This window comes from Coturnix japonica, chromosome Z (assembly GCF_054131305.1).
Source record: "Coturnix japonica strain WE chromosome Z, WE-NBRP24, whole genome shotgun sequence".
Classification (NCBI taxonomy): domain Eukaryota; kingdom Metazoa; phylum Chordata; class Aves; order Galliformes; family Phasianidae; genus Coturnix; species Coturnix japonica.
In genome coordinates this window covers 28,760,736-29,049,093 of record NC_140702.1, presented here as the reverse complement: position 1 = coordinate 29,049,093, position 288,358 = coordinate 28,760,736, and the positions used below count along the sequence as shown (strand labels likewise).

Here is a 288,358-nt window from a genome sequence, read left to right as displayed (position 1 = left end):
TACCTTCTTTCCCATCTGCTTCAGGAGCTGACTGTTCTGCCTTTGTTGCATATAAATTGTTTAGTCAAACTAACTGTTTCATTTAAATAGGGGAAGGGAATCTTGCAAAGATCTTTGCCAATTCTGTTATTACCTGAGAGTGGAGTCTTCTTTTAAGCCCCAGCAGATGGACTAGGAGCTTGGAGAGAAGCTTATGTGTTTGTATACATAAGTCACTGAAAGCAATGCCTCCTATTAATTTCCATGGAAACCACTACATGTACAAAGAGGACAATGATGCTGTTTGATTCAGTAAATTCTCAGCTACAGACCACTCTTTTTCAACAAAGTAGCCACCATTAGCTATGCATTTTAACCAGCAATGAAAAGCCTACATGCCACACTCATAAAAGTCTGCATGACCATCTGGAAAAACGGGAAGTTTGTCCTTCCCATTGATGTCAGCATTGCTGGAATGCACAGCCTCACAGTGTGATGTCCACTGACCGGTCTCCACAAACACTCAGCAAGTACTGATGAATGTCAATGGATGCTCTTTTTTTCTGCATGGAGGAATTCAGTGGCTCTGTTTCATCTGCACTTCCATGTCAGATGACATTCTGTCAGAGTGCCTTTCTGCTACCATCTGTCACATGGCAACAATATGTAATGTAGTATTGGTGAGAAGGTTCAACTGTGCCACTGACATCCACCTCTGATGTCATAGGACAATATCATAAAACAGGACACATTACTTTAAGAGCAGTCCTCCCATATATAGATATAGGAGAACACACATACCCTAACTATACATACTTAGAGTGTATGTGCTCCAAAGTTTTACTGATGGGATGTGCAATCAAAAGTCTGGAGATCACTGACCTAGGAGAACAGTTCTTTCCTGTTGAAAGTGCCTCATATTGTAAGATTTCAACGGCAAGTGTTGACTTCTTGTTTTATAATAATGCACATCACAAAGCTCTGGAAACTGTCTAGCAGGAATGGTTTTTCTGATTTTGTGTTTTATTTTGTTTTGTTTTTTATAATTATTATTTTAGAAGAAGCATTAGGAGTGAAGGAAGGGAAGGAAAATATACGTGCTGTGTTTCACTTATTCCAGTGAGAACCATTACCCAGCTCAAGCTTTTGAGTATTGCAACTAGTGTTTGAACAGTTGAATCTGGTGAAAAAATATGAAACTATAAGCAACCTTATTTCCCCAATGATGGTACTGAGCTGAGATTATCACTTGTTCATATTCTTGTTGTCACCTCTCTTAACAGATCTCTTTATGAACGTCAGATAAAGCCCATGCTTTGTGTTTTGCTGTCCCTGTTCCTTCAGATCAGGCTGCTCTACTGTACACTTTCCTGGAAAAGCTTGACATTTTGCAGAATGGCCTCTGACCCACTGTTCAAACTTTAGTGCATGTGTTTTGAGAGCCCTGGCTGTTTTAGTCCCTGTAGATTTTCAGTCCTTGTGGATTACCCCTTTCTTTGGTGAGATTATAAGGTCATTGTGCGATGTACAGTTCTTAATGGGCTATAATGTAGATTATCATTTTCAAGGTAATTACGAGAATGGCCTCCTCATGCTTATAATGATTTAGAACAGATCACTTATATACATCTTTTGTTGTAAGATATAAAAGGCAATGTGATTTTTCATTTAATCTTTTTCTGACTTTTTGAATGTAGTTCTTGTGGTCCCACATCAATCTTCAGCTATTTTACTCATCTGTTCATGAAACAGTTCCTCCATTTTTCCACTGGCCTACCCATCTGTCCATCTCTCCATCCAGTACTCCTTGAATTCATGGATCTGGACTGGTTGGTAAGTAAAGGTCTATCATCTGTGTCTCAACATATTTGCAAAAATCACAAGTAAAACAACTCTTTTGCTCTTGTCTGTACACGAAAGAAGAACATTATTCTTCAGTGATGACATTTGAAGTTAAAAATGGTACTCTGTGGGGCAATGGACACTAAAATATAGCTTTATTTTTGGGCTTTCATGTAAGTGGGACTTAAAAGACTTACAACTTAAATTTCACAGGTGGAAATTCAAGCATTGCTTAAAACTATTCCTCATGTCTGAAATTTTGTGGAAGTTTTGTATGTTTAAAAGAAAATGACACAGTTTTTCACTTCTTTTCTTACAAGTGAGGGAAAAGAGCAAAACCAAAACTGTACGGAGCAGGTGCTCACTTCTGAGTTCAACTTCTCAGTCAGATGTCACATAACTATTCTTTGGAGGAAGGCCATCATTCTGCCAAGAAGGGTATCGAGCACTGAGTCATAGCATAAGGTTATTACTGCTTTGACCCTATTTCAGATGTGATGATATATGTGAGAAAGAAAAGGATTGAAAAGTTCAATTAAGCTGCAGAAAGCTATTCCTTCTTCCATTTTAGTCAGTTAAAAGGTTAAGAGGCAGGACTACCCATGAGACCAACACATCAGGATTGTTGGGCATTTAAGGAATGCAAAAAGAATTTAAAGAATGACTGGAAACAGGAACTAGACTTTATTCAGATTACAAATAAGGTTGTAATTTTTCAGGTAGGCGACAATTAACAATTTCAAGAACCTTTCCAAAGATGCGGTAGCATCTGTATTTTAACTATACATTTTAAAACCACAGGAAAATTTCTCATAGCACAGTATGTTGAGGGAATGAAAACTTGTCAGAACTTCTGTCCTCTGGCATGAGGAAGAGGAAGGCTATCTGATGCTTCTTTCAGAATAATGGTGGATGTCCAGAAGAGCTGAACTTTGTACAGATTTCTCTGTAGGAAAAAAAGTATGTTATTATCCCTGTATTATGTAGATTGCATGTGTTATGTAGGTGTTATTATTCATGTCAGATACACATATAATTTCATCATGTCTTCTCTTGTTATACGTATTCTATCACACATTGTATACACATTCACATCACATCACATACACATTCTATTACACATCATAGTTGGTTAATGACTAAATTTCTTCTCAGAAAGACTGGTGCTGTGCTGGCACAAGCTGGAGGTGTTCAAGAACAGCATGGAAATGGCACTGAGAAACATGGTTAGTGAGCAGGATGGGGAGGGGCTGGTGGTTGGACTCCATGATCTGAGAGATCTGTTCCAACCTTCATGATTTAGACTTTGCATTGATCACTGCCCTAACATGCATTGTCTTTCAGTCCTGCCATGATGTATGTGGGGATCCAAAAGCTGAAAACAAAAACTGACTGAAAAAAATTGAAGTTCTTGAGCTCTATTGCATTGCCAGAACTCAGAAGGAAATTCAGTCACATTTTGAACAGAAAGAAAGCTGTGGAAATGCTTACTCAAAACATGCTGCTAAAAACATGCTACCAAAACCATGCTATTTTAAGTCAAGAGTGACAGCTCTTCCTTTCTGTGGCTTATCACAGGATTTGGACTAGATCTCCACATTCAGCTATTTGGTGAATCCTGAAGAACTGATTTATGGCATGTGCTGCTAAATTATATGTACCTGCTTACTGAACTGCATTAGAGTCTCCTACAGGATAGCTAGGAATCAAGAACTGAATTCAGATATGTTGCCTAACTACTTTGATCTGTACTAGCATCAAAGGTATTATTCACTTCATTTTTGTCCCCTCTGACTGCTCTGCAAGTAGTTTTTAAATCACAAAGGATTAGAGATGACCGGGGATGCACAACAACCGGTTCTGATCAATTCAGTTAGGGAAAAGAATACATGGATTGATAAGATTCCTTAAGCAGCTCTTAACATCCAATTATTTGCTGCCAGATTTTATTGCCAGGGACTCATGGGGCCACAGTACAATATTTAACTAGTTGTGGAGGCTGGAGAAAGCCCCAGGAGTCTGGGAAGGTCTGACATTCTACTTCATTGTAAAAAGAGAAAATGAGACCATGGGGAACAAAAACCAGCCAGACTTTATCTATTCCTAAGAAAATTATTAAGCAATACATTTACAAGATCCCATGAGCACATTAAGGGGACAGAAAGCAACTGATATGTTTTCATCAAGAATAAATCCTATCAAGCGTCTTCATTGAGAGTGTGTCTGGTCTTCGAGATGAAAGGAAATCTCCCAGTGTGATAGATCTTGATTTCAACAAAGTGTCCACTTTATATCCACTTGATAGCCAGTGTGGAGATGAGGACTTCAGACAGTGGGAGAATTCACTCCATGATGTGATTTGATGTGTTCTCTGGAAGAGTCATAGAATCACGGAGTGGCTTGGTTTGGAAGGGACCTCAAAGACCAGCCTTTTCCAACTGCCTGCCACGGATGGCGCTGCCACCCACCAGGTCAGGCTGCCCAGAGTCACATCCAGCCTGACCTTGAATGCCTCCGTGGAGCACCTCCAGAAAGGGAGCTATCTCTTTCTATGAACTGGCAACCTTTATTTGTTTTAAGACACCTAACAATTATCCCAGCTGTTTCTTGCCATTATATTTTCAAGGAGAAGAAAGCAAAAGCTTGGACATTTCAAGAAGTATTACCAGCTTCTGATAACTACATCAATATACAGGTAGAGCTAGCAAGCCTGGCTGACCCATGTACAACCAGACAACTCTGCAGCACCAATGGAAAAACAGCTGACTTTCCATCACTAGCATATGAATCTGAGCATGGCTTTGCGAGGAGCAAGAAATTCATTTTTGAGATCTGTTTAGGAGAGTTTTTACAAGAATGTGTGAGAGAGGATGAGCTGAGATTAAAGATGTTTCCCTAGTAAATCCAACTTTGCCTTCTTAGGCTCAGTTAGGATCCTTAGGATCAAGTAGGAAAAACTCAGATGAGCCACTTCACAAGTCCAAATCTGGAAACTGACTCGCAGCTTAAGTGAAACTGGCTGACTATTTTTGGATGATGTGTATGTTAAGCCAATAGCATGGAATCTATCCAGAAATAGGCTTGTCAAAAAAATGCCTGTATTTCTCAAAACTCCTTTGGTTCCTCTTACAGAGCTGTCTTTTATCCAGGCTCTGCTTCTCAGCTTTCCAGTGCTGGATGAGATCTGCAGAGAAACTACTTGTCATGAAGAATAATTTATGCACTGTTGAGTTTTCAGAAAGTGCCAGTGAACTACATGCTTTCCAGAAACACCCAAAGTCAAGAGTGTGGTGCTACCCCACCTGGGAAGGTATTGTCATTAAATTGCAGATTAAGTCCACGTGGAGTTTAGATTCTTCCACATCCAAGAAGCTGCCTATTTGCCAAGTATGAAGCTTAGTATCTCTAAGAAACTAAATTAATTATGTCTACCTTTAAACTGCTAAGTGTCTTGCACTCAGAACTTGAAGTTCTATATTGTTCCTCTTCTCCTATGTATTTCAGATTTTACAGAAGCAAATTTTCAATTATTGTGAGTAATGCAGAAATTCTAAGCTAGACTATTTCTTGGTTTGAATATAGTGATGTTCTGTAGCACAGGAAAGGTTAGTGGGCTGTAAAACCTCTACCCTCAAGGCTTTTTCTTATTTTCCAAGGTTGACTGAAATGCAGTTTGTCCCTCTGGCTGTTGGTGAAGGTTAACTTATGTAAGCTTTTCTTTTTGCTGCATCACACTTCCTGTATATTAGTTCTTTTTTGTGAAACTAAGGAGACAGGGCTTCTGCTCTCTCTCTCTCTCTTTGTTTTTGTTTTTTGTTCCTTGTTTTTTGTTTTTTTGTTTTGTTTTTGTTTCAATTGATTATATCGTGATGCAAGACTAAACTCAGACTGCAGGCATCTCGTGTATTACGATACATCAGATACTTGTATGCCACTAAGGCAATATGAATCCTGAGGTAGCCTCTGCTGCTGAACTTACTATTGGCACTAGTAAATCCCACCCTTTCCCATCAGTATGAGTTGCAAACACTTCAGGGAAGTGATTATTTCCGACCATGTATCTCCTTGGAGTCTAACAGAGGCACTATGCCTCCAAGGTGCTATTGTACAAACAGAAGAATAATGTGTAGCCCCAAATGTAGTGGTTACTATCACAGGGATCCATATTTTATGGCTCTTCAGTTGTGACTTTGGTCACCATAGAAAATCTTGCAGAAAACCAAGCCACTGACAGTTTGCTACATATTCTGCTGGGAGACATCTTTTTCTCAGAACAGATACTTATTGATCATCAAAACTATATAAAGCTGATTAAACTGTACCTGTTTTTTGGCTTTTCATTATTGCTACAGAGCATACCAAAGCAGCATTGCTAGTGCTGTGTGGCATGCACAGTCATGGCGAGCCTTATCTTACTTAAAGCTTTTTAATTTCTTCCACTCTCTAAGTGATGATCATTGTCACTTGGTATTAACCTCTGTGCCAGAAACCAGAAATTCTTAGATATATGTTTGGCAATCCAATTTGCACTGAATAGCAGGGTCTTCAGTATAATTACATGTCTATTTATTATGCCTCATGATTCTGAAAGAAAATGAAGGAGACCAGATGTTGCAGTATTACATCATAGCAACACCTTTCATCGACCAAGTGTAGATACTTGCTTTCATAAAGAATAAAAAAGCTATTAATTCTTGTCTTAATATTAATTAAATCATGTCTCAAGGTGTGAAATGGTCAAACAAATCTAATGTTCTGCTCTGTATAAAACATGGGAGGAGCTGTAAGTACTATTATTTGGTTAGGTAGCTGCAGTTTCTTTAGCATTGTCTCAGTAGGAATAAGGCAGCCCTGGTGCAGTGAATTGCCATGTGCATCTTCTGAGATGTCTTAGTAATATGTGATTGAGATTCTGTATAACTTGTTTTCATTATTCTCCCTGTGATTAATAATCTTCAAATACACGGCAGTGGAAGAATGCTAAGAAGAGTTTTAGAGGTGTAAATTTGTTCCTGGAGATATGAACCAAGAGAGAATGATCAGTGCTTGGCATTTAATCAGATTTCTCTCTTTAAAACACCAGTTTCTGGACTTGTGGGATTAATTCATTTTGCTCATTAAAATAATACTCTTTTCAATGTTCTCAGTGCACCAAAGGGTTTGAGAATGAAGCATATTTAAATTTCAAGACTCAAAACAGGAAACAATTAAATAGACTCACAAAAAAGAAACCACATGTAATTTAAGAGCATTTATTTTTAAGCTAATCTTATGAAAAACAATTACTTTAAGTGCTGCCAAAAAAAAAAAAAAAACCCCAAAAAAACCAACCAACTAACCAAACAAAAAAAAAAACATGCAGTTTTAGGTCTTTAGTTGTAACTCTAAGAAACAAACTTTTTTTCTTTTTCTTTTCCTTCTCTTTCTTAGTGGAAACTGATTTTCATGTTACTCCAGGAGTCTGAAGATGATCTGAACCATTGGGATTAAGGCATAAGAAATGTGTGTGGCTGGGAATGACAGAGTTTGTGTAAAAATTTGAAACTGGTGAAACTACTGCTTGTAGTTTAATGAAAGAAACTGTACAACGAAGAGAGATGTTGGGGAAAAAACCAAAACAAACAAAACAAAAACAAACAAACAAAAAACCTGCCTGGAAAATATTCAGCAGAAGTTCACTATCTCTTAAAGCCAGAAAGGCAAGTGGAATGAAATCTAGTGTTGCCTTGACACCTGCTGACATAGGCAGTTCCTGTAGCAGCATCCAGGATCCTCTGGTGTTTTGTGTTTCATTTTGCCTGGTTTTGTGTCCTCTCTTCAGTCTTTAGTTGCTGTTTACAGCTACAGAATGTCAAGAAGAAAGGTTTCAGTGTTAACTATATCTTTGCAAGTTGAGTCTTTTTCTTCATCTGCCTTCTGCCTTCCTGGCCAATTTTTGATTTTGAAAATGTTCTACATAGGACTTTAAATTCAGCTTGAAAGTTTCAATCTGGGAGAAGAGCATCCATCAGCTCTGCCTTGCAAATGTGTTTCTGGATAGCACAGCATAAGATGTGTGTTGCTTCTTTTGTATAGTTATGGGGCTCTCTCCTTTATCAAGTATGTAAGATAATGCTTATTCCAGCTCTTGAAATTCATGATGATGGCTGTTTCTTCTATTAGCAATGTTTGCTCAGTAAAGGAGTCTGCTTATTTCCTTCTGAGACTATAATTTTTTCTTCAGTAGATGTAAAGACTCTACAGAACTAGATTTGACATCCCCATGGACACTCAGACAGACTGCAGTCTTTGCAGAGGCACACAAATGGTTGCACTTCACACAGATTCTCAGAACATTGGAAGAGCTCCTGTTTTCCTCCCTGTTATTGCTTCAAGGTCCTTATCCTTCCCTATCTGTTTATGCTGCACAAAGCAAGACGAATGTTTCTGAGCAATGTTTTTGTATTCTCTGCTATGAAGAGACAAATCTTTCCTCACTAACAAAGATTTTCCTTACAATGCCGCATTAGTGTTGTCCAGAAAGTTCTATTTTTTCTTTAAGAAAACATAGAAAAATATAATCCAAACCAACTTCCATTTATTAGCCTGCATGGGAGAAATTCTTCCCTAGGCACTGCTGGATGCTGTCTGCAAGGAAACTGTACAGCCTTTTGCCATCTGGGAATGCTGTATAAGTGCTGCTTTTTTACCCGCCTCTGCAAGACCTAAGGTTTAGGTTCATTACTGTAAATAATAGAGGTACAAAAATGCATATAGAAATGCAAGGATGGAGATGAAAAGGCATCCCCAGGCAGCCAAAGTAGATTTGTAAGGAGCAGAAACCCACTGTTTCTCTTCTTGTACTGATACCAGTGCCTATCTAATAACATAAATAGTTGTCTTATGACTACTCAGTTGGCCTGGAATAAAACACACATTTTTTCAATCTGAGACTTTTTCACCTCATCCAAATCTGTACCTCAGCACCCCTTTCTTCAGACACACATATGGACTCAAATAAAATGATGGGAAAGCATGAGTAAAAGGGAGTCCTTGCAGATGCTTGAAAGAGTCTTGGAATATTTTGCTGGGAAAACTACAGGAAGAACAGTTGCCTTTGAAACAGAAACTTGAGTTACCTGAAGCAGAAACATTTTGAGATGCTCTCTCACTCATCCAACTATAACTCAACAAAGCAAATAAGCTGTGTTGGTAGCATGTAATTTAGTTGTTATTCAGGCACCAGGTGCTGAAGGAATGCTTTAAAATGCATGCTGACTGGAAGGAGCATAATCATGGAAATTATACAAAATTTGAATACATTTGCACAATGCTGTAATCTCATCCTTAAATGTACTCCACATCATTTCTCCTGTAGATTAGGACATGACATAAAATCCTTTGGAGGAAATGTGAAAAACACTCTCTGTCTTGGATACTTCATTATCAGCTTTTTATGTTTTATTGTCAGTAAATAATTTCACTTCATGAATGTAGGTCATTTCCTTGACGTCTGTCAGAAAAAGTGAATAGAAGAGCCTCTGGAAATGAGAATCTCAAGAAGAAGTAGTAGTTTAAGAGATGATAGATGCACAAGTTGCTAGAATTCATAAGAGTATTTGAAATTTTCTCCTTCTGAGGAAACACAGTTGTATGTCAACCATGCAGACTGACAAGATACAGGCTTTTCATTCATTTTCCCAAGGAATCATTATACCACTGCAGTGGCTGTGCTGCAGAGTGTAGCCAGATCTTTGTCTGATTCATTTAGTTCCTTCTGTGAGGGGACATCCACAGTTGCAGTGGTAACGCCATTCCTTTTGCAGCACACCCCTTCCCTCCTCTAATCCCAACCATGAAACACAGTTACTTCTTCAGTATGAATGTTTCTCTTTCTTTTAATTCTGATCTTTCTAGCACTGAATGGAAATTGCTGGCTGACTCTTGCTTCTTGCCTAAACCTCACAACCCAAAGATAACAGCGAGTCATCCTCTCCATAGCAGAATGTCTCCTTCACTGTGTGACTGACACTGGGCATCTGAGGGTTTGCAAGGACAAGCGGGTCACCTATACCGAATAAATTACAAACCAGAGAAGCTCTGTTGCTGGGATGAACTAATCAAACATACTGTGTCCTCTTTCTAAGGTTAAAATAATCAGTCTTTTTCAACCTTTTTCTAACAGGCTATGTTTTCTGCCCTCTCTGGAGTTTTCAGCTTGTGTATATCTTCTTTGTCTTCTGGGATCTACCTGGAAAAGTACTGAGCTAATATAAACGCCGAACAGATTGGAAAAGAATAATTGTCTTCCACCCCTTATTTACTGTGGTGTTGTAAATACACCCCAGTGTTGGCTATCTCTTATGTCTCTGACACCACAGATTCACATAGTTTGTTACTTGAAATAGCTGAGAACCCTTTTCTGCTTTCCAGTTGGCTCACTGATTCTTCCCCATTTATTTCCATAGTTAGCTTCTCCTTCCTTATGGTTGGGACTCATTATGGGACTCTCTGCAGTTGCTGCCATTAACTAAATTTTCTACAGTGATCTAGGGTCCTGATGTCAGATAGCTGGCATGTGCTGCCTTTACTCATGTTACTACTTACAACTTTTACAAGTAGTGCTATTGAAGATACTAATAAATTGGGAAAAAATGGAATCAGAGTGAAAACCGGCGGGACCTCATTTGATTGCTCTGTTAATTTAACAGGTTATTATTGAAAACTACTTGTGTAAAATATATCTCCAAACAGTTCTGTCCTCATCATAAAGTCCTTACGTATTTCTTCATGTACACTCAGAAAGGAAAATTTAATATTAAGCTTCTGGGCTCATCTATTTTCTTCATCTCTGCTGAATCAGATGGCATTACTGTGAAGAGAAACTACAGGAAAACAAGAGGGATTACTTCTTGTCTTTCACTGGGGAGTCTTTGAAGTTCCATCTGAAATGTATTCTGTTTGTGACTGAATGGGACAAGATGTAAATAGGTCAGCAGACCCACAGTTTTCCTAATAATGCAGTCCCTTATGTTATCATGGTTTCTTTGTCACACACTTTCTCTTTGCTGGCAAACATTTAGTTGAATTTTTAAGAGAATAGATCCTTATACTGGCAATGGGAAGAACTTCAGTGATATTAGGGAAAATCCTTAAACCAAGTACAACTCTGGTAAAACAGCCTTCACTCTTCTTCAAAATGCCTGTAAGTGCCCTAAAATTACAGTATTAGTATACTTGCTCACAACTTCATGCATCTAGTTTTGGAAATAAGTGCTGGCCCTTGATCCTCTGGGCAATTCATCCAGTAAAAATAAAAATAAAATAAAAAATAATAATAAAAAAACCCCTTGTTCTCTCCTTTAACTTCATAAAAGATTTTGTCACTCTTGTTTTTTTCCTAGGTGTGAGAACAAAGGAAAGAAAGAAAGCTCAGTGGAACAGAAGGGAATGTGAAGGGAATATTTTAGAATAGAAAAAGAAATGTAACATTAGCTGTAGCTTCTGCTGGCATTGTAAAGTATAATAAAAGAGAAATCACAGTGTGCTTCAAAGAAGTTTCTTTTCATAAACTCCATTTGCACAAAGCTTGTTGTTATGGGCTTTTAGAAAAAATCCATTAGATGCAATTTGAAAATCATGGACAACTTTTTATGTTGTATGCTTCTTGTACACCAAATTTATAATGTCATTGTCAGCTGGTTTATGAGGGGAATTTATACAATACTATTCTTCATAGAAAATTAATACTTGTGATGGGTTAAAGTTCTGGACAAGCTTTTACTGTGAGCATAGGTAAGCAAAGAATTTTATGGGTAATTGGTAATTCTCACATTGTATTTCAAGTATTCTTCCCTTTTCTTCCAGCACTGTGGTTTAAAGTGGACACTTTTCTCAACTTCATATTTTATTTCAGTAACTTTGAAGGCTGCATCCATATCAGACAGGAACTCCACCTTCTGGAGATTGACATGAGCGGCTGTAGAGTCTGACTGGGTTTCAACTGTTCTCTACTGGACAAAGAAACAGTTACAGGCAAGGTGTGCCATGACCATCATATTTAACAGGAGAAAGGTGTGACAGATTAGGCAGTCAGTTTAATAACCATAAATGGAACACAAGCTTATGCACACAAAAGATTGGTAAAAACATGTGCTGTATGAACAGAGATACCTACACAGAACACAGATTAGGTATCATTATCATAGGAATTTTGTAGGTCTTATACATATATTGTGCTTACTGTGCTAGATAACTATCTTATCTTTTTTTTTTTTTTTTTTTTTTTTTTTTTTAAGGATAATACAAAAATGGATCGAGCAAACAGTAAGTACAAAAAACATCCATTATCTTGCAAGTACTAAAAGCTAAGATCAAGAGATGTGAGAAGAGACCAGGAAGATGTGAAAGGTAATAGATTGTTTGTTATGGGAAGCTGTGAATTGTAGACTGATAATGAAAGCTCCATATTCATTTCATAGAAATAGTGAAGAGCATGGAATAGTTTTCTAAACAATCTTGTACGTAAGTGACCAGATATCTATTCATAGTATGTGGTTAATCAGTGACTTAATTCCAGGTCAGCATGAAAGTGGGATCTTTTTTTCCCTTTTCTTTCTGCTAAAGCAAACAACGAGTCGTTTAAGATACCAATTAAGTATTTCTCATAAATAAAATGTTAATTCTTTTATTGTTATCATTTATTTGTTTGTTTGTTTGTTTTGCTACATCTTAGTTTTTTGTTGTTTTCTTCTTTTTAAGGAAGAATCACAGAATCACAGAATTGTAAGGGCTAGAAGGGATCAGTCTGCGATCTCTGACTCTATTACTTGCAACATTTTAAACAACTTCCTCTTCAGTGATGTAATCATTTCAAGGACAGGGTAGCAATTACAGGCTCCTCTGCAGACTTTCATTCTTCATTTACATTGCTTTCTTCTGCTTTGTGATGCCCTTGTCCACAAGTAGGCCAGGAAATAGTGCAGAAAGCATCTTAAAAAGGTACTGTTAATATCTAGGAAAGGAATATATTATGACACTGCTCACTTGGGGATGTTTTCTAGTGAACTGATTTATTTAGCTGAAGTTCATATATTTGTTCAAAGACTAAGGATGTGGATGCAATATTCTTCCTTTTATCTAGCATCCCATGGACTCTAGCATATTATTTTAGCTGTGTTTGGTTTGTTTGCTTCAGTGCTCTGAAGTTTAGATCAGCTGTAGGAATAGCAGACATCATGTGCCAGAACAAAGCTTCTGTTGACTTGGGGAAGGCTGTTCTAGGCTTTGGAAAGAATTTTTTGTTATTATAATTATGAATTAATAATAATAATAATAATAATAATAATAATAATAATAATAATAATAATAATAATAATAATAATAATAATAATATGTATTATATATAATAATTAATTTATTTTTATTATTATTATTTCTGTGATGTGAGACACTTTTCCAGTAGCAAACCACTGGGTAAAACGGATGTTTGAATTAAAACAGTGCAAAGGTCTGGGGAATGTAGAACTCAAATCTTCTTCCCATACCACACAGAGAGTGCTGTTATTAGTCCAGAGATAGGAAACAGTGCAGGGCATGAATGAGGTGCTAGTATGATAGGGCTACAGCCTTTTGGCTCTGCAGGAATTCATAGCATGATTCACAGACAGGAATTCTTCACACCTTTTTCCTGCTCTGATCATCTCATTAACCTGTTCTCCACTGAAAGGAAGTGTGTTCTGCAGTTCTGAGGATGTGACTTTCTCATGACACATAATAACAGCATCTCCAAGAAGTCTCTCTCAGTGTTCCGTGGATATCTGCAGTATTATTTTGAAGTTTCAAATGTGGGAAAATGACTTCCATTTTATTTTTTTTTTCCACTTATCAGAACTTGAGAGCTGTAATTTGGTTGTCAGAAACTTGATTGTATAGAGAATCATTTTTAAAGCCCAAAATCCACTTAGTTCCACAACTCACAGAAAGAAGAATCAGAAGGCTTGAGATAAATTAATTTGTTAGAATGGGAGACACACTTCTCTGCTACTGATTCACATTGTAATGATGTCTGACTAACTCTTATTCTGAGCAGGAACTGTAAAGAAATGATTTTTCTACCTGTTGGAGAGATTCCAACAGGTATAAAAAATATGTATTATTGATAAATGATGATAAGCCTTCTGCTATGGTGTCACTGTGTGAATAGACAAGGAAAGAGCCACTAACATAATCTATCTTGAGTAAGGCTTTGACACAGTATGCTACAACATCCTTTTCTCCAAATTGGAGAGATGTGGATTTGATGAGTGGACTGTTTGATGGACAAAGAACTGGCTGTAGGATTGAGTCCAGAGAATGATGGTCAATGGCTCAATGTCTGGATGGAGATCAGTGATGAGTGGTGTCACATAGGGGTCAGTGCTGGGGCCAACACTCTTTAATATCTTCATCAGTGACACTGACAGTGGGGTTGAGTGCATCCTCAGCAACTTTGCTGATGACACCAACTGTGAGATGCAGTCAACACACCAGAGGGACAAGATACCATCCAGAGGTATCTAGACAGGCTTGAGCAGTTGGCCCAGGTGAACCTCATGAAGATCAACAAATCCAAAAGCAAAGTCTTGCAACAGACTCAAGGCAACCCTCACTACCAATAAAAGCTGCAGGTTGATAGGATTGAGTGCAGCTCTACCAAAAAAGACCTGGGGGTACTGGTGGATGAAAAACTTGACACGAGCCTACAATGTGTAATCATAGCCCAGAAAGCCAACTGTATCCTGGGCTGCATAAAAAAAAAAAAAAAAAAAAAAAAAAAAAAAAAAAAAGGGTGATTAGCAGGTCAAGGGAGCTGATCCAGATGGCCTTCAGAGGTCCCTTCCAACTTTTTGGAATCTTTGGTTCCACATGAGGAAGTCAGACCTGTCACACTTTGGCCCATTTTGAGCTAGTCCTGAGAACAGGGGATGAAGGGACCCATGGTCCCACACCCCAGGAAAAGGGTAAGGAGAGTAGGGAAAAGGGAGATGTGCTGAGATGAGAAAAAACAGCAACCACCAACTAAGGAAAAAAAAACCACAAATGTGCTAAAAATGACAGCAGATTGAGAGATAATACAGTATAATACAACATAATTGGAACTGAACTAAATAAATCAAATAAATGAGAGAGTCCAAAACCAAAGAATCATAGAATCATAGAATTACCCAGGTTGGAAAAGACCTTGAAGATCATCAAGTCCAACTGCAGCCTAACCAGTACCCTAACTCTAAAAACCCTACAGGCCTTACTCTTTATGCTGTAGATGATATGTCCGGAGCCTGTCACTGAGGCTTTCTGCCTCCAGTTACAGGAGGCATCATGCAGTACTTGTCCTGCTGGGGGACTTTAACCACTCAGACATCTGCTGAAAAAGTAGCAAGGCAAGCTGTAGGCAATCCAGAAGATGCCTGGAATACACTGAGGATAACTTCCTGAGTCAAGTAATTGACAGTCCCACCAGGGGGGATACAACAGTGGACCTCATTATTGTAAATGAACCAATTTGTGATATCAGGATTGGAAGCTGCCTGGTCTGTAGCAGCTGTGCTATGGTTGAATTCATGCTTCCAGGGGACGTGAGACAAGTGAAGAGTAAAATTAGGACACTACACTTTAGGAAAGCTAAATTCCAGTTCTTCAGAGAGTTAATCGACAAACCACCTGGGAAACTGTTCTCATGTGCAAGTGTTTGGAGATATCTGGCCAGTCTTTAAAGAGACTTTCTTCAGGGCACAGGAGCTTTCCATCTCCAGGTGTAGAAAGTCAGGAAAATAAGGCAAGAGACTGGTGTGGTTGAACTGAGACCTGCTGACCAAATAGAAGAAGAAAATGCACAGGCTGCAGAAAGAAGAGCAGGTACTGTGGAAAGAGTATAAGGAAGCTGCCAGGCTATGTAAGGATGGGGTCATGAAAGCCAACGTCCAGCTTGAGATGAATCTGGCTAGCAATGCCAAAAAGAATGAGAAAGACTTCTACAGGTTCCTCAACCAGAAAAGGAAAGTGCAGGAGGGCATATTTCCCTTAGAGAGTAAAACAGGCTGTGTTGGACTGATTTTAAAATACAATCTGTAAAAAAATCTTTTTCAGTGAGGGTGCTGAAGCACTGGAACAGGTTATATAGTGCTGTTAGGATTGTATTCTCTGTCTGGGCTTCTGTCTTGCTCCAATATAGAGGAGGGAGAGGAGGTTCTTATCTGTATACCTGACAGTGAGAGGTCAAATGTTATCCCGACCAGTTTATTACAAACCCTTGTCATTCAGGGAGATGGGGAAGATGAGCAATAGAAAAGATAGGAAATGAAAGCAAGAAGTCTTTGTTGGAAGTAAGAGGAAGGTAGTCACCACCATGAGTTCACTGTGGCTCATATTTCAGTCACTGACCTTCAGTAGTGGTGGGTTGTCAGGCGTTGCTGTTCTGCTGATGATGACAATGGTGACTACGATGACAATGGTGAAATGGTGATATTTTTCAATGGCTGTAAAAACATTTACAAGTCCAAAGTCATTGACTCAGCTCCTTTTGGAGTGATGGCTTCTGGCTTTGGATTTCAGCAGGAACTCCTTTTGTTCCCACCTTCCAGGCCTCACCAGCAGCTAAGATGGAGCATGGAGGTGCCAACTTGTATCTTGCCTTCACTAGATGCTATGGTATCATCCCCCAGTCTCTTATAGCAAGCTGGAGTTATTTGGTCACAGGCCAGATCTTCTGCAAGTAAACAGTCCTGAGCACTCTCTTCCAAAGGCAAACAGCTTCAAAGAAATGCTTTCAAATGTAAAACTGTCCACACAGAGATGTTTATTGCCACACTGCAACACCCACCTCTCAGAGCTTTATAGCAAGAAATGCCTCAGAAAACAAGCTTTGAGCCAAAAACAAAGAAGGATTTGTACATTTTCCCCAGATACAGTTTTCTTCATTTCTCCTTTTATGAAAAAACTCTGCTTATAAGGCAAGCATGCTCAAGAGCTGAGCCATTCATAGCTCCCAAGGACAAATATAATTATCTTAGAGAATCATCTGTTGGAGAGGTCTGTAAGAGAAAGAGACTTTCAGACTCATTTCAGGATCTCAAACACACTACACATTTATTTGTATGGGACAAAAACTGACTGATCCATGTCAGTGCTGTGCCAGTGGTCAGTCCTTACAACACTTAGTCATTGTAATCTTGTGATCTCCGGTAGGGAAGGAGGGCAGTTGTCAGCCTGTGACTCTGGGTGTAATGTAAGACTCTCGATTTCAGGACACAGTAAGCAGGGAGAACAGAATCCAGAGCTGATCCTGTTGTTGGAAATGATATAGAAGGCCTGCTTCTCCCTAAATCAGGAAATGAAGCTTTCCAGGCTTGCTTGCTGCAGTCAGTATGAAAACCCTGTTGTGTGAAGTGTCTGACTGCCCATGAGAACCAGCACACTAATAAATTAGTATTTAAGAAGCATCTCCGAGTGCTGAACTCTTTGAATGAATTGAGTGAAAGTAATACAGTGGAAATTGCCTGAGACTTGTGATGCAGTTCATGAACAAAACAAGCTGCATTGGGCCAGATGTTCTCACTCATTTCCACTTGCCTTCCTAACATTGTGAGTGTGTTTCAGATTACCAGGGCTATATCAGGCAATATACACCAAAGTCTTAATTCTCTTCTCTTTAAGGTTCTCCTTTTCGAGATTCATCTAAAAGGCAGATGTAGCAATTTCAGCTCGAATTTGTCTCAGGATGCTTGAACTTTGCAGGCAGTTTGGAGCTGAAGGAGGAGAGAAAAAGGGCTGTAATGATGAGTGGTAGATAAGGATAAGGTTCTCCAGTGTTTATTTCAGAAAAATCCTGAAGAATTTGCCATAGCAGACACCTGGGTTTACAAGATTGAGTTACATTTGATTTGCTTTATAAGAACAACCAAACAAAACAAAAACATACAAAAAAAAACAGCTACCATGGAGGAAAAATAAGCAAGATTTTGGACTTATTTTTAAATTTCTTACAGGAATATAAAAAGGCTGGATGATCTAATTAGATGCCCTGACTGCCCCTGCAGAATGGAAAATGTGACTGGATCAGAAGAATAAAGTCTTCTTTTTCATGTGGCTGAACAAAACAGTATTTTTATCATCTACAATTGTTTTCAGTAGTTTGACAGAGTCATGGTAAATTTGAATTTTGTTCATCAGTGTTGAAATCAAGGAGGTGAAAGCAGAGCCAGAAAGAAAACCCAGTGAAACAGATCTGCATGAAAAATCACAGTGTCTGTTCCTATGTATTAAAGCAGTGAAAGCTTTGACAGATCTTTTAGGCACAGGAGGTAGAGTAGAACAAAATGTCTCAGAACTTCACTGGAGCAAGAGAGGCTTTTCCAGAACAGTACATTTCTTGAAAGAGAATCTATCTTTGAGAAACAGCGGAGAGATAAACAGTTTCTGCTACTTCTTATAGTCTCTATAAATGTCCTTGTCAGTGCCTGATTTTCCATCCAGTTTCCAAACCACACATCAAGGAACAAAAACAAAACTGTTCTAAATTGACTGGAAAAAGTTTTCAATTTTTATTCTTTTGTTCTTTTGTAGATTAGTTCTAATAGTTTGAAAAGTGAAAATCTCCTAGTATTGCTCATTTCTTTCAGGATGTAAGATTTGAAGCCTGCAGAAGAAACAGATGGATTCACATGCAGAGGAAGAGAAGGACAGAGAAAGAAAGGTTGTGTGTTATACAGTGTAGGTCAGTATATTAGCTACTTCTGTTCTGTTATAAAGGAATATACCAGAGTTATTGTGGTAGTGAAGATGCTGAATCTCATTTTATGGGAGTGTAATTGTTGCTTGGATACTCTGGCAAGGACGCAGAACAGCATGGCTTTGGGTTTGAAGATGGCTTTAGTATCATGGAATAAAAACCCGAGGAACCTGCTCCTGTCTTTATAGTACTGCATGTAGTTGTGATTTGACAGGGGCCCTTGGGGCCTGTTCCCAGTAGTTACATGGTTTTGCATCAGTAAGTCTCACTGAAGCTAAAATAGTGTTGGGTCTTACTATGAGCTGGATATCACAGAATTATGTAGTCAGAGAATCTCAAAAATTGCTGAGGTTGGCAGGCATCTTTGGTGACCTCACCATTCAGAGACAAGTCAACAGAAACACTGTCCAGGATGATGGTCAACTGGATTTTGAACATGTGGCAAAATGGTACTCTACAGCTTATCTGGGCAAACCTGTTCCACAGTTTGATCATCATTAAAATTAATTTGTTTCCTCCTACATTTTAATTTAACTTTTTGTATTTCACTGTTTGATCTTTACCTCTGATCCTGTCACTGGGCAACACTGAGAAGACTCTGCCTCCTTTATTTCTTCATTCAGGCATTTATACACATTGAGAACATTCTCATAGACATGAGAACTTCTCATCTAAGCTGAACAGCTCTAGAACTCTTATCCTTCCCTTGTATGAATGATGTCCCTTAAGCATCTTTCTGGTCCTTAACTGGTCCTGTGTTAGAAAGTCCTCATCTTTCTACTACAGGAAAGCCCAGAACTGGACACAGTTCTCCAGATGTGGCCTTACCGCCAGTTCAGAGGACAGTGTAAGGAGCACCTCCACTGCTGGCAACAGTTCTTTTAAGAAAGTCCAGGCAACGTTTGTCCAGAGAGTGCATTTCTGGCTAAAGTTCAACATGTTGTTCACAAGGATTTCCAGATAGTTCTCTGCAAATGTTTGTTCCAGCTGACTGACTCCCAGTTTGTAGTGGTGTGAGATTACTTCTCTCCAAGGGGACTTCATATTTCCCCTGCATTGACTTAAATTGGTTTGCTGTTGGCCCAATTTTCAAGCTTGACAAGTTTTCTCTTTCAACCACTCAAACTGTATACCATCTACAGACTCCAGAGGATGCACTCTAATCCATTATTTATGTCATTAATTAAGATTAAAAGACACACTGGCCCTGGTGTTGACTCCTGGGGCACATTACTGATAATTTAGCTCAAACAGGACCTTATGATTGTGATGAGAACCCACTGAATTTATCCATTCAGCTATTCTGTCCACCTCAGTGTTCACTTATCTGGTTCATTCTTTATCAATTTCTTTATGAGGAAGTTACAGGAGATGATGTCAAAAGCCTTCCAGAAGCATCATCCACTGCTCTTTTCTTACCCAGTAAATTAATCATCTCACTCTATTTGGTTGGCCAAGTATGGTTTCACATTCTGGCTACTGCCTATTATCCTCTTATCCTTCATGTATCTGGAAACAGCTTCCAGAATTAATTGCTTCATCATTTTCCAAGGGATTGAGGTGAAGCACCCATAGGTGCATCCTATCAACTGTCATGTTTGTCCAGTTTGTTTAAATGTTCTCCAGCCTGTTTCTCCTCCATCAGAGATAAGTCTTCCTTGCCCCAGACCTCTAGTCCCAGTGGTCTGAGATTTCTGAATAATTCACTAATGGCAGAGATGAAAAGGCACTGAGTGTCTTGGTTTTCCTCGTGTTCCTCATGCCACCAAGTACACTGCTCCATTCAGCAGCAGGACCACATTTTCTCTAGATTTCCTTTTGCTGCTCGTGGAAAGTCTTCTTGTTGCCCTTCATATCCTTTGACATTCTCAACTGAAGATGGAATTTGGTTTTCCTAACCCCAATACTGCACACTCAGACAGCATCCCTACATTCTTTCTAAGTCACCAACTCTACTTCTACCTTTCATAATGCCATCTTGTCTGAACCCTTCGTTTTTCCTTGGCTCACTGCCACTTGAGGCAATTGACAATTTCACATCTGCAAGTATTTCTTTGGAGATGTTTGCCTTCAAAATGGAGTGATCAGGAGTGTTTACCGGTGGAAGACCTGGCCTATGAGCATATAACTCCATCTTGGTATGGGACACTGGGGGATGATACCATTGTATTCTGTAAAGAAAGGTTGCAAGCTGGCATCTCTCTGCTTCCTCTTATCTGCTGACATAAATTTGCAAGGCCTGGAAAACAGGAACAAAGGAGACTCACTGCTTTTATTTCCTCTCACTTTTCTATCTCCTGTCTTCCCCTCCACAAGTAGGATTTAGCTGGTCAGGCAAACATTTGACCTGCTGTGTTTTAATCTTGATGTTGGGTATACATGTATCACATAATCTTTTCTCCCTCCGGTAACTGGAATGAGACACACCTTGTAATGTCTGAGTGGTAACTGTTCATCTGTGCAGGATTCCTGCCACTTTTAAAGAACTTCCTACCGGATAGGAGGGACCACTCATAAGCTTAAAGGAGTTTATCCCTTAATATCAACAAATGGTCTTCTCTCAAAACCTCTTATCTCCACTACATTGTCCCATGAGATCCTTCCAAGTAGGTCTCTGAAGATGTTTAAGCTTGCTCTCTTGAAACCCAGAGTTATTACCCTGCTTTGTTTCCTACTTCCTCCTCAGGATCCTGAACTCCACTGTCTCACAGTCACTGTAGCCAAGGTTGCTCCAGACATTTACATCCCCAAACAGTTCTCTCTCATTTGTAAATGTCAGATGCAGTGGGTGACCACCCTTGGCAAGACAAGTCATGAAATTATTCTCAGTGGGCACTGTCTCCTGGACTGATTAGTCATGTTTGTACTCTGAATATACATAAAAATAATTTATGTGTAAGTATTCTCTCCTTACCTCTTTATAAGGAATAAGAAAAGCAATGAGCTGAAAATTTACTATTAGTATTTAAGACTCTATTAAAAAATTAAAAACATTTATGGTTAAAAAAAAAAAAAACAACAAGAGATTTATCTGGACAATTAGGTCATATATTTCCTGTTTGTCATACATTGAAGTTAAAACAAAAGATCTTATCTAAGTTATTAAGACTCTCACTTCACCTAAAATGAATGCTTTTAGTCACAGTTTTTCTGCATTTCAAAGGCCCTTTCTACAAATTCAGAAAACAGAATCTCTGAGTCTTTAACCTTTTCTCATTTCTAAGTTATCTTCTGTATGACCAGGTCACACTCATAATACTGTATCAAACTTGCAATTATGGCTCTGATTTAATTCATCTACATGGGAAGCAGGCAATCTATCATAAATAATCTCAAAGCCCTAGAAACAAACAACAACAAAAAATCAACAATGCTTCTATAGACAGTTATTTCAGTTCTTTGGCACACTAAACATCAAATGTGCCTCTGTGGTCAAGAAGGCCAATGGTGTGCTGGGATGCATTACAAAGGGTATGGCTAGCAGGTCAAGGGAGGTGATCCTCTCCCTCTATTCTGCCCTGGTGAGGCCACATCTTGAGTACCGTGTCAATTTCTGGCATCTTCAGCTCAAAGAAGACAGGGATCTCCTGGAAGGAGTCCAGCGGAGGGCACAAAGATGATGAAGGGCCTGGAGCATCTCCTGTTCAAGGAAAGTCTGAGAGACCTAAGGCAGTTCAGCCTGGAGAACAGAAGAGTGAGGGGAGATCTTACCAGTGTTTATCAATATCTAAACAGCTGGAGTGAAGTGTATGGGGCCAGGCTATTTTCTGTGGTGGCCAGGGACAGGGGGCAATGGGCACAAACTGAAACAGAATCACACAGAATCACAGAATTGTAGGGGTTGGAAGGGACCTCTAGAGATCATCGAGTCCAACCCCCCTGCCAAAGCAGGCTCCCCACACCATGTGTATACATATGATGATCAGTTTGAACACGAGAAAGAAATTCTTTACTGTGTGGGTGAGACAGTGCTGGAACTGGTTGCCCAGAGGGACTGTGAAGTTTTCTCTGTAGATATTCAAGACTTGTCTGGGTGCTTTCCTGGGCAGCCTACTGTATGGAACCTCCTTTAGCAGGGGGCCGAAGTAGATGATATCCAGAGATCTCTTCCAAACCATATGATTCTCCAATCCCCTATAATACTGCTATTTGTTGTAAACTGTGCAAAAGATGACCTCTGCTCCTGGGACCTGTCAGTCAAAATGGACAAGGATACACCAGCATGGAATCTGGAACTGCTTGCCTTCATTCTTTCCAGTGAATAATTTATCTGAAACCAGTTCTGTGTTGGTTTACTGAATGTATTTGTGTCTTCTGTAAGAGACTGATAATACTAATTCCATAGACTGGACAGATAAAACCAATGGGATATATTTCTAAAGTATGGAAGGAAAAATAAATAAATAAATAAACAAACAAACAAACATATATATATATATATATATGAGATGCCCTAGGACATTAATAATTCCAGAGATGAAATGTAGAAAAGGAGATTATTTTCAGTCTTTTATAAAAAAAACATACGAAAAGACAATTTCTAATGTATGTTCATCAGCATCAGGAAGACAAGCATTCATGTTGTCAGATAAAACCAGCTGCATGTGCTTTTCTCACTAAGACATTGAAGTTTATGCCTGTGGAAGTCAGTTGCACTTAATAAATCTGGGTATTCCAATGTATTTATGCTTTTATATAAATTTGTGTATTTGATATTCTAGACAGTCTAGAATGGCTCCTAATGGCTTTTAGCTTGGATGACAGTGTATATGAAAATGGACTGAATAGAAAGAAAAGGAGGCCTACACTTGACCCAGAAATTAGTACAATGAATTAGAAATTTATGCTGTGAATTAGAAGATCTGTCACCTTGGTGCACTAAGGAACAAATAGTCAACTCTTTTCTCATCTGTATGATAGAATACTGGTATGTATGAGAGTCGTATGAGAGTTGTAAATCCATAGAGTTATATAAAAAACATCAAAAAAGATGTAGTGAGCTGGGGATCAGCCTCTTCTCTTGTGTCATTAGTGATAGGACAAGAGGGAATGGCTTCAGGCTGCAGCAGGGGAGATTCAGGCTGGACATTAGGAAATACTACTTCTCAGAAACGGTGGTCAGGCACTGGAATGCACTGCCCAGGGAGGTGGTGGAGTCAATGAAACTGGGGGTGTTAAAGGAACGACTGGATGTTACATTGAGGGACATGGTTTAGTGGGAGCTATTGGTAATAGGTGAATGGTTGGACTGGATGATCTTTTAGGCCTTTTCCATAGAATCTTGGTGATTCTATGATTCTATAATTCTATGATTCTATGGAAGAACAATTTAAAGAAAATTGATGCAAAGAGGAGTCTTGACAATTCATAAATCTTACCAAGGGACATTCCTCATCAGAATTTCTCAGGAAGTTCACAATATACAGATTCTTCTATTCTATGTATGCTTTGGATATACATTGTAAAGAACTAATTCACCACCCTATAAAGTGACAATGGCTAAAGAAAAAACAACAACAACAACAAAAAAAAAAAAACCACCAAAAAACCAAAACTAACAAAAACCCCAATAATTTCCTTTAAAAATGTTTAATCCAAACAATGAAGATAGTCAAAATTTTATGTGTTGAACAGTGATCTTAGTTGAAAAAAGACTACACAATGATCTATTCTGCTAAAATAATAATAATTAAAAAAAAAAAACTTGACTTTTCAGAAATAAAAATTATCTTTAATAGCAATTTTATTTCCTTCTCTTCTGGTTTTAAGGAATTTTTCTCAGCTATGTATTTGAATTTTCAAATGACATCTGTGCTAAATCAAAGTTTCCTGTTATTCTTTTTTAAAACAGATAAAGAAAAGAATAGGGTCATTTCACCACAAAAATACATTTTATAGAAGATGTAAGAATTAAAAATGTTAATACCTGCTCATATTTTTAAACTAGGCTACATGTTTGGGCTACTAATAGCTAATTTCAGCATTAATTGCATGCTTAGCATGTAAACTGCCACTAGGAGTTTGCAGCAGGAGGCCAAGAACTGCATTACATCTTCTCAGCTAAATCTCATCTTCTTGGGATTAACAGAGGCATTACAAAGGCTCATGTTTGCTCGGTAAGTAGCGAGAGGAAGAAGTAATGTAGGATATATTTCCAACTCTCTCAGGTACTTAAGGCACTGACCGGTTGCTTAAAAACAGAATAATTTGCTTGAGATATATCAGCATGTGGAATTTCTGCATCTCCTAACTCACCTGAAATATTAGGGTCTGCTCCTTCTCACTCTACACTAACAGGTTAAAACTCAAACACTGAGAAGTATTTCAAAGGCATCACTTTCTACTCTGATTGAAAAGCTACTTACAAGCGTCATTTCTTAGGTTAACTGCATAAATAGTTTGGAAGATGGGTGCTCTTTCTTCTTCTGTTAGCCAAAGGACCACATTAAACCAATGGCAAATAAACTGCAAAACCAGAGTATTGTCATAGCTTTCTTGGAAACAGCTGACAGTTCACTCTGGCTTTCACAGTGCTGCTCACCTTGGAACTATTTCATAACCTGACACAATCAAAACTGTCCTACTAAAGGAATGTAAGGACAATCTTAAGGAATCACTTAGTGATGTGGTTAGTTGGCATGACAGTGATGTGTCAGTGGCTGGACTAGATGACCTTAGTGGTCTTTTCAGTGTTTAAGAGTCTATGATTCTTAGCAACAAATACATTTTCTACAAAATTTAACTACCAAACACTGACACTTAATGAACAGTCAACCTGCTGCTACCCAGAGTATGCATACCACCGGCGTAGTGAAAGATGGATAAGTGTGTATAAGGGCATTTACCACAGTATACAGGAGGATAACCAAATGAAGTGACAGCAGAATAAAGCATGTCTACACGTCTACCTATGCCTAAATTTCTAAGACAACCAAAAAGCAACTGCTGACAGGAAATCATATTTATAGGTCAAGGAAAAAAACTGTTTTAAAACCTCGCTGAAACATTTTCCTGTCATCTGAATCACATGTAAGTCTCTCAAACCTAATCAAGTTATGCTGAAGAGAGACAGTAGCATTTGAAGTGGCCGGGGGGCATAGTGAATGCTTTGGAAGTCGTACAAGCGTCTCAGATAATAATGAAAATAATCAAAGGCTACTCAACAAGAATAACTTTTTCCTCCAAGAAAAACACAACTGACAGAATTAATGGGTTTTATAAAAGCAAATGCAGGCCAGGATTCTGTATTTAAAGTGACTGTTAGTGAAAACCAATATAATTAGATCTCCATGTTTGCTTTACAGTCACAAATTATTGCAATTTGCCTTGCTCCCTGGCTTCCTAGGAGGTAAAAGGAAGATGAACAAGAATAAATCTCCCACTGCACCCTGGTGTGTCAGCCAAGACATTCTTAATCAGGCACTGCTTACTTTCAAGACACTGCCTTATCTGTGAATATTAGAAGGATGTACAACTACCTTTTATTTAGAGAGAATATATTTGGATTTACTACCCTTGCATTCTAAATTCCTTACCTCTCTTCCTCCCTTCCTTTTCCTCCCTCCCTTCCTTTCTCACTTCCTTCACTCTTTAACTTTCTTCCTTCCTTTAATATTTTCTCTGAAGCTGTTTATGCCTAATCCCCAAGCAGCATGAGAGCTCTTAGAGCTATAAATACAAGCAGCTATTTAAACTCAGTAACTAGATTCACAGACATTAAAAAAAAAAAAAAAAAAAAGCTCATGCATTTGTCTTTGCTGCAGTACTGCAGTACCTTCCTCTACCCCGCATAAAAGGTGCCATCAGTGCACATCGTTGCACAGTCCTCCCCACAAAGACACCACTACCCTGCCTGTCTCCTCCTAACAGAATGAGTGCCCCCACAGCCTCCCTATAGAGGGCATCCTCACCAAAGACTATTTCCAATGCTTTTTTGCAACCAAGTTGTAATTTGCAGAATGGGCACTTTGTTTTCTCGTGGGCTCAGAGAAATGGCCCTGAAAGTAACAGTACTGCTCCATGTGTTACTTCCTTAAAGACAGTGGCAATATCTGTGTGCTAACTGACTAAATATTAATGAAAAAACAGTTAATGAAAATATCACTCAAAGAAATGCATACATCAAAACAGGTAAGACTCACGTGCCTTGAAGTTGGGAAGTAGTGAGGGTATTCAAAATGCTGAACTTGAACAAGCAAGATAGACCTCAGGGCGCAATTTACCTCCAGAACAGTGTACTCTTGGGAATATGTCTGGTAATACCAAAGTGAAGAGGATTCCTTTTTCACTCACCTGAGGAGTCAGAAAAGAAAACATTAAATTGGAACTTTGTCTTCTGACAGAACATTCTGATCAAAAATATCTACGAGAACCAATTATCAGATTGGACTTCTCTGTGAATTTTGCCTCAAGGCACCTGATGATTCTCAAAAGTGCCCAAGAAATAAGTATAGGTTTATTCTCTGCGTATTTCAGAAATTTCTATCTACGTTACAAATGGTTCACATAGAGGTGATCTTCCATTTTCTGCATGCCTGGGAGCTGAAAATGTGTGAAATAAGACCTGTAATGTATTCATCACAAATAAACAGGTAAGCAGAATCTTTTGATTGCAAACAGCCAACAATTACAAAAAGAGAAGCACTTTTCAATGTTCATAATATCTTTTTCTCTCCAGACTCTTACACATGCCAAGCGCAGCAATTATTTCTGCTATCAGAGCTGAGTACAATACAGGCACAAGTATGTTGTGTGTCCTTAAATTGTAAGATACAAACACGTCATTCCTGAAGCAATTGCATGGCACTTGCATATTGAAAGCCATCAGCTATGCATATTATATCCAATTTCAGTTTCTAAACAACAATTATTTTTACATTCACTCTCACCACTCAAAAGCAGTATGACAGATTAAACTTCTATTGTGTGGTAAGTACAGTGCAGGTCAGGTTCCTTCTCTGAACACCACTTCTATCCCAGCCCAGCAACAATCACCACAGAATAAAGGTTTGGGGATTCTGTAGATTCACTAAATAAAACTAACTAAAAAATATAATTGCAAAGCCATCTTCTCCTGCTGATTATTCAGCTGACCTCATGCCAGGCATAACACTTGTCTGGGAATCATTGTGTTGTTGGCTTTTTTTTTGTACTGAGAGAAGGAGAAAGATTCCACCACATTCCATATTTTATGTATATTTCATTTTTTTATACCCCTCTGATGAGATTCATCATTTTTCCCTTGTTATCTCAACCTTTAAAGAGATTAAAATGCAAGGAATAATAACAGTGATTACATCAGCAGGATCTTTGCCTCTCTGGGAGGTAAAATACTGAGTGGCTGGGCTAGATGTGCAATCAAGCTATTTGAAGTGGAGCAAGCAGAAAGTCAAATTAAAGGAAGATAGGGATAAATGTATTATAAGGCTTTCTTAACCATTGGAATGTGCCAGCTGGGGAAGGCCCTTCATCCATGACATGGAAGTGAGCTTTTGTAGAGTGCTTTATAACTGCCATGGTCCCAGCGAGGCACAAACTGACCACAAAGCTTAAAAACTGCCATCATCCCTTTCCCTTGCCTAGCTGCTTAAGTATCTGTGCTCAACCTTTTTTTTTTTGCCTGACTGTGACACTAGAAAACAATCAGAAGACATCCTTAGCTTCACCTGAAAACCTGCCATCTCTGGTAGTGGATAAACTCTCAGTAGAAAAGTATAAATCTGCATAGTTTCACAGACTTAAAATCAATGACCTGGTGATTTCAATGAATTGAGAATCTGGCCCCTGCCACCTACAGGAGGTCTCTGAAAGTGCGAGGGTCAGGAGAGCATGGTCCACAGTCAACAGATGCTGAGGAGAGCAGCAACAGCTGTTAAGGCACTGAACACAGAGTGATTATAGTTGTAAAAGGAGTGGAACCTTTGTGCCTAAGAGCTCAGAGATATCACTGATTTTTGGAGTTTACAGAATTACTACATAGCAACTCAGCTGTGGCAACACACTTCATTTGTGTGTGTTCCTGTAGCTAGCATGAGGCGAACAGTGTTATGTAAAGCCTTTCAAATGAGGATTAAGTGGGCAAGCTTCTCTAACACAGTGCTCACAGGGAGCAAATCAGACTGCTATACAGGTTCAGACAGTAATGTGTCTGAAAAGGAGTTTCCCATGGCTGTTTCCTGCAGCTCTCTGAGGGTCAAAAGCTGTCTGTCACACCTGTGTTGCTCTCTGCAATGCAGTGACCACCAAGCAAGCAGTGGCAGAAATGCTTACATGAAGTGATGTTGTGGTACACAAGTGGAAAGGCTCAGCCCTGAGGTTCCTGTTCACCTACAAGTTGTGTCTGTGACAGGCAATGTAATAGATCCACCTAAATCAATAAAACTAGCAGGAAATTAGGAACTGAATGTGGTCCCTGGAAACAAACTTCCTGACTGCAAGAAATCAGAGAGCATCAGCTGCCTGCTAAACCATGCTTAACCAGACAGCATGCTCATACGCAACTTGCAACTTAAGAAAATAAATAAATAAATAAATAAATAAATAATAAAAATGAATCTTAAAGCAGAGATCTTGACAGAAAAGGAACTGGAGGAAACAATGCAATGTGCCATCATCTGTAACAGCAGAAGTCTTTGTATATTTATTTTGCTTTTCATCGTGTAAAGAAGATGGCATGTCACTGACAGCTTCGTCCATTCCTCAGCCTGAGGACATCCCTGGGAGCCCGATGAGAGACAGCTGTCAGATTCACAAACAGAAAGTTCATGCCTTAGAAGAAATGGTGCTGTTTTCTAACCTGTCAGTGGGTTGAGAAAAGCTGGGATGTGAAATCTCTGAAATTCCTTCAACTATGTTGAGAGTTTTCTGTAGGGCCTGGGCTGTTAGCAGAAGACCTGAGAAACCAGGAAGATTTCATAGCAGTTGCAGGTGCCATGTAGAGTTTGGAGCAGTCATAGGGAACAAAGGAGAGAAGTGACAGATTGCCTCCAGCAAGTGCTCCCTTAAAATCTTCTGCATGTGAGTGTGCAAAAGTCTGTTTTCTTAGTGCAGAAAAAACTTAAGGGTCAACTAGTGGATGGTGTTCAGAGGAAAGGGAGCAGTTCCTGGACAGTCCCTGTGTGTTTAGAGGACATACACAGGGTCTTTATGGATAGGAACCTGTTGTGGAGGCCAGTTCAAAGTTTACAAATGAAGAAAAGCCCATGTTTTGTGCGCTAGGTATGGAATGCAGCTTCTGGGCTTCAGTATTTGCTTTTGCACTAATAGGGCACCTAAAGGATAAAGTACCAGGCTGCAATCCAGAGAACATGATGTCTGCTTTCTGCTTGACTGATTGTCTAGCCAAGGTCATGGGTTTCTCTCTTCTCCTGATATCAGCATTAGTGCTTCTGGATCTCTAGGGAGCATACACACAGCAAATTCCACTGCAGGGTGACACCATGTGTATCCTGATTTATCCCACCTACTCCAATAAGATCTTGTCTGTTTAACCCTGGCCAGACAAGATCTTACTGGAGCAGTTGGCACCTGGCTTTCTGAGGATAAGAACTCAGTTGAAACAATAAGGAGAAACAATTAATGTGAAAAACATCATTTTAAACACAGTGCTACAGCTGTAGTGCTCTCCTGCTGCTTCTCCTAGTTATCTGCCTTGCTGTTTCAGAGTAAAAGAAAATGGGTTTCTCTATATGATGAGTCACTTTCAACTGTCTCAGAGTGCTGGCATGTGTTCAAATGCACGGTCTGCTGCTAAAATGCTGCTAAAATGCTTCTGTCCACCAGGCAAGGGATGGAACTGAACACCAGGGCACAGCCTGGAGACCCAGCTTTTCCCAGGAAAGGGAAGAAAAAAATATTTAAATGTGGGCATCTGGATTTAACATGATGATTCAGTTGATGGCATTTTCAGCCTACACATATTCCCTCTTGCTTCATACACATTCAACTTCAGGGAAAATCTGGGCAAACAGGCAGGGCACTGAAAGCAGATGAATGAACCTGACAATTGAGGTCAATCTGTAAAAACCTCTTGTGCAGATATGACAGAAGAGGTTTTTTGAACCAAGCCTCTGCAAACGTATCATTTTAACTGACAAAGCTGAAGGGACAAAATAGAAGACAGGGAATGACTGAAAGACACAGCTGTGCAGACTGTGCCTGTGCAGTTAAAGACTTAGTACCATGACACTTTCAGAATGGTGCTCACCACTTAACCCCTCTTCACTCCAGGTCACTCACAACCCACTCCATCCATTTGTCTCTTGATACATGCAGGAAAGTAACGGTGATGTTAAGGAAAGCTGATCCCACACACTGGGAAAACAGAATAGTTTTTTTATTATGAATTATCTAGAATTCTTCATGAGAACTAAAATGAGATGGTGTACAGAAGCAAAAGTAAATAAACAAATAAATAAATGGTGGGTGATCCACACCTGGCTCCTGGTAGATACCTAGCCCAGACAGCACTCACTGGTGCCACCTAGTCTTGAAGTCTTAGCCCTCTTCTGATCTTGTGGTTTGTCTGCCACCCTGTTCTATCAGTGGATCTCAGCAGGCTAGCTGAGACAAGAATGTGCTGGGACCTGCTCTATTTTTTCTTGTTTAGAGCCCTGCTCATTCAGTGAATGGGCATAGAAGTAAAAAGGTTGGAGAAGTTTCACCTGCACCCAGTTTCCCTGACACTCTCTTGAACAAAGATTCTCAGAGCTGCATGTTTTACATGTGTATAGCAGCACCATGTCACCACTGCTCAATGCCACCGCTTCTTCTAAAAGGTCTATTGTGCTTCTGGGCAGGTGGGAAACTGGGGGGACAAAAGTCCCCTGTTTGAAGCCACCCAAAGCCAAATAGTCAATCTGAGTAGAAGGCAGGTGGCAACTTTGCTCTCATGTGAGGGCACTTGAAGCTTATGCAAGGTGGCAAGGAAGCACAAGGAAGTCCCTTAAAATAGGCAGTGTATCTGAGGCAAAGGTGGCAGGCAGACTTGGTGCATAAGCAGTGGTTTTTCCCCTTGACAATTGTGTTAAGTACCTCTTAATGGTAACAAACACATTTATTATTCAAGCATGCTAGAGTTATTTGGTACAAAAAGGCAAAGCAAGCTTTGAAACAGCCCAGAATTTTAGAACAATTTTTAACAGGTGGCTGAGCACCACAGAAATCAGACTGACAGGACAAAACAGTCTTTTGACCAACTTATAAACAGTCAGTTAAAGCTGTATAATGTTCATCATTTTGTTTCTGATAATAAAGTAAATGCTCCTGCTGTAGAGCATACTAACATGACAAGGTGTGGACATCTTTTATAGAAAGCAATACTTTCTGCTATCAGAATTTATGAAGAGATATAACCGGTTTCCACTGTGTACAATCATGTAAAAAAATGGCAGTGGGCCAATCCGAAGCAGTATGAAAACACATGGGGGTGTGATCGTCTACAAAATGGTGGATCTGTGCCATAGGGTGGCAGCTCTCTGAGGAATGTGTTGAGAGAACTTCAAGAGAGAATCTCACGTATTTCCATAATTTCGACCAACAGAGTTCCAAAGGAATAGACAGAGAAGTCAGCACACATTCTGCTCACAACTTATCTAAGCCACTTTGATACTGACTGTTGCTTTATGTTGATTGTAAAGTGAGTCCAATTAGCAGAGTCTTGTTTCTCTAGATTTTTAAAGTGAGATAAGGTGAAATGTTGTACTGCCTAGAATGGAGATGATACTGACACCTCTGCTGCAGGAAAAGCTATGAATGTGTTGTTGCAGTCTGCCAGACATTCAAGAGCACCTCCAAGAGACAGAAAATCTCTAGGATACCAGGCTTTATTGATACAATTTCATGGAAGGTTTCACACTGGCAGAGTTAGTATCTCGGGAAGGCTAAGCAAGACAATGCAAATTCAACTCTTTTTATTAATAGAGTCATTGGACATGACCCAAAGGTCAGCAGGGAATTTGGGCTCTTCAGGCTGTGCCTCTTTGTTCACATAATATCTCCAGTAGAGCCTCCTGGCCAAACTAACTTATTAGCCTACAAAGTGGGCTCCAATGAAGTCTCCTGGGATCCTCTTGGCTTGAGCGTGGCTGAAGCAGGGTCTAATATGAATCATTCTTGTTGCATCTGACCCTTTCATTAGCTTTCACCTAGTGCTTGAAGCAGAAGCTTAAGAATGTAAATAAAGTACTTACACAGAGTTCTTTTAGTGAAATGGGGAAGGTAGTTACTCATTTTTTAAAGTTCCCAAGTCTTGTCAGATGCTGTATTTTAAGGAGATTGATGTCATGCTCCTTATCTTTTAACTAAACTCTGATATTTCTTAAAAGCATGCAGCTGATGAATGCCCATCAGGAGGCAAATTTTCTTTCTGCAGAGTGGTGTGAAATGCTCTTATAGTGCTGAATCATGAGCCTCCAGTGTCTGCCAACTGACTGTGATCCAGCTATCAGCAGGGCATGGTGTAGTCTCTCTTTTTGATGCCAGATCGTGATCTGAGGAGGAAACATATGCTCTATGAAGGACAGGATGTTTCCAAATTAAGTTTTTCATTTTTCTGTGTGCTACTGCAGGGAAAGAAAAAAAAAAAAAAAAGAAAAAAGAAAAGTTTATGAAATAAAAGTGTGTGGGGAAAAGCACTTTCAATCTCATGGTCTTATTAAATGTGTTTGAGAGAACGTGGTCTCTTGTTGCTTCCTGCATAGACAGACCAAAGAATATTAGAGAGGAATGAATTATATGGAGGAGTAACAAAATTATGGTGCACAGTACCAATTCTGGAAATGAGAGACTATAAATTAAAATGTTAAGTCCCATCATGTACTGAGAATATGAATTAGAGTTCAAAATAAAGTAAAGCACTGGAATAAGAACTTAGTAAGATGCAATATTATAAACCACTGAGGCTCAAGCTATCCCTTATAATTAAGAAGTCTAATGAAAGATCAGAACTGATCAGAAAGTAGAGAGAGTCACAAATCCCAAAAGAAGATATCAACAGCAGTTGTATGACTTTTCTAAGGACGATTGTCCCTTTACTGTTTGATGATTCCCCGATGTGCCACTATGTGAAATTTTAATGATAGTCTACATAAAACGGGATATATCACATTCCTTTGCTAAGGGAAGCACAACATGACACGCTGTGTTGTCTACTCCCCTGCTCCAGGTGATTTAAGTGATACATGGTAATCTCTCCACACCCCACCTTTAGTGGCAGAAGAGCCTATTAACAGCATAGCTTTTTAGTTCATGTAGAAAAAGAAAAACCTCACTCATACCAACAACAGGCAGAGTCCTAGCATGTAAGCATGTTCACAGCACGTCAGAAGGTGATGATTTTTGGAGAAGCATCACTTGCAAAGGAATCATCACTCTCAGAACCTGATAGCCATGATGTGTAGCAGCATCACTGCTGATCAGCTTGATGCCCTTTGTTAGAACAGTTCAGGCTCAGGCTATCTACAGAGGATCTGGAAAGCCATTATCTTGATTTCTGCCATATTTCAATCAGATAATGGATGAACATTTTGCATACTTTTTTCCTGATAATTAAAAGATTTACCTTTGCTGGTCCCTGTTTTCCTATGCAGTTCAAAGCTGTTCTTTTTGTCTGTCCTTTTGTTTTGTGTCTTGCTTTGCTTCACTTTGAAGAAAACAAAAATTGCTTTCAAGATCTGAAGTCATAACATTTAAACAGGATGCCGCTGCGCCCACGACTGAGCAGAGGCTACCACTGAGCCTTCCCATTACATACTGCCATCCTGGGAATCCTGTGAGTCCTAAAAGGCCTAACTCCATTGACTGTGGGTTTTTTTGCTTATGGAAGCAAAAAGGCCTATGGACAATGGCTATTCCTGATTTTCTCTTCCTTACGCAGGTATGTCAAAGGACTGTGACTACGTGTGCAGACTTGTGAATTCCTTGGATACTACCTAATCTTTAACTATTTTTCTCTCATTGGGGAAGCTCTGGCCTCCTCTATGTTATGCAGCTTTGTAGTAAACGAAGAATTGTTGGCACAGAGGGGCAGAGTTGCATCAGCAAATATGCTTCAAATGATCTCCGTTTCACCTGTGTGGCTCTTCTGCCTGCTCTCATTTCAATTTCATCTTCCATTCCCTGCACACATTCAGATCTGCACATGGGAAGCCAGAGCCAACTGTCTGTTTCTCAGTATCCTCAGCAGAAATGAACTGCATGACTGTGCTCATACCAGAGAATAAAAGGCTCTTGGTGTTTGACCTGAAATGCATTCTAATTCTCAACACCCTATAGTGGGGGATCTTGGAGAGGCTTCTAGGCAGTTGAGCTGAATGCTTCCAAAATATTTTTTTTCATGTTTTTGCAGACTCCACTGTCAGCACTGGAAGTTGTTGATCCCCCTCCCTTTTGTTTGCCTTCAGTAATATTAGTTCAGTTTCAGGACTGAATCGCTTTTCTATAAAGTGGAGAAATATGAAATGCTGCTCCTTCTTCCATTTTCCCCTGATTCAAAATGCCTTTTACACCTCCTATGTTCCTCAAATCTTGGTCCAGAGGAATGATTTTGACCCAGGATGACTGAACATTGTAAATAGAAGTACATGTTAGTAAACAGAACATGTTCTAGATCTCATGTGTTTGTTCATATCTGTTCACCTGGCTCCATGTGTTCATTCAGAAGCAACAGAGCAGCATTCAGAAGGTACATGGCATTGCTTTCATGTCACTGTAATCGCAACATTTCTATGCAAAATTACTAGTGTAATCTGGTGAGACAGATAACAACTCTGCCACTGCTCCTCCACCAAGCTCTTCTGTGACCTGAGGGAGGCCAAAATCAAAGTGACTGTAGGAAGCTGAGTTGTGGGGAGTTGGACAGAGAGACATTCCAAAAGTTGCACCCCATATCTTCCCCTGTGATGATCTGAAGTAGGACAAAATGTGCAAACAAAAGAGTAGTACCTCTATTTGAGGAAGAGACATAGAACCTACTCGTGACTCTGCTGGACTTCTCAGACCTTGAAATTCCCACCCTATTTCAGATTGTGACACGAATGTAGTAGGGCAGAACTCAACTGGTACAAAATTAATGGTATGGGCTACATAAGGAAGCATGGGACAGTTTGTTTTTCTCTACTTCCCCATCTTACTGTGAAGGCTTTCCTTCCCGCCAGAAGGAACGTCTAGAAGTGCTAATGCCTTTGTATTACCTTCCTTCATCTTCTTCTGGATGATCTTTGCTAGACCTCTGGCACAGTTTGTAGCCCAACTTAAGAGCTGTTGTAGAGTTTTTTTTACTTGAGTTGTGTATTGTTTAGATAAATGTTAGATTCAGAGGCTTAAGAGTCAAATATATGTTGTAAGATTCTAGCTTGGTCAGTTGAGCAAGACAGAGCAAATGTTTTCATTTGTATTTGCAGAACATATATTAAAAATTCCTCTTAGATCAGTGAGAATATCATATCAGTGTGAGAAATACAGTTCAATTAGGAGGCTGCTGTTTATTCTATTCTATTTCTGTTTGGCAGAGTATTGACAGAATCTAAAGACTTCTGAAAGAAGTGAAGACTGCATCTCATAGAAAAGATAATATGAAAAAGTCAACATTGAAAAAACAATGATAACAGCCTCTTGTAGGCAAAGCAATTATACTGAAGAAACTTTTGTAGGTGGGACACATACAGATTGACATTCTCTGGAGGAAATTCAGTTATAAATGATAAACTTGATCTGTTGCTTTGGTTCCATGTCACATTGGAAAGAAGGAACTAGTAGGCTCAAAACTGTGGCCACTGTGTTCCCTAGCATGTTTTCTACTTTAGGAAACTGATCAGATAAGAACTGTAGAGTGCAGTTTCCTCTGTTTAACTGAACTGAGAATCCTTCAGGGTCAAAATCTGCATCTCTGTATGCTCAGATGGAAAGATATGCACAGAAGCATCTCACTTAATGATTTGTATGCCACATTCAAATTTGCTGAGATTTCTTTAATTTCCTCCACAAAAGTAGAAGTGAGTTTTGGAGGATTCAGACCCTAGCAAAACTGTGACACTTAGAGAAAAGTGGGCCCTAAACTAACAGCCCAGCACTGTAGGTAAATGTAGGCTCCCTTGAGCCTTCGGAATTGATAGGATAGTGTCACAGTTGTCAGCATAAAGGTCACAGTGCGCAGCAAATAAATTTACTACCCTCATGATAATGAGGGTTATGAGCTCAGGCGGTGAGATGATGATCAAACCATGCTAACCAAGAGCAACTCTACCCTTTCAGCTTCCCATCCTGCTTCCTCATTAATTTCAGTTGTTTCTTGTTTTTTCACTTTGCTGTCAACTGGGTCTTCATTAAACCCACTACATGCAATTTTCTGCTGCAGACTGAGTGATAACAATGAGATATACTGCCATATGATTTCAGTCTCTCACTATTTAATGAGTCATATATTCATAGAATATTTCTGCTTCAATAGATTGAGATGCATTGATTTCTCTGTAGCACTGTTAGCTTCTGTACCCTGGCATTTGCAGGACGTTTATTCCATGATGTAGTGGAAAAGGTGAAATTCAAGAGCTTCTCTTACTGTGTACAGTCATTGTTTAGGAAAGATAGTTAAAATTCATGAGGTGGATCTATTCAGATCAGCTTATTAAAGTCTGAGCATAGAAAGCTGCTTGCACATATTGATATTTCGTAGCTTTATACATTCTTTATGTTGTTTTTTTGAGATGCAGATGCATATTTACTTTAGTGATCTTCTGATATAATTGGTGCCTTTCCTAAGGTTTTGTTGGCTTTCCACTGTCTTGAACATTACTGTGAATTTAGAAGCTACATACATTTCCCCATGATGACTCACACTCATTTCTTTAGTTATCTTCCAAGGATCTAGTGAAAGATACAGTAAAAATTGCTTTTCTTTCTCTACTGAAAGCCTTAAGTGCTGGGCTGCATTAAAAGAAGTAGCTTCCACTTCTGTAAAAACCTCTCTCTTTAATATTTCTTTCTGCACCTTGCTCAGAAATACTGTCCAAAGAATTGTCTTTGGCTGTTTCAGATGAAAGGGTACAACCTTCTCCTGATATGTGGCCATTGGGAACAATGCCTGATGGGGCTGTCTGTCGTTTAAGACAGAACACCTTCCTACTTAACAGAGAAATAAAGAACAATCACTGCTTTGAATGATCCAGATGACTGGATATGGTAATTTTTATGGTGAATTGCTGTCAGTTATGTTCTCTTTTGATCATTTTAATTTCCTTTTAATAAGTTGCCCAGCAATAGCTTTATCACTGCAGTTCCATTCTGCAGATTGGAAAGTTTCACTGATTATTTAATCCTTCAGTTTGGTGATTATCTCCTAGGCCATTTTACCTTGAATTTAATTTTTCTGAGAGAGCTAACTATTTATTACTAAAGTATTCAGAAACATGCTGGCCCTTTTAATTTCTTAGTCTCAAACTTTTGCCAAGTACAGGGGCAGCTTTTTTTTAATGAATTGTCATTTCTGTGCTTGGTTAACAATTAGAAAAAATATTTTTATATTCTCTGAATATCACAATTTTGTCAGCAGCATGCATTATTATTATTATTTTAAGATTATGTAAGCAATTTATTTCTGTTTAGATCTATTCCTGTTTGTGACTATTAAGGAAAATAACTCATTACACAGTTTTCCAGTTTGTGCTCACAGGTCAAACTAAAATATGCAAGTGTCATTTTTTATTTCTGAAGCAAATAGAATTCTGAAAGAAAATGAAAAGTGTCACTTAATACAGAAAAAAAAAAAGTTCCCTCCAAAATAGATGCCTCAACACTCAAAATATTTACATTACCCCACTGATGAGGGACTTACCCTTCTCTCCCCTGTTTTACCATTTTTTCTCAGTAGTTGCACTGCAGTGTCTTTGCTTATGTCTGTAATTGCAATCTTAGAAACAACAGTTCTGAAAGAAGTGGGGATTACCTACTGCTTTAATTACGGCTTTCTGACTTGACCAGTACCACTCTGGTGATGTACACAGATCAAGAAGCAGAGTCTTCCTCCAGGAGACTGGGAGAGGGTAGAGTGATCTCTTCACGGTATGCTGGGAATGACTGAAGGGAGAAGAGCTGGTGGAGAAAAGAGCTAGACAAAGAAATCAAGAAAATCCAAAAGCATTCCTGGAATGACAAAACCAAGACAAGGCAAGATGAGAGAAGACTAACAATACAAAAAGCATAAGATGTGCATCAGGGGACATCAGGCACCATGGATCTCATTTCCAAATGTCAAACAGCGAGACATTCTCCACTGATGATACAAGATGTTCATCTTTGAGGTTAGAGAAAGCTTCAGGGAGTATACAGTGAGCACAACCATGGTGAGATTGAATCCCTCACAGGTTGACTTACCTGAGATTCACATCTGTTCCTCAGATGATGCTTGTACTTCACCAAGTGGCTGAGACATGACGCAGCTCTGCTTGTAACTATCATAAACTTACATTGGCTCTTCAGTAGAGTGATTCCTTCAGATCTCTTTGTTGCTATTTTTTTGTTGTTGGTGGTGGTGGTTTTGTTTTGTCTTGCTTTGTTTTCCTCCAACCACAGCAGGCAGTTTTATTCTTATTTTGAACATTCCAGTTATGGTTGAATTTAGTAGTTCATACACTTAGTTCTGTGGAGTTGTCCCACTGTTTGCAGACTCTCAGTTCTCTTCTGAAAAATCTTGGTACATTTCCTGCCATCTCTTTTCATACTCATGCAGTAGTCAGTGCAATTATGCTCTTCTCATTTATGCTTATCAGAAGTTTTTATCCATGGCTTTTAAACTAATCTTGAAGTATGGCTAAGTTGAAGTATACAAAATTGCATCATTCTCTTTGAAATTGCAAGTCTGGCTTGTGATTTGTGACTATAGCTAATGCTAGGCTCATTTTATTTTCCTCATGGTTTTAGAGCTCTTGTGGTATTGTTGACTCACATTATCTAGCTCTGTTCTCTAATCTTGAGAGCTGGGGAATATTGCATCTCGCAAGGAGTTCTTTTGTGTAGTAACAACTTAAGAATCTCAGAAATCTGACAGTGGTGCTGAAATCCAAATTGGGTCCTACAGTGCAGTCCTGGTCTGCAGTGGCAACAACGAGTCTCAGAATTTCCTTAAGAAAACCTTGTCTTGGGAGCTCAGAGAAGAGGCCTGAAATAAATAGCAAAATGTGTGTTAATAGCTTTTGTCATTTCTGCTTTAAACAAAAGTAAATGGATATTTCTGGAAATGGGGCTGTGTGTCATCTGTGGTCATATAAGTTCTAGAGATGTTTATCCCTGACTGCGAGAAAATACTGTACACTGCATATCCAATTTCCCTCTCAATAGGCCAAAGCAGAACTGTTTCTTTACACAAGTTACTGTTAGTATAACTCTTTGCCTCAGGATGTTGTGGCTATTAAAAATTTGCTCAGATTCACAAGGCAACTAGACAGATTTCACAGAATTCATTGGATACTCCTAAAATTAAAAATAAATAAATAAATAAATAGATAGACAGATAAATAAATAAATAAATATCCTCTGGCTGTAAAAGTCTTTGAATTCAAAATTACTGATGGTTAGGAAAGTATATTCTAAAGCTTTGCAGCATTCTCACAAAGCTCTTTAGCTCTAATACTTCTGTTATTGTCTACAGGTACAGATAAGCTGGGCACAGTGCTCCCTTGCTTTAGACCAAAAATGGCCATTTTTATGTTAAAAAGTGACTCTGCACTTAGTGTTGGAAAATTAATCTGAAAAATTTCCATGGTTTTGCAGCTATCTTCAACTCTAGGAGCTAGTTATTACTTGTGGCAGAATTATGTGACACAACATTTTGGTCTCATCGTGTCACTGACTGTAATTAAGAGTTGTGGTTTAATAAAAGTGTAATTTTTTTCTTCCTCTCTTCAAAGTAGATTTAAGTAGAGAGGTGTCCTGCTTATCCTACTAACTGAACTTCCAGCGTTCAGAGGCATGCACAGACTGACATTGTTAATGGTCAGTGACTGCTGGGAGAAGGGCTACATCTGTACAGTTTAGGCAAAGTCTCTAGAGTTTCTGTTTTACCTTTCCTTAGGAAAAGGCAGGCCAAAGAAGCTCACTAGCACAGGACTTTAGTGATTGATGTGCTCTTTGTTCTTGCAGATGCTCACAGTGGTGTCTTACAATAAAGGCATTTGAACAGAGACATTTCCCATGCTCACAGAATGCTGCTGTAAAAAGGTGATTCTTTTCATTTTCTTTTTCATTTTTTTTTCTTTTTCTGTTTTTTAATTTTCTTTTTTATTTTTTGATTCATTTACTTGATTTGATTTGATTATTTCTTTTCTTTTTATTATTTTTTTGTTAATTACTATGCTGTTAGCTAAGTTTGAACTTTGTGAAACTGAGCTTTTCTTCTCCTGTCATGGTTTTTGATGTTTGTGTTTTGATTTTCCATATGTTTTGCTGCTGTCTCCAGGGACTGCTGTTTGCATTTACTTTTTAATCTGCAATGATTTCAGGATTTTTCTTTATGTATTTCATCTGCATTTTCTCTTTTACCTCACTGCCCTATTCTACAATGTAGAAGGATTTAATCTGCCCTTAGAACTCTGCTTATCAGTTGTCGTAATCCACTGATTGTGAGTACTGAGTATATGCAAGGCATTTTTGAATTTATGACATACTAGTGTGTTACTTGATCTTTCTGAATTAAGCCACCTCCCATCAAAAGAGTTTCAAGGATCTGTTATCAGTTCATGAACAAAATGGTTTTTCATACCCTCCATCTTTTCCCTTGGTAATCCAGCTGAAAACTGTATGCTTTTTTTTTTTTGTATGAATACAGTAAGGTGCAGTCCTACGTCCTGATGCTTTATGAAGGCCTGAGTTTGGAGGGAGTGCCACAGATAAATCACTGTTGGTTGACTGCCCATTAAGGAGGACAAATAACCAACCCTGCCTCCCCAAGAGAGGCTGGCTGGTAGTTTGAGTACCAAGTTTTCCTAGAGTGTCAGAAGCTAAGTCTGTTATCTATGCACACCTTGAGCCATGCAAGTACAATCTGGCTGGAATTAGGCACTCAAAGGCCATACCACTAGAACTAAGAAGTAAGCCCTGCAGACCTATTCAGCGCCTTCATCCCTACATACACAGTGCCTCCCTGTTGGGCTAGTCTGGCCTTCTGATGAGAGGAGCTTGAGTCTGTGCACAGAATTTACAAACTTGAAATAGGATGAACAAAGCTGTGGAGGTCACTACAGTGGTCTAGAGTTCCACAGGCCAATGGCCAGATCCCATGAAAGCTGAACATCATTGACATTTAGTAGTAATGATGGACACTACCATCACCTGTGTAGATTTCTGGGCATCTTCTCATAGAAAAAAAGCTGTCCTAAGGCAGTATGATACACGAGGACTGAGTACGCCTGTGCTGCCCTTTGAGACTGTGCTGGCAAAAGCCTTCTTTGTTGAAGGGTTGGTGTGTCCACAATTAATGCCACAAGGTCAGAGACAAAAACATACAGATCTCCAGCCCCTCCTGTGGCAGTGTCCCTATCTTTCTATAAAGAAGACACTGATGCCCAATAAGGATTTGTGCTGTTCCAAGGGCAGTGGAAGTGCTATCTTATCCCAGCTCCTGCAAAGATTTGTGTTGCTTCTCACCAAGTATTCAGCTGTCATAGATTCTTCACAAATCACTTGACATGTGTCCCATAACAGAAGCCAAATATTAGTTTCTTTTGCTGCCACGGGAACATCCACGACAAGAAGGTTTAGTCAGCAAATATATTGCTTTCATTTTTTAAACTAGAGGTCTTATCTTGAAAATATGAAACTGCCTCCAATCTTTCTACCTTTTTTTGTATTTGGAAGGACTTGAAAGTGTACTTAGTACTGAGTTAGAAATTGAAATTTGGGTACTTATTGACTGCTCCATAAAGGTTAAGGCCGCTTTGGATACATTAGTGCGCTCCCCAGGTTGCTCATAAGTTATAGCAGTGCTGCTGAACAGAGAATTCTCCATGGAGTCTCTGCTCAGAAAAAGGAGGCAGTTTTATGTACCTCATTAGGATGCTTAGGGGATGATTTACATATAAAAGTCTGTCTTGCTGGATGGAAGCAACACAAGGTGGTGATATTTTTTAATGATGAAGACAATCAAACACAACATCCCCAAAGTATTTCCACATAAATCCTTGTTTTTACAATCTGTTAGATCATCTAGGAGACAGAATGAATTGTGTGAAAACTTCCCTTGGTAAGTTATTGACTTCAAGCAGAATAGGCAATGAGTCCTATCTCAGAGCCAGGGAAAAAGTCATGTTCTGCAGTTCAGATCTCTTGAGATAGGGGGAAACCTGGAAGGGTTAAAAGAAAAAAAAAAACAAACGAGAAATGTCTGTTGTATTTTGCTTAGTTTGTTGTGTAAGATTTCTGAAGGGCTTCATCTCCTGTTGCAAGTGTGTAGGTCATGAACACAAGCACGCACACCATGGAAACTCCGTTTTAAGATTTTTATTCCATGTAATATTAATTGGCATCTGTGCTCACCTTGCTTTTCCCCTATTGCATAATGTCTGTGAGAATTAGAAGCAGTCCCCAGGTTTTGTTAATACTGTTTAAAAAACAGCATGATCTGCTCAGATTCATCTTCTCACCAGAAAGCCAGTGGACAAGCACAGTTCTGCAGCTGATATTACGAAGTGGGTGTTGTCAGCTGTCTGCAGGGCCACTGCTAAAAGTAAAAGGCAGAAGTAAAAAACACTTCCTGACAAGAAAACATATCTATCTTTTTTTTCTTTCTTCTTTCTTTTTTCTCTTTTTTTTTTTTTGCCATGCTCTTTTTTTCTTGCTAGTCTGGGTGGTTTTTTTGTTGTTGTTTCTGTTGTTTCTTTGTTTTTTCTACTTTTGTGTATTGTTTCTTTTTGTCTTGGTTTGTTTTTATTTGAAGATGAGGGATTTCCAGAGTCATGCTCTCAGAATTCTTTTGCAAGACATTTTTCTTTATCAGTTTAGGAAAATTTATTTTCAGAATATATGTTGCATGTGAACTTTCACGCAGTTAGTCAGTTCTGAACTTAGAAAATGACAGCTACTTTCTTCTAGCTGACGAACTTATTTATTCTATGTGTTTTTGCCTCAGAAGAACTTCTTTAAGCTTGATAAGCAATCAGTAAAGTACAGTTATGTATGTGAGGAGTTGATAAAGTTGTATACCTGGAAAGGATAATTGGTTTGAGATTAGGTCTTTAATTCCCATGATTTATTGGGCTGGGGTATGTGTGGTGAAAAATTATGGAAAGAAAAGGAACAAAAACCTTTACGCAGCTTAGGTTCACATACAGTTTTTGATGTGCCAATGGCTTACTATTTAATTTTTTATTATTATTATTCTAGGAGGAATAAAGTGGAAGGATTAATCCTGCCATGACTTTTCCATAATAATTCAGTGAACAGCAGCCGTTTGTGGTTCACACCTTCATATTGCTGGTAGGAGGGGGGGTGAAGATTCAGATGCCTCAATGTGAACTGTTTGCAGTGGTTTATCTTGCCCACCCAGCTGATTTTTCTTTCTCATCCTGTTTGTCAGGGTACAGAACTGCTATTAATCATACACTGGATGAGATATTACAGCAGTTTCTAGCTTCCTATCTCTCAGCACAGATGGCATTTTTCATGAAGAAGTGGATAAATATCTCTGCTGACCCTAGATGAGGATATCCAGAAAGGTTGGGTTGTGTGTTTGGTGTGCAGAGTCCTTAGATTTAGAAAAGCTCAAAAGAACTGCTAGCTTTTATTATGATAGATATCCCTTGAAACACTTCTTTGTCTCCTTCTTCCTTTAATTCATTTGTTCATACTTCTTTGGGGAAAAGTGTTGTGAATAATGATGAAATCGGCAGAGATCAGGGGTAGAAGGTGGGGAAGTACAAGGATGAGGAGATAGGAGGTGGAGTGGGTGTGCTAGAATCCAGTCCAGCTGCACTGGTAAACCTCAGGTTTTTCTAGGCTTAAGAGGCAAATTCTGCTCTGTAGCAAAGTCAGACTGGTGACAACGCAGCCTGAGAAGCCTGTCAGTGAAGATCTGACTATTCTCTTTAGAAATTAAGACAATGTAATGACTGCAGTAACAATAACTGCATTTCAATTAACAGATTCTTGCCATCATTTGCAAGGCAAGTTGCAGCAGCTGTCTGTGAACTCATTTGCTTGTTTACATTTGCAGGTAAACAACTTTGAGCCACAGCCAGTAGAATGTTTTGGAGATCATTTTGTCTTTGGCTATCATCAGGCTGTTTTTTGTAATGTGAACCATAGTACTTATCAAGTGTTTTCCAGACTTCTGTTTCAGTGCATCACACAGGTTTTGAACAGGGTTGATACTGTCGGCCCCTGTAATTAATAAATAGGTGTGGGCATGGCAGGTGGAGCCTTTTACCATGTTTATTCTGCATTGCTGTGACTACTCTATTCCTTGTGAGCTCCTGCACTGCAGCAAGACCTCTGGATGAGCATTCCTGTTTGTGATTCAGAACTGGTTTAGGTTGTACAGCAACACACGCTAATCTGAACTTTGCATCTTCAGGGGCTGGGACAGGGTTATACTGATTAGGTGTGACCCTCAATCAGTCAGATTTGCTGTTCATGCTTTTAGGCTTTGTCCCTCACAAAATACCTGCTAGCCTTGAGCTCTGCCAAAATTGCCCCAAGTTTTCCTTGTACTTTATAAGAGGTAGGTAGCACTGTGTGTGATGTTCCTGTGCTGTCAAGAGCTTTCATGACACTGAAATCTGTTAGAGAGCCTCCTGCCCCATTTCCACTGGGAACAGACACTTGCAGGAAATGGCTGCTGTGGTTGGCTAAGACACTTGGAGGCAAAATCTCCTGAGCTTCACAGAATCATAGGATCACTGAGATTGGAAAAGACCTCCAGGATCATCCAGTTCAACCATACACAGCAAGGAACTATTCATTCTCGCTTCTCAGATCACCGGCTCTCATTATACTGACCTACAATCTAGGCCCACCCTTGAAGGTCAAATCAACAAGGAGCTGAGAAACAGCCCTTAGGAGTCTTAAAGAGGATCTGATCACTGTCTTCCTTGGTGGAGAACAAGAAACTTTCAGTTGCTGTTCAAACCCAGCAGGGAAATTTCCATTAAAATAAAGCTCAGAAAGAAAACAGGCATCTCAGTGTACTAGAGCAAGCATTACACTAGATAGGAGTGGGTAAGCACATCATAGGAGCAGCTCCTCTTGTTATGTTATGTTTCTCCCATAGAGTTAATTATTTCTCTGCTGTTCAGACAAGATCCCATGAACATGGTATGACCATACTTCTGTGTCATTATCTTAGGTTTGTGTTCAACCCTGGTTGTAGCACAGCTATGGATACCCTTCTGCTGGCTCAAGTCTGTGCTTGAAGACATATTAAGTACGTTGAGGGAATGAGGCCTGGAGAATGGTTTGCATCAGTGAGCTCAGCTTGGAATAGAGAAAATGGAGGGGAAGATAATCATTTGTTGTTTTTAAGAAGGAAATATTTGGTGGATATGTCTCAGGGAAGAATTTCCCAGTGAGTAGTACTGTCACACTGTTTTGCTGCCTACCTCAATTAGCTAAACAGAAACACAATATTTTCACAAGAAAGTAATACATCAGTCTGAAAGCTCCTGGACAGTAGATACCCAGAGAAAAGCATCAGATGAGTTTGTGGGATTCCTGACATCAATCCTTATTAGATGAATGAAAGAATCACGTGAGATGGATAATGTAATTAGAGACAGAATTTTTCTATGTCTGTACGGAGACTGTCACTAAAAAAGGTAAAAGGCCAACTACACTATCAGTGCCTTTGTCTTCTGTCATGCAGCTGTTGAATATTTTGATGTGTCCAAAACCACTAAAATTGGCAGTGGCTGTGTCTTTGTGGAAAGCTACATGTGACATTTGTGATTCAAACTGGCAAAGGGTTTTCCAAGCCAGACTCTGCCTGTGATTAAAATACATATCACAGATCTATGCAGGGAAATGGCTGTTTAGCAAAAATCAGCAGGCTGGTTTTCCTCTATGGACACAGAGAGGAAAGGAAGATGAGATCCTACATAGTGTCTTGGTCTGCTAACCCTTGCCATTATGGTGAACTTATTTGTTTGTAGTATGAAATCTGAAATGAGTATTCTCTTCCAAGGATGCTGTTTTCCTCATTTGGATATGTGCTGATGGAGACTTTCATGCTCAGATATGCAGAATGAGTTATTATGGCTTCAGTGCACTTTCTTTGTGCAGCAGGAAATTCATATTGAGGTAATAAAGTGGAAAAGGCAATCTTCCCAAATACCTAGATGGCCCAAGTGCCAGAAACAAATGTAAATATAAATGCAAATGTGACTCTCAGTGACCTTAGCACCACTTCTGAGAAACCAAGATCTCTGACAACTTCTTGATTCCCTTTCCAAGACCACTTTCTAACTTGATCAGCTCAGAATTTTATCTACTTCAGTAATTGCTTTTAAATGGTTTCACAGAGCAACTACGTGAGACCATAGATCCCCAGAAAACATGGTTATGCTCTGCCACAGATAAATGCCTTAACCAAATCTGTGGCTGATTTTTTGCTCCAGCAGTGTGCCTGCAAAACCATCTCTGTTGTCTTGTTTATTACTCATCAGAACCTTCAAAAACTAACGCTGCTGAAAGGAACAACTAGCAGCTCTTTTCTTACTACCTTGGCACTTGAGTTCCAGAGATTGCTAGTGGGATGAAGGTGAATTATCATCTTTCTGTGACTTGTTATCAGGTCTTATTACTGTGAGACATAATTTGGGCCCTAATAGCAGGTCCCAGTAATAAAATAAAAATAAGGAAGTGTTCCAGGAGGAAAATGAGACTAGCACTTTGAACTGCTGCTCCCACCTGCCTGTTTACCTTTCAGCTTCAGTTTATGGAGGTTTTTTTCCGAGCTATTTCTCTGGCTCTGTTAGACCTATCAGGCAGTGTTTTGAGAATTATGACACAACAAAGCACATCTGCAGCACAGCAGGCTAGGACATTCAGACATCTCAGAAAGGAAGATGCTGATGTACTAACTTGCTGAGACTTTCAGGTGCACATAGAGCTTTTCATTTTACATTAATTTGCCATCAGTTCTGGATAATCAGCTGTGCCATTCTCCCCTCTTGCACATGTGGTGTGCAGGCCACAGGAAACTGGAAGGCTCTGCCAGCACTAGGAGCTGGCTGCAGAGCCTGAGGCAGGGGAAAGTAATGGAAATGACAAGGGAAAGTGAGGAATAACTTATTACTATTCTTGACTGCTTGGAAAAATTAGTTACCTGTAAAAGTGCCCTGAAAACTTTCTGCTTGGTGCTGGAATGAAGCAGGCTTACTGGAGTGAAGAGATGGGATTTTCTAGTGACTAAAGGATAAAAGAATGAGATGGGTGTGAAGGCCAGACCCACTGGGTAAGATGTAGAGAAACCAGCTATGCATCTTAGGCCTGCAGACACTGCCTACCACGATCTCCCCTACTGTTCTGCTGCCTGCTAATAGCTATATCAGACATTGTTTCCCATTAATGCAGAAGATTTTTCCAGGTCAGCATATCTAAGACTACTTTAGCAGTTGAAACAGTCATAAAAAATTCACCAAATGGGGAGCAGAAAGGAAAATTCCCATGGAGTTAAATTTGAAATTCTGTAGTCATTAGATTAAAAGAAGCATTGCACTTATGAATCATACAGAGATCCTCATGATGTTTCTCTTTTGTTCAAATTAATTAAGGCAAGTCACTGTCCTTTCTCTGCCACAGCTCTTTGTTTTGGTGGAAGGCTAAAAGCTGAGCAATTCAAGAGAATTTTTATTGATTTGCTCCCAGTGCTCAACTCAAAAGCATGGCTGTAAGGAAAAACTATTAGCCCAAAAACGTAGAACTGATCCTATTTTCCCCAGTTTTTCCCTTCTTCATCTTGATCATGAGATGTCTTAAGCATTACTTTCCCTCTCTACCAGTACTCTCTAGTTAAGAGCAAACACATTCAGGCCATTGCTCTGTCTCCTTCCTCACCTTCGTGTACAAAATCTAATCACCACCTCTCCCCACAGAGCCAGGGAAGAAGCAGTGTGAAATGAAGGTACATGTGTCATTTTACAAATAGCTTCCAGAAATGAATTCAGGACATTGCAGCAGCAACAAAGCCTGAGTTGTATTCTGTATCTTTGCTGCTTGACTAAACACTCAGTGTTTTCTGAGTCTTCAGCAGCAAAGAAATGTAAAGCCATATCTAGTGTGCTGAAGAAGTGTATAAATGGCATCAGCTCTGTCTCAGTATTGGTTAAGGTGGGCTGGTGAAGGAGGCAACTTTAGCTTTCTTTTGCTAATAAAAGCTTATTATTTAAGATGCAAAGTGGCAAAGCAATCAGTGTGATTGGCTATGACAAAACCAGCAGACTAAAAATTCTCAAGGGAGCTGCTCTGACAGCTTCAGGGTTTTAGCATTTGCCTATTTCCATTTCTGCTTTCTGTAAAAGGAAAAGTTTATTTAGAAACAATAAAAAATTCTTTGCCTCCTCCAGAACTGCATAGTTCCATTACACAATATTTATCAACAAAACACATTCTTCATTATGCTTTTTGAAAGAATAGCTCCTTCCTCCTCAAAAGATTAAGGTGAAGAGGGACAAAGTATGGTTTCTGGACTTGAAATAAACCTCATAAGAGGCAGATGTTATGATCAGACTGAAATGGCCTGAAACTGTCTTTATTTTTATGACATTCAAGCAGTCAGCTTGTCTGATTTAAATTCCATACACTTTAAAGATAAGACAAATTCTTTAGTGCATGCACTGGCTGCATGACTTTCCATTCATTATCGTATTTTGCTGGCAACGAGCTGCATAGAATATATACTGGATCCAGCTGGGCATTAGATTCTAATGTACTGATCAATTCTATAAGCAGCATAAAGGGCTGTTGCCAGCTAGAATGCAAACACAAAAATAAGTTTGCTAAGAGACTGTTTAGGGGAATTCTGGTCTCTGCATAGTATTGTTAGCCTCTTCTACTTGGGTGAATAGCCAACAAATGGCTGATAACATTCATTGCCTTCCCCAAAAGTTTCATTAGGTCTAGCTTTTTGCTGGTTTGCAGATATGGTGTGGAAGAGAAATTTGATTCTTAGAGCACAGAGCCGAACTAAAGAAGGAATCTATGCACAGTGGATTCAGTTAAAATACGTGGCATCCATCAACACCTGTGGACACATGTCTACACTGATATAAAAAGCAACATATATCAAGTAGTAAAAATTATTTGCAATTAGACCAAAAAAGAAAAAAGAAGTAGCAGTAAAGAGAAGGGATCCCTGAATAATAATTCTTCTTCAACAGTCAATAACAGGAATGGAACAAGGGTCTACTGAAATGGAAGTCTGTTCCCCTCCCAGCACTCTGCTCAGCAGCCATTCTCAACATACTGTTTAAAGTTATCCACAGGGCCCATGAAATCAGTGGTGTCCTTTGGGACTTCTAGTATCTTTAAATGATCATCTGACTTTTTTTTTTAACCTAGACTTTGAGTAAGCATGTATCTGTTGTACTGCAAAAGGAGTCATTCTGCTTTATTCTTAACCTGTGGAAAATGCAACAGCCACTGTGAAGATCCTTTCCTTTCTCTTGGTCTTGTCCCCAGTTTATTCTCTCCTGATGCTGTCAGAAAAGACAGAGCCAGTTCTGTAGTGAAGAGTCTGAAACTTGTTTCTCACGCTGTTATTGAGATACACTGTAAGGGCTCATCCTGAGAGAGGTTAAGTTTCAGTGTTGCTACCAACTCCCTCTGTTCTCCTGCAGTGATGATGTTCTCATCACAGTATCCTTCAGAAACTGGAAAGAAGCTGCGTGTTGTGTGGGATGTGGCAGCAAAGCAGGAAAAAGAGGCAACTGGAGAATTTCATAGAATCACAGAATTATAGAATGGTTTATGTTGGAAAGAAGCTCAAAGATCAGCCAGTTCCAACCACCTGTGATGAGCACCTGTGATTTCCACCCACCAACTCAACTGCTCAGGGCCCCATCCAACCTGGCCTCCAGGGATGGGGCACCACAGCTTCTCTGGGCAGCTGTGCCAGGGCCTCACTGCCCTCTGAGTAAAAAATTTCTTCCTAGCATCTAACTTAAATCTTTTAGTTTAAGGCCATTCCTCCTTGTCTTATCACTATCACACGGTGTAGTAAATTAATCTCCTTCCTGCTTGAAAGCTCTCTTTAACTACTGGAAGGTTGCAGAGATGTCCCCCTGAACCCTTCTCCAGGCTGGACAACCCAGCTTTCTTGTCCTTTCTTCGTAGGAGAGGTCTGCCAGCCCTCTGATCATCTTCATTGCCTCCCCTGGATCAACTCCAACAGCTCCACATCTTTTCTGTACTGGGGGCCACAGGTCTGGACACAGTACTGCAGATGGGGCAGAGCAGAGGTGGACAATCCCTCCCTCTCCCTGCTGCCACCATTCTGTTGATGAAGCTCAAGATACTGTTGATCTTCTGGGCTGCAAGAGCATGCTGCTGGCTTATGTCCTGCTTTTCAACTACCAGGACCCCCATGTCAGGAGGGCTGCTCTCAAAGATTTCTTCTGCCATTCTGAACACATGCTTGGGATTATTCTGATCCAAGTGCAACACCTTTCATTTGGCCTTGTTGAATCTCATTAGGTTCTTCTGTGCCCGCTTTTTGTGCCTGTCCAGGTCCCTCTGGATGGCATCTTGTTCTTCTATTATATCACCTGCACCACTCAGCTTGGTGTCATCAGCAAACTTGCTGCTTATGCGCTCAATCCCACTACCTAGTTCATTGATAAAGATGTTAAAAAGTAGAGGTCTCAAGACTGACCCCTGAGGGACACCACTCACAACTAGCCTCCACCTGGATATAGAGCCACTGACAACAATCCTCCGACTGAGATCATCCAACCAACTCTTTATCCACTGAATAGTCTAGCTTTAAAATCTGTATCTCTCCAGTTAAAATAAGTTACAGAGAACTGGGATTTAAGTCCACTTAACTCCTTTTAAGCCATGCTAGCTGCCTGCAAAATGATACTCTGTGAGTCTCTGCAAATGCACTTCTTGGCACATTTGACACAGATAGAAATGGTTTGACTTCTGGCTGTAGTGTCATGACCTTCTGGAAGCTCGACTTGCCTCTGAGCTATAGTCCAAATAGGTGGGCGAGCAAGCTGGCAGTGACAAACCTTGAGGGGAAATATATCTGTGGTACAGTTTGTGTTGACTTCTCTGATTTCCTGACACAGTTCATAAGTGTCAACACAGTACCCCAAAAGACTTCTTCTGTCCTAGTCACTAAAACCAGTGAGCATTGCTTGGCTGCTGTCCTGGGTCTCCTGTATCTCCTGGGTTCTGGAGAACAGGTTGCTAACAATATGCTTTCAGGTTTGACTTGTGGTGCAGGAACACAAAATATACCCTGCTGGATTAGGCTAATGCTCTGTTTCCATCTCTGCCAGTACTGATGCAATTTAAGGAGATCATGGCAACTTGGCCAGTTTCTGTAGCCTTTCTACTCAGACTGTTGCTGGAGCCAGGCTGTAAAAGGAACACTGTCTTTTTGAAGTCTGATGTCTGTGACTCTTGACAAAATCTGCCCACACATCTTTCTGTGGTAGAAGATTCCACAGGCTTATTCCTTACTGTGTTTCTTTACTGCTTTAATCAAATTTCATACTGATTTCATTGAATAGCCTCTTGCTCAAGCACAGCAGAGAGCACTTGTCTACAAAACTCTCTGAGAGACACAGCTGGGAGATTTGTTTTGGAAAACCTCATTCAGGCTAAGTTACGAACTGCTCAAGAAGAGGGTATTTCTGCACAGGAGAACGGTGAGGTCCTAAGGAACAGTCACAGTTGGTGGAGCTGGGAAGCTGAGTGTAGTCCTGTGAATGACAACAGACTGAATCTCAGATGAGATGTGCTAGACTTCCACCACTGCCTGTACAATAGGACTCTGTACATATGTGTCTTAATAGCAGACTGCTAAAATTAAATGCACAGAATCTCTGTAATAATTCCCTCTTATTACTGTCCTGTTCTTATATCTTACTTGACACGTGTTGCACAAGGCTGTGCAGGATTTCATAGTGCAGGACAGGACAACTCACTAGTTCTGCTTGTCTTCTATTTGCTGCTGCAATGCAGTTACTACTAAACATTAATACATGAGCAGTCTCAATCTTCCCTGATGGCAGAAACAAAGCAAGGCTGCTGAGATCTCTGCAGATTCAGGAAGGGGAACATAATCTGTTAACTATCATGCAAAGAAAAGAACAGATGTTCCCTGCACCTGGTATTTTTTCCTACATTTGCTGTAGAGTAATATACCATTCTTCTCTCTGATGGCTATTTCTAAACAGAAGTATGAGCATTCGGATGTTGTAAGCTGTATGACTGTGATTTGCTGTGTAAATAATGCTGATTATAAATTTTGTACACCCATTACTCATCCCCAGAGAAACAATTTGTTTACAATAGTCATTTAACCAAGTTTTTTCTTCTCTCCTGCACAGATATTTACAGAGAACTGTGAAAGAACACTGACTTCTGGCAAATTCTCTGTACCTTCACTTCACTGCAGTGCAGGAGAGAATAGGCTTAACAGGAGTAGAAGAAAAGGTCCTTTTGTATGTTTGATGACATTAGCATTTGAAAGCCTTGGTATAATGGGTCAGTAGCAAAAAAGAAAAACCACCCATGTCATTCTGCTTTACAGGACTGCAAAGGAAGGAACAAGCCAGAAAACAGCTTCTTGGATTTCATTCTCGGAGAGAGCAAGTTCAAGAGTATAGAACTGCCAAGGCCAGCAGGAGAATTTGCAGCTGTTGATGAGAGCAGGAAGGGATCTTTTATCTCCAGGAGGTATTCTAGGAATGGCCTACAATAAGTGAGTAGGAACTGACAATTTATTTTTTTTTTCCTTCCATAGAATGATGTTCAGTTGTCTATGGTCTGACGTTTAAAAAAAAAAAAAAAAAAAAAGAAGCTCCAACTGATAAGGAGAAAGTAGAGTTGGAGAGTTAGATTCCACTTCTCAATGCTTTGTTGCTCCTTTTTTTTTTTTTTTTTTTTTTTTTTTTCAGTGAAGAGCCTTGCCACAGGAAATAAAATGCTGTACCAAAGAGCTTTAGTAAACTACTATCACAAATGGACTTCTGTGTGAAATCCTTAGTCCAGTGTCAGACTGAGAAAGCACAAATACAAAGTCTATTGAAAAACTGCTCCAGGACTGCTAGACGCTGAGCTCTGTACTGCTAGGTATCTCAGCTGTATTTCAAATGACCTTGAACTTGTGCTTTTGAAAATCATGTTGTGATATTCAGTAACCAAAGTCTTTCAGTGTGTGGGCTGCAGGGAAATACTTCTCCACTGTGGCCTCTTCCACAGCCTTCAGAGTCCCTTCCTCCTGCTTGCCCAGCATTTCATCTGAACACAATCTTGCATAGCAGGGAATATACCTCTTTGGTCAGGTGAGGCCCACTGTCCTAGCTATTGTCTGTTCCAGCCTCTTGCCCGCCTCCATCCCTCTAAGTGAAAAAGAGAGGATGCCTTGATGCTATGCAAGTTCTGTTCCACAGCAGTTAAAATACTGGCGTGTTATCAACACAATTTCAGTGACAAAGGCGCAACATATGGACAGCTATGACAAAAGTTGACATCATAATTGGCCCCAGACAGACTTAGTAAGTCAGTAAGTCATCACTACTTTTATTCCAAAACTTGAGCAAGATTTTTAAAGCATGGTTTTCAAATGCTGTTGTTGGGGAGTAGTACTGTGTGAAAAGAAAAAGAATACTTGTCTGAAAGAAAACCACCACAAATTGAACAGTGGCTGGCTTGGTCATGTTGACTCCTAAACAATAAAAAGGTGAGAAACTTCACAGCTGGATGACAAATGGGAGAAACACTACTGGAATTTTCTGTATTATTTCTGAAAGCTTCATTTAGTCTGAGAAGAGCCTGATAGTTTAAAAGGGTTGACTGTTCAGCTACTCAAACAAGTAAAAAAATATGTTTGTTGTAGCTGTTCTCAAAATGTGCTGCTCTGCTGAGAGCTGAATCTGCCTGGATGTCCCAGTTCTATTGGCCATGACATGTTCACAGGATTTTGTAAAATGTGTACCGAATGTGCAAAATTCCAGTATTTTTAATGTTTTGTTTTGTTGTTTGTTTTTTTTTTCCACAGCCATTGGAAATTTCTCTCCCTTTCTTGGCCATATGCCAACTGCAATGTAACTTTGATTGCTCTGCAAGCCAAGATGAAAGTGCATCTGTTTTGAAGGCAGTGTTCCAATATCTCTCATTAACTGCAGTGTTCTGGTCAAGATTAATTGCTACCTAAAGCTGGACGGTCCCTTCATCCTGAAGCACATCTCCAGAGATGGCTCAGGCAGCTACTCTATTTACAAACAGAGTAGCCCAGTAGGATGCTTCTGAGATGGAGGATGGATAGGTGGATGGACAGTTTACAGATTTTTTGGATGTAAAGCAAATGTGAGTGCCCAGGACAGCCTTCCAAAGATTCATTCCACACAGTGGCATGAACACATCAGTGCTGAATCTCAGAAGGCATCTTCTCAATGTTTTGAGAACTGACCTTTGAGGGTTCCATCTCAGAGGAGCTGACCTTGAGGAGAGGAGTAGTAAGAAAGGCAAAAATTAAAGAAAAGTCTCCTCAGCATTTGTTTATTCTGTATTATAAGGTTTGCATGCAATAATTCTGTATGCCCAAAATACAATATTAGTATTGAGAGGGAAGTAAATGATAACAAAAAAAAAAAATAAATAAATTTGTTTCCACCTGCATGATGTTCTCCCCCTGACTAGGAACCCTGTAACAGTTCTGCCCTTCTGTGTGCTGTCTCTGGGATTGTCTCATTTCCTTCCTCAGAGTGGCTGCATTCAGGCTGTGCTTCACAGAGGGACTCTGTGCTTTAGCAGAAGGCATGTCTTTGACATGTGGCATAAATCATAAATGGGCAGACATGAAACAGAGCACAGCAAAAGCCTGGGTTTTAGAACAGTAATTAAATAATATGTCCTTGTGATCTATCCTTGGTACCATATAAATCAAATACAATTCTGTGTTAGACAGGCAGAAAAGAGAATTGCTGGCAAGCTAAGCTTAAAATGATGAGCTTTGTAAGTCCTTTGATGTTTCAATTTCAGCAGTAGCTTGCTTTCGGAATATAGTGTAATTGATACAGCCACAAAATCATAATTGTTCAGTTTATGTAAAGCCAGAATAGCTTTATTGTTAAGGTGGTGGAGGAGTCTCGGTCTGAAAAGATATGACTTCAACAGGAACTTTATGTGCTGGTGCACGTATTACCTAAAGAATGAATAGATCTTCCAAGCAAATAATGATATAGCAGGTCTCCATAAACGCTCTGTTTATGGAGCTGTTTGCAAATGCACTACCTGAATGTTCTTATTTCCAAAAATACTTCTTCATCAGAATAGAAAATTTACCAAAAATGTTTCAATTCTAATGAAATTTCCTATAAGAGGATGAAATACAGTGCTTTGAAAATGTCAGCCCTTTTCAGAGTCAGGTTTTTATTTCTTTTTTTGATTTGTTTTCTTTTCTTGATTTGTTTTGATTGCTTGTAATAGTAAGGACAGTCAATTCATACTGCAATGCAACATCCTGATGATGTTACAGCATTTGACTTATCCTGAAATTGTTCCTCCTTTACCCCCAGAAATTTTATTCAAGGGAAAAATTCCTAAGTTTGTTTTTTCAATTGTTTCCTGATAATTCTCATGCTACTTTCTCGTCCAAGTAGACAAATTATCTCTGTTTAGTGGGTAGACACGAGCATTTGCTCTCCTGTCATTTCTTGCTATTGATCCTTGTTGAAGGTTGTAGTCTTCCCAGGTGGTGATCAAGGAGAAAACTGCAGTGTGAGCTTTCAGTTTGGACAAGTTTTTAAAATAACCTGAGCCTTACTGCACCTGTGTGGTGCAGAGGGGAAAGCCACAGACCCAAAGTGGTTATGTCCCATAGTATAACATTCTTTTCATCAGCCTAAGCTGACAATTTTCTCTTCTAGGTTTTATGTGCTTTTTTGATTTTTTTTCCCTGGAAATGACGTCAGAGAATCTCAGAATGTCTTTGAGAGAATGGATATTATTTGGAGACAAACATGAGTCAACAAAGGAATGAGATACTGGAAAATGGTATACAGTAAATGAAATGGAACTTCCTCCTTTCTGCAGCTGTGTGAAGGTCTCAGGTCTTATTTTGGCACCACACTTCACAGTTTCTACTATCCTCTGAAAAATATTGTTTATGTGCTGAATTTGATTCACAGAGAATAGATTCTATAAATTCACTTCAGAAGAAGCAGTAGCTGATTAAGTATCTGTGGCCTTGAACTGCCTGAGACAAAAAGAGCTGAAATGGGTTAAAAAAGTATGAAAACAGATTTATTTCCTGGAAGTGAATGGGAGTTACCAGGGGAGGAATCAGCAGGTGAAAGAAGCAGGAGAGATGCCGCCTCTGATATCTGTTTGATAATTTTCTTGTCTTGTTCATATCTCCCTGACAAGCTGCATGGGATCCACTTTGCTCACTTCTGACCTGCAAGCCATGTCCTGTGATTTGTGTGATCTGCATTTTTTCTTTGTTTGTTTGCATCAGAATATCTGAGAAAAGTACGGCAGCACGAATGTGTGGTCTAATAAAAATCTACCACTATTTTGGCTCACCCCTTCCTTAATTGACGTGACACCAGATCACCTTTCTGCAGCTTCCCTAACACCCATCCAGGCAGTGTGGTATGTGTATCTGCATGGGACTGGATGTTGAAGGGCAGCCTGCAGAACTGCTCAGCAGCAAAGGAAGCGCTTTTTTCTGGCCAGCAAAGACAAGAAGTCCTTCACAATAGCTGTCCTCTATTCTCTGTTTGAGCTGTAGATGGGGAATGTAAGAAGTTCTGTTTCAGCTGCAGATAGGGAGTATAACAGGTGCCCAGTGACTGGCAGCTTAGACAAGTAGCTTAATGCTGGAGACAGATATAACTTTCAGGACTTTGGGGAAATGTCTGAACAAGATCAAGTTTCCTCTGTTTTATGAGTTTATCATCCAGGCTGTGTAGTCTGTCTCTGCTAGGTTCTCTTTCATGAGTGCTGAAAAAACTTTCTCTGCCTTACAAGTAAGCACAGTCCTTTCCTGCTCTTCTACTTCCACATGTGACTTTCATTTTTTACTTCTCTGTGCATGACAAAAATGCAATAGCAGTCATGCTGTGGAATCAGTGCTGTATATTTATGCATATGCAGGTACAGTCTGGGGAGCCTAGGGGTATATTCAGAAATATCTGGGATTTGTGAATTGAGCTAACTACAAGCTCACTACATTTTAGCTGTCCTCCATTTGTGTGTGGTTTGAATTCTCTGCAGTCATAGCATTTAGAAAGAAGATCTTTTGTTTGCAGTAATTAAAGGCATTATCTCATAGTAGTTGGAGACAGGCTGTGCCAAGGCTGATCCTTGGCTTGAGAAAGCACAATTGAATTTTTGAGAAGGATGAGAAAATAATCCCTTTCTATTAAGGTAACGTGGTTTTATAGGTAAATTCTATATGACAGCAGCCACTCAAATAAAAATAAATAAATAAATAAAAGGAGCAAAGCTGCCAGCTAAAGCACTGTTTCCTCACTAAGGTTCTAATTCAACCATGTATGGAGGCTGCCTTGAAAGTAATGTCTCCTATTTTATGATGTCTGTCCACGCCATCAGAGCCAGATGTTGGTGGTGTGGCAGTAGAGGTGGAACCTTCCCTCCAATATCCCATAACACGCTGTTGGGGTGTGAGACATGGCAGCAGAAGGGCACTCTGACAGAATGGTGTGTGACACAGACATGCGGATGAAGCAAACAGGGGGTTGGAACTGAATTTCTCCATGTGAAAACAGCGGCACCCACTGATATTCATTGACACTTGGTGAGTGTTTATGGATACCAAACACTGACTGTGAGCACAGTGAGGCAGTGGGTGGTGCATTTCAGCAGAGGTGACAATGATGTGAAAGACAAGCTACATTCTGGATGGCCATGCACAGCTGTCAGCATGGAATGATCAGCTCATCCATGAGAACTGGAGGATTATGACCAGAGCACTGCTTGTGAAGTTGAAAATTTAATACTGGCTACACTGCTATATCACAGAGTTTTCTTAAAACTAAACCCACAGATGCTCACAAAGGAGGAACAAGAACTCTGCATGCAGGCTTGTCAGGACCTACTGAACCAATGCAAGGGTGAAGGTAACCATTTCCTGGATTGCATCATTACCGGTGATGAGATGTTTTATCACTGCTGTCGGTTGGAGTCAAAACAGCAGTCCATGGAGTGGTGACGTGAATTCCTCACCAGAGAAAAAGCTCAGAACACAGCCCTCAGCTGGTACCGTGATATGCACTGTCTTTTGGGATAGGAATGATCCCTCTTGATTTCCTGGAACCTGAATAAACCATCAGCTCTGACTGCTACGTCATGACTCTGACTAAAATGAAGGCTCAAACACCCAAAGTCAAGTCAGAGAAGAAGATGAATTCTCATGCAGCATGACAACACCAGCCCCATACCAGTTTGAAGATAGTGCAGCACATCTCCAGTCTTAGGTGGACTGTCCTACCACATCACTGCAGAGTTCAGATTTAATGATGTCTGATTTCCATCAGTTCAGGCTGATGAAAGATGGACAATCGTTGGTAATATTTTTTGTAGCAACGATGTGTCATAGCTGTGAAACGGTGGGTCACCTCAGCTGGTGCAGATTTTTACTATCACAGCATGCACGCTTTGTTCATCGATGGCAAAAATGCAGAGCTAATGATGGGGATGTGTCAAAAAAGGAGTGTTTTGTAACAGAGAATTTGCTCTACAAAACAGTGCTATTGTGTTCTTTGCAACTGTCATAGTTTCCATGGAAATAAATAGGAAGCATTGATTTTGGAATCATCTGCATGTATTGACATGACTTTAAGCATTTTTCAAACCTGTATGCATACTAAGGAAATTCTTTCTTTCCAGAATATAGTTCTCACTTCATTCTTATAGTGTGTATGTAGTGGATTTCAGCCTCTGCAATTTGAGCTTAATTAAGTGTTGTTAAGTCAACTGAATGTTTTCCGGAAAACATATTTTCTTGGTTCCAAACGATTACTTTTATTTCATTGGCTGTGTATGATGGATATAGTACTCTTTGTGTATTTCATTTTTGTATTTCTCCACATTTCTTCAGATGTATGTCTTGGTCCAGGCTCTGCAGCATGCTGCAGCTCTGAACCACAGCCCCAATTCTGAGAGATCTATGATGAAATTTGCAGAGCACACAGCAAGAAGGATCCTCTGGAATTACTGTGTAATGGAGGAGAAGGCCTCTCCTGGTAGGTCTTGCATCAACCCTGACAATGACAGAAGAATGGGGCATGTCTTAGAAGGACCTTGTAAGCGCAAGTCTTGTCTGCAGGAGAAAATTCATTTGTCAGTCAGGAGCCTCTTCCACACAAATGGCAAAGAAGATGGGCCAGAAGGGAAAGTGAGGACATTTGTGCAAGCTGGAATGTGACTGCTATATTCCACTGCTGGTAGACAAAAGCACATCTGCAAATCTAGCTACTGTATTGTACAAATGTTCTCATTTTACTCATATAGAAAGAAGTAGCTCATGTATAAATAAAATCTCATCATTCTTTTGTGGTAGCGGAAAGGGTCATTTATTATGAAAAGGAAATATCTTAGATAGTTCCTACTGCAGGCATAGTTTTGGGACTTAAAGTCAAAGCTGCACAGATCTTCTATCTTATGACTGAAATAGTTTCTGCTTAATAGTTAACTGAAGTGGAAATGCAGTGTATTTCATACACTGCAACAGTGGAAGGCTCATGCTGATTATTCATGTTTTGGGTTGGTTGTGGTTTTTTTTGGTTTGTTTGTTTGTTTGTTTTTCTGCTGATGGTACTATATCTTAATATGTGTTAATATGTTTGCAACTGTTTCAAAAAGTACAGGTATTTAGCAAGTCCCAATTAAAACTGATTTTGAACTTATCTTGTGCTACTGGCCTTGTGAGAATGTCTTCCATGAAGCCTTTATTTTTGACAAACAGAATTTTACTTGGGCAACCTCTTTTTCCACTTTTTTTTTTTTTTTTCCTGACACAATTGTGAAAAAAAAAAAGTATATTGCAAGACCTGGACCTCTTTCCTTTTTAGTCCTCGTGAATTCTACTTGCAGTGATGATGTCCTTCCACTGGTGATAAATTTGTATGTAATACTGAGCCACACAAAGAAATGCCAAACTTCACTTTTTGGAATTATCAAGTATTTGCCATTGCAGGCTCTGCATTGATCACCTGTCAGAGTTCAGGTCCTTCTTTTCTCTGTAGGGCTCTTCATAGAGAATTATTGATTTGCTGCACTGAACTAAAATAGCTTAAGCCACATTACAGTTGTTTAGAGACCTTGTCTGCTGGGTTGTCTTGTGTAAAGTGTCCTTTTAATGACTTTCACGCGGTAGCTCTTAATTTTTTCTGTGTAAAAGCCACAGTCAGGGTTAATTTCTCTCTCACACTGCTTTCCACATTTTTTCTGGGAACGCGGTATTTTTGTCTTAATAAGCACTGAAATAGCACAAGGTATAACAGAGCATGGATCCTGATCTAGCTGATGGACACTGTCATCTAATGCAGCATTTATTGTTACACAGTTGAAGCTGGTACCATAGTAGACTGTAAATTCAGAGCATGTTTCTTTTCCATCTCTGAGGCCTCTGCTGAGGGAAGCTATCTCTGCCCTGCTGAGGGAAGGAGAGGATGGAGTGTGGAGTGGTATCCTGCTGACAATCCACGCTGACAGCCTGCTCTGAAGCAGTGTGGCTATGGGGCATTCAGGGCAGGGATATCCAAAGAGCATTGGCATACCACTCCCAATCCACTCCTATGGGTAGTATAACCTCAGCTGCCTGGATCTATTTATTATATTTGGGCTTTATTTAGACAGTCTGCAGAGTTGTGGCCGCAGAAAGCAAAAAGTTGTAGAGGAGCCTTTTCAAGTCCCTAGGCTTGCAGTGTTTATAAGTTGCACAGGATCCTGAGCAGTGAAATGCAGCAAAACTGATCTCCTGCATCTCATCTCAAGTGAGAACAGCAAGCTGTGGGAGCAGAGACAAAGACCCAGCTGTGCCTGAGCACCATGCATAGTGATCAGTTGGAGGAAGGACCCTCACCTGGAGCTGCTTTATAACTCCCCATTTTATGTGTAACAGAATGAAAAAATGTGAACTGGCACTTGGTTATCAAGCAACCTGAAATGTAAGATACATTGCTGAGGCCCTCCTTGTTGGTGTGTGCTAGCTTAATTTGGCTTGGGAGCCACACAAAGTCAAAAATCACAGAAGCTTTGGCTTAGACATAGAGGTTCAAAGAAGCAAAATATCAACATCATATACCACCACAAGCAGTTGAGCTTCATGGAGGAGTACATAGTTCAAAGCTGACTCAGACACCTAGCTCATGTCTGTCTGACTGTCTGAGCCTTTGGGAAGCTGAGCAGATGCTGAAAAAAATACCAGATTTTTCTTCTCTTAAATCCAGATATGACAATTATGCTGATAGTTATCTCCCAGAGGAGGGACATTTGGTTAGCAAGGCCTTTAAAGTGGGAAGCATGTTGAACTGCCTTAGTGCCCTTAAGTAACTGTAAGAAAGTAAAATACCTGATAGGTTGCTGGATAAGTACTGTTGTAATCAAAAGAAGCAACCCTTCTCAGAGATGAATTAAAAGAGTTGCCGGACTGCACAAGATGAAAGCAAGAAACCTAGCAGTCTATATTACTGCTGGATCTTCAGGGAAAGGAATGAGAAAAGAAGCTTTTTACCAGTCTGAGCCCAGCCCAGAAGAGATTAAATCATGTTAGAGATTTTGTTTCTGAGTGTTAGTTAGAATGCTCAATTTTCTTTATTCTGAAAGTTTTTTCCTGTTTGTACAGAAGTCAGTATTCCTTTGAAAACCTGAAAAAACATTTTCTTTACAGCTCTATCAGCACATGGACAAGCTCAACTGAAACATGAAAAGACTCTGCCTCTTCTTGTCAGAGGCTTGCATATGGGTGCATACATTTATATATTTGGGTATGAAAGGAGAACACATGGACAGTAAAGATAAAAATGAAAATGCTGGTTTTCCAGGTGATTTATCGCTGTTCCTTTTTTGGTACTGATTTATGCTTTATCATTTCCATGCTGCTTTATTCTACTTGTAACATTTTTAAAACTATTTATTTATTTATTTTTAATATTAGCATAGAAATCAGGGGCCTCCATCTAGAAGCCACGTGTCTCTCTTTCTTAGAAGTGTTTCAAAGAGAGTCCCTGTTCCAAGGAACTTGGAGGCTACAGAAATCTTGCAGGGGAAACATGGGAATTGCAATTCACTCAAAGAGTTTCAGTGTGGACTGTGAATATACCTGCTACCATTGAGCACTGAAAACTTGCACAGGAATTTCCAAAGGTCCAATGTCCATGTCCCAAGTGACACAGCCCACTCGGACCTTTTCTGGAGAGATGCTGGATCTTGCCAGGCAGTCTGCTCTCTAAACTCTCCTAAAAATGCAGCACTGCAAGCCAAGCTGGAAGAAAAACCTGTTCAAAAATGAGGCTTCACTACTCCCTAATCTGTGGTAACAAATCCCATGCTTCTAAATGTTACAGTCATGAAGATTTTACTGTCTTCAATTTCATGCTTGATTTACATCTGTTACTAGATAATGGCAAGCTAAACAGGTCCCAGTGTAGTAGGATTACAGATGAACTGAAGTTTAAGAATGTCCTTTGAATGAATAGTTTCAGGTTTTTGATTGCATCTGAATGCCACTCACCTTGGCACATATGTTTAGCTGGTCCAAGCAGATTGCAAAATTTGTCAGGAGTGATTTGGAACAGATTGCTGTACTCATGGTTCAAGGGAAGCCCAGCAAGAAGTGAAAGCAATGAAGTTGTGATGAAGATGTAATTTCCAGAAAATGCAAGGTCTTTACCAGTATCCAGATGTCCTCCTGGTTATATTGATAGCAGTAATCTCTGTCAGTGTCAGACAACTCAGAAGAAGGTGGCAGAGGATGTGTGCTTTCCCAACTCTCTTTAGACCTAGCTTCCAATCAGGACAGTATGCTTTGCCATTTACTCACATGACATCTGTCTTTACTGCTATGACTTTTTGGTTCTGTGGGAGGGAGATACAAAGGTTATAATACTAGGAAGACATTAATTTGGTCTCTACTGCTGTAACACAGTGGCAAGTGGAAACACCCTTGGCTTCTCTGACTCTCAGTTTCTCTCCACTTTGTAATGCCCTCACTTCTCCCAGTTTTGGGAGAAGTGCCTGCACCTCACTTCTTCTTCAGTGTCTCCTTTCCACAGTCACCTTCAGTATTCCCATGTAGATCATTTGTGACCTCCCATGACTGAGAAATGAGAGAGCAAAGCAGAGGGGAACTGGACAACACCACAGGGCAAATTCTGGGTTTAAAATGATTTGGGGGTCTCTCTGAAATAGCCTGGGGGTGAATTGCTGAATGCTTATCAACAAAAGGAAAAATATTCCTTTTCCATCTAAATGTTTTTGTGTATATGCCTCAGTGCCCTCAGTCTCTTTGCCTGAAAATCACTGTTGCAAATTCACAATTTAATCACATGTTAATTACACATGTAAATGTACAATTGTGAACTCTGTTGTTGCTGTAAATGCTTTGGTGAAGTGTCTCCTGTAGCACTCCTTTCCCTGCAATACTTTTGTTCTACTTATGGAACATTGGTGCACCTTCAGTTTTAGGAGGTATAGCCCAATTTATTGCCTCAGTGACCAAATGCTCTTTTAGCTCTTACGAAAGTTACAGGATGGCTACATAAGCTCCCAGGACAAACCTGGTGCTCCATGTCATCTTCTCCTCCTTTTTCATGGTGCTTTTTAACTGCTTAATTGCCAGCACTTCCAATCCGAGTTCATGTGTACAAGACTGAACCACTGAATTTATTCAGATTCACCATAAAAGACTGAGTCACTTGACTTTTATCACACTGTGGGAGCTGGGCAGAACTATCATCAGATCTCACTTCCCCTCTCTCCTTGAGTTTTAGCCTCTTCCCTATTATTATATAATCATGGAATCATAGAATCACTAAGGTTGGAAAAGACTTCTAAGGTAATCCAGTCCAACCATCCGCCTATCACCAATATTTCCTACCAAATCAAGTCCTTCAGTACAATATCTACAACACTTCTTGAACATCTGAAGGGACAGTGACTCAAGCACCTCCCTGGGCAGCCCATTCCTGTAACTGACCACACTCTTGGAGAAGAAGTATTTTGTATGTCCATCCTAAAACTCTGCTGGCAAAACTTGAGCCATTCCCTCTAGTCCTGCCAACACTTGTGACATGGGAGAAGAGGCTGACCTCCACCACACTACAACCTCCCTTCAGGTAATTGTAGAGAGTGATAAGGTTGTTCCTGAGCCTTCTCTTCCCCATACTGAACAATCCCAGCTTCCTCAGCCACTGCCCATAAGACCTGCTCACCAGACCCCTCAGAGCTTCACTGCCATTCTCTAGACATGCTCCATGGCCTCAATGTCTCTCAAGTAGTGATGGGTCCAAAAACAGAACACAGTACTTGAAGTATTTGAAACTGAGTAGAGAGGGAAGATCTCCTACTGGCTGAGCCATTTCTGATAAAAGCCAGGGTGCCACTGGCCTTCTTGTCTACCCAGTGTCAACCAATACCCCCTGTTATGTTCTATGATACATCTAAAACAAAAGATGCGCTAACAGGTTGCTGACAGCAGGCAACTCACATTTATTAATATCTGATTTTTTTCTCACTTGCATGTCTGATGATCTGAGGGTTGTAAGTTAGGCTGTATAGCTGGCAATGCTCCTCCTTTGTTGGTTTGTTATGGTCTTGAGAAACTGCTGTGTATGCAGTGCTATTTTAGTACATATGTGAGACTGATCTATTCTGATCATTCCTTCTGACTCAAGACGTATCTGTAAAAGTGCAGGGGAAATCATTAGTCTTTCTTATTTACCCACAGTCAGTCAGTGTTTGCAATGCACAGAAGCACTGCATAAATCAAAACGCATGAAAAACATCTCTCCTTAGATTTTTCTACTGCGTAATTCCCACCTCTGAATTCTGGTGCCATGGACATTTTATTCTTTCTTATTATGTTTAATGCTCTCTCCTCTCACATTGTTGCTGCTTGTTTCTTGTTTTAATGTGGAAATCTTGGTTTTGAATTCTTATGGAACCTGTTTTTAACTGTGCACTTTTCTGTTTCTTTTAGGTCTTTTCTAAGAAGAACCTACAGATTTCATGTTCCCTGCATTCTCCCTTGGTCATTACTTATCTCAGGATATTTACAACTTTTCTCTGAATTTATTTATTTTTTTTAACTGTTTTTCCAGGGAAATGAAATAATTTAAGCAGCCTGTCTGCATCTCTTTTTTATCCTGCCTCAGTGAAATCTCAGTTGAGCTGTGTAGATTTGAAGGCTTTTTTTTTTTTTGTGCAAATAAATATATATTAAAAAAAAGCTGGACCCGGCTTCTTGGTTAGGCCATTGCTTTTCTCAGGCTAGCCTGCCTAGCCTTTCTGATTACTACTCCAAAAGATGCAGATTGATTTTGAGATGACTATTTTGCTTGAATTCCTGATATGATGCCATATCAGCGTTCCATCCAGCAGTTTATCAGAGAGATATGATTGATTACCTCCTAGTGACTTTCTGTGAGACCCCCCAGCAGCCATCCAGCTCTGCTCAGCTCAAGTAGACAGGATACACAGGTGGGGAAACTGCAGAAGATCTATGCAAGTCTAATGTGCGTGTGTTGTGCAATCAGCAGAAAGGAGGCTTAAAATTTTACTTTGGGCTTGGTTCTCTTTCCTTGGCTTTTGTCTGTGATTTATTTATTTATTTTGTTTATTATTGTCAGCATGATTCTTAGCACAATGGCCCTTTGAGAGCGAGATCCTACTTGACAAGAATCATCATTCTTTTTAAAATGATGATAAAAACAAAACTGACAATGATATTTTATTTAAACATTCCAAAGACTCTCATATTTACAGGATGACTCATAAGGTAGTCACATGTTTTTTTTTCCTTGGCAAAAATATGTAATTTTTGTGCTAGATGTAATTTTCTAAAAAGCACAGGAAAAGTGAATGAAAATAGGCAGACAGCTGCTCTTGTCTGGACTTAATACAGAAGAATAGGCTGAATCCTCCCAACACAGAGTGCTCCAGAGGGCTCTTTCTCCATTCATCCACTCTTGTTTAACCAGCTACCAAGTCCTGCACCTAGTCGAAAGAATTTTAAATACACAGAACAAAACCATGTCCTAGTGGCTGGTTGACATGCAGACTGATATAATTACATCAATTTAGTGATGACTAATTGTGAAATTAGGTTTCCACAGTGCCTGTGCTTAGTAGAAATCTTACAGAAAATTTAAAGAACCCCATGTCAAAGAGAAAAATTCTACTTTGGCATACAATTAACTTGCAAAGAAGACTCCTCTCTGCAGAAACTCATGAGCCAAATGTAAGAATCATAGAATTATAGAATCCTTAGAGTTGGAAGAGACCTTTAAAGGTCATCTAATCCAACTCTCCTGCAATGAATAGAAGCACCATAACTAGATCAGGTAGCACAGGACCTGATCCAGCCTCATCTTGGGAGTCTACAAGGACAGGGCACAACACAGTGTGCACTGTCCTGCACAATATAGAGACACAATATGGAAAGTGGGAAAGATGGAAGAGGAAAGAACACAGTATTTACCAGCATGCTGTTGAGAGAATGTGCATCTGAAGCGTCCAGTAGTGATCACAGTTAGGAGATAATTGTACACTAAGGAGTCAGTAAACCACCTGAGATCTACCCTGAACATTCTCAGACCTGTGCTCTAGTACATTGTGCTGCATGTACAGCATGGCCTTCAGACCTCTGTTATGCTACTCAAACAATCTCAGGCAACTCCTTGCATGAAGAAGCCTCCAGACAGCTCCCTGTTGGTTCTGGTAATCACAGCACCTGCACAGCCTTGTCTTTTCTGGCCGTGCAGCTGGAAGTTCACATGTGAACATCCTTTCTGAGTGTCAGTAGATGTGGTGAATAGAGTTGTTTCCTTGTAACCTAAAAGGAGTGACCTTTCTCTATAATGGGATCTGCATAATATGCTGCTGGAAATCCATTTGTGATCCTTCTGAGACTGCATGAACAATGCACTCCCAGCATCTGAAGAGACGTAAAACTTATTCCTTATCTCTATTCCCCCTGAAGAAAAGTTCTGTTTAGATGTCTGGAGATACTGTTGCCAAAGTTAATCATTCACCAAGGCGAAGAATAGGAAACATCATCTGGTATTTTCTTGATGCTGGCCTGGAGGTATGGAGAAGGTGTATGTATGAAGGAAGGAATGGAAGTGCACACAAGACGCTAGCAAAAGCATTTCTCTTTAGATAAGTGAGTCAAGTACCAGCTGAAAAAGCTGGTAAGTGAAGTAACTCTACATGCAAGATCACAGCCTCAACTCTTGCTGTATCTGCTGAAACCTCTGAGTATTTTTAGGCTTGGAGTTTGGCCATCTGGATAACATAGAGCTCTGCACTCCTAAGGACAGCAGAGAAGTTCTACCCCAGCCTCTTTTACACTGCCTCGTCCCCTCACATGTTGGGCTGAGTGAGACAGTAGTGTACTGATGAGCTAGTGTTTGCTGTATGTGTCTGTCAGCCCCAAACCCTTTCAGAATTCTCATATCAGCTTCTTCTCCCAGACCTTCTGCACAGTTACCATGCCAATTCATACCTTTGTAGCAGCATTCAGAAAGACCGTATTGGTTCCATTCTCTCTCACCTATGCAGCTCCAGCATTGGCCCTGCCAACCTGCCCTTAGCTTCTGTTAATCCTCATAAGCAATTCAATGGAACAGACTGAGCTGTGTTTAGTTGCTATGGGAAATGTAAGAAGGCAGGTTCTTTGCACAGCAGGGGCCAAATGAAGCTTTTAGAGCAACTTCAATTTTTGTGCCACTCATCTTTGTAGTCCTCAATATTGAATATTGTTTGTTTGTTTCACAGAGGAAGCAGGACTGGATCCCTACTATGTAAACTTATGAGTTACAAAGCAAATGAAGAGTACTTACGATTGTGCAGCAGCCTACCTAATGTGGGCTATCTGATAGATAAAGGCTGGGAAATGGATTGCTGTATACAACATTCTTTTGAATTTTGAATAAGAATTTGCTCCCTTTGATTGTGATTCAGAATACTTTTCTCAGCTTTTCCATAGTTTAGGACACCCATGATGGAACATTATGGTTGTTCTAAGAGTCAGGCAACTCATAATAGCTTTCTCTACTGCATACAAGGGTGCTGGAAAAATTATTTGGAAGTCATATAACTTTAGTTTCACAGGAACTGTTTCACATTGTGTCACTGACCTTGGATATGTCACTTTCTCTCCCAAGGCCCCAGTTTCCTTATTAGGTATATATCCTACCAAGCTCCTCAGTGAAGTGCTTTTAGCTTTACTGGCACTCATCTTAGGTATCTTAGTGATCCCTAGTTATTCGTCCTCAAGGAATGGATTAATAGGCTATTTAATTCATATTGAACATGTTGCTGAGGCAGAGGATTTATGACAGGTGATAGTAAGATACATCAGGAGGGAGGACAATGAGTCCAGTTTACAACTAGGAGATGTAGCACCACTGTCTCTTTCCCAAACAAGCCACCCCGTTGTGTGATAACCTGTGGGAGGAGTGACTGGCTGGCTATCCTCTCTCTTCACTTGTCTATTTTCACTTTGCTCAGAGGAGGGTCTGGTTATGCTGGTGAAGGTTTACCCAGGCAATCAGGGAAATAATCTCAAAACTTCAGATGTATTCTCATACCACCACATGATCATGCATTGAAAGTGGTGGGCTTTTTAAATAACTATTGCATATTTCTCTCTCACTCTCTCTCTTTTTCCCCTTAATCATGCCATTCTCTGTAGCAATCTTTTATTTTTGATATCATTCTTGAGTCTATTTTTAGCTCTCTATGTACTCATACAGGCTCATGAATATCTTAAATGTCACCTATAAATGGAAGGGATATTTTCTCCATCAATAGTAATCACACAGCTGGTAGTAATTATTCAAACTCTAAGCTAGCTAGGGTCAGCACAGCTAAAAATTATGTTGAGGATGAGTTTATTAAAGAAAGATTAATGGCACCTTCAATAGTTTTGCAGACATTACAGACTCAGTGACCTCCTCTGAGTTTTATTTAGTAGACTATTAATTCTTATTTTGATATCAATTATCTGTCTGCAATCTTCTTATAGACTAGCTCTAAGTTGTTCAGCTATCCTGAAGTTTCTTTGCAGGATTTGCTTGCTATCTCCCTTAAATTCAACCGGTTAGTAACAAACTTGTTGTCTGAAGGTACTCAAGAACTGCATGGACACTTTCCTGTGCAATCTATTGAAGGGAACCTGCTTTAGCAGGGTGTTGGGCTAGCAAAGATCCCTTCCAACTCCACAATTATATTACTCTGTGATTCTGTGGAAGGCTACATTGCTGAAAGCAGAGGGGTGTCTCTTCCAAAGCCTGTGAGCACATCAGTCCAAGGCTTTTCAATCTGTCACTGACTTAGGAGGCTTTTTTCAATACTGGGAGAGGAAAGATATCTGCAGGGAGGCTTTGTAATGCCCTTAATAAAGATGTGTATCTAACTTCATATATCTTTATGAAATATACTAGTAGATGCATGCTGAAGAGAGAGAAAAGAACCAATTATTTTCTTCCTCTCTAAACAATCTGTACAGATATGTCTGTATCTGGGAAAAGCACTCTGCTTCCTTGTGAAAAATAGAGGCCATGGAGGCCGCAGACTCAAGATTGTTTTCCCCTGGAAATTTGTGGTTGGTGTGAAGAGCCTCTGAAACTCTTTTATCTCCATTAAAAAAAATCTTGTGGAAGGTTAAAAAGATGCTTGAGAGGTAAAGAAGGAATACTTTGTTGCATCCCTTCTCCTTGCGAGGTGGAGCTGGATTCTTTATGCTATCTCCATCCTGACGCGCAGAAATCTACTCCCGAGGCTGCTTCTGCTGCAGTGTTCTGAGCTATGGCCAAACATAATGAACTGGCTAAGCATTCAGATTATCATTTATTATTACATCTTGTAGGTACTATATATTATGCTGCAGTGTGCTAAAAAGCACTCCAGCAGCTGAGGAAAAATTGAATTTCACAAGCAGAGACAAACGCATTAATCTTTAATTGGTTAAATAATTAAGTAATATTTAATTAAGATTCTACTTAGGCTCTTCCTCTTCTGAGAGTAGCTTGATTGTGCCCACACTTGCCTTTTAGGGCAGCATGACTTATAGGTACTAAGAAAAGCACCTTTTCATGAGAGGAAAAAGCTGATGGGAAAAGATCCGCAGAGCAGAAAAAGATATTGACTAGAAGTTGCTTATTATGGACTGTGGTAAACTGTAAGATGAGACATGAGGTAAGGTGATGATTATTCACTACTTTGATTCAGTTCTTCTTCGTGTTTGGTTTGATCTCAGTTAGCTTCCTGTAAAAGGTAGCTATAGGAATAAGTGTGTTACCTGAGCCATGGAAAAGATCAGAGATAACGTCTAACATAACAGTTCTACCTTTCCCCCTCTAACTGTTCTGCTGCAGGTCTCTTTGCCCACACAAGACAAGAGAGGCATGGGGGAATCAAACTGAACATGGATGCAAGCCAGCTGAAGGACTGTGGCAAAAGCAGCTCCTGTGATGTCCACTGAGTGGATTAGGATGCAGCAGGATTTCCAAGCTGATTCAGAGTGATCTGGGAGTACATACTGTGGGTTACACTCATGGTCACACTGTAATCCAGGGTAGAGGGATCTTGGCAAATGACTTCACATGTCTGAAGAGGGCAGATTTTGAAAAGAAGGCGCTTCACCTTACACGCAGGTAAATCAGATTCTGAACCCAAGTACCAGCACTGCAAGCTATATCTGTGGCAAAGGACTTAAATCTAGTATTCAGACTGACTACTGCAGCATGTATCCTCTCTGCCAGCTCTACCATACACAGGCAGAGGGCTGATTTGCTAGAAATGTCAAGATGAAAATTCCTCCCACCACCTCCAAAGATAACTAGCTAACTAACATAACTAACAAAACAAACAAAACAAAACAACACAAAATAAATAAATAAATAAAATCCCACGAATGAAATAATTGAACAAATTGCATCCCACAGCAAGTGTTCCTTATCTATGTTTGAATTCTAATTCAGAGAGCAATAACTTGGTACTCAAAAATGTGTGTTTTTCCAGAGAGTGAAATGTGTGTGTATTTTTCCAGTATGTTTCATTTTTTTGCCTTTTGAGAACCTCAGACTCTTTTGGCCTTCCACTGAGCTTCATAAACCTCACTAAATGGATGTTTAAGTTAATAAATAACAAAGTTGTAGAAAACAATCCAATTATAGAAAACAAGAAGAAAGGTTTTGCAAGCAACCCAATAAAAACATCTACACCAAAGTTGGGCTAACTAGCCCTGATTCACTGTAACATATCTTCTTCTAGTTTTATTTAATCAGGAAATATTAAATAGATTAATCTCTGAGTTGTTCAAATCAACATATTAAGAAAACAGAAGTGACCTGACAGGAACTTGTAAAAAACGATTGAGTTAACACATGGTATGACCTGAGAGAGATTGAACTGGACCACACCATGGAATGAGCAAGAAGTTAAATTTTTCATTTTATATAAAGTCATTTCTAAGTTTGAGGACTATTTTACTGAAAACAGAACTGACTGCCAACAAAACACCAACAGAAGCTGTGCAAAGGATGGCAATTTGAGTTTTTTCCTTTGAAAAACACATCTCTGAACTTCACATCAAAACATAGTCATCCTGACAAAAAATTATATGCATTTTCAAGTGCTAGCTGGAAACTTCAGGCTTCTGTGTAAGCTCACTGAAAAGATGCAGAACAGAAAAGATGGGGGAAAACAGCAAACAAGGAGAAGAAAACTAGCTGTGCATTGTCACACTATGCAGGTTTATGACTGAAGACATTAGGCATTAGGATTCTAACTGAGTACTGAGCAGCCAAATGAGTTGTGCTGAATTTAATGCAGAGTGTTTAATTTTTAAGTATCATGACTTTTCTAATGAAGCAAAACATTAAGCACAGACAAAATAATGATGCATTGTGTATTCTTCAGTTACCTGAAGAAGCTAATAGTGAAAAGTAGAAATGATCTTTTTTAAAACAAAACTAAGAGCCTGAGTGAGTCTGGTTCGCATATTAGGATTTCTGTCCACAGAAAAACCATTACAAAATGAATGTTGTGCTGGTACAAAATTCAATTAATTAGTGCCCACTCAATGGAAATTTGGTATTTCCTGTGCTTAACCAACCTTCTCTTCATCATGTAACTGTAATTTTCCTTCAGCTTTTACGAGGACACTCACTGAAGAGCATCCAGCGACAGTAGCACTGCTGGTCTGGATAGGTTTAACAAAGGAATATGCCAGAGAAACTCTGGTGACAATGCCAGGCCTTCCTAAAGCAGACACGAAGATACCTGTTGAATTCTTGATGTTTATGTTTCCATTCTTTTTTCTCATGATCACTGTAACTGAAGTCCATGCAGTCCCCTTAGAAAAGCAATTTGTTTATTTATTTATTTATTGGTAACAAATTGCAAAATGACAGAATAGTTGAAGTTAAAAGGGGCCTGTGAAGATCATCAGGTCCAATCTCTGTTCAAGCAGGGCTACAGAGAGCACTACTGGCTGTTGTCCAGCAGTGTGTTCATCAGGGCTCCCAGGCTCTTTTCTCGAATGTACTTTGTAGGTCCCTCTTGATGGCAGATTAACAAAATGTTATATCCACTATATCTCCCTCCCAGCTTTGTGTCACCTGCAGACTTGCTGAAGGTAGACTGTATACCATCATCCAGGTAACTAATGAAGATGTTGAAAAAGACTGGACTCAGTACTGGCCCCTGGAATACGCTTGTACTTAACTGGCCTCCAACCAGACTCTGGACCATTACATAGAATCAGAGCTGGGGGGACTGGATGGAATCTCAAGAAATCAGAGTCCCCTCCACTATGGGGGGTTCTCTACAATAGGTTGCACAGGTAGGCATGCAGAGGAGTCTTGAATATCTCCATAGAAAGAGATTCCATAGCCTCTCTAGGCAGCCTGTTGCAGAGATGACCACTACCCCCTGTGCCTAGTCATTCATACAGTTTTCACCCTGTTTGATTGTTCTTCTAGCTCACAGCTTGCTTACTGGTCTTAGGGGAGCAGATGTCAAAAGCTTTTCTGAAGTTAGATACACAATAGCTATTTCTCTCACCCTATTGATCACCATTGTTGTGAAATTTAGGCCAGGTGATGAGAAATCTGATAGCTCCCAGATTGCTTATGCCCTGCTGTGCTGTACCTCCAACAGATATCGGGATGTTTGTAGTTCCCCATCAGAATGAAGGCTTGTGAGCTCGATATTTTGTCTGTCTGTAGATGGCCTAATCTGCTTGATTTTCATGATCATGGCCCACAGAAGACCCTCAGTGTAGCACCTCATAATTATGTTCTCACTGTAGTTCTAACCCATAAGTTTTCAGTCAGCTTCTCATCCCTTCTCAGCCATCTTTTCCATGCATTCATTGGCATAAAGGATGCTCAGTGATATAAAGGGTAAAATCCCCTCCTTGTCTCCCCAGGTTGACCTTATCCTTCCACTGCATCATGGCTGCCATCCCACCTCCTCTCTGCAAAGCTAATAGGATTGTAGTCCTAAACCATATGCACATCTCTAACTCATCTTGTTGTTTCCCAGTACTACATATGTTAGTGTACAGGTACTTATGAGGGGCACTCCAACTTATCTTTGTAGAAAGTGTTTAGGGGACTTCTCCATAGTAGGGTATTGTAGACACTGCCTTCTAAACTGTGAGGGCTGAGGTAACTCTGTTTAGTTCCCATTTTGTTGATTCTGTAATTCCTCCCTGCCACATCATCCCATGCTCTTTGCTCAGCTACACTGTCACTGGATTCTTCATTTGAAGGACTTCATGACTTGAGCTGGAGACAACAGGAGGAAACTGGTGACCACAGTGTCTTCTAACTTCTTTCAGATTGTATTTGTACAATGGAAATAATCCAGAGGAGTATTCTTTTTTTCTTGAAGTGTGATGCTTCATGCTGGATAGAGAATTGCAGCCTTTCACCCTCTCTAGAGCATACTTCCCACAATGGTTTTAACATATCCCACAACAGGTTCAGCAGCACCCTCCTGCATTTTCAGTTTGTGAGCTTCTGCCAGTCTCCAGACACCTGATGTTTTAGTTTGTCTACCTTTTTTTTTTTTTTTTTTTTTTTCTTCTAATGGAACATGTGCTTTTTAGCCCCCTCAAAACATACTGCTTGTCTCTATGCCATTTCATCTTGCTAACCTCAAGCCATCTTTCAAATTTTTCAAGATTATTTTGAATTCTGATCCAGACCTCTAAGTGCCCCTTGCACTTCACTGTCATCTGCAAACACTGCAAGTGCACTTTCCTCTCCATCTTCCTGGTCATTAGTGAAACAATTGAATAAGCTAAGTCTCATGCCAGACCCCCATGGGAAACAATTTGCATCTTTCTCCACAAATGTCAGTGAATCATCAATAACAGAATGGCCATCCCCCAGCCAGCTGTCTGTTTTCCTTAAGAAAGGTCACCAGTGCCAGAAGTTCATTGCTCTTTAACAAGAAAGTAATGTGCAAGTTTACCTAGTGGTTACTTTATATGCTAGGCCAACCTCCCTAACCTTGACAAATGCTTACTACCTGTCCTTGTCTCCTCTTCCTTCAGGTAAACACTTTTTGGCCATTTAGTCCAAAATTCTTTTGATCCTCCTAATGGCATTACAGTGATTATATCACGGATCTCGAAGGATCTCTTTTTTGCTTTTACAAATACTGTGTATGTTTGCACTTTGGTTTTACTGGGATTTCACTTTTTCTCTACAGTAGTAAGAAACAGTAAATTTTGACAACCTCCTTGAACACCCAAGGTGACTTTCTTTGGACTTGGACATCTTTCCAGTAGTTTCATTCTGTTCTTATTCATGCTTTGGCCACTGACTCTCTTGTCTTGTTACATTGTCTGATTACATACTTCTGTACAGACTAGAAAAATAGAAAAATGGAAATGTAGGATATTTGTTTGTCACTTACTGTTGGCTCTCTTTTCCCATGAGGTAACAGACCTATACTTGTTTCAGATTGTTTTATTGCACTTGAACCTCAACTTTTCATAGAATAGAATAATTAAGGTTAGAAAAGACTTCTAATATCATCTAGTCCAACCATCCATGTACAACCAATATTACCTACTAAACTGTATCTCAGAAGTCCTGCCCAGGCTCCCACCACTCCAGCCCCCTAAAGATAGGGCATCAAAGGGATAACAAAACTTCTGCAGCTCACTCCAAAGCTCTTCCAGCTGTGTGCAGGTGTCAGAACTCACAGACTGATGGGACAGGGAGCAGCATCCCAACTGCCATAACCAAGTGACACATCCTTTGGTTACAACAACCCCCGGCAATGCTATGGGCTTAGGGCAAAGTGGCTGGGAGACAATGTGGAAGAAATGGACCCGGGAGGGTTGATCAATGCTTGGCTGAACACAACAGTGTGCCCAGTTAGCCAAGAAAGCCAACAACATCCTGGATTGTATCATTAACAGTGCAGCAGGACAGCAGGACAAGGGGGGTAATCTCTCAGCTCTGATGAGGATGCACCTTGAGTTCTGTGTTCATTGTGGGGGTTCTCACTGCAAGAAAGACACTGAGGCCCTGGAGTGTGTTTAGAGAAGGGCAGTGAAGTGGGTGTTGGGTCTGGAGCACAAACCTTATGGGGAGTGGCTGAGGGAGATGGAATTATTCAGTCTGGGGAGAATGAGGCTTAGAGGAGGCCTTATCACTCTACAACTACCTGAAAGGGGGTTGTAGTGGAGGGGGACAGCCTCTTCTCCTGTCATAGGAGAAGAAGGAATGGCCTCAAGTTAAGCTGGGTTCAAGTTGGATATTAGGAAAAATTTATTTCCTGAAAGAGTAGTGAGGCACTGGAACAGGCTTTTCTGGGAGGTGGTGGAGTCACTGCTCGTGGAGGTGTTCAAGGAACGTTTAGTCATGGTACTGAGGGACATTGATAAGTGGGAAATAATGGTGGTAGGTGAACAGTTGGACAGGATGATTTTGGAGGTCTCTGCTGACTTTGGTGATTCAGTGGTTCTTTTAAATATGATCCCTTTATCTTCACAGCCCACATCACCCTTCACTGTCTAACATCACCGTCTGGGCTTCTCTGGTCCCATAAAGATAATCATGCAGAGCTTGGGCCAGGACCATGATGTATACATCCGTATTTTTTAGCCAATCCCTACACTGTCATTTTTGGAGTCTTTGCTGATGGTGGAAGGCTTGAAGTATGAGATCCATTACTCCCAGCTGTGTGGATTCCTGTCTGTGGAAAGGAAATTCTGTAAAAAACCTCCTGAAGGTGGAAAACCAACTGAAGTGAAAATGTGATATGATATAATGCAAAACACTGAGGAACTGTTGTAGTAAATGATAAATACTATTGGTAAGGTTATAATAGAATGTCATAATAGATCTCTGAAAGGGGAAACTAGAATTCATCTCCTCACCGTACTGCATTCACTTTCTTGTTCATTCAGTTCACTGTATTACTTCCCCCTGATTAGGCTGTGATCTGGCATAGCTGGGGATAGGGAAAATAAATACAAAGAACTTAAGAAATTTTGTGACATATATATATATATATATATATATATAAATTTTTTTTTTAATGTTCCCCTTTCAGCATCTTTATTCTAGGCTACAAATTGAAGTCCAGCCATTTCACTAGGGATAATCACGTTATTCCTCTCTAAAGACATCTTAAAATAGCTTGATGCTATAATCATTTTATATTTCTCTCTGAATGGTAGTGTTTGAGGTTAACATCTATTGCAAACTGTGAAACTTCCAGAATAAATTGTTAATCAGAGTAATCTGAAACCTTAAGCAGTTTAGGTTTCTGTTTAAATCTTTATGTCTCCTGTACCAGAAGTCTGTTGCACTGCTGGAATAAGCACTTTGCAGCCCTTGGGACCCTTTCTGTCTCCTGCAGCATGCCTCCCACCAACAGTTGATAGATCTGCTTTCAGTATATTCCACACTGTCTGGTTTGGTCCAGTGGGTCTGGACCAACAGTTATAGCCTACAACTTCTATCTGTTCCTTTTTGGAAGATGGACTTTCTCTGGTCCTTTCTGTAAGAGAAATGAAGAGCCTATGTGAGTATCTGTTCCTGATTTTGTCTTTAGGCAGTAGTTTTCCTGCAGCTGTTCAGTGCAAGACCAAGGACAAAGTGAATAAAGACTAAAGAAAAAAATAAAATCATCTCTGTTGACTCAACCCTTCCTTCAGCTTTCAGCCTTGCAGGGTTTGTGTTTTTCCTTTTCTCTTCCTTCCTTTTATTTTATTTTATTTTATTTTATTTTATTTTATTTTATTTTATTTTATTTTATTTTATTTTATTTTATTTTATTTTATTTATTTATTTATTTTTTTTACGGGGGAGGGGGATGAGGTTTGTTTGTTTGTTTGTTTGTTTGTACCATGCTTATATTTGTAACAGCTCTGTGCAGAGGAACTGCAGTTTCACTTGCTCCAAAGGAATCAGATGGAATAATGCCAAAAAGGCAAAACAGTTGTTGCTGATAATATTGTAGCATAAACAAAAAGTAATTTATTCTGGAAATGTTCCTTTTCCATTTTGTTGTTTATTATTAATGTTCATGAAGACAATCTTCATTCTCACCTCACAAAGTATGCTCAGCAGGAAGACACTGAAAAGTCTATCATGTTTCATAATTAAGAAGAGTCCTACCATATAAGTTAGGTCAGTGTGAGCCTATGAAAATCCATTAGCTCAAACTAGAAGTGAGTTGTTGTTATTAATTCTAAAAAGTAAATCCTATTAGAAGAAAAATACAGTTTCCAAGGGAAAATAAAATGAAATAAAACAACAACAACAAAAAAGCAAAACAGAACAAGAACACCTTCAGAAATTGTAGCTAACTGAAAAAATACTGCTTAGAAAATAAGAATAGAAATACCATAGGATCTGAAACTTTACTTGTAAACTGGGACTTTTTAGAGGAAAGAGAAGAAAGCATTAAAGATACTATTTTTTTGTCAGGCTCCACAAAAACCCAGCTTAAATTTGGCAGCCATCTTTTCTTTTTAAAGGGTGGAAAAATGAAGGGGAATGAAGAAGTCCAGAAACACCACCCTATTCTGCAATTGTACAGTTTAGAAGATTAGAATCACAGATGTTTGCACATCCATTGAAGTCCAGCACTTCCTTCTTGTGGCTTACTATTCACCAAACAGGTTGCCTTTTTGAATGTAACTTGGCACAGAGTTCAGATCATGCCAGGCAGTTTTTATGTAGCATTATGAAAACGCTTCTCAGCACAGATGTGGATCGAAGAGATACTGATGCATGATGCGTAGAGAAAGGATGATGCAGATGCCTCCTAGGAAAGATGATGAAGTGGCAGGACGCTGGAGACAGCTGTGGATTGCGATAAAGGAATTCACAATGATTAAATGATGAGAATGTGCTTGAAATACCAAATTCTGAAGAGGGTAGGGCTAGGATAATTATCATTTCCTAGGGAATGTATTGACCCAGTCATAAAAACTTCATTAATTTTACAGCTGTTTTTTTATTAGCCCAAGTGAAATCCATAAATAAATAAATAAATAAATAAATAAATAAATAAATAAATAAATAGTTTGGGGGATATCTGCAGGAAGATATTAACAAGAAAGTAATTAAATCACCTCTAAGTAATGCTATGGAAAAATAAAGACTTCACATTCTTGCCCTGAAATGGATGTAGTTATTTTTTAGAGGGAAGATTTTGAAAACTTCAGACATTTTAGGCAACTGGTTTTTCAGAAGCACTGTTTAGATTTCCTAATGAAATTTGTTTTTGAATTGAATTTTTTGTTAAATATTTTGTTTTGACAGCATCTGAAAATTTTCCTTCCTTTGCTGTGAAAGAAATACATCATTAAAAAATTCTGATTGTATGCAGTTAAAAAACATTATGTGAGATTATGTGAGATTAGTTTCTTCTTCTACTGAATATTATTAAGTTAAAATATTATCTATGTAGATATGCCTCTCAAACATCATGCTCCTTCTGCTGACATGGCACAAATCACCTCAGCTTCCTTATGTCTTGATGGTGCAAGATTAGTGAAAATGAGATGACAGCCAGGCAGTTTGTCAAGACATAGCAGAGAGACACGTTTTCTAGCCAAGTGAGTTGGCCCAAGAGAGTGAGGAGTTGACATGCCTTTAATCAGGGAATGATTAAGAGTACAGGTTACATAAAGAGGCAGTGATACATAGGATACGCAGTCAAGTCTTGCTATCTGCTTGTGATGATAAATGATAAAAGTTGTAAACATTTAACAGCCATAAATCATCAATTTAATGTGAAGCACCAGTAGCAGAAGTAGGAAATAAATGATTACAGCTCTGAAATCTTGTCTTACCTTATTTTCTGGTAGTCAATGAAATGAAAGCTTTGAAAATGATCTTGAAGCGAGCTGACCCTGTAAGGTGAGCTGTGATCCAGCTGATGTTCCTTGCTTTGACCAGAACAGTTGAAAGTTTTGCAAAACCCAACAAATTGTTTTCTTTCTTTTGCATCACTGCTGGCAATCCCTTGCATGTGGGAGAAGGCAGGCTTGGGCATTTAGATCATTTCTCTTGTGAGATATTGTGAGGGTAATTTCCACTTCATTTTTAGTGTTACAGAGTTCTAGCATTAAATTTTCATGTTAATAGAGCTTCCTGGAAGAAAAGCATCTCCTTGCCAACAGTAAAGAATTAAATAATGGAATGTATTTTGTTTCTTTTTTTTTTTGATAGTACCTAGATTAAATTAACTAAAATTACCATTCTTTATTTTTTTCCTTTTTTTTTTTTTTTTCCTTTCTTTCTTTCTGCCTGTTTCCAGAGAGGAAATTCATTTTGCTGCAGCTTAGGAGAAAAAGAAACTCTGATTGGCAAGTTATGAAGTTATGTCACTGAAGAACATAAATTACTTTGCTTAAGAACATACAGAAAGGCCTCAGATGAAATGAAACATTTACCAAAATAAAGCAGAATTATTCTTTTCATATAATTTTACCTTGTCAGAAATCTTAAATGAATTCTTGCTGACAGTGAAATGTCTCTGTCTACCTACTCCACAATCTAGAGGACACTTTCTTTCTAAACTCAACTTTGTCAATGACTTCAGAGCATTCCAGTGATTTATTTTGGAGAGAGATAATCAGAGTGAAAGAATTTAGTCTGTTGTGCTAAACCAAACTACCTGTGACGATACACCAACTGATAATTCACGTAATCAACATTCTTGCATATGAGTTTTTGGAAGAATGCAGGCCATCATTTGTTTGGAGAGAAGTGATGGATCTGAGAAGAATATCCATCTACAGGATGGATCTACATGTGTAATTCCTACAGCAGAGTTTGGGAAATTACCTGTAGTCCAGTAGCTCTTCATGCAGTTGTCTGACTTGTCCAAACCTCACATTGCCAGGCTGAGGGGATTCTGAAAGGTATTTCAATCAATATTTCATCACCACATTTCAGGGATAATTACCTGTTACTACTTCTTTTCTACTTGAAGAGAAATGCCCAAAATTATTTCATAAAACCAGTAGTATCCTGGGATGCATTACCAAGAGCGTGGCCAGTAGGTCAATGGAGGTGATCTTCCCCTTCTACTCTGCTCAGGTGAGACCACATTTAGATTATTGTGTCCAGTTCTGAGCTTCTCAGTACAAGAAAGACGTAGAACTTCCAGAGAGTGTTCAGTGGAGGACCACAAAGATAATGAGGGGCCAGAAGCATATTCTGTTTGAGGAAAGGCTGAGAGACCTGGGGCTGTTCAGCTTGGAGAAGAGAAAGCTGAGGGGGAAAAGTTATCAGTGCTTATCAATATCTAAGTGCTGGGAGTCAAATGTATGTGGACAGGCTCTTTTCAGTGGTGCCCAGTGACAGAACAAGGGACAATGGGCACAAACTGAAACACGGGGAGTTCCATCTGAATATGCGGAAAAAGTTCTTTATTGTGAGGGTGACAGAGTACTGGCACAGGCTGCCTGGAGAGGTCATGGAATATCCTTCTCTGGAGATACTCAAGACCCTTCTGGATGCTTCCGTATGTAACCTATTGTAGGGAGCCTCCTTTAGCAGGGGAGTGGACTGGATGATCTCCAGAGGTCCCTAACAACTGTCATGATTTTGGGGTTCTACAAAGAAGTGGGAGAGTTGGAATGACTTTGAACTTAGGAGAATACATCCCAGTTGGCCTGCAGTGCCCCTTTCAGGCAACACAGCATCCCTGGGATGGTTTATTATTCTGTGCTGTTGAGATTTACAAGGACAAATATCTAATGCAGTCTCTTTGTGTGAACTAATATGATTAATTCATTTGGTTCCTTACTAATCCTGGCACAGGCCCTCTGAGACAGACATCTTGTGGGGCTGTTTCCTGTGAAATTCCGCAATGGTGGGTCACTGGAGAACCTAGGAGGAACAAATGCAGACAGCAGTTTCTTGTATTCAGACTGCTTTCTAAATATCTTTTGTTATATCAAAGATTACTTTGATATAGCAATTTGCTTGCTTTTGTCTATTAATTTTTAGACAACATATATGGAGGGCTTTGCCCACTGAGTGCTTTCAGAAGCCTAATATCTGAGTAGTTTCAGCTTAATCTAAGAATCTGGAGAAAATACTTGGGTTGTTGGGAAAAGTACCATTTATATTACTATAATAACCTTAGTGGATGATGATAATAGACCTGGCGCCTGTATATAGCCCTGGAAAGAAACAGTCTAAGCAAACAAGGAACTGGAAGTTTGAAATGCAGTTGACTAATGTCTGAAAACCTGTCAGAGCACTGATTCCAGAATCTCAAGATGCCTGGCACTGTGCCTGCACTGTGCTCTCAGCCCCTTGTTGGCATCAACCCAGCATGGGTGTCAGCAGCCTTCTAACCAGCTGTTCTCCCTGCTCCTGACCAGGGGCTGTTTGTGGTGAGTGTTCTACACAGCTTGAGGAGGTCTGTTCTTCAGCAGACACTGTGAGGAAGAGCTAGATGACTTACATGTACTCAGAACATTTTTCTAGTACTTCTACTGTGGGACTGTGCATGTAGATATGTCATAGCTGCAGTCTCCAACTCTGATCACATTGGCTTAAACCAATTTCAGACTGAGATCAGTGAGAGACTTTGTTTAGTATAGCAGGTAAGGCCAACTGGTCAACACAGTGAAAGCATATGTGGAAAGCACTCCTCAAGTTATGCTTTTGAGCAGTTAAACCTCAGATACGCTATTTTTTTTTTTTTTTCTTCCAAAATTCACCCAAACAGTCTGTTTTCCTTAGTTTGTCAAATATTTCACCTTCCTCTTTCCAGAAACTAGAGCAGTTAGTGGAATTTTTGCTCAGGTAAGAAACTTTACCTGTGCAACAACTCTACTTCTCTGGAGTGAGAGATGAAGGCAATATACAACAGTTCCTCTGCTAGATCTGTCTTGCACATGCAATGCTGTAAGGGCCAAAGGATTTGTTATATTTTGAACAAAATAAACAGTGTATTTCCTATGAATATTTTCTAAGTACTGATCACCATAAAAGCTGCGTATTTTAAAATTATGTTTGCAGTTTTATTTCCTACATAGTTGTTAATCAGTCTGCTTGGTATCGTTAGAATCACTTGTAAAAACCGCACCTTTGCATCTAGCTTTTCTTATGACATTGTTCACCTTTGTTAAATCAAAAAAAAAAAGGAAAACAAATTAATGAATGGGAACACAGAATTTTAGCAAAATTTCATGACTCTGGGAACAGCACCAGAGAAGAGACTTCATAAGAAGCACTGCTTGAGAAGAAACTTGTGCTGCCCCAGGCATCTGGCCTGCTTACTAGCCAGCACTAAGCTAAGGAAACTGTCAAGATTCCAGGAGTTGCTGGTGCTGCAGGAATGTAACTCCCAGTAATACAACTAGTGTTCCAAGATCCTAGAAAGATCAGCTGTGAGAGTACCAGGCAAAATTACTACCATGGTAACTTGAAAATGGCAGGAATCAGAATAATTTTGGCACTGGCACACAGATGGAGGAGTAAGGAGTACCTGTAACAGGAGAAATCCCAAGTTGTGCCAGTAGGAGTAGTAATGGGTGGAGAAACAGCTGCTGTGGAAGAAGATGGGAGAGAAACTAGCTGTCTGTTTCACAAATGTGACAGACAACCCTTGAGTCAGCTGAACCATCCGAAATAACTCTTGGGCTTTCTGAAGGCAGAATTTGCCTTTTGTGGAGCCAGATGGGTAAGGAACTGTTCTGAACTCAATGCCTCTGTATCACACTATGTAGCTGAAATATTGCAGAGGATTAGCTAGTATTTCATTTGAGATATTGGGGATAACTAATCTTCAAACTTCCAGCTTAATGTGACTGTGCTGACAGATTATGATGTAGGCTGAAAAAAAAGCAAATTCCTGCTCTGTTTTCTTCTCAATGAGCAAAGACATTTTCACCCCAGAAATTCATTTAACTTCTAATAAATTGTTATATTTTATTTATTTGTTCATTTATTGCATTGGATGTTTTTTTAAGTGAGCTTACTAAAAAACAAAGCTCAGCACAGGAGTGCTTCTTATGGCCAGGTTTTAGTTGGTCAACTCTTAGAAACAAATGAGCTGTTTTTTGAAACTTCTAAGATGGTTAAAGTTTTATTCATAGGCAGTGTACTATAAATATGACTAGATTTTTTTCCATTCTTACCATGAATGTGTATTTAAACATGGCAGTGCAGTAGCAGAGCTTTTGCTAAAAGTATCACAAGATGTAGAAAACTTCTGTCTGTTGCTGGCTGCATCTTCTATTTTTTGAGCTTGAAATTTACCGAGACTAAGGAATATAACATCTAAGCCTGGATTCCAGTATCACTGGGTTAATTTATCATGCCTTACAGAAATTTTGAGTGCTGTTGAGCAGTGCAAATTACAAAGAGTCTGAGGAGCAGAGGACTGTTCAGCACAGGTGTTTCTGTAATTTAAAGTCTCTCTGTGAAAAAAAGGCATTAGATTCAGATATCCTTTCATATCTGTTTGCAAGGGGTCTGTTGCCTGAAAGTATTGAAAAGGACTCAAGAAGAGAAAGAATCATGAAATTCTACAGAAAATGTTTTAATGTGAGGCACACATACCACACATGAGGTCAGATCAGAAGGACTATGACAGACAGATGGTTTATTTTACAAGATGATTTTGACAAAGCCACTTCACTTCTGGAAAACTCAGCGGTCCTTTAAATAGTTCATGTCTTCAAGGAAACTGCACTCATTCCTTAAAAAATATACTTCTTAACATTTCATCTTACCTGCAAAGGCCATGGATAAAGAAAGCACTAATGTGAATTATTAACTTTATTTTACTATTTATAAAAGTACCTACAGGCAGTAAAACCCATTCAGAATGGCATTCCTGGGCTGTAATTCTCAAAGCTATCTAAGAAATGCCTGATTTTTTTTTTCCTGTTTACTTGGCAAGAATCATTTCTTAAGCTTCCTTCAAAATCTCAGTGCTGTAATTGAGAGAAAAGATATGATACAAGGTGCAGATGAAGCTGAGCATACTATAATACGGAGGTGGACTGCCACTTTCTCTGCACGTCTGTAAGTAGAAAGTAGCATTGTCCTGTGAGAGCACTGTCAGTAGAAGTACTGATTTCTTCAGATTATGGAAAGAATGTAGAACAAGGTAAATATTTTTTTCCCACAGAATAGTAGCTAGATTACCATTGTACGTGCAATCTGTAGAAGACAACAAGTAGACATATACAGTGAGTAATAATAAAGTAGGGACTGTTTTTTATAGACTAGTGACTGACCTTGGGGTACTGTTTTTCTGAGTTGCTAAGCAAGACACTCTCACTCCTTTCAAAACTCAGTCTGGAGCTCTTCTCCCTTTTTGCTGGAAAACTCTGAGACCTGGTACATCAAAGAGATCTGTCCATCATCCATGACAACTGTGTTGATTTAGTGGGTTTTGGAACCCAACTATAAAGATAAACTCTTCTCGAGCATTTTGGCTTAGGTAAAACTATCATGAGACAAGTGGGAGAGACAGGATAGATATCTGACAGAGCAACTTTGCAAGCTAATGAATGTATCAAGGAGCTTCTAAACTTAGTTCTGCTTGTCTCAATCCTGAAACACAGAACATGGTTTTACCTCTCATTTTCCTGTGCATACATTTTGTTAATAGCTGTGTGAAGGTTATAAATTTAGGCTAAAGCATGCCTTTTCTGATCCTGAGTTTCTTGTCAGTGCTGATCAAAACTCTGGCCAAGCTTTTCTAAAATTAAAAATAAAAATAATGACCTTTATCAGACAATGAAAATATCCTTCCTTCTGTTGATGTAAAGACACTTTAGGCCTTTAACATAAGCCCTTTCTATTGCTCTGGTTTAAGACTGATCCAGTGCATGCTGAAGAGAACCGTATTTGTCTGAATCCTTCTCTGGGGGTAATTCTGTCTCTGCTGCGCCTTCTGCAGCCTGCTTTCTCCTGGCAGGCCCATTCAGGTGATTGATTGAGCATGAGTCATTCTAAAAATATATTGTTTTTTAAATCTTCTTGTAAATGCAGGATGATTTAATAATGCAAATACATCACTGAAGCAAATTCAATTTGAAAAGAAAAAAAGATTAAACCAGTGTCTTTACTAAATGATATGAAGTGACTTTCAACCATTACACAATTAAATGATGTCAAAAATTGTTAACCCTTTCCTCGAGAATAAAAATTAGAAAAAAATGCTCCTCTAACTATAACACATAACCAACAGAAAAAGTTCTCATATTTGCCAAAACAAAATCCTGTAAGCTGCAATTTAAAGCTTTTGTTTTTAAAGTACCCGAGGATAGATGCTGCCTTTCCATGTGAAAGCTGCTGCAGAAACTCATTCAGGTCTCTAGGAGGTAAATGCCCTAGTCTGAATTAGTTTCCATATGCTGTCAGTAGTGATTCAGCTGCTTTCCATAAGACTTGTGTTCCTGACCTTTCAACAGCTTCACTACCCTTCTTTGGGCACAATTCAGTGCCTTGATGTCTCTCTTGTAGTGAGGGACTCCAAACTGAGCACAGTCCTTGAGGTATGGCCTCACCAGGGCTGAGTACAAAGGGACAGTCACCCTTGTGTTCCTGCTGACTACACTGTTTCTGACACAAGTCAGGATGCCATTGGGCTTCGTGGCTACCCAGGCTCACTTCTGGCTCATGTTCAGATAGCTGTAGGCCAACATCCTCAGATTATTTTCCTCCTTGCAGCTCTCCAGCATCTCCTCCCAATCCTCTAGTGTTGCATGGGGTTGCTGTGACCAAAGTGCAGGATACAGCACTTGGTCTTGTTGTAGGTCATATAATTGGCCCAATCCCATCAATCCAGTCAGTCCAGATCCCTCTATAGGGCCTTCTTACCCTAAGGGAGATTGATAAATCTTCCTGATTTGGTGTCATCTGCAAACTTACTAAAAGTTCACTCAATCCCCTAGTTGAGATAATCAATAAAGATATTAAAAAAGAAGGGCCCTAATACTGACCCCAGGGGAACACCACCAATGACCAGTCACCGGCTGGATTAAACTCGAGTCAACACTACTGTCTGGGCCTGGCCATCCAGCCACCTTTTTTACCAAGTAGGAAAGTAAATAACACATCATTCCTGGCCATGAGTTGACAGTTTCTTTGGAAGAATACTGGGGGGAGAAAGTGTCAAAGGATTTCCCTTGTTCTCTATGTGGATCACCTGGTTGTAGAAGAAGGGGTTGGTCAAGCAGGGCCTGCCTTTCATGAACCCATGCTGGCTGGGCCTGATCCTCTGGCTGTCATGCACACGCTGTCTGATTACACTCAGGATGACCTGCTCCATTACTTTCCTCAATACTGTACTCATTGACAGGCTGGTAGTTCCCCACATCATCCTTCCAACCTTCTTGCTAGATGGGCATCACACTGACAGGTATCCAGTCATTTCTTATCTCACCAGTTGACAAGGACAGCTGATAAATGGTAGAAACCAAAACAAAATTACATCCTCAGTAATTTATGATTTGAAGAGATGTAGACCAGGCAGGTGGAAAGGCAGAAACTATTCTGTTAGAAATTTTTCAGACTTTATCTGTGAGAAAGCAGGGCTGAAAAGAGATTCAACAAAAATACATAATGGTCCAGAAGTCAGACTGTTGAGAGCTGGTGATGCAGGAGATGAAGTCTTCAAGTGTCTGCTGTGAGTGCTGGAATGGACAGCTTAGAGTGGTGCAACCAAGACATCAGATACATCAGATTGGTATCCCATGAGTCTTCTTCACCAAATTTCTTTTGAGAAAGGAATCTCTGCAAAGTAATGAACAATTACAGTTCTTCAACTTGCAGTAAGCACTTACCAAAGGCAAACTAACATAGTTAGTCCATAAGCTGATTTTTAATTGAGGTAATTCTTGCAGAAAGACATAGAAAAGTGCTCTCTCCCAAACTCCTCCACTGAGTATGTTACATAGCAAGAACAAAAATCCTACGAAGTGTAGGAAAGCTGGAAAAGTGAACTTATCCTAGGATTACAAAGTTTGGAGGAGGTTCCAGTTTTCTATCATTTTACCTTAATACTGTATTTGTATATTTGTAAATTATTTCACACTCCTAAAATTAATACTTATTGTAAACATTTAGTAGAAATAGGCTACTAAGAGGAAATTATTTTCTATCTATAAGCAGTCTGCATCTCTTGGAATTCAACAGATTTTTACTACTGCTTTTCCACTCCCCCAGACTCCAAAGCCTCCAAACTCACAGTCCTGACTTAGCTGTGCTGCTCTTCAGATGTATAAAACTTTCAGTTTAGTCTTTTATGGTAAAAGGAATTTCAAGAGCATCATGATTTCTCTGTATGCACTACTTTTCAGTGACTGTGAAAGTCTACTTTTGAACATTTATGTGTTCATTCTTAGTGCTATGGATTAAAGAACTAAATTTTTTTCTCTACTTTTTTTTTAAACATATTCTGTCTTACAGCATGTAACATAAAGATATGAGAAGAATATTTCTCTAGATCTGGGAGCATGCTTTTGAATATTTTATTAGCTCTAAAAGCTTGAAATCTTCATTTATTTTGCATTTATAATTAATGTAAAATTCAGATTCAAGGCAAAAGTCTGTAAACAGGCTCCTTCTGATAGTCCTTGCAAAAGGAAAACTCCTTGGAGTCTTCAGATGTTTTTTTCCTTCTTGCAAAAACAGTCTTTAATCCTTACCATGGGGTTTAAACTCCCCAGTTTCTACTGGTTTTAAGTTATTGATAAATCAAGTTCACCTGTGTCTTGGCAGTTTGTTTCTGAAACATAAATACACATCTATATCATAATTTATATTCTGGGAGCACCACCTGATACCTCTGCTGCTGGCCCTATACAAAACATTGCTGTGAACTCAATTAGCAGCTGAAAGGTAGCAAAAAGAGGCATGGAAGAACAGCACTAGCTCCCAGTCTGGCGACTGAATCTACTTGTTTCGTTCCAAACCAGTGACATTCCAGTATTTCTCTGGTATCCAGTTTGACACAACTGTAATGAATTGGTTCCCCATGACATGATGAAACCTCAGTGCTCACCCACTTTGTTTGGGTCACAGTCATGTAATATTCTGAGATGTGGGAAATTTTACTGTCAAGTGAGAGACAAATGCTGAATCTTTGTCTTATTCTAACCAGACCTTTTGCATCAAGCTCTCAAAGCCAAGAAAATGTTGGAAAAACAAACTCTCATCTCATGTTTGCTACTGTGAAAGGAGACATTTGCTAGCTAGGAGGTTTGGATGTTATGTCTTGCACGAGGCTGTGAGTGCATGCTTATGTGTATCTGAGTGTGTCCAACTGGTTGCACATCTAACAGCAGTCTTTTCTTCCAGGAACTCCATGTGCTTTCTGGACTTGCTGAGCAATTTTCATAGGTCAAACTCATTTGTAGCCAGTTCTGAAAATTGCTGTCATCTGCAGCTTCTCATAAGCCCTCCAGCATTCAGGCAGTCTGGTCGTAAGTAGGGGAGGTTGGTTTTGAAGGCTGTGTTTATTTTTGCAGGATTAATTCCTCCACTGCTCCTACCAGCCATAATTATTAGTTTCACACAGTCGTTTGACAGCGACAAAACCACACTTGCCTATAGGATTCTAACTACAAAGCTGTGATTATTATTAAAAGCAGACCTGGTTTGTTGATTTTTATTTTTTTCCCCCCACTTTTGGCCAACCTAAGAAATAATTGTTTATTTTAGTTCGGATGAGCTGTAATACCATACTTCAAAGTAAAGCCTGCCTTGGACTTTGTGGCCCCATTGGACTCTTTTCTGTGGTGACTGCTGTTAAAATATCAGTGCTTGGTAGTGGCTATTGCATTAGAGAATTTGAGAGAGCTCGTGTATTACTCTTCTAAAACAGAGCTGAAATTGTTTGGCTGCTGTGCATTGCCCAGAGCTCTCACTGTAAGCAAACACTGGCTCTTAACCATGGGGCTTTTATGCCTAAGAGATCTAAGGCAGAGGTTAAGAGAAAAAGAGGCTATTTTTTTAATTGTTACTGTTTTATGTGTGGTTCTATTAGAAAGCAGTCTGTGCTTTTAGATAAGCTTGAATTTATGAGAAACTTGGGGGAAAATTACAAAATGGGTTGACAGATCTGATCTTTGTGGACATGGTAGAGAAATCATTGCTAGCTGAGGCTGGAATTTGTTGATGTTAAGCTTTGGATTATGTGTTCACAGAAAACACGCATGACTGATGATAGAAGTAACCTTGTTCTCTTGAATATCCTCATCCTCTACTCTGCCTCATCTTGTATTCCTTTGGAAGATATTTTGTACTCTGTATGAGCAGGTTTGATTTCTCAGCTTTCTTGGACACTATGTGCCAAAGAGGGACAAATCTTAACGTAGTGACTCATGGAGGCATTTACTAGTGTATTTCCTTTCTAAAAAGACATTTCTGCAGCAAGACTGACCGCAGCAGGAGATGAGGAGTGGGGAGCTAGTGAGGGAATTGCACCTACACAAATGTGTGTCTCAATGATAGGCAGAGTAAGGAGGGCCTCGAGGGAAAACGTGACATGTTTCAATTAAACCCTACTGAAGAAATGCTCACCTGAGAGGGTGAGAATGTAACAGTCATGTTGAGACTGTCTATTCACATGATCACGGTTCCTCTCAGAGGTTCATTCAATTCAAAGACATGACTTCTTTTACGTAGTGTATTTTTTGTTTAGGCAAAGAAAATTTTAAGCAGTGGCAGGTTTTTCAGTTTAGGATCTTTTCAAGTCCACTGGGAAACAGTAAGAACAATCATTTTTTGGTGAATCAATTAAAATTAATTTCCCTACAACCAACCCAACTATGGTTTCATTAATGTAGTTAAATTTATTGTTGATCTATCATTCTTCATCACATTTTCATAACCCTGTCTCAATAATAGAGAAAGCTTAGGCATAATTAATGCTCCTGAGTAAGAGGGTTGTTCTTGTTTTTCCCTCCTTAGCTCTTTGCTTTCCTCTGAGAAGTATGAATGGAATGTCTTCATTGTTACCTGCCAAAGTCTGGTGATAGTGAGGTAGTGTGTGATAGCTGTAAGCTTAAGTCCCCACCAATTAATGAAGCAGAATGGTGTTATATGCCTGAAGAGACTTAGGGTGGAACAGAGCCAGACATTCTCTGCCAAACAACAAAACACTAGGGAAAGGCTGTTGTGCATTATCTCCAAATTCGAGCTGACAGATGCTGCTGTTACATTACTTATCTGAACACTCTGTGGTATCTGCATGCAAAAATGCTGCATGAGTGTAGGTGAGGCACTCACTCCTGGGAAGGAACTGGAGCCAACCTGGCTGAGAAATAAGCATCTTAATCTTGCTACTTTGGAGAAGCAAGTGCTAGGCCCCAAGGCACAAGGAATCCCCTAGCAACAGTATGGAAGTGCAGTGCAAGCTCAACTGCTATTATCTGTGAGCAATGATAGCAAGTCTATTTTCCTGGCTCGTTGATACCTCGAAGTTGGCAAAGACCTCACATTCTCTCCAAATGCATATGTAAACAAAAAAACCAAAAACAAAAACACACACACACATACACACACACACACACAAAAAAAAAAAAAAAAAAAGAAGAATCAGGATGTCTGGGGCAAAGGGCAGGGAAATAAAGGAGCTATTAGTCTTCTGATCTTCTGATCTGTCCTCACTGTGGGAGGGTCACTGCTTTGTTATGGCACTGGAACGGGTTACCCAGAGAGGTAGTGGATGCCATGGAGATTCTCACGGTCAGGTGGTACAGGGCTTTGAGCACCTGATTTAGCCATGGGTACCTTGGTTCAGTTCAAGGGAGCTGGCGTCTAAGGGTCACCTCCAGCTCAAACAGTTCTATGATTCTCTAACAGCAGAGAGGCAGGAAAGGTATGAACGCTGTAAGGCTACAGGGTGTAAGAAGTTTTTTACAGCTATCTGAATACAAGTGTGTTTTAGCACCTTAACTCACTTTGCCACTGCAGTGCTGTCCCTCATCCATTATGGGCATTAACCAGATAATAGTGTTATGACATGGAATGTATGCTGGGAGGAAGGCCCTAACTAGTAGGGCAGTATTTATTCCCAGACATCAGCTAGTACCATGTCTGAGACCTTGGGATATTTTATCCTTATATTGAAGTCCATTTTTTTTGTTGTAAATCTGCACTCCTGCTGGCTTATGTGGGGAATCTGATCTTAAATGGAAACTTCTGGTCAGTTAACTGAGCGTGACAGGAGGGGCAATTGGGGATTAGGGAGAGGTCCTGCACCAGGGTGTGGTGGGCATGGAGTGGGCTGCCCAAGGCAGTAGGCACAGCCACAGTGCTGGAATTCAGTTAGACACCACTCTCAGATACAAGGTTTGGATTTTGAGTATTGCTATATGGAATCAGGAGTTGGACTCTGTAATACTTGTGGTCTCTTCCAACTCAGAATGTGCTCTGATTCTAGGATTCTATGACTAAAATGCAGAGTAAATACTAAATAGTTCAGAGAACTTTTTGACTTGGAAGAACAGCTCACTGTGAAATCCTTGACATACTGTTCCTGTTGAGGGCTAGTTGAACACCCATGTAACATCTGCAGGATGTCTTGATCAGGCAGGAATGTCTTGTCTCAGCATCTGAGAAAGGAAATGAGGGCAAAAAGAGATTTGTTGAGTACAAAATACTTGCAGACTCTGAGAAACAAGAAGGAACACAAAATGGCTACTCTATATCCTAGTTTTGAAGAAACTTAGGTCAGTTCATGTGGGGAAAAAAAAATAGATAAAGCATCAGCAGATATGTTTTACCCTCCCTGAACATTTAATTGTAGTGGAGTGGTTATGTCTCTTCTGCTTGCTAAGCTGCTTAGAAGGCACAGTTAGCTGTTCAGGGAGGCACACCATGTGCTCCACTTATGTAAGCATGTAGTGGACTTTATATCAGGCAAATTCATTTCCACCTGAACACTAAACAAACGTAGATATCTGACTGTCATGTTGGCTGCTCAACTTTTTGTTGGTGTCATAGCCTTTTATCAAGTCACACCTTTTTCATTTGTTTCACCTCATTTCCAAGAGTCAATCTGCCATGCATTCCTTAGGTTGTGTTGAGATGTGGGTTGCAGGAGTCTTCAGGGAAGGCTGCAGATGTAAAAAATACACAAAATTTTGCAGTGCTTTTCATTGGGAGGTCTCAAAAAGGCACCAATATCATTACCCTCATTATCCTTACTTTACCCTTGAGGACAAATGAGGAGCTCTGTAGCTCTGACTATTTCTTGGGTAAGTGAATGGGAAAATAATAACTAGACAGTGTGCTCCCTTGTTATTTGGGTGTGGTTGGCTCTCCACAGCCTGTTCTTGTGCATGATTGTAGTGTTCCTGTGGTTGCGAGTGGATGAGTGGTTGTGTTCCTCACAACCTTGATGAATGAGAAAACTTGTATCCCCTGCTTAGGAAATTTCCATTAAAATGTTCTGTTCTCATTTCTCCTCCCTTGAATGTAGAGCAGTGCAGTGCTGAGCTGACCTTAAAAAAAAAACTAATTATGAGCAATCACCATCTGCCAGCCCATGATTTTAACTGAGTAGTGGACATGTTGTTTTTCTTCTCTTTGTCAGAGTCTGTTAAGCTTGTCTGGCTCATCTTCTCCCTAGAAATGGCTGCAGTACCACAGAGGATGAAGAATATGTCTTACAGGGAAAAACAAGAGATCACTAAGCGCTTCCTAATAATAATCTGTAATATTGCGTGAAAAACTTCCACATTCTTTGTGTCTCATCCTCATTTAGTACTGTAAAATCCAGCTGTTTCTTCAGTTGTCTAAATAAGGGCTCTCAGTCTGCAGCCTGACTGTCCAGAAAGTGTCAGTAATAGACATGCTAATGTATCTTTAATTATGACTGAGGAAAAAACAACAACAAAAGTAGTTGATTTTTCTTCCCAATTCCCAATTTTTCTTCCCACCGAAGGGGAAGGTGTTCTTTGTGGCTGAGGAGTGAATATAATATAGAGAAATTTGGAAAGGTATTTCATTTCAACAGTTAAAAACCCAGATGCTAGGTATTGGGTCCTTCTACACAGAAAAATCACAGATTATCTGTTTAAGAAATCAGATTAATGAAGAGTCCCAAAGCTGCCTTGTGTGAGCTTCAGACATCTTGTTCAGTGATTGTAAATATACTGTGGTTATTTTAAGTACCAGTCAAGTGGAAATTAGAAAAAAACACAATGCTTTATACCTAAATTCCATTTCAGGACATACTTTTCCTTCCAATGTAACATGGCCTTAGCTTTGTTTTGACTTATACCAGAATCACTAGTTGAAAAGGTTGAAGAATTGTGTTCCATTTCATGTAAATTTAAAAATAATTTTTTACTAAAAAAGAAATAAACTGAAATACATTTTTGATCACACAGGTTTTGCATACTCTGCTCTAAATCACTCTCAGTCCATCTGAAACATTTGACACCTAAGTTTGAAATAAGTACTTTTCTGACTCAAAACACCATCAGCTGATGTCTGAGCTTGGCAAATATATTGCTGTCTGTGCCTGACCCTCTCACAGAAAAACACTGTTTTGAAGGGAAAAAAAAAATCTGGAAAAAAATTGCAGTTCCACAGACCAAACAGAATTCTGTTCCCCTTTAAATACTGAAGGCTCAAGAAAGCATGGATATTTGACATTACATCCTCCAGAAATTTGTTCATCTTAGTTATGGTTTCACCACTTATCTCAAACCATCTGTAAAATCACTAAAGACAGGGTGTAGCTGGGCTATCTTAAACAAGGAATATCTCAATGCAATTGTAGCCCTTTTCTTACCTGAAGAGAGGAGGAAGAGTTTGGAGGGAAGGAACTGAAAGTCTTGGTTGAGAATTTTTAACTGGCATGCTGTAACTCATGGTAATAACCACAAACCTCTTGGGATGCTGGTAGGTAAAATATATCAGTGCAGTCCAGTAGCCTTCATTCAAGACCCAGTTTCAAAGACATTTGAGGCTTTGTCTCATTCCACTCAAGAAAGTTTCCCCTGACAAAGTACACTTTCAAAGAGGGAAAAAGTAGAATTATTTTATTTTTAACTTATTTTCAATAATAAAGTAGAAGTTGGTTCCAGAAATAATTCACCCGTATTACAGAGTGAAACCTATCAGAATCCTGCTTTCTTTCTTTGGCATCCAAATCCTTTCCCATAACACACCTGTCTGATATGATTATTGTGGCTCCATTGATTTCACTGCTTCATAGGGGAGTCGTTGGAATGCTGCTTCTTCCCTTGTTATTTTTTTTAAACACAGGTCATGAATTGTGCTTAGAGCAAATGAAAAGCCTGTCCCTGAGCACACTGGTGGCAGTGACATTGGTGTGTACTCATTATAGCAGTGCTGGGCTCAAAGTCTGGGTAGGTATTATGGGATGTAAATAATGTAGGTTGGTGCCCTGGAAAGCAGCCTTGTGCCTGCTTTTCCTGATAAAAATAAAATAAAATAAAATAAAATAAAATAAAATAAAATAAAATAAAATAAAATAAAATAAAATAAAATAAAATAAAATAAAATATAAAATAAATTAAATAAATAAATAAAATTAAATAAAAATTGTCATATATGCAGTGGTCTCAAAGGAGAGTTTTCCCAGGGGGAAGAGTATCAACATTTCTTACATGAGATGTTTATTTCACTTTCTTTTTCCATGATGATGCAATGCGCTTATGTACAACATCTCAGCTTCTGACTCATCTGAGGAAGTGAAATGAGGACTAGCTGTGTTCAGTTTGTCAGTCTGTGAGTTCAGTGTATATTACATGTTCTGGATCCAGTGATAAATTTGATGTTACTGCTAATCAGCTTTTTACTCTTTTGCTGTTAAGATTCAAATATGTTTGCACATTGTTAGATGCCTGTAGTTTGTTCCAAGGAATGGTGTTCTGTTCTGTTCCTCATATAATTCCTAATAGCAAAATTTATCTAAACTTCATGGTAATCGTCTCTGGATGCCAGCTCTTACTGGTATTAAAATAATCATAGAATACCCATTTTTTCTCCTCAGATATGTTTCCATTCTATCTGTAACCTTAAACAGCATTACTTTCATTTCCCAGTGTAGGAAGTCCATAGGAAAGCATTGCAAAAAATGTATGAAATCATTTTATTTTTTTTTATTGTCTGTGACTCCATTTTAAAAGAACATTATACCATTTACCTACATCATGCAGGAAAAGTAGCAGGCAAATAACAAACAAAATTTACATTCACAAAGTTTCTACTTTAAATAATCTTCTGGCTCGTTGGAGAGTACTGCATGCATCTTAAAGAACACTGGGAAGCATTTCTACTATAAAATGCATTGTTAGATTGAGTTTTGCTCTGTGCATGTGTGTGGGCAACAGTGGAGAACAGAGAGAGAAAACAAGCAATATTTTAATGTCAGTATTGAAACATTTTACTAACTCAGCACATGAAGAAACAGTATCTTGATAACATACTCAGATTGAATACAGACAAGTTTCAGATACATAAGACATTACTTTGAGGTCACAACAGCTGATTTCTAACAACACTTATTCTAGCACAGTAAGCTTGGCAAAAAGATGTACTAACCAGCATTGGTATGGTGTTTCTTGACGAAGGAAAGGGGCGAGGAGGGACATAAGCCAACGTATGGTACTAGAAACATAGACTGAGGAACTCCAGAGTGATCTAGCACATGATCTTGTATCTCATTTTATTTATTTTAAACACGAGTATCATTCATAATTAATATTGCAGTCTGATTTCATATGGCTTTCTCTAAAGATAGGTATGAGTTTGCAAAGGGCAGTGGCAAACTCATTTGTCCTCCAAAAGGTGGAGGCCCTTTGACTTTTGTTGGTAACTAGAAAGATCTTGGAGCTACAAAGGAAAATGGCTGCAGTGTCTAGCCACCAACCTCTCTGTGTTAATTAAAATTAATCCACACCTGCCACCTGAAACAAACAACCAAATAAATAAATAAATACATCTTCTGGGGGGGAGGGAATGGCGGGAGGAAAGGAAAGAAAAGACCTCATTTACCTGAGATTGAACAGACTAGCAACACAAATGAAACAATGGCATGGAATGACAAAGAGAAATTCAGAATCCAAACAATGAACCATACTTATCTTTGGTCTTGTTCAAGTGCTTCAATGCCTGCTTGTGTGCTGAGGGGGATAGTGTCTGTGACATTGCTTCTCATACCCATACACCAGCCAAAGGTGTTGTGCACTATGTTGGCAGTGCAGGGTGAGATAGGGAAAGAATGGGCACAAGGGAGGGTGGAGTGCCTGCTTTCGAGTCTGTTCAGAGTGGCTTAGGCACTTTGGAGATGATGGAATGACTTAGGGAGAGGCCCAGAACTCACGCAAGGTGCCAAAGTTATCTGAGACAAAACCAAGAAAAATCTGCCCAATACCTGTGATAGGTCTGTTATGTTTCTTTATTGAAAGAAATTGAAAATTAAAAGGAAAATTCATATCTGGCAGCTCACAACTGGCTGAACTGCACCATCCATGGAGTAAGGTTTACTGTGGGCTGGGAGAGCTGAGGTACAGAAGTGATGACATGGCTGGGCTGGAAAGCTCCCACAATGAAAAATGCTCAGCAATTATTATTTAATAAACCACTTCCCCTTTTGCTCCTGCTCTGTGAGCCTTGCTTGTAACAAACTCCACACAGTGTTCCCACAACATTTTTCAGATTTTGGATCTAGATGTATACACCATTCAGGGGCTCAGCTCACAAGACAAAATACCTTTTATTATTATTATTATTATTTTTCTTCTGAGCATGAGGACAATGCTACCTGCTTATAACATTAGAGCATAGGCCACACAAGATCCTGACTTACACCAGTCAGTGGCGCAGCTGTTGAGGCACAATTAGAAAAAAAATGATACCAAATATCCATCTGTTCTCTCTCCTGACCCTCTGTTGTTTCCTCTTCCACACACAAGTGCACTCATCAAGGTGCCAGGGAGACTGAAAACCAATGAATGATTGGCAGTATCGTCCAACATAGGGGACAGCATGCAGCAAACCTTGCTTCTGCCCATGGACAGGATTTGTCTGGATGAAGAAATGAGTCTGTGATGGGAGCTAGGGATAGGTCAACAAGCAAACCTTAGAGAAATCCAAAGCAAAGCAGTATGAGTTCATCCTCTTGTTTGCTTGTTTGTAGACTCCTTCAAGACAAGACCAGGGGAGAATATAAATGCATGAACTCGTCTTTTTTAGCAGGGGAGCTTTTGTGCTGGTTTGTCTTATGCATTAGAGAACACAGACCAACTACTCACATCAGTCAGAGTGTTTCAGAAGATGTGGTGAGAGTGTGTCAGCAGATTTCACTGCCATTGAATGGCTGGAGCTAAGAACCAAGCTCTCTGCCCTTTAGCTTTCAGGAGTGTTGGATCTAATTCTCTCTCAGAGCATCCGAAAAAGCTTCTGCCTTTGTGACAGGAGAGTTTTCAGTTTTTTGAGATCTGCTTAAATAACCTTCACTTAATGTACTTAAACAAGCTCTACTACTTTAGTAGCTGCTGAATTTGCATGGAGTGAGTAGGACACTCTCCCTAGAAGATGATATGTTGCTCCGCGCTACCCAAGCATTGATACAGAGTTAAAAGAGTCTTCTGGGTCATTGAAGTCTTAGGGGGACAAACTCATCTCACTCTAAATGAAAAGGCAGAAAAGTTCTGATATTATCTGAAAGAGTAAAATCTGTCTTCTTCCCTTGCAAAACTCAAGGCAGTTTACACTAGAATGAACATGTCTTGTTTGTAGATCCAACCCAGAACAAGTTGCCTTTGTATCATCTGGTTTTGACTTGTAGATCAGTTAAACATCCTCAGCTTCCACCCTAGATTTGGTAGAAGCTTGACACTGAAGTTACCCAGGAAGCAGCAAATACTGCTGACATACCTGAATAATAATTGGGTGAATAGGGCAAAATGAATGCATTTATTTTCTTTCACAATAATTTTTTCCTACTGTATGAGATGCTGCTAAAAAACACAGAATTCATGTTAGTTTACATAGTTTAGGCTTGTTGACTTAACTATGATGCTCATACTTACTTGAAAGGATGACAGATGTCTTTAAATTCCATATCCAGAAAAATAAAGGAACATTTGCGTAAGGTCAGTTATGCTGAATATGTGAAACAGATAAGTTCCAACCAATTAAAATGCTTAATCTTAGGTACCTGATATCTGTGGTTGTTTTCCTTTCCGTTGTTGTTTCTACTGTTTCCATGATAGGGACAAACTCCTGTGAGGCAAACCCTGATTAGACAGAGATGGTACCTTTCCACTGTATACGATGCATGCTGGTGAACTACAAATTCTACACCTGTTTTACTCAGTAGATCCCTACCACTTTGATATGGTCTTTGAAAAGCTGCTGGGGAGGCCAGGATTCACCCTTAAAGGAAAAGAAACTGCCTTTTCTAAAAAGAAAAGCCATGTTATTGAATTAGGTGAACCTGTTTAAATGTAAGAAAAACCTGGGATAGCAGTGGAACAGGAGCTGAACTCAATGATCCCTTAAGGGTCCCTTCCAACATGGGATATTCTAAGATTCTATGGTTCTGTGATTATCCTACAATATTGTGAGACTGCGATGGCATGATGCTCTTACAGCAGATTCTACAGTGATGTCGCCAAATACAAATATTCTGTGATCAGCTTTTCAGATGACAGTCCAGAAAACTTAGCAAGGGATTGTGCTCAAAATAAATCTGTTGAGTGTGTGTGTACTAGCAAATCAACACCTCCAGAAGAATTTGTCTTTTCTTATTTAGTTTCTCAATGCTTACTGTGCTGTACTGGAAAATATCTGTGCCTATGTCTGGCTAAGGTATTAAAGAAAGGTTGAGAGAGATTTTTTTCACACTTTTGTAGAACCAACAGATACTACATACTGCTATAATATTATCTCCTGCAAATGACTGGAAAAGAATTGTGCAATTCATCCTTACTACATCTTTTTACAGTAGGTGTAGACTGAAAGTTCAATTTAACATCTGGAGGAGCTGAATCAGAAAACTGAATTACCTCTCCAAGGCAACAGAGCAACTTAGTATGAGACGTAGGAAACTTAGAATTTCTGGCTCTCCAGAGTCACATCTAAATTCCACATTCTCTCACAACTGTATTGAAGGATGTGTAGAAAGCAGCAGTTTCCAGTATTCTGGAAACCAAATGCCTATCCTGCAAGCATTGCTGGGAATAAGATTGTCAAATATGGCACTGGGCAGAAAGAGGAAGTTTAGTTAATCAGAGAGGCCAACATTCCTGGTCACTGACTTCCAAGGAGTGGAAAGGTTCTCTAACAGTACCACACACCGTACTGTAGTTCTGGCTCTCTGCATGGCACCTGTCAGACCAAATCTGTTCTTTCAAGTTAAGTGTATAGCTAATTCCCAAAGTGACATGACTCTTGCTTAGATTCTGAGGCATTTAACTTCTATCAGCATCCGAGGGCAAATGACTCACTTCTTCTACAGTTCTGAGTGATGTCAGCTGTGTAAGTCATGCATGATTTAGCTTCCAAATGATTTTTTTATTTATGCCAGTGATGGAATTAAAACTGAAAAGCTTTGCTTTCATGGGAGAACTGAGATATTCCTTCCAAGGGTAGATGTGCTCAACAATTGGCTAGTGTGACCCAATCAACAAGAATGTTAATAAAAATAACTAATAATTATTATCAGTAATAATAATTTAAGAAAGCTGAAAAGGATACTGTTCACACTTAGTGAACACTTCTTCCTGCTTTGGGTCAAAATGCATGTGAGGTTGTTCCTTTTCTATGCTCAATGTACAGTTGCCTTATTTAACATACATAGTACTATGGCTTATAATAAAAGTTGTGTAGTCTGCAGCTTTTTAATCTTTACATCCATTCAGAGGCATCTACTGGATGTGACTATGTACAAAAAAAAGGACTGATGAGTCTTGGGGTAGAGGCAAAGGGAAGAGGCAGTGGGGAATGGGAAGCAAAAGGACTCCTAGTGAGCATTAGAGGGCAGAGGTGCATGATGGATGGCAAGATTGTAAATCCCCATTGGGCAAAAGAGAAATCCTTTGCAGTACTGTTTATGCCCATCTAGCAGTCTGCAGTTATTACTTCTTGAACATGTCCTGCAGGGGACCTGGTAGGTATTTGATGACTGTGTCTAGAATGCTCTCTTCTTCCTCCTCCTCCTCCTCCCCACAACCAGGAGGAATAGCCTTCTTTGGACGAGTCAGGCTTCCTTCAGCATTAGCTTCCAGTGCAGCCTGGGCCTCTGCTTCTTTTTCCTCCTTCTTCTTTATCCCATACTGTAGGGGAAAGATAACACATTGTCAGTCACCCACTTGACAGATTAGCTGATTAAGGGAGCTATCATATGTAGTGCCTAATATTTTATAATATGCACACCACTGCAAATGTTCTGCTTTTCCTGTTTCACTGATACTCAAATTACCATTCCTAACAACTCTCCCTTAAATAAAGCCCAGTGGAGAGACAGCTCTCTAAAGACAAGATGATCTCAAATAATTCAGATTCTGGGAGATCTGGGAGAGAATCTGGAACCACAGAGCCATAGGCCTAGCAAAGACAATACCAGCTCTGTGCTGTCAGTTTCTTAATGGTATTCTACTGTTGTTAATCCTACCCTTTTCTCTTACCTAATAGGTCTGATGCTCAAGGTCATCATCCAGTACTTGAAGGGAGCGTATAAACAGGAGGGGCAATGACTTTTTATGAGAGTGGATAGTGATAGGACAAGGGGGAATAATTTTAAACAGAGACAGGGGAGATTTAGGTTAGATATTAGGAGGAAGTTTTTCACACAGAGGGTGGTGATGCCCTGTAACAGGTTGCCCAAGGAGGCTGTGGATGCCCCATCCCTGGAGGCATTCAGCACCAGGCTGGATGTGGCTCTGGGCAGCCTGGTCTTATGGTTGGGAACCCTGCATATAGCAGGGGGTTGAAACCAGACAATCTTTGAAGTCCTTTTCAGCCCAGGCCATTCTGTGATTCTATGATTATCTGAAATGATTTTGAAACTCCATCTCCAACATTTTATAATAAAATAATATGGATGAGGCAAAACCTCGGGAAAAGCTAATTATCAACAATGTAGAGCGAAGTGGTTAAGACAGACAGGCAGATTGAAATGAAAATGACAGTTCTAGGCAGACTGCAATCGAGTAAGACCTCTCAGTGAAAATAAACCTCCATAAAACAGTCTACACATATTGAAATAAAGCTGACACATACTGTCTGGAGAGAAACATTCCTATGCCTGCAAGCATAATGGATACCTGAAATTCACCACTCCCATTAAGAATTAGAGGCATGGAACTAAGACTTCGTGTGAATAACCAGAATTCCATTTTATGACTTTGTATTCAAATTTTTAGATTTAATGGGGGAGTAAGAATATGCCCGAGTGAATTAGATGAAAGAAAGAAGCACTGTAGCATTTCTACTCCCTCAGTGACTCAGGTTTTCTTTCCAACTTTTATTTTGGAGGCTTGCCTAAGGAAAATAATTCCTGTACCTCCAGCTCTTATCACTCCTCAGCCCTCATACAATTCAGCAGTTCTCATTCTTACTGGTATTTGCAGAAGTCTTTGCATCAAAATTGTTGAGATAATAGTGATAGATAACAAAACCGTAATCAATTCAAACTGCCACATGTAAATCTTCAGCAACAAAGATATCTTCAAGCTGCCCTCATCATTACAGAAATCATTTCAGTTCAGCTACAGTAGAGAAGCATTTGACCTTTGTGACAAAGGGGAAGGGCATTCAGGTTTGCTGAAGCAGTGGTCAGCTTCAAAATTCTTGCTGTGTTAGAGCCTCCCCCTTACTTCTGCTTAAATTTTAACTGAAGTACCAAAGGGAATTAAGATTACTCTCAGCACGTAAGAACTGTAAATTAACTAACCAACTTAAAATCCTGCAGAGGATAGCAAAACACTTGCCTTTCTGAAAAGAAAATTAGATATGATTTCAAAAGGATCAAAGAATTGTGCGGGTACAAAGTATCCAGTATTTTCTCAGTATCAATAGTACAGAACTGCTGAACAGACATGAAGTAAATGTCTTTTTCACAATTTGCTCTTTTTACTTGTCTCATAAAGAAGGGCCCAAATCATTTACAAGTGAAGCAAAGAAAAATCCTTGCTGCTGTCATGACTTTGTGACTTCAGATACTTTGGGTTTTGACAAGAAACTTCTAAACGTTTCTGAACAAAGACAATATTTTGGTTCATTTCTCTGTCATCATTCGTATTTAGGATGACAGTCTGTAAGACTGAAGCCAGGAACTTCAAAAATATCTAGTGAATCTCTAAATCAGTCCTTCAAAGACAAAATGTTCACTAATGACATCTTATGATTTTTATGTCTAGTGGATGCCAGTCAAACCAGACTTCATGGGAGAGACTTTAATGACAAATGGTGATCTGAGGCTAAGGAAGTATTTGACACACAGCCGCAGGGTTGAACTGGAAAAGAAGATCCAACGCAATGTAGCCAGCACTACAGGGAAAATGACACATAGCATCAGTGTTCCTCCCAGGTTACATGTAATGTCTTCAGGTATTTCCCTCCATCTTTTATCTGCAGATGTGACCTTGCTTTGCCAGTCAGAGGAAAAGAGTGGTAGTAAAGACCACACAGATCACAGTAACCCACCAGTCATCTACAACTCCTTCTCACTATAAGTATCATCTCATGGCTGGTGGATTCTGTAGCTCACGAACTCACTGAACAAGCATCCAAGGATCAGGGATCAGAATCTATGGAACAAAAGCAATCACTCTACTACCGTATCCACTGACTAAGGGAACCCTAAAAATTTATGAAGGAATTAGGACTGTACTTGTCAGCCTGTTTTTCTGTCTTTCCTTGGGAAGTTTTTACTGATCGTTCTCTCTGACTTCCACAGTGTTAGACTGACCTTAGATTTTTACAGTGTGTGGATGACTGTTGCAGACTGGGCAAGAGAGTGCTGGGAGAGAAATCTTCACTTTGAAAGAACATTAGAGAAAACTAGATTCCATTGTATCAAATTACTGGCAGAAACTGAAAGTACAAAAATGTGTTTTTCTTGTTTGCTGCTAGTCATGATGCTGAAACATGAAGAAAAGCAGCTATTAACTCTCAGTTCCTATTTAATACTCAAATGTAATTTTTGTCTTGGGAAAAAAAAAATATACATATATATATATATATATATATTATTCCTTGTAGAAAGATGTAATTTCATCAAAAGCATTTCTTTCCCAGAATGGGTCAATTTTGATTATTCAGTGTTAAAATTTAAATGCTCTGTAATCAAAATGTAATGCTGTAATGTTTTGCAGCAGAAAAAAATTGCATTCTTGAGGAATGAAACTGATTCAGATGAAGCTGAACTATGAAAAGGAGATCCTTAAAATAACAGGAACAAAATAATGAAAACAAGCATCTTAGTTTCTTCACATTAATAGTTTTGCATTGAATCAATTAAAAACTTTAAAAATATGTACATAACTGAAATATATAGTGGCTCTTTTTCATTCTATGGCTTTGCTGAAGATGGGAGAACAAAAACTGCATTACATCCAAAACATGTGAAGGATGAGAACCATTTCATTTTTTTTCTCGAAGTCTAGCTCCACAAAATTTAGTATCAGAGGCTGTGTTTGTGTTTGCCAGCCGACCTCTCCAATTTGTTGAGGTCTCTAGGGGTGACAGTATGAACAACAGATGAGTTGGGTTATACTGACCACTGCCCTCCTGGTCCAGCTTTTCAGTCAATTTTTGATTCATCCCACTCTGCTCATCCTGCCTATACTTCAACAGCTTGATGAACTTGTAGGATACAATGTTAAAGGAGTTACTTAAGACCAGGAAGACAACAACTACTGCTTTTCTCTCATTTGTAAGGTTCATCTATCCATTTCATTACAAAAGTTTATAAGGTTGGACAGGCACGACTTCCCCTTGGTGAATCCATGCTGGCTACTTTTGATTATTTTCTTCCCTTTCAAGTTCCTGGAAATGATTTCCAGGATTAGCTGTTACATCACCCTCCCAATCATCAATGTGAGTTCCTCTGGTACTTTTTCTTGTTCTTTTTGAAGATAGGAGTGATACTTGCTTTCCTCAAGTCTTTGGGCAACTCTATCCCTTGCCATCAAGTAAATATAATAAAGAATAGCCTTGAAATTACATCGGCTCATTCCCTCAGAACTCATGAATACATCCCACAAAGGTCCATATACTTGTGAATGCTCAGTTTGTTTAAGTATTCCCTGACCTGCTCCCCTTCCACCATTCAGCCTGGCCTTTGGGACCCGAGACTCCTGAAGACCAGTTTTGCCGTTAAAAAACTTAGGCAGAGAAAGCATTCAGTACTTTTATCTTTTCTTTGTCCCAAGTAACCAGGTTTAATCTTTCTTTCAGGAGAGGGCCCACATTTCTCCTACTCCTCCTTTTATTACTGAGATACTTGAAGAAGCCCTTCCTGTTGCCCTTGGTGTTCTTGGACAAATTCAGTTCAATCTGGTCTTTAATTTTTTCAACTTGATCACTAGCTGCTTGGACAATGTCTTCGCATTCATCCCATGATACCTGTCCTTGCTTCCACCCTCTGCAGGGTTCTTTTTTAAATTTTGAATCTGGCCAGGAGCTCTTTGTTCATCTGTGTCTGTCTCTTGATGTATTTGCCTGACTTCTTGCCTTCTTTGCTGGGATCCTTGAATATTAACCATGTTGGTTAGGCATTTCTTCCGCAGCTTTATCCCACAGTACTCTACCAAGCAGATCCTTGAAGTTGTCAAAGTCTGCTCTCATAAAGTCCAGAGATGTGATCCTGCTTGATGCCCTTCTCACTGCTTTAAGGATCTCCACCATTTCATAATCACTGCAACGAAGACTGCCTTTGAGCTTCACATTCTCCCCAAGACCCTCCCTGTTGGTAAGAACAAGGTCCACCACAGAACCCCTCCTCATTGGCTCTTCCATCACTTGGGGAAGAAAATTATCATCAATGCATTCCAGGACTCCCCTGGATTGCTTATGGCTGGCTGTGTTGTCTCACCAACACACGTCTGGGTGAACAGAAGTCCCTCAAATTCCTACACTGTGTTTACATCTGGAGGGTTGGTACATGGGGACATGCGTAAAGACACCCCAGAAGGCAGGTGGTGACCCATGGTGTTGAGAATTTTTCACGGCTGCTTGTGATCACTGAGGATTACTGGCAGTGTTGCTGTTCTCTTACTGAGTAAATAGCACTTTCCAGAGTTCTCTGAGAAGCCTGAAATTGTTTTTTAATTTTCCTGAAGAAAAAATGCTGCATATCAGCTAACAGTCTCGTTTTATAGGAAAAGTCTGGCATATGACTAATGAATGGTTACATTATTCTTTTAGGGTTTTTTTCTCCTCACTGGTTTTGTGTGGCCACAAGGTGGAACTGAGTCTGTGCCTGAACTTACACAACAGATACAGCTATCTCTGAATTACTAATTTAATTAGTAGGTGAGCATTTAAAAGTAATCTGAGAATTTTCAGTGCCTGTTCCTTACCTGCTTCATATGTAAATTACAAGATACCTTTTCTTACACAGTCCTGTCTATTAAATTCCATTCACATTCCAAACCATAGCAACAACAACAAAAGAAACTATTTATCAGCCAGATTTGAAAATATACATTTAGAGAATGAGAGGTGCTCACTGAGAGCACCTTGCCCACCCTAACATCTCAGAGGCTGGCTTGACACGAACAAGTCCTCTACTTAAAGCCTTCTGCAGTTAAGAATTCTCACCTATTCTTGAAGTTTACAATTTAGTTTTCTAACTCAGTTATTCATTTCTACTCAGTTATTCATGAGAAATAAATTAAACTTTCCTCCTGAAACTAAATCTGTTTTGCTTGTGATGGTAATTAAATGCATGAACTCCCTGTCCCAAGGTCAGCCCGCAAGCTTTTTCATCTTATTTTCTCCTCATCTTGTTGAGGAAGGGGAGTGAGGTGAGCACCCAGTGTCTAGACAAAATTAATTCACCACACTAGGCCTAATACAAATTTAGAGCAAAGTCCAGGTCTTAGACTTGATCCTTAACTCCACAACTTTGAAAGCCTGGGGAACAGAAAATAATTTCTTTTGAAAACAGTGGAAAAAATAAGTGTTCTTCTGGCAAAATTAAGTAAATGTAAATAAGAAGGCTACAAGATCTTTCAGACAGTAGAAAAAAATTATCTCCTTTGCTTCACCTTCAAAATGTTCTGTGTACTTTGGACAGTCACTTTTCATTAACACAATATTTGGTGATTTTTCTTAAAAAGCATTTTATTAAATTTAAACTTTGTGAACATGTCAGCAATGTAAGTTCCAAGTACACCAGGTTAAAATGAATATAATATTGATTTAGTTATGCCTGAGAATCCCTGTGCTGATTTCCCTTGCCATGATCATATCAAAGCTCTTCACCTCTCAGCATCTTTTCTATTTCGTTATTATACCTAATTTGTAGTTCATAGCTTATGCAAAGCAGAAAGCTAATACTCAAGATATTTGTCTCCACAAAACAGTGAGCAAGTTCCTTTTAGAATCACAGAATTATAGCACATCCCAAGTTGGAGAGGATTCTCTTGGAAGGACATACTGGCATGTGGTACATGGACACAGTTTGAGGAGGTCCAGGTTGTGACATACAAATAGGATAGCAGCTTACATTACAGGAAACCCAGTATTTCTCATGTCTTCCCTATGTAAACCTGAGCTGGCTCAATCACATAAGTCATTCAGAACATTTCTGCATTTTCTTAAGAGCACAAAATTTCATACATTTATTTTGTTGAAGAAAATAATTATGTGCTATCTTTGGTATAAATAAAACTATTGAAATGTCTTTGACGTATTGTCTTGCTTTTCAATCGCACAGCATTTTAAAGTCATTAATTAATCCTCAGGTAACTCTTGTGAAATTGTTGTCATCCTTGGGCTTTTTTTATCCCATGCCAGGACGTGAAATTTTTCATGGACAGAATTAAGAGAAAAGAATAAGAACAACTTTTTCTGTTCTTAAATGTTACTTCATGAATTGTTAGTGTGCTGTCTACAGTCAAGAGTCAAACTGAAAACTAATTGAGGGCATTTGCATTCGAACTGAGGGAGCACTCAGGTTCTCTCACTCTTTTTTTTAAATTTATTTTTATTTGATTGTAAATCAGTGACCAAGAAATTGTTTGACCAAGTAATTCAGCTTGTTCAAAAGATTTAGTAGAACTGTCATGAAGGGAATGGACATGCCGAAAGGATTACTGCAGGCAGGGGTCAACTACTGTACATACTGTACATACTGGCGAGCTGCCTCAACAAGCAAGGCTAAGGAATGACACCAACTGTTTGCAATTGTTTCTGTGTTTTGCAGAGGCTAAAGGACCTGAGCAGAAGCTGTGCAGAAGGGCTGTTAGGATGAAGTTGGTTTAAGAGTCCAAAGCAAGAAACATAAATGACAGCACTCCACAGATGCCCTTGAATGGTAATGACGAAGTTCTTCTATCAGTACACATTGCACTGTCAGAAGGAGACAGGTTTGTACTGCTGAATACCCGCTTTCCCAGCTTGCTAGGGAAACAGAACTGACAATTGCCTGTGTTCACAGCAGGTGAACTGAAATATTCTTCCTAAGGTTATTTCTTCTGTACTGCGTTCACTCCCAGATGATCAAGTCTTCTGTGCTATCCAACAGTATAGATGAGAAAGATGGTTCCATTGGTCATAACGCATACACACCTCTGTAACTGTAGGTATAGAAGCTGAACCAGGCAACAGATCTTCTCCAAACTATACCTAACTCATCAGGCTCCCAGTATTACATTATGTCTCCATTACTTGCCATATCGTAAACTGATAATGTTATCCCCAGCTCCACTTACACAGCAAAGTTTTCAGAAAAACATGGGTCACCTTGGAGGTACGCAAAGGCCTGCTGCAATGTTATGGCCAAGCAGTCCTTATATAAAGCAGCTTACTGCTGTTTTCTCCTGTGATTTCAAGGCTGACTCAGCAAACAGAAGTAGAAGAATGCAGAGGTCATAGAGCACAGCAGGCCAGCTGTATCTTAGCAGTCTGCAGTGTATCTAGGCAAAATAGGGAGAGCATGATTTATGTACTGTTTGTTATATAGACTGTTTGGGGATGACAGAGATAGAGGAAGATATAATCCGAGACAGGCAAACAGAGATAGTCGTACTGCTTCTAGAGCAGGGGGTACATTTCCAGCATGTTTTCCTCCTCAGCTGCACAGCCCTCTCAAAAAAACAGCTCTGCAGAAAGCCTAGGGCAATGACAGAAGAAATGATCAGGGTAGCAGTGATGCGTAGACTAAGCAGTGGTAAAGAAACAGACAGGTATGTGTTATGAGATTGTTTCTGTCCTACTAAGATGACATAAGAAAAGCTGCTAGCAGCTATAAACATGATTGCCTTTCATAAGGCCACATCTTCAGTGGTGTAATCTGGAGTATCATTCTGTTTTGTGTAGGATATTATCAGTGAGGGCATTTCAGACTGCTGAACTTATTTCCTTTCCCCTCTCCTTTCTTACCTTCCCTTCTCCTTCTCTTTCCTCTTGTCTGCTTGTCTTTCTAATCAATTCATTTATCTCTGGCTTGAGGTTGAAGGAGTTGCTATGGTGAAGGAGAGAGATGCAGTCCCCAGAAAACTGCTGGGGAGGTCTTTTAACACGTTTGAAAAAAGAAGACTATTTTTCCCCCTCAAGCAATCCATTTAAGTCTAAGCTCTGCCATGCAGTGTCAGTTAGCATGGGCAGCTCAGGCAGCTCACCCATCTGTTTCTCTGTGCTTTATGACTGGTGATACAGAAAACATCATAGCCTGATACACCAGGAGCAGTGAAACCCCTGCACTCTGAGGAGAAGTAAGAGAGGAGTGCTGGATGTCTCAGTCTACAGGATTGTGCATCTCTATGTGTGCATACATGTATCCAAGTATTCTTGTCACATAGGTGTGCTGCTGTACAGCTATATTAACTAGGGCTCTATCACCATGACAGTGGAAGAGGGCTGATGAGTAATGGAAGAGAACAGAGCAAAGTCAGGGAACTTCAGTTTTCTTTGTTCAGCTGTGTGTGAACCACACAGGAACAGAACCAAGAGGAAGGTGGCATACAGAAAGAAGGGGAATAAAATTTTTGGAAGGGAGCACTTAAGAAGAAAAGTTGACCTGTTAACAAAACCTCAGTTCTTCTGGAGCATATCTACTCAGGCCATGTCTTTGAGATGCAGCAGACTCCTTCAGCCAGCTTTTCCAAGAACAGAGGACATTTGTAGAGATAACTTCTGTGAGTTGACTGCTTAACTTCCTCCAAGGGCACCATTTCCCCAAGAATTCCTTGTGGATGCACTACCTTGCTCCACTCAGCTAGCTCAGGTGTTCAGCTATGTAAAAAGCACAGCAGCTCTTCATTCATACCTCAAATCATGTCTTCCACCACAAGTTCAGACCCATCTTTCTCTCATGGCACTCAGATGTGCCTATACAACAGGGAGCTCACAGGACAGATACACAGAGGTGTACAGTTTCCAGCTTCCATCACATGCACACAACAGACATGGATGTATATTTCAGAGTTCTCCCTTGATCTTTATAGGTGTCCCAACAGTACCTCCTGGATATTCTAATGGCAGGATGACATCACTGTGGTGATCTGATGGTCACTTCCTTCTCCTCCTCTGCAAAAGTGTAAACTTGATCAGCGGTGGGTGCTTCCTGTATAACAAAGTGAATTGGCCCTTCTGCTTAGTAACACACTGCCTGGACTATGCTACCTTGTCCCAGTCAAAATACTTCTTTTCTGTTCTCTCTTTGAGCTGGTATGAACTGCAATTTGTGAACAAAATTATTCTTTTTTAGGATAAAGAGAGGAGCAGGCATAAACATCCAATATTTATATAATGATGTTTTCTAAATATATATACAGCAGAAAACACTTCCTTTTTCCTTGTGTTTGCAAACATATTAACTTGCTTCTTATATGCACAATGCCAAGCATAACAATACCTTTCAGTAAGAGTGAGAGGGAATGAGATGTAGAAAGTTTCAGAAGTGGAGGTAATTAAATTAGTGCTGAATAGCAATGAATTCCATATTGTAATCAGAGAAGAAATCTCAAGAGTAAGCAGAGAATATCTGACTCATGAAGAAGAACACAAGTCTCCAAAATATTGAGTTTTTGCTACCTAGAGGATTTGCTGAAATCAAAACAATGACTCATGAACACAGGGCCAAGATGAATACTATACATTTTCTTATCCTGAACCTGTTAGGTGTTTTGGAAAATCTGTCCTCCAGAACCTACCTTAGGGCTTCCGTGTAGAAAAATCTAGATATATCTTTCAAAGCAGCCAACATAGGATAAGAAGAAAGATACATATTATGTGCTGGAAATTATAGGCAGTGACTGCAAGGCAGTGTCACAGATGAAGCATTATGGGCTGACTGCAGCCTCCATACCTCATTTTCCTGTACCACTTATGCTGGAGGAGGTAGAAAAAAGTGGATGTGAGGAAGGTGTTTGCAGCTTGCTCTTTTTCTTCTCACTGTTCTAGTCTGTTAGTAACTGGCAATAAATCAAATTAATTCTCCCCAAGCAGTATCTATTTTGCCTGTGGTGGTAACTGATGAGCAATCTCTCTGCCCTTAACTCATGAGTTTTTCCATCGCATTTTCTCCCCTGTCCTATTGAACAGTATGAGTGAGAAAGTGGTTAGGAAGGCACCTGGTAACTAGCCAAAGATAACCCACAACAATAAGACGTATACATATATATATTTATGTGCTCAGTATCAGGATGTGGAGTAGAAGATGCTTCTCCTTCTTGCCTCTTGCAATTTTTTGTTTTGCCAAATTAAAGCTTTCCTTTTAATAGAATCACATAGAATTATAGAATGGCCTAGGTTGGAGAGGACCTTAAAGATCACCCAGTTCCAACCCACTGCCATGGACAAGGCTGCCATCCACCAGTTCAGGCTGCCAAGGTCCCAGTGCAGGCAGGCCTTGAACAGCTCCAGGGATGGGGCACCCATAGCTTCTCTGGGCATCTGTGCTAGGGCCTCACCAGCTTCTGAGTAAAAAACAATGCAGCTCAGGATGTATTTGGCCTTTTGAGCTGCAGGTGTACACTCCTGGCTCATGTACACATTTTTGTCCATCAGGAACCCCAAGCCCTTTGCCACAAAGTTGCTCTCAAGTTCTTCTCCTTGAGTTCTTCGGTACTTATATCTGGGATCACCTCAATGCAGGTGTGGCACCTTGCACTTACTGAACCTCATTAGATTCTCATGTGCCCACTTTCTGAGACTGTTCAGATGACATTCCTTTCCTCTGTTGTGTTAACTGCACCACTTAGCTTAGTATCATCAGCAAACTTGCTGAGGGTACACTTGAACCAACTGCCTATGTTGTTGATAGAGGTGCTGAAGAGTACCAATGACAAGATGGATGCTTGTGGGACACCACTTCTTGTCACCAGCCTCCAACCTGAGACAGAGCCATTGACAACAAGTCTTGTAAATTTAATGCCTCAGGATCCTGCAGTAATTTGAATTAGATAAAACTATTTACTTACCATAGCTTCTGTTTATTGTGTGCAAGAACTATTAGCATGTGTGCGTTTTTCATTGTTTCATTTTATTTTCAGAGCTCTAGTCCAGTCAAGGTAATCACAGGCTTGGGTTTCTACAAGAATAAGTACCCCTCTAGAAAAGAACTGGCTCACTGTATGATGAGGGGTCAACTTTGTCTTTCTGTGAAGAATATAATGAAAATGCATATAATGGGCAAAAGTATTGCTTGCTCTTTTCAGAGGATAGGGAACTCATCTTCTGAAGCTTAGATACGATTATGATTCCATATTATTAGCTTTGCGCTTGCTGGGCCATACCTCATTGCCTTATTCATCACAAATACTTTGGCAAACCAAAGGTTAAAGCCAGGTAAATTTCAGAAGCTGAACCAGAATTTCAAGTTCAGCTCTAAATAGATAAAGCACTTAAGCTCTTTACATCAGATCTCTAGAGTGCAACTAAGCACAGCTTATATTATCTGAGAGCCACTTTTGTTTCTGGAATACTATATTCATTTTTCTGTGCACATCAACTTTGATTGAATGAAATTCAATATAAACAAATGCAATGTATCATAAACTCATGGCTTAATAACTGTTACACAAGACTAAAATTTAAAAAATAGTAATTCAAAACATTAGGAGCAAAGATATTCAGAGTCTGTAGGGCCAACTGACAGTCCCAGTTTAAAAACACGCACTCATATCAGCACTGCTGAGAATCCTGGCTGGTAACCCAGAGGAAAAACAGTCCCCTAGACTAACCTTTAGGCCCTCATCTGTATTTTTCCTAGGTTTCTAAATAACATCTAAGACAGAGGATTCGTTTCTTCTTCATGGACAGAGAACTCCAGTAAGATTTATCCTACCAAAGGAGCTGCAATGAGATTCTGCTCAGAAACAGTGTCACAGCTTGTAGTGAAGGCACAATAAAATACAATAAATAAATAAATAAAATAAAATAAAATAAAATAAAATAAAATTACTTCCACACTATTTTCAGAAGGTTACTCTGTCCTAACAATGTCCCAGAATTTTAACCTTTTTTTTCCCTTCAGTTTCCTATGCCAATCTTTTTAATACTGACTGCACTGAAAGCACAAGAAAATGTAACTCTGCAATAGTAAAATCTCAAGAACAATTAGTTAGATGATTATCTTTAGTCCTTGCTGTGAGACTGTTTTTGTCATCAACTCTTTGTGTATTCTGTGTAGAATAAATCCTGTCACATGCACTGTTGCTAGGATCTAATTAATTCACACACCCTGACAGTTTATTTGTGGAGTCCAAAGTAATGCTCTAAGGTAAGAGTCAAGATCCAGAAAAATCAAAGGTGGTTAATAGTTAGTTTCAAGCCATCAACTAACAATCCTGTCTGAAATACAAGAGGTACTTCTCAGACCTCACAACAAGCAATAAAGAGGAGAACTTCAACATGAAGATGCTTTAAAAATGGGTCAAACATTTCTGCCATCTAAAAAGAGCAAGTAAGAAAATTTAAGTGCTTAGTCACAGGGACACTTGCCATCTTTCCTTAGACCTTTTTCATCTGTCACCACAGTCTTCTTGCTCCTCAGTATGCTACTGAAGTCATGTTTGTAGCGAATGGAAATTAGTGAGAGAGAATACCTAGTGCATCCTTAACAATGAACTGAGTAATATGAACGATGTTCCACTTCTAGAAAGACTAAATTCTATAGTGAGGCCCCATCTGGAGTACTGTGTCCAGGTGTGGAGCCCTCAGTACAAAAAAGACATGGAGATTTTGGAAAGGGTCCAGAGGAGGGCCACGAAGATGATCAGGGGGCTGGAGCACCTCCCCTATGAGGACAGGCTGAGGGAGTTGGGCTTGTTCAGCCTGGAGAAGAGAAGGTTGCGGCGTGACCTCATTGCAGCCTTTCAATACCTGAAGGGAACTTACTCCCAGGAGGGGAGTAAACTCTTTGAAAGGGCTGATAATAGCAGGACTAGGGGAAATGGTTTTAAGTTAAAAGAGGGAAGATTTAGGTTGGATGTTAGGGGGAAGTTCTTAACTAGGAGAGTGGTTAGGTCCTGGAACAGGCTGCCCAGAGAGGTTGTGGATGTCCCGTCCTTGGAGGTGTTCAAGACCAGGTTGGACAGGGCTCTGGGCAACCTGATCTAGTAAAGGCGTATGTTTGGTGGCCCTGCTGGGCAGGGGGTTGGAACTACATGATCCTTGAGGTCCCTTCCAACCCGGGTCATTCTGTGATTCTGTGATTCTGTGTGATAGTGCTGCATAGCAGGGTTGCCATTGCAAATTCCAAAAACTGATGTTACCTGTGATCAGCTACTGAAAAATAAAGCTCACACCATTCCAAGAGCCTGCAAACAGTGTAGACTGGTATCTCAAAGTCTGCACTAGAAATCAGGTGCTTGTTCATCAACTTCTTCTGGTGGAATCACCTGCTGACCCATTCTCGTTGCTTCTGTTATTTGGTCATGATCAGAGAACAGAAGTTTCTCACCATAAATGCTATGTAAGAGCAGGTCCCATGAAGCTCTATTACTCACATCAAACTTAGAATTGTAGAGCTAATTAGAGAAATCTGTCAAAGAACTTGCTGGGTTGCTCTGATGACTGGACCCCCCTTTTCCCATAAAAATGCTTTGTTGTATGTCATTAAGGCAAAGGAGCTTCATGAGTAACATGAGGAAGGAAAACACTTCCATGGAAGAACAGCTTCTGTATGTATTTTCAGGGGCTCCTTAGCTCCTTTGTGGTCCTTCCCCTTTTTACTGGGCTCTCCATCTGTTCAAGACCTCACAGTAATCTAGAGGAAAGGACTACATCTCTAAAATGTTTACTTCCTGCTGATTGGAGCCATTCATCCTGTAGATGGTGGATCAGGACAAGAGACAAGTCTATTTCCTTTCTCTTTCTGCTTCTGAATAGGTGTTTGTTTGGTTGGTTATTTGGTTTTGTTTTGTTTTATTTTGTTTTGTTTTCCTTTCTGGCCCAGCAATGAATGTCATCTTTTGTTGTGACACTTAGATATTTTTGGTGTATCAATTTCAGAAAACAGCAGTTCTAAGAAGTGCTCACTTATTGGATATCTATACCTGGCCAAGCTCGTATTACATCCTCCTAAAATAGAAAAATGAAAACTAGCTCTGTCTTTTAGGGACTTCCAGTACTCCTGAGGGATGTGGGGTATACACATACAGAGAGACTGTACAACCAGACAGAAATGAAACCATGCATAACATAAAGTGGGAGTATGTGGAAAGAAACACATCAATAATCTAGCCTGCATACACAGCATGACCACACACAACAAAAGTTTGCTTAGCTGACCATGCCATTTCATGTCTTCAATCACTATTTAGTACTTTCCCATAGTTTTCCCTTCATAAAGCATTCATCTACACCTAACAGAGTAATGAACCATTGCGAGTGCTATAACTTCAGCAATTGTCTTTCCATCTCTTCAGGCTATTAATGAACAGTCATAACAGTCATTCTTAAAATGTAAAAAGAATAATTAAAAGAAAAATGTGCTTTTGGGGATCAGCTGAGACTTATTTTTTTCTTTTTTTCTTTTTTTTGGCGAGTCCTCACCATGCTTGAGTAAAGGCCCCGGTAATCCAGTCTGCTTCTTAAACGTGGAATCTTTTCATGAATGGTGTTTACTGAGAAACAGGAAGAAAACCTCTTTAAAATCTCAGTGTCTGCTGCGACAGAAGAAGACGTTTGTTCATGAAAGAGGTAAAGAGGTGTTGTTTTTTTACTACCAGTGGAGTATTTTGGAAATTACTATCATGCAGGTACACACAGAAGAATTGGAACAAACGGAATGAGGAAAACAGAAACTAACGTCAGCAGAAGAAAAATCATTTAGGACTCTAAACACCAGAAGTCAGCAAACAGCTTAGCCTGGTGGGAGCCATAGAATTGAAAAAGCCAGGGCAGGACAAGTAAAATAGACAAATAGAAAGCAATAGAAATAGACAATAGATTATCAGTGTCTGAGCTGGCTGGATTTGCAGGACTGGAAAGGAGATGGTATGTCATGCTCTTTGATGAGTGGCTCCTACCACTCTGTCAGCAGGTCGAGCAGGTATGTTACCTCTCTGAACTTGCTTAGAAATGCTGAGAGGCATGTGTTTCTATTTTGGCACTTGTAACTCTTGACTTGACAGAGGGACAGAATCCCCCATCTACAGGATTTTAGCCAAATTGCTTGGGTTGGGTGGAAGAAGGCAGTAGGAAGTTTGCACATTGACAAAAAACTTGTGTGTAGATTACTATGCTGGGCACAAGCTTCTAGCTCTTAAGTTTTTTTTCAAAGAGAGTGGGAAATGTGGTGTGCATTTTCTTGCTGATAGAAAATTTCCCTCCTATTTATATATTCATATGTTCTGGGCACCCTTACCAGTAACAGCTTGCCTGTCACTTTCCCAATGTGTCATGTTCCTCAGCCCCAGTTCCTGCTCACCAGACTCAGTTCCCTCCAAAACATAATCAACCTCCCACAGGTGTGCCAGGAGAAGAAAGTAGGAGCTCTGGAGATGCATAGTCTTTTACTGTCTGAAGACTGAGTATCTCCCTGACAGCGCAATCATAGCTGTGTCTACACTACCTATCAGCACTCCATTTCACACCTGCTTTCCAGCATGGCACAGCAGGCCTGAGCACACTGTGTTATTATACAGTAGTGCTGTGTGGAAATGTTATTTGTCTAACTGTTAAGGCTGTATTTGGAAAATGACTTATCTGGGGTACTAACTTTATCAGCATTTATCAAAGCAGGCATGGAATTCCGAAGAGGAAGGTACTGGCTCATGCTGAGGGTGGGTCAAAAACACTACAGATGAAGTATACAGAAGAGCATAAACAGCAGGAAGCTGCTTTGTTTCAATGAATTTAGTTACCTGACATTAACATTATTTCCACTTTGCCCTGTGGCTTTCCCTTCTGGGATATTGCTGAATATATGTTCAAAACAAAAGGCAAGAACTCCAGACAAGAGAATAATTCACCCCTGCACTATGATTTAAAATTGAGGGACATTTCCAAAGCCCAAAGGAAAAAGGCTGGTAAGTCACAATGTATTTGACAGTGTTTTAATAGTAGAGTGGACTGCAGGAGCAGGGTGGGAGGCACTCCAGGCACTGGGCAGCAGCTTCCTGCAGCCCGGGAAAGGCTCATGGAGGAATGGGCCTTCCAACTGCACTCTATGGCAGATAAGCACAGTGGATCAGAGGAAAACTCTGAGAAGGAAAGAATGGAAGAGAAGAACTGTTATGGACTGCCTGCAACACCTCTTGCCTCATCTCTCTGTGTCAGTCTTGTTTGAGGAGGTAAGAACTGGTGGTTGAAAGAGAATGGCTGAGAAGAAGGAGTGAGTTGTAAGGAAGATGTTTTCAGTTTTCTTGTTGTTTCTCACCATCCTACTCTTATTTTCAATTGGCAATACATTAAATCAATTTCCCCAGATGAAGTCTGTTTTGCCTATGACATGAAATGCTTGTCCTCCTGTCTCTGCCTCAACCCAACAACTTTCCTTGTTTTTCCCTCCCATCTCTTGAGGAGGAAAGGAGAGGCTGGCTTTGCACTGTGCCCAGCCAAGGTTAAACTCACTGCACAAGCCAGTGAATCAGAAGGAATAGAGTGGTAAGAGAGACACAGATTGCAAACTGGTAGTTAAAGAAGCTGTGATTCTTTAAGAAGATTAAGAACTAAGGTAACTACTTTTTAAGATGTTCTTCCATTTGAGGCTCCGCTCTCCATAAAGACTTTGCAATTAATCTGGTAATATTAGAATGAGCTCTCTTAGTAGTATGACATAACTTGCTCAGTTAGAACCAGCTGTGAGTTAAACATCTGTTCTGAGATTTTCTAGTCAGTGAGAGAGATGGAGAGTGCAGATAGCAATACATCCTGTCCCAAGGCAGGTAACTAGGACATTGCCCTTTGAGATGCATTCCTCCCTGCTGAGTACTCAGGAAGCATTTGACCACCAGCTTAGGTGGAGACTATAAACTAAATAGATAGCTAAAGCTTGATAAGGCAAGCTCCTTAATGAACTTGTTTATCTCTAAAGTGATAACAAAATACTCCCAAGGTTCACTTCTCAGTCGATTTCATTTCCCTCTGACTCCAAACTCTGTGGGTGCCCCTTGTGAAGTTCTCTAAGTTTTTTAAAATAGGTACTTAATTACTAGCTCTTATTCTGACTGATTCACTAAAATTAGAAAGCAGCAAGGTTCCTCTTCTTTTCTCTCTCCCCCTTCCTCATGTTAGTTGTAATCAATTCCTTCTGCAGAAATGGAAACAGCCTGGGAATACACTGGGTTTCTCCTAATGAAAGCTGGCAATAGCTGTGAGATTCACAGTTATCCCAATTGGATCCATTGTACATTATGAAACACATCATTTCACAGCTAATAGCTAGCACAAAGAAAAAGAAAGAGAGGAGTTTTACAAAATCAAGAGTAAACTACATTCATTTAACGCTGATTTAGTAAATTTCTTGGCGTACTCACACATGGATTCAGTTTCAGTTCCAGGACTGTCTTCAAGCAACCTTCATTTATTTAAAACATGACTTCTTGCTGCTTGCCAGCTCTTAGCTCTTTTTAAATGCAGAACCTGTTCCTTTGAGGAAGCATAAATCAGCTTTACTAGATTCTGTTCTTGCATTCTGCCGGAAAAAGGAAAATGCCTCCCCTCACATTAAATATCTCCTACAGAGTTCATGGCTTCCCAGTCAGTCTAATAATATTTGTTACCTTCCCCTCAGGTTAGGGGATAATGTATGGTATGATCATTTCAAGGTGCAGCAGGAATAGATAAGATCTTGAGATGTTGAGCCTGATGCCCCACCTCAGTAACTCCATCTATCCCCAGCAGTGGCCTGTGGACCTTTTTTCAGTGATGCTGTTGAGCAAGACAGCTTCTACAGGTAAAAGTCCAGGGGAAAAGCTTGAACTTTCTTTTTCTCTGCACATTCTGAGTCACACAGAATCACAAAATCACAGAATCATAGGTTTTGGAAGAGATCCCTAGTGATCATCCAGTCCAACCACCTGAAAAGGCAGGTTTCTTATGGTAGGTTACATAGGAAAGCATCCAGGTGGGTTTTGACAGGGACTCCAGGTCTGACTCCCAGAGGACAAGTCAGTTAACTGTCTTTTCTCTTTTAAAGCTTAAGAACAGAGTTGTAAGAACATACTGTTGGAGGAACATTTTTGAATGTGATCTTTCCATTCTGTGCCATTTCAGTTTTCAAAGCTCTTTAAAAAAAAAAAAAAAAAACCACAAAAACCCACCAAGTGATTCTTCAATACTTAGTGAAATCCATTTTTTTTTTTCCAGAATTATTTTTTGGTGACTGTGTCTTTATTTTTTAAGAAAAACTGAGATGTGTTACAATTATTTTTCCAATGTGTGCTCGTAAAGTGCACTGCTCATTTACTATTGGCATACAAAATGCTTTGAAGTCAGAAACATATAAACTCTTTGCTGTGTTTTTGGAATATGTAAATAAAGAATAGAGAAAAGCTGTTAAATTTTCCTAAGATACATACCAGATAAATATGAAAACACTCTACGTTTTATGATCATATTCCTTAAGATTAAGTGCTGTCATCGTGAGACTTAATTGAGCTTACATACTGATGTGAGCTTACTGATCTAGACATACAGTTAAGAGATGACTTCCTAATTTTCCATTTTGGGTAAGACCAGATGTACATATTTCCAGTTTATTTGCTTATCCTTTTGTGTGTCAATCACTTCAATGCCCATTACCAATTTACATTTTATAATTAACAAAGGCACTGGAATCATTTAAAAGGTATTATTTGGAAGATGAGAGTAAGATTAGTCCATTACTTGGTGAGGAAGGCCACTTCACAAATAGGGATGCAGATAAAGCAGAAACATTTCACACCATCTTCCTCTCTGTCTTCAACAGCATGATGGACCTTAGTACCCCTGAAACTCTAAGTTGGACCATGGCTGTAGTAATAAGTGCTCATACTAAGTAAGTCTACCACTGCTAAATTAGAAAGAGCTGTTGACATCTTCAGGGGCAGAGGCTTTACAGAGAGACTCTGGCAAACAAGACAGTCACAAGAACAAGTGCCAGATTCTCCATCTCAGATTATGCTACCTTGAATACATGTACAGACTAGGGTATGAGAGGCAGGAGAGCAGCCCTGCTAAAAGTGATCGGCAGGTTCTTGCTAGTGGCAAGTTGAACATGAGCAGCAGTGTGCTCTAGTAGCCCAAAAGGCCAACCATACCCTGAGCTGCACCATTGGGTGAGGGAAGGGGTTGTCCCCTCTACTCTGCTCTGGTCTCACTTCCTGTGCTGGTGCAGTTAGTAACACAAAAAGGATACAAAACTATTAGGGAGAGTTCAAAGATTGTAAAGGATCTGGACGACGAGATGCGAGAGCACCTGAGGTCCCGCAGTGCACTCAGCGCAGAGCAGAGGAGCTGAGGGGAGCCCTCATGGCAGCTGCAGCTTCTCACAGGGAGCGGAGGGCAGCGCTGAGCTGTGCTCTCCTGTGGCAACAGTAGGACCCCAAGGGAATGTTTCAGATTATTTGCACAAAGTAGACTATTTTGCCTAATCTGCCAGGGTCTAAAGCTCATGACTGGGCTTTGTCTTTGTTCATACCAATGAATAGTGTCTCCACTGGATTTCTTCTTTTCAGTATTGAAAATCAGTGGGATTATCTTCTAGTGCTGAAAAGCCGCACAGTTAAACAGATCCAAAAAATCAGAGAACTTGTATTTTTATGAGCTTTACCATGAAACTGCTGTGTCACCTTGCTGATCTCATTTAACTTATTTTGCCTCCTTTCTTTGGTCTTCTCTCTGATGTCTTGACCTCTTTATGACCAGCTGTTTACATTCTGTGCAACACCAAAGAATTCAATGGTAGTTTTACTATTAGTGTTAATAAAAACTCAAAGGGTACCATAATTTGCTGTTTTGGAATAAGCTCTGCACATTTCATTATTTTCTCCCTCAATGTAATTGCTCCTTATTAATAAAAATGAAGCTGTACTACCTGGAAATGAGTTCCAAACAGAGGCTGAATCGATCTGCCTTACTAAAATTAAGGCATTCTCCTACAGAGGTCATTTTCCTTGCTCTCAATGATGAATCCTCTTTTGAAGAACTGTTAAAATATTAAAGAAAAATACTGCCTGAGAAAGGACTGTTTCGTCATGACAGAAACATACAGTTCTTCAGTAACTGAGTGAAATGTCTTTCAAATTAATGCATTTTCTTCAAAAGTCTTCAATGTCAGTGTTTTCAGCAACGCTTTATTCTCTGACAATCAGTAGATAGGACTTTCAGAGGCACACTGACCAAAACAGAGATGCCCGTTAGGCAGTCAGCATGAAATTTATCTTTACAGATGAAAACTCTTTGGGAATAATTTGGTCCAGGGAGTTTTCAAGCTCTTATATCCCTCCCTCTTCTCACTCCTCCCTGGAGAGAGGAAAGCACACAATCAGAAATCCATTTGTATTTCAAATTTGATAGTTCAATTCTGGTATCACCAATGGCTTAGAAGTAGTTAGGTGCAGTGAAGTCATGAGCAAGCATAGCAATTTTCCTACCCTAGCACCATCCAAATCACAGTTAAGTGTTTCTTTCCTGCCTGTAATTGTGTGAGAGAATGCAGAGCAGTTTATGACTGTACACAATATATTTTTACCATGAAATGTCTTTTTTCCCCTCCTTTTTAAATTTAAATTTTATTATTTTAATAAATTTCAACAATGGTTGTGAGTTAGAGCTGCAATTTTTCACCACTGAACTTCAGGCTTATTGGCTGAAATGAACTCTGCCTACAGCATTGTGGTTCATGATGATTCGCTGCATTTTTCATGGTATGTAATTTCCTGCTCTCCATCTGATGTGCAGTAAAGAAGTTTGCTGTACTTTCTATAGCCATGGCTCTCCTTATCTCCTTAGTGTAAACATTCACTAGTCATGAACTAGACTTCTAACCACACGTAAGAATCAGTTTATTCTTTCATCCTAAGACTGTCAAATACTGACTCACTGGTACTATCTTACCTACATTTCTTTCTTGGATATATCAATCTCACTGGCCCAGTTCCTAGTATCTACAGCATCAGTTATCTAAGTTTGCTCTTTTAATGTGTCAGAGCTGTTACTGTCATTGGTTGTGACTGACTTTAAAACAAACAAACAAACAAACAAACAAAAAACTTTATATACACTGTGTCTCCACTTCCCAGGAAAAAAAAAAAAAAGGAAAGAAAAAGAAAAGGAAAAAAAAAAAAAAAAAAAAAAAGAGGTATTGACCACTGCTGGTACTTTCCAGTATTACTAGTAGTTTTACAACATTCACTTTATGGCAAATCAATAATAATGTTGTTGGGGTTATTCTTGCCCTATATATATATGAATATATATATAACCACCTTATTATTGCCCTTAATTCTACCAATTCTAAATTTCTGCTTCTGCTCTTTTTCCTTGTTGATAAAATTTGGCACATTTTATCATGTTATTCTTTCTCAGTTTCTTCATTATTATTTCTTAGGATAGGAAGATTTTTCCTATAATACACATATACGCTTAGTAAAACTTTTTTCATAGTTTCAAATGGTTATGTTTCCCTGCACAAAATGTGATCTTTCAGCTCATTTATTCCATTACTGTTTTGGACTTTCTAAAGCCACACATCAGAAGTAACAAATAATCACTATTTGTTTACTTAAAATTAGCATTGCTAATACAGTCTAAGCTCTGCTAATAGCACTTCATTCCTGCATGCAACAGAACCCAGCAGCTAGTACTAGATATTACCTGCTGTCCAGGAATGCAATGAGAGCTAGGAGTGACCAGCAGCTGCTAGCATCAGAAGTAGTTGCCAGGTATCTACCACCCTTTACACACATACAGAAGTTTTCTTTTTTTCTTTTAAGGGAATGCCTTTAAATCTTAGCTTTTTATTTTTTTTTTATTATTATTTGATTTTTTGTGCCTTGCATAAGATAATGCTATAAACTAGTAAAAATTAAGTTCTATTATGGCCTAAACAGACAAAAGACATAGGAAAGACCTATTTAATTTATAGTGAATGTTTCTGATCATGTCAGATATAGTAGCAAGTTCTAAAATTTTCTTTGAACAGTGATACTGTTTCAAGAGCAAAAAACAAAATATAGACTTTGAAAAGCAGTCATATAGCAGAAAGGCTGACATCTTAGGTAAGACAAACCAGAGACGACCAACTAATCCACACAAATGCACAGAGAAAGAGTTTAAATATTTACATGGAAAGTAATGCAAACCTTCTCCTTTGCAGTGTGTGCAATATACATGGTAAGACAACGCTGCATTTTTTTCCAGAAGGATACTTTCCTGGGTTAAGAACAAAGAATCGGAATGCTCCAATTCTTCAGAAAGGGAACCTGAGCTGAATACTGAAGAGCTTTTTTTTCTATGGTGTATTGAAGGCATGCAGGGAGGAATAAGAAATAACGAAATGAAACAAAAGAGATGGAAAACCATCTTTTAGTGGAAAACTTGAAATATGTTGTGATTAGCATAACAATATCATAGCTCCCGTACTAATCCATAAATTTGCATTTAAATAAATTAGATACTGTAGGTCATTTCTCTGCAGTTTAAGATTTTTAAATAAAAATGTAAGTTACTCTAATCTGTAGCTAGTATAATATGTTATTTGGGTTTGCTTTTTCTTTTCTTTTTTTTTTTTAAGTGAAAAAGTCATGCATGATTATCTTGTTTGTGCTTGTAATCAGCAACCTACTGTGACTTTGAATTAACTGGGATTCTACATTTTTTTCCTCTAGGGGTGGGAGGCAGGGGTTGCTGTGGGATACAAAATTGATAAAGGACATGGACTCAGAAGAAGCTTGTATTTGTTCTTGCTATGCTCCAGTAGTCTTCCCAATGGGATGGCTCCTTAAATGAACACTGTGTGCATGTGAGTGATGGGAACTGTGACAAACTTAAGTTCTGCTGTCTCCATTAGGACAGCAATCTGTAGCAGGATCAATAATGGCACTTCTCTCACACAGAGTGCTTTGCTTTTAGTTGTAGTATCATCTTCCAAAAACGTTCTGCCTCCCAGCTGAAAGCAGCTGGCTAAGCAAAGGAGTCAGACAAGTCCTTGCAGTATCATAAACCAAATTTTCAAGGGGAATGGAGGAAGACAAGCTTTGCATATAGCTAGTCCACACCACACCTCTTCTCTATATCTTCTCCTTTCACTTTGGCACACCTCTATTGCAGTGCCATCATGATAGGGATAACACTAAAACCAAGTGCGTGGTACACTTCCCACGTGGGACCAAAATTCTCCCGCTCACTCTACATAACTGAATTTCTTGCCTTTGAGTTCTGATTTTGTAAACCATCTTATGTTTTTGCATGGTGAGGAGAATACTGCAAGCAACACTGGCAGGTTTTACAAGAGGGAGAACTGTACTTGAAATGATGATCACGAGAAAATACGTAATTACAAATTTCATTGTGTTTATGAATGTACCACTGTTTTTTATTAATTAAAATCATGACAAATCAATCCAGTGCAGTCTTTAGTTAGTTCTGAACCATTTATGAATTAGTCTGTTTACACAGGCATCCCATGATGCAGCTTCCAGTTCAATTTTTCATTCATCTAGTGAAGTTGTTCACTGTGCCCTTGATTACAATAAAGCTTCAGAGACCTGAATTCTCCTAGCAAGACCCAGGTGCTTTAATAACTATTACTTTACTTTGTCAATACTTCAGAGCTTTCAAGTCTGATTTTAATTAGAGGAGCTGTGACATTTTTAGTATCTTCCAAGCAACTGCTTTACTTTGCAATCATGATGCTCTGATTACAAAAGGCTCGGGGAAGTGCTGTTGCAAGACAGCTTCCCTAGGAAGAGACATAGCTTTGTCCCATGCAGTTCTTCCCAAATTCCTTCAAAGAATGCTTATCTAGTGTTGAAGGTTTAAACTTTGTATTTCAGGCTTCTTTGCCAGAATCTTGTACAAACATATGCACATAATAGTGCAGAGCTTAACAAGGTTGTTTGTGAGCCATCACTGAGCAAATGTCAAGAAATTCTTCTAATAAAGCAGTGTTATGTTGTGTATTCAGAGCTTACTGCGTGTACATGTGAGATATGGGAATCAATTTCATACTCTTTGGTAATATCAGGACAGACAACGTACAGTAGCCTCAATACACCTGACTTAAACACCCCCCTGTAAATTAATAGCTGGATCCACATCAGTGTTTTACATCAGGCTATGGGGAAGTTCAAGGATTTCAATAATTATGTTTTGGAAAATTAAAATTTCTTTCTACTTCAGGCCACTAAGGGAAAACAGCCTATATCCATCAAATGAATCCTTTCACTAATCCTGAATTATATGTTCCCAGTTCTGGATATTCTTACTAAGAGCAGATGGTAAACCACAGACATCCTCGGTACTGTTCATAAGGCCACTATCATTATACCAGTATTCTCATTCACACTACTTTGTGGTTAAGACACTTGCTAAGGTACACACTGTAGGGAGGTGGCTTGAAATGCCATCATCTCCTGCCAGGATTTCACTATCTGCCTTAATTATGTGCAAGGAATGCCATGAAAGTAACGCCTCCTATTTTATGATGTTGGCCCACAATGTCAGAAGTGGATGTTGGTGGCATGGCAGTATAGGCTGAACTTTCCCACAAAGACTTCATTACATTACATTGCCATGTGACAGATGGCAGCAGAGGGGGAGTGTGACACAATGACATCTGACATGAAAATGCATATGAAGCAGAGATGTGTTACTGAGTTCCTCTGTGTGGATAAAACTTCACCCACTGACGTTCATCAGTGTTTGTGGAATGTTTCTGGAGACAAAACTGTGGCTGTGAGCACAGCAAAAGCCAGACTGCAAGGACAACATTTTCCATTGTAGCAATATAATGGAATATTGCCATCATAGCAGCTGTGAAACAGAGGGTTACCTCTGCTGGTGTAGACTGTTACAAGCACAGATTGTAGGCTCCTGTTCATCACTGGCAAAAATGCAGAGGTGATGACTATGTCGAAAAGGAATGTTTTGTAGCTGAGAATTTGCTTCATCAACTGGTGTTATTATGCTCTTTGTAACTGCTGTACTTCCATGTAAATAAATAGGAGGCACTGCTTTCAGAGTGACCTATCTAAGCAAATCACCACAGATGACAAAATCACTGGAAATGTATGTCTCAGACCTGTCCAAATAGTGACACACGTTGAAAATATGTTACTGAGCATGAAAACTTTTGCATAAATTTTATCAACATTCTGGTTTCAAAATTATTTTGAGTAGATTTAAGTCAATATAATGGGATCAAACTGTGGGCACTTCTCATTTGGTTATGCACAGCATTAAATTATAAAGAAAAGACAAAGAATTTTCAGGCAGGTCAGCTCTAACTCAGTATGAGAATGTTGAACTTGCTCTCAGTATTCAAAATCCCGAGTTTACACATGAGGAGTAACTGTCTTTTGCAGTGGGAAGCTGCCCTTTGGAAACTCAGGATCAGTCAGTGGAAGAAGAACAGAGTCTTTCTTTCTTATTTGTGTTCTAATCCTATTTTGCATTTGTGAGGCAAGCAGAGATAAAAAGCAGTGCTGTGAACACAAATCGACCATGCAATGTAAATAGCACCAGTTTTCAGCTAGAGGGTGGGATAGAAAAATCAATAAAAATGTTGGTGTCTTGAGTAATTCTCAACCCCACTACTGTGCATGTACTTGCCATCTAAGTTCACTCAGAGATTCTTGCCAAAGATCTCATAGAAAAGATTGGTGATCCAGCTGCAAGGGTGCAGGGTGGCTCTTAGACAGGCTCTAATGTGACACATCAGAGTGACAGGCAGACTACAACCAGCATAAGTGACAGGCCTTTTTCCTTGACACTTAGTAAGCCTGTCAAACTGCGCTGAACACTAAACCTGTGAGAAAATAAAAGTTTGAACAGGAGAATACATACTTCTGTCAAGGGAAAGAGCCTCCAGAGAAGCGCAGCCCCTAAGCCAGCTTTCTCCTCTTTCCCTCACAGTGTCAGATCCTTTGCAGGAGCAGAAATAGCCCTATCTATCTGGCAGTTTCTGATTTGAGGTTCTCCCACTACCTGTATAAAGTGAAGCCCCAGAGCTGCTCCTACATTCCTCAACATCCACATACACTTTTAAAGCCTGTGCAGCACAGAATCACCCCCAAACCATTTGCCGAACATCCAGCCTGGATTGCAGAAGAATGGCCATTCATCCAAAAGTAGGTTAAGTCTTTATCACCATTCCTAACAAATGGTTTTGAAAATGACTAAATTTTTCACTGTGCACTGAAATCTAACAATATAACATTATCTTCCTTTGCAACAAACCCTAAGAAATAGAACAGGAACATGCATCCTCTCCCTAAAGGGAAATGGGATGAACCCTTTTCAACTACTTATAGAGAGATGAGAGTCCATGGTCCTCTCTCTGCTCATATACATGAGACGTCCCAGCAAGACTTCAACATGAAGACTCTCTCTTAATGCTCAGCTTTATCTTCTTTGGAATCTGCCTTCTCCTTCAAGACACAGGAGAAAGGTACATGAAGAACAAAAGCACACAGCAGAACTGAGAACACATACTATTGACACTTTCATTGAAGAAAGTAACACAAGAGTGAGAATTGTCTCTCTAAGTTACAAAAGACTGGAAGACTAGTTGGCATATTGATAGAAGACATTGGTGTTGTACTTCTTAATTTATAAAGCACTGTGAAACTTTTAGGAGTTAATCAATGCAAGCTTATGGCTAATAAACTGACAGATTTAAATGTCTACATGTAAGGTCAAGGAACAGTTCCACTCAATTTCCTGAGTACTCTGCACCTTGTCCATGGCTTTGTGGAGATCCTGTGCCTGTTTCATAAATATCTCTCTCTGTTGCTGCTTTAAATTTTCTCACTTATCCCTCCTGCAGAGATTATGAGGAACACAAACACAATAGAGAAGGGCTGCAATAGTGTCAAGTAGGTCTTGAGGTAGGAATAGTCACCAAGCAGATGGAGAATATCCCAGATGTCTTGCTCTCAAAAATCTCCCAACCTCAGACGCATAGTAAAATTCAGCTAAATTTAAGCCACAGACTCGATTTCCTCAGCTGAACTAAAAGCCCATGATTTGCGAGACTAACGCAAAGTGTTTAAGGGCAGAAAGGTCTTGTTTGTCATTTGATTTTAGATTGACTGCAGAAAGTGGAGATGCACCTCTTCAGCTCACTGAAGGCAGTTTGCTAGCTTCCTGCTGTCTCAACAAACCTAATAGCTCCTCCTAATTGCAGTGCATGGAAATCTGTGATAACAACATCACAGCACAGTAAATGTGAAGATAGCAAGTGTGAATTTTCTAGCCAGATAAGCAGCTGGAACAAGTACACAGACATAATGAGGCCGAACCCCTGCTTCTCTGCAATATTTTTTTGCTACTTTTATTACAGAATACTAGGCGTGACCCACAGGGATCATCTAGGCCCTGCACAGGACCACCCATGTCCACGCTCTGAGAAGCCTGTTCTACCCACCTCTGGTGCAGCCGCTTTCCCTGACCCCCAGCTGCCCCTTTCCCTGACACAGCTCTATGTTGTTCCCTCAGGCATTAGCATTTGGCTTCATCTGTTGCCTTAATCTTCCTCCATATATATATATATGTTGAGCCATCTCCTTCAGTAATTGAGACAGGGTATGAAAACTCTCCATTTTTCCTCAGTTCAATTAGTAGCAATAGGAGTCCACGGGGAATTAAGAGTCACTGCAAGAGGCAGGCAAAGACTATGCAACTGCCACAAGCAGAGCATGCCCTAAACTTCTCACCCAGTCCCATGCCCAAACTCAGATCTGGTATTCTACCAGCCATCTTCTATCAGGCACATGAGGTGACTAATTCTCTCTGACAGTTGTTAAATGCCATGCTGATGAAACTCTGAGCAATGTCAGAATAGATGCACAGCTTCACAGTAAGGCCAGCATGAAGTCACATCTCGCTGTAAGGAAGCAGCTACATTTCAGAGCTTGTGTCTAGCTCTGATAACTTTTAACAGCAAAGAATGATGTATCCATTAGCAGAACTGTGAAGGCATCAGGCTGATTTCTCAAGCAGGTGTAATTCCACAAGCCTCATTAAGTCCTGGTAAGTTATCTGTTCATTCAAAACTCAGATAACAAACTGCCAGTATAAGAGACATAATGCAGCTAATGTCTGATTTGAAGCAGTAATGGGAACCCTTTGGCTGCAGCAAAAATGGAATAGACCTTTATATCCTGTTTCACTCCTGTTTCATGACCTTGACAGTCCTTGAATTAGCTTGACAAAAAAAAAAAAAAAAAAGGCAAACCCACAGCTGTCAAAGGGAAAAAAAAAAAAGTGGTGTAATGGTGTAACTGTACATATTACAGGCAATAGTGCTGATTAAATTACCTCCATACCATCTGCATTTTTTGGCTGACACAAGCAGCATGACCTAGAACAGAGATAACTACATTAAAGGACCAAACAAATAAAAAAATATGAGGGGGAGGTGCTGGAAAGAACTGAGAAGTCCCTCCAGTCACCTAGTGAAATTTTTCACCATCCTGATTAAGGGGCTTTCTTACTGAATATATATATATGTGTGTGTGTGTGTGTGTACATGTATATGTATGTATATATATATATATATATATATTTTTTTTTTTTCTCAAAACAAGAAAGAAAGAACCTCTGGGTACAAAGTGCTGTGTGCATATCCTTGTTTTGGTTTACTCAAGAGCTAAATTCCAGATGGTCTTGGCTCTGCTGGCTAAGAAAGTTCCAAGTGGCGGAGTGTGGGCATGGCAGCCATTTCCAGAGACCTGCAGGTACAAGGTCTGAGATGGTCTCTGCTTCCACATTCTAAACTTCTTTCATGAGTTGTTGCCTGAGGAGGTGCCTAGGTTGTGAGGAAGAGAAGAAAATCCATTTTCATAAAGATCAGACTACTCCCTAGGCATCCAGCTCCGGAAATCTATTTCCAGTTCAGCCACTGCATGGTCTGGGGCAAGCTGCTTCCATTTCCCATAACTCAGTTACTCCACCTGTAATTCACCAACAGTAGTGCTATACATATACTTAAAATACGTATATTCTGGAGCAGTTTTGAGAAAAAGCCATTCTGTGCATAGTTAGGTCTTGCTGGCTGGTGTAAGAAGAACCATGTTGCTACTCTTGCATTCACAAAAGAGCATCAAAAAAGGCAGAAATGGAGCTACCTAATGTCTCTGAGATGAGTGATATTATTATGTTTTTCAGAGTGAATGCAGGTAGAAATACACTGAAAAGACCAGCCCTCGCTTTCTTCTTAGCTCCATTTTTACGGGCTTGAAAAGTTCTTGCCTTGGAAAGCCAGCAAGAATGTGTGGCCAAAACTGAGGCACACAGTGGGCTGTGTCTACCATGGTGGAAGACTGCAAATCTTGCAACAAAAGAACAGTGGATTCTGCAAGCACATAGTCAGCTTTCCTTTCTTCTTCATGCAGATATTCAGGTCTGCCAGTGACAGGATGGTTGTAAACGTTACCACCAAGTTGAACAGCCACTTGTGGATCATTGCTAGTCCTCTGAACAAGGGTAGGTCACCCATGCACTTTCTCAGGCTATGGACTAGACATGGGAAAAGGTGAATGCAGACTGCCACTCAAACTGGAGCAAAATAAGATTTTGTCCTCACTGCAAACATTCCCATTCTGGTCATCTTCCCTTTGCATATGCAAAGAAAAAGTATCTTTCAAATTATATAAAATCTATTCAATCTCTTCCTATATACATATTTCTTTGTGTGTATCTGCACTCAAATCAGGGAATATATGATGGCTGTGCATACAGTTTTCTGCAATGTAACCAGTTTGCTCTGGCTCTGAAAAGAAAAACAAAAAACCCAAGAGCCTCCAAACTAAACAAACTCCTTAAACAGCAGTTAAACCATCAGAAAAAAAAAAAATGCACAAGAGAAACAGAAAGATCTTGTACTGTGTGATGAGACAAAAAGTTACAAACAGCTACTGCCTTCCCCCATTTCCTCTGGAGGTAACATAAGTAACTGATGGGTTAATGGAGGTCTGAGAACCCTTTTTTATGAAGATGAAAGAATTTGTTAATTGAAATGCTGTATATTTGTTTCCGAATAGATAATATAGCAATGGGGTATGCCGGCATGACTACCTGGTGTGTATTGGACAGTGTGGCAACAGAACAGCTACTCCAGTGGGGTGGCTGGTCAGACACAGATGCTCAATTACAATAGTACTGGAAAAGAACTTGCAATACCACATTTTGGGGGATTCACTATTCTTGCTTTTACAAGCGAGACAAATGTCTATAGCTCATATTTCAAGAAGTCACTGCCAGGAGGTCTTGAGACACCACTCATAAGTCCTTCCAGCACCAATCACTGTGTGTCATCTCCATGGACTTATTTTGCAACCCAATCCAGAGATGGTGACGCCTCGTGCCCGCAATGTGCATGGGTTTTCCCAGCCAGCTCAGTAAGACAGAAGTAGTCTAAGTGAGGACGTCAGCAGAATGACTCCAAAGCCAACCCAACCAGTGCATAACGGTAAAAAAGGCTGTATTTCAAGTGACATTTCAGTAAGTTCAGAAGTATCACCCAGTGGGATCTAGTTAGCAAGTATCCAAAGTGACATCTACTGGTGTAAATTTGGATTAGCAAGAAATGTAGGAATGAAGTTACAGTAGACTTGCACAAAAAGAGCTGCTGGGTGAACCCCTTAGGTATTAGTGGGGGAATATGCATCTGGAAATGGAACCTGCTGTGTTCTTCTAAGTAACTGACCCCCTAAGTATTACTGATGCAGAGGAGAAGATGTCAGTTTGCTTTTGAATTGAAATGTGCCTCCCTTTTCCTTATGTTAAAAATGGCCTAAAACTACAACACAGAAAGGAATCCACAAAGCTTTTCCCACCAGGGAAGAGCAGTTATTTTAATGTTAAGAGAAAAGGCCTTGCAAATATACATTCATTAAGACTTCCTCAGGAATTCCCTAAGTGAGGCTGGATTCATGAAGACAAAAACATACTGCATATCCTGGAAACTTCCATGGAGATATAAGGATGAAATCACAAGGGTTAGCTAAGTACAGGTTCCTTTGAATCAATCCAAGGACGACTATGTTTCATACTGTCCTAGAAGCTCCTTGTCTGGGACATCAGTCACTGTTGAAAAGCACATGTGGGAAGTCAGTATTCTCTCTTTCAGCCTTCAGGAGATGCTACTGAACTAAGGAATACCCAGATAACTTTGCTAACCTTCAGCTTTCTAGTTGTGCTCTCTGGTATTGGAGATTAGTTTGTCAGTCTTTTTCCAAATAACAATCACTTGCCTCACAGCCAAGTGAGACTTTTACAGAAATACAAAGCAGAAACACAAACCTGATAGGAGTATTTCCAAAGGCTGTGAGTGACAGAGAAGGGAAATAGGTAGTTTAGCAAGATGCTAGAGGGCTTACTCTGAAATGTTCCATACTAAAGATCTTTATTCAGTGTTATGGGGAAAAGTGATATGAGACTTTAAGAATTTGCCTCAAAGACAACACAGACTGGCCAGGACATCTTTGCATGGGTCAGATTGGTATAGAAGTTCTGGCAGGAGGGAAGTCTAGAAATGTTCAAATCATATTTATCATCTTTAGTGTCTCCAAATGCCAGTATGAAAATGACCTGCAGTGGTATGGTTCCCCCTCAGACACCTCACCCTGCAAATGTCCTTTGCTTCCTTTGCTCTGCCTGGGTTTAATCAAGCTTCCACAGTCCTCAATAGTCAGTGAATCAAATCTGTCTAGATATACACTGAACACTTAAGGACATATCCTTGCAGCTTATAGCCAGAGAAGCGCATGATTAATTTGTTGTAGAGAATGCAATTCTTCTTGATCATCATCATCATTAGTGATGTTATGATTGTATCCACTCACCCAAGAGCTTACTTCCACAAATGCACAATACAATCCATTGTCCTACAGAACATCACACTGGGAATATCGTAGTCAGGTCTACTGCTGTATCATAATCGGAGCACTTGTGATGCACCCATAAATACTCTTCTGTCTATAGCACAGATAGTACCAGCACTAACCTAAACTAAGCAAGGAATTATTTTTTTTTTTTGTTGCAGGTTTTGGGTTTTTTTGAAACCATCAAAAGCACAGAAAGATTCAAGAGAATAAAATCTCTCAATCTGTGTAATACATTGATATTTTTGAAAATCTTTTAATATCCACACAATGAACAACAGTAACCACAGCTTAATTAGATCACATGTGCTGGGTAAAAGTTCACCTCACTGGTTTAATACCAATAATTTAAAAGGGAAGAGATCAAATAGGCTGTTTCATTGAGATACAAATGTTATCATTTGAATTGTAGAACTGAGGAAAATCTCTTCTTCATCATCTTTTGACACTCAAAGAACACAATTCCTATTTTTATTTTTTTTCAGTTGTTAGTAGCCTCCAGTGAAAAATGTAATATATGTTTCTTCCTCCCAAGGAAGACTGAATCTTCACAATTGGGTTTTCAGGCACTGAAACTTCATACCTTTTAACAGGAATTTATAAAGCCCTTGGCAATACCTGCATCTTTAGCCAAGAATGAAACATTCCACAGATGCACTAACACTGGAGAGTTTAGCTAACACCGTGAAGCTATTTTATAGCAGCAAGGTTTTACCAAAGTTAAGTTTGCCCTGCTGAGCTTGCAGCCTATTTCTGAAAGTTTGAAACTGCTGGAAAACAGAGACAGTTCACATACTGGTTTGCTTCTTCCTTGTGACCAGTCATGGATGCAAATATGCTAACGAAATATAAAGTAAATCATTCTATTGCATAGTTATGTTGCATGTTGATTATATCAAACAAGAGTCTAAGGCTATTGCTATTTTTGTCTGAATGATTTATCACCAAAAGCGAGTTTCAAAAGCAGTGAAAAAATAAAAAGAAAGAAAAAAGTATGATGGAAATACTTTCCTTCCAGAGAGTACAAAAGCCTGGACTTCTCCAACTGTCAGTAATCCAAGTATTCCAACAGCACCCACCTTTAATTGTGGAGATACTGAAATTACAGAAGTCCTAAATATCTTTCAAGAACTGGAAATTTTTCATGCTTTTCATGGGATATGGACATTTCCAAATACTGCAGAGAATTTTACTGCCTACAGATGAAAATTTCTAACCAGTTGAGAGCAATTAAGAGACCAAATGGGAACTAAGAATTAATGGCTCTAATCAAGAGACAGATGGACTTACACTTAACCAGCACATTTCCCTATTGTCTGATATGCTGCTGGTAGGAACAAACACCAAAATTCTCAACACCATTCTCTTATTGCCAGCCAGCATTGAGACAAGCAAGTTCCACAGACCGGGGCCAGCTGATGCAAAGAGATGACAACATTGTCTTGCCGCCAAGGCATTAAATATATAATATTTTTTTAACTCAGTATATAGAAAGCAAACAAACGTATTTTCCCTTCCCAAATAAATCTCAGAAGAATTAGGGAGATAGACATGTTTACCTTGGGTAAAGGGTTTATGTGTGTCTTCATCAACTACGCTAAAGAAAGCATAGCAACAACAAGAATTCAGATACTGCCTAGTAAGTGAGGCTAGGATGGCAAAGACTGAGTACTAAACGTCTGCTTATTAAACAAATGGTTCAGCTCATTGCATGCAATAGGAGAAGAGTGGTTTCTAGTACCACAAACAGAACGTGACCATGCCACTAAGCACAGTTTCAGAACTATTAAACAGCATCCAACAAGTTAAATTACATTTGTAGAGGCAACTGAGACGTCCAGCTTTTGAATTTTCTCTTTGCCACATTTATACTTCTCATGCAGATTGCAGGCTCAGCTTCAAGGACAGAAATTCTTTACAATATAACTAAACTTTACTTTTGTTCTCTACAGCATATAAGGCTACTCAAAAGCAAGCTAGGTCAGAGACACTTCCTACATTTTACACTGAGAACTGAGCATACAAAATCTACTACAAACGTGAATTCTGTCTTGAAGCCAAGCCATTTGATCAGAGGACCATGTTTAAATACTTTCTCATTGAAACCCATCACTGTGAGGACTGTCCCAAGCTCTTCCTAACTCAGCATGCACTCAGAAATACCAGTTTTCCAGAGCATCAGTAAGACTTGCAGGAAGTGTACCACAGGCACTGTATCACTAGCAGCCTAGATAGGTGGAGTATTAATTACAGCGCATGTCCTAAGGCTCTCTCCGGCCTAAGTTCCACCACAATGGAGGAAACAATTAATTATGTAATTAAGTAATTGTGGATCTTTACACTGAGAAAAGTTAATAGCTTTCACAGCCCGGGTATGCAGGTATATAACACAAGGTTGTGGAGTAGGGTATTCAACCCAGGAGCACTGTAAACAAGATGGTTGTTCTTGCATAGTATACTGATAGTACTAGTGCTTGGCACTGATCAAGCTAAAGTGATATTAGCTATTCACTTCCCCACCAGCTGAGCATCAGAACCTGACTCATTTGCCTCATCAAAGGCCCCTGAACAGTCTTGTCTGTGGCAGTCAAGTGTGGCACCTCTTCCCAGAGATGACTGTGGAAGAGTCCAGAAGATGTATGAAGCAGCAGTATTCAAATCAAGCCTGGGTCAAACCTCCATCAGGCCAGAAAGCAAGCTCCATACACAGGCATTGGAGTAGGAGGAAATTCTTCACAAGCTCTCAATCCATTTTTGCAAAATGAAAAATTTTCTGAACTTTAATATTAGGTTGGAGCTGGCTTTAATGTCAGGTAAGAACGAGGGTAAAAAAATAAAAATCAAAATGCCATCTCCAAATGTCATTCTTGAAAATTATTTCCAGACAAATATGTTCTGTATTTTTTAATGAAAAAAATATTTGATTGTGGCATAATCCGTTCTTTCCTTACTCTAAAGATTTCTTGTGCCTGGCTGCCAAGTTGGCTGAGTTCATATGTAATTTCAGTTTAACAGACTGGATTAAAAACCTGAAGTTATCTAGAGCATATGAACCACATCATTCCCTTCAAGCTCAACCATGGCTCTCACATTTTCCTGAAGCCATAAAAAAGAAATGGTAACCACAACACTTGCTGAAGTACTGAGGTAAAAGGTCCAAAACAACATGAAAAATCAGTTGCTTCTGTTAACATTGCCTAGAGTAATACCAGCTGATTCATGAAGCCATTATGCTCTGACCTGTGCCTGGGCCTGGGCCACACTTAAGGCCATGTCTTTGTGGCTGTGACTTTGTGACCCAGGTGCTGTGCTTTCAAACTTTTCTTCTGAATAAATAACCTATTTTTACTCACACTCTCAATTTACTTGCTCATTTCTTGCTCCTTTGCAAAAAAAGGATGAAATCATCTGGGAGATGTCTAATATTTAAATTTTCTAGGATGTAATTCATACTTGCTAACAACAGATTCTGTTGTCTAACATAGAGGCTGTGTTTTGGTTTTCTACTCCTTTATATTTCTGTTTTCAGTGAAGCTGATAGAGTCAAAGGTCATTTTTAAATGAACAAGGAAGGAAATAAATCAATTGCCTTTTTTCTTGTCTTTTAAAACTATTTTCACAATTCTAGTCACAAGGTTACAATACTTGATCAAATCGATCTCTGTCAGGATAAAGTCTCTCTTTCACATCTCTCAAGCTGAAAAAAGAAATCCCAAGCTGCTGCTTTCTAAAGCCTTATCTGTCTTTTCTGATTCTGCAGAAAACAGCTTCCTCTTTCAAACAACATACTACCTGAGATTATCCCCATGAGAGTAAATCACACCGAATGAGGCTCCTGCATTTCACAAGACCCTGCTGCTAATCTCAAAGGTAACCCATCACATTGCTATAGAAGTTGCAGTACAGAGCTTTGACTGAGGCCAAACAACATTCCTCCAAGTGTCCCTATTTGCCCTCTCTGTACAGCCAAAAATTCACCTGTCAAAGCAATACTGATCAGGAGTCGATGTATTTCCAAGAGACTTCCACACCCAATACTCAGCTTGACTCAGCAAAGCTGTCAATATCCCAGGGAAACCGCTATTGGCTAGTTGTTTCAGCCAAGCTTAAACTGCCTGCAACCTATTCTCCAATATCTATATGACAGTCAAGGTCACCTATGATTTGTAACAGCGAACAACTCAGTTGACTTAAATGCTTTCATTACAGTTTACCTAACATCACGAAAAATGCAATCCTCATCTATCTTGTCACTTCAGTAGCACAGAAGAACAGACAGTGACTATCGGAAAAAAGGCCAGGTACCTGCAACTAGAAATTCATTACACTTCTTAATGACAAAATCAGACCCATGTCAATGCTTAGAAACACACAAAGTACATTAAGCACACAGTACACACATTAACATATTTATATTAAAATATTACATTACAGGGGTATATATTCACTAAATATGTCCCCAAAACAATAGCTTTTAACAAAGTTAAAGTTCTGAATCTGTCTGCCTTATGACTAATACCCTCTTTAAGGATCATATGAATACCCATGTCTGTCAGAAGCGGAGTCAGAGCCAGATGATTCACATTAAATTCTATGTCTTCTTAGAATCTTAAGTCCCAAATTCTTCATTTGCAGAACAATTCTTGATACCTCTTTCCAAGATATATTGTGACTCAAGAACAACCCATCCTTATTCACACTTCTGTCCTGAATCATAACAGTTGTGTCTGAAGTTCAGCCTCGTGTTGTCAATGTTTTGTTTATGCACAGTCACTCTCAGCAGTGTGGTGAGACCTGAAGCTTTCTCCCATATACATTCCTGCACAGAGGTAGGCACACCACATGGTACATCTCTTATACTGTGCAGGACTTCTTCATTTAGTGCACAGGTTTTGGTCTAAAATTGTTATTGAACACACGACAGGAGCTGAGCCACCACACCCTGTCCTTATACTCAGCCTCTACTCCCTTCTGGACATTTTATTCCTTGACGAGTAATGTAAACCATGGCACAGTACTTCACTATCAGGAACTCCTCCATCAACCATTAGCCATGCTTGTTTACAAGTTAAGTTTTTCTAAAGAGTCGGTTCTGATTTGGTCTTAAGGATGTGGAAGCAAAACTGCCTTTTCTGCAAACACACAAATCCCTAAACCCAATGCATTGTAGCAATGGGTTCAGATATCTTAGATTAAGCTAATTTCTCTAGTAAAGGTTTGTTTCTTTTCAATCTCATCCTAAATCTTCACAATCATTCATTTGCTTTTCACACTAGATTGTAGTATTCCAAGAATCAACCATTAAATCCAGATTGGCTCTCAATGTTTAAGTTCCTTGGGTAACTGAACCTCTCTATTCTGAGTTTATTTCCCTGCGAGTAGTGGAAGCCTAAATATAAAAAGTAGAGTAGATTGGTCCCATCTCAACCATCAACACAAATAAAGCCTCCAAAGCAATATAGACTTTATTTCTCAGAAGCACAGTGAATGATGATGCTACTCATAAATTGCAAATATAAGCTCAGAGAGCACATGTGCAGGGGATACAGAAGCCTGTAGCATTTGGAGTAATGTGGGCATTTAACAGAAGATGAGAAAAAAAGTTTTCACCCCACGCCTGCACTCCCTATTTCAGTAGTGCAATGCTTCTCAGTATGGGAGGCATGTTTAACCAGGGACAGAGATCCAGGAACAGTGCACAAAATAGAAAGCTCATTGTGGTAAAGTAATCACCTGGCTTTACCTGGGTGCTCAGGGCACTGGTTACAAATCAGATGAAAACAGCAGTTCTCCACTGAGCATTGTAAGTCACTCAGTGCATTTTGAAAGCCAGATCCCTACCTTGTCTCGAATCCCCTGTCTCATAACTTCTCTTTCAGCCTCCATCTTGGCATACTTGGCTTTCCGCTCCTCCTCTTCTTGTCTGAGGGCTTCCTGTCGTTCCTCTTCTTTCTTGGCAGCATCAGGGTCTTTCTCCTCATCCCCACCCAGCATCTTCCCCATGTCCTTGGTAGCCCCTAGAAAAAGAACAAGAGGAAGACAGTCTTGTAAAAATGTAGGAAAACCATCATGATGCCATGTCTCCCCATGTCCCCCACTCAGGAAGGCTTAGGCTGTAAAGAGACATTGGTAAAATCCTTTTTCAAATAATGGTTCATTGTCATTCTTAGAAGTTAAGTGTGGGGAAGAGATTTTCAGTCTTTACAAGTCTTCCCAGGACGGAGATGGTTTAATATTGGTTCTTACAGGTAGAGAAATCTGCAGTACGTCAGGGTAACTCCTCCTGAACTGCCCTGGCAAGGACCAGTTGCCAGAATAATCACTGTCTCTAACAACCAACAAGGACTTTGTGAAAATGTGAGCTTTTCCATGACTTTTCTCTCTTTTTTATTCCACCTGCATTTCTTTTTCCTGAGTGTTTATTTTCCCAAAGCTCTAAACTGAAAGCAGCCTTGAACTGAAAGCAATCTTCCAATGCCTCCAAAATGTGAAAGAGAAATGGTGCTTTTACATCCCTCATAAAGGAGCATGGGCAAGCTGATCATTTTATGCCTAACATCCAGCATCAATAAATGGTTTTTAGAAAGGAGGGAAAAAATAAATATGACTGCCTCCATTCAGGTAAGCTAACTGCAAGCCTCTAGATACTTCCAATACTTCTGGAAACCTGTGGAGGAAAAGAAGGCACTCAGAGATCCAGCTCACAACAAATCAGCTGAAATTTTTGTGCTCTTTTCCACCATCAGCCTGTGTCTACTATCATTTTACCTCCTCAACATTTTGAGGATAAATTTACTCAGCCTAATCAATATTTTCTTTCCTTGGATGCAAGAAAGGCTAACTGAAATTGCAAGCAAGATTTGCTAGAATTTGATAGAAAGCAGAAAAGCAATGCACCCTATCTGTGGCATACATTTCTACAGCAGGTACATCACGAAAGAGCTTTTCTGTGTATAAAATAAAATAAAGTTTTAAATCAGCAGTACTTTCAGTATCCCTAAGTAAGACTGCAGGATGTACCGAGAAGTGGCTGAAGCTCCAGGACACATTTTTGATACTTACTTCTTAAGAGATGTAAAACAAGGTCAAAAACTGTCATCTTTCTGGCTCTTGTGAACAATGCATACAGCAAAGCACGTCAACAGTGTTCTGGGCTCCATTAGAAAGAGCACTGCCAGCTGACTGCAGGAACTTATTTTTCCCTCTACTCAGCCCTCCCCCTTACTCAGCCCTCTACACCTTACCTGGAATGCTGTGCCAAGATTTGGGATCTCCAATACAAAATAGATGTAGAACTACTGGAGTGACCCAGCTAAGGGTCAAGAGGATGATTAAGGGAATGAAGCATCTCTTATACAAAGAGAGATTGAGAGAGCTGGAACTGTTTAGCATGGTGCAAAGAAGGGTGAAGGGCTCAGGAAGTGTCTCAGTAGTATGCATAAATGTTCTGTGAAAGGGAATGAAGAAGGAGCCAGGCCACTCTGTGGTGCCCAGGACAAGAGGAAAAGGGCACAAACTGAAACACAGCAAATCCCATTTAATCATAAGAAAAAAAAATATATTTTTAAGGGTGCACAAAGAGGAAGTAGTCTCCCTCTGCAGAGATGTTCAGAATTTCACAGGACTGTTCTATGCCACTTCATGAGAAAGGAATTAACTAGACAATCTCAGTGGGTCCCCACAAACATCAGCTCTGTGATTCTGTGAGATCTCACAAGTACTTGGTATAAATGTTAAATGAAAGCGCAGTTTGCAAGGGCAAGGTTGCAGAGCATGTATACAAACAGATCCTGGATCAGACCTGATGGAAAGTAAATTCTTAGTCCTCCTGACCTTAGGCATAGGAGCACCATCTCCTAAGATCCTTCAGTAGTTTTTAGTATCTCCCTGACATCAGTCAAGCTTTTACACAGGAAAAAGAAACACAAAATCAACCAGTAAAAGCAGTGCTCAATCTGTTACTGGTTCAAAAAGAGAAAGAATAAAAGGAAAAAGTTCTCCTAAATATTGTAATGTAAAGTTATTTTCTGCAAAAGCTTTTGAAGAGCATTTCTAAAGATGACTTGCAAAGAAAGATTAATAGGAACATCCTGGGCATCCTTAATCAAGCAAAGAACGATGGAAATTTCCACATCCCATTGCTTCAGGTAAGGTAATTAAGTCAGATCAGCAGAACTTCTTTAACACAAAATTCATTCGGTAATGCAGATAAATAGCACTTCATGCATGTCTTCAAGAGGGCTACATAAATATGTGTGCTTAGATCTCAGAGGATGTTATGGAAATTCCCCTTATAAATCACAGGTGTCAGAGGCAGCAGTGAGAGGGTCATTTGAAACAGTTATGCCCTAAGGAAATTCTGCAGGTAAAAAGTTTTCTATATAGGCCAGAAAAATGGTTTTAAAAATACATTTCTCTCTTAAACATTCAGTAACTACTGTCAAAACTGCCTCCCTTTTAGAACTGTACACTTTGAAAAGAGTAAAAATGGCAACTCATTTTGCCCTGCCTTACATGACAGGAAGCCCAGGAGATGGATGTTTTTATACAATTATTTGTGGCTGAACCGTATTTAGACTGAACAGATAGGGCAACTGACGTTTCAGGGATTTTAAACAGCAGCATGGCTTTCATGCTATTATCTAAGAACCTGCAGCTAATCACACTGGAAAAGGAATGGCCACTCATTTTGCAGCATCACTTCAGAACCAGAACTAACATCATATTACTGACACTGCTGGGGAGAAACTTTTTATTACCTTGGCCACAGTGCACATATTAGTTTATGGCTGGTTTACTAGTTGAACTCTGACATTTTATTGAATGTTGTAGTGCATGAAAAAAGGTGAATTTGCCATTGAGGAAAAAAAAAAACCAAAAAAAAACCTTGTAGCAAATACTGTGGGATTCCTTCTTCTGCCTACAAGTCAAGACTCTTAATCACTAATTTGGCAGGAAAGTTTGGACTAGTATTTATCTGAAGTCTTCAATAAACAAAGTACTTTCATATGCAAATTTTTATTGCAATGCAAATCATACCCAAAGGAATCAGTTCTTATCCAAATATTCCTGGTCAAATCTCTTTCATGTTACAGAGATACCTGCAGATTACTTCTTCTGGCTAATGTGACACACGCTTGGTGTTCTGTTGCAGCCAAAATACACACCAGTATGTGAGATTATTTCAGACAAAATACAAACTGTGCCTCTGTTTTCCCACGCCCTCATCTAAATATCAAACTGCATCTCCAACCTGTTCACTTTCCTCCAGCAAATTATGTGTAAAGCATAAAATGAGCTAGACAGGCTGAAAGAGCAGATGTCATCACTAGGGTGAAATGCCAACAAAGTGGCTAAATTCAGATTTGAACTCAAAGATGTTTTCCAGGTAGTCTCGCCTGTTTCAGAAGCAAAGATCCTATCACTACATCATATCATTACAGTAAGAGTATCCAGTATGATCCTGTTTTTTACAAAAAGTAGACCCACATCTGCTCTTGATCCGCTTGAAAGTAGAACAAAACAAAACAGTTTCAGAAAGTTTTCTGAGTAAAACAGTACATTTCTCACTGTAGAAAGCTGCTTTCTTGTAGATATCAGTGACAAGGACAAAGATTCCTCTGATATCTGCCTTTCATTCCTTTAAGTGGAAGATAAAGGTACAGGGTCTTCTCTTTCTGCAGTTTTATTAGACATAGGATACCAATTCCCAGTCAACAGGTAAATAACACATCAATCCTTTCATCTGAAAAAAGGTCGTCTTTTTCCCACTAAAATTTGAGTAAAAATTTAACAGCCTTTCAGAAAAGTGTCATATGCTTTACCAAAACAGTACCTGTGTAAACAAAAGATTGTGTTTGTACATTAGTACTGAATAGCTCCGAAGGAGCCATCACAATTTATCAACTAACACACCTATGGAAACACATTAGAGATCTCAATTCTGTAAACAAACCACTAATGCTGAGTTCACTTAAGGAGTACACTTGAGAAATCATTACACCTTTGGAAAGGCCAATTTTCACTCCTTCTGGTGCAGTGGGGATCTTTGATAATTATCATTGCAATAAGTGAAAAAATTCTTGATGCAGTTCAGCTCCCAAAGCTCAAAGCAGACATGGAGCTCTGTTCACTTCTCCATATCCACTCAGTTGAAAAACCTTAAACAAATGAGAAAGAATGTATTGATTTGCATTTTTGCTCCCTGGGCCAGGCTATGGCTTGCAGTATATTTTTGTGTCAGTGACATGCCTAACATTTTCAGTGCTTAGTTTTCTGAAACATGACAGAAAAATAAAGTTGGAATGATTCCAGTGAGGTCTGTCTGAACACATCAAGTGGTAAGCTATAGATCCTGAGCAGTCCAAAAGATATCTAGTGGTAGAATGCAAATGGCCATGCAAGCAGTCAAAAATGAACACTCAGAGCTTCAACTTTCTGTATTTACAAAGTATAGACTTTTTTTATTAGTATTTATTTTTATTATTTTGTTCTCTCCATCCTTACCTCAGTGGATAGGTGTCATGGTTTAATAATTTTGTATTTTTTTGCTATCAGTATTCCACATCATAACATCATATAAAGCATGAATAATTTTACTGAATCTGCAACTTACAGAAGAAGACTACATCTCCCAGGGAACAACACGATAGGTCACGGGACCTGGACTCTATATTAACTCTGTCGCAGAACAGACTGACGTCTTTTCGAGTTCTGGCGTTCAGGGGAGTGTGTGGGAGCCTTCAGCCGTTCGCCTAGATTCACAGTAGGCCTCTCGGTTACGGGACTCATTCTCTCTCCTATTTTGCTTGATTCGTTAGCTCAATTTCAATTATATTGTATTATATTGTGTTATCCTGTATTTCGATATAGTATTTAGTAAATAAGTGTGCCTCCTTAGATCGTTGCCGCTGTTTTCTTTTCCTAATTAACTTTTTCCTTTCGGCCTAGGGCCCCTCCGGGGCCTACGGCCCCTGTCACGGACGCAGGTGGATTTTTAGTTCAAACCGTGACAGATTTTGGTGGAGAATGCGGGCAAATTGAGTTGCTGTTTTTCTGTGTTTTCTTCTGTTGCTCTTTTAGCTTTTAACAGAGCTACGAGTTTTTTTCCCTGTTAAGGAGCTATCTCGTGTTTGCGATTCTGCACCTGCGAGCTTGACCTTGAAAGTCCAGGCGGACTGCCAATACTCCAGTATATTTTATAAACACTGCTGAGCTTTGTTTTCTTTTACTTTTTTCTCTCTATTGGAGGAAAAAAAAAAAATGTTTTCTCTACTAAATTTGTTTTACCAGGGACTGTGTGCCATTGGTTCCTTTTTTTGAGACGCTCCGAACATATTGGGCCATGTTTAAGCTAGCCACTTTTTCTTATGGAGCTATACAATTGTATAATGGATTGAAAGCATGGTTAGCAATGCTCACTTCGTATCTGTATACAGCTCCAGAGGGAGCAACTAATGCAACTAATTATACAGAAATGGTGATTTTTAAGCGTGCTCCTTTTTCTTTCTATGAATCCTTTATGCAGTTTTTGAATGATCAGTGGGTCACACTCTTAATCTCCCTGATCTTACTGTTGATTATTGTAATAATCTCACTCAGTATCTGGATTTATAACATCCGGAGGAAGTCTTCCCTAGAACCAGAGAATACTGAGTGGCAGGGAGTGTGGAGAGGCTTTGAAGAGATTCTCAAAGGACAGACATCTTCAGTGTTATGGAGCTTCACTCCTGAACACTTGAAGAATCCTGAGAGTTTGATTGCATATTTGAGGCAGGAATGTTGTGGCTCAGGCAGATCTCAGGAGGCACAAATGATTTTGGGCCTAGCTAATGCTTATCGGGCCTTAGTCAATACCATTCCTGAGAGGGAAGTTTTAGAAGCTGAGAGAGAGAGTCTCAGGGCCGAGAAGGAGAGTCTTAGAGCTGAGGCAGAAAAACTTTGGACTGAGAAGGTAGAGAGAGAAAAAGCTTTTGAAGCTGAGAGAAAAGATCTCCTGTACCAACGAGACTCAATCTGGTACGAGAAAGAGAGTCTTAGAGCTGACGCAGAAAAACTTTGGGATGAGAAGGTAGAGAGAGAAAAAGTTTTTGAAGCTGAGAGAAAAGATCTCCTGTACCAACGAGACTCAATCTGGTACGAGAAAGAGAGTCTTAGAGCTGACGCAGAAAAACTTTGGGATGAGAAGGTAGAGAGAGAAAAAGTTTTTGAAGCTGAGAGAAAAGACCTCCTGTACCAACGAGACTCAATCTGGTACGAGAAAGAGAATCTTAGAGCTGACGCAGAAAAACTTTGGGATGAGAAAAGCTCCCTGCAATCCCAACTCAACACTCTCCAGTCTGAGCACAGCGCCCTCCGGTCCGAGCACGACACTCTCCAGTCCGAGCACGGCGCCCTCCGGTCCGAGCACGACGCTCTCCAGTCCGAGCACGGCGCCCTCCGGTCCGAGCATGACACTCTCCAGACTGAGCGCGATGCCCTCCGGTCCGAGCATGACACTCTCCAGACTGAGCGCGATGCCCTCCGGTCCGAGCACGACACTCTCCAGTCCGAGCACAGCGCCCTCCGGTCCGAGCATGACACTCTCCAGACTGAGCGCGATGCCCTCCGGTCCGAGCACGACACTCTCCAGTCCGAGCACAGCGCCCTCCGGTCCGAGTATGACACTCTCCAGTCCAAACACGATGCCCTCCAATCTGAGTGCGTCGATCTCCAGTTCAAACATGACTCTATTGACTCGTTGTACACTGACCTCATGACCGACTACAACGCCCTCAAAGCCAATCGCAGCACCCTCCGGTCTTTGTACGACGAGCTCCTGTCTGACTACGACGCTCTCCAGTCTGAACACAAAGACCTCCAGTCCAGGTACGACAATCTCCGGGCAGAGCGCAACGCCCTCCTGTGTAAGCACAACGCTCTCCAGTCTGAGCACGACGCCCTCCAGTCTAGTTATAACGTCCTCAGGGCAGAATGCGACACCCTCAAGTCTGAACCGTATGTACTCCAACTTAACCAACCACCGGGGGCACCAGATACAATGTTGGTTGCCCCTGTAAGAGGGCGAAAAACAAAACGAGTTTCAACTCAGATAGAGAAAATGCAGAAGGAGTTAGAAGAGCGGAGGGAGTTAGGAGAGCAGGACTCAGGAGAGCAGGGGGACTCAGGAGAGCAGGGGGACTCAGGAGGTCAGGGGGACTCAGGAGAGCAGGAGGAGTCAGAAGACCAGAGGAAGTCGGCGGAGCAGAGGTTGTTAGAGCAGTATAAGAAGATGTTAGAGGAGGAGAAGAAGTCAGAGGAGCAGAGAAAGTTAGGAGAGAGAAAGTTAGGAGAGAGGAAAAAGGAGGAAGGTCGCCTGGAGGAAATAACACAAGCGTCAGAGTCAGGGTCAGAGTCAGACGAGGAGCCAAAAGCTAGATTTTCTTTACGAGAATTTCTCGAGTCCAAACTTATAGATGGGGCAGCCTCATCAACACAGCTGCCAACATCAACACCTGGGACTCTTGATAGAGCAAAAGGTGAGCAAAGTATTACGACCATTATTGATCGATCTTTTAAACTGAGTGAAATTCGAGATCTGAGAAAGGATTTCACACGTCAGCCAAAAGAAAATATGGTCACTTGGTTACTTCGCTGCTGGGACAATGGTGCCAACAGTGCGTGGCTCGATGGCAGTGAAGCTCGCCAACTGGGTAGCATTTCCAGGGACTCACGTGTGGACAGAGGTATAGGCACATGCCAAAATCGGTCCTACACCCTCTGGAAGCGGATGTTGATAGCGGTAAGAGATAGATTCCCCTTTAAACGGGACTTGGAGCCTGAGAAAAAGAAATGGACTGATATGGAGAAAGGTATCCAATTTTTGAGAGAAAGGGCTCTGGTGGAAATGCTCTACAGCCCCCAGTTCAATCGTAACAATCCAAACCAATTACATGATCCTGAAGCAGTCCACGTTCCACGACAAATGTGGCGTGACTTTACAAAGGCAGCTCCAGAAAAGCATGCCAGTGCACTTGCATTGGTATATGGCAAAGGGGAAAGAAAGCCCCCTGTAAATGAGCTAATTAGCAGACTTCAGGAGCTTGAATTATTTATAAGCGCTACAGAAGTTAAGCTTTATACTTCAGCCATTGTCCAAATGGGAAAAAAAATAGTGGAAAGGTTAGACAAAGTGGAGGAAACACAAAGTGATATTATTGACAAATTGGCTAATGTGCCTGATGTAGATGAATCCACGGTGGTACCAGATGATGGAAACCAGGATTTCCACGATCGCCTATTGAGAGAGCTAAACAACATGAGTTCCTCTCGACCTGTATCATCGAAAATCTCAACCATAAAAAAGAGACGTCCTCGTATTCAAGCAAATGACAACGATAAGACACCTCGTATTCAAGCAAACGACAATGATAAGACCATACGTTTTGCTTTGTTGTATTTCTTGAGTAATCATGGGGAGGATATAAAGAAGTGGTATAACTCATCCACTTCTGCACTTCAGGCACGAGTGAAAGAATTACAATCCAAAACAACCACCAAGGTGAACTCTTCCAAACGGGGGAAAGTTCCAGTTGCTGCAAGCCGCCGAGGTAAACAATAGAGGGGCCCTGCCCCCAGCCAGGGGGGGGAAAGGGACAATAGAGTATACTGGACTGTGTGGATTAAGTGGCCTGGCACATCTCGACCACAGAAATATAAAGCCTTGGTGGACACTGGTGCACAATGCACCCTAATGCCCTCAAGTCACCAAGGGACACAACCAATATATATCCATGGAGTGACTGGGGGTTCCCAAGAATTGACTATGTTGGAGGCCGAAATAAGCCTCACTGGTAAAAACTGGCAGAGACACCCTATTGTGACTGGTCCAGAGGCTCCATGTATACTGGGAATCGATTACCTTAGGATGGGATATTTCAAGGATCCCAAGGGGTATCGATGGGCCTTTGGGATAGCTGCTGTAAACACAAATGGTGTTAAGCAGCTGTCAACTTTACCTGGTCTGTCAGATGATCCTTCTGTTGTGGGGTTGCTCCAGGTAAAAGACCAAGAGGTACCAATTGCCACCAAAGTGGTTCACAGACGGCAGTACCGCACCAACAGGGACTCATTGCTCCCCATTCACAAGCTAATTCGCCAATTAGAAAATCAGGGAGTGATTAGCAAAACGCACTCGCCTTTTAACAGCCCCATATGGCCAGTGCGTAAAACCAGTGGGGAATGGAGGCTGACGGTAGATTACCGTGGCCTGAATGAAGTTACACCTCCATTAAGTGCTGCTGTACCAGACATGCTAGAACTCCAGTATGAACTGGAGTCAAAAGAAGCTAGGTGGTATGCCACCATTGATATTGCTAATGCCTTCTTTTCCATCCCATTGGCTGCAAAATGTAGGCCACAGTTTGCTTTTACCTGGAGAGGTATTCAGTATACCTGGAACCGTTTACCCCAGGGGTGGAAGCACAGCCCAACAATTTGCCATGGATTGATCCAAGCTGTTTTGGAACAGGGTAATGCTCCTGAGCACTTGCAGTATATTGATGACATTGTGGTGTGGGGCCATACAGCAGCAGAGGTTTCCAAGAAAGGGAAACAGATAATCCAAATTCTTTTGAAAGCTGGTTTTGCCATTAAGCGCAGCAAGGTGAAGGGGCCTGCCCAGGAAATCCAGTTCTTAGGCATAAAATGGCAAGATGGACGTCGTCACATCCCAGCAGATGTGATTGACAAAATCACTGCTATGTCTCCGCCCACAAATAAAACAGAGACCCAATCTTTTCTGGGAGTAGTGGGCTTTTGGAGAATGCATGTCCCAAACTACAGCCACATAGTGAGCCCTCTCTATCAGGTAACACGGAAGAAGAATAATTTCTCATGGGGTCCTGAGCAGCAGCAGGCTTTTGAGCAGATAAAACAAGAAATAGCCCGTGCCGTGGCCTTGGGGCCAGTACGGACGGGACAGGATGTGAAGAACATCCTCTACACTGCTGCTGGAGAGAAAGGTCCCACCTGGAGTTTGTGGCAAAGAGCCTCAGGAGAGACCCGAGGCCGACCCCTAGGATTTTGGAGTCGAGCATATAAAGGGTCTGAGGAGCGCTACACTCCAACTGAGAAGGAGATCTTAGCCGTGTATGAGGGGGTTCGGGCTGCTTCTGAAGTAGTTGGGACAGAGGTTCAGCTTCTTCTAGCACCTCGCTTGCCAGTAATAAACTGGATGTTTAAAGGACAGGTTCCCTCCACCCATCATGCTACTGATGCCACTTGGAGTAAGTGGATTTCATTAATTACTCAACGAGCTCGAATGGGAAAACTCAGCCGTCCTGGAATTCTAGAAGTGATCATGGACTGGCCTGAGAGTAAAAAAATTGAAACACCACCTACAGAAGAGGTATCACGTGCTAAAGAGGCACCACCATACAATGAGCTACCAGAAAACGAAAAGAAATTTGCCCTATTCACAGACGGATCATGTCGTATTGTAGGGAAGCATCGCAGATGGAAAGCTGCTGTATGGAGCCCCACACGACAAGTTGCAGAGGCCACCGAAGGTAAAGGAGAATCAAGTCAATTCGCAGAGGTAAAGGCTGTTCAGCTGGCTTTAGATGTGGCTGAACGGGAGAGGTGGCCAATGCTTCATCTTTATACTGATTCATGGATGGTGGCAAATGCCTTATGGGGGTGGTTGCAACAGTGGGAAAATGATAATTGGCAACGAAAGGGTAAACCTGTTTGGGCTGCTGAACTGTGGAAAGACATTGCTGCCCGAATAAGGAACATTGTTGTAAAGGTGCGCCATGTAGATGCTCATGTGCCTAAAAGTAAGGCTACTGAAGAACATAAAAATAACCATCAGGTTGATCGAGCTGCCAAAATTGAGGTGGCTCAAATAGACTTGGACTGGCAGAACAAGGGTGAATTATTCCTAGCTCGGTGGGCCCATGAGACTTCAGGTCATCAAGGAAGGGATGCAACATATAAGTGGGCCAGAGACCGAGGGGTGGACTTAACTATGGACGCTATTGCTCAGGTTATTCATGATTGTGAAACATGCGCCATAATTAAACAAGCCAAGAGGATGAAACCTCTTTGGGGGGAAGGGCGATGGCAAAAGTATAAATATGGAGAGGCATGGCAGGTTGATTATATCACCTTGCCACGATCTCGCAATGGTAAGCGTTATGTACTCACCATGGTGGAGGCAACCACTGGGTGGCTCGAAACATACGCAGTACCCCATGCTACCGCCCGAAACACCATATTAGGGTTGGAAAAGCAAATCCTGTGGCGGCATGGCACTCCAGAAAGAATTGAATCAGATAATGGGACCCATTTTAAAAATTCCCTTGTAACCACTTGGGCCAAAAATCATGGCATTGAGTGGATTTACCATATTCCCTATCATGCACCAGCTTCTGGTAAGATTGAACGATTCAATGGGTTGTTGAAAACTATGTTAAAAGCAATGGGTGGCGGAACGTATAAAAATTGGGAGAACCATTTAGCAGAAGCCACCTGGTTGGTCAACACTCGAGGATCTAGTAATCGCAATGGTCCTAACCAATCCAGCTCCCTACGTACCGTGGAGGGAGATAAGGTTCCTGTAGTACACATAAAGAGCGTGTTGGGAAAGACGGTTTGGGTCCTTCCAGCATCTGGAAAGGGCAAACCTCTCCGGGGTACTGTCTTTGCCCAGGGACCTGGGTGCACATGGTGGGTGATGGACAAAAATGGGAATGTTCAATGTGTACCACAAGGGAATTTGATGTTGGGGGAGTGCAGCCAATGATTTTCCTGTAAATATATAGGTAGAGTCTCAGAAAATATTTCAATTAGGTACAGAATAGTTCAATTAGGTATAGGACTTAAGATAGAGTGGATTAATGTTAAGGAAACACTTTTTCTCTATATACCTTAATTCGGCATTCTGTAAGCAAATTTTCCATCTGGACTCTATATCCTGCACTGGCCATGCATGTGTAGAGCACACATGGAAAGAAGCATAAGTCAAAAGGAAATCTGCTGTGGTGGCTGGGAAAGGATGAGTGCACCTTGATGTGGGGGACGCCCTACTAGCGCTGCTTTTCCCCTCTACCGCTGACATGTTTTCCTTTTTCTGGCAGTTTTGCCATTTTCTCAAAATTAATAAATAGTAGGTAAGGTTATAGAGTTTTGTTCTCAACTTAGGGATTTGTATGGAATAAATATAAATTGTTGAGAAAAATAAGGTTGCTGATTATTCACAATTATACATATGAGTGTGTATGTATGTATAAACATAATGTAATGATGTAGAATAAGGGGTGGAATGTCATGGTTTAATAATTTTGTATTTTTTTGCTATCAGTATTCCACATCATAACATCATATAAAGCATGAATAATTTTACTGAATCTGCAACTTACAGAAGAAGACTACATCTCCCAGGGAACAACACGATAGGTCACGGGACCTGGACTCTATATTAACTCTGTCGCAGAACAGACTGACGTCTTTTCGAGTTCTGGCGTTCAGGGGAGTGTGTGGGAGCCTTCAGCCGTTCGCCTAGATTCACAGTAGGCCTCTCGGTTACGGGACTCATTCTCTCTCCTATTTTGCTTGATTCGTTAGCTCAATTTCAATTATATTGTATTATATTGTGTTATCCTGTATTTCGATATAGTATTTAGTAAATAAGTGTGCCTCCTTAGATCGTTGCCGCTGTTTTCTTTTCCTAATTAACTTTTTCCTTTCGGCCTAGGGCCCCTCCGGGGCCTACGGCCCCTGTCACGGACGCAGGTGGATTTTTAGTTCAAACCGTGACAATAGGTTACCTTTCAACTAAAAGAGAATGCAAGACACCACTCTCACCTTTGCCCCAAGCATCTGACCTTGTAATTCCTGCCAGTCCTCTGTGTGATCTGCTATCAAAAGATTATTGAGATGAAAGCAAGACAGAGAACAAATCTGCAGTCAACAGCTGGGTGACTCTGAAATACAGTTTTGGTTTTATTTCAGACAGAATGACACAAAACCATAGAATCATCAAGGTTGGAAGGGATCTACGGAGATCACCAAGTCCAATCCCCTGCTAAAGTAGGTTCCCAACAGTAGGTCACACAGAAAAGAGTCCTGACGGGTCTTGAGTATCTCCAGAGAGGGAGACTCTGCAGCCTCTCTGGGCAGTCTGTTCCAGTGCTTTATCACTCTCAGAGTAAAATTTTTTCCTCATTTTCACAAAGAACGTGGATATAAAGAAAAAGCCTTTTACAGTGAGGATGGTGAAACACTGGCACAGGTTGCCTAGAAATGTGGTGAATGCCCTGTCCCTTCAAAGCCAGGCTATATGGGGCTCTGAACAACCTGACTGAGCTGTAGACCATGTTCACCGCAGTGGAGTTTAGATGACCTTTAAAGGTCCCTTCCAACTCTGAGGATTCTATGATTCTACAATTTCTTCCTTTGCACTGGTGCTAAATTCTTTTAATTCTGCACTAACACGAATTTATTAAGTTGCCTCTTACAAAATCTAAGCAATGTATATAGAGAAACCATTTTCAGGTGACATTGGTCTGATCTTCTCTCAGACCCACACTGAAACTATGAGCCTCTCTCCTTTTTTTATATTTTTATAGCAAATCACAGATTCTCTTTTATGACAAAGTAGAAACAACCACTAAGCTATTAAGTATCTATTATTCAGAATAACCTGATAGGGTTGTTTCCATGCAGGAGCGTGGATCTTACAATCAGACTGTGAAAGATGTCAAGCACTGCTGATGGCCTGTCAGTGGTAATTCATTTGTATGCATTACACTCAGTGTTCCTTTTACCTATTATGGAAAACAGGGAACTGCTCTAAAATTAAGCACATTTCCTAGTTGTAACATTTTACATTCCTTGACTGAATTTCATTTGCTTTCTTTCTTACTTCTGTGATCTGTCATGAAGCCTACAAGGCACCATGAACAATTGTGTTCTGATACATAAGTACCTTGTATGCCAGATGGCACCTGATGTCACAGAACAACACCATTTCATGTCAGCAAGCACAGTGTGGTGGTACAAGCTCAGATAAATGAGATGAGTGTAGAAGGCAACTGAGGGGAGACAGAAGCTGTAGAAAGGTTACCACCTATGTTTGAGCTAAGTGTAAGGTTTCACAGCAGAAACAAACCAAAGGTTAGTAGAGGTCTATTGATTCAGTCTGCTGCAAGTGGGTTTTGAAAGGTTAAAAAATTCAAGTTCCACACCTACAAATGTCTCACATTCTACAGGAGATCAGTTTATTTTTCATCTAAGTGCATCCTTCTGCAACACTCAGATCAGGGTGAAGCCTTTTTACTATTGTCTCAGTAGGTACAACAAGCCCTTAAAAAAGGTGACTGATACTGTGTTCACTGGTAAATCTTACATTCCTGATGATTGTAGATAGGATGGCTGGGAAAGAGGTGAGTGCACCAAACAGGCCCTATTGAAGATTTGACCAGAAAACCTGTGCAAATAGAGTTTTTCTGCAGTCCTTCACACATAATTTACACAGAGTGTGCATTTGAGTTTACAGAGCACACCTGCATCTCCAACCTGTTCATAGGTTCATAGGTTCAAGGCAACACTTCATGATGCACATGCAAAGCTCAGTGTGAGCAGAACAACTGGTACCAGCAAGCCTGCCTAACAAAGGTGGCCTGGGCTGGGGCCACACCATCACACAAAGCTAAATCATCACCTTGCTGTAGCAGATCTTTTCAAAGACAAAAGCTAGGCTTTCACTCCTGCGTACTTTATGCAAACATCTTCACAAGGAGAGATATTGCAGGAGCCTTCTCACTCCCCAGTTCCATGCTGGTGCCTGTGCCCATGGGTGAAGAACACCGGATCATGAGCCTTCAAGGACCAGGAACTGCAGAAATACCATGAGTGGCCTGGAGGAACTTGCCTCTCTATTCCTGAGGGAAACACAGAAGGCAGATTCCCGAGCCTCTTCTTACCTAATTCCTGTCAGTTAAATCCTGCTACAAGGCAGCAGGAGGAAAAAAGGAAAAAGCCTGAAACGATCATCATCATTCACCACCCAACACTGAGAGGATGTTGAAACACTGTTTCCCTACTGGTTAAAAGCAGCAGGAAAGGGAACAGAAAAGAAAACGATGCAGAAATGATGGGGGATGATCCTAGTGTATCAAGATGAGATGCTAACCTGAGTGCTGTTTGGAAAGGCACTGTTCACTACCTGGAACACCACAGACTTTAGTTATTCTGTGAATGGTTAGAAAAATGTTGGGTCTGCCTTCAGACACCCTGTATTTGTATGATTTTAGTCATTTTTTAAAGCCATTTATTCACTGTATGAACTGCTTTTAAAATATTTATTATATAACTCTTTCCCTAAAAGAAAGAACCCCAACTTTTATTACTGGAAAAGGGATTGAGAGAGAGGTTGAAAATGACATAAATAACAGAGATAACAGGAGTTTCTGCTTTCTCTGTTACAGAACTGCTTTATACGGATTTGGGAGTGAGCTTCAGAGCACCCTCATGTCCTCCTTCTCAGGGATTTCGTCTTTTTCACTATCTGTATGATAAACTCTCCAGTGATAAGCCTTTTTGAGCTACATCTCTATAACCTCACTTGGAAGAGTGTAATTCCAGTCCTAAAGGACACCCTATGAAAGTCCCACAATTGAAAAGACGGGGCAGTTTTCCCATAAATGAGGTGGCAAGGCTTCTGTTTCTGTTCTGGTCCATAATCCTTGGCAAATGCTTGTCTTGTCCACTCATCTCACATAACATGGTGAACACACAGCTATGAAGAATAAATGTTTGTCCAGATGCCACAAGCTGGCTGTCCAGGGTCTCTTACTAGCCTAGTCTAATTCAGGTGGCCAAAAAGCATAGGATGAGAATCATTTGGCCAAGTAAAAACATCTGCTTTAGGGGAAGAGTTATCTTCTAGACTTGCTGGCTGGCTCTCTAATGATGTAAAAGAGGACAAAGGTACCCTGTTTACATGAGGCCACCTGCATTGCATTATCCCACCATTAATCATATGCAATTCCTACTTCCATAAGAAAAATGAACCTGAAAGCAGTCCACAGTATATATTTGCCTGGGATTTATGATTGTTTCAGCCTCCTTTCACTGCTTCATAGAAATTATGCACTCTAGCACAGGCAATCACAATTAGCTCAGCAGTTTTCTTCTGTTTCAGTTTATTTTTCCATTCACTTCCACTCACTGTGCAGCTCCCCAAGAAAGAGCCAGAGGGAAAGAACAACACTGGAAAGTGTGCAAATCTCTGCTGATTTAATAGGTTTCCTAATGGCAGGCTGAATATTATTCTGGTGACAGATTCCAGACCCTCTCTGTTGCCTTGGAAAATCAAAGTCTTCCCCATGGCTTCTGATTGATGAGGATGATGAGCCTACCCAGGAAGCCCAGACATCAGCCTCTTAGACAATCCTGCTGATAGGAAACGCCCTGTCATTTTAAAGAAAAGCTTGCAGAGGCTGGAGCAATACAACACAGTGGGACCTTTGGTGACATGTTCAATAGATATACATACGGTGTTTCACAATAGGCAGCAGGCTAAAGCACCTCTGAAGAGAGCAATGAGAATGAAGAAATAGAACAACATCCTGCTGTAATTTCTCCCTCTGGTGGGAGGTAAGTAACATTTATCTGCTGCCAGGAAAGGGCGTTAAATATTGCTCATTATGTAGACTTCTGTGTTCCCTGGTACTCAGAGCGCACCTGTTAGGTTAAAAAATGTTACGTAGATCCATATTCCTGTTAGCTAAAGTCTGATAAATTTGTTTAGCAGCATGACAGGCATGAAAACAAACATTTTAAATTAAAAACAAAGCAAAATGGGGAAAGGAAAAAAAAAAAAAAAAAAAAAAAAAAAAAAGAAGATCAGATATTTTAGAAAGATGTTAGGACCATGTCAGTTGTTTCCCCAGTAAGTGGAAGATTGCAAACCACCATTCACCCCTGCCCCCGCAGGCTTCCCAGGAAGCCATATATCTTTGAAGAACATATCAGTGAGAACATATTGGCAGGAGGAAATGGTATTGCATAAGGGAACTAGGAAGAGAAAGACTGGAAATAAGCAAAACCATCACTGAAATATAACATCCTCCCACCATAATGTTTTAAAGGAGCTCTGGCCCAGATCTTCAACATGATGAGCCTTTCCCAGATGGCTGAGCTCTTCTGATGAGGTATCTCTGTGCACCTCTCCATAACAGGAAGACAAGTTTAAGCAGATATTACACATTCTAACTGGAGAAATTATCAGAAGCCATTGTAAAAGGCATGAACTTACTAACGGCAGTAATCATAATTATATATTTTCTTAATATATTTCAGGAAACCTAGATGCGTGCTAGTAGAAATTCACTTTTGCTGGGGTGCTTCTTAGCAGCTGCATTGTTATCAGTGGGGGTACTAAATCAATTAAATAGATAAAAATATTATTTGAAATGATCTGTTGTTCTGATTAGGTGGCCATAAACCATATATTATTACATGCAATGAAACTCTACTTGAAGAAATGTTAACATACATCTTTCCTGTCAGTGTTTTTTGTTGTGGTTTCTTTTTTTTAATTGATGTTTTGTTTGTTTGTTTGTTGCCACAGTCTTTGCTGGCAATCACTGTTTCCACATTTCTCAAGTCTCTCAAGACCCTGAACCTCAAGACAGGGACTGGGACTGTGAAGTCTTTCCCAGTGTGAATGAAGATTTGTTTGAGACCACTCTGTGAAACTGAACTTGCGTTAAGTCTGAGGATGACAATGAGATGCATCTAGGGGACCTGAGGTATTGTCAAGCCCCACTACATCATATGTGAAAAGGCATGTCGGTCAGAAAAAGTTCTTTTAAATTAATAGAAAGACCCTGAGAGCTACATAATGGTAAACCTCACCTCTGTGCCTGTGAAGATCATGGAACAGATCCTCCTGAAAGGTATCTTAAAAAATATGCAAGATGAGGAGGTGAACAGAAAGAGCTAGCACTGATTCACCAAGAGCAGATTGTGCCTGGCAAATCCAATGGCTTTCTATGATGTTGTGGTTCATCAGTGAACAATGAAAGACAGACTGGTGTAATCCACCTGCAACTCTGCAAGGCCCCTGATGCGGTCCACACCACATCCTTACCTCCAGACTGAAGAGGAATGGATTTGAAGGCTGAACTACTCAGTAGATAAGGAGTTGGCTGGATGACTCTATCCAGGCAGTTGCAGTCAACAATTTAATGTCTAGAATAATGTCATCAACAATGGGACTGAGTTTACTCACCACAAGTTTGTAGAAAACATCAAGCTGAGTGCTGCAGCTGGCAAGACAGAAAGAAGCAATGACTTCCAATGGTTCTGGACAGGCTTAGTAAGAGTCCTCCACATGAACCTCATGAAGTTGAACAAGGCTCATTGCAAGCTGCTGCACCTGGACTGGAGCAATTCCAAACATAAGTACAGACTCATGAATGAAGGGATTGGGAGAAGGCCTGTAGAGAAGAAGTTGGGGACAACTGTGGATGAAAAACTGGAGGTGGACTCTCAGGCAGGACATGTTTGCAGCCCAGAAACCCAGTCATACCCCAGACTGCATCAAAAGAGGGATGGCAGCAGGGAGACAGAGGGGACTGTCTGCCTCTGCTCTGCCCTTGTGAAGTACCATCTGGAGTACTGTGTTTGGGCCTGGGGCCTCCAGAACGAGAAAGATGTGGAGCTGTGGGGGTGGGCCCAGCAGAGGCCACAGCAATGATCAGAGGGCTGAAGCACCAGTTCTGTGAAGAAAGGTTGAAGCTTGCTCAGTCTGGAGAAGAGAAGGTTCTGGGGAGACCCTAGTGCAGCATTTCAATACACTTCAGAGGTGTTTATAAAGGAGATAGAGAAACTTTTTACAAGGGCATGTAGCAATAGGAAAACAGGCAACAGTTTTAAAGCAAAAGAGGGTAAATTTAGATTAGATACAAGGAAGAAGCTATTCTCAGAAAGTGTACTGAGGCCACGGCACAGGCTGCCCACAGAAACTGTGGATTCCCAATCCCTGGAAAGGATGAGAAAAGGACACCAGGCTGGATGGGGCCATGGGCAGCCTAAACTAATAAGAAATGGCTCTGCCAACAGCAGAAAGGAAATAACAGTGATTGCAGACACACCAGTCCCACAAGGAATCTCTCTTAATTTCGTTTGCTCTCAGCAGGTTCTTATACACCCACAGACAGAAACATAACATATATATTCACACACACACAAACATTGTATCTGCTAGCCAGACTAACTCCATCTTCTCCCTGCAGCTTGGGCTATTTCAGGTCTACGTGGGAGTTTTATCTAGGATGCAGCACTGATGGAACATAAATAAAACCCCAGACAGATAAATCCATCCAGAAGGAAAAAATCAGACAGTAAAAGGCAAAGCATGCCTCCAGGACTATCAGAACAGAAGCTATCAAAAGCCTCCACCTTCCCTCAATTAAAAAAAATAAATCACTTCAGAAATCTCCAGCTTCTGAAATCATCCATGTCATAATCCCCAGAAGCTCATTAACAGACGTGATAACATTTGAAATGAAATAATTCTTTGCAATTTCTGAAAAGTTCCCTAAGCAAAGGTTTCTGTGTGGAATCTTTTACAACCCTTGCCCTTGCAAAGCCCTGCCAAGGCTAGACCAGAGTCAGCAAAAAGATACAGACATATATCCCTAAAGAAAAGGGACAGCGTATTTTGCAGTGTCTTTTGTATGGAGGTCCAAAACATGACTCCCAGGCTGCAAGGGCTTGTCTGCTACAATGGAGGTAGAGGAGCTACCTTGGTTCATAGAAGAGGTGCTCCTAAACCTCATGCTCTCTGAGTGGCATCTCTCACAGGAGACACTATATCACCAACTGCACAGCCCTAGGTTGTTCCCTCCTCTGAGCTCACTTGACAAGGCTTGCTTTCCTCCAGCAGCCATGCCCAGGCTAACTCCCCCCTGCTGCTGATCCACTGATTCGTGTGCCTGCCCATCACTGTGGCTTGATGGACCTACCACCATGCTGTTATGCTGTTCTGTCAGAGAAACTCTGAAGCTGCTCTCAGCCCATTCTCATCTCTTTCTGCCCTTAGCGCAGCTGTCTCTGGTCCACGTTAAAGTTACACAGCATGTACGGTCTCTTAATTCCCCACAGTGCCGCACCTCTCATAACCTTTATTATGGGGTAACAGTGAAACTTCAGCAGAAAAGTTTTCCTGAAATGTGCTGATAATGCACTGCTGTGTGCAGGCAAGCTCAGAATGCAGCACTGAGTATCCCAGACCACTAAAATTCAGTTGCAGTAAACTTGTTTGTCTGCCCACCTGTCTTCCTAATTTTGAGCTAATAGCAACTGCGGACAGAATTAGTTCATGAAAGAACTAGCACATAGTGCCCAGCATTTTCTAAGCACAGTTTGGTCTCCCATAGCTTTGGTTCTGGTTGCTGCTATTTAACTGAACAAGGTGTTCGCCTGGCCTTTCAAGGAATCCATGTAGGTCACTAAGCGGCCTACTTTCAGAAAGCTGGGAGGAAAAAAAAAAGTAAGAAACAACAAAAGACTCCAGGAATGTGGAGAGAAAGCACTGTGGAGCAGCTAGACTCAACAGAGTTCAAAGCATTCTGGAGATCTAAGATGACAAAATTCAGTCATGAAAAGCTAAGATCTGAAGTATCTTTCTGTTTGAAACACATGGCTTAGTTTATAAAAAATAAAAAACAAGAAGTCTCATAAGGCAAGGCAGTCATTAACATATTACATTGTTTCATACCTAAGAGACTGGAAGTGCAAACAGAAGGCTGGAAATGCATTCAAATCACCAGAGGTTTTAGAGGATGAGAAAATAACATGAGAAAAATAATTCTGTCAGATTAATCTCTAATTTAAAGTTTTCTAAGTGTTGGTCATGCTTCAAGTCTAATAACTCTGCAAGGTGTGTGAGCTTATTTTCTAAACTGTCACGTTGTTTTTAATAACTCCAGTCTTGTGGAGTTATTCTTTTACTACTGTATTTCACTTAGAAGTCTTAAAATACTTATCCTGCCAGGAAAAAGATCTAATATGGAATCCTTGATCTACAAGTTCTATGAAATTGTATCCAAGCAAGAGAGGCTTGAAATTCCTAGAAGCAGCTAGAAAGTGTCACATGGTGCATCCCTATTCAACGCACACAGCTGCTGCCATTTGGCCTGGCTATTTTCTCTTTTCAAATGCACCAGCCATGTTCTGCTCGAGAATTTAGTGTAAATTGGGAACTCTGAATTACTATCTTCCCTTCTATCAAGGTGACTTTATGCTTTTGTCAAGAGTTTCAAGCATCTCATCCCACTGTTTGCAAAGCTGACCTTTGAGTAAAACACACACACACACAGTCACATTTTCCTGCCAGTTTTTCAGTGGTAAGTCTATTCTGACTACCCAAACAATCTCATGACTAAGAACATTCCAGGAAAAGACTATTTACTTAAAATATCTAGGAATAGCAGGAAATATCTTCTGCTCCCAAACTGAATAACATACATTCCTGTTTCTTATGTTTTTCCCAGTGAGGTAAGGCCTTTTCTTTCATTCCAACATTTATGTTCATGGATCTTCCTCTTTACATGTCAACAAAAAAAAAGATTTCTGAGACAATTCCTACAGAAGGTTGTTGGGTTTGCTTTGGCTTGTTTCCATTTGCTGACAAATCTAAGGGCATTCCATCTATGTGTACTAACATGAGGTTTGTACCACGGCCTTTTCTGAGGATGTCAAGATGCATCCTCCCTTTTTTGAAAAATAAGTCATGAAAGCAATTTGACTGAGAAAGATTCATATGGTCACCTGAAGTGCTAGCCAAAGCCTGGCCACAACATATAATTAAACGCAAAGGAATTCAGTCTTCTTCTGTCCAGAAAACACAAGAAAGGTAAGAGAAATCCAGGGGAACTATTACTGCATTGAAAGGAGCATCCAGTTTTAATATATTCTAAAGATTTACACTATCTGAAAGCAAAAAGGATTTGCCTGTTATGTAAGCAAACATCAAAGGACTCCATGAATCAGAGATGTATCCCTTGGCAAGGCTATCAGGATGAGACATGACAATGACCACCCCATTTCCCATCAACTTCCATGGGCTCTGCATTAAAATCTGTCTGCGTAAGTCTGAACATTATAAACAACCTGATTCGGCAGTGCTGTTAATGCATTATTCAGAAGAGAACCTGAATACACAAAATAGATTAGAAGAGTCCATATAGGTTTGTTCTTGGTGCTTCTTTAATTCCATGGCATCTCACTCATTCTCTGTCAGAGTGAGACCTACATAGCCCTGCTGGAACATGCAGATCTCAGCACGAGTGCTCTTAAAAGAAGGGAAGTAAAGTTTCTTCCAGAATTTTATAGTAATTTACTTCAGGAAACAAAACACCTTGGAAGTAAAAAGCTCTTGCAAATCACCTCACAGCCTCAACTGTAGAAACTGTGGTTGTTCTATTTTAGGTCTTCCATCAGCAGCTTCATCTCTATCCCTTTTTAATATATAGGCCATGTCTGCTATTGATCCATGCATTTTTTCAACGTAGTATGGAACTACCTTAGTCTATAGAATTACACAGAAAAGCTCAAGGGATAAGAAGATAATTGGGCAGGAAAAATAATTGATGTCATTTCTGTACTTTCTTCTTTCTGCAGTAAAGTCAAAACAGAATTGAAGGGCATGAAATAATTTTGGGCTATAAAAATACCTTTCTGGAACTTCTTGATTGAAGTTTTTGAAATGTTGCCCAATTTGAGATTACAAATTCTCATCGAAATATGAATAAAGCAAGATTTTAATGTCTCACAACTCAAAATTTACCTCAGCTCACAGAAATATTGAATAAAGGGAAGAGTAAAGATCCTAAATAAAAAAATCCTAAAACAAAACACTTCTGTTAATGCATATCAGGTATTAGAAAAGAAGACCAAAATTATTGTGTAAGACTGTAGCTCTGACTTCTTGAATTCATATGGATTTACACTGGAACAGCTTATTACTTAAATAACACAGAATTTCAACCCTTTACAGAATTTCTTCTCTTGAGCTCTGGAGCAAGATTTGCAAAGGGTGGTCAAGATTGCTCATCTGTCAAACATACCTCATAGCCTAGCCTAGAACTCAGAGGAATAGCAGACACAAGAAAGAACATGAAAAGGGCAGTCTCAGCATTGAGATGTTTAACAAATACACCGCAAAGGAATTAGTAAGAAGGGCTGTTATTCTGAATCTATCTGAAATTCCAAGTGCCACTGGATTCAACCTCATTTTTGCAAACAGATGGGCTGCAGGATTAAGAAACTGCCCGTTTTCCTCTATGAAAAGCTAAAATTATACCATCCCCTCCATGCAGGGAAAAGACAAAAAAGATTTAAAGAGACTACATTTCCAGCTGGTGAATATCTGTCAAATTAAGTCAAAAAGCACTTGCTGATCAAAGGCTAAAAAGATCTTCTAGCAGTAAATAAGGCTTTTCCATGTCCACTAACAGAAAAAGTCTGAGTAAACCTATGAAAAACTGTGTTTTGTGCTGCAAGTGTGCAGTCAGTGCTTCTCATGAATTGCAGTAGGTTCTTGAAGACGTGTAACTTAGACTCCATTTGTAGAACAGTGAAGAAGAAAGTTCCAAAGAATAAACAAACTGTTTTCTGTTCAAGAAGTTCCTGAGTCAGCATTTCTAGGAGCTGGGAAAATGCTTGGGGAAACATAACGTTGCTAAACTACTGTGAGTTCACTGTGGACCAGAAACAGGCTGGGGGACTAAAGTGACCTATGCTCTTATCCTGTTCGTCTGCTGCTATGATGTTCTAACAGTATGTGGTGTCAAGCTTTGGTTGGGATAAAGATGAACTGAGAGTTAATACCTGTAGATTATCAGGATTCAGAATAGAGCTGAGGTCAAGGAGGAGGAATGGGAGCCAACAGCTTTGTGTGAGAGTCCTTAAGAAAAAAAAAAAAAAGTGACTTTACAAATTCTACCACAGTTTCTGGAAGGCTCATCTTCACTGATGTCCCATAAAAAGATGATTTGTTTGCAGCTTTTTATTCCCTGTGATGAAGGCAATGTGTGGGTACATGTGTGTATTTTACAACATTACTACATGGCAAGCATAATCTTTTGGTGTTTGAAAGTCTAAAAAAGGCTGTTACCACCAGAAGATTTAGACACATTAAATCTGCTCCACAAAGAAGATCTCCTGATAATGTCACTAAATAGAACCTACTAAATTACTGCACTCCATTCCATCCCATTCTTAGCAGGAGGGGGAATTCCTTCAGGCCATAGGAATGGACTCTACCAAGGGAGAGATGCCTGAGCTCATGCTGACATCACTTTCACGTGTTAACTCACTGCTGAGACAAATAACAAATCATTTTCTTGCTGGAAGTTGAAGTAGTCCTTCTGCCCCCAAATACACAGTGCTTTTAAATGAATGATTTTGCACTTTCAATATCCAGCTGACTCTAGGTTCATAGGAAACAATCATAAATCAACACTATGGATAAGGATGGAATGTGAGGAAGATTTATTGACACCTGACTTTAGGTTGCCAAGATGGATTTCCACTTCTTCAGCATGAGAGAATAATCCTTCTGTTTTCTCTTTCACACACATTGACAGCATCTGTGGATGACTAAATAGAGAAATAGGCTGCAAACAACGTAATAGGCACAGAACCATGTAAGTGAAGGAGAAAATAAAGCTAGACGCATTAAGAATGTTGTTCTTTAGCAGGTGGGGCTTGTCATGGTGAAGAATTGATCTACGGAGTTACCAACACAGAGCCTACCACTCTCAACAACAGGTCAACAGCTCTGTGGTTACAGGCATTCAAATTAAGCATTCTGATATTTACTTCTGCTAGTAATCTTGAGGATACAAACAAGATTTTTCACTTCAGAAAGGTGTTTGGGAGATAATATTCTCAAACAGCCATTTTGCAATTTCACATCATTTTGTTTTGCTTTGGTAGCTAACACATTGTCCTTCCCTGCTACATGAGGAATGCTCTTTTATCAAACTAGGAGCTTTGAAATAGCTAGATCAGTGAGATCTCCAAGCATGCTTCAGAGTTTTGGAGTTCAGTACACAGACTAACTCTGCATTTGAGTGTAAAATTGAAGGTCACACTAACTAGAAATCAAAATGATCATCAGACATTACAGCAGAAAAAGGATTTCCTACCAAGCCCTTCATCAAGCACTACTTTCTAACATTAATTATTAGGACCAGACTGTTAGATAATTCCAGTGATGTGTTACCAGTCCCTTTGGCCCAGAATTGTATATGAAGCTGATGAAAGCAGTGGGAGTTCTATTTGTTGTATATCTTTTAAAAACTCTGCCTCAGAAACATAATGGCATGCACACTCACAGGCAACCACCCTCACTTCTGTATGCCCCACAGTCAGTCTTACCTCTTGTCCTTAAACAGATTTTATAATTGAACAGATAAAAGACCTGTTGCTTATTCATCACCTCATTTTATTTCAAGAACATACACATACTCTCTTTAAGTCTAGAAGCTGGAAAATTGTTCCACTAAAAATAAAAAATAAAAAATCTTATAATGGAAGCCTGCTGTTTCAACAGGATACACTTTACTTCATCAGTATTTTTCCATTAACAGTTGTCAAACTTCAACTGTGAGGATTTAATCTGTGATGGGCAATGTGCTGTCTACATGAAATAATACAGCAAGCAATAATCTTTCATCTCCCCATCTGCACAGTGATAGAATTAGAGGGCACCCCACTGGTCATGCTTTGTCAAATACTGACACAAGTACTTTTCATCTGAATTGCAAATTTCTGGAGCTATTTATCTAATGCAAATATTCTTGCTAGTGGACTCTCTGAGAAATAAAAAGGGAAACAAGTAAACTGAGGAATTTTACACTTTATTCAGTCATTTGCCTAAAGTTTTATCCATGCCTCTGTAAGTGTATGAAACCTGACTGCAGATCTTGTTGTACAGAATGCTGCACCCCAGTGCAGCTGAGATATATGGAAGTGTAAGTATTTGCCATGGCAGGACTAGTGCCTGGGCCTCATGCTCTGCCTTCATACGTGCCTTCAGACTGTAACTCCAAACATCTAAGAACAAATTTCTGCAGCACTCCTCTGACAGTGGATAGAGACGTACTACAGAATTTTCTCTGCTGAGAAGAAACCACGGTTGTGGTTTGACCTTAGTAGGGTGACAAGCATAACCTCCTACGCCTTCTCCTCAGGAGGACAGGGAGAGAAAATATGAAAAAGCTCACGTGTTGAGGTAAGGAAAGTGAAATTACTCACCAATTATCATCATGAGCAAAACAGACTCATCAAAAGAAAGATTGGTGTAAATTACTGTCTAGTAATAAGAGACAGAGCAGTGAAAACTAACAGCAAAATGAAACCACCTTCCCTCTATCCACATCCTTCTACTTCCTCCCCCCAAGTAGCACATGGGAATGTGCAGTGGGCATTGCATTCAGTTCGTAGCACTCCATCTCTGCCACTCCTCCCAAGACCCTCTGTGCTGTGATCCCAAGAGGGTCCTTCTCACAGCTGCTGTCCTTCTGCAGGCAGTCCCCGTGCAGTTCCTTGGTACCACTCTGACACATACGTAAGGCTGAAGATAACACCAGATCATCTTTCAAAAGCCTGCAGAATCACATAACCAATATCCCTTAGAGTCTCTTCAAAAAACAATTCTCTTTACTGGTTAGTAACCTTTAATGGTACTCGCTATATTCAACCATTAATTCCTGTCCCTTCTTTTTCTTACCTGAAATTAAATTACCTTCCTAATTTCTTCAATTCTAGACATTTTTTAGTGATCTGAGATGGATCTGTGAATTGAAACTGGCCATATTTGTGTTGTCAGGGAGGCCTCAAATGTCTATGAAGGAATTGGAGCAACATTTTTATGAACCTCCAATATTCTCAGCTGCCCAAGGAACCCCATCACAAAACAGACTTCGGTAGAATAGGATTTAAAATCCATTGTTTTATGCTTCCATGCCAGGTAAAGATAGGTTAAAAGAGTATAAGGCACTTCTGTACAAAGGCTAGTTGTTTCTTTGAGTAATATTGTAAATATTACCCAAATTTACTCATTTACTCATATTATATGTAAATGTAATATTAGCATAACTATACAAACATATAATTATATGATTATAAAGGTATCCTCTTGTACACCTCAAATTATTTTAGTTTGACACCACACTGCCACACCACCCTACAAGGACTACACTAAATACAAATAATAGACTACAAGTTAACTTTGTTGAACAGTCCAAGCTACAACAACTAAAGTCTCTGGCCTAGTATTAGTTTAGGAACAGTTAACACTGCTAGATGTAGTGACTTCCTGCTGCCCCAGGCACCAGAAGCAGTAGCACCGTGCCACAGAAGGATGCAAGATTACTCCAGAAGACCATTTTTGTATCACACAACTGGTTGTCCACTCCTGCTGCCAGCACTACCACAGACCATTCGTGGTGGCATTCTTTTCCTAATTTAACCCAGCCCACTAAAAGGTACCAAGCAAAGATTTCTATGGGTAGCCATGTCCTTTCTCCTACCATGCCAACGAAGGGGAAACCACGTAATATGTTTTACCGCAGAAGTATTTACAGAACAATATTCAAATCTGCCTGTATAGTGGTAGAGTTTGTATAGACCCTCTGACAGTGGATCTTAAAGGACAATGGGTGAACAGAAACAAGAAATAAAGGATTTTGGGATGTACTGGGACAATCTTCAGAAGAAGCACTACAGACCAAAATGAGATAGTAAAGCATGATAGTAAAACTGATCCATGCTGAAGCAGAAGTTAAATCAGCTAAGAGACATTCACAGGGAAGCAGATTACCTATGTGACCACTAATTAGAGCAAGGGCTTCCCAAGAACAGAGAGACTGTGCTTAAGGTAACTCATCAGCTTAATGGAAAGCTAAGGGGGAAAAAGAACATGTTTGTCACCCAGGTGGCTCTACAGCCCAAAGTGCTATCTGTTGACTCCTCTGCTGCATTTAGATCTCTGAACTTTCATTCCCTGATCTTTCATGCCTTCATTTTGAGTTTAACTAGATTGTTCTTGTCCAAAGAGCTGCCACTATTAAACTCTTTCATGAATTCTTTAGATACCCAGGAGATTCAAGGAGAGTTTGGCCACAGCTCTTAGACACCCAGGGGATACCCTCCTGCCTTCAGGTCACCGTCTCTAGACAAGTCCTCCATGCATCTCATTCAGCAACAGAATACACGACAATCATAAGACTCACGTAATGTTGAGTTTTACTTGAATTGTCTTAGTTTCTTTGGACTACCTTCTACAATGCCATGAGGCAGATGCCTTGTACTGGTCTGGCTTTTACTCTTCTGCTCTATTACATTTGCTGCTGCTAAAAAACACAAAGCCTTGAACATCTTCCAGGCCTGACATAAAGGAACTTTTTATCATTCCGTTGCACATCTCAAAGCATACTTGTCCTTAATAACATTTAGCAAAAGCTCACAACCTGACCTCATGGCCAAACTGTGTAATGAAGGGATTGTCCCTGACATGCCCTAGCTCCCTTTTTAAACTAAACAAACATTTTTTCCTGGATAATTTTATTCAGCTGACAAGCTCCATCAAAACTTTTTGCTGGTCCCTCTAGCTCGTCAGCTTTCTCTTTCTCCATCTGTCACAAAAATTTGAAATGTTCTTGTGCAAACTATAAAACACAAACAAGATCTCAGAATGACTTGATAGCTGCCTTATATACCATGTAGGTAAAATTGTATGCAGCCATCAGAGAAATCTGCTCTGAGTATTAATTTAATGTTGCTAAGAACTAATTTATTGGTACAGCAGCTTTTAAAGCTTTGGTACATATTGCATTCAGAAATACATGCAATGTACTTGTCAACATTTGCTACAGTAAATTAGCTGTCAGATCAGTTCTAAACATAATCCTCTCGCTGGGCTTTACGCTGCATTCAAGGCATCAATCAATGAACTGCAGCAGCTGAGCACAGTCTGGCCTGTCAATGGCCAGGTTGCAGATAACAATTTACAGCATTAAATCTGAAAGCTATTACTGAGTACCTGACATGCAGGTACAGATCTACCATGGTTCTTTGCTGTCTCACTGTTGGGTCACAGGGCTAGTTAGCTGGCAGCATGGTGCCCTTGACCATGATATCTGCTTCCAGTCAGTTCAAGTATGGGCTCACCAGTCTTTGCTTTGCCAACCACATGATTGTGCAAATCGTGAGCACTCCACCTCTGTTTAAAGAGGCACTGGGCTTGATCCAGGAATCAGCTTTAATCCGGTTAGTATGCTCTGTATTGATTTCCTAAACGTGAAGTTCTTCTCCTTTGCTCCACATGATGTTATGATGTGGAATACCAATAGCAAAAATTACAAAACCATGACAACATGTATTTTATATATCTCCAGTGTTGGAGTCTTCTTTCACTGTTTCTCTGGGCAGCATGTTCCAGTACTTCTTAACCATCCTCTCTATGAAGAAGTTCTTCCTAATATTCAACCTAAAACCCCCTGTCACAACTTAAGACTGTTTCCTTGCATCCTATCACTTGTCACCTGAGAAAAGAGAACCACGCTGTTGACCATAACCCCAAGAAATTTTCTGCCACGCAGCTTTCCAGCCACTCTTCCCCTAGCCTGTACAACTGCTGGGGTTGTTGTAAGCCAGGTGCAGTGCCCCACAGTTAGCTTTGTTGAAAGTCTTGAGATTGGACTTGACCCATCAACCTCGCCTATCCATATTCCTCTGGAGACCCTTCCTACTCTCAAAAGATCAACATTCCAGCTTAACTTGGCATATTCTACAAACTTACTAAGGGTGCTCTTGATCCTTTCATCTGGGTCACTGACAAAAACGTTAAATAAAACTCACCCTAGCAGTGAGCCCTGGGGGTGCCACTGACATCTGGCTACACCCAGATTTTCCATGCCTCTCTTGGAATCTCCATTTAATGCCTCTTTGCTGTGCCATCTTGTTCCATTTGACTCACACACTCACATAATTCACTCAAATTTATTGCCTTGCAAATATGGTTTCACTGACAGTTTCTGTGCAGTGATACTTTAAACATACATGACATTTTTTAAAATAAGGGCAAACATTAATCAGACTAGAAATACAGAACTGATAATAAGAGGAGCACTCATTTTCCATAATAAAATGTTTGCTGAACTGCTTTGCATGACTATTTTTACAGTGTTATCAATATTTAGACAGTTCTTTGCATAGGCACCACTTTAAAATGCACACATATTATCACTCTTCCATCACTAAGAAGGACCAGTTCTATTTAAAATACATATATATATATATATATGCACGCACACACACACACACACAAACAAAATCAAACAAAATGTAAAACAAAACAACAAAAACCAAAAATATATTATCTTAATTTTCCACAGCCTCTTCTGCTGACAGTCAAAAACAGACCTACTTTTAACCATTGATGCAAATTGTGCATTATTAAATTTAATAGTCCTACAAAATGCAACTACCTGCTTGGAACATTTTCCACAACTTCTTTCAGCTTAAGGGAAAAAGCAGCATCCTTAAAAGGGAATTCAGCTGCTCTGGATTCCATCTAGATGGCAATCCCAGATGAGATCTTCATGAGAAAATCAACATGCAAATAAATCTTAAGATGCATTTGATTGTGTATCTTCCAGAGAATCATCAGTTTGTAGAGTTTACTCTAAGACACCCTCTTGAGCATTAGTCCTAAGATTATCAGCAGAGTGGCAAAAACCGTTGCTGAATGTATATAAGCAAAAGCACAACAATTCTAAACAACATCAGGAACCAGAAACAAACAAACAAAAATCTTATGAACGGAAGCCTAAGATATACTGGAAATACAAGACAGTGCTATATTTGCTCAACAGAAATACTTCATAGTAGAAGTATGGAATATGTCTACCTGAGCACATGAATCATAAATGAAAAGAGGAACAACTTGGACCTTTACAGTCCCTATTTTGACAGTCACATCCTTGAGAGTAACCAGAGTTTTCTGGGTGACCTGTTAGAAGTCATCCAGTGAACACAATATCCTGACTAATAGGATAAGCCTCAAGGGTGGGAAGAAGGAATGAAAAGGACAGATGGAAATCAAAACTACAGCACTGAAGTAAAATGTCCACTGAAGCAATGCCAGAACTCGCTGCTTAAAAATGATTTAGTTTACCACCTTTCATCTTCCTTCTCTTTCTCTCCTTCCTTTTCTCCCACACATAAATGTGGGAATGGTGTAGTAGGCTACTGGAAAATGTCTGGCACCAACGTAGAATTTTGGAGATATCTTTTGTACTAATTCCAGAATCAGCTCTCCCGTGGACGTGGCCTGCAAGGACTTCATTTTCCATCTGGCCTACTTTGTTTCACACTCATATAACAGAGAGGGCTGGCAAAGCTCAGGTCTGGAGCACAGGCCCAGGGAATGAGATCAGAAGCACTTGAAGATTCAATTGACTCAGCATCATTTGGGTGTAGATACAAACTACTGTGCTGAACATTTGGGAGCTCAACAATTTTGATGTGTGCACAGGCACAGCCACTAGTGCTCTGAAGAGACTGTGATGGGCTGCCATGAGTGCTTGCAGTTGCACAATTCCTCATCTGTATCCCAGTGCAACCATTTATTATTATTTCTTTTCACACAGAGATTTCAAAAACAGACAGAAGATGAGTTTTCACACATTCAGCACTAAGCAGGAGACGACAGAGAAGACATGAGCAGAGAACCACATGGTGTCCCACATTTTTTAACATGTATAGGGAGAACTGGAAAGCTCAATTAAAGCTTTGTAACTCTGGTCTCTCCAAGCATTCAGGCTCTAAGAGATTTGATCATCAAGGTTTTTCAGTTTGCTGTTAATAAACCTGTGCAGTCCCTTGACTTTCAGCAGCTTACTGTCAAATTATAAAACCAGATGTATCTTCTAGATGCCTTCCTTACTTGCTAGCACGCTGATTACAGCCCACTAAGTAGCAACCTTTCTTGTCAGACAATGTTTTACTTGTTTGATCTGAAGTACTCTAGGCAATCTAGGCAGTAAATATGTTCTTGAACCTCTGGGTAGCAGGGAATCTAAACACTGGGTGTCCAGCTTGTGGGATGACACATATAAGAGGAGATGCAGCCACAGCCCAAGCTCTGCAGTGATAGAAAGAGATTTTCTTGTGTGGGAGAAAGTGTGAAATATATTGCAATATATTGCTGTATTGCTGTTTTGCTAAATATTGCCCTTCAGTGCAGCAGGGCATTGAGCAAGGCTGAAACTTAGGCTTGCGAGAGGACACATCTCTTAAGCTCAGAGGCAGGGGAAACATGTTTATATTTTTTTTATTACTTATTTTCTTTAAATTCTATTTTAAAAACTGTTCATTTGCATTCATACTCCAGTTCTTCAGAGTTCAGAATCTTATACGGACTTTTCTGAGGGGGAAGGGAGGGAAAGAGTTGATGCCTAAAAGAACAAGAAGACATATCTGTATTTAAGTCTTGTGATCCAAATCTGAAGAGAAAAAATACTTGAATACATCCTGTATTCAGAAATCCCATATCAGTCAACCCCATGGAGCTGAAAAATATCCTCCAAAGGAGAATTTAAGTTTCAGTATGTTTTGCTTGTAACAATAAAACGACCAGAGGGTGATCTGATCTCCTGCTGAATTCAGGGCTACATTGCCACCAAATCAAAACAACATCTAACCAGTATTTGCAGTCAAAGGAGCATATGACTGACAAAATTAAGTATCATTAAAAAAAAAAAAAAAAAAAAAGTTCCTGGCCTATGTTTTTGACTGCAGAGAAATATTAATGTTTTGCAACACAGACAGCTCCTGCACTCTCCGAAATACTTTACATTTTTGAAGCTTCTGATACCCTGTTCATTAAGCAGGAGCTAACACTGTAATTTAAAAGCATTAGAACTGACGATTCAACACAATCTAAGTTTCTCTGACAGCCCTGTTTTAACACAAGTAAATCACTGCTGTGCTCAATTTGAGTCTTCTGCATTCTCCTTGTAATTACTTTTGAATATGGACTTATAACCTGACAGGATCCGCTTTCCATCAAAGTAAATGCATTGTTTGTGCAGTAAGTTCCACTGCGCTGCAACATACCTGCTTTTTTTTTGAGCCAAACACATGAGCTCAGATATAATGTGATACTAAAGTTTCACTTGATGACACATCTTCTGTGCTTTAGTAAGCTTCCAAAAGGGACAAAGCCTCTGAATTTGGTCTCCAGCATGAATACAGCAAATGCAAGTCTTGAAGCCCTCAGGCTTCACCCAGTGATAGAGCTCTGATTAAGCCGAAGAGCTTTTATCTTAAGTTATTCATGCCCATGCATTTTTCTTATATTACTCTTATTACTTTCTTACAGAAATAGTGACAGAACAGCCTTCACTAGGGAATAAAATACAAGTGTCATGTCAAAGCAGAGAATATCCAAGGTTCACAATTAAGCATCCAGTCTGAAAAAAGGTCTATGTCTATATCTCATACAGTTATCTACTATGAAAGCAGAGTGAGTCATTTCAAGACTCATTATAGCTTAAGGTGTATGTGAGCACAGTGGGCTTCAACATGCCTCTACCACTTAGTCTTCCATATAGATGAAACTTACATTCCAGCTGTGAAACCCCAAATGACAGGAGAAAAAACTGACTTTTTTATTAACAGGAGACCTCACAGGAGGTCTCAGAAGAAAAGTCTTTCTAGTGAAAGCCCACCTTTGGAGAACCCCATGCTCATCAAAAAGATGGCAGAAGAAACTGAGCATTGCAGTATAACCATAAATACGTTAAAAAAAAAAAAAAAAAAAAAAAGGCACTAGCATTTTGCAGCAAGAACCTACATGTTCCCATAGCAGGGAGGCTCACAACAGGTCTGGTCTCACTCAACACGACTCCCTTGAAAAACAGAAATGAAGGTGTTTTGTGCTTTCCAATGGGACAGAAGGTGGTGGGAAGGCTACGGCTCATCTCAATCTTCAGCAGAGGTTACTTGGACTGTACTGAGAAGCTAAAAGCGTTGAGCATGGCTGTGACCATACAAGTGTGAGTGCAAATGAATGAAGATACATTTCTATCCAAGACAAATGTCCAGACTGCCAGGTCTTTCAAGTTCAGAATAGAATCAAGTGACCTGTGTCTGACATTAGGTCTGTCTGATGTTAGGTATTTATGGCTTATTGCAGAAACCAGCCGTAAGAGTTGGATCTAGTGCTGTCTCTGGAGATTACAACAAGCACCTTCTTTAAGTTTTCCTAGCACAGGAGGCCAGTAGGGCCTTCTAAACCTCAGAAGATAAATTGCTATTCTCTATATATAAAGAAACACAAACACATACAAAATGAAGATGAAAGTGACAGGCAGCTATAATTTCTGTAGAATCTCATTTGTTCAGTAGTGCAGAGCAGAGTTTGGTGTTATTTTGACATGAAAGTGGATAACCGAACAGCCTAAAGCTCAGCTTTTTCCACATTACTTGATGTCATAACCGACTCATTCTCTTTGCTATTAGCAGGGCAACACACCTAACACTTTCACATTTTCTGCCTCCACCTGTTGGAAGTCACAAATGCCTCTCAGGGGAGACACCCATTGTCCCCATCTTCTCTACATCTTGGACATAAAAACATGCTCATGCTGCTGTTTATCTAATGGCTCGTGTTAACCTTTGACAGCAAGCAAATATTAATTAGGCAGAAGACCTCTTTTCTACCAAAGGCCTAAATGACCCTCAGCCCAGGTCTTCAGACAGTTTGGGACTAAAATCCATCTCTTAACAGCGCAAGAATTCATCCTTCAAAGTGGCATTTGGTGCCCTTAGAAGGGAACAGGAAGACACAACCACAGAGTCATGTATGATGACTAAACCAGTCCTGTCCTGGTGGCCCATTTTTATACAGCCATTTATCCCTTAATTTGTGTGGCAAACCAAGAAGCCATTGAGAATATGAACTCAGCAAGTTTTACGGCCAGCAATAATTATTTTTTATTTCCTTGAGCATGAAGGCTAGGAACCCAAGCTTTGAACAAAAAGAAATGATAATCTGTCAGAGCCCTTAGATCAGTCCATAGCAGGAAGCCTATGTGAAACTATGGACCAAGAATGAAGTTCTTATTCTGGAGAGTCAAAAATGGACTCAGGGGTCTTGGAAACAATAAGCCAAATCCTTCCAACAAAATAGCACCTACTAGGGAAATAAACAACCGACAACTAAAAGACTCATAAAGCTGGAGCAACTCTACTGTGAAGACTGATTGAGAGAGCTGGGGTTCAGCCTACAGTAGAGAAACCTTGGGACAGATCTCATTAAAGTCTTCCAATACTTAAAGAGAAACTACAGGGGAAATGACAGCACAAGGGGCAGTTTAAAGTAAAAAAGTGTGGATTCAGGTTAGATATAAGGAAGAAATTTTTCATCATTATGAGCATTTGGAGCATGTTGCCCAGAGAAGCTGTGAATGCCCCATCCTAAGAAGTGTTCAAGGCCAAGTTGGATGGGGCTTTAGGCAACTTGATCTAGTGTCCACTATACTACATGAATTGAAATTAGATGATTTTTAAGGTTCCGTCTGTCTCAAACCATTCTGTAATTCTATAATTCTATTCCTTGAACATGTTAAAAGAAAACAAAAACTGTGCTACATCAAGTGCATGGTATGATTGGACTGAAGCTAACGCTACATTCAGGGTGAGACGTCTCCCATTTACAGAGACCCCCAAGCAGAGTTTGAAAGGCAGTCTGTATTTATACAGTAAATCACATATCCACACTGCCTTGTATCCATTACTAGTTCTATCAGAATAAGAAGACTACTGTAACGCAAACATATGAGGTGAAAATACATCATCAAGATGAGAACAAAAAATGCATCTGAAGAAATAAGATTATTGGCAAACAAACATCTGCAAAAAAAGAAAAGAATCTTGTAATTCCCAGTGAGTGTACTAATTACTACTAATAAAGTAATTAACATTTAAAAAAAAAAAAACCTCAAAAAAGAAAAAAAAAAGAAAAAAGAAATAAATTGGCTGAGGAAGCTCTAATTAATACAGTAATAATTTGTCACAAACTAAAATGAGAAATTTTTGATCCTCGTTAAAGCAATAATCTAGAAGAGTTATATCGGGGAAAAACAATCATGAGAAATGGGACTAAAAAGAACTAAAAAAAATCATAAACTCCATTCTGTTATCATGACTCATGAACTGTTCCTGTATCACATTATCTGATGGATCATTTTTTGACTTGTTTTTAAAGCTTCTGATGAAGAAACACTTTAGCCTGCTCCCGAACGAGAGTTTAGCCTTTTCTGACAGAGATCCAGAGACTCCTGCACTTCCCTCCTCCCTCTTCTAAACTCAGCTTAAACCAGTACTCTGTCATCGTGATATACACCGAGAACAGCTTCTCCCTTCCTCATTTAGTAACTATGAAGCACTTGAGAAGGAGGCTTGGACTAGATGACCTCAAAAGGTTTCTTCCAAGCTCAGTGATTTTGTGCTTCTGAGGGTACTCCTGCTAACATCCTGTCTGCCCACGGTCTGGATGGGTATACGCTCCGCTGGGTGACACACTGGCTGGATGGCTGGGCCCAAAGAGTTGCGGTCAATGGAATTAATCCCAGCTGGTGGCCGGTCAAAAGTGGCATCCCCCAGGGCTTGGTACTGGGGCCACTTCTATTCAACATCTTTATTAATGATCTTGATGAGGAGATTGAGTGCACCCTCAGTAAGTCACCAAGTTGGTAGGGAGTGTTGATCAGCCTGAGGTGAGAAGGGCCCTACCGAGGGACCTGGATAGATTGGATCAATGGGCAAAGTTAAGCTGATGAGTTTCAATAGGGCCAAGTGTCAGGTCCTGTATTATGGTCACAACAACCTCAGGGAACCCTACAGGTTTGGGGAGGAGTGAATGAAAGTTGCCTGATGGAAAGGGACCTTGGTGTGCTGATGGACAGTCGGCTGAATATGAGCCATCAGTGTGCCCACGTGGCCAAGAATGCCAGTGGCATCCTGGCTTGTATCAAGAATGATGTGGTGAGCAGGACTAGAGAAGTCACCCTGCCCTAGGATAGACTAGGTAGTCTATCTCTTGCTATCAGGAAATGTCTTACGGGTAAAGGTAGTAAAAGGCTTGGTTCTGGACAAAGCATTATGCTTTTCTGAAATTGAAAGAAGATACTAAAGATTTCATTCCTTCTCATTTTCTGACAGTCCTTATAAATTCAGCATGCCAGATACGTCACTGTATATTCATGAACATTTTACCTTGGCATCTTTCTCCATACAAGATATTGTGAAGAGACACAAGAAGGAAAAAAAAAAAAAAAAGAGAGAGAGAGAGAGCTCTAAAAGGCAGCTATCATCTCCATACCTCCTTTGTGCAGTAGGAAGTGCTGCCATAGCTGTGAAACCCCACCTCAGAAAATGAACATTGCACATGACATATATGACAACCTTGCTCACTGTATGAAAGAGAAAAGCCACAGAAGGAAAAAAAAGGACTCACAAGGCATTTTCTTAAATGCTAAGAAAATTCTAGGATGTAGGTTGCTGCGTAAATACAATTTGCTATGTGACTGCTATCACTGTCCATTCTCAGTCCATTCTCCAGGCTGTTTTCCTGATCTCAAGAGCTCTGTATGATAACTCTGTTACCATGAACAAGTCAAAAGCAAAAGAAAAGCAAGCCTTCTCCATTCTAGCACTATTTTCTTCCTTGTCTTCTTGTATGATACTTTTTCCCTCCCTTGAGAGAATTATGAAAAAGTATCAGTAATTGATTTTATTTTTTGCATCTGCAAGCGTTCTGCAGGAAAAGCTGCAGGTCTGTATAATTTGTAGTATACATGAGAGTACTTATATAGTAGGCATGGCCAGAACAGTCTCTTGAGGCTCTCCATAGTTCAGCAAGGTTGACTGTGGGCTTCACCCCATCTCTTTTACAGGTAAATACCATGTAAGTTGCCATCAGCAATGAACAAATTTTCATCTACCAGAATCTCTGTGGAACAAGTTTCTCATATCTGCTAACTTTGCTACCACAAAACTTATTTAAACTAAATACTTCTGTTCCCAATGGCAAAGTATACCAGCCTGTGGGAAACCCTCTCTAATATATCTTACCTAACGGAAAGCAAGAGCAGTTAATTCTACAACATGCACAAAACACAGAGTCCTGGTGAAAAAACTCACATGCTTTATATTTTGTGTTTCCATTTCTAATATCAGGAGTATTCTTACAGCTAGCTCAGGCAAAAATACAAGGCTTATCATATTCCAGATCCCATCCCATCCTTATTCCCAATGCTTTCCAAGTATCCTCTGATAAATTTGTTATCACTGAGCTGGAGTTCAGAGGAAATCTAAATTCTCAGCCAGAGGAATATTTTACTAGCCCCATGCCTGCCAGTGTTCAAGAGGCAACTGTACAATGCCCTCAGCAAAACATGCCTTAGCTCATGGGTGTCCAACCTATTGTCTTCCATGGGTCACATGTAGTGAAAAGAAGGTTTTAGGCTGCATGTGTATAGGTTAGTCCAAATGTAATTCCTCATATTTATTTCCCTAGAAAAATTAGCTACAAAGAACACAATAACACTATTTGATAGAGCAAATTCCCAGCTACAAAATGCTATGTTTCAACACAGTCACAACCATTAGCTGTGCATTTTTGCCAGAAGTGAACAAGTGCCTGCATGCCACACTCATAACAATCTGCACCAACAGTGACCCACTGTCATCACTGCTGAAACGCACCACCCACCAACTCACTGTGATTACATCCATTGTTTGGTCTCCACAAACATTCAGCAAGCTTTGGTGAATGTCAATGAGTGCAATTTTTTCCACAAGGGGGAATTCAATGACACACCTTTGCTTCATATGCACTTCCATGTCATACGCCATTTTGTCAGACTGCCTCTCTGCTGCCATCTGTCACACAGCAATAAAACAGGAAAGTTTGACCCTTACTGCCATACCATCAACATCCACCTCCAATGCTAAAGGCCAATATAATAAAAACAGGAGGCAATATTTCCAGAGCAGCCATTGCAAAATATACAATACTGTTAATATATAAGTAAAAAAAATATTTTAATTTTCAATATTTTTCTTAAAATATTTAAAGAAGAAGAAGAAGAAGAAGAAGAAGAGGAATAAAAGCATAGAACTAGTGGGACGTTTCACCTTGTTTTTGTTTATTGTTTTATGAAGCTGATGAATAACAAACTTTCTTGTCCTTTTCAATTCAAATCCCCAGTCAAGTTATTTTTAGAATCTCCTTTGCATTGCGACAATCATCCTGATTATCAATTAAATAAGAAGTATAACATCTAGATCTGAACTCACAATTGCTGGAGGTTGGAAATTGTTCTGGGAGAGATTCCTACTGCACTCACCCATTTGCTGCCTTACCAACATGTCCACACAAAATCTTCCTGGCCATTCATTATAAGTAGTCATTTATACACCTTCTGATTACTTTTTTATTTTTACTTATTTCTAATCCTTCCTAACTAGAGTTTGAGTGTTGTCTGCTCATATTTACACGCGTTTTACTCTTCAGTGCTTTTAGTTTCCATAAGAGAGCTAGGTAACCTTCTGAATTCATGGCAAGCTACCTTCGGAGTCCAACCACAGAAATCTTGAGCTGAGATCACTTTGCATCTCACATGAAAACAAATCACAGTAGTGCATTTCTCATATTTTTATCAAGATCCTGCAAATGCTACAGAGATCGGTGTACTGTTCTATGCAATGCACTGGGCTTGCAACTGGGAAGTCTTTACAACAGGATATTGGTAGCAAGCAACAGAAGATTCAGGTTGCTACCCACATGTAATCCTCATTTTCATGAGTGATAGGTCAGTGTGGAGGGATCGAATAATGAAATTGCAAATGAAGCTAAATTGGTTGTAGAGCCACAGCTTTCCTTGACAGCTGAAAAACAGTGAGATAATAATGATACTGTCAGAGCAGGACTTCTGCACAGGTACGTCTGCCATACAAAGTGCACCTGGAAACAGGAAATTGAGAAAAGGAATGGACCCAAGCTGTACAGGAGGAAGATGAGAGGCAAGGAGGCAGCCACAACAACCATCCTTGCCATTTCACCCTGGCCCTTTGGAGCTATTCCTGAAGTGCAGCCCTGTAGTAATGCAGTACTGCCAGCGCAAGTACAAAAGCACAAACTACGCAGTGACTTTGCATGGTCTCAGTGTAGAGGCTTGTTAGACTTTCTTTATCTCATGAGATTTTGACCTCTGTAACTGGCATTATACTGTATTTAGCCTTTTTCTTTCCACGCTTTTTTTCTAATGGACAGAATGGGAAGGAAAAGGAAAAGATCAAGTTCATAAAGCTAATTTGTTTTACTTTTGTTCATCTTTCTAAACTAATCTTTTGAAAAGGTAGTTCAAACAGAAAGTGTTATTCAGTATGGTTTTATTTAAGACTGTAGCATAATTTGGCACAGTTTAGAAGAATATAGGCTTAGCATGATAGCAGGTACCTTGACACTGGATGTAGGGAAGAAGAGCATGTGACAGAAGACTGAGCACATGTTAGGAGTGGAGTTCTTACAACACTCTAATGGTCAGCTAAGGAAATGCAGATCTGGAGACAAAACAGTAATAGCGTAGCAAACGGTACAAAGAACCAACACTCAACAGACTTTATACAGAAGGGTATCACAGAATTATTTGTGTCAGAAGGGACCTCAGAGTTCTCCACTACAAACTCTACCAATGTAGGGTCAAAAGTGAAATTTGCCACATTGCATTCCTTTAAGGCATATTTGCTTAATTTGAGTTTCCAGCAGAAGAAATATCAGAACATACTCATTCTTGTTTTCTTTCCTCGCAGAATGTACCCATTGCCTTCCCCACTGCCTTTTGCTCTGCTGCAAACTCTCCTCCTGTATCACATATGCCTTGGTGATTGAGTTCATTTTAAAGACAGACAGTTTACTAACTGCTATTTGAAAGGTTAATACCTGAGGCTAAAAATCAGAGCAGAATAAAATCGTATTTCATGTTTTGTCAGCCCTCTATCACTCCACTCATATGGCAGCAAAGATGAACACTTGGGACACTGCTAGTTCTCTGTCAAGATGACGGGTTCACTCTTCTGGCATCCTAGGACTTTCCCTCAAATGCCTTAGCTCTGAATTCTGCAAAAAGCAATACTTCAGTATTTTCCTGTCCTTGAAAATAATGTAAATTCTAGCAACTTCTGAACAAACAGGATTCACTATTTTTATGAAAAGCTATCCCAGTGCATCCAGGAGGGAGATAAACCTTCTGTACAGCTGGGAGGGTATGAGAAATCTAGCTGCTTCCTAAATATGTCGTTTGTTTTGCTACTACTTATCAAACCAACAGAATAACTGGCTTCTTAGCCCTACGGGAATGGGCAGCTTTCAAACACTGTTATTATATTTGGGGGGAAGGGTCTGGAGGGGAAGATGTGTAAGGAGTGGTTGAGACTGTCTTTTAAGGGAGGCATTCTGGCACTTGATGACTACAGTTTGGGTCTTCTAAAAAGTCTCAACATATGGTGGCTTTCATTGATGTAAGACTTTCAGTCACACAGAGATCTCAGTCAAGGCCAAAATAACAAGAAAGAGCATCCATAAAGGCAAAACATTCAGTTTTCTTATTCTGTATAGAAGATGATAAAGTCTTATTATAGGAGCTATACATATGCATATGTTTTAGGCTATGCCTTCCCTTACTGATGATAAGGGGTCTGTTCATGTTGAAATGTTCTTTTCAGACAGACTGGGCACATTCTGACATTCATTAATTTAAGGTATCTCCAGAATGAAGTTACAGATCATCAGTCAAGATCACAGGAATCCCACTGATCTTCATCCTCTTATGCTAAACATCCCAGTTATTCAGTCTGGGTTGTTTAATTTGTCTATGGTAGGCTTGACAAACAGTGTCTTCAAGTCAGACAGAGAGATGTGGGAAACCAGTCAACAGTTAGCAGCACCAAAATAGCTCAAGTTTTGTTTTTGCTCGGAACTGAAAACAAAGACACAACTTCAAATACAAGGAAGAAAGAGAGAAAACCACTGAAGGAAATTGGTTTGAATGTTCTTGAAGTAAATCCTTGTGGCATGCCACACCATAACTATCATTAACACTACAGGCAGGACAATCTATTCAATCCTTTAGTTGGATCAATTTCTTTTTTTTCCTTTCACAAACACCAAAAGCTAATTTCCAGTTATCCAGTTCTAAAGGATGTAAACAGGTTTGCTTGCTTTGTGAACTAAGTGCACTTATCATAGTGCAGTACAGAATGAAAGGTAACAGATTTTTTCTTTGTCTCCACTTCTCCCTTCCTCTCCCAGTGATACATACACAATATACACAAAAGTGGATGCTACACTGACCGCAGCTTATGGAAATCATACCTCCTTCTGATACCTGGCATGCAAACAAAGAGAGCAAAAACCAAAGTTGCTATAACAGTCCTCAAACGTGCTCTCAGAGAAGCACAAATCTAAAGTCTGCCATGGGTTTACATGTTTCTGCAGAATGGAAGACTGAATTAAGAAGAGCTGCTTGCCTTGTTAGGCTGTAAATCTCAACTGCTGTTAGTCTGATAGGCATATTCAAATTGAGTGTGTCATGTTAAGTTTATGTCATTTAGCCCATTTTAAGAAAAGAGGATGGATGGGCAAAAAGAGGGGCAGTGTATCTTACAGCAACTTCAGGCACATTTCAGTGACTAGACTACCACTGCAAGCCCTTGTACTCTTTTTTTTTTTTTTTTTTTTTTTTTTTTACCATGTTCCTATTTTAGTTTGTGTGTTAAAATGGAATCTCATCTACATTCTTCCATTTCCTCCTCTCCTCTCCTCACTGTGTTGCCTGCGCATAAAAAATAGCCCTTTTTTGGTTCTTGCAAGGGCTACAGTTTGTACTGGAAGCACAAATAAAGGACAGCAACAAAAGAAGTATCACCACTGTCACTCCCACAGACAAACTACAGGAATGTTTATGTTCTGCTCATCTCATCAGATAATCTGTCTTTGCATTCATACAGCTCAGAAAGCCATAAGAAGTCTACCGCAGGATGTCTTCATTTCTGCCCTCAAGTTTCTACTTGCCCTGTCTCTTTGTGTGGCCACACTCTTAATGGGAATGTTTAAGGATCAAGGAAGGACAGTGGAGATGATGAAGATATAAACAGACTTAAGGGAGTCATATTCTCAAACTGCTTCCAGTTTAACAACACCAGTTCTAACTTCACTGCAGCCTTCCTGGCCACATTATGGTGCAGAAAACCTGCTACATCTCCACACTTTCATCTTACCACTGGCTTGCCCAAATGATGAGACTATGGCGGATAATTTCCGCAAGAGATTCCAGAAGAGAAAGGGAAATTGTCTGGTATTGGGCTGACATTATGAAAGCTTCCTTCCAGCTTAGGAAAGAAAACTGCTTGAGAAGATTTTTCCTCCCACTTCTACTACATCAGCTTTAGAAACATTCTTTGTAGTCTTTCAGAAAAAGCTCTCCTGCTTGTTGCTATAATTCCACCGGGAACATGCTGCACTGAAAAAGTTAAATGGAGCCACAGAACATTGAAATAGCTCATGTTAATTAGGTCCTCCCTTTTGTCAAAATATAAAGTAACACTCCTGAAAGATGTGAGAGCTTCATCATGCTGGGCTCACATACTCAACCAAGGCTCAGATGTCCCCCGCTTTAAAAGCCACACTTTCTGCACAATACTACTTTGAGAGAACTTCCGTGGTGCTAGAAGGCACTTTGGTTGTTCAAGAAAAGAGGATCAATATCTGCAAAAACAGTCTGAAGAGCACACAGACACAGGGAATAGCTGTAGTGCTAACATTCAATAATCAGTTTCTTCCACAAAGGATGCAATACCTTGGAATATATAGCACAGACAACAATTTGGCTTAATTGGTATAACACCAATCACAAACCTTATGGTTTCTCTGCCACCATTATTATCTGAATTCCAGAATATGAGAAGTGTGTTTTTTATGGAGATTCCTGCAGCTCTATTGCAGCAGGTAACGTAAGACAAGTCAAACTACAAATGCTGCTGTCAGGATAGATCCTCATCCCTATGAGACCATTCTTTAGTTTCTCTGCAGCCCTCTTTGTGCCATGTTTCTGTTGAGCATAAACAGGGATGAAGGAATAAAAGGGAAATGGTCATCATGAAGCTTTAAATCTAACTTCTGGTTAGTAGACATGAAAGCAAAAGCAGATCTTTTTTGTGCAAATATTTCCAGCCAGCCTGATTTATATCTCTGGCTGTGACCGTTTGGAGCCTTCTCTTCTGCCAGGGATATGATCCCAATATGATTCACCTCAGCAAATATGGCCATCTGGCAGATATGGTAATAGCATTTTGCCTGTGCCCTTTCCAAATACCTGAATGGAGTCAGTTGCTCTGGGAGGTCCCTAAGCTTCTCTGAGGGGATCTCAGATTCCTCTACCTGTGTCATGCATGTTCATCAGACTGCAGAAACAAGTACAAAAAGGCTCCTGGAGACCACCTGTCTTGCTTTGGTCAGTCTGGAATCCCATGTACTATTGACTCATTTTCACTTTGGAAAGATATGCTGCAAGGAGAGTGTTATGCAAAGTCTATACCTCATTTTAATTAATTATTTTAATGACAGCATGGATGCTTATCCTTTGTTATGGCAGTGTAAGTGTAATTTGTAAGCTGAATCGTGTGAGGAAACATGAGATCTGCTTGTTAGGAGACAAAACAGTTTGCTTTACTGGATGAAAATAAAAGGGGGTGGGGGTGGGGATGGGGGGTGGAGGGGAGAGTAACCCTCAAGTGCACCAGATTGTCTGCTGTTCTTTATCTGGATGATGGCAAGCTAAAAGGGGCTGCAACACAGGGCAAAATTAGCATCACAAGTGCTCTCAAATAATAGCAAGAAACAGACAGGCTGCAAAACCAAAGCTGTCTACCCAGAGAAGAATATTCAAGTGAACAAGCACAAGTATACTACCCAGAAGAGAGTGGGGACTCAATAGCAATTCTGCAGAAAAAGAGGAGACAGAGATTTAAACTACTGTCACAGCTAAGGCATGGAAGACACCAGAAAAATGAGACTAGCTGAAATTCTGTCCTGCCTCTGCAATTATTATAAGATCATGATGAGATGGAAATCAATGCAATGTGCCAGGAAATAGCTCATGTTGCAAACTGAAGAGAAGAGCTACTAAATACAGCTCTCTCAGTGTGAGTACAGCAGGCAATAAATCATCCCAATGTTCTGAGTGATTGTGATCTGCTGAAAACGTTTAAATGACCTTCACCCTGTTCCTTTTATTGCTGGCCAGAATATACAACGATGCTGTATTTCATCCTATGCAGCAAAGAACCACCATAGATCCTGTTAAGAACTTCATTATCACCTTTTGGGTAAGAAAAGGAACACATACTTACAGGAAGAAGTTGTAAATGTTCCCCAGAGGTACTGAGATCAACTTGAAGAAAGCACATTTTTAAAATGTTACATAATGAAACAATCTTTAGTTAAAATAATTTGTGTTACTTTCCACTGTCAAGCTGGTCTATCAGTTTAAGCACTGTAATGAGCTTGTTCGGGAACTTCAACACTTCAGCTGGAAAGTTACACAGATGAGTCTGTCACAAGTTAATTAAGCTGAAGCTTAGATAATGATGAACAGTTTTCATTACAAATTCGTTCTTCCACTGAAACCAGTTCCACTCTCCAGTCTCTGATGCTGGGTAGCAAAGTGGCTTACAGCACGCAACCACATATTTCTTCCTGTGCTAACCTGTCTGACATAGATCTCACAGCAGTGAAACCAAAAGACCCTGTTTTTCAGACAGGCCACTCCTTGCTGAAGCCCAGCTAATTCTGCTATGACACTGCAACAGAAAATAAAGGCTATATCCTAAAAAACATTAACAATGACACTGTCTGTCCTGCTTCATGTTTCTTTCGCTCACTCGTGTGTACAGATACCATCTTTGAAGAAAGGCTTGTAGGTTGAGGCATATACTCTGAACTCACCAAATGATAAATTAGATCATCCTGCTATACATAAAGGTCAGTGAAGGTAAAAGCCAAATCAGGCTTGTTCAAACTGAGAGGTCTGCTGGCAGCGTGCATGAACAGTGTTGGGAAGATACCAAACAATTAGCAGACACTGTGGAACTGAAGTCAGTGACATCCTGGGAATGAGGGCTTAAAGGATAACTATGCCTGCTTCAGATAGGGGGCTATGATGGTGGTGGATGGGAAGAAGAAAGCTTCCTGCCCCTTTGTGCCCTCAGACCTGTTCAGGACCCAGGATAAGCCATGAAACTGCTGGGATTTCCACATTCACTCCGAAAAATGAACCCAGAAAGGGAGAAAAATCCTTGGATAGGCATTTCTTCCTCATTTATCAAATAGGTATGAGCTCATGACTACAAAGTCAGCCAAAAGTCAGCCAGGTGTCCAAGAGGCTGATTACATGTGCTATTCTCTGTCCTTGATCAGCAGAGGCTGCAAGGGTAGATCAGCTCCTCCAAGGAGGCGACAAACTATGTCAGTTATTTTCTTATTGCCCCAGTGTGTGCTTCTTGTTTTGCTTTTAAGGTAATAAGACAGGATTTGAGTGAAAGCAAAAAAACAACAACAACAACAACAAAACCCTACTCTGCTCAGCACAACTAATTTCTTCTATTTTAAAGAGCAGTTATTACCAGTTTTAATACCACGTAAGACTGACTCATGAGGCCGTTCCCTTACAGCTTTGCAGTTAAAGAGAATGGGAAGAGGAGCCTTGTTAAAATGAAAGCTCTACAGAGTGCTCTGCATTTCCAGTCAGTTACCTTTTACTACTTTAGCTCTAATTAAAAGGTTAACAAACATGAGCAGTGAGCATTTAACAGAGAATAAGAAAGCTCAGGTCTCTCTACTTGAACCATGAACTGCATTTAACTACTTGAATACTGACAGTGATATAATCATGGCTAGCCTTTGATTCCCTAGGTCAAACCTGCATAAGGATTACAAATTACAAAGAATTCCTGTGGACAGCAGGGACTCTTCTACCTCTGAAGATATCTGAAGTTATATAATCAATGCAGTGAAGGAAGGGTTAATTTCTGCTCATATTCAATATTTGTGTTATGCGCTAAACAGTAACACCTCCATAAATGTGAGGAAAGATGTGTAGTCATGTACTTTTTACTGTGTACAACAGGGCACCCTGCACATCAGCAGTATTCTGCAGATACTGCGAGCGCACAGTAGTGAAAGGCACGGGGAGGTCAACATCTCAGCAGGGCTAGTGGTTTAGCAAAGCCAGCCTGGTTTTTTGAGTGTGTATGTGGCAATGAACAGATGGGGAGGGAGTCAAAATGTCCTCTTCCTCTTAGAATGGCTCTTCAGAGTGTGTAGTGAGCTTTCTGATGAGGAGAAATCTGATGGACTTGAAGATGTGAGCAGATTCCACCAGCTGTGGACAACAGTCCAGCACACACAGCAGTATTACAGGGTACGCTGCCACCGCATGTACAAGGTCCTGTACATACTGGTGAAAGATCTGGGAAATGTCTCACTCATGGAAGAGCCAGCTCATACGGACAGACATTCTTGACAAAGTTCACCATGTTTTCTCGCTATAGACAAGTCCTGGTCTTCTTCAGGGAGAGATGCACACATTTTGCAGCAGTATAAATTGCTACGATTGCACTTTGAATCCAGTTCATCACCAAATTACTATGTCATCATGAGCAGAAACAGCACCAGGTCTAAGTGGATGAAAGACAATGTTTGACAGCATTAACAGCGACATGTATGCTCTGCTGGCAGCTCATACCAGCTTTCCAGCAGCACCATCTGAACATTAACGCTGTTATCCACAGTGCTGTGCTGTACAGTTTCACAGAGTACAATCCACTTGTCCCCATCCTGACTGCTGGCCACAGCAAATCCCTGACTTTAGACAATGGCAGGAACCAGAATGAAGGCACATAACTGCAAGTGAACAGCAGTGCAAAGAAGGATCACAGGGCTTTCTGTTCAGTGGTGGATAACTAAAGTGCATTGTCTTCAGATGGAACCAGATTTGCTGTTTCACTTCCTCCCTTCCATCACCATCCTAGTAAGAGGTGACAAGGAAGAACAGCATTTCCATGAAGCGCAGACAGCAGCTTTGACCTGAACAAATAGCATTAGCAAAATGTCAGTAGATCCAAGAAAAATACCATGTGAACAATCTGAGCCTGGTACAACCACCTTGAGAGCCTTTCGAAGCTCTGTTGTTAAGCGTATTGAATGCTATCTTGGCACCGAAGTAAGAGAGAGAACATCCTGATAGCAAAGTACTTGAAAAGGGGAAAATAAAAAGCCTGCAGAATAGACCAGTGTCCATGCCCTTGTGTGTTTGCTATTGAGAAAGAATAGAAAGTTAACCATGAAAGTCAATACAAAACACAACATAGAAGAGATACAAAAAGTATATGAAACGTGTGTCAGATGTTTTCAAATTTCAAACGGCACTCTGACCATTTGAAATCAAATGTGGCTTTCCCCTTGATGTCAGCCAGCTTTGAGTCAAGGCCTTCTAGGCCCTCAAATTATTGCTCTGGCTTTTATCTTCTGTGGTATCTGATGAATCCCTCCTGAAGGAGGAGAATTTCCCCATGTAGATGAAAAACACCTCATTCTTACAAAGTGAAGATAGAAGAGTGCAATCTTTCTTTTTTATTTTAATCTATGTGAGCTGCACTTGGAGAAGATCTGGCTCTAATGACATAAATTAACTCAGCCATCATCCTGCTATGGTGTTTCTTACCTTATAAGCACGGTCCTTCTTGATGGAGAAAAGTTAAACACAAGAAGGTGATTTTCCTTGGCCCTTCTCCTTCAGGCCTTCCTTATCTCTGAGTATCTTCTTCAACTGCTAGGCCAGTTTCAACACAGGTGGATACCTCTTTTCTCAGTTGCTGAAGTAAAATTAGAATCCAGGCTGGTGAGGACATTACCCTTCTTGTGCTCTGCAGAATAGACTTTGCAGTTCTCTATCAGCCTACTTTCAGAGGCTGAAAGAGCCAAAGAGACACAAGGTGCACCTCCCTCTGCTTATAGTCAGTGAAGAAATTTGGTGCTGGATCTCATCTATAGGTATACACCTACACCAAAGATACCCACCTAGGTGTGCAATTTGACTCTACCTGTCTTTAGGACTTAGAAATTCTATTGGATCATTTACCTCCTTCAACTCTGTGGGAAGAGGAATTTTATTTTCCAGGTTGTCCTGCTCAGCTCACAAAAAAAAACCAAACACCAAAACAGCAGCTGAAGGGACAAATAAGACCCTGGCCAATGTCAGTTTTCCATTAAGGCTTTACTGCCTGGCTAGTTGTTTACTTCTACTGAGCTGTCATGTCCTTAACCTAGCGGATAATTTTTTTGACTGTGTCACATGGATTGTTTTCAGCTGGAGTTCAGTCACTCAATATGTACTCTCTTCCTGGATCACTTATGTGCCCTTCTGATACCTCTGGTGATTTGTTAGAGTATTTGCAGATGCATCAAAATTATAAATAGTGCATGAGTATCAATGTGTTTCATGGATTCACTTCAAATAAAATGTGAACCAGGCTGCTGCTTTATTTGCTGACTTAGAGCTTCTTTTGGATTTAACATTCATTTTAAATCTTTTATAAATCAGACCAGTACCCTTTTTTTCCTCACTTTGAAATGAATAACTTTTCTTTGAATCGCATTCCAGCTAAATGTGATCCACATACTGCCAGCAAAAGCTATTGTGAGATGTCTGTCACCTGAAAGCTACTAGAATTAATGCTTAATGTTAATTTCCATTTAACAAACAAGGCAAAAAATATATGACTTTATCAACTTGTCTCTTTACATCTGCTTTATTCCCAGTTGTAACACAACCAGTTATAATTGAGTTGCAGTTTAATCAACTAAGTGGGCCAACCCGTGAGGAGAAAGGAGGAAAAAAAAAAAAAAAGAGAGAGAGAGAGAATCTAGGTCACTCTGCTCTTAAGTCAACAAAATAGATAATTGCTTGACTCCAAAGCATCAATGCTGCACTTGAGGTATGTCTGAGATCTTATATAATTAATAGCATCCCTGAGTTAGCCAGCCTCTCCCTAGGAACGGGCCACAAAGTCCTCTTCCATGTATTTGCAGCAGTGGAGATGGTCAGATATGATCCATCCTTTTCAGACTGCATATTATTCTCCTTACATCTGCGGAAAAAAAAAAACCAACACCTGAAGAAACATTGGTCTTCAGCTGCTGTACAGTGACTTATCCCTGACCAAAATAACATGTTTAAAATAGATGGCATTTGTAACTTTTTTTATGCTGCATCAGAGTAATGCCCATGAAGGCTCAGGACCTGTAGGAATAGAATCAAGGCTGGGATTTCACTGACTTACACGGAGATTGTCTCTGCTGATCTAGATTAGCTATTCAGTGATGAGATAAATTGCTGTATTTTAATTAAAAGTTATTTTGTAAGCATATAAAAAGGACCTAATACTACAGAGTACAAAGCAAAATGCACTCTGAAGTGAGTCCTAAATAAGTATCAGACAAAAAAATCACGTAAGAACAATCAATAAGACAACTGTCCGTAACTGAGAGACAAAAATAAAGACTGTCATTAACTCTGGACAGGCAGTTCACAGTTATTGGCTACTGTTAGAGTTAAAACAGCACTGAAACTGACATGCCCTGCATTAAATTTGGGGAGACAACATGAGATGTGAAGCAGCTAAAACAGTAGCATGTCTGTCGTCACTTTAGTCATCATCTTCTCTGTGTTTGCGACCAAGAGGATGCATTTTCCAATGCTCCCAGGCAATACAGTAAGATACACAGACAGCTAAGAGGGATGGTACATTCCTCTTCTATTCCAGAAGCCAATATCTTACTATGGGAGAGAGTCTGCTTCCTGCCATCTGCCTGTGTAGCTTTGAGGAAGGCTGTCTTTGGCCAAGCGCTTCTGAATTAATCATACAGTTTGCAGGGGTCTAGGGTGGGAAATTACCAAGCCGCAAGGACAGAACCTCACAGTGCAGCAGGATACGCCAGAGCCCAAATCATTCGGTCCTGCAAACAAAATACACCTCTGTTCCTGGGTGCAAAACCAGAGCACAGAACACACTTTTAAAATATCTACTGGGGCAGACATCTACTTGAAATAGGGAGGAGGTTCCACAGGGACACTTAGCTCTGAAATAATTTGTTTCTCATATGTAAGGTAAAACAAACAAATGAACAGATAAGCTGAAAATAACATTACAGAAAAACTTGCCTCCATGTGAACTTCATGCTGAAGTAATAGAACTATACAAAGAGGAATGGAAAAGGACATGGCAGGTAAAGTGATCTCATTGGCATAGTTTAAAAACATGATGTGTGATTCTGTTTAGCCAGCCAGAAGGGCTCACAATGAGTCCACTTCACCTACACTTTGCCTCCAGTTGAAACTAGATGATCATTGTGGTCCTTTTCAACCCAGGCTATTCTATTATTCTACAATACAGCATCAAAGATCCTGATGCCACAGGGCATCAACTACAGCTGATTCAAGCTACAGCTGTTATATGAAGCCCAAAATCTCTGCTTGGGCTAAAACATCACAGCTAGAAAACTATCCAGAGGACATATGAGCTTGTTTTACTCAGAAAAAAAACTAAATTACTTTCAATTTGAATCTGACAGCTGATTTCAGACCATCCTTGAACAAGTAAGATGACAGAAATGGCATAGCCCGCCTCGATAACATGAAAGTTTCCAGGCAGGGGAAATCTAACCACAGCTCTGTGACACCCTCACTCAAGGAGCATACCCGTGACTCCCACTGAACTGACCGGATCCCTTGACCACTTCCGAGACTACCATGTACTGGAATAAGATCAAAATGGAGTACAAAAACTAAGGCTCTTTTAAAGACGACTTGGTTATTATGGAGCTTCTTATAAATGATCATTCAGAGGCTGTCTGTTCTATACCTCTGTTATGAAGGTATAAAAGTACTCAGAATAGAAAACAATTTCCTGTCTTACTGGCCCTACCTGTACAGCATGCACAATTACACTGATACAATTTTTGAAGCCCATCTGAGAACTGGTTTCTATTTTTCCCTGCTTTCCCCAGCAGTGGGCTCCCCCCCCTCCTCTCTTCTCTTTCACTAGACAAAAACGCTCTTAATTCCTGACTCAAGTATGCTCATGGCCAATTTATCCCCATTATTCTTTTACCGATATTGTCCTTCACCTTAAATAGCTCCTCCTTCACTGCAGCGTTTACTTCTCTCGTGTATTTAGAGAGAGCAGTTGTGTCCCCTCTTAACCTTTTTCTTCAGCATTTTAATGCATCACCATGCAATTATAATTTTCCTCTTTCATGCTCCTTTTAATCTGTCACTGTGCAGACTGGCTGACATGGAACAGGAGCAGCTGATGTTTAAACTGTGCAGTAAGAAAAACACACAGGAGAAAGTTCAATTGACACAAGAAGAGTTTTAAGGATGCAGAATGCAGGGGGAAAAATAATTAAAAAAAAATAAAAATACAGAGACCTGCCTGTCTCTAACACAGGTCAGAGTTTGTCTAAACACTCTCACAAGCAGTTTAATTCCCAGACAGGACTGTGCACAGCCATAGGTAATGCAATAGCAGTTTCTGCAAAATTTCTCCCCTTTTTTTTTTTAAAGGAAAAAAAAAATCTTCAATGTAAAAATAATTCTGCAGGAAAGTACAAAATCCTGGTTCATTCACAAGGAACAAAACATTTCACTCAGAGCCACCGGTGGATCCCTTTTTTTGTTCTTTAATGAGGAAACCAAGAAAAAAAGGCAGCACTAACTTTTGTTCTTTTGGGCTGCCTTATTTGCATGTTTCATAAAATATATCAGAGCTTAAACCAAGCACTCAGACCAAATGTTCAAATTCCATGCCAATTACCACCCTACACCTACACCCTACCCTTGAGCATCACTTGGAATTGCAGAGTGCTCAGAAGACAACAGAGCAGTCTCACCTGCAGTAGTAGTGCAATTGGACAAGAGTGCTTTCAGCGCTGCAACTGATGTATATCTGATGGGGAAACAAAGATGTTGACAGCTACAGCTGATTAGGAAAAGTGCGTTTTAAAAGAAAGTGAAACAGACTGAATGAAACTCAACTATTTCAAAAGGCAATCAGAAAATTGCCATGAATTCTCACAGGACGCCTAGGTCCTAAAAATTAATACTGTCATCGCCATCAAATACTACAAGCTGGCTATTTTTGTTTCATTTTTTTTCTTTTTTCTGGTGTCAAGGAAGAGTGGCACAGATACACTTAACGCCAGAATAAAATAACTGGCTGTCACAGATTAAAAACACAGCTGTTCGGGCACGATGTGTTTTTCTTGCATAGTCTTCCAAGTTTATGCTAAGCCTTTCTCTTCTTGATTGCAGAGAAATACAAACTGTTTATAAAGAGTGTTTTTGGTTGTTTTTTTTTTTTTTTTAATAAACTCCTTTCAAAGTCCTCTCACAAATTAAATTCTAACACCTGCATTTTCAAGGAATTTAGCGCATAAGTACATTTCGGACAGACACTGGAATGCAGAACAAGCAAGCAGATCCACAGCTGCTCCCCCTTCAAGGGACATGCAGAAGGTCTCTCAGCATACACAGTAAAATCATGGAAAGTCATATTCATCACAAATATCAAGTCAAGGATAAACATCTAAGCCCGTTAAGTCTACAAGTTCAGTTCTACCAAGAACCAAGAAGCAGAGGAAGGTGTACCAGAATAAAATGGAAAGCTGTTGCCTTCCAGTGAAGAAGTCAGTGTTTGGGTGCCCAGGTCATGCTTGGCCCTGTCCTGCTCTTGGGATAATGAGCACCCCTACACAGGGGTGCTGAGAGAGCCACTAACCCAGAGAGCAAGTGATCTTCCCAAGGACTCCCAGTGTTCTCCCACAGATGAGTCCAGCAGCAGAGACAATCAGATCTCACCGAGTTACCTAAAACACAGGCTTCAAACTTCTGTTCTGCTGGTGCTAACTTTGTGGACAGCAGGAGAAAAGAGGGACACAGACATGTACGGTTTAGCTCTCTGCTAACTTAAGCATTGACACAAATTCCTTGGCCATCCCTTCTCCTTTGTTGTCTGTTTCCCATTTATTGTTCCCATTCTACCAGGATATGAGTTATCAAAACAGCTCCAGCATTACAGACTGAGGTGTACTGGTCAGGCTGGGGTGGGATTCCCTCCATATAGTGCTGTGCTTAGGGCTTCTAGGTATAACACCATTGACATCACACTGATATTTTGTCTACTGCTGAACAGTGCTGGCACAAAATCTAGGCTATCTCCAAGACCCCTAAAGTTAGTAGTTAATGGTGGACAAGAGGTGGAAGGGAAACACAAGTGGAACAGGTGACCTAAACTGTCAAAAAGGATATTCCATACTGTATGACATCACATTCAACAATAAAAGCTGAGAAAGAAGAAGATTTCACGAATACATCTGTCCTCCCAGCAATTGCTACACATATTGAGACCCTGCTTCTCAACGCGTGGCCAAACATCACTTGCTGATGGAAAGTAGAGAATAATTGTTTTCTCTTTGCTCCCACACCACCTTTGATTGTTGTTTTTTTTTCTTTAATTAAATTATCCTTATCTCAACATGTGAGCCTTTTGGTTCTAGCATCACATTTTACCCGATCCCAGCTACATTTGAGGAGGGAGAGTAAGTGAGCAGTGTAGCCATCAGACCACCAAACTTGGTTTCTTCATTTCTTTCATTATATTCCAGAGAAAATATTGCACAGCCCTTTCGATCCTGAATTCCTGTTGTTGTATGTTTGACATTCCTGCAAGGTCAATATCACTGCAAATAAGCTGCAAGGTTCAACTCATGCTGCAAAACAATAAGTAGCTGCTAAGCAGCTTCATTCTTGTATAATAATGACAAATTCATATTTCAGTAAGACGTACATCAGAAAGTGGATTAAATTTACTTGTTTGTATTAATGTTTTTCTGCAATGACAGTGTCTAATTTGAATCATCTCATTTAAAACTGCACCAAAAAATCAATTATCGAATTGCACAGTATGATCATCGATTTGCTCCTAGAAAAAGATGTACACAATTTGCTTAAGCTATTCTGTCTCTAATATGCACTGTGATTCATACCAGTGATAGGAAGATCACTAGTAACCCCAACCATGCCTGTAATTACAGCTGTCACCTTAGCAAACCACATGATCGTCCACCCAGCAACCTGTGAAAATTCTAAGCCTTCTCAGCAATGCCCCACACCACTCACTAATACCAACCTACTGGAGACAGAACTGACTATAACCAAGCTTTTGCAATCATGTTGTAGGCGAGACAGTAGGACAGCAACCAACACAGTTCTCAAAGCCACAGCTTAGCTAATGCTCTAGGTTTTGTGCAACCTTAAGCAAGTACTCGACCCCAGTACATGTAATGAGCACACAGAGGCAGAGAAGCGTTGCAGCCCCCCAGAAATGTTCAAGGCAGAGTGCCCTCTGCCTTACCACTGGAAGAGAACAGCACTCATGAGAGATACAGTATGCTTCATTTACAGCTCTTAGAAGTAGGGGAAGAAATTCCTGCAGTATTGAGGGACTCATATCCTATAGACACCACACTGAGAACCATATTCCTTCTCTTAATGCTTGAAACACTGATGGATTTCCATCCTGGAGACCACTAAAACTTGCACCTTAACTTCTTGCTCCCTAAGGATCAACACAAAGGCAAAACAGTGGTTTGCAATTCAAAGTCCCATTGTTATCAGGACAGTCTGAATAAGTGTAACATGACAGGGGCCAGACTCCTACCCATCTCCACATCTGTTTCTCCAAGAGGTGCTTTCTATGCAGCATAGACCAAAAATTCAGCACTGACAAACTAAAACTGAGCCAGAAGTATTCAGTTGGTAATTAAGTCCCACACTCCAAGATAGCCAACTTTCATTGTGAAAGTTATAATAAAAGTTGGAAAGATTCAGAGGTATGGCAATGGATGTTTAAATGAAAAGCGTGCAGAACTTCTGTCAGAGAGGACAACACTGAGGAAGCATGTTCAGTTCTACCATTAACAAATTCCAGATGAATTCCCTGGTGCATATGACATTTCCTCATTTTCTCCCTCTCTGTGAAAGAAAGCTTCTCACCTACCCATGTCACTCTTCTTCAAGCTGACTCTTGGCAAGCAGATGCTCAGTCTTAGTTAAGCCCTTCATGGCAGATCTACAATCAGCAGGCCAAAGGCTGCTCATTTTGTGCAAGGATACTAAGTAAGCACAATCTTTGTGCCATTTTACAAATAAGGCAAACAGATGTAAGAAAAGAAACACAGGAGCATATATATGATTCTAAAAGTCAATGGACCCAACAGAAGCCAGTGAATACAAAATAAAGTCTCCCGAAGAAAGGCACAAGAAAGGACTCTGCCAGTATTTATTTTTCTAATTTGTATTATAGATAAGTCAGCTGGCCCTCCCTTCAGTTATTCCATCAGATCATCTCCACAGTCAATGATCTGTGTCCTTGAAAAACTTCTTTCTCCTTGGCTTTAATGGGAATTCCTGAAGAACAAATGTCTACAAGGTTAGCACAGAAGGATCTGGCATCAAAAAAAATGAACAAGGAGAACTATTATCTGCTATAGATTAAAAGGCCTTGAACACTTGCAGAATCTATGTTTACTTTGCTTTTCTGTTGCCCCCATCTCGGCAACAGACATCATGACTGCACTCAGCATAATCCAATTTCTTGAAGAAAATATCTTTGCCAGCAGTATGCATTAAAAAAAAATCCAATAGAACTATCCCTTCTGAAAAATGTATCCATCAGATATCAATGCTACCTCTTCATCTTCAAAATGTCTTTAAAATGCATGTAGTCAAAGCATTAGACAAAGAAGAAAGGATCTGTAAGACAGTGGATCAACAGCACAATCATATTACAGATTGAAGCTGCAGCCTTCACCTCATGCTCTTACTCACTTAACAGTTTAGAAGTTGAGAAAAAAAGGCAGTTGGGTCCCCAGCACTCACCAAATGCCACAGGGTGGTGGAGGTCTCCTACCTGAGATTCCCCTGCCTATGACTTGCAAGCATCTGACTGCAAAACAAAATACATCATGTGTCCCATACATCAAGGATTACAGACAAAGGAGACCCCAGCTGTGAATTCTAGCACTATGTCTGGGTGCCACAACATGAAGTTCTGCATTGCAGTTTCAATCCCACTCCAGGACCAAACATTAACATAAGCAGTGGAGCACAGCTTATGTGATGCATGAGGTCCCAGAGCAGGAAAGGCTCAGCAGAGAACTGCAAATGTGAGAGAAAAGGTGAGTTGGAGGAGGCAGAAACTAATGTGCCCATTTCATGTTCTGTGCCACCCTAGACAGGTGCCTTTCATAGTGCTCAGACTTACTGACATCTCCAGAAGAAATCAAGGACTTAACCTGCCTATCACAAACAAGTGAAGTCCAGCAGCAAAGCACGCATTTCAGAAGCTTCAGAGAAAGAAACTGCTAAGATGTTGTTAAATGCCAATAGTTTCCATCCAGGCTTATCTGCCCTTTGCACACTCACATCTTCACTAATACAAGTTTAGCTTAGGGCCTGCTTTTTCAGAGCTTATGGGCAGTGACTTAAATCCTATTATCTTTGAGAGCGTTTAAATCTCTCACTACCTTCAAGAACAAGAGGATTCCTGCTGGACTGAGATCTGTGATATACATAATGGAACCAAAGCAGCAGCTGGGGGACAGAAAGCAGTCAGTCCCACCTGCTGACATATTCCAGATGGCAATCTGCTTGCATTTGTTTTCTGCCTACTGTATTTCAGGAAACCTTATGAACAAGTCTTCACTGAATCTTGATGGATAAAGAATTCAATGCCAAGCAGTAGTCCTCTCTCTAAGCTGCTGCCAATAACACTGAAAATCACGCCTGTATTACAGCCCAGTGAATGTCTAATCAGAAACACGAGTCCGCTCTTCCTCCTTCATAGGGTTTAAACAGTGAATTCAAGGAATTAGGACAGTATGAAGAAAGAATTTAGACAGTACCCTTTACATGCATCACTACATGAAATATGTTACCTGACTAATACAGTAGCTGACACTAAGAAAAGTCACCATTTAGGATAGGAATAGCAGTTATATGTTTCTCCTGTCTATTGACAAAAGGAGCACACTAAAAGGGGCCAGCAGAACGCTATATAAAGCAGAGTAGGAGCTATTCTGGCTGCTCTGTAATTTCCTTACCTTCACAGCTTTCCAGCCTGCACAGTGCCCATTCTCTTAGTAAGAAATTCTATTCATAGTGATCACATATCTGTGAAATCTGCCTCACCTTTCCAAGAGCTCTCCCCTTCCCTTTTCTTTAAGAAAATGCACAAGTCCCTTGACCCTGAAGTCTTCCAGTAAAAAGAGGTGGCAAAGCAAAGCTTAATGAGAGTTAGCATCTGTTCTCCTTCAGACCGTTCGCTCTGTTTGTCCAGTCCACAGTGATAAAGGAAGTGAGCCAGAACAGTGTGACTAGCAGTCAGGTATTAAAGCATCCCTTGCTTTCACACAACCAGTGCAAAACTAAGTGATGTTCATTGAAAAATACCATAGTTAAATTCTTCCAGGGACCGTATTAAGTCCTTCACTGCCAACATTTCCCTGAGAAGTCATACATCTTGGTCTATAAATCATGATGACAATGCTACAGAGCTCTGACCTGTCTTGCTAAAGAGCGCCCCTAATGTGAAATGCAATCATGCAACCACACTGGTTGTGTTCACTTAGTGAACTGTCACAGTAACAGATAAATGACCAACAGACATCTGTGTTGATATCGGTTGGTGTGGAGTGGATCTGACTATGGGCAGAGGTAAAAATACCTTTTTGCTGTCATTGTCACTTCTCTGGCAGAAGCAGTGATTTTAAGCTCTCAAGTTTCCCCTTGTTTTCTTCTTGTCATCCCACACAGCAAATCAGAACCATGACTGTATTTCAAATCTGTGCTGCTTGTACTGCAACATAAACAGTACAAGGGGGCACTTTCTACAGAGGGCAATGAAATGTCCTGAGTGGAGAAAAAAATAAAAATGCCACAGAAACCAGATGGCCAAGTAAGGTAATATTTTGTAGTGCTTTACTGGATCACAGCCCCCACTACATATGTGAGGGTCAGGAATTTTACCTTGAAGGGGCCAAGAATTTGCAAAGACATCTCAAACCTACTAACAGCCAGGCAATGACTGCTGCCAAGACTAGCAGCAAAATCCCAGTGCTGGCAGCACAGCAGAGGAGAGACGTCCACTGTACAGGCACAGCAAGCTTCTGCAGACTCCCTTTAACTGCAGGTCACGGAATGAACATATTCTGCTTCAGAATAACCTGCCAAACTAATTTTGTATCATCCCAATCCTCAAGAGTTTCACAAACTCACAGACTCCTACACCACATAACATAACTATCTTTCCTTGCTTGCTAACTCATCTCAATAGCTTTCTAAAACACCTTCCTGCTTTCTACCCCTCTGACTAGCAAGGCTCCAAGGAAATGCATATCTGATTGTCAGATGCCACTAGAGACCCAGGAAGCATGTTCAGAGATTGCCTCAGAGATGGGAGAACTCCCAGAAGGATCATGAATGCATCAGTTGTGGCTTTACCACTGGATGGGAAACCAGCGTCCAAAAGAATCTTCACTTCCTATGATATGATATATCTGCCCTGGAAGTAGCTGTATTCCCTCTTTAAAACCATTTCTGAGTTAAAAATACATCTCTGCATAATGAATGAACATTTTCTGTTTTTTTACCAGTCCTCAGAGCCTTCTCCTCTATCCAGCAAGGGGCAAATGTCAGGCCCAGTTTGCTAATATACTATGTCAGATGGCAGAAGAGCTGGCACCCTGGGCAGCATCTTGCTGCAGACATGAGATACCCAGACTTCACCAACAGATCCTTCCTGAACTTGACTTCTCAGCAGCTCCTATTATAATGCAAATCCTGACCCTGCCACGCAGGATTATGTTAGAATGAATGTCTGCCCAGATTAAATGCTGTTTGGTACAAGCACACACTGCTCCCAACTCCAGCTCGTCACAACCCCACAATAAGAGTATGCATCTCAGCTGCTACTCCGCTTCTGCAACCCTCCACACCCCTTGCAGTCTCCAAGCTGTTATTTCTCTTCAGTGGGCTGCCTGATCTCCAACTGCACAGGCTGTTTTTACCATGCAGATCCAGGCTCATTTCCGTGTAAGCAACCTTACAGTGTAGATAACCTATATAAAACCTGCCCTCCTCAGGAGTGTTTCTCTTTCAGATAGGCACAAACAGTGATGAAATGCAATACCATTACCACAAGAACATTTATTTTCTTATGTAGGATCAAGTTTGATCACACAAAATAGAAGGAGATGAAGATACCTTTTATCTTCAATTTGGCCTTCATATTCAAAACACCACAATGAGAACTTCGGATATCACTCTATCCTTAACTACGAGATTTTGCTCCCTTGGTGAGAAAATAGTTCATTCCTTGCAAAAATGGAAAACACATTTCCATGCCACATAAAACTGTCCTGCAGTAGATGTCTCTACCATGTACTGAAGCATATGGTATCAGTAACACTACGCATGAGACATCTTCTCAGTCCCATGGCTACAGTTTACCTCTTCCCCCTGCTCGCCCCCCACCCAAAAAAAAAAAAAAAAAAAAGGAAAAATGCACACATCAGGTATAGTAAAATAGAGGGAACAATCAGAAACACATCGTGGCTTCTTCCAAGGCCAAGCACCTCTCAGAGACAGCCTGTATTCGGTATTGTTCCAATGACAATCTCACTTTTTCTGAGCATTTGGGACAAGCAGCCCAGTAAGGTAACGCAACTGTGACAGGAAAAAAAAAAAGGAATCTCACTCCAGAACACTTTTGTGTTGGATTTCATTTCTCTCCCCTCACTGCTGTTTTTTTCTGCTTCTCATCACTGAGTTAAAGAGGCTCATCACACATGGAAGGAAATACATTAAAACCATATTAAAGGTCTGTCCCCTAACTACATCAGTTGTGAGGGATAAAGTGATATTATTAACAAATATCACTTCCCAAATGCTAGGTCACAGAAACCAAACTTCTCTTCAGTAGCCATTGGTCACAATCTACCCAAAGTCCAGGGGAAGGATGGAGGAGAGGCTCCCACCCACCAAAAAATGTCAGTCTTTGGGAGTCCCCTGATTAATTCTTCCTACTCTCTTTGCCACTGCTGCCTCAGAAGACAGTACAAAGCAAGACGGCACTTATGCACAGTACAGCAGGACACAGCTGGTAGGGTCCCAGCACAGCCCGAGTCCTTCCAGCACATCTGCCGTGGGAGGCATTCCTCCCTCTATGACATGGGGCTTTGGTGTCTGCTTGTTGCTGCCCTCTCCTGCTCAGATTCTTCCAGCACTTGGCTCTGGGATCACGAATCTGGCTGGCATGTCCCTCTGCAGCCACCAAATAGCAATTCCGACCGCAGCCCCACCGGAGGCTCTCAGCAGACCATCACGTCTTGCACCGAGAGGGAAAGGGCGATGCGAGGCCCCCCACGTGCAGGCTGCACTTACCTCCTAAGGCTTGCTTCATCACAAAATCCATGGCGATGGCTCAGGGGCGCTGCCCAGCTTCACACCTCGCATGCACGGAGACCGGCAATCCGCGGCGGGCAGCCTGCGGGGAGGGGCACAGACACCAGAGGAGCGGTTTCTCCCGGAGGAAAAACGGCGGCTGTTTGCTACCACCTTCCCCACCGCCTTCCTTCCCAGCCAAGTTTCCACCCGCAGACCCTCGGACTCCAGCCCTACAGGACAAGGCAGGGGGATGCCAGGCAGTGCGAGGGTGGAAGGGGGGGAAGGCAAGAGGGCAGGGGAGCAGTGATGGCCCGAGAGTGCGGGTGGCCGGCAGCGCGGACGAGAAAGCGTTAAAGCTCCTAACTTTCTCTCTTCCCCGCCCGCACCTCCCGCCACCTGGCTTCCGGAGGGGGCATTTGAAGGTGAAACGCTCCGCGTGTGCCCGGCGGGGCGAGCGGGTAGGATGAGCGGCGGGGATGCAGCCGTGGCGGCGGGACGCGGGGATGCGACACCTCTCGCCGGGGATCCCGGTGCACTGCCAGCATCTCCCCGGGAGATGCTCCACCAGAGCCGGGGACGGACCGGCGGCGGGCGCAGCCCGGTATCCCCTCCGCGCAGCCTGCTGCCTCCCTTCGTTGGCATCGGCTCCGGCTCCCAGGTGCCATTAGGGCTGCACCCACCGCCGCCTGCCCGCAGCTGCCTCTCCTCGCTGCCCTCCCGCACGCCGCCGGCACGCACCCTTCGGCACGGCACGGCACGGCACCCTCCGTCCCGTCCACCCCGTGCCTGTACCTCGCTGGCTACGTGGGCGCTGTGCGGTGCTGGACAGGTGCTGCGGACCGTTCCGCTGCTAGCGGCTCCGACCGGCACCCATGTGCCAGCGGGCAAGTTGTGGATGTGAAGTGGAGGAGAGAGAACGAGTCCGAAGCTTCTCCCTACTTTTCCCCCGCGCTCCTCTTTTTATCACGGGATTTCCGGACCATCCCACCTACACGGTCCCTCCTTCCTCCTCCCCCGGCTGCTGAAGCCGGGCTCTCGCCCTCCCCCTGCTTCTCGCTCCCCCGCCCCTTCCCTGTACCGCCCTCGCTCCTGGGCTCTGGCCGCGGAGGAGGTCCCCGGCTCTGCCAGCCCCGCGGAGGGGTGCGCGACTCCATGTGTGCACCCCCTGCCTCATCTCCCGCTGTCTGCCTGCACCAGGGACCCTGCCTCTTCGCCTGGCGGAGATGGGGGAGGGATTAGCCCTCCGCTGTATTTTGCCAGCGCTTCCTTGGTTATCCTCAGGGGTGTGTGGGAAACGTCTGCAAATACTCCTTCCTGCAAAAGGTGGGAAGGTGTGGGAGTGATCCGCGTCTTCCGCTCTGGGTCATTCCCGGACATCTCCGCTCGTCCCCTAGGTCCTGAAAAGAGTTGTCAGGCAGCGAGGAAGACAGGGAGAGAGCAGCGCCTCGTCCTCTCTTCTCCTTCGGCTTGGATTGTACTGTGGCCGGACGGACCGCCGGCTGAGCTCTGCGCTCCCTCCCTGACAAGGTCCGTCTGTATCCCAAGGGAAGATGAGGGGAGGGCGGGGGCAAGGAAGGGAGGAGAAGGACCCTCCTCCTCGCGGTCGCCTGATGAAGAGCGTGAAGGCTGCGGTCCGCTGTCCAGCCCGTGTTCAGAACGGGTTTTGAAGGAGAAGAGGAAGGAGAGGATCAGAGCAATACTCCACCCCGGGTACTGGGCATGCCGACAGCCCTCCCGGGGCTGGGTGTAGCGGGCACGAGTTCTGCAGCGGATCGGTCCTCCTGTCACCAGCAGGAGAGGTGGAACGCTACCTGTGCAAACCGTATGGAGCCGAAGTGGTCGGGGGAGGACGGGGACTGCGGAAAGGGGGAGCCCCGGCCGGGGGAGCAGCGCGATGGTGTAATCGGGACACGGTAAAATAGTTTCACTGGTTGACTTCATCTGAAAGTCAGGGAGGGCCTCGTGGGGAAAGGCAAGCAGGTCTGGCAGGCACGGCAAAGAGCCTGCTCACTGTCCAGCAGTGCCGGCTACCGTGGCTTCTCGGTGCCTGCTGCACGCACAGCAAGGCATGCTTCGGTGCTCAAGCCAGCATCCTCCCACCTGGGTCTGACCCAGATTGCTCCTAGAAAGTGATCTCTCAGACAGACCCTAATATCAGCCTAGGAAGCTCAGCTGAATAGAGATGTGCTTTGCTTGTACTGACGGTTTTCAGAAAAGTAAAAAAAAAAAAAAAATAGTAAGAAGCAAGAAGAGGGTAAACAAATAAATAAACCCTCTTTTAATCCCTAACTCACATGCAAAGGTGCTTTATCGTGGTCTGGTCTCCAGACTACCTACTTTTTCCAGATGATTTTTTCAGCTGCCAGAGAAACACAAAACACCTGATTCATGGCACTCACCACTACACAGCTCATTTTTCCTCATAAGAACTAGGCACCAGACTATAAACCTCAATGAGACACAGATATTCTCAGATTCAGGATTTCTCTGCCACTCCACATATGAACTTCCAAGCAACTCTTAACTCTCACACGATGTACCTTCACAACAAAAAATCAAATGCTTTTAAGCTTGATTTTGGTGTCTTCTGTTCAGAAGGCACTCTAAACTATCAGTCAGGAAAGATCCCACCAGTATTCTCACCATCATCACACAGGTTTCAAATACTGAGAAAAGGAAGGGCATAGTAAAAAAGAAGTGACGTAGTACATAGAACTTTGTCAAATAACAGATTCAGAAATAATTCTGGGGAACTCTTTTGCTTCTGAAATGGAACACAGTAGGCCTGACACAACTTTTGCTCATCATGCTGAGGCACTCATCTGCATGGATGGGGATCCAATACAAGATTTATCAGAGATTCGTGCCTTTGGCAACAGGAGAAATAGCATCTTGCTCAGCCATAGCAATGATAAGAGCAATGCTCCATGGATATTTTTTTTCTGATGGCATAGATTATGGCCGTAACTTTTTATGAATGTGAAGCTGGCAATAATGCAATTTTAGTATGTTTAGTGGGCGAGGACAGATGACAGAAATAGCGGTGATTTCTGGGAAGGGGAAGGTGCAGATGCGGGTTATTTGTCAGCACCATGGACAGAGGAGCGCCGCCGCGTGTGGAACAAAATTGGGTCTGCTTTGCACTGCGACTGATAAACACCACGCTCCCGATTCTGGGCACAGTCTAATTCTTCCCTTGCAGAACCAGATTAGTAGGCATCCGCTCTGCTATGTCATCTGGTGCAGATGAAGGACACAGAAAACTACAAGCAAAATTCTCCGTGGAACTTTATCCAGAAATCTTTCTGTTTACGGATGTCTCTTCAAGAAGGTGGAGTAAGCCGATAATCAGTTACAGCCACATTTCTCATATTATATACATATATACATATACATATACACATATATAAATAAAATATGTACGTATGTATATATAGATCTCTAAAAAAAGAAAAGATCTGCTTCAAGGGACAATAAAAATTTTTTTCAAGATATTTAATCTCAACATCTTTAAAATAAATCTTTGGTTATTCAATTTCGTATGGCATTTGACTGCTAAATTGAAATGAATAGAAACAATACTACTAATAAAGCTCACTAACCAAGTATGAAGGTTACAGAAAATAGTTGACTACACCTATATTTCTTCCCTTCCCTTCCCTTCCCTTCCCTTCCCTTCCCTTCCCTTCCCTTCCCTTCCCTTCCCTTCCCTTCCCTTCCCTTCCCTTCCCTTCCCTTCCCTTCCCTTCCCTTCCCTTCCCTTCCCTTCCCTTCCCTTCCCTTCCCTTCCCTTCCCTTCCCTTCCCTGTTTTCTTTCCTTTTTTCTTTTTCCACATTATTATCATCTCACAGTGGTATAACTGCTGCACTGTTCAGTGCACTGTAGGAAGCACCTGGTCAGTGGCAAGATGATTAGCTGGTGGCAAAATGATCGATAGCTTCTGAGACAGAAGAGTTGGACAGTTGCTAAGGGTAGTTTGTGCATTGCAGTTCTAGTCCCTCCAGCTGTTTAGCTCACTGAACACAAACGTGCTGCATGTTCAGGCTTGCACTTGAGCTGTCAATTGTGGCTGCTTGTCAAAACATTTCAAATTCAAGCAATTTTTCACTTCAAAAATATTGCTTTGTTTATTGCTGTTCCACTCAACTTATAGAAAATATTATGTTCTTTATTTTCCAACCAAATAGAAAAAAATATATATTTTATCTTGAAAGTAGCAGAGTTTCCCTGTAAGCCAAAATTATGAGAGAACTCTTCAACAATTTCTGCTAGCTCTAAAGAAAAAGACACTTCAGATTTCTAGGTAAGTATTTTCTGCAAATATCACGAAATCATTTTTTAGGTGCTGTGCTCATAAAACCTGAAATAAGCATGTATTGCCTTGCCTTTTGTACATACATAAACAGGCCTGCATACTAGACTTCCTTTTTGGGTAAAGGGTGACAATTTCCATCCCTTTTTCTGTTGTTTTTTTTTTTTTTCCCCCTCTGATCCCATTCTCCATGTAGCTCTGATTCTTTTTCTGTGTTCTACCCTTTCTCCAAACAAATCATCTTCCTCCTATCTTGTCAGGCACATTAAGAGTCCTTTCTCAGTTGGGCTGTGATTCCAACAGATAGGCACAGTGCTATAAAGGTCCTGTAGATCATATCTCCCTGCTTTACAGCTCTATATGATAAGGTTTCTTTTGCAGGCAGAATTTGGCCACAAAGCTGAGAATCCATCTGCATCATTTTGATGATCTACACAAAGCATATCAAGCTTTTGTTATGAGATTAATATTTGGGTATTTTTTACAGAAATGTTTCCATCAGCACATAAAAGTAATCCAAATCTGTATGTTTTACCAAACTGCGCCAGTTTATGCATAAGTATAAAGGCAAGAAATCTAAAGAAAATATTTTGACTTGCTTGTATGCTGTTGAGACACAGCAAAAAATGCTGCACTTTTTTTACTTTAGTTTTCTTTGCACTTCTCTAGCAAAGCAAGTCTGTATCAAAAGTAAATATTTTAGCATGTTAGAGTAGCTCTTATCTTCATGTTATATTTTTCTTTGTTGTTACAATTTTGAGTGGAATCAAGATTTAAAATGTCGAACATACTTTCAAACAGAATTTCTATTTTTTTCCAGCTAGATCTATGCCTACCATTCTGTCATTACTCTTCTTGGCAAAGGAAAGGTACAAAGGGAAACAGCATGCTGAGCTGCGATTCTAGATGGTATCAGATTCTGTGACCCACAGTTCCTTACCTGTTTAGAGAAAATTGCCCTGGGTTCTGAGTTCAGCTTGGAAGGGAGCAATTCACGACAGTAGGTATAATTTTCCAGCCCACAACAAGCATCTTAATTGTTTGTTATTTTTAGCTCTTCCCTAGGCACAAAGTGAATATGTGCATATCTCTTTAGATACTTTTAGCACAATTACTCTTAGGCATGAGTGAGACACTGGGCAATTCAGCTGTTACTATATTATGTTGCTTACATGCATATCTCTCCAAAGGGACCGTAATAACAAGATACAGTACAACATGCTGAACTCAGGAGTCTTCATACCTTTAAGCATGGGATGAAGAAATCTGCTATTTAGAGATATTTGCTGTGTGAGTATGAAGGAAATAGCAGCAGCTGGAATAACAAGTCTGTATAATCTGCAAAAAGTATATATACACACATTTCACCTTAGAATATTTTTTATCCTCAGCAGAACCACAAGAAGAGCCTTAATTTCATACAAATAAACAAATCCAATCAATTTATTCTCTGCTGTTACTGCCCTGGTATTTCTTCCATTGGTCCTTTCAGTGTTAGACAACTACAGCTCCATTGGTCTTGTAGGAACAAGGTTAATTTAAGGTAGAAATACTGGAAACCACCCCTTCACAATGCACAACCAAGCACAAGGACCATGCAGTGAGGAAAACCATCTACAATGGCTGCCACAGCCTTGTACAATGAACTAATCTTTTATCAAATTTTTTTCAAGAGACTCCAACAACAGCCACACATATCCTTTTTCCTGAGTCATTTTAGTCTTGTTAGTGTCATGGTTTTGTAATGTTGCTGTCAGTATTCCACATCATAACATCATGTGCAGTATGGATCATTAAAACGTTCATGCTCTAGTTCCGTGGAATAACAACGTCCTGAATACTCAGCTCTCAGAAGAAAACTATGTATCCCAGAGGATGTCATGGCCAGAGATAAGTCACGGGAGGAGGACATATATAATCTCGCTCCCATGCTGGAGCACTCTCTCTCTCTTGGACTCTCAGACTGTGGGAAGCGTTCCAGCCGTGTAACCTAGAGTTCACAGTAGGCCTCTCGGTTTTCGGGGACTCTCTCTCTCTATTTTGTTTGATTTATTTGCCTCACTCATATTGTATTATATAGTGTCATCTTGTATTCCAATATCATATTTAGTAAAATAAGTTTTCCTCCTTAGATTGCCGCTGCTGTTCTCTTTTCCCACTCCCCTTTTCCCTTCCCTTTTGAGCCAGGGGCCCTACAGGGCAGCTGCCCCCTGTCATGGGCACAGGTAGATCTAGGTAACCCATGACAGTCAGCTTATGATAAATATCTTCATCTTTATTTTTTTCTCTGTGTGTGATATTTTCTGAAACCTCTTCAGTACCTGCCACAGTCTCCCTACAATACCGTTAAGTTTGTATTCCATCACTCTTTCCCTGAAGGTGTCCACATGTGCCAACAAATTAAGATGGAGCTAAAATGTTTAATTTGGCCTTAATTATTTTCTCAGTAGTGTGGTTTTTATATTGGATTTACTAGGTCTATTACATTATTTCTTTATTTTCTTGTGGCATAGCAACAAGCAAATTAGACCTCAGAAATTTATCCTGATTTTGTGATAGCTTTTATAGTTAAAATAGATCCAAGAAGAGCTAACCTTCATATTCTTTCTATTTCCATATTCTTCCCATGCTCAGTATTAGTAAATGAAAAGGAAAAGAAAAATGTTAGCTATATTATACTGATTCTATATCTGTGTAATGCATTAGCTGTAATTCTATTACACCATCATGAAATGGCTGACTGACTACTGACTAGCAGAAATAATACTTCAGTAGACATTCAAAAAGCCTTTAAATCTAAATGAGATGAGTATTAGAAAAGAATGACCAAAACATGGATTCTAGTTTTAGCAAAAGCACTACAGAAGGATTTTGACTTAAGGACCTCCCTAGGCTACACTGAAGTAACTGGACATAAGTGCACACTTTCATTAAAGTACATGTGTAGATGCTTTGCTGAATCCAGATTAGCTTCTGTAGACCTGAACATCTCAACCAATGAGATTCCCTGAATACAAATGATGTGATTCAGAAATATGATCTGTCAGTGTAACTATTACCCTAGGCCTTCCTTTATGATCGGTCCTTGCTAAAATTAGTTACAGAGTAAATGAGAAAATTCACTGTGTTTTGTGAATTCTCAGGAGATGCAAATATATAGACGGAGATGTTCTATGTTGAGGGTCAAAGCATTTCAGGATTCAATGACTTGAATGCTTAATCACTAATGAGCCTGGATCTCTGCCAAATAAAAGCATTGTTCCGTATGCTTGTCTGCCTTTTAATTCCACATTACTTGCCTCTAATTAGTTACGTGCCTTTCCTCATCTTATCATCTTTAGTAAAATCTAATCATCAAATAACAGCATTTATCAAATACACAAAGCCAGCTGATGCCCATCAACCAAAGCAGATAATTATTCTTGCAGATAAAAATGAATGCCTATCTGAGACTCTCCCTTGCTGCACTAGTTACAGGCTAGCAGAGTGAGATAATTTATGCACTTTTTGAAACTATCCTTGATGCTGGGCCAGGGCAAGGGGAGCTCAGCTGGAGGGACCTGGTTGATGCTGCACTCATGCTTGGTCCTTGCAGAAATTAATATTCAAAACAAGCTTCTGCAACCACACAGAAAACTTTGTTTTCTATTTATAATAATTTCTCATCCAGGTTTCCAGTCTTCCTGGTAATGGTGGAAATTCCCTCAGTGCTGTTTTGAAACTAACCAAATAGTTTTTGCTCTTCAGTTACTGATTTTAATGTTGCTTTCTCACCACAGCTCTCTGTAGGCCTAATAGATGTATAGGGCCCACTCTTCTACTGGGTACTGCTATCCTTCATGAGTGTTTCCATAGTCTTGCTAAGCCTGCTTTTACGACAGATTTTCGTGCCCCACTGCACTCATTCAATGGGATACCACGTTTACTCAGAAACTGACCTCCTTCTCTGTAGTACTTCTCACTGAAGAAGCTGAAGGTGCAGTGGAAAACCGTAGCCATAACCTTGATGCTGACCTACAGCTTCATTCTCTCTGCATGTTGATCTGGGATAAAATTATCCATATAAGTACTGAGGGAGAGAGACACTGGAGTCTGGTGAGCCTGATGAAACTTGCCTGGTTTGAGTGCGGGAAGAGAAACAGTCACCTTCACTCTAAAATAATTTCTTGACTATGAAAACCTGCTTTATGTTAACTCTGGGAATCCTTCTGCGAGTATGTAACCAGATGAGTCTTGTAGCAGAGTGGCTGCATATGTGTGCGCACATGAACATGGTTGTGAGCCCATTCATACTCCTGTGAAATGAAAGGTGAGGTGCCATGAGGCTGTCTTATGTCGGAAAGAAAAACAAATCCCATTAGGAAGAAAGCCAATTCAGAGCAATTCAAAGCTCATCTATGGCCTGACATCCCAGCCACATACATTTATTCTGTGATGTGAACTGTGCATTCATTATAATAGATAGCTGCTCCTTTGAGCATATCCAGTCTTTCTTCCCTACCCCAGATAGGAAAAGAAAACTAGAATAATGGTTGAAAAATACTGCAAATAGCATGGGGAAGACAAAACAGAAAAGAACACCATAACAGATGCATAAATAACAAATCTGAAAGTTGATGAAGGAGAGTTTTCTATGATTTTCCATGTAGCAGTCTGCAGAAATTACTGACTCCCTCTGTTGCTTTTATGTTCTCTGCTTCCAGCCATTCTTGATGTCCATCAGAGAATTGCAGGCATTCAAATGCTGGATTGGGCCTCTTGAAACCATCTAGCCTAAGCTGTCTGCTCAAGCTAAACCACCCAGAGTAGGTAGCCTGAGAATGTACTGTCAGATTTTGAATCTCTTTACAGGTAAAGACCTCCCAGTTACTATGGACAACTGGTTCGATTGCTCAAAAACCCTCACAGTAAGAAAAAAACATTCTTGCATTCAGGTGGAGTTGTCTTCTTCAATTGCCTCTTACCCTGTCACTGGATACCACTGAGAAGAGTCTTGTTCTCTTCTCCTTATGCCATCTCATCAAGAATTTATACACACTGATAAGATTCCCCTGAGTCTTCTCTGAAAAGGCTGAACAGCTTCAGCTCTTTCAGCCTGTCCTCATTCCATAGAGTCATTTTGGTTGGAAATGCTCCAGTCCTTTAATCATCTTTATGGTCCTTCAATGCAGTAGCTCCTATAAGACCATGTATTTCCTTGAATGGGCAGGACAGAGCACTCCATGTGTGATCTCCCCAGAAACATCACCTCCCTCAAGGGGAAGATAGCATTCATTCTAATACAGCCCAGGATGTTACTGACCTTCTTTGCTACAAGGGCATACTGCTGGTGTGTGGTCAGCTTCTTGTCCACTAGGTTCCTCACCAAATTCATCTCCATCAAGCTGCTTTCCAGCTGGTCAACTCCTAGTGCACAGTGCTACATGTAATGTGTTTACTTGTCCCCAGACACAGTATTCCACACTTCCATTTGCTGAAGTTCATAAGGCCTGACCATTTCTGAAGTTTGAACAGTAGCACAACTATCTGGTGTATCAGCAGATCCCTCCAGTTTTTTGTTGCCTGGAAATTTAATGAGGGTACATTCAGACCCAGTCAATACTGAAAATGTTACAGTATTGGCCTCAGTACTGGAACTCACAGCCCAGTGTGATGGGCCTCCAGCTGAACTTTGTAACACTGATCTTAGCTCTTTCAGCCTGAAGGTTAACGTAGTTTTCAGTACATCTAGCCTGTATTCCATCACCTTATCTATGAGGACAGGAGACATTAAAATTCCATCCAGAAGAACAGCATACACTGCTTTGCCCTTACGCACCTCACCAGTCACCTTGCTGAAGAAGATTGCCAAGGTTGGTTAAGTACAACCTCCCCCTTGTAAGACTATGCTGACTGCTCCCAGTAATTTTTCTATCTGGCTTGCATAGAAATGGATCAGTACTTCTATCACCTTCCCAAGAGCTGAGGTGAGACTGCTTGTAGCTCCCTGATCCTTCTTCTTGCCCTTCTTAATCTTGGGGGTGACATTTGCTTTCTTCTGGTGCTTAGGGAACCTCTTCCATTCACCAAGAAAAGCATGGCATGCTGTGCAAGGGACCCCATGTTGGAGGATGAAGTGTTACAGGCTGACCATTCTTTTCTCCTGTGTAACTTTTTGGATGGAGCTGGAAGATGGTGGATAAGAATAAGATGTTTTTAGTTTGCTCCTAGATTTCACTGGTCTAGTCTGTTAGTAACAGGCAGTAAGTTACACTAATCTCTCTTATGTTTAAATCTATTCTGCCTGTAGTGGTAATGGGTAAGTGATATCCTTTATCTCAACCCATCATATTTTCATCATATTTTATCATATGTTATTCCTCTGTCCTTCTGAGGAGGGGAAATGAGACAGCATGGGAGGCATGGTGGAGCTTAGCCACCCATTAGTGTCAAAACAAGGCACAGGCTATTGCCCTTGCTATGCACATAGTTCTGAAGGATGTTCCTAAGCTTTGACAGTACCTCTTGTTTTTCCTGCTGATTCCCATATTTAGGATAGATAGACAGTATCACAGAGCTGTTCCACTGAGTCATGATTAATGACAACATTTAAAACAGCTTCCCCTCATGTACCACAAGAACACTGATCTGCTTTTGCTGTTTAATAACTCATCCATTCAAATGCAGGTCAAACATTGCCAGTTACTTTGACAGACTAAGAAAAGACAAGAAAAAAAAAGAAACAAAAAAAAAAAAAAAGCCCAAAAAAAACCCAAAAACAAGTCATGACTTATTTAGGAACTTTGTTAGCAGTGCCTCCTCTAAATACATAAAACTATCCAAGCAGCTGTGTTCTGAGAAAGCTAATTGCAAACAGATTTGGGGAAAAGATAGTATTGTCAACTCATTTTTTTCTTTAAGAATGTATCATGTGACTGAGAAAACTGAGTGGTGAGATGTCTCCCCACATTTCTACTCTTAACATATCAGTGGAAAGCATGAGGCCACGATTGACCAAGCCTCCATGCCAAGAGGAATGAAACTGTTGACAAAATGTTCCTGAATGGGACAAAAATTTGTGATGAACAGCTGAAATTCCCTTTATTTCTAACTCTTTCACACCTTTAGCTGATCCCACTTGCTTTAGTTTTCTTGTATTTCTGTCTTCTCTGCACTTGTGAATTCTACTCCCTTTCACTTCCTTCAGATAAACAATTTAATGCAGGTAGGTGCTGACAGTCTGTGTATGTGAGCAAGTGAAAAAACAAAGCATGGGGGCCTGGAAATAAATCAGAACTTGCCATTCTCTTTTCCACCCAAGGGGAAAGATTTTCTCCTTAGCTACCCCACTTTCCTTGCAGTCCAGAAACATTTCCATACTCTTGAGTAGCAATTCCCTTGAACTTTGTTGATTGACTGTCTCACATTCTTCCCTTCAAACACAGTACAAGGAAAGTGACCTTTTCTTCTAGCTTAATGCAGATAACAAATAGGAAAGATCATCATCATCCAGTTGTCCAGATGGAGCCAGCTGAGATATGTCTAGCAAAGCATTTTCATTCATTTTGTATTTATTGGAGCTGGAAGACGTGCACAGAACATGCAAAGCAAATGGCTGTTTCCTATCAGTTTTTGAATACCACACTGTCAAACAGCTTCCATGTGAGATACTTCATGGGGCAGCTCTAATATCCAATTAACTACAGTTAAAGAGGTGAGTTTACTTTTATGAAAGCCTCACCTTTTATAAAAACAAACAAAAATAATGCATGAGATTTTTTCAGCTCTTTATAAAGCTCATTAATTCTTGAAATTATAAATTCATTATAAAACTGGGACACATAAAGGATAAATACATGAAGCTTTGATCACTGCCAAATTACTGAGAGTTTTATGAAGCTGACCTTTACTCCCAATTTGAGTTTTCGAAAGTCTGTATTAAAACAAGGTTTTGGTGTCTGTGAACTAAAAATCTAATTAAAACAAAACTACTTGTAGAACTGAAGGCATCTAGCTTTGCAGAACAAAACAACAAGTAAGGTTTTAACACAGCAGGAAAGAGCTGTTCTGTGACTCATCCCAAATTGTTTTACAATATTTTCACTGTTTTTTTTTTTTTCCCCCTCTCTTTTTTTTCCTTTAAGGCTAGTAGTTAACAGTATTCTTTCTGTGTTTATCTCAGTGAACTTCACCGGGGTAATTCCCACAGCATTCAGCTACATTCTGAAAGAGTATGTGGAAAAAGAACGTCTGCTCCTTTAAGGATAGCTGGCAATCACAAACAAGAACACCCAGAGATAAACCTGACTGACAGATGATAAAGGAGGTCACAGTAAGGCCAAACTGATCAGTTGCACTAATTGGGAAGGATATGTGGAGTGTGAAGATATTTATGTTTATTTTCCCTCTTCCTAACCTGAACACAGGGTTAGGAAGGTACATGTGTGGGGTACATGAGTAGCTCACTGTCGAGCTTGCAGTGGGACCAGCAGTTGAGCAGGGGCCCTCAGGGTGGGTGAGAGGCCTGAGGTGCAGGCATTGCTTGGCATTCCATACCAGGGATGGTGGGTGTGCATGTACTGGTGAACCAGGGATGTAATGTGTGGGCCTGCAGCAGGGTTTGGTGGCTCTGCCTCTTGAGCACAGGGTCCTGCATATGGGGGCTGCTCTAAGCAGCATCTGGGCTAGGGCAAGCTGTGGGACTAGCCTTGCCTGTGTCCTCTGGGTGTGTGCATGTCTGTCACAGGGACAGTTGCTCAGCTTTGCTGCTGGGTAATGCTGCGGAGAGGAAAGGAGCAACAGCATCCCCCATCCTGGACTTCAGATCCCTGGGTACCACACTGGGCCCCAGTAGCTGAGCAGAGGGGACCTTGTCTGGAACAGGTAGAGAAGCTGTCTGTGCTCATTATATCCCTTCACATCTGGAGTAGTTAACAAAATCATTCACACTCCTTAACACATTCTGGAAAAGGTAATATACATCTATTTTAACTTTATATTAAATATTAGCTACCAGCTTTGTGTCAGAGAAGAGTGGGAAGGCTGCCCTTTGAGGGAATGTGGGCTGACAGCAGAGCACAGTCGCAAGGCAGATATAAGCAGAGATCTCCCCAGTGGGGAGACAGATAAAGGGCAGCAAGTGTGAGGGTAAGGGTCAGAGACACTAGTAGACGTCAAACAGTCCATGGATCCATCAGTGTATCTGCAGGGAGGAGGCAGGTCTGAGTTCTGTCATGTTTGCATCTAGATCAGGACAGAGAAAGTATGAGATCACATTCCAGTATAGCAGCTGTACAGCTGTGATGTGGGACAGGTAATAAAGCTTCAACTTGAAACTAACTCTCAAGGAGGGGCAAAACTGCCAGTACCACAATCACTTGGGAACAAGAAAATCAGGCCTAATTTGGATTCAATTGAAAAATACACAGATGGGTTCTCCATAACACTACGTATTGTGATACATTTACCTTTGCATTTACCTATTTCCCAAGTAAATTTCCTTCAGAGCATGTCTGTCCTTATCTATTAGCACTCTCCCAGTCCTCAGCCTTACTGCTAACCCTTCTATTTCCAGTTCCTTTGTGTAGTAGGAAAGTATTCAAATGTTTTATAGCATTTGACTAGCCCCACAGCATGAATCTCCAGGAGAATCCATGTATCTAAAACCTGCTCTGAGAGCAGTGGGCGTGAATTTACCAGAAAGAGTGTGCATCAAGGTTACAGACTTGAATAAGGACTGTCACGGGCTTTCTGGGCCCTACAATCCAAGGAGACAACACAAGCCATGACAAAGAAGCGAAATTTCAAGGCCACCTGTATGTCTGGAAGAAGAATCAGCAGTTAATTCTGCGTGTTTTGTGATCTGGCCACATACACCAGCTGATTTTTGAAACATGTGAGAGTCCTTTTTTATCAACAGGAGAGGTCTGGTTTTTCTCTGTCTTTGCCCCTTTTTTCCTACAGAGGATGACAAAATTCTTCGAAGAGCAGATTGGCAGTGATGATGATGCCCCATGTCAACATCTGCCCCAGCAAGACTTCTCTCTGGTCCAAAAATCCTGCAGACAAGAGGCAGAGGGAGGAGACTCAGTATACTAACACACACACTTGCGCTCATTCTGCTCACCCTCATGGCCTCCAGCCACACACTGCATAAAAGCCCAGAGTCTCTAGGGAGTGCATCTTTGAAAACCTTACCAGCTCCTTCCTTTCCACTCACTCTAAGTAAGCCATGGCGGGGAGAGAACTCTGTTCTAAAAACAGGCTGGACTCAAAGGCAAAGGAGTAAACCCCTCAGATTCACCAGAGGAGAGATCTGAAAAACCTAAACAGACTAAAAGGGGAAAAGGGAGTTCTTGCTGCCTTTCAGTCAGCTTTGGCTGGCTAACAGTCTAACAAGGACTGAAATTTCCTGCCCATATAATTTCTTCACCTGGATAATGCTGAGACAGCTAGATGTGTGCTATTCAATTAATTATTGTTTAGCTATCAGCTCAGAAATCTCCTTATTAAGAAAGCTTTATGGGCAGAGTTTAATGAGGTTGCAGATTATAGACTGAATAAGGACAGCAAAGCTGCTGCAGAACCTGATGACCCTCAACTTTTCCTCCAGCTGGTAATGAAAACTGATGTGACCAGTTACATGCTGTACATCAAAGCGGCTGCCAATTAGTCAGTTCTTAGATGCGTGGTGAGTTCACATTAAGCAGATATAATGATATTATTTCTCTCCTGAGTCAGACAGGAGCAAGAAAGGAGGTTGGAAATACTCCAGTTCCAGAAGTCAACAAAATGGATAAGTACTTATAGTGGAAATCATTTAAAAATAAATGACATGAAAACTTCTCCAGAGGCCTACATTTGTATCCCCACTACTTATGCACTAATATTTATATCTGTCTTTTGTATTGGTATGTAACGCATGCAACCATGGGGCAGGAGAAAGGAAGTGACAAGCTTAGAAAGTGTAATCAAATAAGGACAAAGACACCAGAAACATTCAGATTAAAGCAGCTTAAAAACAAAAAACAAAAAAACAAAAGAAAACAAAAACAAAACAAAACAAAACAAAACAAACCAACCAACCAACCAAACAAACCAAAAACAGAGAGAATGGTTTAATGTCAATTAACAGTGGCCTCAAATGTATTTCTGACTCAGATTGTTGGAATATCTGATTGTAATTCTCGAAGAGCAACGTGGCATTTCTGTCTTGCTGTGTTAATTGCTTAGAGTATTGCAGATGCAGAAAGTATTTTGCTCTCAGAGAAGCCTCTTCTTCCATGATCTTCAGTAGAAGTCTGACCATGAGAACAGTCACGTTCAACATATGAGATCTATTTTTCATTTCCTCTTGTCTGTTTGTGAATGCAAAAGTCTCTATTGACTTGTCATGCACTTGTAAGTCTTATCTGAAATCCATAGAAAAGGAACTGATTCTTTTGCTTTTTATCATTGTGATTATTTGTTTAGACACGATTCCCAGCTACAAGGAGGCTGAGATTTGCATACAGAAGGCTAGGAGTTTTCAATAGCTCTTGGGCAGTCAAGGAATTCCCATCTCAGGTATTTCCTGCAGAAGGTTGGGTGTACATATGGGAATGACAGTTCTGCAACAGAAACTCTCTGTAATTTCCCTATTTTAAATTTTTAAGAAGAATGATTTCTGTGTAGGTTGGGAAAGGAGAAAAATGTTTGGAGGTCTTGGGATAATTATTATTTTATAAATTATTTCTGGTTATTCTGACACAGGAATGTACAGGTGAAAATATCAGTGCCAGTTCCTGTGAAGAAAGGTGCCAACATGACAGCCTGTAAGTGCTGTCACCCACCACCTATTCCTGACAAGTTGACAAGGATGTTAAGCCTGACTGATTTCAGCTGACAGCTAAAAGAGATTATATTTCATCTGTGCTGTTTTATGAATCATAAACAATGAGGTCATACAATTAATTCTAAGCAAATTTTCAGTGTACTACTTCAGGCATGACTTTCCTAAGAAGTACTAGGTTAAAAAGTGAAAAGATAAAGAGAAAAGCCTGCAGCCACCATGTAGGAAGACACAGTTTACTCACCACAGGAGTTCTGTCCTCCAGGCTTATAACAGTGATTTTAAGTGTAATTGCTTTTGTGAAACAGGCAATCACATGATACAATAATCAAAACAGTAAAACATTTCAACAGTGATGTACCTTATAATTAAGCAATGCAAGTAATCAGCCAAAACTCAGGCTCACATAAAATTGTACTGTCATCAAGCAATAACTCAATCACAGCTCTGCATAAAATTTGGCAATCATGGGGAAAAGGTTGTTGAATTATTAAGGCTTTCAATTTTGGCATTTCTAGTAAGAGCTAACGAGTGTTAAAATATCATGTCAGAAGTTAGAAACATTTTCCAGGTGAATCTCAGGTCCCCTCTTACTGTTGAACTGGTAGAAAAAAAAAATATCTGAAACCTGGTGATAATTAGATTTTGGATACTGTCTTTGACTTTGCTCTGGAATCTTTCATTTTAAAAGGGTTACCAGTTATGTTCCTGTTCCTTTTCCTTCTCTAGAAGCTAATTGAGTTTCAGAAGTTTACAAAAGGTTCCTACATTTATATTTTTGCAATCTTTCCTAGGAAGAAAAGATATCAACTTCTTGCCTTTTTCTCCATTGAATTCCTTTGCAAAAACAAAGGGATTCTAGTTTTTTTGTGATCAGAGAACATACTTGTAAGATTGAGAACCATTTTACAAAGGGAACTTTTGTGCTTCAGAGTGTATTTTCTCTTCTACAAACCAGAAGCAGAAATGAATGAGAAACTTCTCTGTCAGCCTCTTTTCTGTAGTATTTTCTTTTGAAATCTTTGGTATTTCAGTTTGTTTTGAGAGAAATACATAAGCTTATGAGTTTTGAGTGACATTTTGTTTAATATTTCCTGAGATGCATTTACAAGAGAAAAATCTAAATGAAGATTCTGAAAAAAACAAATAAAATAAAATATAAAAGAGGAAAAGACATATCCAATCTAATGTAAGAATCTCTTTCTGTGTAAACTCTCATGAAAAATACTACCCTCTATGGACTTTTTTCAAATCCTGTTTTCTGGGACTTGGAATTAACACTGTTCTTGCAAATTCCATTCCTTTTATTTGATATTCATGTCTCATTTGTGCTTGCCTAGTAATTAATTTCATTTTCTGCTTCCCATGAGATTTTAAGCTAGAAGAGTTTTTACACCTGTAGTATCACAGGGAGCATTCTTTATATCCAGGTGAATATAGCAACATGACTTGGATATTTATTTGTGAAATAAATGGATGGGATTCTCCAACCCATCCAGATTTATGACAGCAGAGAAAGCTTGACCTTTACTGGCAGAATACCCATTTCATTCTGGCCTGAAAATATTTCAGTCCCAGAACTGTAAAATGGCTTCCTGAATGCTAATTACAAAGTTCAGTGCCATGTAGGGAGTCAAAAAGGGAGCAACCTACCAATTATGTATGACATTTATGTCATTTTCCTGTCTCAAAGTGATCTGACATGTCCCAGTAATCTTCTCCTTGAATGTTCAGGAAGTCTACATGATATTATACTGTACTCTTCCAATCATTCACACTGTAGGTTAAAGATGCAGCAAATCTCACTGCAAGGGGATGGGGTCAGTCTTTCAGAGGTGCTGAGTGACAGAACAAGGGACAGCAAGCATAAACTGGAGCACAGGAAGTTCTATACAAACATAAGGAAAATCTTTACTGTGAGAGTGACAGAACACTGGAACACACTGCCCAGGGAGGCTGTGGAATCTCCTTCTCTGGAGATATTCCTATGAAACCTAGTGTAGGGAATCTGCTTTAGCAGGGGTTCTGGACTGAATGATCTCCAGATGCCTCTTTCAACTCCTACAATTCTATGATTTCGTGGTTCTGCAATTCCTTGCTTTACTTGTGCAGCTTTTGGTGAACATAGTAAATTGTCTTCATCCAAACCCATGAGCACATTTACTTTTCAAATTCTCCCTCATCCCAACTGTGCGGTACTTGGATGTCTCCATGGGTTAGAACGTAAGAGAAATACAGTACTTTCTATTGCTACTGATGTGAACAGTTTCAGTTTGGGAAGCATTAGTATACACAATCAGGCATCAAGCGAGGTAAGAGGGTCCCAGATGTCCAGGCATCATAAAATCTCTGTCGGGGATGTTATAAGTCATGAACACATATTCATTAAGGGAAAGTAATAGTGGCTTGTATTGGCATTCCTTGGTTTGAGACAGAAGGCAAATTTGCTGGATCAAGTATTTGTTGGACTTCATTCATTCAGCTCTTGCTAAATAGCTGAAAAACATGCTTTATAATAGGAAAGTTGACATGGTCTTAATTAGCAGGGCAGAGCTAGGTACTGAGACAATAAATTATATCCCCACACCACTTCAGAGACTGGAGGAGAGACAGATATTCGTCCTATATATCTGCATTTGTTGGAGATGCCTGAATATTTATTGCAAATATTTGTTGAAGAGAAGCACCAGAATAATCCATTTCACCTCTGACAGAGACAGCAAATTTCTCTGCATTAGATGGAGTTCTGCAAAGAGCCCTGCTTATTGTCATTCTGTTTTTTTTTTGTTGTTTTTTTTACCTTTACAGGATATGTATTTTTTTTTTCATAAAAGCAGAAAAACATTCTTTCTCTGGCACTTCAGGAAAGTGAAAGAAACGATCTTGTCTGGACTGTTTCTGGGGCCTGACAGCTAAGAGTAGTACATAAAATGTCACAGGGTAGAGCTTCCTCTTCAGAATCTTACTGTCAAAGAAGGGTAGAGTTGAAAAGCAACCTTAAAGTCCAGGCTAAAACACAGCTCTCCAAATCCTTTCTTTCATTTGATTCTCTTTTCAATAAGGTCTCTTTGCTTTGTTCTGATGGCACTGATAATTTTTACCTGCGTTGTTTTCAGATCCCAGGCACATATAGCAGTTGTAGTAATCTGAAAACTGGGTTGGATACCTACCCAGAAAGAACAACAGCAGAGAGACTATCAGTACAGCAGATTTTAAACCAGATAACACTAGGATAAGTTCTACAGAGAACAGGAATCATTTCACTAAAAGCAGTCAGTGCTACTTCAAAGAGGAAAAGTCTTGGTCCCATTTCAGTCCTGTTTCGTTGCATCGTATCTTTGTCACTGACGGTTCCCAGGATAAAGCTACCTCCTCATGAGGGCTCTTTAGTAAAATATTGTTTTCTCCTCCTTCTTAGGCTACCTAGAATAGTTCAGCACATCCACGCAAATCACAGTAAGAATTCTGATTTAAGTTTTTAAATATTTCTGGGTTCCTGCCCCTACCATCATAGCAGTGAAATAGCAGTAATTTTCAGAATGAAAGAGGTGAATGTTTGGCTGTGGAAATGGTGCTGGCAATAAGCTCTGGGTTTCATGGACATAAGGCTCTGTCTGCAGCTCAACATCTGCTTGAGAGAGATGTGATTCACTTCTCTAAGGGACAAGATATTTTCACCAACAAGATGGCAGATGTCATAAGAAGGTTTTAAACTAAGAATGACGAGGGAAAGAGACAGGAGCCAATAGTCCTGTGATGGAGTGTCTGTAGTGATTGTGAGATGGTGGATGCTTGGGGCAGGGGAGAGGGTGAAAAGCAATCTCACAACCTTGGACTTCAGAAAAGAAGTTTTAGGCTATTTCAGTTAGGTATAGTCTCATAGGATAAGACCATGGAGGAAACTGGAGCCCAAGAAAGCTGTTTAATATTCAAGTATCACCTCAAAGCTCAAGAGATGTCCACCTCAATAAAAAGGAAGACAGGCAAAAAATTGGGATGAACAAGGAGTTCCTGGCCAAACAAAAACAAAAACAAAGGAAATAAAAATAAAAAAATAAAAAAATAAAAAATAAAAAAATAAAAAATAAAAAATAAAAATAAAATAAAATAAAATAAAATAAAATAAAATAAAATAAAATAAAATAAAATAAAATAAAATAAAATAAAATAAAATAAAATAAAATAAAATAGCAGACAACAACAACAAATGGAGGCCTTCAGATGTTGAAAGCAAGGACAACAAACCTGGGAGGAATAGAAAGATACAGAGACATTCATGCAGCCAGGGATGAAGTCAGGAAAACCAAAGCCCAGTGGAACTGAATATAGGCTGGGATGTAAAAAGGAGGATGAAGTCAGACTCATTCTAATGGTGCCTAGGGGAAGGACAAGAGACAAGGAGCACAGACTATAGCAGAGTTTCCTCCTGAACATAAGGACACACATTTTCTTTGTGCAGATGACTGAGCATTGGCACAGATTTCCCAGAGAGGGCAACCTTAGAGATATTAAAAACAAAACTAAACACAGACTGGAACTGACAGTGAGCTCCAGGTGATCCTGCTTGTACAGGGCAGTTGGGCCAGATGGCTTCCAGTGTTCAAGTCTAACCTCAGCTATTCTGTAACTCTGTGATTCTGTGATATCTTATTTGACATTTTTAAGGCCATATTCAAGTGACTAACTATCCAAATCCATTCTTGAAAGTGTATTTTAAGTTAGGAAAAAAAAAAAGAAATCTTAAGTATTGTGATAAAATGTTTGCTCATTAAGACCGGGATGTGGTAGCATTGTGGTGGAGTGCTTGTTCATTAGGACCGGGATGTGATGGTGGAATATGGAGGCCACAAGGGTTGCAGAACACTCTAATTTTATGGGTAGATTGTGTACTCTGCATAGTTACAGGCAAAGCGCGCCCCGATGGATACAAAGTTTCACGGAAGGACCAACCAAGGAACGACACACCAAGTGGCACGATCACGACCGACCAATTAAAGGACAATACACTCGGGATGGACCTTACAAAAGAAGTTGCAAGGGACGGGAAGGCGCGGCAGTTGGAGGAACGATGATTCCCCTGTTGCCCAGCGCTGAATTGCCTTTTTGTTTTACCCGCTACAATTAATAAAAGTTTCTAATTGGAACATTATCGGCTCATTGCTTATAAATTGATGACAAGTATGGTTTAGCATTTCAAGTTTGAAGCAAGTGCAAGAATGGAGTATACAAATAAGAATGGAACACATTTTTGGTGTTTGTTTCATATTATTATTATCAAGGTCTTCTGAGAGCCCCAGACAAACCTGGATCATGGGGCTGTCTGCTTACAGCAGACAAATGAACTGCTCTGAAGGGTCATTCACTGCCTCTGACTTATGGGAAAGGACATGACTGCTGTCTAGAGAATGTTTCTACTTAGCCTACTGTCTACTCATTCTTTGAGGGATGCTGGCCCATTGCCTTAATGCTGAAAATGTGTTCTCATTTCTCTTCTTTACAGAATGTTTGCCCTTGTCCTTATCTAACCTTTTCTTCAGCTATCATTTCCGTGTCCTTGGTAAGGATTTGGAATTGTTGGTCTCCTATTTCAAAAAATGGAACACGAGGCTGAAGCTCTGTGTGGGCCTGCAGCAATGCAACCCCAGCAGGCTATTAGATACGCTGCTGCTGAGGCCAGTTCCTCACCCATGGCTTCAACTTAACCCCTACATAATCCACTCTACCAGATCAACCCCAGTCCAGCATGAAGAATCTTCAATACCTTTTAGAATCTGTTAGTTTCTTGTACTAAAGTAGCCTCTCGAGTCCACTCTTTCTTTCAATAGAATCACCTCTGGTAACTGTACAATCTATCCTCCATTCCCACAAAGGTTCTTTTCTCTAAGATGTGAAAATGAGGTGGCTAAGTCTTTTCATCTGAAACTCACAAATCTTCTACTTCTTCCTCTTGACTGTTAATCCCTACATTATGAGAGCAATGCCTTATTAAAACTGTATAGCAAGTGGTGGGTTGTGACTAGTGTTACCCACTATCTGGGAAGTGAGTCTGAAAGTCAGTATGTGCCCAAATATCTAATTGCTGGTTCATCTTCCCGTGTGTGCTCACATTTGCTCTCTGGATGGAGACTGCTATTACTGTCTTTGTTTGTCATGCTGTTGTGTCATGAATTGAACCCTCTGGTCCTTTTGCTAGATTTATATCAACATTAGGCTTTAACCACCAGCCTACTCAGGAGCTTCCCAATATAGCCATCTCTAGTGAGAAATGTTGGCAAATCAAAACTGGAACTTCTGCAGATTTTTCCCATGCCCAGTGAAATTTTCCAGGTTCTCAGTTCCAAAAGAAATCAGATATTGAAATGTTATATTTAAGTGCTAATCAAGAAGTGATGAATACCTCATGTTCCAGGTGGTGGGCAGTGACTTCTTGGTCTTGTTCTGGCTTGCCAATGCCAGTAATAAAACTCTAATTTCAGCAGTATCCATGTGAACAGAATAAGTAACCCAAGGAGAGATTCTTGCTTTCTGCTGTAGTTCTTTCAGCTGGTGTTATTAGACTGCCCAAAAGATGTCAGTGCAAATGCGAATACTGTAACATTTTGCACACAGACTGAAAGTTGAAGTCACAACCCGGAGTGCCCTGTAATTATTTAAACAAGGGAAAAAGCAGTCCTACTTGTTTAAGAGATAATATTTTAAGTAATGTTTTTGCCTTGGTTTGACAGGACAAAACAACAAATATTCCCACATCCAGACCTGTCCACCCAAAAACATAATAGAGGCATACAAACAGGAAAAACTGCCAGTGACAAAATAGAGTTTTTAGTAGTGTAGAATTTCTGCAGGATGCTGCAGATAGGGGACTGGGTTATGGCAGGTTCTTTCTGATTGCTGTGATATTTACCCCACTGTAAATTGGTTTTCTGTGAGTAGCAGACTTTAACGCCTACTCAGTAGGTGCTATATTTGAATGCTGCACTTGAACGTGATTAGAGTCTCCTACAGTGCTTTGTGAGCTGGGGGGGTGTAGTGCAGAACAATTTGTCACTGTTGGGAGAAGAGGATAAAGGCTGCAGGCACTCTTGTTGCAGATAGATGTATAATGCAAGGTACTGGATGGTATAAGAAGGGGAGTCATGGGAGTAGAGTGGATACTCTGAATGAAGTAGGGGGAAAGTGGGGCTTTCGATTTCCTCCCCCATTTCTTTTTAATTACATATACTACTTCACAGTTGCTTATTGCATGCTGTTGCCCATGGGGCAGTGTCAGTGGTGCTACAGTGCAGATCAGCTGTCCTCCCTGGTTTCTAGAGTGTTTGAAGCATATACAGTGGAAAGGCAAGTGAGATGCAGAGCTTCTTTCCTCACTGTTTTGTAGTGTCTTTTGCTGACTTTCCACTTCTCTTGAGCATGAAGTTGGTACCTTGAATAATCTGAGTAATATCTCCTTTTTCCAAGAATTGATGGGTCGCACATTGGAAATCCAGTTACCTCCTTATGATTCTGGAATCCTTTAGCAGTCCCTGGATACAAAAATCAGACTTGTTGCTTTAGACCTTCCAGAGTGTCATCTAATGATTCCTCCCATTTATGGTTTGTGTGCTTACTTGAGCTGCCTGGGACAGAAAACTGCAGGAGAGGAGCCAGTCCTTCCCAGTGAGACAGGGTTTTAATAGCTGTCTCTTGACTGGTCTTTCAAAAGCTGATCCACTGAAACTGTGTCTTTTCTTTAGATGACTGGAGAAAGATGCTCTCCTAGTCAAATGCAGAATCCTCTTCCGAGTAAAACATTAGCGCAGATAATGTGAAGATCTGGATTCCTTTTTCAGCACTGCTGCAGGCTGCCTGTCAGATATGTATTTCATCTGAAGTAGGCACGGCTATTTAACCAGCAGCTTGTATACATCTTAATTATTCCTCTATAGTGAAGAACAGCGCCCTTTGGTAGGGAGAGGAAGTGGGATAAATCTTTCTACTCTGCTTCTCCAGGCCTGAAGCTGTTTGATCTAGGGATCTAGGGACTGTGACTGCACCTACAGTTTGCAACTACTGAGTTTGTCTGAGTGGGACACCCATGACTTGAGTAACTTAGACAGGTAGGACCACCCCTTACTTCATACTATTTACATCATTCTCCGGTCCTACAGTTTCCCTTACATCCTGATTAATTACACAGATATCATCCCCATATGATACGGGTCATCCCTCTTAATCATCCAAGGAGCTCATTTAGTCCATTCAGCTCCATCAGTCAAAACAGAACTTCAGGGAAGGAGAGATGATGCACAGTGCTGTATTGTTGTTGCATGCTAGAGCCAGTTCTGGTTTGGATAATAAGGTCAGAATTCATTCTTTAATCTGGGTAATTCTTACTGCGATACCATTAGTTATGGCTGTCCTCACTGAGTATCAAATCCCTTTGAGGTATACACCAGATTTCTCCATCCTTATGCATTACTCACCAACTGCATCCGGATGATTGAACAAAAGCAATCCCATGGATGAGACCGTCTCTGCTTGAGCCGAGAATAACCTCAATACAACCAGAATGTCCTAACCAAAATGTTTTCTGCTTTTACTACAAGGACTTTTTATCTCCTTCTACATTATGCAACTGCTTTGACTAGACAGGACCAGCTCAATTGGCAGATCTCTGAGTGTTGACTAACCAGGTAGCTTTTGCTAAATGTGTATCCCAGTGTTTGAACATCTCAGCACACATTGCTCTCAGTGTTGTCCTTAACTGTCCAGTGTGTTGTACAACTTTTCCAGTAAGTTGCTGCATGATAGGGGATGTGATTTACCTGCTCAATTATGTGCTTTTTGATACAGATGCTTATGAGATTATTTCAGAAATGAGTCCCATTGTCTGACTCAGTTCTTTTCAGGTGCCATGTTGCCTCAGGACTTTCTTTTCAAGGCCCAGAAAAGTGTCTCAGACTGTGGCATAGGGCACAGAATATGTTTCCAGCCATCCAGTGGTTGCTTCTATTATTGTAAGCGCATTGTTGTAAAGGACTGAACTGTTTTTCTTTTATTGTCTCAAAGCTTGCTTCGTGAGGCCTTTCTGATTATAAGACTCTGACTGGCGACTGCTAACTATCTAGGAGGGTGAATGGTGGGTGTTGTTGTGCCACAGTAACTCTGCTTATGATTGCAAAGATAAGCAGAAGCAGGACAAGCAGTCTTCTTCAGGGGCGCTGCTTGAAGGAGCTGACCACTGCAGAAGGCAATAATGCCTGTGTCTGGCAACAGAGCCCCCCCCCCCCCCCTTCTTGCTGGCTTATCTGTGGGCCAGGAATGTCACAAAAGCTGGTTTTAAACCCTATTACAAAGTGTGCTTACCTGCTTGTTTGGAAGTTCAGTGTTTGCTCGAGATACGTTCCCGAAAATGCTGAGTCAAACTTCAAAGAAGAAGAACCCCCACCGAAATGGAGGATAAAAGGCCCTCGCTAAACTGGGGACTTTGGAGACAAACTCCCAAAGACACCTTTGATGGAGAATTCCCTGAGCGGAAAACTTTGTCGGAAGAACCCCAGGACCGGCTTGCTGCAGAGCTCCCTGGCTGTCTCCCATCCCCTGCGGCGATCAGACGAGTTCCTGAGATCATTGGACCTACTGTGTACCTCGCTGGACCCACGGTGGTGACTATCTCTCTTGCGCTCTGCAAAGACTCCTTGCTTATATTTCCTACTTTCCCTATCGCCTACCTTCCCTTCCCCATCTCCCTAAAAATAGCTAGGAAGTTTTCAACTTCCCAAGAATTTCAATTACATTTATCATGGGACACCATAAAATAAAGTTCTCTGAAAGGACGAAGTCTTTAATTAGGATCATGTTCTCCTTGTCAGCACATCTGTTAATAGTATGTCTGGTTATTGTTTTAACTACGAGTAAAGAGGATTGAACTGTTTTTATACATGACTGAATTAAATCTGCCCCTGGGCTATCAGGTTCTGCTTACTTATTTTATAACTAAGTAGATCACTTGGCAATACTAAGTTGTCGACAAGTAATCAAATTGTCCTCTTGCCCTGCCTTAATTAGCACGAAATGCATACACCTAATGTTCTCCTGATTTACCCAAAAATCTGAGGCACAACATGAAGTAAGTAATGCATAGCTTTCTATCCTCTTTTGTAGCTGTCTGCTTTTTAAAACACACAGGTTTACACAATTGTAGTCTGAGTGCTCTTGGCTCCTCCCTGGAAGATCAGAACAGGCTGCTGATCAGGATGAAGGAAGCTGCTGTTGCATTCATTCTGGATGCAGAAAACAAAGATCTTGCCCAGGTTTGTTTTAGGCGATGGAAAACCCACTGGAGAGTTATTAAAAAAAAGGTTTGCAGTGAAATGTAGGCTGGCACTATTTTGCCATGAGGAACTTTCTTTAAACGCGTTCTTGAATTTCCCTTTTGGATTTTTAAATGTGTTTCCAGCTTTTCATCCCCACTTAACACAGCAAAAGCTTACTCCTTTACTTCTCGCATCAGTCTTCCCTGTCTAAGGAATAGGCACTTGAGCTACATTCTAAAACCTAGAGGTAAGCAATCTCCAGCTAAGGCAGCAGCATATTCCCAGTCTCAAAAGTACTACCTGAGACTGAGCCTATACACAATTGCTGGATTTCTGCAGAAGTATTAGCTTAAAATAAATATATGGATAAATAAATATATAAACAAACACCAAGTAACAGGATAAAAAATATATTTATCAGACAAATCGTCCGTGGAAGTAAACAATTTCATAGAATCATAGAATCACCAAGGTTGGAAAAGATCTAAAAGATCATCCAGTCCAAAAGATCATCCAGTTCAGCTATTACCAATGGCTCCCACTAAACCACGTCCCTCAACACAACATCCAATCGCTCCTTGAACACGCCCAGGGTCGGTGACTCCACCACCTCCCTGGCCAGTCCATTCCAGTGCCTGACCACCCTTTCTGAGAAGTAATATCTATACGTCTTAATCAGTGTAGAAGTAACACATGGACCGACAGTGTGTTTCAAATGCCGGAAATATAACAGGCAGGGTAAAAGAGAAGTAGTTCCACCCCAGCCACAACCGGCTCGAGCAGCCCGAGCGTGCCCTGCTCAGCGAGCCGCTGTCCCAGCTCCACGTGCAAGAAGCCCCTCGCAGTGCTGGGAACAGCCCTGGGCCGCTCCCTGCTGGCGGAAGCGGCTGCTCTAATGGCAGGAGGCGCAGCCTGCCTTGAGCGCTGTGCTGAGCAAGGGAGGCCCGGCAGGCCGCGGCTCGCCGTCGAGGGGGAAAGCAGCAGCTGCTCCCCGGGCTGTGGAGGACAGCACTGGCAGCCCACTGCGTTGCCAGAGGGCAGCTCTTTGTGAGGTCGGCGATGACATCGCTGCCCGGCCACTGTGACATCACCACGGTGGAGGGTCTGTCGACCCTCAGAGCAGCCCTGGGCTCATTCTGCCGCTTGGAGCGGTGAGTGTCTGGGCGGAGTCGTCTTGTTCTGAGGTATCCCGGTACCACAGGGCGCTGACAATGCCTTCTACTTGGGAGAAGAGGTGGCTTTACTCTGAGCTGGGGAAGAAAGTGGTTTTCCTCCCCAGCCTCCTTCTCCATAAGGAGTTCAGAAGCACTGGGCTTCCCAAGATGCTTGAGGGAGTGCTGATCTTGGCGGATGTGTCAGGTGAGCTGGGCATGGCGGAGCCCCCATGGACATGAACCCCTGGGATGCTCCTGGCCCTTGGGAACCCTGCCCCGAGACGGGGTGGCCATCTCGTTGCTGCGCAGGAGTCCTGCCGTGTTGCACAAATTGCAGGCCAGCTTCTCCTGGGCTGTCAGCCAAGGCGGTGACGAGAGCTGAGCCAGGGCCAGGGAAGGGGTGAGCTACAGGCACACAGACGTGTCCTGATTTGCGGGTGTCTTTCTGCCAGATTTCACTGCCTTGGCACACAAGTGCTACCGCAGGAGCGGTCCAGTGAGAGGAGCTGAGGAGCTGGCACAATCCCTCAATAACTACATGCGCTGCATTCTGGAGGGTAAGAGCCGTGATGCTGGGCTGTCGGGCATTGAGCGCTGAGGCTCGCTCACTGCTGAGAGAGCCATGCTGAGGTTTCTGGAGCCATGCCCTGGTCCTGCACCACCACAACGCTCCTCTATGGGCTCAGTGGCTCTTCCTGTGGCTCCTGGAAGAAGGCATCCCTGTAACTCCGCTTTTCCTTCTCTTTGTTTGCAGAGATGATGAAGTTTGGAGGAGACATCCTGAAGTTTGCAGGTGAGTCCTTAGGAGGAGGAGTCAGCATCCTGCTGATGCACAGTGTCTCCCACAAGAGCCTCCTGGATTCCACACTGCGTTTAGCAGAGAGCAAAGGGAAACTTGCTTTGCCTCCAGCTTTGAGCAGGGCTTCTCCTTGTGAGATAAGCGGCGGGGTCAGGACAGAAGCCCTGTCTTTGAGTGCTGAGGGGCACTGGTGGTGGGGGGTGTCGGCCTCACTGCTGTCCCACACTGTCCAGCTCTGTTGCTTGGCTGCCCTGGAGGTTGCTGTGGCTGGCCCAACAGATAGGAGGTGTCCCTGAAGCCAGGCTACCCCAGAGGTTCTTTAGGATGATGCCAGTCCCATCTTCCTGGGCATGCTGGCTAGCCACTTGCCACTGCCCTTGCGCCTGGGTGCAAATCGGGGAGAGTCAGCCCTCAGGACAGCCTTCACCTTCTTCTCGCTTTCCCCAGGGGACGCTGTGCTGGTGATGTGGAGAGCATCAGGGCATGACCTGCCTATGGCCATCAACCTGGCGCTGCAGTGCTGCAGGAAAATCCAGAAGAAGTATGGCACTCATGAGACATTCATGGGTCACAAGCTCTACCTGAGGATAGGTACGGTCACAGATGGGTTGGCTGTGCCACATGTGCAGCCCTGCTACTCCCCAGAGATGATGGACAGCCTCCCCTGACAGCATCTGCAGGGCAAGCGGGAGGCGGCGAGGGCAGGGGAGGCCAGGGCTCCTTCCCTGCCTGCCTGGTATCAGCTGTAGCACAGGCCCCTCTCTACCAGTGAGGCTCCCAGAGCACATCCCACTCTGTCCGTGCAGGCCCCAACGTCTGACCCCACTGGGATGAAGATCCCACACCCGGTCTGCAGACAGGCACCTTTGTCCCGCTTGTCCCTTGGATGAGGGATGTGTCACCTCAGGGACACTTCCTCAAGTTCTGCGTGCCCATCAGCCATGGGTTGGTGCTTTTCATGACAAGCAAAGGGGAACTGCTTTGCCTAATGGCTTTGAGCTGGGCTTCTGCAGGCTCTCCTCGCACCACAGACAGCATGCCTGGGCAGCAGACTGTGGGCAGGGACTTCACTTGGGACTTCCGCTGGACCTCTTCTATCCTCCTCTCTCCTGGTCTCCCCGTTTGCTTTTCTTCCCTTCTTTTCCCCTCGAGGTCCCACTTCCCCAGCTCTCTGGAAGGCTCTTGTCTTGCCTCAGGCAGACACTTGCAGCCCGCCTTCACATAAACAGAGCAGATGCTGCTCAAAGCTGCTGATCTGCTGGCCTTGTGCTGTAGGCTGCGTTGTCAGCGTTGACTTTCTTTGCCTCTTTGTAGACGCCCGTTTCTGGGACCTGTGTTGCTATGGCCCCGAGAAGGATGCATGAGGCCCTTCCCCTCCCTGGTGCCTGTCTCCAGGCTGGGTGTCAGATGAGCTTTGGTGCAGCTGGGGGCCACCAAGTTCCAAAGGTTCCCTGTGCTAACGCCGCTGGTCTCTCTGTCCCCAGGGATCTCCGCCGGGAATCTCTCCTTCATTTCTGTCAAAGGGTGGGATCGTCAGTACTTCTTCATCTGCAACTGGACTCTGGATGATGTAATCGAGGCCCAAGGCCTTTCGGCTAACCATCAAGTCATGCTGTCACAGAACTGCTGGGATCTGTGTGAGCAACAACGAATCAGGGCCAGGCCTCTTGCTGGCAAGCGGGCCATGAAGGTGGGTGGATAGGGTGGCATTGAGCCCTTTGGAAGACCCACACCTGGGTGGGGAGGCGGCTTAGAGGCTAAACATAGCCGCAGCTGTAAGTGTAGGCAGAGAGCAGAAGCCATTGGCCTTGCACCACAGCTGAATGCCTAGAGAGGTGGTCTTGCCCTTCTCTGGGAAGTGAGTATGAAGGGGCTGGCCCTGTGCCCTCGGACTTCTGAGGAGGCCAGTGGCATTCCTTTCCTCCTGTGTATCTTCAGGTGGTGGGAATGAAGCGCTTAGGTCGCAAAGAATACCGTGCTGCAGTAGTCAGGCTGAACAAATCCAGAGGAGAGAGGCATTTTGAAGGAACGGGTAAGTTCCTTGTCCTGTGGCTGGCTGAAAGGTGGGGCCTGCCTGCTTCACAGACAAGAACAGGAGCAAGCACAGGAGAATCTTTTCCTTGCTGTGTCCAGCTTCCCAAGGCCCTGTAGTCCTGCCCTGCCAGTGACAGCCTGCGTTTCATTTCCTTAGGCCTCCTAAGGTCCACTCTTGTGATGTCCAGTGATTCTGAAACAAATAGGTGGCTGGAGAAGCACTTATCGACAGCTGTTCTCCGGAAGGTATGGCCAGCACTGCTGGCAGCTGCGTGTAGGGAGGGCAGTGTCACGTGTTACTTAGATTTACCTATGCCCGTGACAGGGGAAGCCACCCCGTAGGGCCCCCCGGGGCCCAGAAAGGAGGGGGAAAAAAAGGGGAATGGGATAAAAACAGCGGCAATCTAAGGAGGAAAAACTTATTTTACTAAATATGATATCGAAATACAAGATAACACAATATAATATAATTGAGGCTAACAAATCGAACGAAACAGAGAGTCCCCGAAAACCGAGAGGCCTACTATGAACTCTAGGCGACACGGCTGGAACGCTTCCCACTCTCCAAGAAGCTCGAGAGAAGAAAAACACTCCAGCCTGGGAACAAGATTATATAGCGTCCTGGTCCCGTGACTTATCACTGACTGTGTTGTTCTCTGGGATATGCAGTCTTCTTCTGTGGACTGCACATTCAATAGAAGTATCCATGCTTTACATGATGTTATGATGTGGAATACTGATAGCAAAATTACAAAATTACAAAACCATGACAGGCAGAAAGCAGTTTGGAGTTCTCGGGAAAAGGAGCAGCCCAAGGAAAAGTGCAGTCTGAGGCGAGAGCCCGAGGAAAAGAGATGTTGTGCTCTTCTCTTGCAGCTTTCTGAACATGTGCCGCTGGAGCTGTGCTCTGAGCTACGGCCCATCACCAGCCTCTTCATCCAGATGCGGTTTACTGACAAGATCACCGTGTTGGAACTCAGCAAGACCCTCAGCGATTGCAGCAAGATGATTTCAGAAATCATCATCCCTTACAAGGGTGAAATCAACAAAACTCTTCTGTTTGACAAAGTGAGTGTGTGACAGCCATCCCACCCCTGGGATGCCTTGGCCTCTTTGGCAGCAAGGGAATGGGAAGCAGCTCTGCCCTGCTGCTGGCATCTGTGGCGGTGGCTTGACCTGAAGCTCCGCTGGTCTCCCTGGTGCCTGTGGTGAAATGCATCAGCTGCTGTCCATCAGTATTGTAAAACAAGACATACTGCACCTCTTCTTTGCAGGGCTGCACCGTCCTCTGCATATTTGGATTTTCTGGTGCAAAGATGGCCGACGAGAGCGCCCATGCCTTGCAGTGTGCTCTGCAGATCTTCCACAAGGCCTCCACATCTCTGAGAAATCTCCGGTGAGTGCACATGATGGGGGGTGCATGCTGCCTGGGACGGCACGAGGGGACTGATGAGCAAGAGACGTGCCTTCTGGCTTGTCCTCCTTCGCCCCTGGCAGGAAGGAGGTGGTGTCAGAGGTGGTGGGTTAGCCCCCGGCAGCCAGGGACAGTCCCCCAAGTACTGCCTGATAGTCACTGTGCCAGAGCAAGCCCTGACCAGGGAGCAGAGCTCCTCAGTGGCAGAGGCAGGCTCCTGTGGGTGATGGGGACAGGAACAAGGCCCATGCCTGGTCTCTTAACCTCCGATAGCTGCCACTGTGGGTGGTGTGCAGGCAGCACCTGCTTGCCTCCCTGCTAAGGAGAAGAGCCTGTGGCCTGGCGCAGGTTGCAGCCATCAGGCCTTAGGGGAAGGCTCCAAAGGGTCTTGCGTGTGCCCTACCTACATCCCCTGCCCCCAGACTCTGTTGTGCCCCAGGCTCTCCAAGTCCCCAAGACCCATGCTAGTGTGTGTGGTCCCAGTGCTGAGGAGGGGAGAGGTGGGAAGGAATGGGACAGGGCAAGCAGGACTGCAGCAGGGCTGCCGCTGAATGCACATCTCTCTCTCTGTGTGACAGGCAAGTGTCTACCGCGGTCAGCAGCGGGATTGCGTTCTGCGGCTTCACTGGCCATCCTGAGAGGTTTGAACACACAGGTAGGCCTCCTTTGTCTTAGGAGTGTGAGGCTGGCATGGGTCTGCTTCAGCACGTTGGTCCGGACGAGGTGGACGAGCTGAGGCAAGGACATGCTGCAGCCTGTTGGGGAATTGGGGCAGGAGGATGGGCTCAGAGTTATGTGGTTCCCTTTGGGTCTGCTTACCCTGCAGTTGGGTTGGCTTGTGCCCGTGACGGGTAGTTGCCCTTGGCCTTGAAGGTTTCCCAGCAGTGCTGATGTTTGCTCGCTCTTTGTGGCAGCCCTTGGCTTTAAGGTGAATTTGTCTGCCCGCATGATGGTAACCTACCCGAGGATGGTGTGCTGTGATGCAGAGACCTACGTGGCCTCTGGCCTGCCAAGTGACTGCTTCAAGGAGTTACCAAGGAGACCCATGAAAGGTGTCAGAAGTCACATCATTGTCTATCAATACATGGGGATCACCAAGGAGCAGTAAGTGTTCTCTGAGCAATGCAAGTGAGGGGAGAGGGGCCTCAGGGGTACAACCTTGGCTGGCAGAGAGGAGTTCTGCATCAAGACCAGGCTGCTCTCACACAGACCTCCCTTCCTGGGTTGTGCTCCACCACGCCTAAGACTAAGCCAACAGCCATGCTGCTGCATGGGGTGTTTTTTTTTTCCCCAGCTGCTTCCCAGCAGGAAGCGTTGGGTGTTCTGCTGTGGGAAGGTGGGCTGCTGGCATGCTCTGCCTCCTGCTGCCTTCCTGTTCAGTCTTCTGTGTTCTCCTGGGCCCAGCTTTGACCTTGTTGTTGGAGGGAGTTTTGAACACAAATGCCTGGCGTCTTTTGGAAACCACTGCAAGACTCTGAGCCAAAGGTGCCAGCAGCCTGGGCATCCCAAGCCACTAAGTGACACAGGTCCTCCTTTCCCAGAGGCTTGTTTTGCTTGTCCAGGCTGGCAGAGCAGTCAGCTAGCCCGCAGCACAGCCCGGCTTCTTTCCTCATCTTGGATTTCTTTGGCTGTTGCCTCCAGCAAGGGACTTTTGTTAGCTTTGGCTGTCCTGCTGTGGCTGCTGGACTTCTTTATGCTTGAGGCTGTCCTAGTGTGTCACCTGCAGCTTTGGCCAGGGGAACATACTCTGGTAACAAAGCAGGCTTTGCATGCTCTGGCTTCTGACTAACTGGGGGACCCATTTTCTCTTCTTCCCCTTCTAGGCAATATTACATGAGCCTTGCCAAGGAGAGGTCACACTATGGTCCCTTGCTGGGTAGGTGGAGAACTCATCTGAAGCCCAGTTGCTTCCCTTTGCCCAGTGCCCAGGGGCTGTGCTGTAAGCTGCCCCTGGCACGCAGCTGAGCCCCACGCAGCCTCTTCCTCACACCCTCCCTCTGTGCTGCAGGATGGGGGAGAGAAATGGAGGGGCTCCTCGCTTTTCAGCACACTGCAGCAGCTCATTTCCTTGTGTGTATGCACAGGTCGGGAGGCAGAGATTGACCTCTTTGAATACCACTTGGCGGCCTACAAGCGTTTGGGAGAACCACACGTCCTGGCATTTGTGGGCATTCCAGGCTCTGGAAAGAGCCACTTACTCGCTGAGCTGGCTGCTTTAGGCCAGGCCGCTGGGCACAGGTAAGCACTTTGGAGCTGTCACTTTGGCACCTCTCCCCCGCCTGTCCCCTGGTGTTGGTGGAACACTGCAGTCCGTATGCCGCTATGCCCAGCCCTTGCACTGCAGCCCCCGAAAAAATCCTGCTGCAGACCCTCCTGAGCAGCACCGGCCTCCTCGGAGAGTGCCAGCTGGCTTTGTGAGCCACTGCTTTCCTGCTTTGTCCCTGGGCCAAGCCCAAAGCCCAAAGAGGCAGAAAGAGCTCCAGCTCTGGAGCTGAGGGGAAGCAAGGTGGCCCGTCTCAGAAGTCCTGCTTGCCCCCTGGCTGTTTTCCAGAAGGAGCACTAAAAAGCCTTGCTGCAGGCCGGGCGGCAGACCTGCCACCTGCAGAGGCCTTCCTTCTTAACCCAGTGAGGGCCTCTGCAGGGGATGCGTAGTGTGACCCGGTCTGAGGCTGCGGAGGTGCAGGGGCCATGGTCAGCCCTGCCAGTCAGTGGCCTGCAGCTGCCCCTCGAGGCTCTTTCTCATACCATGAGTGGAAAGCTAGGTCCTCTCTCCAGGAAGCACTTGGACATGTGTGGCTGAGGAGTCCCGCTTTCCTCTTCAGAGAGAACCAGGCGGCTCACCCAAAAACTACTGCTGTCCAGGCAAGCTTGAGCTACCGGGAGGCAAATTCTGGATCTCTGAGCCTTCTGCTTTTGCACTGCAGGGTCATCACTGTGGCACTGGTAGAGGAGAATGTGAAGCAGCCCTTCTCTGCCATCTGTCTGCTGGTGGCCAGGGTGCTGGGTCTCCAGGCCAATGAGACCTGCAGAGACAGGCAGCGCAAACTGCAGATCCTGTTCCATGGCGCCATACGGGAGAGCAGCTACTGCCTGCTCAACGATGTTTTCCTTGTTGAGGTGAGAGTGAGAGGCCGTCCTGCTAGGATGCTCTGCTGAGAGCGGCTCAGCTTGGAGCAGGCATTCGTGGGGGCTTGTACCCCACCCGTTGGATTCTTGTGCCTGGGAGTCTCCCCGTGCATGGGGTGCTTCTGTGCCACGCATGTGCCCCGTGTCTTGTTCTGCACCCTGGAAATGCCATTGGAGACTTGCTGGTGCTGGCCGCATGCAAAAGCAGAGGCATTTTGCTCAGCAGTCTTGCTGTGGGTGATAGTTGTGCCTAGACCTGCTGCAATGTTCCTCTCTGTCTTTCCTGGACAGTTTCCCGTCACAGACAGGGTCCGCAATCTGTGTTGCACTGAACTGACCAGTACATTCTACCGGACCTGTACGCGAGTGCTACAGAAGGTGAGCATGTCTCCTTCCTCCTGCCTCACAAGAGCCAAACAACCGTGCAGGCTGCAGGCTCTGGGCTGGAGCTGCCTGAGGGGGTGGCAGGATGATGTGCCTGGGTCCTGGCCCTGTAGGAACCTTGCCCAAGTTCCCTCTTTCTGCCAGGGAACTGATGTTAGGGAAGACTTTATAGTCTCATGCAAACAAAGTTGGTAAACTCCTGGAGGGGGAGGTGGCTGAGGAGGAGCTTCTGAGTATCCCCTTGTCTTGAGGAGAGAAAGGCTATGTGTCTCACTCAAGAATCCACTGGATTCCACTCGGAACTGCCTGTTTCTTTCAGGTGCTTGGAGAATCTGGCCTATTTTTCATCGACAATGCCCACTTCATCGACCCTCAGTCCTGGTGTATCATGGAGCCCCTGCTCCAAAGCATCGCGGTCCTTATGGTCATGAGCTTAGCTCCGGGCCATGACAGGACAGAGGGCATTTTCAGAGATGCCGCAGAAAGCAAGACATCTCGGGGAATCACCTGTCATCATCTGGATGGGCTGAAAGCTTCAGATGTGGTGCAGAAAGCCTGCCAGGAGCTTGGAGTGTGCAGCATCCCCAGGGAGCTAGCAAGGTAAGCCCAAGTCCAGTACTCTTCTGCACTTAGATAGTACGTGTCCTTGTCTCTCCTTAGGCCTGGCCATAGCAGGCATGAGCTAAGAATGGGCAACTGCCACGAGGCAGCAGAGCATGGATGGCGTCAGCCCTTTGCTGTTGCCGTGGCTTGCTGTTCCGTGCTTTGGGCATTGTCCACCAGCCTTTCCCAATGGATTCCCGGGAATGCTGCAGGTTTGGGGGGTCCCAGACAGCCAAGCCCCTTCCAGAAGCCAGGTGTAGCCTTGTTGAAGAGGCTGGTTGTCCTGCGAGGCCTGAGTGACTCAGCACCCATCAGAAGTGTGCTGCACCTTACTTCCCTGGTGTTGGTTGTGCTCCTGCCCAGGTTCCTGATCCAGAGATGTTCTGGCATCCCATATTACTGTGAGGAAATGCTGCGCTACCTGCATTGCAACAACATGCTCTTGTTGCACACCGGGATGCCGGAGAAAGGAAAAGACAACTGGCAGAGTCTGATGGGTAAGCACCCTTGTTGCCAATCAGCTGTTTGCTGTGGCGCATCCTCCACTGCACAGCTGTGCCCTGTGTCTCCCCAGTGACTCTGGGCAGAGGCTGACCCTGCACCCTTGGGAACTGGAAAGCATGGTGGGAATGCCATGGCAGTAGCAATGCCAGGCAGAGAGCCATTGCTTAGGGGCAGCCTGCACAGGCTTTGCCTTGTGGAGCGTACGTAGCAACTTCCCTGGCTCTGGAGGTAGCACTGTCAAAAGCAGCAACACCACCACATTCTGTTGTGGGACATTTGTTCTCCATCTGAGAAGCCCAGAAGTTTTGACTGAAGGGCATCTGGTCTGAAGCTGGTGTATAGACAGAAGAGAGCTGGGGGTGGGGAGGGCAATGCACGTGAAAGCTTGCTATGGGAATCGACCGGCTTGCCTTGCTTACTGGCCCTGTTCAGTGACAGGTACAATTCGTCGCACCTTATTCATGCTCCCCCTGCTCTACCCATCTTCTGCAGTCACGGCATCTCCCAGTGTCACAGCTGCCAGGAGCGACAGCATAAGGATCTGTGCCATCAGCCCAGATGTGAGCCTCGAGACCCCCATGCTGCCGGTGGCATTGAAAGGTGAGGAGCTGAGCAGTGCTCGTCCAGCTTGTGGCTGTGCCCCAGCTTCCTTTCCTGGGATGCAGGTGAGACAGAGGCTGGGCACCTGCATGCTGCAGAGTTGCCCTCTCAGCCTCGGGGTTGTGCCAGGAAGGTGACTTCAGTCCAAGCAGGAAGAGCCCTGCGATCTCACAGGCTGTGGTTTTCCCCTGTGGGCAATGGACCAGCTCTGAGCCAATTGGTGAGCTGCACGTCAGGGTTTGGGGAGCTCCGAGTCCAGCTCTGGGCTGCTGAGAATGCTCTGTGTTCTCTGTGCACTGCTGGGCATGAACCCAGTGCAGACTGAGTAGGTCACACAGCAGGACACTCATACCTGCTGGATCGTGCCCTCCCCATCATTGGTTGAAAGCGTTTGTCTGCCTCTGCTTTGCCTGGCTCCTGTGGCTTGTGACTGTGAGAGGAGCAGAGCCACCCTGAAGGTACCAACTCTGGGCTCTGGTTGCCCAGCAGGTGCCATCCTGAAGAAAGGAGGCCAAGGCCTTCCCCATTTCCTCTGGTGAAACTGCCCAGTTTCTCCAGCCTCGGGCTCAGGGACAGGCAAGACAGAAATGTGTTGTTGCTTCTTGGCAGAGATCGTGCTATCTGAGCTGGACCGGACTACAGTACTACAGAAGCAGATGGTACTGAAGCTTGCAGCCATCATAGGGCCGGTGTTTACCACCCACCAGCTGGTTCACATACTTCCCAGCCACGTAAAGCACATCATGAATTTATTGCTGGACGCGCTGGTGAAGGACAACATGCTGAAATGGCTGAAGAACACCGAGAAGCCAGAAGAAATGCAAGGTGCTACAGGGGGGCTGGCCACCTCTGGGCAGGCAGGAAGAGGTAAGTGGTGGCTGCAGCACGCACCGAAGTGTGGCCTTTGCCCCAGTTCGGGCAGCCTGAGGCCTGGCCCCACTGGCTGAGGCCGGGACTCGTTGCCTTGCAGGACTGGAGAAGAGGCCTTCTGTGAGCACGGAGGCCACGCAGCAGCGGTCTGATGTCCTGGCCTTCTGCACCCCACTACTGTGGGAGACAACGTACGGGCTGTGGCCCACAAAGCAGAGGGTCATCCGTCAACGCATGTGTGCTGCCTTCCTAAAGAGGTATGCGCACAAATGCCAGAGGTGCCGCGGGGGGGACTTTGTGGCCTTCCACCGCTTCGGCATCTTCAGCCCCTGGGAGAGGCAGAGCTGCCAGAACTCTGCTGGCAAAGACAACCAGCGCATCTGGGAGGCCTTGCTGCTTGCTGGACAACACCTGCGGAGGGCCAGAACCTACCCTGCAGAGGGGAATCTAGCAGAGGGTGAGCAGACAACTCTGCAGGCCAAGGATGGTGGCGAGTGCTCCTGCCAGTGTGAAGCCATCGCCGAAGCAGTGCTTGTGCCCCTGGCTCGCTACTACACAGGAATAGGCAGCACTTCCCAAGCCTTCTATTACCTGCTGGAGTCTGCAGCTGCCTACCTACACGTCTCCAACAGCTACATGGTGAGCCATGCACTACTGGCCAGCATGAGCTGCCTTAGCAGGGAGAAGGCCCGAGGGCTCCCTCAGTGCCCCTCCTGTGAGCCCGTGCAACTATGTTAAGGCAGGCATGACCAGGAGGAACACGGGCCCTGCTATTGCAGATGCCACAGGAGGCAACGGGGAAGGATGGGGCTGGCTGGGGGCTCTGCATGAATGCTCATCTGCTGTCTATGTGCTTGTTCCAAGGCCCTTGCGAAGCTGCATGATGCAGAGATTCTGAGGAGCTCCATAAAGAAAGAAGGAAATGACATAGACAGGTTTGAGGAGGCCGTCTTCCTCAGCCTCCAAGGAGAGGTAAAGAGGCGGGGAAAAGCAGAAGGGTGTCCGGAGGGATGCAGGCAGACGCTTTCCCTGTTGGCAGGGAATGTTCCTGACATAACCAGCCCCCAGTCCATTCCTGCAGTCTCTGCAGGTCTTGGGCAAGTACTCCACATGTGCATGCCTTCCTCTTTCTGTGCAGGTCTGCAGGAACTTGCAACATACGAAGCTGGCCAAGACAATGTGCAGGCAGGCACTGAGCCTGTTGAAAAAGAATTTCCCCCAAACTACTGTCGGGGCCTGTGTCAGGTCTTTGTGGGAACGGTTGCATAGTGCTTTTCAGGCCAGAAGCAGAATGTCCTCCCGTCCCCGGGCAGTTCGGTAAGCAGTCCAAGGGACAACATGGGAGAAAAAGAGCCATTTTGTACCTGATCTCATGCATCCAGGCCCAGGCCCACCTAGTTTCCCAAGCCTTAGCAACACTGAGACATTCAGGTGTGATGTGTGGGTAGAGCCAGGGATGGCGCAGCCTCATGCTGCCTCCCATGCGCAGCACAGGAGAAGAATGCACACCTTTGGGTAAAAAGCAGCTTGTGCTGAGGAATGCACCTCTGGAGCCACAGTGCCAGCACAGGCCCTGTAGCAGTCAGCTGCCCCTGGCAGCACTTCTTCCTTTGCCCTCTTCCTCCCAGCCACCCTCCTGGCATCAGCTCCCTTTCTCCAGCAGTGTAGCTGGCTAGCCCTGCCACCCTGCTTTCCTTGCCCCGTCTGACTCAGTGCTCCACAGCCGTGCCTCTGGACCCAACCATTTCTCTTGTGTGGCAGGAGGAAGAAGCAAGCCTGGCTGCTTTGGCAGAGCAGATGCCTGTCCTTGCTCAAGGACCTCTACAGCCAGAAGAGCACACGTAGGGGGCAGAGGTTCTCCCGACTAGCAGCACTCATGAAGGCCAACGTAGACAGCAAGATGAACCTCTACTAGGCAGCAGACTCCCATGTTGGACAACGCTTCAATTAAGGAAAATAGGTCAGATTGTTTGGAGACAACCAACGCTGTGTATTCCAGCTGACCAGACCTGAAGGAGGAACACTAGAGGATTCTGAGGATTGATGCTATACTGAAATAGTGGAAAATGCCACAACGGATGCATTACGAGCAATTGAAGAGGAGGTATCCTCTTTATCCAAGATGGTGATTCAAAGCAGGATGGCACTAGATCTGTTGACAGCTAAAGAAGGAGGGGTATACACAGTAATAAATCAGAGCTGCTGTGTATACCTAAACAAGGACCTGAGGACTGAAACAGACTTGAGGAAAATCTGGGAACAGACAAAGTTATCGCATAGGGCAAGTCAGGATAACACAGACTGGGAAGGAGATTTATGGGATGCACTCACTAGCTGGCTACCAAATCTAGGATGGATAAAGCAGCTTTTCTTGGACAACCCCTCCCACGTTGGACAACCCTTGAATTAAGGAAAATAGGTCAGGTTAAAAGCTATGTGCTTTCATGGGGTGCTGAATCGGCAGCTGCAGATCTGATCTTGCTAAGCCAGCTTTTGTCTGCCAATAACAGACGCTTTTCTACAGACTCAGTGCAGACAGTGGGTCTCCCGTTTCTCCAAGTAACATCACTATATTCCTATGTCTGGAATGCTGATGGCAGGCTAGGACACTAAACTTCAAATTAACGAAGGAAGAAATTGGTGGAAGTAGTCATAACCGACGAGACATCTGGCCAAAGCCAGCCAAGGGTCCTCCAACCTGACCCAGGTCAAAGAGCACACAGTAAGGAAGACCTTCCCCAGACAGACCACCAAACAACCATCGAGAGATATGATACATCTGCATAATCCCCCAATGACAACCCTCTTTTACCTTCTCTATCTAAATAAACCCTTTACTTCCCCTTCCCTATTTTCATTGTTTTTTGGCCTTTCTTGAGATCTGGAAAATGTCAAAACATCCAGTTTTTGTGCACATTCTAGAAAAATACTGTCACAAAGGGAAAGCCAAGCTGTGAGTACGTTTGCCTTTCAAAATAGAAAAGCATCTTGTGAAATTCATCAAAATACTTCTCTGGGACTTGGCCAGTTAGGCAGCATTTGAGCTTGTAATACAGAGAAGCAAGACTGACGAACACTAGCCAGGCTTATACTTGGGGTCTGTCTTTGATCAGTGGAATTGCCCTCCATATTAGAAAGTGGACAGATTGTGAAGTGCTGCGTCTGAGTAACAGTTATGACCAGGTTGAGAGCTTATGGGTGAAAATCAGGGATCGGTCCAGTAAAGGGCATCTAGTGGTTGGGGTCTGCTACAGACCACCTGACCAGGGGGAGCCCATTGACAAGGCCTTCTTGCCCCAGCTGCAGGAGGTGTTGTACTTGTGGGCTCTTGTCCTGATGGGGGATTTCAGCCACCCGGATATGTGCTGAGATAGCAGCATGGCGAGTGGCAGACCATCCAGGAGATTCCTGGAGTCTGTCAAGGACAACTTCCTGGTCCAGGTAATAGATGGACAGACCCGAGGTGAAGGCTTACTGGACCTGCTGCTCACTAATGCGGAGGAGAGAATTAGAGAGGTTAAGATTGGAGGCAGCCCGGGCTGTAGTGACCGTGCCTTGGTGGAGTTGGTGACCTGGAGGAATGCAGGCCTGGCAAAAAGCAGGGCTAGGACCGTGTGCTTCAGGAGGGCATACTGGTGTAATGAACAACTGTAACTTGGTCAGGGCCGTCGAGACACATTCATGAAGGGACTTGACTTCCCAGGTTACCAGATCGAGGTAACAAATGGTGCCCCGTGTGAGGCAAGTCCTGGAGGTGAGTGTGCGACAGCTATAGCCGCGCTGACGGACGCGGAACTCCATGGTTCGAGCCGTTGGAAGCACCCTCGGTGGGGTGAAAAAGGGGAATGCAGCGCTGCACTTATCCTACGGCCGTTAGTTCATAGAAGACCAGGAGGACTTCAGGTCTCTGGTTAAATGGATTCCGTCCTTAGAGTAGTATTGCAAATTTGGAAAACCTATTGTGGTAAGAATGCTCCTTCTAAGAAGGATATTGCCGCTGTTGTCTCCTGTTTGGAGTCGGCGCGGCTTTTACCCTCCCCTGACATTTTGCTCGATTCGGGGCGGTGGGACTCTTTCACTGAGGCCCTGCTCCAGAGAGCCGCCCGCGAGCATAAAGCGAAGGAATTAAAAACCTGGGGTTTGGTCCTAGGTGCGCTTAAAGCGGCTAGGGAGGAGAAACAAGTCCAGGCCATTGCGAAAGGGGTCTTTGGTCTGGATTCCGGGACGTCCAGGGTTTCGGAGGGTGCGGGGAATCTGCTTTCTTGCAGTGACTCCGGATCCAAGATGGCGTCGGCCACGCCGGCCGTTTCCAAGGTGGCCATGGCCGCGCTCGAAACAACTCCGAAGGCGGAAGCTGAGTCATCGGAGGAGGCGCCACCATCATATCCCCGCCTTTACCCCTCTTTGCAGAGCTTTCACTCACCCGAAGGGGGCGGTTCTTGTCCGGAGGGGGGAGGGTCGATGGAGGCGGCGCGCCGTGGAGGCGTGGGGTCGCCCTCACACCCGCCCCTCTCGGAGGAGGGATCTTGTTCCAAAAAGGGGGAAGAACGAAAGGCTTTGCCCGGCCCCACTGGATCGGGCTCGCCTCCACGGAGGAAGGAGCTGTGGGAGGAGCGAGAGCTATCACGCAAGCCCACTGATTGGGCTGACATCCAGGAATCAATGCGTGACGTGGGGTTCAAGGAGCGAGATCATGCAGTGTTCCCGATTGTCGTCAGACAGGAGGGACCGGTGTGGGTACCTTTGGAAGCAAAAGCAGTTACTCGGTTTGCAGAAGCGATTGAGAAAAAGGGGCTGAGATCTCCGATGACATTAAGTGCCTTTGAGGCACTCATTGCCCCAGGTCCCCCACTCCCGTATGACATTGAGAGTCTTATGAGAGTCGTTCTCGAGCCATTTCAGTTTACTTTGTGGAGGGAGGAGTGGATGATACAACTTAAAGCTGTTGTAGCTGAAGCTGCACGTGATGCGCAGCATCCAGCTAATGGGAGGGAGGGGGAACTGAGAACTGATATAATGAGGCTTTCGGGAATAACTGCTGAAATGGCTGGGTCCCCGGAGAGACAGCTTAGGCTCCTGCGCCCGGGGGAATTGCTTTCCACCACAGGGGCGGCTGCTACTGTTTTTAGAAACTTTATAAGAAAGGCAGAGCCTGCAGCCCCGTGGTCAAGAGATTGCGCAGGGTCCCTCAGAATCATTCTCTGATTTCGCTAATTGATTGGTACGAGCGGTGGAAGGATCAGATCTACCTAAGGATGTGCAAGCTTCTGTTATAAAGGATTGCCTGAAGCAGAAGGCTCACAAAAATGTTAGGGACATCATTCGAGCTGCCCCTGATGATCTTGAGACTCCGGGTGAAATTATTAAGTATGTGCTGGACAAACAACAAGCAACACCGCTGTCCAATGAGGGGCTAGCAAGTGCATTGCTTTCTGTTATGGCCATGCAAAATGGTCAACCCAAGGGCAACTGCTTTAAATGTGGTCAGCCTGGCCATTTCAAGGTACAGTGTAAAGCTTCAGGTGGGCAGCTGAAGACTAATAGCAAGTGCCAAGCCTGTAATAGGCTGGGTCATACAGCTCGTCAATGCTGAAAATACACTCTTATGCTGCAGGGAAACGGGAATGGGAGGGCACCTCAGGCCCAGGGTCCCTCCCCCAATCAAGTAGTTGGGCCCCACATGCCATCGAGTTCAGCGCAGGGGAGAGACCACATCTCTCACCCGCAGCGGCCTTAACTATGGATCTCAGTCAATGGCCTATAGTCAAGGTAATTTTGACTTATATGGGACAGTTGCCTTATAAAAAGATTCCTTGCTCCATCCTTATCACAGCCCTGCTTGACTCAGGAGCGGATGTTACGGTAATAGCAGAAAGGGACTGGCCACCGGCCTGGCCAGTGCTTGGTTTGGCGAAATCCATCTCTGGGGTTGGGGGTACAGTGTCAGCTGGCGAGTCAACGGAACAGGTGGAAATCACCCTGATTAATAGGGACGGTTCCATAGACAAACCTGTACTGATGGGACCTCTGACTGGGTCTGTTCCAGGCACAATTTTGGGCCGAGACTTTCTTGACGCCTTAGGGGTTTGCATGACAAATTTATAGTAAGGGCCACTGTCTACCAATTAGCAATGAAACACACCATTCCTTTGCACTGGAAGCAGGATGCTCCTCCTGTTTGGGTTGATCAGTGGCCCCTTACTCATGAAAAGTTAATGGCGCTCAAGCAGTTGGTTTCGAGAGAGCTGCTCTTAGGCCATTTGGAGCCCTCTCTTAGCTCTTGGAACACTCCTGTTTTTGTTATCCAAAAATCTTCAGGGTCATTTCAATTGTTACACGACCTTCGCGTGGTTAACACACAGCTCATCCTCTTTGGTCTGGTGCAACAGGGTGGTCCCCTGCTATCAGCCATACCAGAGGGATGGCCTTTGGTGGTTATTGATCTTAAAGATTGTTTCTTCTCTACCCCCTTAGCAGTGAGAGATCAAAAGGCCTTTGCTTTTACTGTACCCACTCTCAATAACCAAGGGCCTTCGGAGAGGTTCCATTGGAAGGTACTTCCTCAGGGTATGGCATGCTCTCCCATAATTTTGATGTTTATATTCCATGGTTCAAACACAGATTCAGTTGGAAGTGGTCTCTTTTGAAGTTCTTCTACATGAGCTGATATACGTTTGAGGCAGAAAGGAAAAAACAAGAGGACTGAGACTGCAAACTCCAAAAAAAGGTCTGCAGTGAGAGAGCTGTGGATTTTCAGCCTTGCTTAGTCACTTCAGAGGACAGATAAGCTGAAGAAGTTCTGATTTGTCAGGGTTATCTTTAATTTTTCCTACTGCTGAGTTTTGCTCACATTCCATGCAGTTTTGGAAGAGTTACACATGGAACACCCTGCTCTGGGGATCTGTTTTAGGTCTTTGAGAGCGGAAGATGTGCATGACAGTCTGTAAAGGAAAGCCAGCTCTGGATATGGACTGTGAGAATCTGTGGAACAGCGAGACAAATTTGTGGGGGCAGATGTAACTGTGAGCAAGTCAACGAAGGGGTTATCAGATTCTTTGATAGACCTTAATACTGTGAAACCCTGGAAGACCAGACTGTGAGACAAAGAGCAAGCAGTGTCTTTTTGCTTCTAAGGGTGGACAGGAGGTTCTATTATTAATCCCGTTACTCTTAAGAAACCTTTCATCCTTTATCACTGTTGTTTGGGAGAAGCTGGCACCAATTAACTAATTAGAGGAACTGTTAGAGGAACAGGAATGTCTTGTTTGTAAATGAATGGTATATGAGATGTATGTGAAAGACAATAAAGACACACTATTCTGATGGTGCAAGAAACTAAGAGAGCTCTCTAACTCGAGTGAGCACTGACAAAATTAGACAGTTTCTCCTACAGGCTCCCTGGGCCTCTTGCTCTTGCTCCTCTGCAATGGCAATGCTCTTTGCTTCTAAGAAATGGTCTTCTCAATCCCGCGTAATGAAAGAAACCAAGGAAAAATCTCTTGAACACTAGCCTTTTAAAACCTTTTAAAAACTTGTCTAGAACAGTTATTTCTCTTTGTCTCACGCTGCCTCCTCAGAGAAACCATTCCCTTTCATATATATATATATTTGACATCTCTCTCAGCCTAAGGATGCTGTGCTAGTCGTGGCTGAACACCAGCAGGTTGTTGTTTCTGTTATAAGCTCATCCAAGACTAGTTGGCAAGTTTCTGTATTGTGGAGGAAAGCATTTGTCCTGCTTTTGTAACAGCCCGGAGGAAAAAGAAGGTCACTAAAAAATGCTGGCTGTGGATTCTTCTCAGAAGAGGCACATAAAAGACAATATGAGTTTCTTTCAGGCCAAGTGATGACCCTCAACTTTCAGGGTCCTGTCTAGTGGTTTTCAATCACAGGTCCTACCAAGATCAGGCTGGATAAGATGTTCAAATAATTGGCTCTCCAGTGAAGTCAGGAACTTGTTGAAATTGTTCTTGTTTTTGTTTTTGTTTTAGTAGGGAGCCAGTGTGAATTCTCAGCTCTTAGTATTTTCTTCCACCCTAGAGATGATGAATGCTTTTGCTCTGGTATGGCACAAGGGATGGGAAGACTGGAAGGGACAAGGAGTTTCTTATACACATCCTGTGTGTTTCCAGCTATCATAGATCTTAAGTTCCTTTTACTTTTCTGCAGCAGATTTTTTGATGTCCCATGGCCTAATTCTAAATCAGCTTAAGTTTTCAACTTCCCAAGAATTTCAATTACATTTATCATGGGACACCATAAAATAAAGTTCTCTGAAAGGACGAAGTCTTTAATTAGGATCATGTTCTCCTTGTCAGCACATCTGTTAATAGTATGTCTGGTTATTGTTTTAACTACGAGTAAAGAGGATTGAACTGTTTTTATACATGACTGAATTAAATCTGCCCCTGGGCTATCAGGTTCTGCTTACTTATTTTATAACTAAGTAGATCACTTGGCAATACTAAGTTGTCGACAAGTAATCAAATTGTCCTCTTGCCCTGCCTTAATTAGCACGAAATGCATACACCTAATGTTCTCCTGATTTACCCAAAAATCTGAGGCACAACATGAAGTAAGTAATGCATAGCTTTCTATCCTCTTTTGTAGCTGTCTGCTTTTTAAAACACACAGGTTTACACAATTGTAGTCTGAGTGCTCTTGGCTCCTCCCTGGAAGATCAGAACAGGCTGCTGATCAGGATGAAGGAAGCTGCTGTTGCATTCATTCTGGATGCAGAAAACAAGGATCTTGCCCAAGTTTGTTTTGGGCAATGGAAAACCCACTGGAGAGTTATAAAAAAAAAAAAAAAAAAAAGTTTTGCAGTGAAATGTAGGCTGGCACTATTTTGCCATGAGGAAGTTTCTTTTAACACATTCTTGAATTTTCCTTTTGGATTTTTAAATATGTTTCCAGCTTTTCATCCCCACTTAACACAGCAAAAGCTTACTCCTTTACTTCTCGCAACAGTCTTCCCTGTCTAAGGAATAGGCACTTGAGCTACATTCTAAAACCTAGAGGTAAGCAATCTCCAGCTAAGGCAGCAGCATATTCCCAGTCTCAAAAGTACTACCTGAGACTGAGCCTATACACAATTGCTGGATTTCTGCAGAAGTATTAGCTTAAAATAAATATATGGATAAATAAATATATAAACAAACACCAAGTAACAGGATAAAAAATATATTTATCAGACAAATCGTCCGTGGAAGTAAACAATTTCATAGAATCATAGAATCACCAAGGTTGGAAAAGATCTAAAAGATCATCCAGTCCAAAAGATCATCCAGTTCAGCTATTACCAATGGCTCCCACTAAACCACGTCCCTCAACACAACATCCAATCGCTCCTTGAACACGCCCAGGGTCGGTGACTCCACCACCTCCCTGGCCAGTCCATTCCAGTGCCTGACCACCCTTTCTGAGAAGTAATATCTATACGTCTTAATCAGTGTAGAAGCAACACATGGACCGACAGTGTGTTTCAAATGCCGGAAATATAACGGGCAGGGTAAAAGAGAAGTAGCTCCACCCCAGCCACAACCGGCTCGAGCAGCCCGAGCGTGCCCCGCTTAGCGAGCCGCTGTCCCAGCTCCACGTGCAAGAAGCCCCTCGCAGTGCTGGGAACAGCCCTGGGCCGCTCCCTGCTGGCGGAAGCGGCTGCTCTAATGGCAAGAGGCGCAGCCTGCCTTGAGCGCTGTGCTGAGCAAGGGAGGCCCGGCAGGCCGCGGCTCGCCGTCGAGGGGGAAAGCAGCAGCTGCTCCCCGGGCTGTGGAGGACAGCACTGGCAGCCCACTGCGTTGCCAGAGGGCAGCTCTTTGTGAGGTCGGCGATGACATCGCTGCCCGGCCACTGTGACATCACCACGGTGGAGGGTCTGTCGACCCTCAGAGCAGCCCTGGGCTCATTCTGCCGCTTGGAGCGGTGAGTGTCTGGGCGGAGTCGTCTTGTTCTGAGGTATCCCGGTACCACAGGGCGCTGACAATGCCTTCTACTTGGGAGAAGAGGTGGCTTTACTCTGAGCTGGGGAAGAAAGTGGTTTTCCTCCCCAGCCTCCTTCTCCATAAGGAGTTCAGAAGCACTGGGCTTCCCAAGATGCTTGAGGGAGTGCTGATCTTGGCGGATGTGTCAGGTGAGCTGGGCATGGCGGAGCCCCCATGGACATGAACCCCTGGGATGCTCCTGGCCCTTGGGAACCCTGCCCCGAGACGGGGTGGCCATCTCGTTGCTGCGCAGGAGTCCTGCCGTGTTGCACAAATTGAGGCCAGCTTCTCCTGGGCTGTCAGCCAAGGCGGTGACGAGCGCTGAGCCACGGCCAGGGAAGGGGTGAGCTACAGGCACACAGACGTGTCCTGATTTGCGGGTGTCTTTCTGCCAGGTTTCACTGCCTTGGCACACAAGTGCTACCGCAGGAGCGGTCCAGTGAGAGGAGGTGAGGAGCTGGCACAATCCCTCAATAACTACATGCGCTGCATTCTGGAGGGTAAGAGCCGTGATGCTGGGCTGTCGGGCATTGAGCGCTGAGGCTCGCTCACTGCTGAGAGAGCCATGCTGAGGTTTCTGGAGCCATGCCCTGGTCCTGCACCACCACAACGCTCCTCTATGGGCTCAGTGGCTCTTCCTGTGGCTCCTGGAAGAAGGCATCCCTGTAACTCCGCTTTTCCTTCTCTTTGTTTGCAGAGATGATGAAGTTTGGAGGAGACATCCTGAAGTTTGCAGGTGAGTCCTTAGGAGGAGGAGTCAGCATCCTGCTGATGCACAGTGTCTCCCACAGGAGCCTCCTGGATTCCACACTGCGTTTAGCAGAGAGCAAAGGGAAACTTGCTTTGCCTCCAGCTTTGAGCAGGGCTTCTCCTTGTGAGATAAGCGGCGGGGTCAGGACAGAAGCCCTGTCTTTGAGTGCTGAGGGGCACTGGTGGTGGGGGGTGTCGGCCTCACTGCTGTCCCACACTGTCCAGCTCTGTTGCTTGGCTGCCCTGGAGGTTGCTGTGGCTGGCCCAACAGATAGGAGGTGTCCCTGAAGCCAGGCTACCCCAGAGGTTCTTTAGGATGATGCCCTCCCGCAGTCCCATCTTCCTGGGCATGCTGGCTAGCTGCTTGCCACTGCCCTTGCGCCTGGGTGCAAATCGGGGAGAGTCAGCCCTCAGGACAGCCTTCACCTTCTTGCTTTCCCCAGGGGACGCTGTGCTGGTGATGTGGAGAGCATCAGGGCATGACCTGCCTATGGCCATCAACCTGGCGCTGCAGTGCTGCAGGAAAATCCAGAAGAAGTACGGCACTCATGAGACATTCATGGGTCACAAGCTCTACCTGAGGATAGGTACGGTCACAGATGGGTTGACTGTGCCACATGTGCAGCCCTGCTACTCCCCAGAGATGATGGACAGCCTCCCCTGACAGCATCTGCAGGGCAAGCGGGAGGCGGCGAGGGCAGGGGAGGCCAGGGCTCCTTCCCTGCCTGCCTGGTGTCAGCTGTAGCACAGGCCCCTCTCTACCAGTGAGGCTCCCAGAGCACATCCCACTCTGTCCGTGCAGGCCCCAACGTCTGACCCCACTGGGATGAAGATCCCACACCCGGTCTGCAGACAGGCACCTTTGTCCCGCTTGCCCCTTGGATGAGGGATGTGTCACCTCAGGGACACTTCCTCAAGTTCTGCGTGCCCAACAGCCATGGGTTGGTGCTTTTCATGACAAGCAAAGGGGAACTGCTTTGCCTAATGGCTTTGAGCTGGGCTTCTGCAGGCTCTCCTCGCACCACAGACAGCATGCCTGGGCAGCAGACTGTGGGCAGGGACTTCACTTGGGACTTCCGCTGGACCTCTTCTATCCTCCTCTCTCCTGGTCTCCCCGTTTGCTTTTCTTCCCTTCTTTTCCCCTCGAGGTCCCACTTCCCCAGCTCTCTGGAAGGCTCTTGTCTTGCCTCAGGCAGACACTTGCAGCCCGCCTTCACATAAACCGAGCAGATGCTGCTCAAAGCTGCTGCTCTGCTGGCCTTGTGCTGTAGGCTGCGTTGTCAGCGTTGACTTTCTTTGCCTCTTTGTAGACGCCCGTTTCTGGGACCTGTGTTGCTATGGCCCCGAGAAGGATGCATGAGGCCCTTCCCCTCCCTGGTGCCTGTCTCCAGGCTGGGTGTCAGATGAGCTTTGGTGCAGCTGGGGGCCACCAAGTTCCAAAGGTTCCCTGTGCTAACGCCGCTGGTCTCTCTGTCCCCAGGGATCTCCGCCGGGAATCTCTCCTTCATTTCTGTCAAAGGGTGGGATCGTCAGTACTTCTTCATCTGCAACTGGACTCTGGATGATGTAATCGAGGCCCAAGGCCTTTCGGCTAACCATCAAGTCATGCTGTCACAGAACTGCTGGGATCTGTGTGAGCAAAAAAGAATCAGGGCCAGGCCTCTTGCTGGCAAGCGGGCCATGAAGGTGGGTGGATAGGGTGGCATTGAGCCCTTTGGAAGACCCACACCTGGGTGGGGAGGCGGCTTAGAGGCTAAACATAGCCGCAGCTGTAAGTGTAGGCAGAGAGCAGAAGCCATTGGCCTTGCACCACAGCTGAATGCCTAGAGAGGTGGTCTTGCCCTTCTCTGGGAAGTGAGTGTGAAGGGGCTGGCCCTGTGCCCTCGGACTTCTGAGGAGGCCAGTGGCATTCCTTTCCTCCTGTGTATCTTCAGGTGGTGGGAATGAAGCGCTTAGGTCGCAAAGAATACCGTGCTGCAGTAGTCAGGCTGAACAAATCCAGAGGAGAGAGGCATTTTGAAGGAACGGGTAAGTTCCTTGACCTGTGGCTGGCTGAAAGGTGGGGCCTGCCTGCTTCACAGACAAGAACAGGAGCAAGCACAGGAGAATCTTTTCCTTGCTGTGTCCAGCTTCCCAAGGCCCTGTAGTCCTGCCCTGCCAGTGACAGCCTGCGTTTCATTTCCTTAGGCCTCCTAAGGTCCACTCTTGTGATGTCCAGTGATTCTGAAACAAATAGGTGGCTGGAGAAGCACTTATCGACAGCTGTTCTCCGGAAGGTATGGCCAGCACTGCTGGCAGCTGCGTGTAGGGAGGGCAGTGTCACGGGTTACTTAGATTTACCTATGCCCGTGACAGGGGAAGCCACCCCGTAGGGCCCCCCGGGGCCCAGAAAGGAGGGGGAAAAAAAGGGGAATGGGATAAAAACAGCGGCAATCTAAGGAGGAAAAACTTATTTTACTAAATATGATATCGAAATACAAGATAACACAATATAATATAATTGAGGCTAACAAATTGAACGAAACAGAGAGTCCCCGAAAACCGAGAGGCCTACTATGAACTCTAGGCGACACAGCTGGAACGCTTCCCACTCTCCAAGAAGCTCGAGAGAAGAAAAACACTCCAGCCTGGGAACAAGATTATATAGCGTCCTGGTCCCGTGACTTATCACTGACTGTGTTGTTCTCTGGGATATGCAGTCTTCTTCTGTGGACTGCACATTCAATAGAAGTATCCATGCTTTACATGATGTTATGATGTGGAATACTGATAGCAAAATTACAAAATTACAAAACCATGACAGGCAGAAAGCAGTTTGGAGTTCTCGGGAAAAGGAGCAGCCCAAGGAAAAGTGTAGTCTGAGGCGAGAGCCCGAGGAAAAGAGATGTTGTGCTCTTCTCTTGCAGCTTTCTGAACATGTGCCGCTGGAGCTGTGCTCTGAGCTACGGCCCATCACCAGCCTCTTCATCCAGATGCGGTTTACTGACAAGATCACCGTGTTGGAACTCAGCAAGACCCTCAGCGATTGCAGCAAGATGATTTCAGAAATTATCATCCCTTACAAGGGTGAAATCAACAAAACTCTTCTGTTTGACAAAGTGAGTGTGTGACAGCCATCCCACCCCTGGGATGCCTTGGCCTCTTTGGCAGCAAGGGAATGGGAAGCAGCTCTGCCCTGCTGCTGGCATCTGTGGCGGTGGCTTGACCTGAAGCTCCGCTGGTCTCCCTGGTGCCTGTGGTGAAATGCATCAGCTGCTGTCCATCAGTATTGTAAAACAAGACATACTGCACCTCTTCTTTGCAGGGCTGCACCGTCCTCTGCATATTTGGATTTTCTGGTGCAAAGATGGCCGACGAGAGCGCCCATGCCTTGCAGTGTGCTCTGCAGATCTTCCACAAGGCCTCCACATCTCTGAGAAATCTCCGGTGAGTGCACATGATGGGGGGTGCATGCTGCCTGGGACGGCACGAGGGGACTGATGAGCAAGAGACGTGCCTTCTGGCTTGTCCTCCTTCGCCCCTGGCAGGAAGGAGGTGGTGTCAGAGGTGGTGGGTTAGCCCCCGGCAGCCAGGGACAGTCCCCCAAGTACTGCCTGATAGTCACTGTGCCAGAGCAAGCCCTGACCAGGGAGCAGAGCTCCTCAGTGGCAGAGGCAGGCTCCTGTGGGTGATGGGGACAGGAACAAGGCCCATGCCTGGTCTCTTAACCTCCGATAGCTGCCACTGTGGGTGGTGTGCAGGCAGCACCTGCTTGCCTCCCTGCTAAGGAGAAGAGCCTGTGGCCTGGCGCAGGTTGCAGCCATCAGGCCTTAGGGGAAGGCTCCAAAGGGTCTTGCGTGTGCCCTACCTACATCCCCTGCCCCCAGACTCTGTTGTGCCCCAGGCTCTCCAAGTCCCCAAGACCCATGCTAGTGTGTGTGGTCCCAGTGCTGAGGAGGGGAGAGGTGGGAAGGAATGGGACAGGGCAAGCAGGACTGCAGCAGGGCTGCCGCTGAATGCACATCTCTCTCTCTGTGTGACAGGCAAGTGTCTACCGCGGTCAGCAGCGGGATTGCGTTCTGCGGCTTCACTGGCCATCCTGAGAGGTTTGAACACACAGGTAGGCCTCCTTTGTCTTAGGAGTGTGAGGCTGGCATGGGTCTGCTTCAGCACGTTGGTCCGGACGAGGTGGACGGGCTGAGGCAAGGACATGCTGCAGCCTGTTGGGGAATTGGGGCAGGAGGATGGGCTCAGAGTTATGTGGTTCCCTTTGGGTCTGCTTACCCTGCAGTTGGGTTGGCTTGTGCCCGTGACGGGTAGTTGCCCTTGGCCTTGAAGGTTTCCCAGCAGTGCTGATGTTTGCTCGCTCTTTGTGGCAGCCCTTGGCTTTAAGGTGAATTTGTCTGCCCGCATGATGGTAACCTACCCGAGGATGGTGTGCTGTGATGCAGAGACCTACGTGGCCTCTGGCCTGCCAAGTGACTGCTTCAAGGAGTTACCAAGGAGACCCATGAAAGGTGTCAGAAGTCACATCATTGTCTATCAATACGTGGGGATCACCAAGGAGCAGTAAGTGTTCTCTGAGCAATGCAAGTGAGGGGAGAGGGGCCTCAGGGGTACAACCTTGGCTGGCAGAGAGGAGTTCTGCATCGAGACCAGGCTGCTCTCACACAGACCTCCCTTCCTGGGTTGTGCTCCACCACGCCTAAGACTAAGCCAACAGCCATGCTGCTGCATGGGGTGTTTTTTTTTTCCCCAGCTGCTTCCCAGCAGGAAGCGTTGGGTGTTCTGCTGTGGGAAGGTGGGCTGCTGGCATGCTCTGCCTCCTGCTGCCTTCCTGTTCAGTCTTCTGTGTTCTCCTGGGCCCAGCTTTGACCTTGTTGTTGGAGGGAGTTTTGAACACAAATGCCTGGCGTCTTTTGGAAACCACTGCAAGACTCTGAGCCAAAGGTGCCAGCAGCCTGGGCATCCCAAGCCACTAAGTGACACAGGTCCTCCTTTCCCAGAGGCTTGTTTTGCTTGTCCAGGCTGGCAGAGCAGTCAGCTAGCCCGCAGCACAGCCCGGCTTCTTTCCTCATCTTGGATTTCTTTGGCTGTTGCCTCCAGCAAGGGACTTTTGTTAGCTTTGGCTGTCCTGCTGTGGCTGCTGGACTTCTTTATGCTTGAGGCTGTCCTAGTGTGTCACCTGCAGCTTTGGCCAGGGGAACATACTCTGGTAACAAAGCAGGCTTTGCATGCTCTGGCTTCTGACTAACTGGGGGACCCATTTTCTCTTCTTCCCCTTCTAGGCAATATTACATGAGCCTTGCCAAGGAGAGGTCACACTATGGTCCCTTGCTGGGTAGGTGGAGAACTCATCTGAAGCCCAGTTGCTTCCCTTTGCCCAGTGCCCAGGGGCTGTTCTGTAAGCTGCCCCTGGCACGCAGCTGAGCCCCACGCAGCCTCTTCCTCGCACCCTCCCTCTGTGCTGCAGGATGGGGGAGAGAACTGGAGGGGCTCCTCGCTTTTCAGCACACTGCAGCAGCTCATTTCCTTGTGTGTATGCACAGGTCGGGAGGCAGAGATTGACCTCTTTGAATACCACTTGGCGGCCTACAAGCGTTTGGGAGAACCACACGTCCTGGCATTTGTGGGCATTCCAGGCTCTGGAAAGAGCCACTTACTCGCTGAGCTGGCTGCTTTAGGCCAGGCCGCTGGGCACAGGTAAGCACTTTGGAGCTGTCACTTTGGCACCTCTCCCCCGCCTGTCCCCTGGTGTTGGTGGAACACTGCAGTCCGTATGCCGCTATGCCCAGCCCTTGCACTGCAGCCCCCGAAAAAATCCTGCTGCAGACCCTCCTGAGCAGCACCGGCCTCCTCGGAGAGTGCCAGCTGGCTTTGTGAGCCACTGCTTTCCTGCTTTGTCCCTGGGCCAAGCCCAAAGCCCAAAGAGGCAGAAAGAGCTCCAGCTCTGGAGCTGAGGGGAAGCAAGGTGGCCCGTCTCAGAAGTCCTGCTTGCCCCCTGGCTGTTTTCCAGAAGGAGCACTAAAAAGCCTTGCTGCAGGCCGGGCGGCAGACCTGCCACCTGCAGAGGCCTTCCTTCTTAACCCAGTGAGGGCCTCTGCAGGGGATGTGTAGTGTGACCCGGTCTGAGGCTGCGGAGGTGCAGGGGCCATGGTCAGCCCTGCCAGTCAGTGGCCTGCAGCTGCCCCTCGAGGCTCTTTCTCATACCATGAGTGGAAAGCTTGGTCCTCTCTCCAGGAAGCACTTGGACATGTGTGGCTGAGGAGTCCCGCTTTCCTCTTCAGAGAGAACCAGGCGGCTCACCCAAAAACTACTGCTGTCCAGGCAAGCTTGAGCTACCAGGAGGCAAATTCTGGATCTCTGAGCCTTCTGCTTTTGCACTGCAGGGTCATCACTGTGGCACTGGTAGAGGAGAATGTGAAGCAGCCCTTCTCTGCCATCCGTCTGCTGGTGGCCAGGGTGCTGGGTCTCCAGGCCAATGAGACCTGCAGTGACAGGCAGCGCAAACTGCAGATCCTGTTCCATGGCGCCATACGGGAGAGCAGCTACTGCCTGCTCAACAATGTTTTCCTTGTTGAGGTGAGAGTGAGAGGCCGTCCTGCTAGGATGCTCTGCTGAGAGCGGCTCAGCTTGGAGCAGGCATTCGTGGGGGCTTGTACCCCACCCGTTGGATTCTTGTGCCTGGGAGTCTCCCCGTGCATGGGGTGCTTCTGTGCCACGCATGTGCCCCGTGTCTTGTTCTGCACCCTGGAAATGCCATTGGAGACTTGCTGGTGCTGGCCGCATGCAAAAGCAGAGGCATTTTGCTCAGCAGTCTTGCTGTGGGTGATAGTTGTGCCTAGACCTGCTGCAATGTTCCTCTCTGTCTTTCCTGGACAGTTTCCCGTCACAGACAGGGTCCGCAATCTGTGTTGCACTGAACTGACCAGTACATTCTACTGGAACTGTACGCGAGTGCTAAAGAAGGTGAGCATGTCTCCTTCCTCCTGCCTCACAAGAGCCAAACAACCGTGCAGGCTGCAGGCTCTGGGCTGGAGCTGCCTGAGGGGGTGGCAGGATGATGTGCCTGGGTCCTGGCCCTGTAGGAACCTTGCCCAAGTTCCCTCTTTCTGCCAGGGAACTGATGTTAGGGAAGACTTTATAGTCTCATGCAAACAAAGTTGGTAAACTCCTGGAGGGGGAGGTGGCTGAGGAGGAGCTTCTGAGTATCCCCTTGTCTTGAGGAGAGAAAGGCTATGTGTTTCACTCAAGAATCCACTGGATTCCACTCGGAACTGCCTGTTTCTTTCAGGTGCTTGGAGAATCTGGCCTATTTTTCATCGACAATGCCCACTTCATCGACCCTCAGTCCTGGTGTATCATGGAGCCCCTGCTCCAAAGCATCGCGGTCCTTATGGTCATGAGCTTAGCTCCGGGCCATGACAGGACAGAGGGCATTTTCAGAGATGCCGCAGAAAGCAAGACATCTCGGGGAATCACCTGTCATCATCTGGATGGGCTGAAAGCTTCAGATGTGGTGCAGAAAGCCTGCCAGGAGCTTGGAGTGTGCAGCATCCCCAGGGAGCTAGCAAGGTAAGCCCAAGTCCAGCACTCTTCTGCACTTAGATAGTACGTGTCCTTGTCTCTCCTTAGGCCTGGCCATAGCAGGCATGAGCTAAGAATGGGCAACTGCCACAAGGCAGCAGAGCATGGATGGCGTCAGCCCTTTGCTGTTGCCGTGGCTTGCTGTTCCGTGCTTTGGGCATTGTCCACCAGCCTTTCCCAATGGATTCCCGGGAATGCTGCAGGTTTGGGGGGTCCCAGACAGCCAAGCCCCTTCCAGAAGCCAGGTGTAGCCTTGTTGAAGAGGCTGGTTGTCCTGCGAGGCCTGAGTGACTCAGCACCCATCAGAAGTGTGCTGCACCTTACTTCCCTGGTGTTGGTTGTGCTCCTGCCCAGGTTCCTGATCCAGAGATGTTCTGGCATCCCATATTACTGTGAGGAAATGCTGCGCTACCTGCATTGCAACAACATGCTCTTGTTGCACACCGGGATGCCGGAGAAAGGAAAAGACAACTGGCAGAGTCTGATGGGTAAGCACCCTTGTTGCCAATCAGCTGTTTGCTGTGGCGCATCCTCCACTGCACAGCTGTGCCCTGTGTCTCCCCAGTGACTCTGGGCAGAGGCTGACCCTGCACCCTTGGGAACTGGAAAGCATGGTGGGAATGCCATGGCAGTAGCAATGCCAGGCAGAGAGCCATTGCTTAGGGGCAGCCTGCACAGGCTTTGCCTTGTGGAGCGTACGTAGCAACTTCCCTGGCTCTGGAGGTAGCACTGTCAAAAGCAGCAACACCACCACATTCTGTTGTGGGACATTTGTTCTCCATCTGAGAAGCCCAGAAGTTTTGACTGAAGGGCATCTGGTCTGAAGCTGGTGTATAGACAGAAGAGAGCTGGGGGTGGGGAGGGCAATGCACGTGAAAGCTTGCTATGGGAATCGACCGGCTTGCCTTGCTTACTGGCCCTGTTCAGTGACAGGTACGATTTGTCGCACCTTATTCATGCTCCCCCTGCTCTACCCATCTTCTGCAGTCACGGCATCTCCCAGTGTCACAGCTGCCAGGAGCGACAGCATAAGGATCTGTGCCATCAGCCCAGATGTGAGCCTCGAGACCCCCATGCTGCCGGTGGCCTTGAAAGGTGAGGAGCTGAGCAGTGCTCGTCCAGCTTGTGGCTGTGCCCCAGCTTCCTTTCCTGGGATGCAGGTGAGACAGAGGCTGGGCACCTGCATGCTGCAGAGTTGCCCTCTCAGCCTCGGGATTGTACCAGGAAGGTGACTTCAGTCCAAGCAGGAAGAGCCCTGTGATCTCACAGGCTGTGGTTTTCCCCTGTGGGCAATGGACCAGCTCTGAGCCAATTGGTGAGCTGCACGTCAGGGTTTGGGGAGCTCCGAGTCCAGCTCTGGGCTGCTGAGAATGCTCTGTGTTCTCTGTGCACTGCTGGGCATGAACCCAGTGCAGACTGAGTAGGTCACACAGCAGGACACTCATACCTGCTGGATCGTGCCCTCCCCATCATTGGTTGAAAGCGTTTGTCTGCCTCTGCTTTGCCTGGCTCCTGTGGCTTGTGACTGTGAGAGGAGCAGAGCCACCCTGAAGGTACCAACCCTGGGCTCTGGTTGCCCAGCAGGTGCCATCCTGAAGAAAGGAGGCCAAGGCCTTCCCCATTTCCTCTGGTGAAATTGCCCAGTTTCTCCAGCCTCGGGCTCAGGGACAGGCAAGACAGAAATGTGTTGTTGCTTCTTGGCAGAGATCGTGCTATCTGAGCTGGACCGGACTACAGTACTACAGAAGCAGATGGTACTGAAGCTTGCAGCCATCATAGGGCCGGTGTTTACCACCCACCAGCTGGTTCACATACTTCCCAGCCACGTAAAGCACATCATGAATTTATTGCTGGACGCGCTGGTGAAGGACAACATGCTGAAATGGCTGAAGAACACCGAGAAGCCAGAAGAAATGCAAGGTGCTACAGGGGGGCTGGCCACCTCTGGGCAGGCAGGAAGAGGTAAGTGGTGGCTGCAGCACGCACCGAAGTGTGGCCTTTGCCCCAGTTTGGGCAGCCTGAGGCCTGACCCCACTGGCTGAGGCCGGGACTCGTTGCCTTGCAGGATTGGAGAAGAGGCCTTCTGTGAGCACGGAGGCCACGCAGCAGCGGTCTGATGTCCTGGCCTTCTGCACCCCACTACTGTGGGAGACAACATACGGGCTGTGGCCCACAAAGCAGAGGGTCATCCGTCAACGCATGTGTGCTGCCTTCCTAAAGAGGTATGCGCACAAATGCCAGAGGTGCCGCGGGGGGGACTTTGTGGCCTTCCACCGCTTCGGCATCTTCAGCCCCTGGGAGAGGCAGAGCTGCCAGAACTCTGCTGGCAAAGACAACCAGCGCATCTGGGAGGCCTTGCTGCTTGCTGGACAACACCTGCGGAGGGCCAGAACCTACCCTGCAGAGGGGAATCTAGCAGAGGGTGAGCAGACAACTCTGCAGGCCAAGGATGGTGGCGAGTGCTCCTGCCAGTGTGAAGCCATCGCCGAAGCAGTGCTTGTGCCCCTGGCTCGCTACTACACAGGAATAGGCAGCACTTCCCAAGCCTTCTATTACCTGCTGGAGTCTGCAGCTGCCTACCTACACGTCTCCAACAGCTACATGGTGAGCCATGCACTACTGGCCAGCATGAGCTGCCTTAGCAGGGAGAAGGCCCGAGGGCTCCCTCAGTGCCCCTCCTGTGAGCCCGTGCAACTATGTTAAGGCAGGCATGACCAGGAGGAACACGGGCCCTGCTATTGCAGATGCCACAGGAGGCAACGGGGAAGGATGGGGCTGGCTGGGGGCTCTGCATGAATGCTCATCTGCTGTCTATGTGCTTGTTCCAAGGCCCTTGCGAAGCTTCATGATGCAGAGATTCTGAGGAGCTCCATAAAGAAAGAAGGAAATGACATAGACAGCTTTGAGGAGGCCGTCTTCCTCAGCCTCCAAGGAGAGGTAAAGAGGCGGGGAAAAGCAGAAGGGTGTCCGGAGGGATGCAGGCAGACGCTTTCCCTGTTGGCAGGGAATGTTCCTGACATAACCAGCCCCCAGTCCATTCCTGCAGTCTCTGCAGGTCTTGGGCAAGTACTCCACATGTGCATGCCTTCCTCTTTCTGTACAGGTCTGCAGGAACTTGCAACATACGAAGCTGGCCAAGACAATGTGCAGGCAGGCACTGAGCCTGTTGAAAAAGAATTTCCCCCAAACTACTGTCGGGGCCTGTGTCAGGTCTTTGTGGGAACGGTTGCATAGTGCTTTTCAGGCCAGAAGCAGAATGTCGTCCCGTCCCCGGGCAGTTCGGTAAGCAGTCCAAGGGACAACATGGGAGAAAAAGAGCCATTTTGTACCTGATCTCATGCATCCAGGCCCAGGCCCACCTAGTTTCCCAAGCCTTAGCAACACTGAGACATTCAGGTGTGATGTGTGGGTAGAGCCAGGGATGGCGCAGCCTCATGCTGCCTCCCATGCGCAGCACAGGAGAAGAATGCACACCTTTGGGTAAAAAGCAGCTTGTGCTGAGGAATGCACCTCTGGAGCCACAGTGCCAGCACAGGCCCTGTAGCAGTCAGCTGCCCCTGGCAGCACTTCTTCCTTTGCCCTCTTCCTCCCAGCCACCCTCCTGGCATCAGCTCCCTTTCTCCAGCAGTGTAGCTGGCTAGCCCTGCCACCCTGCTTTCCTTGCCCCGTCTGACTCAGTGCTCCACAGCCGTGCCTCTGGACCCAACCATTTCTCTTGTGTGGCAGGAGGAAGAAGCAAGCCTGGCTGCTTTGGCAGAGCAGATGCCTGTCCTTGCTCAAGGACCTCTACAGCCAGAAGAGCACACGTAGGGGGCAGAGGTTCTCCCGACTAGCAGCACTCATGAAGGCCAACGTAGACAGCAAGATGAACCTCTACTAGGCAGCAGACTCCCATGTTGGACAACGCTTCAATTAAGGAAAATAGGTCAGATTGTTTGGAGACAACCAACGCTGTGTATTCCAGCTGACCAGACCTGAAGGAGGAACACTAGAGGATTCTGAGGATTGATGCTATACTGAAATAGTGGAAAATGCCACAACGGATGCATTACGAGCAATTGAAGAGGAGGTATCCTCTTTATCCAAGATGGTGATTCAAAGCAGGATGGCACTAGATCTGTTGACAGCTAAAGAAGGAGGGGTATACACAGTAATAAATCAGAGCTGCTGTGTATACCTAAACAAGGACCTGAGGACTGAAACAGACTTGAGGAAAATCTGGGAACAGACAAAGTTATCGCATAGGGCAAGTCAGGATAACACAGACTGGGAAGGAGATTTATGGGATGCACTCACTAGCTGGCTACCAAATCTAGGATGGATAAAGCAGCTTTTCTTGGACAACCCCTCCCACGTTGGACAACCCTTGAATTAAGGAAAATAGGTCAGGTTAAAAGCTATGTGCTTTCATGGGGTGCTGAATCGGCAGCTGCAGATCTGATCTTGCTAAGCCAGCTTTTGTCTGCCAATAACAGACGCTTTTCTACAGACTCAGTGCAGACAGTGGGTCTCCCGTTTCTCCAAGTAACATCACTATATTCCTATGTCTGGAATGCTGATGGCAGGCTAGGACACTAAACTTCAAATTAACGAAGGAAGAAATTGGTGGAAGTAGTCATAACCGACGAGACATCTGGCCAAAGCCAGCCAAGGGTCCTCCAACCTGACCCAGGTCAAAGAGCACACAGTAAGGAAGACCTTCCCCAGACAGACCACCAAACAACCATCGAGAGATATGATACATCTGCATAATCCCCCAATGACAACCCTCTTTTACCTTCTCTATCTAAATAAACCCTTTACTTCCCCTTCCCTATTTTCATTGTTTTTTGGCCTTTCTTGAGATCTGGAAAATGTCAAAACATCCAGTTTTTGTGCACATTCTAGAAAAATACTGTCACAAAGGGAAAGCCAAGCTGTGAGTACGTTTGCCTTTCAAAATAGAAAAGCATCTTGTGAAATTCATCAAAATACTTCTCTGGGACTTGGCCAGTTAGGCAGCATTTGAGCTTGTAATACAGAGAAGCAAGACTGACGAACACTAGCCAGGCTTATACTTGGGGTCTGTCTTTGATCAGTGGAATTGCCCTCCATATTAGAAAGTGGACAGATTGTGAAGAGCTGCGTCTGAGTAACAGTTATGACCAGGTTGAGAGCTTATGGGTGAAAATCAGGGATCGGTCCAGTAAAGGGCATCTAGTGGTTGGGGTCTGCTACAGACCACCTGACCAGGGGGAGCCCATTGACAAGGCCTTCTTGCCCCAGCTGCAGGAGGTGTTGTACTTGTGGGCTCTTGTCCTGATGGGGGATTTCAGCCACCTGGATATGTGCTGAGATAGCAGCATGGCGAGTGGCAGACCATCCAGGAGATTCCTGGAGTCTGTCAAGGACAACTTCCTGGTCCAGGTAATAGATGGACAGACCCGAGGTGAAGGCTTACTGGACCTGCTGCTCACTAATGCGGAGGAGAGAATTAGAGAGGTTAAGATTGGAGGCAGCCCGGGCTGTAGTGACCGTGCCTTGGTGGAGTTGGTGACCTGGAGGAATGCAGGCCTGGCAAAAAGCAGGGCTAGGACCGTGTGCTTCAGGAGGGCATACTGGTGTAATGAACAACTGTAACTTGGTCAGGGCCGTCGAGACACATTCATGAAGGGACTTGACTTCCCAGGTTACCAGATCGAGGTAACAAATGGTGCCCCGTGTGAGGCAAGTCCTGGAGGTGAGTGTGCGACGGCTATAACCGCGCTGACGGACGCGGAACTCCATCCGAACTCACCCGAAGGGAGCGGTTCTTGTCGGGAGGGGGGAGGGTCGCTGGAGGCGGTGCGCCGTGGAGGTGTGGGGTCGCCCTCATACCCGCCCCACGGAGGAGGGATCTTGTTCCAAAAAGGGGGAGGAACGAAAGGCTTTGCCCGGCCCCACTGGGGGGGTCCCTCAGAGTCATTCTCTGATTTCGCTAATCGATTGATACGAGCGGTGGAAGGATCAGATCTACCTAAGGATGTGCAAGCTTCTGTTATAAAGGATTGCCTGAAGCAGAAGGCTCACAAAAATGTTAGGGACATCATTCGAGCTGCCCCTGATGATCTTGAGACTCCGGGTGAAATTATTAAGTATGTGCTGGACAAACAACAACACCGCTGTCCAATGAGGGGCTAGCAAGTGCATTGCTTTCTGTTATGTCCATGCAAAATGGTCAACCCAAGGGCAACTGCTTTAAATGTGGTCAGCCTGGCCATTTCAAGGTACAGTGTAAAGCTTCAGGTGGGCAGCTGAAGACTAACAGCAAGTGCCAAGCCTGTAATAGCTCGTCAATGCCGAAAATACACTCTTATGCCGCAGGGAAACGGGAATGGGAGGGCACCTCAGGCCCAGGGTCCCTCCCCCAATCAAGTAGTTGGGCCCCACATGCCATCGAGTTCAGCGCAGGGGAGAGACCACATCTCTCACCCGCAGCGGCCTTAACTATGGATCTCAGTCAATGGCCTATAGTCAAGATAATTTTGACTTATATGGGACAGTTGCCTTATAAAAAGATTCCTTGCTCCATCCTTATCACAGCCCTGCTTGACTCAGCAGCGGATGTTACGGTAATAGCAGAAAGGGACTGGCCACCGGCCTGGCCAGTGCTTGGTTTGGCGAAATCCATCTCTGGGGTTGGGGGTACAGTGTCAGCTGGCGAGTCAACGGAACAGGTGGAAATCACCCTGATTAATAGGGACGGTTCCATAGACAAACCTGTACTGATGGGACCTCTGACTGGGTCTGTTCCAGGCACAATTTTGGGCCGAGACTTTCTTGACGCCTTAGGGGTTTGCATGACAAATTTATAGTAAGGGCCACTGTCTACCAATTAGCAATGAAACACACCATTCCTTTGCACTGAAAGCAGGATGCTCGTCCTGTTTGGGTTGATCAGTGGCCCCTTACTCATGAAAAGTTAATAGCGCTCAAGCAGTTGGTTTCGAGAGAGCTGCTCTTAGGCCATTTGGAACCCTCTCTTAGTTCTTGGAACACTCCTGTTTTTGTTATCCAAAAATCTTCAGGTCATTTCAGTTGTTACACAACCTTCGCGTGGTTAACACACAGCTCATCCTCTTTGGTCCGGTGCAACAGGGTGGTCCCCTGCTATCAGCCATACCGGAGGGATGGCCTTTGGTGGTTATTGATCTTAAAGATTGTTTCTTCTCTATCCCCTTAGCAGTGAGAGATCAAAAGGCCTTTGCTTTTACTGTACCCACTCTCAATAACAAAGGGCCTTCGGAGAGGTTCCATTGGAAGGTACTTCCTCAGGGTATGGCATGCTCTCCCACAGTCTGCCAACTTGTGGTGGGAAGAATAATTGAGCCGGTACAAGCATCACTGCCTGATTGTCGAATTACTCATTATATGGATGACTTGTTGCTTGCAGCTCCTAGTGAGGTTCAGTTATACGATTTGGAAACGCGGGTGGTTGAAGCTCTCACTACAGCGGGTTTTACCATTTCCCAGGAAAAGATACAAAAGGGGCCAGGGATTGAATTTCTGGGATATCATTTTGGGCCCATAATGGTAGCACCCCAGGGCCTGAATATTAAACCCCACGTTAGGACCTTGTGGGACGTCCAGAAGCTTGTGGGGGCTATTCAGTGGGTGCGCAGTGCCCTTGGCATACCTCCATGACTTATGAAGCCATTTTATGATCAATTGAAGGGTTCAGATCCCAGAGAGGAGAGAGCATGGACACAGGAAATGGATTTGGCCTGGCGGGAAATCCTACAGGCTTGCTCTTCCAATGTCCTTGCTCAATGAAGCACTGATTGACCCTTGGAGGGGGCTGTTACCAAGTGCCAAGATGGGGCGGTGGGGATACTCGGACATACTTTGGGTTCCCAGCCGCGTCCGCTCTGGTGGCTGTTCTCTGTACAGCCAGTGAGAGCATTTACCTCCTGGCTTGAACAGTTATCCTCCTTACTTCAGAAGATTAGGCTTGCTGCTGTGAGAGCGTTAGGAAAAGAACCAGACATCATATACATGCCAAGTGCCTTCAGAAATGTCAAGCCTCTGCCCGATGCCATTTTACTTGCTTTGCAAGGCTTTGGTGGAAAAACCTTCTACTCGGATTCATTGCCGATCTTTGAACTTGCAGAGCCCCTTCAGATTTCATTAAAGCTCAGAGTATTTGACACCCCGATGGAGGGACCAACTGTATTCACAGATGCCTCTTCCGCCACGGGTCAGGGAGCGGTGGTTTTGCAGAATTCATCCAATAGGTGGGAGCACAAGCTGATAACAGATAAAACGGTCAGTGTTCAGGTGCTTGAAGCCAGGGCCGTAGCAGTGGCTTTACATTTGTGGCCAGAAACTCCGTGTAACATGGTCACTGATTCAGCATTTGTGGCTAAGTTACCGCTTCGCATGGGCAACAAGGGTGTGCCTAACACTGAGATCGCTCTCTTGCTGGAGGAGGCTCTGGTCTCCTGATCTGCATCTGTGGCCATTCTTCATGTCCGCAGTCATTCGGAGGTACCAGGGTTCTTTACAGCTTGGAATGAGGTGGCTGACCGGATAGCAGGTGGACAGGTGCTTACCCTTCAAAAAGCACGTGACTTACACTCCTCCCTGCACATTGGAGCACGAGCTTTGTCACGAGCATGTTCCATTCCTTTATCCACAGCTCGAAAAGTGGTTCAAACATGCCCGCACTGTAATTCAGCACCTGCGTTGGGGGCGGAAGTTAACCCTTGGGGACTCTCTCCTCTAGATATCTGGCAGACTGACTTCACTTTAGAACAACGTATGGCACCAAAGCAATGGTTGGCGGTCACAGTAGACACATCATCAACAATCATCATTGCCACCCAACATACGCGTGCTAACTCTCCTGCTGCTCAGCAACATTGGGCCACTGCCATCATGGTCCTGGGGGTGCCGCAACACATCAAGACAGACAATGGCTCATGTTTCATCTCACAATCTACACAAGATTGGCTTGAATGGTGGGGAATATCTCACTCTACAGGCATCCCTGGGAATTCCCAGGGATAAGCAATTGTGAAGAGGGCCAACCACCTCCTGAAGGATAAGATACGTGTCCTTGGGGAGGGTCACAGAGGTAGGATCCCAATAGCCCAACAGGCAGAAGTATTGGCGCAAGCACTTTATGCAATCAATCATTTTGAACGAGGAGAGAGTAAGCACACCCCAATACAGAAACACTGGCAACCAAGAATCATTGACGAGGGGCCACCAGTAAAGATAAAATGGGATGTTGGTACCTGGGAATCTGGGTGGTCTGTTTTAGTTTGGGGCAGAGGTTATGCTGCAATAAAGGACAGAGAATCGGGAAAAATTTTATGTGCCCCGTCGAGAAAAATAAAACCTGATACAGTGATCACCCATAAGGATGATCTGGGAGAAACGGAAATCTAATTGAAAAGTTGAGTACTTTCCTTCTAGGTACAGTTGATGGGTACCCGACGGCTGCATCCATGAAGTGACACCGCAGGAAAAAGAAAAGGGACGGATGAGGAACCGCTGTCAGTACCCATGAGAAGGGTATTTGTTATATCACTGGCTGTGTGCCTTTGTGTGATTGTTTTTGTTATAAGGGAATGAGGTTCGTTTGTGGGGTCCTACGGCCAGAATTTTTGCATTTATTTTAGCCCTAGGAGTAGCTGCAGCCCATGCTTTGAGAGAAATCGAGAGGCTGGCATGCTGGTATGCTGGTCCGTTAAGCTAATGCCACCACAGCAGTCCTATCATTTTAGTCTTTCTAGCTTTAATGATTTGTTTACCTTGTTTGTTTCAATGTACTCAGGGTTGTTTACAGTGCATGATGGGTAGAATGTTTAATGAAAAGATGGAGTACCATCGGATATATGAGAAGCTTTACGCTGAAGGATGAGCTGTACAAGCCCAAGATGCCTTGAAAATACTAACTAGAGAACCACTAACGTTATTATATACCGCACCACTTACCTCTGCATGTTTACCTCCCTTTTTAAATAACTTACTATAAAATTTATATATGAAAACTAACACTTTTATATGTTAGGGTTAGTGTTAGCGGTTGCGTTGTTACGGGTCTTGATTTTGTTGAGCATGGGGATGGGGAGATGTTGTATTAGACGAAATCGGACCCTCGGGATGTAACGTGATAGGCCCTCCCCTGCTGGGTCATGCATATGTAGAAAAGGTATAGGTGAAACAGGATACATATATAAGAGACCCTCACATTCCAATAAATGCCATTTTACCGCTCACCATGTTGGTGTAATGAACAGCTGTAACTTGGTCGGGGCCGTCGAGACACATTCACAAAGGGACTTGACTTCCCAGGTTACCAGATCGAGGTAACAGATTACAAAAACATGAGACAACTAGGGCACTCTCAAATCTTAAATTATGTACCTAATGTACTCTGAAGCTGGGTGACTGCCCCTGAGAGGAAAGCTGTGGTTGTTTCCAAGTCAAACAGCAAGGATTAGAGCTCTTGCCCCTAACAGCACAGAGCTTTTTAGAAAATTTGTGTATATTATAAGCAGGGGAAAACTGATTCATTTTCTTTTCCCCATAGTCTCTAATAATACAAACAAATATTTATGTATATATGGGCAAGGGTCAAGCTTATTAAAATCTTAGCCTCATAGAGAGATATGTCCACTAGCACGGAAGGATTAATACAGAATCACTTTGCTCACTACAATCTCCACCTGCCAATGAAGTATTAAGTATTCTCATCCTTGACATTTTCTTGTCAGAAGATCATCTTTTGAGGAAACACTTGTTTCTCCCTGCCACAGGTCAAATTCTATCCTCAGAAAGGCCGTTGCAGAAAATTTAGGCTATAAGTGAGAAAACAGATGTTACTGAGGTCAGAGCAGCCCACACTTCACAAGGCAAACCAGGACAGCTTAAAAGCATTTCAAACATACTTCACAACACTGTCTATCTGTTCAGAGCAGTATAACGGCTAGCACAGTTCTAAAAGAAAACAGTTTGTGGGAAACAGCTTTTCTAGAAATGTATGTTAAATAAATTACCCTTGGAAACAACCTTAGAGGGAAATCAGCTCTAGGAACAGTTGTTAAATAATTTAATTGCTCATTTATAAAGCAGAAGGAAAAAAAATAAAAAATAAAACCTCTAAACGTTAAGCCATCGGGTGGTTTGTAGTGTTAAAGTACATTATGGATTCCCACACGAGTACCATTAAGATGGAGTTAAAGGGCAGAGTACATATTGGTAAATTAAATTGCACAGATGGTGCAATTCCCTTGGAATAAGCATCAGAAACAGATAAGCTAGTGTTGTGCTGAAAATGAAAACTTAATATATGAAAATGCACAGCTAAATCACTCAGAGTCTTAAGTCTGCCTTATAGTGACACAATGAGGGAGAAAAAGGAAAGGGAAAAAAAACCACGAAATTAAATTTGACTTTAATAGCACTTGTAGAATCTTCAGCTCACAGCTTTTTATTTCCACTGGTTCACAGATCTGACTCTTTCTCTACTTCAGTGTAAAGCTTATGAGTCCTTACAAGGTCTTACTCAGAGGATTAGCTACTCTCCCTAATGCTGATTCTCTACTCTTAGCTAGTGGGCGTTCAGCAGGGAGACATCTGCATTTCTAAATTTCATGATGCTATTTTATGAGTCACGTGACTTGCATGAGGCATAGGAATTGGCAGAAAAACAGCTGCTACTGTCCCTGAAGAGAGTAAAAACTCAGCTACCTTAGGCAAAGAAACTGCTTGGGAATGTAAGCAAACCGTAAGGAAGGCACCCCTGCCCCCATAGAATGGGAAGGAAAATGGAAAAGGGGTAGGGAGATGGGAGCTGGGATCAAGGAAACAAACAGAGCAGCAGCAATGATCTAAGGAGAAAAACTTATTTTACTGAGGAGGAGGGTTCATCCCCTTTAACTAAAGGTCTTCTCTGTTGTTCTTCATACCTTTAAAATTTTGCTGTTAGTGTAACAGCGTACCTTTCCGGTGCTGTTTTTGTGAGTTTCTGCCATATATCAGTCGTTGTCCTCACTCTCGCAGGATCATGATCTTGGCAAGGATTAGGATCAAAATTAGGGTTGTAAAACATTTCCACCACAGCTGTTTCCCTCAAGTACTGCATACCTTTTCCAATTGTATCCCGCCTTTTCATCAAAGGCTTCAGATTGTCTTTGAAGGGAAGCTTTTCCTTTACAGCTACTAACATTCGCTCCCAGAGAGTGGCAGCCCCATCCAAACATCTACTAATCTCTTGGTCAATAGTTGGGTCTCTGGCAGTGCTTCCTAGTTGATGAGCCTCATTACCATCTAGTGATAAGCTACTGACCCTGGTGTCCCAGCAGCGAAGCAACCAGGTAACAAGAGATTCGTTCTGGTGCTGTGTAAACTCCTTTCTTGAGCCTTGGATTTCAGTCATCTCCAGAGGTCAACGAACAGTAATAGAGACTTCCTCCTCATAGCTCTCTGATCATTTTTTCCTTTCTTGGTGCTGAGGAGGGCCCCTCGCCTGACCATGCAGGTGCCTCCATCAGTGCCCTTATTTAGTTATATTTATGAACACAATTCCACAACAAGAAATCATGAATCGGCCAATACATTGAGAACATCATATTTGCTTTCAATTCCTTAAACAGAGCAGCTAGAATGAAGAGTGGATTCATAGCTGGTAGCTGCTTGTGGGAATACAAGAAAAGCTGTTCAGAGTAGCAGCTGTGGAGCAAGATAAACAGCATGAAAACCAAGGACACCTCTAGAAGGAGAAGAAGGGACTCACAGCTCTGATTGGATATGTGCCTGCATGGACAGTTGAAAAGTGTTTTGTAGAATGCTTTGTTGACATGTAAAGATAGTTGGGTAAGTTGTAAGGGCGGATGGGTTGGGTAAGTTGTAAGGGCGGATGGGAAACTTGTGAAGGTATATAAGGGATGTGAGAGCTTGTAATAAACGATTTGGATCGTTCACATCTGAGTCCGTGCCTCAAACGCTGCAGCTGCTAAAAAGGGGAGGGGAAAAAATGAGCCAAAACAGAAAAGATAACACAATATAATATAATCTAATTGAAATTGAGGCTAAAAAGTCAAGTAAATAAGAGAGAGAGAGTTTTCCAAAGACCAAGAAGCCTACTTTGAAATTGAAGGTGCCACGGCTTGGAAGCAACCCTTTGTCTACAGCCTTTCAACTAATTCCTTATCCTGCTCCTCAAATCCATATCTGTCCAACTTAGAGATAAGGATGAGGTGGGGGACCACATCAAAGACCTTGATTAAGTTGAGGGAGATTATATTGATCACCTTTTTTTTTTTTTTTTTTTTGTCCACCAATGGACATAGAAAGCCACCAGACTGGTCAGGCATGACCTTCCCTTGTTAAAGCCACAATGGCTGCTTTGGATCACCCCCTCATCCCTCTTGTGCCTTAACATGTCTTCTAGAAGGATTGGTTCCATGATCTTTCCACTCTTTTAAATAAACAACATATCTGCAACTCCTTCAAGCAACTTTCAAATAATTCTGAATGCCAAGATCTGATTACTTGGATTCCTTCCTTCTAAATGCCTTACAACTTGGCCTTCTTGTTTCTGAACCTTAGTTCTCATCCACAGATGGAGTTAATAGCACTCAATTTTTTGGTGAGGAATAAATTCATTTGACCGAGGAAGCAAATCTGATGGAATAGACCAGTTAAAACCCTTCCTATAATGAAATGCAATGAGAACGTGCAACAACTTTGACTCCCCACGCCCCCACCCCCCCACCCCAGCATGCAAACAACAGTCTCACAAAAAAAAAAACACATAAGAAACATCACTGATGAAAGGATGAATGCACATTTTGCTTAGCAGCACTACTCTCTTTATTAATTTTGGCAGAGAAAAGAGCTAATAACAATCATAGCTCAGTTTTAAGGGAGAAGAAAGGAAAAGAAAACTTCACGTGGCAGCTGCCATCCTATAAATACTAGGCATTTCTTTGAATACAAAATGTGCAGAGTTTTCATGTGCATTCATTGACCTCATCAAACTGAATAGATGAAAGGGGGGGAATATGATGATTAGTGAGTGAATATTCTGAAGTCGGAGTGAGAGTGTATTGTGTGTGATCTGAAATAGATTTTTGATTTTTTGAGTTTCTAATTTCATTTTCATTTAACACATCAGAAATACAATTTGTCCTGCAAGCTGTGGTTTCAGTAATATAAATTAACCAGCCTTAGGGCTTGTGTGATTATCGAGAGATGGCCATAACCTTTGGAAAATGGGAATGGTTTTGTCTGCTTCTTGCACCTCTTCTATGATATAATCATCTCTCTTCAAGATCTTTTGCTATTAGTGTTATTTACTAGCATTTTTGCAGAGTTCAGCAGAGTTCATGTAGAATAATACACAGCCACGGGCACAAATCAATTTATGCAGCAATAAAGTACTGATTTTGTTATTAGCACCTTGACAGAGTAAAATAAATGGTGCATTAGAGGTCACACAAAATCCTATGTCTCTGCTTAAGAAAAGGAATTTGGCTACTGCCAGTACAGTCACCAAGCAATCCAAATTTGCAACTGAGCAATCATAGAAAGAGATTCCTTCTTCTCTAGTGGTGGGAGTCTCCCACAAGCCCTAGACCATTCTCAGTACAATGGCCATTACCAGAAAAGGAAGAACAAAACAGTCTTCAGGTGGTGTTATACGTTTTGTGGGAAGAATGGAAGTCTTATCCTATGTCAAGATTTCAGATATACATACCCATCCCCAGGTCTGAAGCAGAATCAGTAAGGTTGGAAGCAGTACCACCAGCTCAGTGGGAGGCAGATAGGCAGATTTATTTATTTATTTACTTATTTGGGCAAGTTTCTCTGACCCTGAAATTCATCTCAAGAAAAACAAACCCAACCAAAGCAAACCAAACCAAACCAAAATCATCAGAAAGCAAGCCTACTACCAAAAATCCTGATATCAAGTGACAGAAGACAGAAGGCTGCATGCTCCACAAGGTTCTGGATTTCCTTCCTTTTTTTGCCCTGGTTGAAACTCTGCATTTGGCAGACCTTTCCATAAGAACTGTCCTTTGACTTTCTTCTGTCTTAGCTTTAGTCCATAGTAAGGACACAGAGCGTTGTGTTGAGGTCTTGAGCTAGAAAGACCAATATCTAATTAAACTTGCAAAGACTTCTGTTTCTGTGAAGATTTATTCCTACAGGAATTGTGGACTACAGCCAGAAGTAAGTCATGAAAGTCTCAAAAGCGATAACTGCAGTTAGCAAATGTGTACATTCAGCAACCCTCCTTAGAATAATGGCATCTTATTTCAAGCACATCCTTGCTACATTTCTTGAAGAAGACTTTACTCTGAAGCCATACAACAAAAGAAAATAGTACTTTGAAAAATTCCACAAAACCAGGATACTACAAACACCCTGAGAGGAGGGCTTTTGTTCAGTTTTAAGTCACTCTGAGCAAGCCTGGCAATTTTCCTCAGAAATAGGCAGCACCTATTCACAGCATAAATAAATAACTGCCTTTTAAAGCCTGGGCAGGATTTCCACACATTTTTGCACAAATTAGTGACATGACTCTCCATCGAGTATTTGCATTTCCCATAATCAATAGCTTGCACAATTTTAGTGAAGCCTGTGTTGAATGGTGTGTGTGTTGTGCAGTTGCTGTCCTTACGCTGACACTGAATTAAGGGAGATCTCAAAAAAACATGATGTGTTATGAAAACTCCAAATGGGCAGAGACTGGGGCTATATCACAGACGTTCATGTGGGATCCTGAGGTCAGAATGGCATTATTTTCTGGAGAAAGGAGACAAGATTTGACAGTTAGGACCTGGAAGTTCTGTTTGCCCTTCTTCCCTGGGCCTAGCAAAAAGGTAGTGCTTTCTCACACTCAGTTCTTTTTCACACACAGATGAACTTGCACCTGATAGCCAGAAAGCTCAAAATGTGCAAATTCATTAATCAAAGGCAGTAAATTAAAAAGTACCTGTGTTCTTTGGAGTCTGATTGCTGAGTATTGGTATCAGGTGTATTAGGCCACTCAGCATTCCAAGACTTCACTTCTAGCTGTAAAATTTATTCCTCTTGTCTCATGTAACTTACAGGAGGTTTAGATATCAAGGGTTTAAACTTATTACATCTAAATCTCTGTGGATTCATAGTAATTTCCTCTCTCAGGGAGAGGAAATTACCATTTAGGACTGGAAGATTAATGTGAGAGAATAAATCTATATAATTGTGATTGGTGTTGTTATGTTTGTTTTTTATTTTCCTTAATTTTCAAGAAAATTCATCAGAAAAGGTAATCATTCTGATGAAGACACCTCTCAGGTGAGGAAAAAAAAAAATCATTTTTCACAATGCACTGGGAGATAAGGACACAAGGAAGAGCTGATATGAAACATTTCACCTAATTAATGTCTTCATGCTGTATGTGGCTAATCCAAACCAGCGTGCCTAATTTCCAGGATGTGAAAGGCCTAACATGCTTTGTAGAATACCAGAATAATAAAGAAAAATATGACCTAATGGATTATAAGCTCATACTTATGTACAGAGATACCACATCTAACACTAACACTGTGTCAGAGAAAGTGAACAAGGAAACAAATATGGTCTAACAAATCTGATCTAGTATGGTAACAATAGCAAACTTTCTAGCTATCCTAAAATCTGTATAAACATAAAAGAGGTTGCACAATTAAATTAATTTTGCAGAAAAATAAAGATTCAACAAAAAATTCACCTCCCATTAGAAAAGTGTGAGCATCTCCACAAATCTACCACCATCCCAAAATTCATTCTGTTGGAAAATATGCAAATGCAAATTCTTTTCATGCCTCCCAGATTCCCAGCTGGGTTTAGGTAGTCAATAAAATTCAGGTACCAGAGGCATAGATGGGTGTCTTTTGTAATGGCAGTCTTGGGGCAGGTTTTCTCTTGCTCCACTTGCTTGCCAAGAGGCTGTTGCTAAGAGTTGGTTTGCTTAATCAAAACCAAAACTAAGGGTGATGATTTTAAAGATTTAAAACATTTTTTATGCTATTTTTGCTCTGTTCCCTTCATGTTCAAGCTTCCTCTTGGTAAAAATGTTTTTAGAGTGTTAAAAGATTACTCTTGAGAGAGATAAGATGAAAGGAAATATTCTTCAGTGACAGAACTAAAAAGCTGAAAAAGGCGTATCTGTGAAATCTAAGTACCAAATATGAAGACTCAATGCAAGACCTGCTGAAGTCAGTGGGAATGCTGCACTGAGGTCACCTGGCTGTCTCACTAGCAGGAACCTATTCATACAAGGTTAACGGCATTGAGTTGGAATTTAAAAACTTGCATTAAGGTACAATATATATATATATTAAAAAAAAAAAAAAAAAAAAAAAAAAGGAACATGGTTTTTATAGCATAATAATCCTTCATAGGACCAACACAAATAAAAACACACATTTCCAAAATACAGACATCTTGGTTCAGAAACAAAGTTATTCTGAGTCATCGTTGTTGTGACCAATTAGAATAGAGACACTAAATCTCTACAGCCTGCCAACAGGATGAAGGTTTGTTTTTTTCCAAGAAATGACCATATTTTGCTAATCTCCAAACTCCTTTCGTCCTGACAGAAAAAGTTCATTATTCATTCTGAGCAGCTGAAACACTGCTCCTTGTGCCGTTGTATTTTAAGAAGTTTCAGAATGTACATTAATGCACCTGTGGCACCCTGTATTAAGCAGAACAGCTGTGCCTGTAGACATTCCTTTGTACTTAATGTCTGACCTTTGAGGTCATGCTGACCTAGTTTTTTTATCACAATTATTTTGAAAAGCCAAAGCAAGTTCTTTGTATCTATCTGGAGATGAAAGGGTATGTATAAATGAAATAAAAATATACTGCCCGTCATAATGTGACTGACCACAGCCACAGTCAGACTTTTAAATCCATGTAGACATTGCATTTGATAGCACCTGGCAACTTGATTTGTGATGCCAACAAGAGGCTGATAATAGGTCTCCAACAATTCGTACACATCAGCACAGGTTCTTACTGTCTCTTGTCCCATTAGAGATGGTTAGTTATGCTTTGCCACCTCCACACAACTGAAAGCAATACCTGTTGTGCTGAACTAAGCTGGTACGTCTGTGTGCAGTGTAGAGACACTATCTGGACTCCTGAAAGGAGCAACACACTGCCAACATATCTGGAGCTGGACATACCACCGATCTTCTGCATGTCATATTTTGGTTATCTCTGGAGAGACATGCACCTGAGTCAGTCTTTGTATTTAAGCTAGCTCCCTTAAAGATACTAATAATATTCCATTTACTATTGATTTCTGACTTAATTAAATGACCTCAAGTAGTAATAGACTGAGAATGAAGGTGAATGTGTTTTTAACATTTACTGAAGAAACTGGCAAGTGATGTCTGTTGAAAAGGGTACTGCAAACATCATTCACTAAGTTTTAGTGATCAAGCTTGGCCTTAGTGCATCAGACGTACAGTGGAAGACTATATAGCACTGTCTGAAACACAATTTGGGTAAGGACAGGATTTGTTAGTTACAGTTGTGCAGGTTCCCATTCAGTATGGTCTAGACTCGATTTTCTTCATTATTACTGACATAACTGCTAGATTCCAGGCCCCGTGCTTTGCTGCTGTCTGATGTGACTGTAAGGCTTTACCTTGTGCTGTGATTCTGGTCACCACAAAGCCAGTACCACCAGCTCTAGTCATCCCTGGGGAAAATATAAAATAAAATCTAATCAGGTCGGCACAGTTACTTCCACATTTCCACAGTATACATTACCCTTCAGCATGCCTACATCATGAGTACATACACTGCGACAGAAACGGAATGCTACTAATAATTTAGACAGGGGCAGTAACTCATCAATAGGCCTACATAAGAGTAACATTATTTCCATCAGTGTTGCTCCTCTTTCAGGATTCTTTCTGCCAAGCAATTGCCTGCTGAGAATGTGTATGTTTGAGCTGAGATCTTTAAAATAAGCCTTTGCAATGGGAATGCTGACAGAACTGTAACTCATGTTGTGGCAGGAATCACTGCAATATTAAATAAAATTGACTCTTGAAACATTTAATTATCACAGTTTCTTATTGTCCCCATCCAAGTAGCTTGAATTCCTTGGCTGATTTTCAGTGCAGTCGTCACATAAGGATTATGAATACTGCTTTCAATGAATACCATTTAGAAAAGCCCTGAAAACTTGCTGTCATGCAGTCAAACAAAAATAAATAAAATTCCATGAGTACTACAGTTGCTTCCTCTTAGAGTTACTTAGCATCCCCACTTTGTTTTACTTTGTTGTTGTTGTTGTTATTCACAACTTCAGGAGATTTTCTAATTTCTCAACAGTTGTTGCAGCATTCTCAACTCCTGATTTGCTTTCATTTTTAATTGTCTCTTCAGCAGTCCACAGCTTCACTACAGCAGTGCATGGAAACCTGGTTCCTCATGCTGGTTACTGCCTCTCAGCTTAGCTGATTCCAAAAAGAACAGCTTCCTCTTCATTCTCCTACCTTCCCATTGTGGAAAGAATTACTGAGTCATGCCCATCAAAATCCAGTGAGAGAAGAGGTTTGTGCCTTCATTCTTAGAGAAAAGAGTCCTTGCCCAGAGCCTCAAAAAGAGCACTGGAGGACACTTGCCTTTCTAGGGAGCAGCAGTTTATCTGGACAGCCAGAGGGCACCCAAATGTACTTGAGGAATTGCAGACTCAATAAGAAGTGTCTGCCGCCAGATGTTCTGCTGTTCTGAAGTGAGTTACCACAATTCACGAGCCACCAAATATTCATAAGATGGATCACCTCCCTCCTTTCCTGTGTCATTTTCAGCATCACAGTTATCAACATTCTCACATGAAACAATTCACCTTTACGTGCCTCCTCCAAACCTATTTCCTGCATACTTCTCCCTGTAGACAAAGAGTGAGGTATCTTCAAGAAACAGGGAATTGGTGGAGATGGTTGGCATTAGGGTGTTGAGGGAGCATACACAGGACATATCTGGTCTTCCAGTTACTTCAAACTGAAGTTCACTTAAGAATGAACATGGAAACAAAGTTCTGCTCTCAAGAAATATAAAGGTTTCTGACATTCACAAATGATTGTGATACAGAAAAATAGAGACAGGGGCAGTGTGACTGGATGTTTCCTACTCTTGAACCATGATAGTCTTGACTTTACCAGTGCTTATGCTCTGGAAGATACGTAGCATGTTTTTCAGCAGGACTTTCATCATCCTTTCACCATTCCACCGCAGTTCTCCAATATCACAGAATGGTTTGGGTTGGAAGGGCCTCAAAGCCCACCCAGCTGCAACCTAGTGTCATGTGCAGGGCTGCCACTAACTAGATCAGGCTGCCAGGGGGCCCATCCAATTGAGCCAGCAAAGCATAACCCTTGGTGTAGAATGCTGTTCCCATGTCCAGGCTTCTCTGTTTTAATCTGAAACCATTCTTCATAATTTTAAACATACTGAATTCTTACCTGTAGTTTTGGAAAAACTGCCTTTGCTAAATCCAGGTATCAAAGGAGGACTTAGGCTCTAAGACCATTCAGTTATTCCATTTGAAGTGGGTCATGCATAGTCGAGCAGAAGAATTTGGATCAGGAGACAGGACATGATGACGTAAATAAGCGTCAGCCATATTTTACATTTGCAATGGTTGTTAGCTTCTGAAACATTTGCCTCCTTTTTTTCCCTTAGCAATTTTAATTTTGTAATAGTTGGTAATCAGCAAGCTATGGCAATTATACAAAGTGTATGTTTGGAGTCTTAATTTTATTTAGTACAAATGCACCAAACATCATTTTCTTAACGTGAATCAGTTTTCTAGCTATGCCATTATGTCAAGTTGTGTTTGAACAGAAATTGAAATTAATTAGGTCTGCAAAGCAGCCTTTAAAATCTGCTTTTATTTGTATTATTTGCCTTACATCTGCTGAATGTACAAAGAAAAAAAAAAGTTAATCAAAACATGTTTTGCATTCTGAATTTATTTATTTATTTATTTATTTATTTATTTTAACAAAAGAAACATAACCAATAAACAAATGGATTTAATTGCCCGGTTACAATCTCCACACTTTCATGATCTCAAACTCAAGTCTCCTAATGTGTAATCATAGGGGGAAAAAAATTCCTGCTCTTTCTCCCAGCTTCAGCTGGTTTCCTGTGCTCCCAGTGAAGCAACCACTGAAATAATTTTGATGAATAAAGAAAATATACAAGGAAATTCTTGCTGTAGCAAACTACACGCCTGTCAGGCTGAGGTTGCCTTTCCACACTGATACTGACGGATCCTTCACAAGAGGAAGGAAGCCTTTCAAAACTCAGGTTTTGTCCCGGAAAACACATGGCAGAACTAAATGGCTAGTACAAATGGTAGTAATCATAGACACCTCCAAGTTCATTAAGAAATCAATTTTCCTTTCAATGAGCATGTTTTCTCAATTATTTTTCAGTAATAATTAATAATTAATAACATAAATAAATAAATAAATAAATAAATAAATAAGCCCTTAAGTTTCTAAGAGAAACTGCACAACTAGGGCCGAAAAGCAGTACCTGAGGAACACAGCAAAGGCATCTTCTCTTTAGGCAGGCAGTAGTACCTGTCATTCTCTGTGTATGTGGAGACTACTTGCCATTTGCATGTAGATTAGAAACCCAACTGTGACCATATAGCAATAAACCATACTTGTGGCAGCTTTATTCTTACAATTGAGCTGAGGTACTTAATGCCTTTTTTGCCTCAGTCTTTAATAGTAAGACTTGTTACTCCCTGGGAACAGAGCCCCCTGCGCTTGTTGATAGGGATGGGGAACAGCATAGGTCCTACACGATCCACAGTGAGATGGTTTTGGAACTGCTCTGAAAGCTGGATGCTCACAAGTTCATGGGGCTGGATGGGTTGCACCTTTGAGTGAAGAGGGAGTTGGCAGATGTAGTTGCCAAGCCACTCTCCATCATCCTTCAGAGGTCCTGGCTAACTGGTAATGTCACAGCGGACTGGAGACTGGCAAATGTGACACCTATTTTCAAAAAGGGCTGGAAATAGGATCCTGGTAGCAACCGACCTATCAGTCTCATCTCAGTGCCTGGGAAGGTTACGGAATGAATAATCTTGGGAGCCATCATGGACCAGTTAAAGGTCAGCCAGGGGATCAGTCAGCATGGGTTTATAAATGGTAGATCCTGTCTGACAAACCTGATTTCATTCTATGACAAGGTGACCAGCATGGTGGATGAAGGTAAGGCTGTCGATGTGGTCTGTCTGAACTTCAGTAAGGCCTTTGACACTGTCCCTACAGCATTCTTGTGGAGAAGCTGGCTGCCCATGGTCTGGATGGGCGTACGCTCAGCTGGGTGAAACACTGGCTGGATGGCAGGGCACAAAGAGTTGTGGTCCGTGGAGTTAAATCCAGTTGGCAGCTGCATGAGCAGTGTCCCCTGGGGCTTGGTACTGGGGCTGCTCCTATTCAGCATCTTTATTAACAATCTTGTTGAGGGGGATTGAGTGCACCCTCAGTAAGTTTGAAGTTGGCACCAAGCTGGGAGGCAGTGTTGATCTGCCTGAGAGGAGAAAGGAACTACAGAGGGACCTGGATAGACTGGATCAATGGGCCTAGGTAAACTGAATGAGTTTCATTAGGACCAAGTGTCAGGTCCTGCATTTTGGTCACAACAACCCCAGGGAACCCTACGGGCTTGGGGAGGAGCGGCTGGAAAGCTGAGTGGTGGAAAGGGACTTTTATGTTGAACTGATGGACAGTCAGCTGAATGCGAGCCAGCAGTGTGCCCAGGTGGCTAGGAAAGCCAGTGGCATCCTGGCTTATATCAAGAATGGTGTAGTGAGCAGGACTAGGGGAGTAATTCTACCCCTGTACTTGGCAGTGGTGAGGCCTCACCTTGAGTACTGTGTTTAGTTCTGGATACCATCGAGGTGCTGGAGCAGGTTCAGAAGAGGGCAACAAGGCTTGTGAAGGCCTTGGAGAAATGTGCCCTGTGAGGACTGACTGAAGAAACCGGGGCAGTTTAGTCTGGGGAAAAGGAGGCTGAGGGGAGACCTTATTTCTCTCTTCCACTATCAGAAAGGTGATTACAGAGAGAGCAGGGCAGGTCTCTTCTCTCTGGTGACAAGTGACAGGACGAGGAGAAGTGGCCTCCAGTTGCACCAGAGTAAGTTTGGATGTGGTGCTCAAGGACATGCTTTAGCAGAGGGTTGTTTGTTAGGGTACTATGGTTAGGTCGTGGTTGGACTCCATCTTTAAGGTCTTTTCTAACCTGGGTGATTCTATGATTATATTAATTGTAATTTTTCTTATCACGAGGTCAAAATTCCTTCATGGCAAGCCTTGGAACTATCAGAACCTTCAGAGTTGCTTTAAATAATAATAATAATAAAATAAAACAAAATTTTAAGAAAATCCAATTTTGGCTCATGTGTTCTCCTGAGGTCATTTTCCAGTAGAGTCTCTTCTAATTCCCCTAACACCAGCTGCACATCTCTTTCAGGATCTCTCAGTGTTTAGCTGAAAGCACAGCTGCTTTCAGTTTCCAAATGACCTTGTAAGAACCATCAGCTAGTCAAGCAAGAGAAAAGAAAGCATCTGAACAGCCTTAGGGTTTCTTTACAGAGAAGACCAAAAATAGAAACACTTCTTTTTCTAAATATCTACACTTCCAGACTTGTTAACATGACTGTATATTTCAAGAAAAAGGCACCTTCAGCTAGAGAACTCCTCTATATCCTGCTTTCCTTTAGTATTCAAAGAGAAGCAAGCTCCAGACAGGTGCATCACCACGCTGCTCTCTCAGTCTCACTCCTCAGAAGCACAGAAAGAGAGAAAATGCAATGGATTCAAAAAACAAAAAACAAACTTGAGGGTTGAATAAAGGACAAGGAGGATACTCACCAGTTATAATCAGAAGCAAAAAAGCAAAATAGACTCAGCACTCAGCATGTATTACATCAATGTAATTTATTGCTTATTACTAACAGACTAGCGCCGCATGCACTAAAAGCAAACTAAAACCACTGTTCCTCTTCCCACCCTTGTGTATCCTCCCTCCCGGCAGCACAAGGGAACATGGAATGGGCGCTGGGCTCAGACGGCAGCACTTGGTCTCTACCACCAAAACTAGAGCGAAAACAACTCTACCAAATGTTGGTTGGATGTAGTTCAGCAGATGCTTCAGAAAATTAGCTTTATCCTGATCAAAACACTTAAGGGTTGATACGTTAAAACAGAAGGGAAATGAAATCATTTCTATGCAACTTGGAATTCTCCTAGACTGTAAACACCTCCCCCAAATCCTTTCCCCTCCAATCCCCAGTAATAAAAGAAGCACCAGCATACTGAACTAGAAAATAATAAAGGTTTGTTCTCTTGTGAGTCTGAGGTTTTGTGTAGCAATAACATTGACTGTAAATAGAAAACTCTAGTTCCAAGCCATCAGTGGCAGAACTGCAGCAGGTTCAAACAATCAGAAAATGCTGCTTATAGCAAGTGTGGTGGATTTCTGTTGAATTTCTGAAACAAGCTCCAACTCCCTGTGGTACAGTAAGTACTCAGCATGCTAGAGGTTGACATTACAGTTAAAGAGATAAAATGAAGAATCCCAAAGTCATTTCTTAACTGCAAGCAAACTCTTCAATACAGAGACAATAAATAAGCGGGAGCTTTTGCAGATAAAACAAGCACTTGGCAGAAGAAATTGATTTTAGAGACATCCCTTTTTTTACAGTCCTTCAGTTCTGTGAGAAATTCAACATAAATGAATGCTTTTTAAAAGTTTCAACTGAGTTTTTCTTTACTTTTCAGCTTTAGAAACATGGTGAGCTTTTCTGTGCTGACGAGTCTATCCTGACAGTAGGTCACAAACCTCTCCTGAAGGCATCAAAGGCGATCAATAGGCTGAAAGCCCATCATATCTGATATAATGCTGTGTGTATGGTCTTTGATTATTTTCTTAATTAGCTGTAATGCAATTGAGCTGTTAAGCTTAACATCTTATCTTTTAGCTTAACAGCTCAAGTGCATAAGACTAATGTATACACTATACATTAGACTTTTCCTTTCACAATGGAAAAACAAACAAACAGAAAAATCATTCAGAGAACATTATGTTTTACTATCAAAATAAAACTGTCTACTTCTCTCTCCCTTGAAAAGAAAAAAAAAAAAAAAGATTTTCTTTCAGTCAGGGGGCTGCAAGCAACATATGCAAATATGCAAATAGAGTATGCAAATATTCTGCTTTGATTTGGACATTCAAAATCATAGAATCACAGAATTGCTTGGATGGAAAGAGACCTTAAAGGTCACCCAGTTCCAACTCCCTGCCACAAGCAGGGCTGTTCCCCTCCAGTTGAGACTTGCCCAGGGCCCCACCAGGCTTGAGTGTCTTCAGGGATGGGGCACCACAGCTTCACTGGGCAGCCTGTTTATATGCTCTGGTCTGAGCCACTGCTATTTACCACTAGTCTTTAAATGTGGAAACTCTTCTTCAAACTTTTATTTTGCTTGAAACTTGTGAATCTGTTGTCTCTCTCTCTCTGCCTTTGTCTCTCTCCCGATTTTTTTTCTCTGATTTGGGCTCCCAAAGACTATGGCTACTTTAGTCTGAAAAATGTTGTTACTTGGTAAAGTTCTTCCATTAGTGCACTCGCTGTACCTTGCAATCATTTTCCCTCCCCAGGTGTGTCTGTGTGTTGGATTATCTTATAAGAAAATCTGAAGATGAAGTAGCAAAATATGTTACAAAACAAAAAGGACAAACAATCCTTTCATAACTCTCAAGCATTCTTAAAAGCACTGTCACAAAGGAAACCATGGTGAGCTCAGGAAACAGGGTATTTCAAGATGTCGTGACTTCCCCTGCTTTGTATTTGCCATACTTTCTATTTGCCAATATTCTTGTGAAGATGGAGAGCTAGAAGCTGACCTTGGAGATGATCATAAAAATCGTGTTTACAGATGCGGACTGTTTCTCTGTAAGTACTTCCTGGGATGTACAGAGCTGCCAACCAAATCTTGATGAGGAATCTGAAGAAGTTATTCAAGTAGTCCTGCAAACCACTGAATATAGATCTAGTAAAGGTGTATGTTTGGTGGCCCTGCTAGGCAGGGGGGTTGGAACTACATGATCCTTGAGGTCCCTTCCAACCCGGGTAATTCTGTGATTCTGTAATATAAGCTCAAGGCTAAGTGAACTTGTTCCAGTATGAAGAACCTGAGCAGATCTGCGAAGTCAGAGCTTTCATTACAGCCTTGATAAGTCAGCCCAGTCAGATATGGAGAAAGCTGAGGTACTCAGTGAGTTCTTTGCCACAGTCTTCAGTGGCAGCCAGAATTCCCACATCTTTGAACCTCACAGCTCTGAACTTGAACCTCAAGATGGGAACTGGGGGAGTAAACTACCCTCCATTGTTCAAGGCCAGGTTGGATGGGGCCCTGGGCAATCTGATCTAGTACTTGATCTAGTGGTTGGCAACCGTGCCTGTGACAATGGGGTTGAAACTCGATGATCCTCAAGGTCCCTTTCAACCCTCACCATTCTATGATTCTGTACATACGCCCAGCTAGTTTCCCAAGCAGCAGCAGGCTACTCAGTGAATTCCTCCCTTCTCAGCAACAACTAAAACATCTGTGTGTTATCAATACTGCTTTTCTCCTAAAACCAAACATAGCTTCACACCAGACACTATAAAGAAAAAAAACTCCATCTCAGCTCAAACTAAGAAAAAAACGCACAATTTTCATGCCTCAGCTTTCATATTCTGTCTCTAAAATTCATGTGAACCTTGACATTTGACAAATATTTAATCTGCTAACATGTGCATGCCAGAATAAATAAATTAGTGAGTATGAGGGAGAAATTAAGCAGGAAGTCATGTTTTGTGGCAAATAATCCTCCAAGGTCTCATAAAAAATCAGGGAAAGTCCACAGAAAGAATACTTAGTGAAAGAGAACAGTAAGAACAAAAGCAGCACCCACTATCATAAGAAAATTAACATTATTCTTCCTTTCACTATCCTAAACTCAACGGGCAGCTCCTATAAAGGAGAATTCAAAGTAACACAGACTTCCATGGGAACAGTCTAAGGTAGCAGTATCACTGCCATCAGAGCTGTCTGGAGTGGAATCTAGTACTGATCACAAAAAACATAGGTCAACCACATCTTCTAAATTAACTGCAGGATAATGTTAAGAATCCTTCAGTCCGGGTATCACTTATAGACATAGTGATCCCTTCCTTGTGAATGCTAAACTCTTGTGAATCACAGATAGAAAGATGGTATAGTGAACTTCATTGAAATGAGCAAAGTTTGAAGTAGGAGGAGGCTGTCTGTCTCAGTGCCTAAAGCTGTTGATTGAAGTCTGTAGCAAGTATCCTCACTTAGCATTTTTCTTCCATCAAAATCTTGATTTATTGAAATCTCTTGGAAGGAAAATATTCTTCAGTTTCAGTGAAGTAAATTAGCTCCTTCACACTTCCTCAGACCAACAGACGTCACAAGTGACTTAAGAATTTAACATCAAAACATATTGCTCACATGATATCCTGCATATCAGCAAGCCACTAGCTGGACAAGGCAGAAATGGCTGAAAGTCCAGCATAAGGGAGGGCAAATGCTCTCCATTTGCTTTTGTTACAGCTGCTTCTACAAAAAACCATCATAACAAATTTTCATAGTATGTATATTCTGTCTTCTAAGGGCAAAAAAATGTGCAGAGGCAGATGACTCTAACAACAGAAGCCACAAGGAATGAAAGCTTACAGCTCAGCTGTTCAACATGAGCAGTAGTCTTGGTTTCCTGGAGTAGGTCTGAAGGCTTTCAAAGATCATGTTCTCACCATCCAGTTCATGGAAAAATCCTAGCCAGGAAAGGAAAGGACATGAAATCCTATGTAAAATCTTAAGTTTTCTCACTAAGAAATATCAATTTCTATTTCATTAAGAAGGTTAATGACAGATTAGCTGAAAAATAACATCTATTTCCTGCTGCAGCAGCACAGCTGTGAGGCAGCAGCACAGCTAAGAGGATTACGAAAGTCAAAAAGGGCTCTAAGGCCTCTGTGAAGTAGAGAAGACTTCATCTGTTGTTTGTGCCTGTGAGCAGTAGCAGTGCAGATCCTTGCTCTGAGCAAGCAGCTTGGGATCCCATTTAGCATCTTGGCAGCCAAAGAGAAAATGGGAAGAGCGGCAAAGGAAGTTAGAGATGACAGATTTGATCAGCTGTCCTGAATGGCAAGTGGTGACACTTCTGTGGTACAGAAGCTATTTTCTCACTTATCAAAAACTTCTCAGTGATGCATGATTTCTTCTGTTTTGTTTACTTTCCAAATCCTAGCCCAGAGATCCTCATTCTCACAGTTTATTTCAAACTGTGGTGTTCTCTGGTCATTCTACACTAGAATGATCACTGCTAGCCCAGTCCATTAACTCTTTCAAGCCAGCACTTCGAGTTTTTCAGCACTTCATGTTCTTCTTTGTTGAAGCACTGCTGAATCTAGCATATATAGAGATACCTTTGCATAGGTAACTGAAAAGTAAATAGGCTACATTTGCATCAGGCTACTCCACTTCATTGAGGTCCTGGTGGTTTGCTTTGCGCTCCCAGTTTCCTCTTTTGCACAGTTGGCTATACTTTTTCCCCATACCTCTATGTCTTTCTGCACCACATTCTGATCCCTGAACAACTTTCCTTTGTTTTTGTTGTTGTTTTGTTTTGTCTCCTTTACCATTCAGGACATACAGGCCTTAAATACCTCTAATTCATGATAATGTTTGTATTCTTGTGGATGCTGGTATTAACATTGTCTGAAGGCCCTTTAAAAAAATAATAATGAAAGATACCTGTATGTATCCAGCAGACTTTTCAACAGTTTGTTCTCCAATTCAAACATGAAACACGGGCTGAGAACAACCTTAAGCTGGCTCCCTACTGTTCGGTGCTGTAGATAGGTGCTTACACTCATACAGCTTACATCCTACTGTTATTTCGCGCCATTACAGAGATCTGCACAAGCACCAGAGAGCTGGATAATTTGATCATAAAACACAAATCTCCAGGTTCCAACCTTCTTTGGAAGTACTGAAGTATTACAAGACCTTCAGATACTCCAAGGCTATGGCTTTCACACTGGGAGCCAAACTGCTTTTTGTTGTGCAATGTCATCTCAGCTCTGGGTGCTCCTACACAAAATGTACACTCTTCCTTAACCCAGTTCAGTCACACTCTGCTAGCAAATCACCTCTCCTGTGAAGCACAAAGGTAGGAGAGCAGTCAGCAGAACACCCTCTCAGAAGCAAAGCTGTGAGTACAAGCCAGCGGACAAAGAGAGGAGGAAAAGATGTCTGCAATTTGGCAGGACCTTTTCTGACAAAATAGTTTTCCACCAAATTATCAGAAACAAAAATGTAATGTGCAGACAGGCCATTTCTGGGAAAGAAATAAACAGCCTTGAATGGACATCTGGAAAAAGCCTTTGTGAAATTATAATCTGTTTATCTTTGACCATTTTGAAATTAAGAATCTGACTTGGTTAACTACGACTTATTTTTACTGCATAATCTTTTGCAATATTTCTGCAAGTTCAGAAAACAAAGCTTCATTCACACTCATTTGCAGTGATTGTTTACACTGCTGAGGGGGAGAGGAAGAATTTGTCATGAAAAATATTAGTTGCTTGTGGTGAGTAAGACTACAAACAATTCACAGAAATATAATGAAGCAGAAAGAAAGGGTGGATGACCCCCCTGAACATGTAACCAGCAGGTGCTACATAGCATATTGCACATAAGACAGGCCACAAAACTTGGAAAACTACTGCTATACAAACCAAAAAAAGGTACTTGACAATTGATATCCATAGTTAACAAACTGAACTTTAGTTCTATCCAATTAACTATGGTTTCCAGAAGTAAAAATGCAAAGGTCACTTGTGTAAGGCCAGTGACAACAGCACAGACACTGAACAGGAAAATTCCAAAGGGTACCCCTGGAAAGGAGGCCATTAAGGATAACTAGAGATAACAATGCAACCAGATTCAAACATGCTGTTAGGAAGCAATTAGGAATGAAGTGTTCCTCATCTGACACTGAAACTTAAAAACATAAGTAACACTTTACTTTGCAGTGCAGCTCCACTAATTGCAGTCTTTAGCCACAAACAGGTGCAAGTGTTCCAGCTGAAGGTGTCTGAAGGGATAGCTTTGCTTTCAGATTGATTCTG

The 288,358-nt window shown here is 42.1% G+C and overlaps 4 protein-coding genes and 1 long non-coding RNA gene across 5 annotated transcripts; 4 read left to right on the top strand and 1 right to left on the bottom strand.

Annotated features, from left to right (window-relative positions):
* Positions 1-53,295: 53,295 nt before the first annotated feature.
* Positions 53,296-57,299, top strand: LOC107306389 (uncharacterized). The gene is made up of 2 exons (XR_001552105.3): positions 53,296-53,483; positions 54,783-57,299. It is a non-coding gene; the product is annotated as an uncharacterized LOC107306389 (long non-coding RNA).
* Positions 57,300-96,566: 39,267 nt separating this feature from the next.
* Positions 96,567-202,843, bottom strand: CPLX1 (complexin 1). The gene is made up of 4 exons (XM_032441280.2): positions 202,700-202,843; positions 201,905-202,007; positions 139,989-140,164; positions 96,567-101,771 (listed from the first exon to the last, which is right to left on the bottom strand). Exons 2-4 carry the CDS (start codon positions 201,933-201,935, stop codon positions 101,574-101,576), a joined length of 405 nt encoding a protein of 134 aa, XP_032297171.2. The 5' UTR covers positions 201,936-202,007; positions 202,700-202,843; the 3' UTR covers positions 96,567-101,573.
* On the top strand, positions 201,975-205,442 carry LOC146753849 (uncharacterized). The gene is made up of 3 exons (XM_085530045.1): positions 201,975-202,175; positions 202,370-203,820; positions 205,110-205,442. The coding sequence occupies exons 1-2, from the start codon at positions 201,975-201,977 to the stop codon at positions 203,144-203,146; spliced, it is 978 nt and encodes a 325-aa protein (XP_085386171.1). The 3' UTR covers positions 203,147-203,820; positions 205,110-205,442.
* A 23,941-nt stretch (positions 205,443-229,383) lies between these two features.
* On the top strand, positions 229,384-242,663 carry LOC107306396 (adenylate cyclase type 10-like). The gene is made up of 24 exons (XM_085530044.1): positions 229,384-229,475; positions 229,526-229,683; positions 229,907-230,035; positions 230,233-230,271; positions 230,725-230,868; positions 231,762-231,976; positions 232,216-232,309; positions 232,469-232,557; positions 233,188-233,379; positions 233,586-233,707; positions 234,304-234,380; positions 234,640-234,829; positions 235,549-235,601; positions 235,810-235,963; positions 236,650-236,842; positions 237,143-237,229; positions 237,555-237,835; positions 238,202-238,335; positions 238,835-238,942; positions 239,552-239,809; positions 239,913-240,451; positions 240,677-240,784; positions 240,951-241,129; positions 241,574-242,663. Exons 1-24 carry the CDS (start codon positions 229,384-229,386, stop codon positions 241,725-241,727), a joined length of 3,789 nt encoding a protein of 1,262 aa, XP_085386170.1. The 3' UTR covers positions 241,728-242,663.
* Positions 242,664-250,146: 7,483 nt separating this feature from the next.
* Positions 250,147-262,927, top strand: LOC107306395 (adenylate cyclase type 10-like). The gene is made up of 22 exons (XM_085530108.1): positions 250,147-250,295; positions 250,493-250,531; positions 250,989-251,132; positions 252,026-252,231; positions 252,480-252,573; positions 252,733-252,821; positions 253,452-253,643; positions 253,850-253,971; positions 254,568-254,644; positions 254,904-255,093; positions 255,813-255,865; positions 256,074-256,227; positions 256,914-257,106; positions 257,407-257,493; positions 257,819-258,099; positions 258,466-258,599; positions 259,099-259,206; positions 259,816-260,073; positions 260,177-260,715; positions 260,941-261,048; positions 261,215-261,393; positions 261,838-262,927. Exons 1-22 carry the CDS (start codon positions 250,277-250,279, stop codon positions 261,989-261,991), a joined length of 3,420 nt encoding a protein of 1,139 aa, XP_085386234.1. The 5' UTR covers positions 250,147-250,276; the 3' UTR covers positions 261,992-262,927.
* Positions 262,928-288,358: the final 25,431 nt, after the last annotated feature.

Bases quoted from the DNA above. Each gene is read 5' to 3' on its own strand.
- CPLX1 (XM_032441280.2), bottom strand. From the start codon at position 201,935: ATGGATTTTGTGATGAAGCAAGCCTTAGGAG. The intron at 140,165-201,904 runs GTAAGTGCAGCC...TTCTTTTTCTAG, and splicing joins GATGAAGCAAGCCTTAGGAG to GGGCTACCAAGGACATGGGG. The intron at 101,772-139,988 runs GTAGGGATCTGG...TTTCCCCTACAG, and splicing joins GACAGGGGATTCGAGACAAG to TATGGGATAAAGAAGAAGGA.
- LOC107306396 (XM_085530044.1), top strand. From the start codon at position 229,384: ATGACATCGCTGCCCGGCCACTGTGACATCACCACGGTGGAGGGTCTG. The intron at 234,381-234,639 runs GTAGGCCTCCTT...TCTTTGTGGCAG, and splicing joins TGAGAGGTTTGAACACACAG to CCCTTGGCTTTAAGGTGAAT. The intron at 240,452-240,676 runs GTGAGCCATGCA...GCTTGTTCCAAG, and splicing joins ACGTCTCCAACAGCTACATG to GCCCTTGCGAAGCTGCATGA.
- LOC146753849 (XM_085530045.1), top strand. From the start codon at position 201,975: ATGCACGGAGACCGGCAATCCGCGGCGGGCAGCCTGCGGGGAGGGGCA. The intron at 202,176-202,369 runs GTGGAAGGGGGG...GCGAGCGGGTAG, and splicing joins GGATGCCAGGCAGTGCGAGG to GATGAGCGGCGGGGATGCAG.
- LOC107306395 (XM_085530108.1), top strand. The intron at 252,822-253,451 runs GTATGGCCAGCA...CTTCTCTTGCAG, and splicing joins CGACAGCTGTTCTCCGGAAG to CTTTCTGAACATGTGCCGCT. The intron at 253,972-254,567 runs GTGAGTGCACAT...TCTGTGTGACAG, and splicing joins ACATCTCTGAGAAATCTCCG to GCAAGTGTCTACCGCGGTCA.